This window comes from Staurois parvus, unplaced genomic scaffold, assembly GCF_062004578.1.
Source record: "Staurois parvus isolate SC_StPar_1 unplaced genomic scaffold, SC_StPar_1.0 ptg000058l, whole genome shotgun sequence".
NCBI lineage: Eukaryota > Metazoa > Chordata > Amphibia > Anura > Ranidae > Staurois > Staurois parvus.
Window position 1 is genome coordinate 122,581 of NW_028317854.1, and position 238,852 is coordinate 361,432.

Here is a 238,852-nt window from a genome sequence, read left to right on the forward strand (position 1 = left end):
ACTTAATGTCTCTTATTTCCATGAGTGGGGTTTACACTCTACTTGGAGGCTTATGTATTACTTGTTGTCTGCATGTCCTAACCCTGTATGCACAGTATCACATCACTTACTGCATCTTATGGTATAACTGGGGAGAGTCTGATGTTCCACAGAAAGAGGGGGGATGGGTTGTTGGATTGGCAGTTGGGTTCTCCGCAGCCGTTATTGCTGCCTAACTGGGGGTAGTTATGTTTTTGTATTGAATACTTTTAAAAATTAATAAAACAGAATTTTAAAAAAAGTGATTCTCTTTGTCATCTTTTGCTAACATATAGCAAACCCCCCTTGGTTTATGTAATTCTACGGCATTTTATGACCTGGTACTCCCTGTTCCCAGGTGTTCAAATTGGATATTTGATAACCAAGTCTTATTCTTTCCTTTATGAGAGTAATTTGCACCACATTGTTAGAATCCTTCTATTATTAGGCTGCTGGCATAGTTATATTTACATTATCTTGGTGTCTAGTGTTATACTTTGTATAGTTTCTCCATTTAAAAAAGTAAATAAAATGCAAATGTAAAAATTAAAGGCCAACAGAAGCTGTAACGTTTCCCTTTAACCCCCCCCCCCCCCAAAAAAAACCAAACCTAAAACAAAAAGGAAAAAATAAATCCCCCACTCACATGTTTTGCTGGAGTTGGACTATAGTTTATTCCTAATGGTAAACTTGCTTTAGATTGGCTTCGCATCTATGCTTTGTGGTAATGCATGATCATTTTTAATGATACCCCAATGTACCTTGCCAGTGCACAGATGTGAACTATATTTGCATTGTGTGCTGCACTGCATTGGAAAAAAAAAAACGTAGGTCCAATTTTTCATGTGTTGTGGTGCATTGACTGCCCATTTAAAATAACAATACACATTAAAATAAGAAATAACTCACAATAACGTGTGGTAATGCACTGGACATGTATGATATATATTAAACAGTTGCGATATTCTGCATACTGTACTGAAAATATATAAATATATAACACATTTACACATGAAAAAGTGCACACATAGCAAATGTTTGAATGCAATAAAAATAAAACTCAGTAAGCTTAAACTGAAACCCAGTGGTTTATTATGAATCATTTGGAGCTGTTTATTGTGTTTCCTGTACATTACTCACTAGCAGTAGCTTGTGATTGGTAAATTATGAGTCTGTCTCTAAAATACTCGTAAAAGGAACACTGGTGAGACCCTAGTGATGAATCAGGTCCGTGTTACATTGCTCATTTACTACTAGGCTGATTAGCTCTATTTTCTGTAAGCAGAGTCATCTTCAGCAATTAGTCTAGCAGATGATCATTGATGTGCTTTACAACCAGGACAGACCTTGCTTTATCGGTCTTGCATGTGTTGGGAAGTCATGGTACAAGATAGGCCTTTATTTGCTGTACAGGAAACCTGCAGCCAGTGTAACCTAGCCTTGCTATTATTATCCTCCACAATATGAACTTTAGCAGCAAACAATAGCTTCATTGATATCATCTGCAGTGAAACCTGAAAAATTCAAATTTAGAAACCAATAGTTGTTATTTGAGAAGCGTGGAAAATCTTCTCCAAATGGTGAACTTTCCTGTTGAGCTGTAGCTGTTTTCCCCCTTAGGGGACACAGTTTCCCTCTGGATCTGGATAATTGCAAGGAAGCTAAAATCAAATCAAAGTTCACTCACAGCAGTTAAACACATGTATTCATTTCATTTTAATGTCTGTGCGTGCACTCTTACGTACCACTGAAGGCCTTCTGGGTTGTGAAAGTTTTTGGTGAAACTGCTGCAAAAACACTAAAGTCTGCTTCGGTAAAGAATATTTATTATTTTGGGTGGAAGCGACTAAAATAAATCTGCTTCTGTTTTTTTAAATGTTGGCAATATAACAGCACTGATCTCTGCAACCCAAGACATAGTCGTTACATAGCTAAGCGGTGGAATCTCGCTTGTCTTGCAAAATTCCTTAAAAGAAGTATTTTTCTATATTTGTGCTGGCTGTCAGCTCCATCGCCAGCTGAATCCCAATTTATGGGCATTCCCATGGGGAAGTTACAGCACAGTACTGTAGCCACTACCCCATCTTCATTCTCATTGAGGTGGGTATTGTATGTGCATATGGATCCCCTAAACCTGCAAAGTGCCAGCATCAGACCCTTACATCCAATATATTGTATGTAGACCTTCCTAAACCCACACAGCACCAGCCACATATCCTGAATATTGTAATTACACCCCCCACCCCTGAGCCTGCACAGCACCAGCAGGAGTCCATGTGTCCTGCCATAATTCAGCCTTCATTCCAAACTGAAGGATAAGGAGTTAAGCCACAACTAAAGTACTAGCTGGCATCTTGTGACACTGTGAAGGATGGTTCTCTGGAAAAGGTTTCACCAATAACAGCTGCCTTTACCTTAAGGCAAGTAGGCCTACCAGTACTTGAATGTCCCCCAGGACTAAAAGCCTAACTCCATGTTTAATTTCCCTTTAAATCACTTGTTTGGACTAACCTGGTCTACATGAAGTATTTATTGCACTAACAGGTGCATTTGTGGGGCACGCAATATTAACTGTATGTAGCCTCAGCTACACTCAGTATATTTCGCTGTGTTCCGGCAGTAGGAGGTGAACATCTTGTCCCACTCCCGAAAGAAAATAGATTTGGGCTGAGCACTTCTCAGCCATTCAAGGAAGCTTTGTATTTGTAGCATTACCCCCTCCAGAGTCACTAGAGAATTTGGGTCCCCCTGCAGTCCTGCACAGCCAGGCATCACACATTTTCACAAAAACTTGCATCCAGGTCAGAAATCAGTCCTTGAGCTTTGGTTTTGTTTTTTTATTTAGGGGATTTGAACTGGGATAGGGTTAGGGGTGTACAGGATGCCCAAGGTATCTGATAAACTGAGGACAACTTCCTGGAAATCCTTATAGCTTAAACAAGCCTTCACTTCAACGCAGTCTCTGTTGGAGAGCTAGCCAGCCTCTCCTTAGTGTACCACCCCAGTCCCTAGATGAACTTCTCCTCTCCACCCAGCAATCTGAAGGTATCACTGAACAGGGGATCTGGTTCCTGTCACTTTAAGAGATGAACGGTCACTGGTAGGTGGCTAATGTGGTTTCCCATCAGAGTGCTCCTTCCCCTATCTGCCCAGGGAGTGCAGGAGTACTTGCTCAGATCCTCTCCTGTACCACTGGTGGGTTGGGGGCTGCTACCAGGCCTATCAGCTGGGCCAAACCTTCCCTGCCATACAGGTGGTTCTCTCTCAGGGGGCCAGTGAGCTCTAAGCTTTCCTCCTCTCCAATTGCAGGCCTGCTGTGGGCCCCATCCCATCGGGCCTCCTCGCAGCCTCCTTCCTTCAGCCTGACATCTTCCTCACTATTTTTCATCTAAACTCTCCACTAACTGAACAGATTCCAATGTTTTTAATGGTGTTCCAGCCTTCTGTTGGGGATTGGCTAGGATCCTTTAAGAGTGCAGCCAGTCACTCTTCAGATCCACCCACTGCCTCTAGTGCCTTCCTCCAAAGCCCTACAGCAGGGGGAAATTCCAGTGGGGCAGGCCTTCAGAGCCTCTCAGCTCCTGACCATGATTTCACCTACTGGCTATTACACCCAGACTGCTACTTAGCCTTCCTCACTAACAATTAAACACTAGCTCCCCCTAGCTAAACTAGGAGGGTGCAACATTTTCTATCAAAGAATACAAAGCTTCCCCTTATTGGCTGAGGCATAGATAGTGATGTCATTGTGATGTTATCCACCTGCCTCTCCTCCTCACCCAATCAGAGGAAGCCTCGCTTTTGTTTTGGGAGTGAGACGGAAAGTTCACATCACACTGCCAGAACACAGTGCCTAATATAGTACATAGTTGAGTCTACATACAGTTAACACAGCTCAACCAGCAAGCACACCCGTACACTAAAAAGTCTGTTTGGGCTAGCTTAGCCCTAAAGAACTACTTAATAGGAAATTAAATGTGGAGTTAGGTTTTAGGGCTCAATGTGCTATATTTGAAGAACTATATATGTTAACTAAAAATCACTGTTTTTGTGCAAAGTTTGTTAGGGTGTACAGTAGTGTGAAGGTTCATCCAGAATTTTTTGTGTTAACATGTGGCCACACCCCTTCAGCACCCAACAATATATATATATACTTGTGTAAACTATTGGGATTAGAGCACGAGTAGATCTTATTCTATTCATAATCGAAGGACTGGGACGTTTTCCAGCAACCCACAAGTGAGGTAACATACCATATATACCAGAAAACTTTGAGATGTGGTATGGTTCAACGCAGGTGCTGTATGCTGGAATGACCTTGCCTAAAGACAGGCTAGAAGCTGGTGAGGCCAATGATGGTGACAGACTGTAGTGTATCTGTAATCTAGGCAAGGGATGGGGCAGGCAGCAGACATTATCATAATCCAGGCAAAGGCCAGAGCAGGTGGTAGACAGTAGTGTAATCCAGGCAAAGGGTCAGGGTAGGTGGCAGACAGTAGTGTATTCTGTACTCCAGGAGAGGGCCAGGGCAGGTGGATGACAGAGAGGTAAGTCCAGGCATGCCGATTAACCATACATCAGAATCAGAGTGGGACCAAGTGCTTCACACACTCAGTGCCTTGGGGAATTTTGGGAAATTTCACAAAGATTCAAATATTACAATACTATTTTTCGTTTCCAATAGAATTTATTAATTTTGTCTTAGAAAAATGTGTTAAAAAACAGCCCAATTAAATTATACATACATTTCTCAACAATCTGTAGCCTGTCTGAGCTGGTACAAATAATGTAAAAATGGCAAAATGGGATCCCATTGGGACTTTAAAATACAAAGAAGAAAAGAAGAAACTAAAGAGAAATTTTTTGTCAGACCTAGTTTCGGAAACAGCCACAGCCTGTGTGGCGTATCAGGCCCCCTCCAGCGCTCAGCAGACAAGGATGGGGGGAGCCCCCTATTACCTTGAGCTAACTATATCCAAAAAAGGGAAAGGAAAAAAAGAATATATAAAAGGAAGGAAGAAAGAAAAAAGGAAAGAAAAAAGTAGAAGGAGAGAGAGAGAAAAAAAAGAGAGAGAAGAGGGGAGAAGGACATGTTAACACACAAATTTTTTGTCGGGCCTAGTTTCGGAGACAGCCTGTGTGGCGTATCGGGCTCCTTCCAGCCCTCAGCAGACCTTGAGCTAACTATATCCAAAAAAGGGTAAGATAAAAAAGAATATATAAAAGGAAGGAAGAAAGAAAAAAGGAAAGAAAAAAGTAGAGGAAGAGAGGGAAAAAAAAAGAGAAGAGGGGAGAAGGATGTAGGGGAGGAAGGAGAAGCTAAGCATGGGATATAGGATTTGGTCCCTCTATGGGTTATGATAGTATTTTTCACTGAATGAAGATAATGAGACATCATAACAGAAGTTACATGTGAGCAAAACTTGGAACACAAAGAGAAATGTTAATAGTTTGGCGCTTTTTTTTATTAGTTAAAATAGATTTAGGTATAGATGTTTAAACTGGTGTTTTACCTTTTTTACTATATGTCTACAAACTTTGTTTACAATACATGTGAAATACCTGTAAAATTCTGTCTTTGTGGTTTGTCTGACTGAAATCTACAACAGGACCTCCTGGAAATGGATGAGTCACTGGGATAAGTCATTCAGTTCTCTGTATACATTTCTGCTTCATGCAATGTGAAGGTGACGCAGGGAAAAAAGGATGCTTCTTTCTATATCCATTCAGCATTAAAAAAAAATTTTTAAGCCCATAATTTATTTACCTGAATCAGCTGTTGCATGATCACCCTTAGGATACTCAAGCTACTTTTCATGCAACTGATCGGTCTTGTTGTTCCCCCTCACATTGTGAGATAATGATGCCACAGCTGTAGGGCAGGCAACAAATGATTCATTTTTTTTTTATTCAGCCAAAAGGTTGCAAACAAACAAAAATAACCAAATTATATGTGGAGGGGGGAATCACTCCTGCTGCCCTAATGTATTTTGAAAGAAGGGAATATTCACCACCGGCAGAATACAATGATAAATGTTGCAGGCTATAGCCGGTGGCACGAATCGTTTGGGAAAAACCCAACAGGCTCATTGTACACAAGTCGATCAACAGATCAACTTGGGAATGAGCAGCTAACCCTTGCATAGATCAAAATTCAGCGATGTGCCCAAGAGCAGCCACTCTCGTATGTCTCCCTCCTCACTGGGCAACTTGATATCAGTGGGAGCCAATGGCTGTCAATCAAATGCTGTGACGATGGAGCTGGAGGTGAGGCCTAACTGTCCAGTCTGTGTCAACAGAGAACAGGCTGCTCGGGAGTGAGCATGCACGAGTGCCCCCATAGAATGTGGCTTGCAATGGGAGCCAAATCTGTTAAATTAAAAATTCAGATTTTCCAGGCTAATTTGTAATGGGGTGCAAAAAACAAAATAGCATTAGTTGGGGTTGTGGGCACTGCTCTGGGGAACATGTACCAGTGCAAAAATGTTAAAGAAAACAGACCCGCCCCCACCAACCCAAAAGACTTTTGTGTATTTTGGGGACCCTTTGGAGGGTATATATATACAGTTGTGTTCAAAATTATAGCAGTCAGACATCACTAACCTGATCAAGCACTGTTTTTGGTAGAAATTATATTTCTACATGGCAAATAATTTACTAGCAGGTGTAGTAGAGTAATAGAAATCCAACAGACCCAACAGTCATGACATGCATGCTGCTGATTCTGTGTAATTGAATCACTATTTGAAAGGGGCATGTTCAAAATAATAGCAGTGTAGAGTTCTATTAGTGAGGTCATTCATTCTTTGAAAAACAGGTACCAATTATTGCCCTTATTTAAGGAAGGAAGGCAGCAATTGTTGTACATGCTGGTTACAGTGCATTTCTCTCTGAAATTCTGAGGAAAATGGGTCGTTCCAGACATTGTTCAGAAGAACAGCATACCTTGATTAAAAAGTTGATTGGAGAGGGGAAACATATAAAGAAGTGCAGAAAATGATAGGCTGCTCAGCTAAAATGATCGCAAATGCTTTAAAATGGGAACCAAAACCTGAAAGACGTGGAAGAAAGCGAAAAACTACCATTCGAATGGCAAGGACTCAGCCAACAATCAGCTCCAGGAAGATCAAAGAAGGTCTAAAGTTACCTGTGAGTACTGTTACAATTAGAAGACGCCTATGTGAAGCCAAGCTATCTGCAAGAAGCCCCCGCAAAGTCCCACTGTTGAAAAAAAGACATGTGCTGAAGAGGTTACAATTTGCCAAAGAGCACATTGACTGGCCTAAAGAGAAATGGCGTAACATTTTGTGGACTGATGAAAGTAAGATTGTTCTTTTTGGGTCTAGTGGCCGGAGACAGTTTGTCACACGACCCCCAAACACTGAATTCAAGCCACAGTACACTGTGAAGACAGTGAAGCATGGTGGTGCAAGCATCATGATATGGGGATGTTTCTCATACTACGGTGCTGGGCCTATTTATCGCATATCAGGGATCATGGATCAGTTTGAATATATCAGAATACTTGAAGAGGTCATGTTGCCTTATGCTGAAGAGGAAATGCCCTTGAAATGGGTGTTCCAGCAAGACAACGACCCCAAACACACCAGTAAACGTGTAACATCTTGGTTCCAGACCAACAAGATTGACGTTATGGAGTGGCCAGCCCAATCCCCGGATCTTAATCCAATAGAAAACCTGTGGGGTGACATCAAAAATGCAGTTTCTGAGGCAAAACCAAGAAATAGAGAAGAACTGTGGAATGTAGTCCAATCATCCTGGGCTGGAATACCTGTTCACAGGTGCCAGAAGTTGGTTGACTCCATGCAACACAGATGTACAGCAGTTCTCAGAAACAGTGCTTATACAACTAAATATTAATTAAGTGATTCAAAGGAAAGCAAAATCTTTAAACATTGTTCAGTTTATATAGTGAATGTTTGAGTTTGTAAAGAAGAATACAAACACTGCTATTTTTTTGAACAGTCTAATATTCACTTTTCTTCAATTTGTTTAGAGGAACAACACAAATTTGATATATTTTTCTTCATGTTTTGATTTGGAATAGAATGTGTAGTGTTCCCAATGCATTTGTGTGTATGGAAATAAAAGCTATTAGAAGGATTTTGAGCTTTATTCACTTTTTTCAACACACTGCTATTATTTTGAACACAACTGTACGTGGCTTGGCATCAAGCGGTTACAAATGCATGTCAAGATAAAAACATGGACATTTCCACTGCCAACATACTGTACATATGAGTGAACAGGCTATAGGGCTGTCATCCTCATCCTTCTCTAACTACTGTTTTGTCCACTACTAAAATACAGGGGCTGACATTGCTGACCTTTGCATGCAGAAAGTTTGAAATCTGGGTGATAGCCTTAATTGGCTCATTTAAAGTGTTAGTTTCCCTTTACCCAAAAAGCTGCCTATGCAGGCAAGATAGGTCTGTAGATAAAAACGAACTGTGCATCTCTGACTAAAGTTGAATAATGTCCTTGCTCTAGGTGTAGGCCATTTACATACCTCATGAAGCCTGACTGGAATATTCCCAGGACATTTCTAAGAGGCCTAGTCATTAATGCTCACCTCCACTATCACAGGAGTGATCTCTTTCTCTGATTCAAACCCCTCACATGCTTTCTCCCCCCGATGTAGTAGCTCTGAGCTCAGTGTATGAGAGCTCACTCCTGTGATAGTGGAGGTGAGCAGAAACAACTAGGCCTCTCTTAGCAACATCCTGGGAATATTCCAGTCAGGCTTCAGGAGGTAAGTAAAAGGTCTACACCTATAGCAAGGGCATTATTCAACTTCAGTCAAAGATGCACAGTTTGTTGTTATCTAAAGATGCCCCTTATCTGAATAGGCATTTTTTTGTAAAGGTGAACTAACCCTTTAAGTTATTGTATGAAAATTCTAGTGCATTGGTTGTCATGCCGACCCTCTGGCTTTAGTGCTTTCTGAGTCACTGCATATTAGGAGATTTTGCCGCACTTTCTGCAGACTTGGTCTGGTTCAGGGACTTAGAAAGTATTGATAGGTCTCCTTTTATTAGTAGACTGCTGAATGCCTTAGCTATTTACTTGGTGACGGATCACCTTTAAGAATGCAACCTAGTTCATTTGCTACATTCCTGTAAAACTTCTACTTAATTTTGTTACCATCGCAGGAAGACTGCAAATATTTGTGTCCAGCATATGGCCATGGTGTGAATGGGAATATTGTGCTAGTAGACTATTCATGGAACCCACATAAACTCAGGAAGGCGGAAAAAAGACATGTGCAGGGAGCAACTCCCATTACTTGAAAAAAAAAATCAAAACAGCAGACATAGGAATAAAAAGTCAAACAGTGATTTGGGTTAGTCATGAGGATGAAGGAGCTATGAAAATAAGGAATCAGACACTCCCTGAAAGCAAGTTACAAGGAGAGAAGTTACGAGCATTTCACTTTTCCGCTGCATTTTCCATATTTTATGCTTGCTAATCAAATAGCTAGACCTGCAGGTTAGAAACACAGCCAGGGTGTGCAGGCTAGCTATAGATAGATAAAAGCTGACATATTTTGAATGTATTAAGAAAACTGACCTGTCATGATGTCTTTGGAACGTCAACTTGAATTGTATCAACAAACCGTAAAAAGAGAAAAACAATTAAACGCATTAAGGAGATTGGGCTCTCCCACCTGCCAAAAAGGTCAAACCTTTCAAAGTCAGCCATGCCTGCTGTGAGCACACGTTCATTTTCCTGAAAATGTTAACATAGTTTTATATGAACACGCCGTATACAGTGGATATAAAAAGTCTACACACCCCTGTTAAAATGTCAGGTTTCTGTGATGTAACAAGAGACAAAGATAAATCATTTTAGAACTATTTCCACCTTTAATGTGACCTATAAACTGTACAACTCAGTTGAACAACAAACTGAAATCTTTTAGGTGGAGGGAAGTAAAAATAAAAACTTAACATAATATGGTTGTGTAAGTGTGCACACCCTTAAACTAATACTGTGTTGAAGCACCTTTTGATTTGATTCCAGCACTCAGTCTTTTTGGGTATGAGTCTATCTTGACTTGGCAATATTTGCCTACTTATCCTTGCAAAAACACTCCAAATCTGACAGATTGTGAGGGCATCTCCTGTGCACAGCCCTCTTCAGATCACCCCACAGATTTTTCATCGGATTCAGGTCTGGGCTCTGGCTGGGCCATTTCAAAATTTTAATCTTCTTCTGGTGAAGCCATTCCTTTGTTGATTTGGATGTATGCTTTGGGTCATTCCTCTTCATGTTCAGCTTTCTAGCAGAAGCCTGAAGGTTTTGTGCCAATATTGACTGGTATTTGGAACTGTTCATAATTCCCTCTACCTTGACTAATGCCCCAGTTCCAGCTGAAGAAAAACAGCCCCAAAGCATGATGCTGCCACCACCATGCTTCACTGTGGGTATGGTGTTCTTTTGGTGATGTGCAGTGTTGTTTTTGCGCCAAACATATCTTTTGGAATCATGGCCAAAAAGTTCAACTTTGATTTCATCAGACCATAGCACATTTTCCCACATGCTTTTGGGAGACTTCAGATGTGTTTTTGCAAAATTTAGCCGGGCTTGGATGTTTTTCTTCATTAGAAAAGGCTTCCATCTTGCCACTCTACCCCATAGCCTAGACATATGAAGAATACGGGAGATTGTTGTCACAGGTACCACACGGCCAGTACTTGCCAGATATTCCTGCAGCTCCTTTAATGTTGCTGTAGGCCTCTTGGCAGTCTCTGAGACCAGTTTTCTTCTCATCTTTTCATCAATTTTGGAGGGATGTCCAGTTCTTGGTAATGTCAATGTTGCGCCATATTCTCCACTTGATGATGACTGTCTTCACTGTGTTCCATGGTATATCTAATGCCTTGGAAATTCTTTTGTACCCTTCTCCTGACTGATACCTTTTAACAATGAGATCCTTCTGATGCTTTGGAAGACCTACTAGAGCAGCTGAACTTTATTTGGAGTTAATCAGAGCCACTTTAAATGATGGCAGGTGTGTACTGTCTCTTATTTAACATGATTTTGAATGTGATTGCTTAATTCTGAACACAGCTACATCCCCAGTTATAAGAGGGTGTGCACACTTATGCAACCACATTATTCTAGTTTTGTATGTTTACTTCCCCCTCCTAAAAGATTTCAGTTTGTTTTTCAATTGAGTTGTACAGTTTATAGGTCACATTAAAGGTGGAAAAAGTTCAGAAATTATTTATATTTGTCTCATTTTTGAGGGGTGTGTAGACTTTTTATAACAAAATATGTAAAAAGGAAAAGCAATGTGGGACAATAACAACTACACTCACCAGCCACTTTTGTTAGGTACACTTTGCAATTGCCAAGCAAAAATATCCCCCACACCATTACACCACCACCAACCTGAATCGCTGATACAATGCAGGATGGATCCATGCTTTCATATTGTTTATGCCAAATTCTGACCCTACCATCTGGATGTTACAGCAACCAATCTGCCCATTCTCCTCTGACATCAACAAGGCATTTTCATCCACACAATTGTCGCTCACTGGATATTTTCTCTTTTTCATACTATTCTCTGTAAACCCTGGTTGTGTATGAAAATGCCAGTAGATCAGTAGATTTTGAAATACTCAGACCAACCTATCTGGCACCAACAACCATGCCATGTCCATCAAAGTCACTTAATTCCCCTTTCTTCCCTATTCTGATGCTCGGTTTGAACTTCAGCAAGTCGTTTTCACCACGTCTGAGTGCCTAAAGGCATTGAGTTGCTGCCATGTGATTGGTTGATTAGTAATTTGTGTTACTGAGCAATTGAACAAGTGTACCTAATAAAGTGGCCTGTGAGTGTATACCATACAGCATAAATAACATAGAATAACTCTCATAAGACCAAGCATAAGCTATACCCAAAAAATACAGTTTAATCAGGAATGTTACAGAAATATGACTGTCTACCCCAGGGAAGGAGAGGCTCGTTAAACAAAGGGCAGACAGGTGTCACTTGTACTTTAAACATGAGCCTGATCAGTTGTGAAGAAATAAGAAGAAAAAAGCAAGGGGAAAATAGGAAAGAGAAGAAGAGAGAAACAAGGATGGGGAGACTGGAGAAGCCCTAAGAAATATTCATGGGATGTACCTGTAACAACTAAGGAGAGGGCCAATGAGGCACGCCTCAACCCTAAGCATCCTGTATCTCCCTTTTGAATGAATCAGAGGAGGAATACATGATCCAAATCATTTACAAAGCAAAAAATTTGTCAGAGGTTTCTTGTTCGTGCGCAAGCTGTTCCTCTATTCTCATAATGTCATTCATCACGAGCACCCATTGAGAAGGGATGGAGCACAGGAAGACTTCCACATAGAAGGTATCAGCTGTCTGCCCGCAGTTAGATGTTGAAAATCATCTTCCAGAACTGCTTAATCTTACTACAATCCCACCAGATGTCTAGGTAAGTGCCTCTTGAGTGACTACACCGCCAGCACATCTGGCAGAACTAGTTGATGGTGAGAGACTGGGTTTCTATACCATCACGTAAGGATCTTGTAATTTTTTTCCTTGGGTATTCTACTCACAATTTACTGAAGTAATCTTTGCTTAAGCAGAATTTCCCAGGTTTGTGACACATCTACTTTGGAGCTTTAAGAGAGTTGTTTGATGCAATTTCTGTGCATTGTAAACAATGTGATGCTCTTCAGACTAGCATTTTCAAGCCAAGATTAAAAAGAGTCTTTTCACTCCATAGGCATCTAAACATATCAGAACCTTCATCACCTAATCCATCAAACATTCTGCAAAGTGTGCAGTTTACGAAAACTAAACAGCCATTAAAATCAGCTTTATGTCGAATTTCAGCAACCAAACACTTCTGTATGTGTATGTTGTGACATATACAAAGAAGGGTGACACATGGTAATCACAGAAAGCTGGGGTGTCATTGACAAGTGGAAAGATGATGGCACCCAATGCGGAACAACAAAGCAACGTGAACAATGCAATTTTGTAAAGAAATCTTTCATCAGAAAATATTTCTAGCAAGACAGGCCAAGCATCCATGTTTGGACATTGTCTCATTGTCTATAGTTTAGAGGTCTGTATGGGGTAAATTGCTTCTTGGCCGCAAATCTTCTGTCAGGACTACTATAGACATGTGAGGACAAGGTACTGCTGTCCTGTTCCTCTGATTGTGGAATGAAAAAGAAGCACCATCTGTGACCTCGACTCCCAAAATAAATGAAAAATCTAGAACATCTCTGCAGACTATGAAAATAAAGATTCCATCTTAGAAGCTTGAGACACTCCTTTGCCCATCCCAACTATATTATTATCATCTTTATTTTTATGGCTCTAATGTACCACACAGTAATCTACAGTATGGAGTACCCCAGACATTCATTGTTACAACTGAGACACAACTGGAGGCCTTGCCTGTTAGAATCAATGCAGTTTTTACACAATATTTTGTCTGAAGAATCTGTGGCACACCCGAAACTTTGAAAGTCGCTGCTATAGATATACTTGTTAATTTACAGAAGACCTGATCACAAACCACAAAGCCATTACCCTTACTTCTGGATACCTGAGACATTATTGGAGTATAAGAGGGGATTAAGATGTTGTTTGATTTAATTTAATTTAGGCCAGTTGATGCTGTGTTAGGATCTTTTGGCATCTTTTATAATATTAACTTTGTATCTGAGCCATGTCAGTTTGGGTCTTTTACACTCTCCTCCGGGATTTACTCTTCCTGTAGGTGGAACACACCGCAGTGTGGAGATGTTTTTTCTTTGTTTTGAGGTGGCACTTTTGGTCTATGGAACACTCTTCAATGAGGGGGCGTGCCCCTCCTAGTTATTTATATTGCACGATGCGTCCTGCTGGCCACGCCCCTGGCGATGTCTTTTGATGATGAAACGCATAGGGTGGAGCCACACCGTGTGACTTCATCGCGCTCTGGAGTGTCAGCAGCCATCTTGTTGGTTTGAAACTTATCGCAGTGTTACTGTTATGCTGATTTCAATGCTTGATATATACGTGCAATTTAAATAAATCGTTTTGAGCTATCAATTTACTACACTATGAGCTGGCAATTCTTTTCATTGTGGTGCTTTGGTCACCTGATGGGGAGTTTGCTATTTGAAGCCCTTTTTGAAGGAATATCTTGGATTGCCCTGTGAGTGTTTCCTGTACAAGATCAGTTGCAGCACCTGCTCGATATATTATACTGCTCATGATGGCTGACCTGCTGGGCGGTCAATTCTTCTGGTAAGAGGCCAATTTATTTGGGTGGAAGGTGACAGTCTCATCCTTGGATTGGAATTCTTTTTTTTCCTATGCATGGTTCTTTACCTCTGTATAAGGGAACGCCCCATGGACTTTGCTGTCACATATTTTATATACTGCCTTTTTTGTGAATGGGGAAAATATGCTTAATTTTTTTTCATATGCATTGGAGTATAATGCCTACATTCACAACCAACCTGTTTTTTTTAGGTGATGTAGTGTACACATGAACTGTAGAGTTTGCAGTTTTACCTCACCTGCCCAGTGCCTATTTGTATAATGAAAGCATTACACTTGTTTGCATTGTTTGGTAACCCAATTCCTGGTGCTATTAATTTTATGCAACAACAGTGATTCAGTACAACCTCAAACTCACGGACAGCAAACAAGCCCCAATGAATGGGGAGTTTTGAGCCCTGAAACACTTTATTTTTTTATTTACATTTTTTTGATGAATAAAATTCTTACTGGAATTGTCCACAAATGTGGCAATCCTATGCTTCCAACATTCTACTTGCTTGCATCAGGAAACCTCTTTTAAAGGATAGCTAAATACAGGAATAAAAATGTAATATACTTCAGATTACCAGTCCTTAGATGTGGTGGATGCATGCTTTTCAGGCTATGAACATTTTTAGCAAGTTCAGAAAATACAATTGTAATGAAGATAAACAAAAGCAGATATGTTTGATGTCCATCATGACTGAAAACCATGGCTACTTCCATAGATACAGTGGAGTCAGTATGCACAGCCACCCAAGGACAGGAAGTGTGTTATTCAAAGGATTATTAGATGAAAATAAAAAAAAAGTCAATTACAAATCATAATTATATTCCTAATTTTCCAAGAAACTGGTAAAACATTACAATAGCAGGATGACCCTCCCCAATGGACATCACTTTCCTAGGCGATTGACATGCATTATGCTTGCTGTGCCTCTTGGGAAATGCACATCACATATCCCAGGAAGGCATAGTACTTTGTTAAGAAATGAGGCGAGGGTGGGCTTAGCAGCATATGATCCTGAGGTCTAGAGGCTGAACCTGAAAAAGGTAGGAGGCCACCCAATGATGTCATACAAGAATATGACAGTGTGGGTGCGAGCGGGGGCGGATTTTTGGGAGGATTCTGCAGGACACTGGGCAAGTATCTGAAACATTGAGCACCTGCAGCAAGGCATGCATGGTTTTGAAAAAGAAAAATGGGATGGAGATCTACTTTATATTCACACCATGTAAATACTTCTCTGCTTTCCTCCAGCAAGCAGAGAAGAAACAAAACACAGACATTGTAGAATGCAGGCTCCAGTTATTATTATGGGCACCCTGGAGTACTGCCAAATCATTTGATATCTACAGAATGGGAACTACATTTCATGACAAATCCGTATATTTGTTTGTAAAAACAGTGTTGAATATAAGCTGTTCTGTCCTTTAAAATGCGAACTTTAAAATTAATATTACTTTACGCAGCCCACGGTGTCTCCAGCTCTCTTTCCTGGACCACTAAGATCCATAAAATGAATAAACAGGTCCTTAAAGCAGAGATAAAGTCAAAGCTTTTTTTCATCAGGGCAGCACAGTGGCTAAATGGTTAGCACTTCCCCCTGGCAGTACTAGGGTCATTGGTTCGAAACCCAGCCATGGCACCTCCTGCCTGGAGTTTGCATGTTCTCCCTGCCTGCGTGGGTTTCCTCCGGGTACTCCGATTTCCTCCCACACGCCAAAGACATGCTGGTAGGTTAATTGGATTCTGTGTAAATTGTCCCTTGTATATGAATGTGAGTTAGGGACCTTAGATTGTACGCCCCTTGAGGGTTAGGGACTGATGGGAATGTATAATATATATGTAAAGCGCTGCGTAAATTGACGGCGCTATATACGTACCTGAAATAAATAATAATAATCTTGGATAGAGTAAGCGAGTTATAACCCTTGTAAAAATTTTTTCTTTTTGCCATCTGTATGCCATTGGACAAAATGTCCTTCACTTCCTGTTGCAGCCAAAACAGGAAGTGATAGAAAATCCATGTAAAGTAAGGAAATCCATGGTTGTCATCAAGGTCACAAGAACTAGTGTTGAAATATTTCTATGTCTGACAACCCAAAATTTGGGATTTTCTTTTACTTTCACTCTCAGTGATAATGGTAAACAGGACGAGAGGGAGAGTGAATTTCCATAGCAGGGACACAGACGGCAATAAAAACCTGACAGGTGTTCTAATCCCTCTCCACTCCAATGTTTTTAGGAGAGTGTATCTCACTGTTGCATGCATAATGACTCTTTAAAAGCTGGTTGGAAGAAGCCATTATCTTGTTACAAACTGAAAATAACTGAAATAACCTTGGAGCTGTTATAGCACAGATTAGCTAACCATCAGAGAGAGGAAGGAGCACCACTCACCGACCCAGTGCATGAAAAAGTGGATGAGTGTGGTGCTCCAGCCAGACCCTCTGACATGTTTCATCCCACACATCGGGGGCTTGGTCACGGAGGTGATCTCTGTGACAAAGCCTCAGTGTGTAGGTTGAAACATGTCAGAGTCTAGCTGGAGTGCCACACTCATCCACTTTTTCATGTAATGGGTCGTGATGCTTCTACACCCCTGAATGGTGCACAGGCGCCTGCTCCCTTCACTGCAACCGGCAGGGAGATCCCTATCTCAGCTTAGAATGGCACTGCAAGTTATACTCAGATCGCAGATAACTAACACTTTAATAGTAAGGAATAGATGGAATGATTATAGAGTCAAGTGTGTATCTTTTGCAAAGCTTAAGTCATTAAAGTGGTTCTAAAAGGTTCGATTTTTTTCCTTTAAAATAACAGACTGTAAGGCTTCTATTACCCGGGATTTCCATATGTCTGTTTTTCATCTGTCCGTTTACGGATGAAAAACGGACCCCCATGTATTTCTATGGACTGACAGCTGAATGTAAAAAAAAAACAAAAGGATTGTCGGCAATTGAAAAATATATTAAAAACCGCCGTGTGGTCCCCCCTCCATCCATACCAAGCCCTTTGGATCTGGTTTTGATATTGAGGGGAACCCCCATGCCAAAATTAAGAAAAAATGGTGTGGGGTTCCCCCCAAGATCCATACCAGACCCTTATTTGAGCATGCAGCCCGGCAGGTCAGGAAAGGATGAAGGGCGAGCGACCCCGCCCCCGTGTGAAATCATCACTCGGGGCTTGCTGGGTCAATGATATCACACGGGGTGGGGGCACATACATGATGACCCCGCCTTTTATATATTTAAGAACTGTCAAACCATCGGAGCAGTCACATGGTGGGAGTCAGCGTCGGGTGCGAAGCCTTTGTTTTGTTTTGTTTTTTTTACTTTTGCAGGTGGCGACAGCGGGCAATCTGATTGATGTTGGATCTACTTCGGGGGACATTCTTTTATTTTCTTTTAATAAAGGACATGTCAAAGAATGTCTCCAGTATTTTTTCACAATACACTTTTTTTTGTGAATGGGTAGCGGTATCATGTACCCCATACTCATTCACATGAGGGGGGGGGGGCAGAATCTGGGGGCCTCCTTGTTAAAATGGGCTTGCAGATTCTGATAAGCCCCCCACCCGCAGACCCCCACAACCACAGCTCAGGGTTGTGGGGAAGAAACCTTTGTCCCCATCAACATTGGGACAAGGTGCTTGGGGGGGGGGGGAGCACCTCCCCATGTTGAGGGCATGTGGCCTGGTACAGTTCAGGAGTGTGGGTGCTTTATTTTTACATTCAGCTGTTAGTGGGGAACCCCGCTGACAGCTGATGACAAAAAACGGATATAAACTCATCTTTTTTTAATTTGAAAAAACATGACTGACCGGAAAAAAAACAGAACGCCCGTGTGAAAAGACCCTAAATGGCTTTGCACCGAGCAGCCCTGACCCTTCTCTTCTTGGTTTCCCAACAGCACTTCTAGTCCCTCCCCCTTACCAAATGCACGTAGGGCAAACTGCTTGCTCTAGAGGCACTGGTGTGTGCTTTCTGTCAAGCTAGCTTTGTATGTATATGGGATGCACAGAGCATGGTTCAGTAACTACCTTCTCACTGGCTGTGATTGACAGCAGTGGGAGCCAATGGCTGCTGTGTCTCAGCCAATGAGGAGAGAGAGACTCGGGAGAGCCACTGCTCTCATACACGTTACTGGATTGAGATCAGGCTAACGTAAGTATTGGGGGGGCTGTGAGAGATGCACACTGAAGGTTTTTTACCTTCATGCATAGAATGCATGAAGGTAAAAAAATGCACTCTTTACAACTGCTTTAAATAGAACTTGGGCTAAAAATATGGGAGCTGCCATTATTGTATTATTTTTTTGTTGTGCCATCCTTACCTTTCTTGTAATATACAAAAATAGCATAAATGCTATAGAGAACATTGAGGGTAGATATGAATTACAAAAACACTTACAATAAAAAATAATGTGCTAACGTTATGATCCCATCACAGAAACTCATATTGTTAGCATTAAAATGAGACAATGTTGTCTATAGCACATAAACCGTAGACGGCATGTGTTTCAGCCAGGATTATATGAATCAAAACCAGCCCTTTATAGTTCCTGTAATATAAGTGATCACAGTCTCATCTCAGCAAGGCTAGAACAGCCGTATTAGAACATCAAATGTAAGAAGAGACACACTATCCCTGAGTTCTGTGGACTCAGCAGCTTTCCAGCAAAAATGGTAAGATGATAGTTTAGTTCTCTCCTCAATGAACAACATCTATCCTTGTAGCATGTAACCAGTTGTGCAAATGTAACAATCAAATGCATTGTACTTTTGTTAGCAAGGTGTGTTAGGCTGCCATTAAAAATTAATGGCACTGCGGTGTGCATGCAAAAGAGATGTGTGTTTTGTGTGTGTGGTCCCACACAGCACAAATATGAACCGAATCTTAACCTCCCTAGCGGTCTGATTATGTCCATATTTCTGTGCTCAAAGCAGTACATTTTTTTGCATGGAAATATGTTGTTTTTATTGTAGGCCTGTAATTTTTAGGAATAATTCACTGAAATCTGTCCGAGCAAGAGTCTAGTAAACATTCCGGGCATAAAATTTGAAAAACGAAATCATAAATTATAATAAAAAAATCATAAAAAATAATACAATAATAATACATTTAATTCAATAATATAATCAAACCAAAAACACTGAAATTTGAAATATAGCGCCAAGTTCGCACATCACTGAGCTCAGTCGCAAAATCGTTTTCAGTGTCTGATGACGAATTTCCCCACGAATCATTATCACTCAATTCTGCAAGTGGTTCTGATTTACTATCGCTGTTCTCTAGCTGGTCTAAAACAGATTTTGACCTACAGGGACGCTTTTTGGACGCCATGGACATTTCTCAGTTTCCAGGCAGAAAGATCAGTAAAAATGCAGGCAGGGCACAGGACAAAGCACTAGGGTCAAAATGTATGTGAAATGGTTTGATACAGTAATGTTTTACTATGTGAGTAAATGTCACTTTTTACAATTTTTAAATTTCCCATCGGTTCCGGCCCCCGTACGTCCTGACGTCGCAGGGATTAGAACCCGAAAGACGGATGCCAGCATTGGCCAGAGGAGATGGCCGAGGACACTGCAGGGGGGACATCGCGGGAGCGAAGGACAAGGTAAGTGATCAAAGGAATCCCAGAACAACGCTGCAGGGTATTCTCGAGTGTAGCTCGGGGTTACAGCTTTTGGCACTGATAATTAACCCCGAGCTACACTCAGGAATACCGCCAGAGAGGTTAAAGCTGACCATACACAAGTAGAATTTCTACCCAAATTTTTGTTGTAAGAGCAACTTACTAATTATTAGTAAGGTCAAATTGACATTCATTGTGAGAATTTTTGTAGGAATGTAGCAAACCTTTGTTACAAATCTATTAGTGTATGGCCAGCTTAAAGCGGTAATAAACCCAAAATCAAAAAATGTAATATATTGCAGCTTACCAGTTATTAGATGTAGTGGCTGTGTTAGTTTTATATTGGCTTTTTTCCCCGCTGTTTTCACCTGGTTATCTGGCCAGCAACATACCTCCTGTATTAGAGTGCCCCCACTCTGGATGAAGGAGCACAGGGGCACCTTTGGACAGCAGCATTGTCAGTCTTGGGGGAGAGGAGTGTTAGATGTATTAGAAGAGTTAGATATACTAACAAACTGAAGACAAACTCCAGCTTACACTGCACTTACAGCAATTTTTTTTTCTTTTGGGATAAAGGTTTTACATAAATAAAATCAGATCAATGTAAACACCAGTCAGTGGTAAATGGTTTGTCTCAACCCTGTACTACACTTGCAGGAGAGCTTGCTCTGTTAAAAACGTCATACTTACTGGTCAGATCAACAGGTGAAAATAAGGGAAGGAAAGCCTAAAAAAGAAAACTAATACAGCCATCACATCTAAGAATTGGTAAGCTGCAATATAATTGTTTCTTTTGGGTTTAATACTGCTTTAACAGAGCATCTACTTAGTTTTAACATTTGTATTACTGGTTACAAGCTACAAGGATACTGTGCTAAAGTAGTTGTTGATTTTGTATACCAATAAATTTAAAGTGGAGCTCCACCCAACAGGGGAAGTTTTGCTTTAAGGACTGGTCCCCCGTTAAGGATTGGCACCTTTGGGGAGCTGGGGAGGGGGGTGGGTACCCAAAATTGACAGGTACCTGCTCCCACTGCGATCAGAAGTGTAAGTTGTCCTCCTCCCCTCCCTCCCCGTAGTCTTCTGGGACACGTGACAGGTCCCAGAAGACTACGGGACCATTCAGAAAGCACAGTGCTGCTCACACATGCACAGTGAAGCCATAAGCTGTCACAGATGGGTGCCCACACTAAAGATGCCGGTGCTGGGAACACAGGGCAGCTGGTGAACCAGGCTGCGGGAGGGCCACCGCGGGATCGAGGGACAGGTAAAGTGTCCCTTTTTGAAAAGTCAGCAGCTAGTTTTTGTAGCTGCTGACTTTTATATTTTTTTTTATTTTTACTGGAACTCTGCTTTAAACAGACGCTCATGGTCTATTTATCCTTTTTTATGTTGAACAGAGCACCTGTTTGATTGGTGCATTTGCACAGCTGGTTACATGCCACAAGGATACTATGTTACGGCAGTATGTCATTGCTGAAATGACCAAACTACATTGTATTTTATCTTACTTGCTGCAAAGTTTATTTATCCTGATCAATTATATTATTATTATTCTGTTCACAGCCCTCTTCAGATCACCCCACAGATTTTTGATCAGATTCGGGTCTGGGCTCTGGCTGGGCCATTCCAAAACTTTAATCTTCTTCTGGTGAAGCCATTCCTTTGTTGATTTGGATGTATGCTTTGGGCCGTTATGCTGAAAGATGAAGTTCCTCTTCATGGTCAGCTTTCTAGCAGAAGCCTGAAGTTTTTGTGCCAATATTGACTGGTATTTGGAACTGTTCATAATTCCCTCTACCTTGACTAAGGCCCCAGTTCCAGCTGAAGAAAAACAGCCCCAAAGCATGATGCTGCCACCGCCATGCTTCACTGTGGGTACGGTGTTCTTTTGGTGATTATGACTAAAACGTTCACCATTGGATTCATCAGACCATAACACATTTTCCCACATGCTTTTGGAAGATTCAGATGTATTTTTGAAAAATTTAGCCATGCTTGGATATTTTTTTTCGTAAGAAAAGGCTTCCGTCTTGCCACTCTACCCCATAGCCCAGACATATGAAAAATACAGGAGATTGTTGTCATATCTGCCACACAGCCAGTGCTTGCCAGATACTCCTGCAGCTCCTTTAATGTTGCTGTAGGCCTCTTGGCAGCCTCCCAGACCAGTTTTCTTCTCGTCTTTTCATTAATTTTGGAGGGACGTCCAGTTCTTGGTAATGTCACTGTTGCGCCATATTTTCTCCACTTGATGATGACGGTCTTCACTGTGTTCCATGGTATATCTAAAGCCTTGGAGATTCTATTGTACCCTATTGTACCCTTCTCCTGACTGATACCTTTTAACAATGAGATCCCTCTGATGCTTTGGAAGCTCTCTGCGGACCATGGTTTTTGCTGTAGGATGTGACTAAGAAAATGTCAGAAAAGACCTACTAGAACAGCTGAACGTTATTTGGGGTTAATCAGAGGCACTTTAAATGATGGCAGGTGTGTACTGACTCCTATTTAACATGATTTTGAATATGCTTAATTCTGAACACAGTTACCTCTTTAGTTATAAGAGGGTGTGCACACTTATGAAACCACATTATTTTAGTTTTTTATGTTTACTTCCGCACCCCCTAAAATATTTCAGTTTGTTTTTCAATTGAGTTTATAGGTCACAATAAAAGGTGGAAAAAGTTCTGAAATTATTTATCTTTGTCTAATTTTTTTACATCACAGAAACAGGACATTTTAAAAGGGGTGTGTAGATTTTTTATATACATTGTATATGAAGCTATACACAATCATATACATTTTTTAAAAGATTGGCAATAACCGGGGATCCAACCTATTGGACACTATACAGCCTTGCATGCATCTTTTTAGCTGCATTATACATGTATTTTCCAACTATAACCATTTCTCAGCTGTGCTACAGACTGCCCAGCATTATAATTATCACACAGAGCATTTGTGAAATATTCCCACCTTGGTTAATATTAGGGCAAGTACATAGGGATTTGAGTGATAGCTGGATTAGCGATTAATTTACTGGTCGCTACCTATTTATACTTTTTGATTTATGGTCATACTCTGACTTCAATTTTAAAGGGGGCAGACAACGTTGTCTGGGGTCAGGTGGCGGATGTGGTTGTTTGAATTAATTAAAATAATTATCTATTCAATTTTGTATCCAATAAACGTGATAATTCTATGAATGATCACTGCTGGGTATACTGCATTGGTGCATAAAGTAACCACTTTTTTGGTGGACATCTTGTCCAAAAAAAATGTTTTTAATTTCTTGACAGAATTGTTTGGTTACATTGACAGCATTCATATAATGTAGGCGGATACCCTTTAACTCGATGATTTGCCCCAGAATGCCTGCAGCTACTGAGGTCAGTAAGGGTTTGTAACCGCGCTATAGCTGAAGGTTGTGTAATCCTGGGACAATGTCCATGGATGTCATTCCAGAACACGCTCCCCTGTGTGCCCCCGGCGATCGCACAGGGCACTGATCATCAGTGCCGATCATCAGTGCCATCAGTGCCGATCCCTTCACTGACAATTGCCGGTTCTCGGCAGTACTTTCCTCACGCTGTGACAGCCGATAACTGGCAACTGTATTTACCTGGTGATCTGCTGTGTCCTACAGACACAGCTGATCACGTGATATGGTAAACGGCCAATCAAGGTGGCTGTTTACCACGTGACCAGCTGTGTCCAATGACACAGCAGATCACCAGGTAAATACAGTTGCCAGTTATCGGCTGTCACAGCGTGAGGAAAGTACTGCCGAGAACCGGCAATTGTCAGTGAAGGGATCGGCACTGATGATCAGTGCCCTGATGATCAGTGCCACCAACCTGTGCCCAGCAGTGCCTCACATCAATGCCACCCATCAGTGCAGCATCATCAGTGCCACCTATAAATGCCGACTATCAGTGCCCATCAGTGATGCCTATCAGTGTCCATCAGTGCTGCCTATCAGTGTCCATCAGTGCTGCCTATCAGTGTCCATCAGTGCTGCCTATCAATGCCCATCAGTGCTGCCTATCAATGCCCATCAGTGCTGCCTATCAATGCCCATCAGTGCTGCCTATCAATGCCCATCAGTGCTGCCTATTAGTGCAGCCTCATCTACGCCAATCAGTGAGGGAGAAAAATTACCTGTTTGCAAAATTTTATAATAAAAACAAAAGAAAAACATTTTTTTTTTCAAATGTTTTGCTCTTTTGTTTATAGCGCAAAGAATAAAAACACCCAGTGGCAAGTAAATACCACCAAAAGAAAGATCTATTTGTGTGAAAAAAATGATAAAAATGTAATATAGGTACAATGTTGCATGACCGCGCAATTGTCAAAGTGCGACAGCACTGAAAGCTGAAAATTGGCCTGCGCAGGAAGGTGGTATAAGTGTCCAGTAGGCAAGTGGTTAAAGATGATTTATGGTTTGTTAGGAATATACAAATACCAGACTGTTTAAAGCCTTGGCACAGGTTTTATTTTAACAAGCAGCTTTAGAGCAAAGCCACCCCAATACTTTAACAAATGCCAGTGGAAACCCATACAAAAGACATTATGAAAGCTGCATAACTATGAGTACGATTCAGACACATTATCATAAAGTAATCATCACTCTAAAAATAAAATTCAATAGGTTTTATTAGGCAAATAACTGAACATTGTGTGCATTTCTACATTAATTCTTCCACTAGCTCTGCAAAATAAAATGTACATCTAAGGCATCCATTTACAGGTTTGCAGCAGCTAGAGAACATGGTGTTCCATTGTAGTGCTTGTAGAGCAGTGGCACACTTATGTACAAAGAAATTCATACAGTACACATCTAAAAGAGTTTACAGTATTCAAAAAACCAGAAAGGGCCAGACCTAATACAATTCATTAAATAGAGGTGTTAAATTATTTTTTAAATTGCACAAAAGTGAACTGATAATAATTGCATGCCATAAACACAGGATTTAAGACCATAACCACACATAAAAACGGCATTTTTTTTTTAAAGGCTGTTATAAGTCTGCATGAATAATTTACTGATCTATCACAATATGTTGCAACTTTTTCAATTTCAAAACTGTACTGTTTATTATAAAAATGCAGTTTTGGAGCTCCAGTCTACTGAATGAGCCCTGTGTCTGACTCCCAGGTTCTGCCTGGGAGAGGCCATCCTGGAGCATAAGGGCTCGTTCACACTTGGCTGTTTTACCAACGCTTGCCAAACGCCCCTATAGCGTTTGCAGAGCGTTTTTTAATGCTCCGCAAACGCTGCATGCGCGGTTTAGCGGCGGTTGCCAAGCGTTACAAATGCCTATAATGCAGTTTGAATGGTGTTACCGCTCCGCAAATGCCCCGCAACCGCACCGCAAACGCCGGCCGGGCGGCACCATAGACTAGAAAAGGAGGCTTCAACGCCTCCTGACTCGACCAGAGGCGTCCGTTTTGCCGCGACGCAATGCAAAAGCTCCCGTTAAAACAGCACCATGTGCTGTAATGTGCAGAATTGGCAGAGGCGTTTGGGAAGCGGTAAAAATGCTTTCCAAACGCCTCTCTGCCGCCTGCACACAACACTAGTGTGAACGTAGCCTAAATCTGCTTCAGGCAGTTTCCTTATTTCTCAGTTTAGTCCTGTTTTGCTTTCTTTTTGCCAATATAAGATTCCACCAAAAAGTCTACATCTTGGTAGCAGCTCAGATGTAATCTCAGGTAAGTGTTGAAGGCCCCCAAAACAAAATGGAAAGGCATTTTTTGCCCACCTGAAAGTGGTATTTTACTTACAAATGGAATCTGGAGAGCCAAGTCATTCTTTGGCTTCAACACAGGAGGCTGTATCTGCAGTCATGTTTGCTGCCTCCTCTCGGTTTATATTCTCCCCCACAGTGGAGTGTTCTCACTCTTATTGCATTACAAAACAAACTAAATGTGTAAGGTGTGAACCTTCCCTAATGCCCCCAGGATGAATATAGGCCTGTGAACCTCTCAGAATCCTTGGGTGAGTTACCTGCAGCGTCTACTGAAAACTGAAATATTGATTTTCACTGACCCAGTGGTTTAAACATGAAAACACACCTTTATAATGTGCAGTTATTAGCAAAATTTAGGACTATTTTTTTATCTACAGTAAATGGAATTATTGTGCAAAAATGTATCTGCACAACATTTCCTGAATAAATACAGCCATTTATATTTACCCAAAAAGATAATACAAAAGTATGCACCCTATTTTACCAATGTAAGATTAATTTATGTAATTGTGACAAACAGGCCTACTCAATCTAGTGCAAAAGGCAATCATCTGGTGTAACTCACAGATTCCGAATTTCAGAATTTTTATTTAAGCCTAATAGACTATTTTCTATAAACTGAACAGTAAATCTTTAGGGAATTTGTTATAATATTGTATATTACAGTACTACTACTTGTGGTATGTGTGGTGGTATGCCAGTTAAAACTGAACTGTAAAACCAACAAGTGAAGTAATGTTGGTAAGAACACATAAAAAGGGTATAGCAACGTATGATGCAAATATATATTACATATGCTACTAGCAATGGAGAAGACAATGATAGGTTTGGAAAGTAGCATTTTAAACTTTCATGTGGAGTGTCGAATACTTCATATTCTCCTTACTGCTCATGCATGGTTTTTTTAATCAAGATATGCAACATACTTGAGAACTGCTTGGAATAGTAAAGTTGTGTACTGTAGTGATAGTAGAGTTCATGTTGGTTTGGAAACACTAATTGGTAACATTTGTCATAGAATTCTTCTATCATACCGAAAAATGTATAGTGCATGTTACCTTTTTAGAAAAACAGCACTTTGATTAAATACATTGAAACTGTACAATCTGATTTGTGGCTGCTGCAGTTGATCAATAATTGTGAGATATTAAATATTATAAATGAGAGATATTAAAATGAACAGGTTGAAGACCTACCTGCTCACTGTGACCTTTTATCTGGTCCTTGGATGGTTGCACATATACTATTCAGAATATCCCATGCATTGACAATCCCTGAACAGTAGATGAGTAGATGTTTATGCTGTACAGACAGCAGTGTAGTGTTGCACTGAATTAGCCGAGACTAGTACCCACAAAATGGCATATCACTCCAGATGATAGCAATGGTCTCCATAGGTCAAGCACTGTTAAGCCAGCCATAGAAGGAGCGAATTCCTTTCCTGCAACCTATGAGCCACCTGAAGAACTCATTGATTATTGCTAGCGGCTATAATAGCCGCTAGCCAAAATTGCATGTAAGATCCGGCAGGCTGGTTGTAGCCAAGCTGATCGATCGATTAACTTGGGTACATTCAGCCTGTCCATTCATAGGTCAAAGATCAGCAGGAACTGGCCGATATTCGAACCATCGATGGCTGGCTTTAATCGAGTCCCAGAGATGAAGAGATTGCTGTAGAATAGCCCTGGAATTGAACTGGTCTCATACCTTTATAACAACGCAACATAATTTTACAAGTCTAACGATCATTTGTCTCAGGAGCTTGCACAACGATATGATACAAGGAAGGGGGGCTGGAAGGAAGATGCTTAGTGCCAGTACACACACAATATCTGTGTCTAATCTTGAAGTTCCATGGCTGCAAAGAAGAGACAAAGCATGATTATGCATGTGAAGTGTCTAGCTTTCATCTAAATTCATCAATAAACTAAGAGCTATTTATTTAAGTTTAAACAGGCTGGCCAAGACTCTTTCTGAACAATCCACCCAACATTTCTATTGGTCTAAGCAACACTCCATTATAGGTACAGCATAAAACTGTTAACACCTTACGAAACTTGCTGGCACTAAGCAGAATCGGGTGTCAAGGCTGTCACATTGTTTCCATGTAACAGCTGGATGTAGAAAGTAAAGCAATACCACTTTAACAAAAGCCTGCTCATGCTAGAGCCTGCTATGTTTGCAATGTGTTTCAGTGGTTAGACACAGCAGGAACAGAAGTGTCTCCTTAAATAGACTGGATGCAAAGCTATGTACTTGCATATAAGCCTTGGGCAAAACCAAACAAAAATTAGGAGGAACAATCCTGCACGACCGCATACTCCCTCGCAGTGTTTTTAACATGCTTGAGGGAATGACTGATCTAGATATGTTCTGTCTAGACAGAGACAAAGTCATACTGTTCAGTCAGTTCCAATAGGTATATTCTGGCTCAATTCCTACTCCACTGACACTTAAAATGATCAATTAGAAGAGATGTGACAGCATAATAGGGTGGCTGTCAGAGTGTTTATAGCAGATTTGCTAGCAATACAGCTAACTGGCCACTGTGGAGTCCACAGGTCATGGTGCTTGGTTTAAAGCCGCTTCTTGATGAGTTTTTCCAGTTTTCGGATCCGTGACGACTCCTGCTCAGGCGTCGGAGTCTGCAGAGCGACAGTACTGTTTTCAGAACCAGAAGGAGGTGTTGGGAGTCGCTGTCGAAACAGCTCAAGCATTGCACTCTGTTCACTTCTTTTCAGGCCCTAAAAAAGGAACAAAAAAAAAAATGTCATGAAACAAATGTAAAAAACAGAACAGCATGTAACATGTATTAAACTGTTTTACATGTTTTAGTATGTCAGAAATTATAACCCACAAAATATTAACAGTGAAACCATCTGTAGTTTGTAAGTATAATTCAATAGTTTTCAGGATGTTCAATAATGTACCTGCACATAGACCTTACCTAAGCAAAATGTCTCACTAATAAAACAAGCTCCTTTTGTTGCAGAAATGACTTTAGAGGCTTGCAGAATTGCTTTGAGAGGTGTTAAAGTGATTCTAAAGCTTCGGAATTAAAAACAAAAAGTAAATTGCTATGGGGGCATTAGTGTGTGCTCACTCCTGAGCCCCGCTCTATGTGTCCATAAGACACATAGCTGCAGCTTGCCCGCCCCTCATTTGCTCACTGGCTGTGATTGACAGCAGTGGGAGCCAATGGCTCCCGCTGCTGTATCTCAGCCAACGAAGAGAGAGAGACCAGGGACAGCTGAGGCTCCCGTGCACATCGCTGGATTGTGAGGCAGCTCAGATGAGTATAAGGGGGGCTGTGGGGACAGCTGCACACAAGGTTTTTTACCTTCATGCACAGAATGCTTTTACAACCGCTTTAAAGTATATGTAAAGCTTATCTGTTCCATTTAGGTCTGATAACTGAAACATTGAGGGCCCACTCAGACTTCAATGTATTCAATGTGTTGATATGCATTATGGCATGCATTAATGTGTTTTGTGTTAAGGCAGTCTATTCATTAAGAAATGGGATGCCAATGCACCACAACCAATTAAAAAAAAAAAAAAAAGTGCATACCGCCCCATTCTTTTTTTTTTAAACACAGTGTACCACAAAACATGGTAAATACTTTCTGGTTTGCTGTGCTCTACTGTACAACATATTGGGGTGCCATTCACAATGAACTGTGCTGGGCACATTTAAAAGCATAGGTTGTCATAACGCACAAATGTGCATGGGCCCTGTCAGAAATTAAGTAGTCCTCCCAGTTCTGATCTTACACTACAGAACAATTACTTGGGGAATCACCAATTTAAACTGAATACACCTGGATGGTTCTCCACCACACAATATTTGTGAAAGTCACATTCTCTGCTCCTTAAAGACTTGATCTTACACTGATCAAGGTTCAGCTTGTTCAGGGGGTATCAGCTGAATTCCAATCAGTGTGTGGCCGTCCCCACTTGATAGAAGTTGATCGTCTGATCAACTTCTGTTGAAACTTTTTGATTAGCAGCTGCAGCTCAGTTTATTCTGACAGCTGCGGGTGCCACTGTCAGAATAAAATGGCTCAGTGTGAGGGAGGGGATTCCTCCATCCATCTCATTTGTGTTGATGGAGGAATCTGTTAAGCTAGCCATAGATAGATCAAAATTTGACTGGTTCATCAGCTGTGCCTGTTTGACAGAAGTCAATTGAATGGTCTTTGTTGGGGAATTTTTCTGGATGATCCGGCTGCGGCCATTGGTAAAATGTATTCTGACAGTGGAGAGTCCTACTGTAAGAATACATTGTCCCATCCGGGAGGATTCCTCTCCTCAGCCCACTGGCTGATCGCAAAAAAAACAAAAAACAAGTAATCTTTTTATTTTTCATTCAGTTGGTCACCTTTTATCTTGCAATTTCACTTTATAAAGAAACATGTAGTGTCAATCCACAAGAGATTGAAAGATTTTTTTTTCCTGTACTTGCAAGTCAATAAAGGAGTACAATTTGGGGAAATGTGCATGTATTGCAGAGATATACTGCATTTGTCTTTTTTGTGCCATGACATACACCGATTTAAAAGTTTTAGCCAGGAGAACATCAGTAGTTTAGCACTTTTATTTAGATTTTCAGTACTATTGCAGAGAGTAGCTCTGTCCTTGCTGTTGCAGACAATTATGTAACATTTTGGCACCAAGACTAAATATAATATTGCACTACAACACTGATCTGGACATTGGAACATGCAGAAATTTACCAGTTTGACATATTTGTTCTTAGTGTGTCAGCACTAAATAAAACCATTATACATATAAAGTAAATACATTTTGCTCAGCTGACCATCAATAAACACATGAGTGAACAAAGCAGTCAAACAACAAGACAGACTAAGCAGACAGATGGATATATATACTTTTATATTGCTTTGTAGTTTGCTAAACTAAAGCAAACATTTTACTATTTTACTGTATATGTATAAAATAGAAAATGTTGCAATCAAAGGCTTGCTTCCTTTTCTAGCGTACATAATTTCCTAAAGATCTTCATTGCAAAGGCTTCTGATTAAATGTATAATATACAGGATGCTTTATTAAAGCAAGCTGTACTTCATGCACACATGTAGAAAGCGATCAATGTATGCACTCTGGATGGCCTCCTACATGTTTAACGTAATTCTACATTTGACTTTGAAGCTCAGTGCTGACCAGTAGAAAATGCAGACTATATAAAGTAATCTAGCAATTGAGAGAAACTAGCAGAGAAGCGAGCAGATGTTCTAAAAAACAGGTTTCCTATAACAGTGCTCCGAGCCCATCAGGAAAACATCTGAAAGCAGATTTCCAGTAATTACTTGCAGTTTATGGAGGACATTCTTTCCTGTGTTCATTTCCATCATGGCACTGATCATGAACATGAGCACTATTAGTCTATTTTGCTTTAATAACGGCAGAAGCAGTTGCATTAGTGTTAAATGATTATCAGCAGTTCTCATCTGCATGTCCAAAAGCTGGACATACCGCTAGCTCTAAAGTAGCAGATTATTAGATTATCAAATTTTGAAAAACATGAGAATTGTGTAAAGTACTTATTAGACATAATAGTGTATCTTCCAAAAATGCACTGCTAATGTACGGATACATGCTAATAGCTACCAGGGGCATTCAGCAGTGTGCCATTTACTTTAAAATCTGGGGTGCAGTATTCGAGAAACAAGAACCCTAATTTCTCTTGGTAGCTGTGTAATCCTCTCTTTCCTGTCCTCCTCACCTCACTATTGGCCAATGAGGATGCCTCCGGAATGTGGCTATGCTATCGCCCCACAGTTTTCTAAAGCCACAATGGTTACATAAACCTGGCTGTCATGTAAATTCAAAAGTTTTAAAACTTTCTAAAAATGGCAGTCTGCATATTTCACAGGTGAAATTTCAAATAAGGATGATGATTTTTTTAGGGTATATGCTATGGACAAACACTGCAGTAAATGGAAAGGAAATTGTGACTAAGCAAGGGACAGACTTAAAGCGGAGGTCCAGTGGGAATTAGAAAAAAAAATAAAAGTCAGCAGCTACAAAAATCGTAGCTGCTGACTTTTAAAAAAAAATGGACACTCACCTTTCCCTCAATCCCGCGGTGTCCTCACAATGGCCAGGTTGACGGACCGTCCTGTCACCTCGATGCCGGCATCTTCAGTGTGGGCACCCAGCTGTGACAGCTTGCAGCTTCACAGCCGGGTGCCCACTGCGCATACGTGAACAACGCTGTGGTTTGTGAATGTTCCTGATCATGTGATCACTGATTGGCCAATTAGTGATCACATGCAGAGTAGTAAGCAAGATGTCACTTCTGACATCATTGCTTACTACGTGTGAAATCTGTGAATGATGACGGATGTCACATGGTACAAAAAATCAAGCCTATTCACAACAGCCTTGTACCATGTGACAAGCTGTGACCAATCACAGCTCACACAGTATTTCTCAATGGCTGCAAGAATGCAGCCAGAGAGAATGAGAAATTGTTGCTTTTACAGCCTTTATGGGTGTAAAAGCAATCAGTGTAAAAAAAAAATCTATCACCCCCTCACAAGTAATACAGTGTCACCACGGTGACACTGTACTGCTAGGGTGACCATATGTTAAAAAAAAAAAAAACCAAATAATATAAAAAAAATAAAAATGTAAAACATTTTTTTAAAAATTATAATTTTTGGTTATGAACTAATTTGGGATATTTTTTTTTACTAAAAAGATAACTGAATAAATTTTGATTTATGATTAAATATTATTTATTTGCAAAATTTTATAAGAAAAACAAACTTTTTGGACTTTTTCATTTATATAGCAATAAAATAAAAATCCCAGCGGTGAATAAATACCACCAAAATAAAGCTTTATCTGTCTCAAAAAATGCTAAAAAATTCATATGGGTACAGTGTTGCATGACCGCGCAATTGTCATTCAAAGTGTGATAGCGCTAAAAGCTGAAAATTGGCCTGGACAGGAAGGGGGTAAAAGTGTCCAGACTTGAAGTGGTTGATTGAAGCTGAAGATAAAAGCCGATTGACCACCATACACAGATGCACCAGATTTAGTAAATCTCCCCAAAGAGTGGTCACACCAAATATTGCTTTGATATGATCTTCTGTTCATTTACTTTTCATTTTGTTAATTGCTAAAAATAAACTATTAAAACATCTAATTGTGAATGCATTCTCCACTTCCAGCATTTTTTCACACCTGCCTAAAACTTTTGCACAGTAGTGTGTGTGTATATATATATATATATATATATATATATATATATATATATATATATATATATATACACATACACACACACACACACTACATTGCCAAAAGTATTGGAACACCTGCCTTTACACGCACATGAACATTAAATGGCCTCCCAGTCTTAGTCCGTAGGGTTCAATATTGAGTTGACCCACCCTTTGCTGCTATAACAGCTTCAACTCCTCTGGGAAGGCTGTCCACAAGGTTTAGGAGTGTGTCTATGGGAATGTTTGACCATTCTTCCAGAAGCACATTTGTGAGGTCAGGCACTGATGTCGAACAAGAAGGCCTGGCTCACAGTCTCCACTCTAATTCATCCCAAAGGTGTTCTATTGGGTTGAGGTCAGGACTCTGGGCAGGCCAGTCAAGTTACCCCACCCCAAACTCACTCATCCATGTCTTTATGGACCTTGCTTTGTGCACTGGTGCACAGTCATGTTGGAACAGGAAGGGTCCATCCCCAAACTGTTCCCACAAAGGTGGGAGCATGAAATTGTCCAAAATGTCTTTGTATGCTGATGCCTTAAGAGTTCCCTTCACTGGAACTAAGGGGCCAAGCCCAACCCCTGAGAAACAACCCCACACCATAATCCCCCCTCCACCAAACTTTACACTTGACACAATGCAGTCAGGCAAATACTGTTCTCCTGGCAACCACAAAACCCAGACATGTCCACTGGATTGCCAGACAGAGAAGTGTGATTTGTCATTCCAGAGAACACATCACTGCTCTAGAATCCAGTGGCAGCATGCTTTACACCACTGCATCCAATGCTTTGCATTGCACTTGGTGATGTAAGGCTTGGATGCAGCTGTTCTCCATGGAAACCCATTCCATGCAGCTCTCTACACACTGTTGTTGTGCTAATCTGAAGGCCACATGAAGTTTGGAGGTCTTTAGGTATAGACTCTGCAGACAGTTGGTGACGTCTGCGCACTGTGCGCTTCAGCATGCGATGACCCCGCTCTGTCATTGTACGTGTCCTACCACTTCGTAGCTGAGTTGCTGTTGTTCCCAGATGCTTCCACTTTGTTATAATACCACTAACAGTTGACTGTGGAATATTTAGTAGTAAATACATTTCACGGTAGCAAGGAAATTTCACGGATGGACTTATTGCACAGACGACAACCTATCACAGTACCACGCTTCAATTCACTGAGCTCCTGAGAGCAACCGATTCTTTCACAAATGTCTGTAGAAGCAGTCTGCATTCCTAGGTGCTTGATTTTATACACCTGTGACCATGGAGGTGATTGGAACACCTGAATCCAATGATTTGGAGAGGTGTCCCCATTGGCTGTGGGACTCACAAGCTGAGAGACTGCTAATAAAATCAATGGATAAATCTATAGGTTTTTTAACAGAGCGTGGATACTGATATCCATTCTCCATTATAAATAAAAGACAAAACAAGAAAACATTGTGCTGCTAAGAAGGGGCATTAAAGTAATCATACTGGTTTTTCCTGCATGGGCAAAGAATAGGTTTTCTTTAAACATCACGGTAGGAATGTTGTCTTTATCTATAGTGAATTTAATGATTTACCCTGGAAATGATTGTCTTTGAGCCTACGCAAGTATAGTAACAAGATCGCACTTTCATAACATGCCAATAATGGTGCAGATCACAGCTGCTAACTGTAAGGTTATTTTACGAACAGTGACAGAAATATATTTTAAGAAGACAAGCAGAACCATAAATCTAATATAAACCTATTTTCCAGTCATGTCTAACAGGATGATTTCTCCAAAGGAAATTCTAATTCTTTAGAAATATTTTACTGGAAATCCAAGAGCAGTGTAGGAGCTTTTTCACTTACTAGTCATATATACAGTACAAATAGAGTATTTATACATCAAAGGGTTTTGTTTTTTGGTTTGTTTTTTATTGCTGGGTTCCCACTGGGGAGATTAAGGCTGGCCATACATTATACAATTATCTGCAGATTTTCTGCCCAATTTCCTTTAGATTTACCTTCAACTATGTAGTGCAAGGGCCTGCCTAATTGGATACAACTGAAAGTGTTGTTTAGGTTTGTCCTCCTATTATATGGTTTTTGGTAAATCTAAACCAAAAATCTGCAGATAATTGTATAATGTATGGCCAGCCTAACAATCCCTATTTGTCCTGGTGGCCAGTGTCCCCAAAACTAAAATAATGGGAAATTAAACTTTTACAGTTGTCATCAGAAGTGAAGGCAAATCTTTCAAATGTGATACCTGTACCAATGCCAACTGTCTGAGAGGGAATTCCCCTGACTTTGTAGAGATGTCCTCTCAATTCCACCTTTGGGACAGGAATGAAGTGACATCTCTCGAGCTGGGCACACATAGCAAAAAATAAACTGATGACACAAATCACAACAGTCCCCCACATTACCACAAGTATTAAAAAGCAATTATTGAATAAAATGATTTCAATGCATTCTTGGTTTAAATTAAGCGATATTTTTAAAGGTTAGAATCATTGACAATATTGACATTAATGTAGACATTAACGGAGACCCCTTTTTAAAACTTTTTATTATTTGTTAATTTTTATTATATAGTGATTCACTAGCCTCAAAGTGGCAAATAGATAAAGATAACTATTTAAAAAAAACGTTCCCTATTCCCTTCTCCTACCTAGCCTACATAACCTGTATAAAAAAGATCTATGTACTTACCTATTTTTAATCCTCTCTGGTCCAGTCATGTGATCTTGCAGCTCTGGCTCCATGGGGTCAGTGAGCGGCTGCTTTTGCAAGAGAGGAGGGATCACTAACAATGGACGGTAATGGGAGCCTATGGGCGATGTCATGGCTCTGGGAATTCAAAGCTGTTGTCAAGCACTGATTCTAGTACAGCACAGGGGAACATGTAGCCTTTCCTTGTTATATATAATACAGCTTAGGGTATGAGGATGGTTTTGGAACAAAATTAAAGCAGCAAGACTGGGATCTTATAGCACCAATTTCTCTGTAAGACTGTCATTGAGATGCTGCTATGCAGGATGGTGTCCAGTATACGATTATTCATACGTGGCTTTGAAATTACCCCTAGAATTCCAGGATGACAGTTAACCCATCTTCTGTGGTCCTACTATTTAATACCTTCTTTGGTTCCTCCTAAATATGGTGTCCTTGGATGCTTTATACTGTTCTGCTCCAATTAAGAAAGCTTTTTGTATACGTCTACTTTCGATGTAACATAATTTTTCTAATTGAACCACTATTGTAGAGCAATGGTTGTCAACCTATGAACTAAAGGATGCCTCAAATAAGGCCCCTGACATCCCCAAATTGTTGCATAATGTTCAATATATGTAATGCTTGAGAAGAATGTCAGAAACTGCATAACTAATAGAGAAAATGAAGATCAGAGAGTGTGGACATGCTACATTTTTGGCTGGGGATATGCTCCAGAGGACCATACGAAATCGAGAATGTTTGATGAGCCTAGTAGAGATCAATGCTATTACCTCAATCAGTGTTCCCAGTACAAACTTCTGAGGTCTGAGGGTCACACCGCGTACCGAAGGGCTGTATGTGGCCCTCGAGCTGCAGGTTGGGAAGCAGGGCTGTAAACACTCATTTTGGTGCCAAGATAGTGCCATTTTTGTTACTGGAATAAACATCTGTTAGATTTTGTTTGTTCAGCAACTTTAAACAAATTCTGCAAGGTACATATAAAGCACTGTATTATACGCAATACTCAGAGACAACAAAATATTAAAGCCCAACTCTAACCAAATGAGTTAGAACCTCAAAGTTTTAAAGGGATACTATATATATATTTTTTTTGTTCTTTACCCACCTTCCGCCCGCCCTATAGTACAATGACGGGCGCAAGGTGATTCTCTCGTTCTGATAGGACGTCATATGACGTTCTACCATTCTCACTGCGCATGCGCGGCTCAGGGAGCGTGCAGTGCGGCGATCGCCGGTACGCTGTGTCCCTCGGACACAGCGGATCACGGAAAGAGCCGAAGATCACAGAAAGAGCCGAAGATGTCGGCTCGGTCATGTGATCAGCCGTGTCCAATCACAGCTGATCACATGTAAACACGGAAATGCCGGTTATCAGCATTTCTCTCCTCTTGAGCTGTCACACTGACAGCTCGAGAGGAGAGGAGAGCCGGTAATCGACTTTCCGCGGAGGGGACATGTACACTGATCAGCACGTGCCAGTGCCCATCAGTGCCACGTGCCAGTGCCCATCAGTGCCACATCAATGCCACATATCAGTACATACGAGTGCACATCAATGCCACATATCAGTGCCCATCTGAGCTGCCTTTCAATGTCACCCATCAGTGCCACCTATCAATGCCAATCAGTGCAGCCTATCAGTGCCCATCACTGCAGCCTCATTAGCGCACATCAGTGAAGGAGAAAAATCACTTATTTACAAAATTGTATAACAAAAACTAAGAAAAAACTTTTTTTTTTCAAAATTTTCAGTGGTTTTTGGTTTAAGAAAAAATAAAAATCCCAGAGGTGATTAAATACCAACAAAAGAAAGCTCTATCTGTCTCAAAAAAATGATAAAAATGTCATGGGTACAGTGTTGCATGACCGCGCAATTGTCAAAGTGTGACAGCGCTGAAAGCTGGAAATTGGCCTGGGCAGGAAGGGGGTATAAGTGCCCTGTAGGCTAGTGATTAAAATAACAAAACATATCATACATTTCTGCTCTGTTCAAAGCTTTTGCAAAAAGCAAGCACAATCCTCCTCTTCTCGGGTCCCCCCCCCCAGTGCTCAAGGCTCCTACCACCATGGAGTGCAAGGGGCTTGCTGTGGGGGTACCCATGCATGCTTGATCCACAGCTGGCCCTATGAGTCCATAGGACCCACAGAGCAAGACTTGTCTTGTCTCCGTCCCCACTTCACTGGCAGTGACTGACAACAGCAGCAGCCAATGACTCCTGCTGCTGTATCTAAGTCAGTGAGGAGAGAGAGAGAAGAAAGCCTCGGTTCTTGTGCACATTGGTGGATTGAGATCAGTTTGAGGTAAGAATAAGGGGGTTGGGGAGGAAGCTGCATGCAGGTTTTTTGCCTTCATGCATAATATGCATGAAGGTAAAAAACCTTCATGCATTTTATGCATGAAGGCAAAAAACCTGCAGATTTAGCATAACGTTTATGTCCAGTGACAGCAACACTTTTATTTAATACACTGGGGAGGGGTACAACATCTGTCTGGTTTTTATTGCTCTGTCTTCCTGACGTGACAACCCCAACATTTAATTTCTTGTTCTAATGTCACTAGGCCAGGATGCGAGGGGAAACTGCCCCACTAAGACAAAAATAAAACCTGGACAACAGTTCTGACAAAGTGTAACAAAAAAATTACAAAACATTTTGGCTGTTGTAACTATTTTTAGGCAGTACATACCCTGCAAAGAAAATAATTCTGCATAAATCATATTTCTGCATTCTTATTAGTATAGGATTTGTGGTGGCAATACTACCCAAACCACGTATCTATCCTGTATGTATAGACTCCAGAATTAAGATTAATACATTTATACAACAGGATGTAAGGATGTTTTCAGTAGCAAGTACAAGCCAAGTCAGTGCCAGGGATCCTGTCTTGTTATTCTCAGAGGAAAATGATGTGTTATGAAATGGTATACGGTTCTCTGATACATGACATGAAGAAGCTCTGCTTCCAAACTATGTAATTCTACCTTGTGTTCTCCTTACCTTCATTTCCAGTATCTTTTGGAATGTTTCCGTGTTGCAATCAGCAAGCAGTTTGATATAATTATCCACAAACACAACAGAGGGTTCATGTGGCGCCATCACAACCTGAAGAACCAGGAAAGAAACAGGGATATGGTTACATGTGTTCATGTACATGTGTTTGCATTCCAACTATCAAATACAAGACAGGATGAGATTAACCAAGGCATTAACACCGATTATCACATTTGTGAAGTACTCCGATGTGACTCTTCGTTTCAATGCTGTTCTCAGGACTCCATGTCATGAAGCCTGTGTTTATAGTCAGTGTGGAACAATGTTAAAGCACACTGAACTTTCAAATGCATACACATTACATCACATTTTATGTTACAATTACAGGTGAAGTGTCCACTCCACTCTTGTAAACTCTATAGAAACTTAACTAGTGGGAAATATTCTTAAGAATTCAAGCTGCCTAGAAATGCAGCTGTTCATTTACCCACTGCTTTGTATATGTTTCTCACCGTAGTACCCCAGACACTTCAGAATCACTTTCTTTGCTGTTACTAGAATCACTGGACCCAATCCCTTAGCACAGCACTAAAACAGTTACATATGCAAATGTGCAGCATTCAACCTTTTAGAGACCAGGGCCTAGTAAATTCTTCCAAAACCTTCAATGCCTCCAACAGCAAAAAAAAAAAAAAAAAAATACATTCACTCAAGAAAGGGGGCTCTGCAGAAGACTTGGTGGTCCTGTAGTGGACTAGCTTGCTGGGGGACATTGTAGGACACTGCTAGATGTTGGGGGCACTATAGAGGGCTGGAAGCTCTGCAGCAGGGTGGTAGGCACTGAGGGATTTTAAAGGATCTGGAGCTGACTAGAGGCCCTAAAAAAGGGAGGCCACAGCCCAGTGGTTGAGAAACACTACTCTACAAGGTTCCCAGTAATGGGGGGATGGGGGATGGAACATTCTTTACCCTAATCTCGTGTACTCTTGACTGGCCTCTTATTCTCTGAAAAAAGGCTGCATAGAAAGTACTGTATGTCCACTTCTGCTGCTGACATTTTTTACATCAGCAGTTTTAAACTGGGAAATGGAAATCTGCTTCATATTGGTTGGGAACCTTTATGATGCAGCACTGCCTGTAATAAACTGATTATTTCGGGTGCATTCTGCAGCCACAATTTCATTCTGCAGCTTAAGATCTAAGCTTGGAGCCACTGGAACCTGAAGTAATCCTAACCTAAGGTATACATAAAAGTTGAAAAATATCCACAATTATTCCTTTACTCCAGAGAAAAGGAAAAGGAAGCCTTCACTATGCATATGCTAGATCCAAACAGGGGTCAAGTCAGAAACAAGGGATGTAGTATGTTCTTGCAATATGAGATCCGGCAAGATGGACTGTCCTGTTAGTCTCTGTCAATTCCATTTTCCTTCACACTAAGGCTTTATTCACACAGGTACATATTTATTCACCTGGGGGTACAGATGGTCTGTGTAGGATTTTCAAATGCAACCCTGAATGTACATTCATGCAGGACCAATGCACGACTTAGAATGCAGCCCTTCTGTTAACCCTTTGAGGACCAAGGGACGTATTTGTCCCATGTTTGTAATTCCCTGTATCATCTGATTAAGAACTTAAAACTCTTCTTTTTTTTTTTGGTTTGAGTCAAAATATTAGTTCTTATCAACAAACAACAAATGGATTTAGCTTTTTGCCAATTATTTCATGAAATGGCTTAGTTACAGCAACTGAAGTGTACGAACTTTAAAAACAAAAAAAATTTATTCTTTTGGTGTTCCAAAACCTTACGGTCCTCAAAGGGTTAAAGGAAGCTGAAAAATAACGGATCTACTGGCAGGAGCAACAGGTAATATAACTATGTTATGCAGAGTCTCAGAAAAACAAAGATTGCTGTGGTAATGATATTGAGAGACTGCTATCAATGTCATTTCTAATTTTGCCCATAGCTCCACTTCAAAGCTGACCTCCAGGATAAGCACATATTAAACACAAGGGGCATCTATATTCTTCCTTGAATCTTGGTGTATTTCATCCAGATCTGTTTAGTGAAACTTTGCCTCTATGCAGAAGCTACCTGTAAAAAAAGACCAGTGCCAGTTACTCTCTCTCCTTGTGAAGATCACAGGTCTTCCACCCACCCTGGTCTTGCACCCACTCCCACCCTGTAGTCTTCTACGGACAGAATGTAGTGCATGGACCTGATGGGGGCCCTCCCACAGTTCTGCTCTCTGCACAGGCTATGTACATCATAGTGATGATGTCACTAATGCTTTTACATAGTAAAAAACTAGGTTTGCAAAGGTGTTTGGTTGTGAAAAAATGTACTTCTATCCTTACAGGCTATTGAAGAATATATTTATATACACATCTTGTGCCTGGGTTATACTTTAGAAATACTGTAATATAGTATAATATTTTAGTACTCTGTGTAGGGGGTGACTTTATCTTCTATGATCAGTATGGCACTTTAACTGTGGCTGTCTGGATGATCAGAATGCTTATAACCAACTTTTCTTCTGGGCTTACAGCCCAACCTAAACTTGGAATGTACAGTGGAGTGGCTGCCAGCAGACTGAAAACTTCCAAAAACCCAAAGTGCATTCCACTTCCCCAGGGATATCTTGTGGTCTCTGGAAGGACACAAAAACACTACACAGCAATTCCTGTGCCCTCACAATATGCTTAATATGAACTACAGTAACATACCAAACACTTTATAAGTAAAAACAGAATTTTACTGATTGGAAACAAATATTGTACTGACCAGCACATTATAACCACAGCATGAGTTATTGTAAGCATTTTATCAGCCAGGTTACATGGATGGAATGGTAACTTCTCTGGTTGTTGTAATGCAATTAGTACATTTGGTCTAAGACATGGCTCTATTTTTTATTTTTATTTTTTTACTAGGAAAAACATATATGTACGGTATATATACACTAAGAGCCAGTAAATTGTAACATACACATAACAAAGGTATCAGTGCTTAATCCTGCCAGCCAGAAAACGGTTCATACAAAAAGAGGAATACGTTGCATATCAAGTCACTGAAATGCAGCCTCTTTTTGTCTGTGCTTGGTACACAACATGAGAAGTCTGGTTGTCATGTGTCAAATGCACGTAAAGCAGAGTAAATCCAGGTAAAGCTTGATTTACGTTTACTCATCACTATATTGGTACTCCCACAGATTTGCACAAAGACCACACACTGTAGCAAAGTGCTTTAGATTGGTCCTAAATACAGTATATATATTCAAAAGTCTGCCCCAAAACTTGTGCTTTATTTAAAACATTGGAAACAGGTTGAAATTGTGCCCCTTTTTTGTCTGGCAGGGTAGGAAATTGGGAATTTATATTCTGGGAATGGTTCCTCCTGCATGTACAGCCTTAGGTACGAACAAGCTACATATTTTTGTATTTTCTCAATAAGAAACAATCTAATAGTATACTGTATTTCTAAAGTGTGGAAGAGCAGGCCACCCACAAAAAAAGCAACAAACACAGCTCCTCATACATATACTGCATGGACTGAAACAAACACCCAATGCAAGGCAAGTAAGGCAATCCTGATAAAAGTCCTAAAGGAAATGTCATGATAAATCTATGGGGGTTGCCATTACTGATCTTCTTCCTTTACTGTCATAGTGATCTTCTGGTTTTGGTGCTTCTAAATCACTGATCTGCATATCAGTTCACTTGCTACATATTTGTTCAGGGTCACTGAATCAAAATACTAAAGCTAGAGGAGGACAAATGAACACTCTCAGACAGAAATTAGTTTTCCATGTATCAATCAGCTTATGAGCCAGGCAACGAAAAAAAAAAAATGGTAGTCTATACATTATTAATATTACAGGTACGGATATAGCATCGTCAATTTACACAGCGCCTGCAAACTGCAGGCAGGTAGTGCGGTGGTTGGGATTTGAACAGACAACCCTTTCACTCAGTACAGGTTTCCTAAAGTACACGGTACTTCCCTTTTGGCATAAAGGCATTATACTTACTCTAATGGCTCTTTCTTCAATACAAGATAATAGATGCCCAACAAGAAAGGTTCCCTTAAAGTGTGAAATTCTCACTAAAACAAATGCTACCTGCACATCTACCTTTGGTTGGTTGAAATGTTTATATATCATACCATAACAACTAGTAAATATAAAATGGCAAGCTTGTATAATTGTGAAAACTATGTGAAATATTTTCTAGCAAATATTAAAACAGCACAAAATAACAAAAAACACACATTTTCTTTTTAAACGACACATTTATAATGCACCAAGTCTGCAAAATGTTTTCTAAATGCCATTTCCTGAATAAGCTAGGTAAGTAGTTTGTTAATGTCCCTTTACTAACAGGAAGATGCATTCCTTCTGTCCATGTCAGCAGTCACGGTCACGCTTACAAGTAATGGGGAATGTCACAGAAGAGGTATGACCAATTCTGAAAACAGGCAATCGCTTTGGATACCTTATAGGTTTGATTTCTCCTACAGAAGACCCCCTACATCACCACCAATCACATATAGCCCCAGGCTATAATTTAACAGCATACTTATACATTTAAAACATATTTCAGATAACAAACATAGCTTAGTGCCATGTCCATTTTGGTAGCAAGCAAAGAAAATTCTTCACAGATACAAAACAAAAACAACTGCTAAAACAGTGCAAGTTATTTTGGTACTACCCAGTGGTGTACTACACACTAATTACTAACAATGATCATGTTTTGACAAGGAACAAGAGCCACATACAAAAAGTAAAAATGAAAAACAACCCTCAAAACAGGTCCTACAATTTATCAAAATTAAGGCTTTCAAGCAGCAGGCTGATTGATCAGAGACATGGCACTGAGCTTTATTTACATGCTTACACTCCCCTCCGTACATTTAATAGTTTTTTATTTTTTAAGCTGTTGATTCTTGCTCTATAAGCCCCAGAGACACTGCAAGTGGAGTCACCACTGGATCCATGGGGAAATGGCAATCAGTTACAAGGGGTGGGGGAGCATTGTTCAAATTAATCAAAGGCTTCCTGCAATGGGAAGGCTGCACACTCTACAATATGAGCTGTTAAATGCTCCTATGGACCTCGTCAACAGTTCATTAGGCAATTTGGCCCAAACAAAGTGCAGATCAGAGTAAACCTGCTTGTTACATAGACAGGATATGCTCCGTGCTTTGCAGTGATACACAATCTTACTACCCCTTCACGCAATGCAACTCTAAGAGTTTGCCAACTCAGTGGAAACAATACATCCTCTGGGAGGTCCATATCCTCTAACAAGTCATTGAAAAGAGCAATCACATTGAGCCAATGGGAGCTCTCTCTATTGGCTAATAAACCTCTATATTAAATATTTTTAAAACAGTAAAATCTGTAAAAATCATACTAAAATAATAAAAAAGGTGATTTCTCTAAAAATGTATATATAGTAAATAAGAAAATGGGATGACAAAGCAAAACAGAAGATGGAAAATTAAACATACCCCTGCACATACATATATAGGGTAGCTTTCTAAGTATTACAAAATGTATTTGAAAAAACTGTTCTTTCTATAAATGTCCAAACATTTAATGATGAATGATGTCCCCTTCTTCCTTATTGTAACTAAAGCTCTGGATTCTGTTTTTTCTTCCACTGCAATATAGTTGTCAAAGTGTTGTCCCACGGACAGTATATTAAACTGGTCTGAACCATCAGACAGTCATAAAACTGTCTTGGATTGTGTTTATTTTTTCTAAACTTGGCAATGGTAGGATACGCTACTTAATTTTCTATGGTAATTTTAACATATAAACCATGAAACAAAAAGGTTTTTAAGAAGTTCTGAACTGCAGAGTCAGCTCCAAAAAGCAATCTTTTTAAACTTTTTTTCCCACCTCCCCAAACCATTGCATCCATTTATCAAAGCAGGGGAGGACTAAATGTTCCACTGCAAGGTTTTCAGGAAAGTGTCACTGATTTTAGGAGCCAGGAAGATATTTTAAGTCTGGTTTACATGGGTTTCAGTCTGTACATGTAAACCCAATCACTTACATCTTATATAAGCTTTAACACATTAAAATAATTTTAGAATGAATTCTACACTGAATATTAATTTTATATCTGTGGCTTCCAATAAAAATAATACTTGGTGATCTTGACAGGAAGGTCATTGTTCAAGCATTTACTGATATAGGGTGACAATACTTTGTCTCTGTCTCTCAATTTTACTCTGCTTTGTTACTGGTACATGGGCTTCCAATGGAGGTTACAAATTTAGGTTTCAACACATATTACACAAGTATGGTCTACTGTTGTTGCCCTCAGGAAACCCACCCTGAGAAATGACATACACCCAGGGCCGGATTTAGACCTTGGGGGCTTAGGGCACTTCAAGTTCAGAGGCCTCTCAAAATACAAATTAAATTATATGACAAATAAAGTGAACTGAAATTAATGATTTATGAGCATTATGGCAAGTCCCCTCTCTTTTTGCTGAGTGAATGGCACTGACAGGTGTACAGGAGGTAGTATGAAAAGGTTCACAGGCAGAAAGGTTCGGGAAATGGAAAATCACTTGTGAAAAATCTGGTCGAAGGATTCAGGACATGGGAAAAAACTTCATTGGTTAGGAGTTGACTTCACTAACACACTTGGTGCAAGACACGTAAGGAAGGAAAGTCCTCTACTCTGCCGATTTTGTCAAACACTCTGCTATGTCATTCTGGACGAAATCTGATTCAGAGCCATGCCTGTCCCGAATTTAACCAATCTCATAATTTCGGGTAAAACGTGTTAACAAAGTTTTATCCTATTAGAGATGTGTCAGATTCGCCCCTTGACCAATCTGAGTCAAGCAGGGGAGTAAGCTTCTCTCTCGTGTTTCACACTGAGATAAACGGATGCTGGTAATTAAAGTATAATTAAAGGCAAAATTTTTTAAGTTCTGGATAGCGTACAGAGGGATCAGAACTCCTGACAGTTTTTTATTTCTGTCTGTGCCTCCATTAAGGAGATTCACCCTCAATATTTGTCTTGTTTACAGTTATCATTGAAAGTGAAAGAAAATCCTAAATTTTGGATTATCCCCAGAAAAGTAATAGAGGGGAAATCTTCCTATGGGGACACTAGTTCTGGTGACCTGGGGTTCCCCAAGGAATTCCCTTAATTTTCAGGGATTTCTTTTCACTTTCTGTTTTGCTATAGCACAGGAAGCGAAGGGAAATCTCTGACACAGGACACAGATGGCAAAAAAACATCTGACAGTGATTCTAACACTCCCTCGCTCTATCCGAAATTAAAAGTTTTGCCTATATTTCTTCTTTAACTTCACTCCCACTCAATGGGGTCGGGGCTGTTGTCTGGTACTTTAACATTTTTCGAACTTTTCCCTTGTCCCACTCACTTGTCTCTCGAAAACAAGGCAATACATTCCACGAAACAGTCATGTTAAAACAAACATCTCCATTAGTAAAATAATGTGAGAAGTTAAAATGTAAAACAGCTCCCAGAAGTCCTTATTGTGACGATCGCGGCGTCCGACCCCAGCCCTTCTCACCAAACTCGTGACTGAAGGACTAGCCAATCTAAAACCGCGCTGTCACAATGCCACGCCCAACTGCACCCTGCCCAAAGATTTTACAGCTAATGGACCACAATCTGTGTACCTGCAGCCTGGCAGCTATTGTTACTGGCTCAGGTTAATTACGCAATTAACCCTTCACACTGCCACCACCGCCTTTTTGTACAGAGTAGGAGAAAGCTCGCCAATATTAGCAATAACACTATGATGTTTGAATAATCGTTTGTATACACAATGTCACCGCAGACGGATGTATGCAGACGTTTAAAACACACAGTAATGCTCTTCAGAGACAGGGGTTCTTAGTTTGCATTAAAGAACTTTAAAAGCAGTTCAAAACTTTTCAGATAATAGGATTTATTACAAAAAAGGTCAAAAGGGTGCAATAACAATATTTACAGAAAAAGATATTGCCAATATATACATATATATATATATGTATATATACACACATACATACATACATACATACATACAAAGAGCAATAACACAGCAAAGAGATAACAGAAAAGTTTAGAGAGGTAGAGTACTTGCCAAAAGTCCTGGGTTAAGCAGATCAAGTTTCCTGAGCCAAAAAGGTGCCTTATCTCCCAAAGTTGGTTCCGATGTTAAAAGCGAGGATTCTTCAACTTCAACACGACCTACTCAACTTAACTCTCTGCTCCAAGCATAACAGCCTTTTTAGGAACTCAGCAGGGTGTCTCCTTGAAGCATAGAACCAATCCCCTCATTTGGGGAGAGAGTTGCAGGTGGAGACCCAAGCTAGAACCAAAATCCCTCCCAATTTATATCATGATCCATAACTTACCCTTGGTGCATGTAGCAGCCTTGCCACTAGTAGATTAATATGCAGAAGCATCTGCTGAATGTCTAGATATTAAATATGACATACCTGCTTGGGACGGTTAAGGAGATATTATTTTCTGCTTTCCTGTAGATTTCAGCTAGGGGGTGTAATATATCAGCCGACTTGTATTAAAGTGACCAATCTGAATATATGCCTGGTTTCCTTGTAAGTCTTCCATATCTCCAGATATAAAATTACATGGAAAAGGGGATCTCTAAATTTGAGTCTGTTTTACAGCTAGCTGGAATGTCTTTGAAGCTCAGATTGAGAAGCTAACAGACACCCGGGCACCAGTTAGTGTAGGATTTATAACCATGCAGCTCCCCCACTGTGCCTGTGATCTCTGGCATCATACAGACCACATTCCTGAGGGAATGGGGAAATTGGAGGGAAGCTGATTTGGGAGCAGAAATGATACAAGATGGAGGATCCTTAGCAAGATGGATGACCGTGTCCATCTCTGTATGCACAATTGCTACACTCATCTCTTACTTTGCCTCTGAAATCAAGCTTAACTGTTCTGTATGCTGAGACACACATGCACTGTAATTTTTTTTTAATAAAACTAATTTTATAATTATTAAATTTTTTTAATAAAGGAAGTCTGGGGCCCCCTCTGGCAGGCAGGGGGCAATTGCCCCTTTTGCCCCCTTATAAATTCAGCACTGCATATACAGTTGTGGCCAAAATTATTCAACCCCCAATGCTGTAAAGGGGTTTAGGGACTATAGTGTACATTTGGAATTGTATTCAGAATCAAATCCTACAAGGACGTTGTAACTACCCAAATGCAACTAAAATGACATCAATTGTTTATGTAATACAGTAGTAAATGGTTCTTATGTGGTTTCTTCATTGCCACAATTATTCAACCCCTTAAAGACTACCACTCTGAAGAACAGAGGTTCATACAGGTGCTTTCCATCAGGTATTGAAAACACCTGTGGATGTCACCGAGCAGCAATCAAGCATAATAAGCACCAATTAGGCAGCTTTAAAATGACTGTGATACTCAGCTCCTTCTAGACATTTACTGGTGTGGTTACAAACATGGTGAAGGCAAGAGAATGGTCCAGGAAGACAAGAGAAGAGGTGATTTCTCTTCACAGGAAGGGCAATGGCTATAAGAAGATTGCAAAGATGTTAAACATACCAAGAGACACCTTAGGAAGCATCATTCGCAAATTCAAGGCAAAGGGCACTGTTGAAACGCTACCTGGTCGTGGCAGAAAGAAGATGCTGACTTCGACTGCTGTGCGCTACCTGAAGCGTAGAGTGGAGAGAAGTCCCCGTGTGACTGCTGAGGAACTGAGAAAAGATTTGTCAGATGTGGGTACAGAAGTTTCAGCCCAGACAATAAGACGCACACTGCGTAATGAAGGCCTCCGTGCCAGAACTCCCAGGCGTACCCCCTTGCTGTCTCCAAAGAATAAGAAGAGTCGACTGCAGTATGCCAAAAGCCATGTGGACAAACCACAAAAGTTGTGGGATAGTGTTCTGTGGACTGATGAAACAAAATTAGAACTGTTTGGGCCCATGGATCAACGCTATGTTTGGAGGAGGAAGAACAAGGCCTATGATGAAAAGAACACCTTGCCTACTGTGAAGCATGGTGGAGGGTCAATCATGCTTTGGGGCTGTTTTGCTTCTGCAGGTACAGGGAAGCTTCAGCGTGTGCAAGGTACCATGAATTCTCTTCAGTACCAGGAGATATTGGATGGAAACGTGATGCAGTCCGTCACACACCTGAGGCTTGGGAGACGTTGGACCTTTCAACAGGACAATGATCCCAAGCATACCTCCAAGTCCACTAGAGCATGGTTGCAGAGGAAAGGCTGGAACATTTTGGAGTGGCCATCGCAGTCACCAGACTTAAATCCGATTGAGAACCTCTGGTGGGACTTAAAGAAAGCAGTTGCAGTGCGCAAGCCTAAGAATGTGACTGAACTGGAGGCCTTTGCCCATGAAGAATGGGCGAAGATACCCGTAGATCGCTGCAAGACACTTGTGTCAAGCTATGCTTCACGTTTAAAAGCTGTTATAACTGTAAAAGGATGCTGTACTAAGTACTAAGATTGAATGTCACTTGGGGGTTGAATAAAACTGATAATGCTGTGAGCACAGAAAAGACATTTGTGGTTATTTCATTATAACTGTTATGTTATATTTGTCTGACCTACAAGTGCCTCTTTAATGTAAATGTAAGCAAGATGACTGAATGATCAAAAGCAATGTCAAACTGGCCAAAACACTCAATTTCAGTGGGGGTTGAATAATTTTGGCCACAACTGTAGCTATTGCTTGAGTGCATGTAGACAAGAAGAGGCTGCAGGCTCTCAAGTAATGCAGATGCCAACAACAGCTTGTTTAAAGAAATTGTATCAGAGATGTTTTCATTAAAAAAAACTGCAACAAGTATAAGGTACAGCAGCCAGAGACCCTTCTGGTATGGCAGATTCTCAGAGAAAGGGTCAAAGCTTGCCACTACCTTTTGCCCCCACAAATTCCTAATGGTCCATCACTATTATAGGCTACCTCACCGGCCAACAGTAATATGCAGGAGGCAGGATGGCGCAGCGACCTTCATCATTATCAGGAGGTGCTGAGGCTTTGTCTGTTAGAATAGCCTGGCTGTGAAGGATGGAGGCACATTGGTCAGATACTTGACTCCAATTGCATTTCCTCCAACAGTTATTTACAATTTTGCACGTACGAGTGGATTAAATGACAGCAAAGTGAAACGTCTCACAAGCACAAAAGACCTATAAAATGTTTAAACAAAGTTTTAGTCCACATTTCTTTGCAGAAATTTTAGCACAACCTTTAGATTTAAAGTAAAATGTTGTCCATTTTACAGTGAAATAATGCTGACTGATAGCTCACCTTTAGGATCATCTCAGCCCGGGTCATGCCTTTCACTACAATCTTTGTGTAACTGGCTGGAGCTTTCCTTATTACTTGAGAACCAATGGATGGCAGTTCCAGTAGAACAGTTTTCAAGGAATGAGTATCAAGTAGAAGCTGTAAACAAGACAGATAAACATTAGGCATTAGATTGCAGATAGATAATTTATATACTGGTTGGCAATACTACAAGTAGTTACCATTGGACCAATAGTAGTGGTGAAACCCTGCCAACACTACAACATAGTTACAATGTAATCTGACAATTGCTGACTTTTTTCTCTGTTAAATAGTTTTTACAAACAATTACAATGTACTCTTATATTACTGTTACAACACAGTATAGTCTTATAGATTTGATCTATAAAAATAAAAAAACACAAAACAAGATATTATCCTAAGTCAGTCTCAGTCCAGGAATCCCTTGAGAAGGTCCAGTGGGAACTGACAGGAAGAATATGGAAGTTTTTGGCACTTAAAGTAATTATAAAGCTTATTTTTAATCAAAATAATAAGGATATTATACTTACCTGCTCTATCCAATGATGCACAGAGAAGCCTGGATCCTCTCCCTCTCGGGCCCCCTGCCTGTGCACTTGGCTCTTCCTCTTCTTGGTGCACCATAATAGGAAGCTGCTTCCTATGGGTGCACACCTGCAGGCTCACTCCCGAGCCAGGATGTGTGCATCTACATACACAAAGTGTGGATTGGCCCTGCCCCCGACGTCCGCCTTACAAGATTCCATTGACAGCAGGAGTCAGTGTCTTCTGCTGCTCTAAGTCCTGTAAGGGAAATGGAGAGTGCAGCATTGCTGCACTTTGGGCACAGCCCTGGGTAGAGTTAGGATTTTAATCCAGGGAATGGACCTAATGCAGGGAATGAATTGAGGTAAAAGAATGTCCTGCCTTTAGAACCACTTTAAAGTATTTTTTTACTCTCTTCTTCTCATATTTTTTCCTTTCATTGACTTTGAGAAATAGAAAGAAAACAGCACAGCTGCGAAGAACAAGCCATTCCCAAAACTGCGTGACCATTCAAGGAGTTCAGAAAGGTAGGTCACCAAGAGACCTTTGGCCACTATATAGGAGTTACAAGCCTCAGTGGGACTGGAGAGACTATGCATACAACAACTATCAATTAGCATTTTGAGAGTGTGTCAAAAAGAAAGCCACTGTTAACTAAAACACATAAAGTTTGTCAGAAGCTACATGGGGGACTTTAAAATCAGTTCAACAGGTGCATCCTAATAAATCAGAATATCAAAAAAATTATTTATTTCAGTAATTAAATTCAAAAAGTGAAACTCATGTTATATAGATTCATTACACAAATATATTTACACATACATTTCAAGCATTTCTTTCTTTTAATTTTGATGATTATGGCTTAAGGCTAGTGAAACCCCAAAATTCAGTAACTCAGAAAATTAGATTACATATGACTAATAAAAAAATAATTTTTAATACAGAAATGTTGGCTTACTGAAAAGTACATCCATGTACAGTATAGTATGCACTCAATACTTTGGGGCTCCTTTTGCATGAATTACTGCATCAATGTGCCGTGGCATGGCGGTGATCAGTCTGTGGTACTGCTAAAGTGCTATAGAAACCCAGCTTGCTTTGATAGGGGCCTTCAGCTCATCTGCATTGTTAAGTCTGGTGTCTCTCATCTTCCTCTTGACAATACCCCACAATTCTCTATGGGGTTTAGGTCCGGCGAGTTTGCTGGCCAACCAAGCACAGTGATACCATGATCATTTACCCAGGTATTGGTACTTTTGGCAGTGTGGGCAGCTGCCAAGTCCTGCTGGAAAATGAAATCAGCATCTCCATAAAGCTGGTCAGCAGAGAGAAGCATGAAGTGCTCTAGAATTTACTGGTAGAGGGCTGCGCGGACTTTGGACTTGATAAAACAAAATGACCCAAATCATCACTGACTGTGGAAACGTCACACTGGACCTCATGCAACTTGGATTCTGTGCATCTCCACTCTTAATTTCCTTGATTTCCAAATGAAATGCAAAATGTACTTTCATCCGAAAATAGGACTTTGGACCACTGAGCAACAGTCCAGTCCTTTTTCTCATGAGCCTAGGTAAGACACTTCTGATGCTGTCTCTGGTTCAAGAGTGGCTTGTCAGTTGTAGCCCATGTCCCGCATACATCTGTGTGTGGTGGCTCTTGAAGCACTAACACCAGCCGTAGTCCACTCCTTGTGAATCTCCCCCAAATGTTTTGTCTTTTTATCACAATCCTCCCAAGGCTGCGGTTATCCCTGTTGCCCGTGCACCTTTTTCTACCACACTTTTTCCTTCCACTCAACTGTCCATTAATATGCTTGAATACTGCACTCTGAACAGTTAACTTCTTTAGCAATGACCTTTTGTGACTTACCCTTATTGTGGAGGGTGTAAATAACTGTCTTCTGGACAACTGTCAAGTCAGCAGTCTTCCCCATGATTGTGTAACCTACTGGACTAGACCATTTAAAGGCTCAGGAATCCCTTAGAGGTGTTTTGAGTTAATTAGCTGATGACACCATGAGTCTACAATATTGAACTTTTTCACAATATTCTAATTTTCTGAGATACTGAATTTTGGGTTTTCCCTAGCTCTAAGCCATAATCATCAAAATTAAAAGAAATACATGTTTGAAATATATCACTCTGTGTGTAATGAATCTATATAATATATGAGTTTCACTTTTTGAATTGAATTACTGAAATAAATTACCTTTGTGATCATATTCTAATTTATTGAGATGCACCTGTATGTCCTGAGGAGACTGAAATGTAGCTAGCAAACCCACATAGTACAATGCACTGTTGCTGATATAATGTAAGCTATTATGATAACACATGAAGTAAATGTATCAATCTTATTTTGCAATTTCAAGAGAAACCAAACCTAGTAAAGAATCAAACAAAAGCAAATAATCTGAGCTTTCCAAACAATAATTGATCTGCGTCAAGTGGCAATACAGAATATCTAACAGAAATAACAAAATATTGATTTGAAAAGAACAGAATACAAATCTCCAGCTCCTCTCTGAGTTCTACTATTCAGCCACCATAGGGTCCAAAATTTTTACATTGAAGTAACAGAAAGGCTCATCACCACCCAGGTGAATAGTAATTAGGTGGGAACATCACTGTTCAGTTCACCAATATAAGTGAACTCTACTCAAACAAAAGCACCCACAGATCAAACACATTGTTTTCCCATTTATTTAAAGAAATCACTGTTACAGTTATGAGTTGCAGTGAACCACAACTTAAATACTAAAGCAGTGGTTCTCAAACTATAGCCCATAGGCAGGATGTGGGCCACTACTCACCTGTTACTGCCCCCCTTGCCCTGTATGCAGAACAGAAGTGGGTGTCAGGTGCTGGAACGCAGGAAATAATTTAGCTGGCACTGTGGAGTGGAATGATCTCCTGCAGAGTTCTAGCTATGAAGCTATCAGGCCAGTAGAGAAATATTGTGAGAGACAGAGTATATACAGAGTTAGGTGACCATAGAAGAGCAATGCTGTTGAGTTCCTAATTTTACTGACACAAAGTATGGGGAACTATTTCTCCTATTGACCCCAATTGATGGGGCACACTTTCCCTCCGCTGAAACCAAGGGTGAAGCACAATTCCTCCCACTGACACTGAGAATGGGGCACCATTTTTCCCACAGAGATCAAGGATGGAAAATTATTCCTTCCACTGACACCAAGAATGGGATGCTATTCCTTCCACCAACACCGGGGATGAGTCACTATTTCTTCCATTGACACCAACAATGGGACATTTTTTACTTCCACTGACACCAGGGCATTTTTACTTCAAGTGACCACTAGTCACAGTCTGAGACTCTAACAGTCTGAATGACAATGAACTGGCAGGGCCGGTGCTTCCACTAGGTAAACTAGGGCACATTGCCACCTAGGGGCACCTGGGTGCAGCACAGAGCAGCACTCTCTGTGTGGGACGCCGCCATGTCATGAATTATCCTCCAGCTGTGAGGGGTGGAAGAAAGGACAGAGGAAGATGCCAGGTGTCTGGGGCCAGTGTAGTAGCTGAGCTGCTGCTCCTTCCAGTGTTCTTCTCAGACTCAATTCCTTATTGCAAGCCAGCTGGCAGCTGCTCATCACTGTGGTGTTCCAGCCCTGCGGAGGCAGAGCTGCGCCTGCGAAGGTAGGTAATGTCTGACTTTGATGTCTCTTGTGAGTGTGACCCGGCCGGACATCTATCACATGTGCAATGTGTTGGTGTGATATGACATCACGATCCTACAACCTGCTCTTCCACTGTGTTAGTGTTGCTGGTGTGGTGTTGTGTCAGATCTGTCACTGTGTGGGATCGCTCAGCTCAGCTACCTGTTGTCACAGCGTTTAATCCCCCCCCCCCCCCCTTGCCTGGGGAATTCCAGCCTGGGATCTGTCAAGAGTGTGGATCCATCATCCTCCACTCACTGCAACTGTCACCCTGCCACTGCCAGGCAGAGATGCAGTCTGTCCGTGACACTGATTTTGTCTTTAATATAGGTGCTGGTGGCATGTTATGGCACTTATTTTTGCAAATTAAAAGAAATTTAGCAGTTTCATGTTTTTCTGATTTTATATTTTCTACAGTTTTTAAAAAATTGTATTTATTTACTTGGGGGGGGGGGCGCAAGTAGCTGGTCTTGCCTAGGGCGCATAATAGCTTAGCACTGGCCCTGTGAAATGGCCCTTCATTTAAAACAGTTGTAGATCTCTGTAATAGATGAAGCAAACACTTCCTATAACTAAAAGCTTACTAAGTAAACCTCACAGCACAGCCTATAAGTAAAGAGGAACAATTTTTCTGCTGGATTACCTAGAATTCTTACATCTAAGGTTCTTTGTTAAAAGGAAAACCATATTTCTACTCTTAGGAAGAGGCTAAAAAAAAGGTTTAAAACTATGGCCTGATAAAGAGTTCTGCGCAGAAAACAATGGCAAAAGTACTGTAAACACAATACCTATTTAAAAGATTTAGGAAATCTTAATAAATAACAAACAGGGTTCTTTGCTTCAAAAGCTTACATTGTAATTATTTCTTATCAGTTATTAAAAGTCATTACTTCAGCAATTCTGTAACTTTTTTTTACCACTCAAAATGAAATATTAAGGAGAGCTCAGTTCCATTAAACTATTAAAAAAAAAAAAAACTTCACAGAAAATGCACATTAAATGGATTTACAGATTTCACCAACACAGACATCCTTTATCAACCTGATATATTGTTTGTAAGGCAAATTCGTACAGTGAAGGTCATAGAGTTTTCTGACTAGGTTCATGTTTTTGGTTTTTTTTTATATTTTACTTGAATTTCTGATAAATGTTATAAAGCGTTTGTGTTTGCTTGGCTCAGTTATGAAGTATGAAAATTAAGTATAAATAGAACTGCCGGTCAGGAAGCATGGATTAAAATACATGGTGTGTTCCAAACCTCCTGAATGACATGTATTTGGCTGCTTCTGCAAGAAACCAACAGATGAATAGACTGAGTTTAGGAAGGCAAAATGATTGATGGCAAATAGAGATGGTAATGTGGTTTTGCTTATACAGACTGATTTCTAATACACTGAATACTTCCTAATGCACTCTAAAGTAAACAGTTAGGACAATAAAGTTCATTATTAAATTGGTTTATTTTATTCACTTGAACATATGCTTTTCTCTAGTATATAATCATCTTTATATATATGTATAATATATTTACAAGTTGAATTAAATTGGAGATGCTGAAATAGCAGCAAAAGCAGCATCAGAAAATATTTGTTAACCAGGGACAACTTTGACATAAGGACTCCAACCATATTTTATGATAAGCCTTCCGAAGTTCACTTGTATCTTTTGCAGGTTATAAACCTGAAACACGAAATAAATTATAAAAAAGACTTTTCCTCTCTAAGGGTACTTATGTTTTATGCTACATTAAAGGGCTAGATTAGTAATAAAAAAAATGGTGGCTGTGACTCAAAGAACACACACGTCAGCCATAACATTAAAGTGGCCCTTCACCCTCCTTGTGAAGTTCTCCCGTCTCGACCCCTCCTCCAAAACTCTACACAGATAGGGAAGTGTATTTTTTTTCTTTACCTTTTTTTTCTTAATAAAAGTGTGGCCCAGCCCCTTCACATACATCATTCGCCTAGACGCCGTGTACAGCATTTGCTGGGCCACTTGGAATATGCACGTCACATATCCTAGGAGGCCTTGAATCTTCCATTCAGCTAGTGGGGGGAGCTAGTGGCACATCATTGTGAGGCCCTGCTGGATGAACCCGGAAGAGCTGGCGGGCCTCTCAATGACGTCACAAGTAAAATGGCAGAGGGGGACAGAGCGGTGTCCATCCAAATCACGCCCAGGCTCACGCTGACTCTTCTAGGATTCCAGGATCGCTGCAGGTGGATTTAGAATGGAGTGTTTAAAAAATTAGAAGTGGGTATTGTATGTTATTTGCCATTTCGCAAGCACACAGTTTTGAAGCTAGAGCTATTTGATACTTATAAATTCAACACAGTCTCATTATTTATATTTTATGCAAACTTTAAAGGTTATATTATTAACAAAATGTAGTTGGTTTGTACACAGTTTTCATTTCACTGCGACTTTGAGCTTTGAACTATTTATGCACGAGAAGTGTGGATATTTACGCGTCCTTCAAAACATTGCTAGGCTAAGATGTTACAGCATTAAAGTGGTTCTAAAGGCTGATGGTTTTTTATCTTCATGCTTTCTATGCTTCAAGGTAAAAAACCATCAGGCTGCAGCTCCCCCCCTAATGCTTACCTGAGCCCCATCTCAATACAGCGATGTAAACAATAGCAGCAGCTCTCCCTGGAGTCTCCTCATTGGCTCCTGCTGCTGTCAATCAGAGCCAGTGAGGAGGGACTGAGCCATTCTGTGTGTGTCCCATAGACACAGAGGTGGCTTGGGAGCGAGTATGCATGAATACCCCCAGTGGAAGCAGCTTGCACTACGGGCACTCTGCAAGGGGGAGGGGCCAGAAGCACTGGAGGGGGAACCGAGAAGAAGAGGATTGGGGCTGCTCTGTGAAAAATCATTGCATAGAGCAGGTAAGTATGGCGTGTGTTATTTTAAAGAAAAACATTTAAAATCACTTTCATATGCACAGCTCATCTTTTGTTTTTTTGTTTTTTTTTCAACAGATAGAATTTTATTACACATAGTGCAATGTTACACATGTAGCACAGAAAAGAAGCAAATCAAACATTACTGGACAGTCACGTCACTTCAATAGTAATACTTCAGTAAGGTTATAAGAGATCACCATAACCAAGAGATCAAAAGTGAGAGGGAAACAGGGAGAAGGAAAGGGTAGTAGGGAAATAAAAAAGGAAGGATAGAGAATAGAAATGGGGGGAAAGTAGAGGGGAGGGAGGAGAGGAAATAGGAGAACTAGGAAGAGGGAGAAGGAAATAAAGGAAAGGGATGGAAGGGGGGGGCAAGGAAAGGAACATTGCGAGACAGGGAAAAGGGATGAGCAGGGGAGGAAAAAGGAAGCAAGATAAGAGGAAAAATCCATGTACCAGTTAGTCAAAGGTAAAGATCCTAGCATCCATCCAAGTTGACCATATTTTCCCAAATTTTTGAAGACATTTATGGCCCATATACATTAGCAGGTAGAGCGGAAGGACTGCATTGATCATAGACCTCCAAGCTGACACTGTCGGAGGGTCTGCCAACCTCCACTTAGAGAGGATTATCTTCCTAGCATAGTAGGTAGCATACAATAAAACAGCTTCTGGTGAGAAGTAGCATGGAGATTATCAGTTATGCCCAACAACAGTAGTAAAGGATCTAGAGTAATAGGAACAGCATTGACCCTATTGATGTCCGCAACCACTGCCATCCAAAAGCTCTGAATATGAGTACAGGACCAGACCACATGTAGGAAATTACCAATCTCCGCATGACATCTAGGACAATTAGCTTGACCATTACGGTAAATGATTGACAGTCTCTGAGGAGTGTAATACACTCTATGAAGGAACTTGAGTTGAACTAAGCGATCTCTGACAAATCATTTGGGGAAGATGTTGCTGGAGCCGTTCCTCCCACTCCTCACTAGTCAGTGCAGGTAGGTCACAATGCCACATATTATATAAGCTGGCGGATTTCGCATTATCTCCAGCTGTAAGTCTAAGATATATAGAAGAAAATGGTCTATGTATATTTTGGGCAGTTAAAAGTCTCTCCACTGAATGAGAGCCCAATGGGATTAGGAAACTGCGCCCATACCGCATGTCGGAGCATAAGAATAACCAGGAGGGTAGGTGGAATTGACTTTTCAACTCATCAAAAAGGTGAGTAGATGGCCTTCAGGCATGATATTGCACAGGATCCTGATGCCATATCTAGCCCAGACCTGACGGTCCGGCACAGGCTGCAAATGAGCCAAGTTCGGGTTTCCCCAAAGGGGAGTGTGTGGAGAAATAGTACCTGGTGCACCCATAGCCATCGTGACCTGCCTCCAGACCAGAACAGTGGCTTTCATGGGAGAGGTGATATTGGGACTGGACAAAGGCCCTCTATACACTAGATTACTAAGCTCAGAATATGACCCCAACAAAGCTGCCTCCAAGTTAACTGCCGGGTTTGATTTAATTTGAGCAAACCACCACCACACTGTTACCAACACCGAGGTCCAGTAATACTTTTTAAAGCAGGGCAGAGCCAACCCCCCACCAGACAAGGGAAGTTGAAAGGTAGTCTTAGCTACTCTTGGAGTGGATCCTGTCCCTATAATTGATGTAACAGTCTGTTCTAACTTAAAAAAAAAAAAAAGAGCATTAGGAATAGGCACCGGTGTGTGGCGAAATATATACAGAAATCTGGGGAGATAAGTCATCTTGATAAGATTCACTCTACCAACCAGAGTGAAAGGCAGTGATTTCCAAACCCAACATTTTTGTATAAGCTGATGTAGGACTGGTTAAAGGTTATCAGCTAGGTATGTGGCTGAGTCGCTTTGAACCTTAATACCTAGGTATTTAACTTGGGACCACCAGGCAAGCAGGTCCGGTAGGGTCAGAGGGGGTGCTGAGGGAGTTAAAGGAAACAGTACAGATTTATCCCAATGCACTATGACCCCTGAGTAGGTACTAAAAGTATTTATAATATCTAAAGCCGGAGCCAACAATCGGTGGGCATCCTGCAAATACAGGGGAATCTCCTCTGCATAAAGGGTAAAGGGACACTTTTTACATCAGAGGTTCAACCAGTATGCCCTGGACCTGTGAATAGGCTCTCAGGAGCAATGCCATGGGCTCAATAACCATGGCAAAGAGGCCTAGGGAGAGGGGGCACCACTGTCTCATATCTCAGCGGAGTGGGAAAGAGTCAGAAAAAAAATTATTGGTCCGAACTCTGGCGGTAGGGGCAGAATAAAGGAGCGAACCCATGAGATGAAAGTTGGGCCAATCTCAAATTTACGCATAAGCAGCCATAAATAGTCCCACTCCACTTTTCGACTTCCAGAGAGGCCACGACCCCCGGGGCCCCAGATTTTGCAGCATGAGCGATAATAGTAAATAACTTCCTTAAATTTATGTCAGCCTCCTTACCAGGCATAAGGCCTGTTTGATCCCTATGAACCAGGGAAAGGATTACTTTATTAAGTTGGGTAGCTAGGACCTTAGCAAAAATGTTTGCATCCACATTCAGCAGCGATATGGGCCGGTAAGAAGAGCAGAGTTCTGGATCCTTACCAGACTTCGGCACCACTACTATAATGGCTCTCACCATAGACTCTGGGATGGCAATGTTATCCAAAGCAGTCATAAAAACTCCATGGAGTTTTGCCACCAGAGGGTCGCTATAGGTTTTAAAGAATTCAGGGGTAACCTTATTATTACATGGCGATACCACAAATGGAGATTTCATAAGCGATACATGCCGACCACGAGAGTGGAAGGCATGTGGGTCTGGTGAGTGCATACCCAAAAGGGAAGGCAGTTTCATGAGCATGTGGTAATTGTGGTTTAAAAACATGGAAAGACCACATGATTTGCAGGTGTGAAAGTGTGCTGCCACTGCTTGATTAGACTGACCAAACTACAAAGGATTGTGACCCAGAATAAGAAAACAATTCCTGCAAAAGTGACTGCAGAGCCCAATCTCAGTCCCGTGAAGACTGAGATTGAGCTCCGCAGTTACTTTTGCAGCAGTTGTTTTCTTATTCCGGGTCATAATCCTGTGCAATGTCCTTTTATCTCTTTCGGTCAATTAACCATGTGCTTATGCTTATAACATTTTCCCGGAAACCTTTGATACTGTACCTCGCAAGACATGGAAAATAAACTGTCAACTTCAGTCACAGAGGCACCAGCTAAGTGAGTACAAACAATCTGCCCTCCTTAAAGCTCAGTAAGCTCTGATTCTGCATTACTAGCAGTGCACGCAGTGAATGACGAAAGTGAGGCTTCCTACCGGTTAGCTAGGTGTCTCATCACACAGCGGAAGCAAAAGAATGTTACATCACTTCCGCTTTTACATCCAAACTCCTCGAGCGCTTAGTCTATAATTGCCTAAGCTCCCTCCTCAACGACAACAACCTGCTTGATCCCTTACAGTCTGGCTTCCATCCGCTACAAACCGCCCTACTCAAACTCACCAACGACCTGCTAACCGCCAAAGCTAATGGCCACTACTCAGTCCTCCTACTCCTCGACCTCTCCGCGGCCTTCGACACAGTTGACCACCCCCTCCTCCTTAAAAAACTATACTCCCTTGGCATCAGAGACTCCGCTCTCTCCTGGCTCTCCTCCTATCTATTTCAGCGCTCCTTCAGTGTTACCTATAACGCTGCCACCTCCCCCTCTCTGTTGGAGTCCCCCAAGGCTCTGTCCTCAGGCCCCTTCTCTTCTCCATTTACACCTCCTCCCTTGGCCAACTGATACACTCCCACGGCTTCAACTACCATCTCTACGCCGATGACATGCAAATCTACCTCTACCCCTCGCCTCACCCCTTCAGTCTCCGCCCAAATCACCTGCCTACTGAACGACATATCAGACTGGATGTCACTCCACTTCCTCAAATTAAACCTTTCCAAAACAGAGCTCCTAGTTTTCCCCCCAGCCCGTGCCCCCCCCTAACCTCTTGATCACAACCAATAACGCCATCAGTCCCACCCCGCAAGCCAAAGTTCTAGGTGTCACTTTAGACTCCAACCTATCATTCCAGCCCCATGTCCAATCACTGGCAAATTCATGCAGGCTCCACCTCCGCAAATACGTTCGTTCCTAACTCTAGACACTACTAAACAACTCATTCACTCCCTTATTATCTCACGACTCGACTACTGCAACTCCCTCCTCACCGGCTTACCTTATCACAGACTCTCCCCGCTTCAGTCTATCCTGAACTCAGCGGCCAGACTCATCCACCTTACCAACCGCTCCGTATCCGCCACCCCCTCTGTCATTCCCTCCACTGGCTTCCGATTGCCCAACGCATAAAATTCAAACTACTAACATTGACGTACAAAACTATTCATAATACTGCCCCAAACTACCTCACTGACCTGATATCCAAATACCACCCAACACGTATTTTTCACTCCTCACAAGACTTCCTACTCTCCAGTTCCCTGGTCTCCTCCTCCCATTCCCGACTCCAGGACTTCTCCAGGTCTTCCCCCATCCTCTGGAACTCACTACCCCAATCCATCAGACTGTAATCTACCCTCCTCACCTTTAGGCACACCCTGAAAACCCATCTCTTCAGGGAAGCCTACCCCACCCTCGCCTAACAGCCGATCTCCTCCACTCCTCCTACCACTCCATCCCCCACAGCCATTTCCTCCTGTACCACTATCCCCTCCCTCCTAGATTGTAAGCTCCAAGGAGCAGGGCCCTCGAACCCCTCGTGTATTGTATTGTTACTGTACTGTCTCATGTACTGTCCCCCACTATAATGTACAGCGCTGAGCAAACTTTTTGGCGCTATATAAATACTGTATAATAATAATAATGTAGATTAGGCATCCGAAAACTGTGTGGGCAAATACAGGGCGGTTTTGTTGTTGTAAAATTTGCAAGTTAACAGTGGCAGTCTTTAGAAAGGAAAACACCCAACTTCCTCACCCACAGCCAGGAGTGACCACACTCCCAGAACATGGCTATAAACTTAGGAATGCATCTCCAAGACCTATAGTACACAAATTTTACAGTAGGATTATAAAACCTACTTATGGTAGCCAGAGCAGCCATAAGAAATTTTGGGGGCCCTTATACAGCTTTAGGCAACCCCTCCCTAAGCCTGACCACCAACATTCCCCAGAGCCTGCCCACTGGCTTTCCCACCTGAAGTCTCCTTCAGTGCATCTACTTTTATTTTAGCTCTCTTAAAACGTAATATAGCCTCCATCCCACGTAATATATCCTCCATCCCATGTTTTCCTCCTCCTCCAGTCCTATGTCCTCCTCCTCCATCTCATGTCCTCCATCTCATGTCCTCCTCCTCCAGTCCCATCTTCTTCATTCCCAACCCCCATCCCATGTCGTCCAATCCCATCACCTCTATCACGTTCTCTTCTTCCAGTCTCATCTCCCCCGTCCCACGTCCTCCTCTCTCAGTCTCATCTTAGCCATCACATGCACGCTTCCTCCCGGGCCTTCCCCATCACATGTCCTCCATTCCATGTCATCATCCTCCAGTCTTATCTCCCCGCTATGTCGCCCTCTCTCGAAGTGTCCTCCTCCCTCTGTAGTTCTTCTATCCCTAATGTGCCCTCAGTACAGCCCTGATCCAGGTGATATACTTCAGTGTACGGTTCCTTCTTGGTCCCGGGGCTCACCTCGCTCTCTCCAGACATTCATCTCTGATCAATAACACTTCCAAACTCAAGCTTCTTGCTGCAAATCTCTCACCCCGCTGGAACCTATTGTCCTGACTTATCAAAGGGGGCAGGTCCAGATGACACACTACGTGCCCACGAATGGACAGACAGCTACGGGGGTGGAAAATTATGGGGGGAGGGGGAGATGTCCTAGAGAGTCAGGAGAGAGACAGAACGGTGGGAACTATGCGTGCAGCGTGGGCTCAAGGGGCAGCTGCTTTGAGCCCCACAACGAATGGGCTTGCCCCTTTTGCCCCATGTTAAAGACGACCCCATACATATGTCCCCCCTTTATGGCAGCCCTGATGCTGGCCATAGATGGATTGAAATTGGTCTGGATCAGCAGGAACAGTCTAATTTTGATCCATCTATTGACAGGCTGGTTGTGCTGAAGTCGATTTATCAACGGACTTCAGTAAATCCAGCCTGTCGGGTTTTTTGCCTGATCACTGCCAGCAGCTACAGCCTCCAGCATTGAATGCCAGTAGAACATTATAGACCTGCGGGAGGGATTCCCCCATCAACACTGACTGTGTTGATGGGAGAATCAAGCAATATGGTTGAAGGAAAGAAAATTGCATAATATATAGTCTGCCTTAGTCTGCACCTGTCAATTGCTAAATCTTTAATCAACTAATTTAATGTCTTCACAGAATACCTTGAACAGAATACTGCAGCCTTCTAGTAGTCAGTCATTTTAATATCATCAGGTCTATTAGCAGTAAATCTCTACAAAGTGTTTCCGGAGTTTAGAGAATCACACCAAATCCAGAGATTTGGAACCAGCCCATCATACATGTGTTAAGAGAATTATAATTTTTAAAACACTACAGTCCTCAGGATAATTGTCTTTAAGGGTTACCTGGCATGCAATAAAATGTCCTACAAAAAGACTAAGTGATATCATAAAGTCATTTAGGCCTAATCTATACCGATAGCGTGTGTTACTTGACCTGTAAAAGGACCCTCAAATTCCCAATTTCAAAATCTACATACAGTTCATAAAATCAGATATGATAAAGCTATGCTAATAATTATTATACATTGTATATCCGAACGTGGAAGAAGATACTGAATGGTTCAAGGTTAAACACAGCTAGGCTATCATACAGGAGGTGGAGTGGAATATTTTCACCTCCTGTGTGACCTAACTTTTTGAAGTATACAATTTTTAGGCTTACGAAAGATCAAATGCATGCTGCATAATAATATGTGAGTTACCAGATCATAACGTGGTATTTAGACTGTATAGAGTGGCACCTGCACAATCAAACATTTTGGCTTTCCCTTGGCTTATCTTCAGGCCTTCTCATTGGTTAGGTAATTTGTGTCAACATCCTCTTTAAGCAACAGAAAAGGTGACAGAATTAGCAGTCTGGAACTCTCCTTTACCATCAAACAAAGAACATCAGCCAAGAGTCTTCTTTATTATGAGCACAAACACTTTGGTAACCCCACTGCCTTATATTTAAATCACAAAGGAAGGACATCTTTAAAGAAGTAATATATTTCAGTGATCAATTCAAATAATTTATTAGGCCTGCTTACCTGTTCAGCTCCCACCATACTGATAGGTTTACATTTAAAAAGGTGGTTGATGAATTTTGGTATGAAAGAGCTGAAAGAAAAGGAGAATCATATTGAAAAAAAAAAATAAAGGGTAAAACAAGATAATAATGCACCAAATGTGTAGACAGCTAAAAATGTAATATTAACATCTAAAAGAAGAAGAAAGCTCATGTCAAACTTTGCAAATAAATACCACATTAACATCTGCAGAATATTTACAGTTACAGAAGTTACAGATGAGAACCATACAAGTAAGGCTTTGAAAGTTTTGATGGGTGTCAATGACATCTAAGCTGAATAAACACTATAAAAAAAGTGTATCTGTAAATTTTAGTCCATTAGCTGATACAGCTACGTATAAAGTAAACAGAATAATTTCATTCTTTTAGAAGTGAATGTTGCATTTTTCTTCTGTATATAAACATATTTTAAGACAAATCTTTACTGCTGAACAGATAGATATAACACCAGCTTGTAATCTAGTTATTCCTACAGTTAGTATCTGACTCTGTACTTATTTTAGCTTTCTTTAGAGGCTAACTTCACCTTTTCAAGCAGAATGTCACTTTTCACAATAAATAGAAGCCTTATCTAATGTATTTTCTGCACAGGTCATCACAATGTGCTTATCTCTTACTTACCTAGTCTATGGCAGCCTTCAATCTGCACCCTCTCTTTTCAAAATTCCAAAAGATGCATTCTGAGCCCTGACTTCCTGTAGCATCATGTGACCATCCAGGAAACTTAATATCCCATCATGTGTACCTTACTACATCAAAGAATAGGTTGCGTTTTACCTCTCTGGACCACGTCTCCCTCATTTTTGGTTTTAGAAAGCGCTGCAACTTTGGACTGACCTAAGGTAGTGAACAGGTAGGCAGGCACAATCTCCAGGAGGAGGGGGGCAAGAGCACATTGTATTTTAATGAGGTCAGCTGCTGAAGAACTTACTTCACTCTACTAATGGCTCTGTCATCCTGTAAGACAGTTACCAGGAAGTCATTGAGGAATTTTTATAGAAGAAAGCAGTGGCTTGAGGTGAGGCCTGCTCCAGATCATTGGTATAGCCTTTTCTTTTCTGTTGTAGAGGTAAATTAATGATACACTATATTGTCAAAATTATTGGGACGCCTGCCTTTACACGCACATGAATTTGAATGTCATCCCAGTCTTAGTCCGTAGGGTTCAATATTGAGTTGGCCCACCGTTTGCAGCTATAACAGCTTCAAACTCAGCATAGGCAGCACAGTGGCTAAAAGGTTAGCACTTCTGTCTGGCAGTACTAGGGTCGTTGCTTTGAATCCCAACCATGGCACCACATGCCTGGAGTTTGCATGTTCTCCCTGTGCCTGCGTGGGTTTCCTCCGGGTGCTCTGGTTCCCTCCCACACTCCAAAGACATGCTGGTAGGTTAATTGGATTCTGTCTAAATTGGCCCTAGTATGTGTATGTATGAATGTAAGTTAGGGACCTTAGATTGTACGCCCCTTGAGAGTTAGGGACTGTGAATGTACAATATAGATGTAAAGTGCTGTGTAAATTGACAGCGCTATATAAGTACCTGTAACAAAATAAATAAAACTCTTCTGAGAAGGCTGGCCATGAGGTTTAGGAGTGCGTCTATGGGAATGTTTGACCATTCTTCCAGACAAGCATTTTTGAGGTCAGGCACTGATGTTGGACGAGAAGGCCTGGCTCACAGTCTACACTCTAATTGATCCCAAAGGTGTTCTATTGGGTTGAAGTCAGGACTCTGTGCAGGCCAGTCAAGTTCCTCTACCCCAAACTTGCTCCATGTCTTTATGGACCTTGCTTTGTGCACTGGTGCATTGTCATGTTGGAACAAAAAGGGGCCATTCCCACAAAGTTGGGACCAAGAAATTGTCCAAAATGTCTTGGTATGCTGACGCCATAAGAGTTGGAACTAAGCAATGGAACTAAGGGGCCAAGCCCAACCCCTGCAAAACAATCCCACACCATAATCTCCTCTCCACCAAACTTTACACTTGGAACAATGCAGTCAGGCAAGTATTGTTCTCCTTGCAACTTACAAAGCCAGATGTGTCCATTGAATTGCAAGACAGAGAAGCATGATTCATCACTCCATAAAACACATCTCCACTGCTCTAAAGTGCAGTGGCAGCATGCTTTACACCACCGCATCTGATGCTTTCCATTGCACTTGGTGATGTAAGGCTTTGATAAAGCTGCTTGGTAGTGGAAAGCCATTCCATGAAGCTCTATATGCACTGTTGTTGTGCTAATCTGAAGGCCACATGAAATTTGGAGGTCTTTAGCTACTGACTCTGCAGACAGTTGGCGACTATTGCGCACTTCAGCATGTGCTGACCCCGCTCTGTCATTTTATGTGGCTTACCACTTCATGGCAGAGTTGCTGTTGTTCCCAGTTGCTTCTACTTTGTCATAATACCATTAACAGTTGACCGTGCAATATTTAGTAATTTTTTATTTTTTGTTTAAAAAAAAAAGTTATAATCCTATACCCACAGTTGATCCAGAGGAAGGCAAAAAAAAAAAAAAAAACTCCCCCAGCAAAGCATGATCCAATTTGCTCCTGCAGGGAAAAAAAATCCTTCCTGATCCCCTGAGAGGCAATTAGATATTCCCTAGATAAACTTTACCTATAAATGTTAGTATCCAGTTATATTCTGTGTGTCCAAGAAAGAATCCAGGCATTTTTTAACCACTTGTCTACTGGGCACTTATACCCCCTTCCTGCCCAGGCCAATTTTCAGCTTCCACCGCTGTTGCACTTTGAATGACAATTGTGTGGTCATGCAACACTGTACCCATATGAATTTTGTATAATTTTTTTCAGACAAATAGAGCTTTCTTTTGGTGGTATTTAATCGCTGCTGTGTGTTTTATTTTTTGCGCTATAAACAAAAACAGAGCAAAAAATTTTGAAAAAAAAAAAAAGTTTTTCTTTGTATCTATGATAAAATTTTGCAAACAGGTAATTTTGCTCCTTCACTTATGTGCGTTGCTGAGGCTGCACTGATAGGCGGCACTGGTGGATGGCATTGCTGAGTGGCACAGGTGGGTGGCACTGATCATCAATGCCCTGATGATCAGTGCCGATTCCTTTGCTGACAATTGCTGGTTCTCGGCAGTACTTTCCTCATGCTGTGACAGCGCGAGGAAAGTGCAGCCGATAACCGGCAACTGTATTTACCTGGTGATCGCTGTGTCATTGGACACAGCTGATCACGTGGTAAAAGGGCGCCATGATTGGCCGTTTACCGTAGCCCGTGATCAGCTGTGTCCGTAGGACACAGCGATCACCGTTGGCGCCGGGTGCGTGCACTGGAATGATGTCCATGGACATCGTCAAGGATTACACAACCACGCTGTAGCCGTCCTTCGGCTACAGCGCGGTTGCGAACCGGTTAAAGCAATCCACGGAGCTGGCCAGAACCAACTTTTGAGGGAGTCTATTCCACATTTTCAAAGCTCTTACTGTGAATAAACCTTTCTGTGTTTGGAGATTACATTTCTTTTCCTCCAGATGTAAAGAGTGCCCCCTTGTCCTCTGATGACCTCAGGGTGAATAGCTCTACACTGAGTTCACTATTTGAACCACTGATTTATACATGTTGATCATATCCCCCCTTAATCTCCTCTTCTCAAGAGAGAATAAATTCAGTTCCTCTAATCTTTCCTCAAAGCTGAGCTCCTCCATGTCTCTTATGAGTTTGGTTGCCCTTCTCTGTACTTTCTCCAATTCCCCAATGTTCTTTTTGTGAATTGGTGCCCAAAACTGAACTGCATATTCCAGATCAGGTATTACTAATGATTTGTAAAGGAGTAAAATTATAGCTCTCTCTCTGCAGTCTACAGTATGCCTCTTTTAATACAAGAGAGGATTTTGCTCGTGTTAGAAACCGCAGCTTGGCATTGCATGCCATTATTAAGCTTGTGATCTACCAGAACTCCCAGATCCTTTTCGACCATTGATTCCCCCAGTTGTACCCCCCCTAGTATGTATGATGCATGCATATTCTTAGTCCCCAAGTGCATCACCTTACACTTATCAACATTAAACCTCATTTGCCACATAGTTGCCCAAATAAACAGTGCATTGAGGTCGGCTTGTCAGTTGAAGACATCCTGTAAGGACGTTACTCCACTGCACAGCTTGGTATCATCTGCAAAGCCTGAAATGGTAGTTTTAATCCCAGACCCTATATAGTTTATAAATATATCAAAAAGTAAGGGTCCCAACACTGAACCTTGGGGTACACCACTTACAATCCTAGACCATTCACACTATGAATCATTAACCACTACTCTTTGAATACCATCTTTTAGCCAGTTTTCTATCCATTTACATACAGATTTTTCCAAGCCCGTAGACTTTACCTTACACATTAGCCGTGTGTGGGGAATTGTGTTAAAAGCTTTTGCAAAATCCAAGTATACCACGTCCACCGCCACCCCTCTGTCCAAGGTTTTGCTCATCTCCTCAAAAAAAGAAATCAGATTTGTTTGATAACTTCTGTCTTTCATGAATCTGTCTTTCTGTTGCTTAATATATTTTTTCCAGCAACAACTCATCTACGTTGTCTTTTATTAAACTCTCCAGTATCTTCCCAACTATAGAAGGTAAACTAACAGGTCTATAATTACTTGGTAAAGATTTTGACCCCTTTTTAAATATTGGCACCACATTGGCCTTACGCCAATCCAGTGGTACTATGCCAGTCATTAACCATTAGCCGCCCGGCCTATAGCCGTTTGGCGGCCGCAAAAATGCTGTAGATTTCCGGGGTATACGAATACGGTATTTGGCGTATTCCCGCACATGCGCAGTTCGCACGGTTGCAGAGCCGCGCAGCGGCGCAACCTGTCACCGGCCGTGTACCTCGGACACGGCCGATGACAGATCTGAGTACCGGCCCCCGTTGCCGGTACCATGTGACCTGCTGTGACCAATCACAGCAGGTCACATGACAGTTGTATAGAATGGATGGCTTCATTCATGCCATCCATTGTATACTAGTGCCTAGCTGTGAATGGTCAAACAGGTCACATGCACATGTCATGTGATTAGCTGTGGCCAAATCACAGCTAAGCACAAAAAAAAAAAAAACCCTGAATGAATCCATGTTATTCAGGTAAATGCTTGCTTATAGCAAAGTAATTCTTTGCTATAAGCAAATTGTGTAAAAAAAAAAATACTGATCACTTCCCCAAAGTAGTACAATGTTACTATGGTAACATTGTACTACTTTGGTCATAGTAAAATATGAAAAAAAATCTTTAAAAAAAAAATAAAAAAAATGTAATAAAAAATTAAAAATAATAAAAAAAAAAAAAATATATATATATATATATTTTTTTTTTCATACTATCACCAGTCAGTGTCCCTGTTCACCGCTATGCCAGTTATATGATGATGCTGTACTGCACTGGTAACAGTATGTAAAAAAAAAAATAGTGAAAATTTTTTTTAAATTTTTTAATTTTCCCGAAAAATTATGACAAAAAAAATACAACTTCAAAAAACTCGCCATTCCTCTTATGAAGTACGTCGGACTGTCTACTCTGCAAAAAGGGGTCATTTGGGGATATCTGTACTATTCTGACTTTCTTGGACCTCAAGAAATTAGATTGGCTGTCAGTACTTCAGGATTGATCAATTTTCAGATCTATACCATAGTTTGTGAACTCTATAACTTTCCTACAAACTAAATAATACATCCTAATTTGAGTTATTTTCACCAAAGACATGTAGCAGAATACATCTTGGCCTAAATTTATGAAGAACAATTATTTATTTGTAAACTTTTATAACAGAAACAAAGAAAAACGTGTTTTTTTTTCAAAATTTTTGGTCTTTTTTTGTTAATTTAGCAAAAAATAAAAACCCCAGCAGTGATTAAATACCACCAAAAGAAAGCTCTAGTTGTGTGAAGAAAATGATAAAATTTTAGTTTGGGTACAATGTTGTATGATTACGCAATTGTCATTCAAATTGTGAGAGCGCTGAAACGTGAAAACTGGCCTGGCCAGGAAGGTGTAAAATTGCCCGGTATTGAAATGGTTAACCGCTTGCCGCCCTGCCACTGTGTATATACGTGTGCAGGGTGGCAGTGGAGCGCAAAACCACGTTTAAAAATGGGTTCCGCGCTCCCGACACTTTCGCCGGCAGGGGGCGCGCGCGCGCGCTCCCGCCGACCCGCGGGTGACACTATTTGATCCAGGAGGGATCAATCATTAGATTTCAGCCAGTGATTTCTGGCTGAAATCACATGATCGGTCCCTGTCCTATCCTGTCCTGTGTTGACATACACAGGGCAGGATATGATGTCATTCTTCTCTGCCTGGACACATTCCGTTCCAGACAGAGAAGAAGACATCCAAAAAGTGAGTACACAAGCACTACACTACAGTTAGAACACTCTAGGACACATTTAACCCCCTGATCGCCCCCCCCCCCCTCCAGTTAACACTTCACTGCCCTGTCACCAGTGTTACTGATCAGTGAAGCAATTTTTACTGATCAGTGTCGCTGGCGACTTCCGATAGAGTTAGCGCCCCTCCCAGATAGCGCCAGATTGCCCGCCAGTACACCAGTAATCCCGTTTAACCCCTTGATCGCCCCCCCCCTCCAGTTAACCCCTTCACTGCCCTGTCACCCAGTGTCACTGATCAGTGAACCAATTTTTACTGATCACTGTATCAGTGTCGCTGGCGACTTCCGATAGAGTTAGCGCCCCTCCCAGATAGCGCCAGTTTGCCCGCCAGTACACCAGTAATCCCGTTTAACCCCTTGATTGCCCCCCCCCTCCAGTTAACCCCTTCACTGCCCTGTCACCCAGTGTCACTGATCAGTGAACCAATTTTTTACAGATCACTGTATCAGTGTCGCTGGCGACTTCCGATAGAGTTAGCGCCCCTCCCAGATAGCGCCAGATTGCCTGCCAGTACACCAGTAATCCCGTTTAACCCCTTGATAGCCCCCCCCCCCTCCAGTTAAACCCTTCACTGCCTGTCACCCAGTGTCACTGATCAGTGAACCAATTTTTACTGATCACTGTATCAGTGTCGCTGGCGACTTCCGATAGAGTTAGCGCCCCTCCCAGATAGCGCCAGTTTGCCCGCCAGTACACCAGTAATCCCGTTTAATCCCTTGATCGCCCCCCCCCCCTCCAGTTAACCCCTTCACTGCCCTGTCACCCAGTGTCACTGATCAGTGAACCAATTTTTACTGATCACTGTATCAGTGTCGCTGGCGACTTCCGATAGTGTTAGCGCCCCTCCCAGATAGGGCCAGTTTGCCCGCCAGTACACCAGTAATCCCATTTAACCCCTTAATCTCCCCCCCCCCCAGTTAACCCATTCACTGCCCTGTCACCAGTGTCACTGATCAGTGAACCGATTTTTACTGATCACTGTATCAGTGTCGCTGGCGACTTCCGATAGAGTTAGCGCCCCTCCCAGATAGCGCCAGATTGCCCGCCAGTACACCAGTAATCCCGTTTAACCCCTTGATCACCCCCCCTCCAGTTAACCCCTTCACTGCCCTGTCACCAGTGTCAGTGATCAGTGAACCAATTTTTACTGATCACTGTATCAGTGTCGCTGGCGACTTCCGATAGTGTTAGCGCCCCTCCCAGATAGCGCCAGTTTGCCCGCTAGTGCACCAGAAATCCCATTTAACCCCTTGATCGCCCCCCCCCAGTTAACCCCTTCACTGCCCTGTCACCAGTGTCATTGATTACAGTGAACAGATTTTTACTGATCACTGTATTAGTGTCACTGGTGACTTCCGATAGTGTTAGCGCCCCTCCTAGATAGCGCCAGTTTGCCCGCTAATGCACGGGATTTTTTTTACCAAAAACATGTAGCAGAATACATTTTGGCTTAAATTTATGACTAACTTTGAGTTTACGATATATTTTTTAAAGATGAAAGTAGAAAATATTGTTTTTTTTCAAAATTTTTGTGTTTTTTTTGTTTATAGCGCAAAAAATAAAAAGCGCACAGGTGATCAAATACCACCAAAAGAAAGCTCTATTTGTGTGAAAAAAAGGACGTAATTTTCGTTTGGGTGCAGCATTGCATGACCGCGCAATTATCATTTGAGTTAGTGCAGCGCTGTATAGCAAAAAAAGGCATAAATTACAGTATCTATACGATAGTTTGTAGACGCTATAACTTTCACACAAAGCAATCAATATACACTTATTGGGATTTTTTTTACCAAAAACATGTAGCAGAATACATTTTGGCTTAAATTTATGACTAACTTTGAGTTTACGATATATTTTCTATAGCTGAAAGTAGAAAATATTGTTTTTTTTCAAAATTTTTGTGGTTTTTTTGTTTATAGCGCAAAAAATAAAAAGCGCACAGGTGATCAAATACCACCAAAAGAAAGCTCTATTTGTGTGAAAAAAAGGACGTAAATTTCGTTTCGGTACAGCATTGCATGACCGTGCAATTATCATTTGAATTAGTGCAGCGCTGTATAGCAAAAAAAGGCATAAATTACAGCATCTATACGATAGTTTGTAGACGCTATAACTTTCACACAAAGCAATCAATATACACTTATTGGGATTTTTTTTACCAAAAACATGTAGCAGAATACATTTTGGCTTAAATTTATGACTAACTTTGAGTTTACGATATATTTTTTATAGCTGAAAGTAGAAAATATTGTTTTTTTTCAAAATTTTCGTGGTTTTTTTGTTTATAGCGCAAAAAATAAAAAGCGCACAGGTGATCAAATACCACCAAAAGAAAGCTCTATTTGTGTGAAAAAAAGGACGTAAATTTTGTTTGGGTATAGCATTGCATGACCACGCAATTATCATTTGAATTAGTGCAGCGCCAAACAGCAAAAAAAGGCCTGGTCATTAAGGGGGGTAAATCCTCTGGGGCTCAAGTGGTTAAAGAGTCCCTAAAAATTAGAAACAATGGCTTTGACATGACAGAGCTCAATTCTTTAAGGACCCGTGTGGGTGTATGACATCCGGTCCCGGTGCTTTATTCACCTTTATCCTGTCTAAATATTTTTGGATTATATCAATTGTGAGCCAATGTGGATCATCCGGAGATGTGTCAATACCATGCCCATTATGGACAAGAGCTCCCCAATGCTCCTTTGTATACGAAGAACTGAAGAAGGTATTAAATACATTTGCCTTCTCTTTATTCCCAGTAACCCACTCTAGATTATTTTTAAAGGGCCTACATGCTCGGACTGGACCTTTTTACTATTAATAAATTTGAAGATTTTTTTGGAGGTTGGTCCTGCTATATTTTGCAAACTGTCATTCGTTTTCAATTTTTGTGGCCTTTATTTCCTTTTCAGAGAATATCACCATAGAGGTCCTTCCCTTCAACTTGCAGCCTAGTTCTTTAAATTGATTCTTAAGGAGCCTCCACCTTCCATGTATTCTGTCATTGGTTCCAACATGGACCAAGACAGCTGGGTCATGCCCAGCCCCTTCCAGTAATTTATCAACCCGGTCCACCACATGCCGAACCCTGGCACCAGAGAGACAGCAAACCATTTGGTTGAGGCGATCCTGGCAACATATTATTCTACCAGTCTTCTCATTATAGAATCTCCTACTACCACCAGCTGTCTAGGCCTTCCTGCACTACCCTCACCACCCCTCCCAGATGGTCTGCCCTCCCGGCTGTAAGGGATAGCTCATGAGAAGTAATAAAAGCAAGCAGTTATTTGGACAGTTGAAAATCCTACTAAAATTGTATCTTGGGGTACAGGTCTCTAATGGATTTATTAATAAGTATACAAAAGTAGCCAATCTCCTCCCTTCACAATCAACATTCATATACAATTAAAAAGAAAAATAGTCCCTTAAAATTTCCCTCATCATTCGTTCAGCAATGCAATGTCCCTGGAAACATCAATACTGCACTCCACCCCCTGCATCTCCCAACCATATACCTCAACATTGATGGCAAATTCCATCTTCCGAATACACCACACACTTCTCTATAACTTCAGCAAGTAACCTCCTCCATACCCCAACATACACTAAAAGGTCCCTGCATTTACCTTCGCTATACCGCAACATAGATTGCAAACTTGAATCTGTTATACTCAAAAATATACTTTAAGCTCCTTCCTGCCCTCAATCTCCTCCTCCTTTAACCCAACATAGGTCACAAGCTCCTAGCATCTGTGATATTCCTTTACCTTAAGAAAGATTGTGATCTCCTTTCGTATCCTGCACACCCACACTCCAACACAGCTTTCAAGCCTAGTTTAGCTGATGGACCCCCACACCTGTACAACTCAAAATAAACCGGAAGCTTTACCTGCCTCATGCTTACCCTTCCCTTACACCTTAACTTCTTCAACCTCCTGCATCTTTCTCCCTTATACGTCACCGTCTACACAGGCATATCCTCCCCTATAGTCCAAGTGCAAGTTTATGCAAACTGGACAAATGTTAGGCATTATGTAAACTTAAGTAATATATTAAAGTATCCCTGGTAAACTAGCAACCTTTTAGCATTGCCGTTTCTCCATTCAGAAAAAAGGTTGGCATCTCAACTGACAGAAATATGGATTTGCAACATGAAAAAAATAACATTTATCACCACTTCAAATCCATGAAATTAAAAGTGTTCTAGAGTAAGTGCCGAGGATTAGAAACTCCTTCGGGAACATGCAGGTGGAACAAGTCTTATTAATACCTCCGACATCTTGGGTCTGGTGTTCTCTTTGCTACTGGCATAAGTGGCATGTCATTGTGCTAAGATCACAAGAGCTTTCCAAGAACCTCAGAAAAATGGTAATGGATGCCTATCCGCCACAGAATTTAAAAAGATTGTCAAACCATTTGAAATAAATTAATCCACTGTAAAGAAAATAAAAAATGGAAAAAGGGAAAATAATAGTGTTGTAATTTATAAAAGACTGCTCATAATTCCAAGACTATCCAGTCCAGCAAATAAAGCCCAAGAGATTATTTGATGCAAAATAAATTCTCCAAAAATCCCAAAATGAAGTTGCAGGATCTGCAGTTAACTAAACCACAGGTGATGTCGACGTGCATGCAAATCAAAAAAATGGTTGTGCAAAAACCAGCACTGGAGGGAGATATGCCAGAAAAAAGCCTATGCTTTCCAAAAGAACATTACAGCAAGACTACAGTTTTCTACTTAACATATAAAGGCAAGACCTTCTTAAACAATGTGCTATGAACTAATAAATCACAGACAGAAGAGTAAAAGTAGACATGTTTGGGGTAAACCGAAGATAGCATTTCAGGAGAAGAACCTCATACCAATTGTGAAACATAGTGGTGGGGATATTAAGGTTTGAAGCCGATTTGCTGCTTCTGGTTCTGTGCAGCTTGCAGTCAACTATGAATTCTGCATCATATCCAAGTGTGCTTGATAAGAATATGAGGCCATCTTCCAAAAATTATGGTTGAATGGGAAACAATGTTTTAACATGATCATCAGAAGCAAACTAGCAAATCAATCAAGGAATGGAGGAAAAAAGAAAACGTGGCGAGTTATTACTAGCCTAGTCAAAGTCCTGATTTTAATCCCACTGAAATGTTCTGGGAAGATTTAAAATGGGCAGGTCCTTCAAGGAAACCTACAAACATCTTGCAAGTTAAGGAACTTTGCATGGAGGAGTTGCTGAAGACAGAGATTAGTAGGCAGCTATGCAAACTCTGCTTTTGAGAACAAAGTTGTATGTAAATTAATCCACAATAAACCATTACATGTATTGATATTTTTGTTGAATAAAATCATGTTATATGTGAATTTTCCTTGAGTTATTTATTACAGGTACTTGTATAGCTCCATAAATGTATACATACTATATTGCCAAATGTATTGGGCCAGCCCTCCAAATCATTGGATTCAGGTGTTCCAATCACCTCTGTGGCCACAGGTGTATCAAATCAAGCACTTAGGCATGCAGACTGCTTCTACAAACATTTGTGAAAGAATGGGTTGCTTTCAGGAGCTCAGTGAATGCAAGCGTGGTACTGTAATAGGTTGCCACCTGTAGAATAAGTCCATCTGTGAAATTTCCTTGCTACTAAATATTCCACGGTCAACTGTTAGTGGTATTATAACAAAGTGGAAGCAACTGGGAACAACAGCAACTCAGCCATGAAGTGATAGGCCACGTAAAAGGAAAGAGCGGGGTCAGCGCAAGCTGAAGCGCACTGTGCGCAGAAGTCGCCAACTATCTGCAGAGCCAATAGCTAAAGATCTTCAAACTTTGTGCGGTCTTCAGATTAGCACAACAGTTCATAGAGAGCTTCGTGGAATGGGTTTCCATGGCCGAGCAGCTGCATCCAAACCTTATATCACAAAGTGCAATGAAAGTGTCAGATGACGCAGTATAAAGCACGCCGCCACTGGACTCTAGAGCAGTGGAGACGTGTTCTCTAGAGTGACAAATCACGCTTCTCTGTCTGGCAATCCAAAGGACATCTGGGTTTGGTGGTTGCCAGGAGAACACTACTTGCCTGATTGCAATGTGCTAAGTGTAAATTTTGGTGGAGGGGGGATTATGGTATGGGGTTGTTCTTCAGGGGTTGGGCTCGGTCCATTAATTCCAGTGAAGGGAGCTCTTAAGGTGTCAGCATACCAAGACATTTTGGACAATTTCATGCTCCCAACTTTGTGCAAACAGTTTGGGGATGGCCCCTTCCTGTTCCAACATGACTGCGCATCAGTGCACAAAGCAAGGTCCATAAAGACATGGATGAGTGCGTTTCGGGTGGAGGAACTTGACTGGCCTGCAAAGAGTCTTGACCTCAACCCGAAAGAACACCTTTGGAATGAATTAGAGCAGAAACTGCAAGCCAGGCCTTCTCGTTCAACATCAGTGCTTGACCTCACAAATGCGGTTCTGGAAGAATGGTCAAACATTCCCATAGACACACCTCTAAACCTTGTGGACAGCCTTCCCAGAAGAGTTGAAGCTGTTATAACTGCAAAGGGTGGGCCAACTCAATATTGAACCCTATGGACTAAGACTGGGATGCCAATAAAGTTCATGTGCGTGTAAAGGCTGGCACTCCGATACTTTTGGCAATATAATGTATATATTTATCGTTCAGATCAGTCCCTGCTCTCAAGATGCTCATTCAAGTATATCACCTCTAAGTGCTAATGTCTACCTGTTCATATATGTTTATAAAAGTCACCAATTTCCATGGGGTGTACTTCTTTTTTCACAGCACTGTATATGTTAAAGTGAGCCTATGCTCAAATCAGGCATTCTTGTATATTAAGTATTAATATTTACCGTATTTTTCGCTCCATAAGACGCACTTTCCCCCCCCCCAAAAAGGGGGGAAAATATCAGTGCGTCTTATGGAGCGAATATGGAGGGGCTGGTCTGGTATTTCCGCCTGTCACGTACCTGATTAGAGACTGAAATGACGAGGTCGGCCTCACTTGTGTCACTAGCCCTGACCCCACTGGAAGTGGAACAGGGGGTGTCTAGGGACCAGGGGGACAAGAGCGCCAGCAGATGTTGTTTGCAGCTCTTGCAGTTGGAGACTATGGAAGACTGGTGAACCTCCGATTCAGGCACAGTAGTAATATGCAGAGCTGGTATGGTGGGTCGCCAGGTGTGCACCAGAGCAAGGTAGGAAGCAGGGATGGGAGACAGGAGCAATGTCATAGGAATAGCCGGGGTCATCAACGGGCGGAAAGCAAGGTACCAAATCATAAACAAGCTAAAGTCAGGAGCAGAACCGAAGTCAGGAACCAGTATCAAGCAGGAGAGTAATCAGAGTCAGATCAGGAACAAGCAGAGTCAGCAACAAGGAAATCACACAGGAACGTGCAGGAAACAGGGAACAGCTGAAGACCAGTCAGCACAGGCAGAGGCACCTCTTAAATAGTCTGTCTGGCGCCAATCTTCACCGTGCATGTTCGTGCATTTCTGTGCACATGCGCACGTCTATTCACCAGCCGTCTCACGGAAATTCCCTTACACCGCCTCCGACACCTTGTCAGAATACCAGACCGGCTGCTCAGCTCTCCTCTGCAGCAGGACCTTATCTGTTCCTCGGTCCAGCGCTGTGCAGTCTTCCCGCGCTGGCATTTTTAGTTTGGACAGCCGGGTGCCCACTGCAACCTGTCGTGTCCCAGAAGACGTTGTGCCATTCACAAAGCGCGGCGCTTCTCGCGCATGCGCAGTGGACACCCGGCTATCACAGCCGGGTGCCCACACTAAAGGGAGGACAACTCAAATTCAATTACCGACTCCCCCTCCCTCCCCAAAGGTCCACAGTCTCTGGTCATCTCCTGTACTGTCTGCAGTCTCTTGGTCATCCCCTGAACTGTCTGCAGTCTCTTGGTCATCCCCTGAACTGTCTGCAGTCTCTTGGTCATCTGTACTGTCTGCAGTCTCTGGTCACCCCCTGTACTGTGTCCGCAGTCTCTGGTCATCCCCTGTACTGTGTCCGCAGTCTCTGGTCATCCCCTGTACTGTGTCCGCAGTCTCTGGTCATCCCCTGTACTGTGTCCGCAGTCTCTGGTCATCCCCTGTACTGTGTCCGCAGTCTCTGGTCATCCCCTGTACTGTGTCCGCAGTCTCTGGTCATCCCCTGTACTGTGTCCGCAGTCTCTGGTCATCCCCTGTACTGTGTCCGCAGTCTCTGGTCATCCCCTGTACTGTGTCCGCAGTCTCTGGTCATCCCCTGTACTGTGTCCGCAGTCTCTGGTCATCCCCTGTACTGTGTCCGCAGTCTCTGGTCATCCCCTGTACTGTGTCCGCAGTCTCTGGTCATCCCCTGTACGGTGTCCGCAGTCTCTGGTCATCTCCTGTACGGTGTCCGCAGTCCATTGGTTCAGAATACTTTTTTTCTTGTTTTTCTCATATACTGTCCGCAGTCTCTGGTCATCTCCTGTACTGTGTCCGCAGTCTCTGGTCATCCCCTGTACTGTGTCCGCAGTCTCTGGTCATCCCCTGTACTGTGTCCGCAGTCTCTGGTCATCTCCTGTACTGTGTCCGCAGTCTCTGGTCATCTCCTGTACTGTGTCCGCAGTCTCTGGTCATCTCCTGTACTGTGTCCGCAGTCTCTGGTCATCTCCTGTACTGTGTCCGCAGTCTCTGATCATCTCCTGTACTGTGTCCGCAGTCTCTGGTCATCTCCTGTACTGTGTCCGCAGTCTCTGGTCATCTCCTGTACTGTGTCCGCAGTCTCTGGTCATCTCCTGTACTGTGTCCGCAGTCTCTGGTCCTCTCCTGTACTGTGTCCGCAGTCTCTGGTCATCTCCTGTACTGTGTCCGCAGTCTCTGGTCATCTCCTGTACTGTGTCCGCAGTCTCTGGTCATCTCCTGTACTGTGTCCGCAGTCTCTGGTCATCTCTTGTACTGTGTCCACAGTCTCCTGTACTGTGTCCGCAGTCTCTGGTCATCTCCTGTACTGTGTCTGCAGTCCATTGGTTCAGAATATTTTTTTTCTTGTTTTTCTCATATAAAAACTTAGGCGCGTCTTATGGAGCGAAAAATACGGTAAGTATTAAAAAGCATTTTCATCTATTTATCTATAGGAATTGTGGATAAATTCATCTTTAAAAATGACAACAAATGCACGGAAATCACACCTCCTTTCCCTTTACTTTATAGCCCAACTTCAGAGTCTCTGTTGTGATATTTGAGAATGAATTACTTCACAGCTCCTGCAGCTAGAAAGGTAATCGAGGGCTTGTTTTAGGCTTATTATAAGAGAAGGGGTTTACAAAAAATGATACTCACTAGATGGATTCAGCATCTTTCCCCTGTTGCCTCTGCACTCAGAACTGAGCGATCAAACACTGCTGATCGCTCAGTTCTCCCCTCTGCTCTGAGCAGAGAGTGGTGTCTGTCAGCCCCTGACTCACTGCCCTGCCCCTCCAGCGCTCATGTCGAGCTGGGGAGGGAGCGGCTGGCTCAGTCTCCCAGCGGCACAGCTTAGAGGATGAGCCAGCTGCTGGACTATGTACTGGGTGGATCCCAACTGTAAAGTCGGGGTCTTTCCCAAGCTTAGACTGGCTGAGTGACGGTTGAAAATGGCTCACAGGAGTGCAAAATGAACCGCACTGCTGTAATCCATGAGAGACGTACAGACAAAAAAGTTTTGGCTATACTTCTCCTTTAAGACCCACCATGACATTAAAAATAAGGGGTTAAAAGGGCTACTAAGTGACTTTTAATAGTTCTGTTTTTGAAGTAACTTTTCCTGGACAGTAATGTAACCCACTTCAAACTGCATCTAAAGTAGACTGCCAGGAAACTAAAGTTGTAACAACATATATAAACATAATAACGGAGAGAAACAAAAATCTTTCATTTCTATCATAACAGCCTCCAAAAGAGTAACCATCTACATATATTTAAAATACCAAAGGTCTTTTTTTGGCATTACACTTGAACCACTTATGTTATTCATTGATGCTGTGTATGAAAGCAATTCATGGGAACACTGAAGTCTACATGCCTACACTCTATGTTTACTAAAGATTTTCTTCTACTGTAATAAAATCCTACAGACCACAGAGAAATCACTTCAAGTGAATTTGCTAGAGGGCAAAATAAAATTACTTGGTTGTTTAGTCCATGAAACCCACAAAAGTGTAAAAACGTATTGAAAACAACAAGATTTGGAGCAAGCACAATTCTTCCTTTGAGCAGACTGTTAATAGAATTATTTTCACGTATATTTTTAAGAGCATGTGAGTGATTTTCATTAGATGTTTGCAGATTCTACTGGTATCAGTGTCAAGTGGCATATGGTCTGCAAATTTTAAATTAACTATAGACAAGCACATTGATACCAACAATATCTCAATATGACCTATAAACCATTCAACCACACACTTGCACACAGGGCACTTTCCTTTCCCTTGAAGTGTTACTAAACCCACAACAGTAAAATCAGTCTGTATATGCAGTAAAGCTTGCTTGTTATACTCACTGTGAAACCTAAGGGGTTAAGCCTCTGCACTGTGTAAAAAGGATGTTTGATCCTGTCTTCTCTGATCCTCCCCTCCTTCTAATGTCCCCCATCTATCTGCTGATAAAACAGAACCTTGGGGGCAAGCTGCACATGCTCAGATTGGTGTGATTTTTTTTTTTTCTTGGAAGAGTGCATGTGATCAGCACAGGGCCAATCAGTGCAGTCCTGACAGAGGGTCAGGAGTTATGCAGCCTCAAATGACAATTGAGGGAGAATGAAAACTCCTCTTACAATCTTTAACCAGTGCTCCACTCGACACTGATAGAAGTATTAAGACTGCTCTGATTCTGATGAGAAAAGAGAGGTATTTAGCAGTTTATATTTACTAAAATTTTTGCCTTTCCATGTTCTGTGTACTGTGCACACCAGATATAGTGAATGCGGGGTCCTGGGTTTAGTAACACTTTAAGTGTACTTACAGTTGTGCGCAAAAGTTTGCATACTCTGGCAGAAATAGTGAAATTTTGGCATTGATATTGCAAATATGACTGATCATGCCAAATGTCTTTTATTTAAGGATAGTGATAATATCACATACTTGTTTGGCTCCTTTTAAATCATAATGAAACAGAAATTACCCAAATGCCCTGATCAAAAGTTTACATACCCTGGAATGTTTGGCCTTGGTACAGACTTACAAGGTGACACACACAGGTTAAAATGGCAATTAAGGGTTAATTTCCCACATCTGTGACTTTTTAAATTGCAATTAGTGTCTGTGTATAAATAGTCAATGAGTTTGTGAGCTCTCACATGGATGCACTGAGCAGGCTAGATACTGAGCAATGAGGAGCACAAAAGAATTGCCAAAAGACCCGTGTAACAAGGTAATTGAACTTTATAAAGCTGGAATAGGATATTACAAATATAGCCAAAGCCTTGAATATGCCAATCAGTACTGTTCAATCACTTATTAAGAATTGGAAAATTCAGGGATCTCTTGATACAAAGCCAAGGTCAGGTAGACCAAGAAAGATTGCAGCCACAACTGTAAGGAATTGTTCAGGCTACAAAGAAAAACCCACAGGTAACCTCAGTAGAAATAGTCTGCTCTGGAAAAAGATGATGTGCCTGTTTCAAGGAGCACAATACGATACTTGAACAAAAATGAGCTGCACAGTGAAGTTCCCAGAAAGAAGCCTTTACTGCGCCAATGCCACAAAAAAGCCCAGTTACAATATGCCCAAATACACCTCGACATGCCTCACTAGGATTTTTGTGGCATTGCCGAAGCTGTCTATTGCAAATCACTTCAATGCACAAAAACGTGCTGCACTTCCGGTTTCAGTGGGCTCTATGCAGTTATGTATTCATTAATAAAGGATTAAGTGTTTTTTATGAAATGCAAGCAGTAAAAATACCTGAATTGAGCCGGCTATCATGCTCCTAACAGAAAGGGATAATCAGCACAAGAAGCCAGTCATTTGTGCTGCAGTGTTTATGTGCTAAAAAGGAACATAATGATAGAAGGAGAGATCAGAGTGATAACAAGATAAGCTCATTGGTGTCTTTCTTCTCCTTTAACTGTCCAGTCTCATGGTGGGGGAGACCCACGACTTGTGTTTTATAACTGCAACAAGGAAACTTTCTGCTAGACAGCTGCTGCGCAACAGAACTGTATAAATCTCAGGAATCAATAGAAATGTAAACCTATGGTCAGATAATGAGCTCCATAGGAGCCATTCCTGCCAAGAGAACACACGACAGGCTGGCTGCAACTAAGTTGTATAACAAACAAATTAGGTACAATCAGCCTGCCCATAGATGGTTCGAATTTTGGATGGTCCCTGCTGAACCGGCCATCTATGGCTGGCTTTAGGAACTGTCTATATTCTCTCCTAGCAGCCAATAAGCTTTTACCTTTAGTTTTGATAGGACTGGAAAAAAAACAGGCTGTGTAGGTGGCACAGTTCTTCAGCCAGATACTTTATACATGAGAGCTAATCATATGAATGAATGACTCCTGTGTCTTTAACCACTTGCCTACAGGGCACTTATACCCCCTTCCTGCCCAAGCCAGGTTTCAGCTTTCAGTGCTGTAGCACTTTGAATGACAATTGCGCAGTCATGCAACACTGTACCCATATGAAATTTTTATTTTTTTTTTTTATTTTTTTTTTTTAGACAGAGCTTTCTTTTGCTGATATTTAATCACCTCTGGGTTTTTTATTTATATTTGTTCTAAAGTTTTGTAAATAAGTGATTTTTCTCCTTCACTGATGTGCGCTAATAAGGCTGCACTGATGGGCACTGATAGGCTACACTGATGGGCACTGATAGGTGGCACTGATGAAGAGGCACTGGTAGGTGGCACTGATGGGCATTGACTGGCATCACTGATGGGCACTGAAAGGCAGCACTCACATATGGCACTGATAGGCGGCACTGACTGGCACTGTTAAGAGGCACTGATAGGCAGCACTCACGAGCACTGATAGGCAGCACTGATGCGCACTGACAGGCAGCACTGACTGGCACTGATAGGTGGCACTGACTGGCATTGATAGGTGGCACTGAAAGGCAGCTCAGATGGGCACTGATATGTGGCATTGATGTGCACTGGTAGGCACTGATATGTGGCATTGATGAGGCACTGATGGGCACTGGCAGGTGGCATTGATGGACACTGACAGCTGGCATTGATGGACACTGACAGGGGGCACTGATCATCAGGGCACACTGATCATCAGTGCCCTGATGATCAATGTACATGTCCTCTCTGTGGAATGCCGATTACCGGCTCTCCTCTTCTCTTGAGCTGTTAGCGTGACAGCTCGTGAGGAGAGAAATGCCGATAACCGGCATTTCCCTATTTACATGCAATCAGCTGTGATTGGACACAGCTGATTACATGACCGAACCGACATCTTCGGCTCTTTCCGTTGATCGGTGATCCGCTGTGTCCGAGGGACACAGTGCATCACTGATCGTCGTGCTCCTGGAGCCGCGCACGCGTTTAGAGTGGGAGGACGTCATATGACGTCCTCCCAGAATGAAAGAACCGCCTTGCGCCCGTCATTACCGTATATGGCAGGCGGGAGGCGGTTAAAGGACAAGTTCACCTTTCAGAGCATGTTACATATTACACCAATAGTTTGGGTGTAATGTGTAATATGCCCCCACTGCAAGGCTTGTCTACAGAAGCCTGATATTGCACCCCTGATCCACTGATCACAGATGCAATGCTTTGCAGTCTCCTGAGGGAAAAAATAATAAATGCACATTTTTTTTTCTTTCAAAAATATGTACATTTATATTTTTTCCCAAAGGTGAACATGACCTTTAAAACACGAGGCATTATGGGATCTCATGCAGTGACCTCCTATACCAGTGATGGCGAACCTTTTTGAGCCCGAGTGCCCAAACTGCAACCCAAAACCAACTTATTTCTTTCAAAGTGCCAACACTGCAATGAAACCTGAATATCGAGCTTTTGGTTTAGAAAAAACAACTCGTACAGTAGTGCAAACTAATTAACAGTACAGGGATGACCAGAGACTGGGGACACAGCACAGGGATGACCAGAGACTGGGGACACAGCACAGGAGATGACCAGAGACTGGGGACACAGCACAGGGATGACCAGAGACTGGGGACACAGCACAGGAGATGACCAGAGACTGGGGACACAGCACAGGAGATGACCAGAGACTGGGGACACAGCACAGGAGATGACCAGAGACTGGGGACACAGCACAGGAGATGACCAGAGACTGGGGACACAGCACAGGAGATGACCAGAGACTGGGGACACAGCACAGGAGATGACCAGAGACTGGGGACACAGCACAGGAGATGACCAGAGACTGGGGACACAGCACAGGAGATGACCAGAGACTGGGGACACAGCACAGGAGATGACCAGAGACTGGGGACACAGCACAGGAGATGACCAGAGACTGGGGACACAGCACAGGAGATGACCAGAGACTGGGGACACAGCACAGGAGATGACCAGAGACTGGGGACACAGCACAGGAGATGACCAGAGACTGGGGACACAGCACAGGAGATGACCAGAGACTGGGGACACAGCACAGGAGATGACCAGAGACTGGGGACACAGCACAGGAGATGACCAGAGACTGGGGACACAGCACAGGAGATGACCAGAGACTGGGGACACAGCACAGGAGATGACCAGAGACTGGGGACACAGCACAGGAGATGACCAGAGACTGGGGACACAGCACAGGAGATGACCAGAGACTGGGGACACAGCACAGGAGATGACCAGAGACTGGGGACACAGCACAGGAGATGACCAGAGACTGGGGACACAGCACAGGAGATGACCAGAGACTGGGGACACAGCACAGGAGATGACCAGAGACTGGGGACACAGCACAGGAGATGACCAGAGACTGGGGACACAGCACAGGAGATGACCAGAGACTGGGGACACAGCACAGGAGATGACCAGAGACTGGGGACACAGCACAGGAGATGACCAGAGACTGGGGACACAGCACAGGAGATGACCAGAGACTGGGGACACAGCACAGGAGATGACCAGAGACTGGGGACACAGCACAGGAGATGACCAGAGACTGGGGACACAGCACAGGAGATGACCAGAGACTGGGGACACAGCACAGGAGATGACCAGAGACTGGGGACACAGCACAGGAGATGACCAGAGACTGGGGACACAGCACAGGAGATGACCAGAGACTGGGGACACAGCACAGGAGATGACCAGAGACTGGGGACACAGCACAGGAGATGACCAGAGACTGGGGACACAGCACAGGAGATGACCAGAGACTGGGGACACAGCACAGGAGATGACCAGAGACTGGGGACACAGCACAGGAGATGACCAGAGACTGGGGACACAGCACAGGAGATGACCAGAGACTGGGGACACAGCACAGGAGATGACCAGAGACTGGGGACACAGCACAGGAGATGACCAGAGACTGGGGACACAGCACAGGAGATGACCAGAGACTGGGGACACAGCACAGGAGATGACCAGAGACTGGGGACACAGCACAGGAGATGACCAGAGACTGGGGACACAGCACAGGAGATGACCAGAGACTGGGGACACAGCACAGGAGATGACCAGAGACTGGGGACACAGCACAGGAGATGACCAGAGACTGGGGACACAGCACAGGAGATGACCAGAGACTGGGGACACAGCACAGGAGATGACCAGAGACTGGGGACACAGCACAGGAGATGACCAGAGACTGGGGACACAGCACAGGAGATGACCAGAGACTGGGGACACAGCACAGGAGATGACCAGAGACTGGGGACACAGCACAGGAGATGACCAGAGACTGGGGACACAGCACAGGAGATGACCAGAGACTGGGGACACAGCACAGGAGATGACCAGAGACTGGGGACACAGCACAGGAGATGACCAGAGACTGGGGACACAGCACAGGAGATGACCAGAGACTGGGGACACAGCACAGGAGATGACCAGAGACTGGGGACACAGCACAGGAGATGACCAGAGACTGGGGACACAGCACAGGAGATGACCAGAGACTGGGGACACAGCACAGGAGATGACCAGAGACTGGGGACACAGCACAGGAGATGACCAGAGACTGGGGACACAGCACAGGAGATGACCAGAGACTGGGGACACAGCACAGGAGATGACCAGAGACTGGGGACACAGCACAGGAGATGACCAGAGACTGGGGACACAGCACAGGAGATGACCAGAGACTGGGGACACAGCACAGGAGATGACCAGAGACTGGGGACACAGCACAGGAGATGACCAGAGACTGGGGACACAGCACAGGAGATGACCAGAGACTGGGGACACAGCACAGGAGATGACCAGAGACTGGGGACACAGCACAGGAGATGACCAGAGACTGGGGAAACAGCACAGGAGATGACCAGAGACTGGGGACACAGCACAGGAGATGACCAGAGACTGGGGACACAGCACAGGGATGACCAGAGACTGGGGACACAGCACAGGGATGACCAGAGACTGGGGACACAGCACAGGGATGACCAGAGACTGGGGACACAGCACAGGGATGACCAGAGACTGGGGACACAGCACAGGGATGACCAGAGACTGGGGACACAGCACAGGGATGACTGCTGACCTTTGGGGAGGGAGGGGGAGCGGGTACCTGAATTTGACAGGTACCCGCTCTTACTTCCGCAGAGTTTTTTTTTTTATCTTACCTGTTCCTCGATCCAGCCGCGCGCTGTCTTCCCGGCTTCTGTAGTGTGGGCGCTCGTCGGACAGCCGGATGCCCAGTGCGCATGCGCGAGAAGCGCTGCGCTTTGTGATTGGTCCGGCGGCTTCTGGGATCTGTCATGTGTCCCAGGTACCGCCTTACCATTCACAAGGAGCACTGCTTCTTGTGCATGCGCACTTGGGACCCGGCTGTCACGCACACTACAGCCGGGAAGACAGCGCGCCGCTGGATTCTCCTGGCGTGCCCACAGATAAGGCTCGGCGTGCCGGCTGTGGCACGCGTGCCACGGGTTCGCCACCACTGTCCTATACAATGTCATATTTTCAAATAAATGACAAATCCATAGGCTATAATAAACTATTAAAGAATATTTGCCATTTCTGTAAATGACAAAAAAAAAAATAGATTATGAAAGAAAGGATTATGTAAATTATAGGATTTCCTTTAGGTGAAAGTGTAGATACTTACTTAGCAAACTTGATACAGAACTGTGTAAAGTACTTTCTGGTAGATGCCAGGTTATCTCGAATAATGGGAACATTCTGCTTGATGTGTAGAATGATCGATGTAACATATGGGCTTTGATCCCCAACATGTTCCACATTCTGCCACTGCATCTATAAATGGATAGCAAAAACAGATTAACAGTAAATTGAGTGTAAGAGCCAACAACTAAAGGATGTAGTTAAACATGAAAACCGGACAAAGCATTAGCATCAGTAGTGGGAAACCCCCTAAATGACTTGCCATGAAAATAGTTCACTAAAGCAAATTATTCTTGTCAACACATTTCTGTAATGGTTTTAATCATAAACAACAAAAAACAAACCAACAGATGAGTAGGGCTTGTAGGGATAAGAAGTGATAAGAAAGGGAAAAAGGCAATAAAAAGGTTAAAGAAATCCTATTAAGAACATTAAAAAATGCCAGTTCAGAAAGTCAGGAAGTATAATTTCCCCAACATGGCCCCACTTCTCCTTGCAAGTCTGTCCTTAAGAAAAAAAAGAAAAGAAAAAGTTCTGTCCTAAGTGTCTAGGAATGCCACAGTGCTAATTCTGTTATATAATACTTTCTACAATTTACTAATTACGCTAATATACCGTGAGCCGTAGGTACAGTCATTTTCAGTGTGGAGTTCCCAGAGAGCTGAAAATTATTCTTTGGACTTCTCTAGAGTAAAATTGTTGACAAAGGCTGCTCTAAGTTTGTCAGGATTGCTGATACCACATTCAATATGGTGGTACCCAGCAGCAGTCTCAGGGTTTTTGGATCTGTACATAAGAGAGGCTTTTTACAGATAAATTCCATGACTAAAATATGTTGAATGCACATATGACCTCTTGGGGAAATTGTTTTGGAAATAAATGGTCTGGTTACAGGGACTTGTTAAAGTGTGTGTCCAGCTAAAACTTTTCTTTTGTGTTTTAAAAGGTTTAGACTGCTATCTGTGGCTCCATTAGAATGGGTTTCATTCACTTTCTGCCACCCTGACAAAGGTTCTACTACCAGACAGGAAGTCAGCTGAAATCTGCTACATATTGAGCAATATAAGGCTGATAAGGGTTCTAACCTTCCCCCTACTTTAATTTAAAAAAAAAAAAAAAAAGAAATCTATTCGGGCTGTGTTACTGTTGCAGATGTACCCTGACTTCCAGAGCAGTGTCACCAGCACAGGAACAGAAATTTCTCCTTAATAGCCCTGAATAGCAGTAAAAACTATTTTTCCAAATCTAGCAAAAACTTTAAATCAGTCCTGACTAATCTATTATAATACATACTGAGGTCAATGTGTTTCTCAGATTTGTTACTGAGTTAATGGTAGTTTAGCAAAGATGAAAAAGAGAAGAAGATGCAAATTAAATACCAACAGGAGGTCTCAAGAAGGAACAGCAGAATTATAAGATGTTCAAAAGGCACAATGTCATAACAAAAGCTCCCATTTCTGAACTATTCTTTTGAGAATGCTAGTTCCATGGCTGTTCAAATAACACTACATTATGAAAAAACAGAGTGCAGGGATGTTGGATTCCTATCACCCGGGACATGTAGCTTCTTTCTACCTTTAGTCCTGTTGCGGGCAAGCAGCGAGCTCAGCTGTCAGGTGAAGCAATCGGCGGCAGCGCTGCCGCCGATTGCTTCACACAGTACCAGCCTCTCTCTGCCCACCGGAAGGGAGCGGACTTGTCTGCTCTTCTCCCTTCCCTCTAGCAGGCTCTGCTTGCCCATCTACGGGCCCGGCTCGCCGCCCGCTAGAGGGAAGGGAGAAGAGCAGACAAGTCCGCTCCCTTCTCCTCCTTGTGCTGACCCGGAAGTTACGTTATGATGTCACTTCCAGGTCCCCGCTGAGAGATTGTAATGCAATCCCAGGGAAAGAATGTAATATGGCTCGATGTGCACCACATTACATTCCGTGGAGCAGAGGGGAGACATCCAGAGTCTTTTAACACCTTGGATGTCTCAAAGAGAACTTGTTATACATTTTTTTTTTTATTGTAAACATGAAAAGTTACACCCAAGCACATATCATCCCCCCCCAACAAAATATTGAGGCCCCCACATGTACAAATGTAAATGCACACACTGGGGCGCCAACGCATGCAACCGTCGATTGCAACATATCGCCGTGCACGCCAGAATGAGAGCAATAATTCTAGCACCAGATCTCCTCCGTAGCACTAAACTGGTGACCTATAAGGAGCTTTAAAAATGTCGACCTATAGAAAATATAGGGTACTGAAGTTCATCGCCATTTCACGAGCGTGCACAAATTTAAGGTTTGACAAGTTGGATATCTACTTACTCGCTGCAACCTCATCTTTTATATTTTACAAAAAAATAAGGCAATTTATTGCTTTTTTGTGCCCTAAAATTAACTTACTTTTTTATTTTATTTTTTACTGAAATTTTGTGGTAATATCATGCGACATAAAAAATTGGAACTACCACTATTTTATTCTCTAGGGTCTCTGCTTTCAGAAAATATATCATGTTAGGGGTTTTATGAAATCTTCAGGCCTAAAATGATTTTTTTAAATGTGTGCAAAAAACACAAAAACGCCTCTGGCAGCGAAAGGGATAAAGTATAAGCCCTGACCCACCCTTTCCTGATCAGTAAGCCAATCGGTGCTCATTACACTGCAAGGTCTCTCCCCTCCCTGCTAGTCCCCAGGTGTGGTGCTGAAGAGAGGCAGGGAGGGGAGGAGGAGATAAACAGCGCAATGTTAAAAATATTACACGTTTAAGTCGCCATAAAGCCTCTTTTGTGTTTAAAAGCCCCAGACATTCCTAAAATCACCTCCGATTTAAATACGGTTTTGGTTACTTTTTTTTTTTTATCTGGACAAGTAGATTGTCATGAGGGACAAGTAGATTGGGGCCCCGATTTAGTCCCTGGACAAGTAGTTTTCTTAAAAATTTCCACACCCCTGAGAGTGCATCCTGTCTAACCAAAGAGACAAAGGTGCATTCATTCCTATTTTATGTGTAAAAATAACAAAACTAAATTAAAATGCTCAAATAGTCACTTACTTACAATAGGTGATGAAGCAAGATAACATTAACAGTAAATAATTTCAGGCCTCTGCAGCACAAAGGGATTATTTACAGTGTCAGTAATTACAATACCATAATTTATGTCACTTTCCTTTCCAATTTTCTTAATACCAAAATGTTTTGGTTTCTTTTTTACTGAACAAAGTGGTTGGAAAATAGCAGTAGCGAAGATCCAGTTTATCTTCATTTTCTACTGCTTACAGAAGAAGCAGCATGAAAATCCATTAAGGGAAAGCAGAACTTTTCTGTGGCTGTTTTGTGTGTGTCAGAATACATTCTCTCATCAGACCTCAAACGATCTCCCCCCTTGTGTTTTGCTTGGGTGCATTCCAGATAGTTTTCAAATGGATAGAACTAACATGTATAGCAAGAAGTTAGCAACTACGTTTGCTACCTGCTGATTGCAATTTGTCTACAAATGTAGCTTCCTGCCTTAGCAGAGACTATCAAATAGGGTGATTTTATGCAAAGGGTGGAAAGGGCAGTTGCAGAGAGGCCAACTATGGCACTTCTGTGACCTTACTTATCCTTTCCAAATATACCATTAATAAAGTAAGGTGATAGGCAGATAAAAGAAAGGAGTGATCAGGCTATGAGTGGAGTAGGAGACACAAGATCCTGTTTCCACACTCTTTATTTTGTTCCTTCCTTTCATGAGCTTTAAAACTGGCAAGAAGGAGAATAGGGTTCATGTTCACTGCAGCTGACAAACTCACATTCAGGAGCTTTTCTGTGTTTTTCTTCAGCAGCCCCTGAACTCTCCCTAATGTTTTCCTATGTGTCGGCCTTTTGGCTAAGATCAAGTGTAGTATCTGTTCTTATCAGTGTCCAGTGGGGGTGCTCCCGGCCATTCTAGCTTTGCGGGGATGGCTGTTGTATAGTACCCTCACTGGTATGATGGGGGTCTGGAAGGCTAGTACCGGGGGGACAGAAAGCGTGGCGCCCACGAGTAGAAGCTGGGGCCCGTGAGTAATTCCCCCGAGAAGACCGGAAGGATCCAGTACCTCCTGATTTGGACGGATCTACCTTGTCTGGCCAGGGGTCGGGAAGGCAGAAAGTCCGCAAACCAAGTGCCCCCTGAGTAGACGCCCTCAGGGGTGCCCTTAGTAACACCTGGGTGTGGGACCCCACTGTGTGAAGATGGCACATGGTCACTGCGTTTACACTCTTTTTGCACAGCGCCCTTCGGACCAGGCCTTTTGGCTAGGATCAGGGCAATTTTTGCTACAGGCCTCAGGGCCTGGTCGGTGCACTATTTGGCACGGCCACTTTTTTATTTTCTACTTATTTATTTAATTTATTTACACTCCCACATTTTGTCACTTTTTCTTACTTTTGTGTGTGTTTTCCACGGATGGAGGGTGTGGGTCCTCGGGCCAGCCCTGAAGTCTAGGGGGAGGATGTGTGGCCTTTTGTTTCCTTCCTCCCCTGATCCCTAGGGGGTTTTCTCTTCGGGAGAGCCCCCTGACCAAGTACTGGGTGTTTGGCTTCGGCTGGACACAAGGAACGGTGGTCCACCAGGCCTTTTGGCCAGGAGGACCAAATGGGAACCTTGTCCCTGTCAGGAGCTTCGTGCCTCGGGGGATCAGGGTAGTAGTCCATCCCCTTTGGGGGAAGGGCAAAGCACACCCCTAAGTGCACTTTTTCGTGTGGTGTTCGCACTTGCACTTTTTTTGTGATCACTTACGGGTTTTTCGTTCTAGTTTGCACGTTTGCGGACTTAAAAAAAAAAAATGTTTTCCTATGTGTCCATGTACACATCGTCGCTTACAATCGTTTACAGGCAGTTGAGCTTACAGTCGTTTTTTTGAATGCACCAAACTTGCGTTCAGGAGTAGATTTTATCAGCGTTTCAAACGCCAGTAAACGCGGCTAACCATGTTTATAAGCGTTTGCGTTTAGAAGCGTTTTTTAACTGTTCCTTATCCAGATGCGGTCTCGAGCCTTTTTTCATCTTCAGAAATGCATGCAAAGTGTTTTCCATGTATTGAAATGGATCTAGTACACCAGCGCAGTCAGTTCCAGGTTTTGCGAAGGAAAAAATGGTAGAACGCGCAGCATTATGCTCATGATGGGATCCATAGTGAATACAACCAGAAAAGACAGGTCATCTAAACACATACTGCTCTCTCTGCTTCTGCTCTCTCTATTTATGCACTCCCTAAGATCATATCATTGTAATTACGCACACCTGTTTATGCAGAAAGATAACAGAAGCAGCTTGCAGTCTGAGTGTAGTATACTAATGTATTCATTGTGGTGAAAAGACAAATGGCAACTCACAATGTGTCAGTTAAAATCAGGCTCATCATACAGTATAGTAAGAGCTTCCAGTGGACAGTCTCATAACAATAGGGAACCTCAGACCAGCATAGAAACACTGGGTGGCTGGATACAACTGCAGGACCAAGAGAGGGGCGCCAAACTTAAGTGCAGCATTAAATGTACTGAGAAACACTAGAAACATTTGAGTACTGTCCATGATAATTTATGGACCTTGAAGAAGAGGGCATACCCCGAAAACTTGTTCTGAAAAACAGTATGTTAGTGCAAATAAAAAAGTATCATGAAAAGTACTCAATTGTTTCTGTCACAAGTGCACTAATATGGCTATCACCTCAAGTGAGAAACACTAGTAAATTCACAACTCCGATGAAAAGAAAAAAAATGTCACTTTTCATATGTAATCCATAAGCAAGGCCACCCCAGCCTCTTTCTCAAGCTGATCTTTGCTTCAGAAAGAAGCTTTGGCAGCCTTGAAATGCATAGCTCTACCCCCTGATGTGCCAATGATGTCACTTCCGGCCTGCTCTACATTCCACAAAAGCCCTCCGCCATCTTGTTGGTTACCACTTCCTCATCTAAGCTGATGTCTGGACTTTCCATATTGCAAATTTATCAAGAGGCTCCCCATTCCAGATTCACGAGCTGAATGCTCACGGATTACATACAATAAGTGCAATTTCTTCATCTCATGTGATTTGCCAATTTACTAGTGTTATGCAGTACAAATAATGCTGCACTTAGTTTTGACCCCCCGTGGTGTGTTCTGATCCTGTAGTCCTGCAGGTGTATCCATCCATGCACCCAGTGTTTCTATCCTGGTCTGAGGTTCCCTGTTGTTGTGAGACTGTCCACCGGAAGCTCTTATGAGCGTGATTTTAAATGGCAACGTGAGTTGTTGTCTTTTCACCACAATAAATACATTAATATACTACATTCAGATTGCTCCCTGCTGTTCTTATCTGTTTGCCTAGAAATACTTCAGTCTCTTCAGAGGTGCTGCATCTGGTGCATTAAGATCAATGGAATGTTATACTGGACGCTCTAACTGGACTCTATGAACCTGTTCTGCATAGATATTAAAAAAAAAAAGAGAGAAATCCTCTGCAAGGTAATGTCATAATGTGCTAGCATGCATTGCACACTGGAACATTATGAAGGACTTGCCTTAAAATGAAACCCCCCAGCAGTGTACTGTCAGCGCTGCAAAGGCTTCCATCTTCACCCAGTCTTCCTTCTGGGTTCTCGAGCTCCGGCCGTCTGACTGGCTGAGCTGTGATGACGTCACTCCCATGCATGCACATGGGAGTCCCAAGCCACGGCACAGTAGTCTTAAGGAATAGCACAGGTATGCGGTTCCTTCAGATCACATGCGCCGGCTCTTAAAAAGAACGAATATCTCTGAAACGGTGCACATTTAGGAGATATTAATTTCACCTACAGGTAAGCTTTATTATAAGCTTACCTGCAGGTAAAAGTATACAAAAAGAGTTAACTACCACTCTATTGTACACACGACACTTATTGCTCCATATACCCCATTACTGTTTATACAGAAAAACAGCTTTATAATGGTGTGTTTCTCAGGAAAGGGAAGTAGCACTATGCAGAATGACAGGCTATCCAGTCCCAGTGAACTACAAACTCAAAAATGTGCCTGCAAGGTATCATGGGAGATATCTATGAAACTCAAATTAAAATTAATTACACACCTACAATGTGTTCTCGATAATATAAGCACATGTTGCCTCGAGTCACTCTAGGAACAGCACTGCCAATTAAAGTGGTTCTAAAGGCAAACATTTTTTTTTACCTCAATGCGCTCTTTGCATTACGGTAAACCTTCCAACCCCTGTTCCATAACCCCCCAAAAACACTTACAGAACCCTCTCGATATGGTGCTGTCCCATGTGCAGCAGCGATGCTTCTCTCTTCCTACATTCTCAAGAGTCTCTGAGTGAAGCAGGAGCCATAGACTCCTGCTGCTGTCAGCCAAATCCGGTGAGTCTACTGACGCACACAAACCAGCTTGCAAATGCAAAAACACAAGTTCCCCCTTCAGCGGCCACTTGCTGAAGGGGTACTCAGAGAAAAGAAGGAGCCAAGAGTGCCAGTGGGGAACTCCAGAAGAGGAGGTAAGGGACCGGTCTGTGCAATACCACTGCATAGAGAAGGTAAGTGTAACAGGTTTATTATTTTAAAGTGTTACTAAACCCAGACCCTGCATTTACTAAATCTGGTCTCCCACAGTACACACAACATGGAAGTGCAAATATTTTTGTAAATTTAAACTGCTTAATACCTTTTCTCATCAGCAGTATATAGAAGTACTGTGTACAGCTGAGCAATGATTAAAGCTTGTAGGAGGAGTTTTCATTCTCCTCTGACTGTCCTATGAGGCTGCATAGCCCCTGACCCTCTGTGTGGACAGTGCTGATTGGCCCTGTGCTGATCACATGCACTCACCCAAAGAAAAAAAAAAACCTCTCTAGCAATACACACTAAACTGAGCATGTGCAGAGTGACTCCTAGAGCTCTGTACTATCAGATAGATTGGGGACAGTAGAAGGAGAGGATCAGAGAGGAGAGGATCAAACAGCCTTTTTTGCACAATGTGGAGGAATAACCCCTTAGGTTCCACAGTGAGTATAACAAGCATGCTTTACTGCATATACAGACTGATTTTACTGTTGTGAATCTAATAACACTTTAATGTCAGCACAAAGTCCTGGGTGTGACCAAAACTAGAAAAAAGGGGAATCTCCCAGTGAGCACAGAAACCCACTTTCCTAAATATATAGGCTTTAAAGAACTCAGGCTTTTTCACTTCAAAATATAACTAAGCTTACGGAACCTAGGTAACAAGGGCAAATGAGCCATAATTGTACATACCTTGCTCATTGCAGTAAGTGCTGGATCACAAGCAGAATCTAAATCTTGCACAAGAAGCTGAATACTATTTGAAATTACACTGGAAAAGAAACATTTTATTATTTCACTAAAAAAAAAGTTACATTCTAAAAATTTAAATAAATAAATAAAACATATCTTGTTAGTTTCCACATCATGGTACACATGTTTAACTCCTGTACCCCTTGTTCAAATGATGCTCGTCAGGATACCTCATTTACATACAGTTGGGTCCATATATATCTGGACACAGGCACAATTTTTGTTTTTTTTTTCAGGTATTTACCAAAACATATTTAAGCTGTAGTTAGATAATGGATATGGGCTGGAAGTGCACACTCACAGGTTTAATATGAGGGTATGTACATCCAAATTGGAGGTAGGAATTACAGCTCTTAAGAGTAGCCATCCCCCCCCCCTTTTTCAAGGGACCAAATGTAATTGGACATATGAATATAATCATAAATCAAATGTTCATTTTTAATATTTTGTTGAGAATCCTTTACTGGCAATGACTGCCTGAAGTCTGGAGCCCATGGACATTACCAAAGACTGGGTTTCCTCCTTTCTGATGCTTTGCCAGGCTCTAACTGCAGCTGTCTTCAGTTCTTTGTTTGCCAGTCTTTCTGCCTTTCTTTTTGCCTTCAGCAAGTGAAATGCATGCTCAATTGGGTTGAGACCAGGTTATTTGACTCGGCCATTGCAGAATATTCCACTGCTTTTCCTTCAAAGCTCCTTTTGCAGTGTGTTTTGGATCATTGTCCATCTGTATTGTGAAGCGCCATCCAAGCAACTTTGCTGCATTTGGCTGAATCTGGGCTGACAGTCTATCTTTAAACACTGCAGAATTAATCCGGCTGCTTCTGTCTTCTGTCTCATCATCAATAACCCAGTGCCACTGGAAGCCATACATGCCCATGCCATCACACTGCCTCCACCTTTACAGATGACGATGTGTGCTTTGGATCATGAGCTTTTTCAAGCCTCCTCCACATTTTTTTCTTCCCGTCATTCTGGTACAGATTAATCTTAGTTTCATCTGTCCAAAGAATGCTTTTCCTGAACTGGTCTGGCTTTTTTAGAAGTTTTTTTGGCAAAGTCTAATCTGGCTTTTCTATTCTTCAGGCTTATGAATGGTTTGCACCTTGTGGTGAAACTTCTGTATTTGCTCTTCTGAAGTTTTCTCTTGATTGTAGACTGACAATGATACGCCCACCTCCTGGAGAGTGTGCTTCACTTGTGAATGGGTATTTCTTTACCATAGAGAGGATTCTGCAATCATCCGCCACTGTTGTCTTCCATGGACGTCCACGCCTTTTTATATTGTTGAGCTTAACCAGTGAGTTCTTCTTTCCTCAGAATGGGCCAAACTGTTGATTTGGCCACTCCTAATGTTGTTGCTATCTCTCTGATGGATTTGTTTCATTTTTGAAGCCTTACAATGGCCTGTTTCACTTCCATGGACAGCTTCTTTGAACGCATGATGTAGGTTCAAAGTAATAGATTCCAAATGCAAATACCACACTTCGAATCAACTCCAGACCTTTTACCTGCTTAATTGATGAAGAAATAATGAAGGAATAGCCCACACCTGGCCATGAAACAGCTTTTGATTCAATTGTCCAATTACTTTTGGTCCCTTGAAAAAGGGGGGATGGCTACTCTTAAGAGCTGTAATTCCTAAACCCTTCCTCCAATTTGGATGTACATACCCTCAAATTAAACCTGAGAGTGTGCACTTTCAGCCCATATCCATTATATAACTATAGCTTGAATATGTTTTGGTAAATACCTGAAAGATCTAAAATTGTGCCTGTGTCCAAATACATATGGACCTAACTGTATCTTTCATGATCAACGTACGGCACATAAATCACAAAGGCTAAAAAAATAATGATCCCACATTGCTGGATGTCATATGAACCATCAGTACCTTCACTATTCATTAAACATGACACGAGAAGAGGAGTCCATCAAAACTAGTTTCTAAACACACAAAATATGACACGTAGATGGAACAGGAAAATGCAAAGCTGGTGTTGGTTATGTTGGGGGGGGACGGGGGGGAATTTACCAGTCCTGCATAACGTACACATATTTAGCCTCATAATAGAATTTGAAATAAAAACAATGGATATTTACATTGTACCCTAAATGACACATTCAGCAATGCTTTTGTGCAGATGGCAATAATCAGCTTATCATTTAAGTCCATTCAAGAAATAAACAGTGATTTAGGGCTGTAGATGTTTTCCTATTATAGTGATATGTGAAGAATAATTTTGATATATTTGTAAATTTCTAGAGAGTAAAATATGCAGGACAAACATATTTTGGGGTCTATAGTTGCAAGATCTCTGCACATCCGGCCTGCTGTTCCGGTCCTGGGTGATGGTGTGCGTTTCCCACACTCTTTAGCAGCCATCTTGGATCATTTTGGATTGTATCCCCATATTTTACATAGACTGTGAACATGCACTCCCCTCCTTTGCAGTGGTGCAATGAAGGCTGAAAAACAATATGCATGCACACATGGAATTTTATGACCCTGGGGAGGTGTGAACCATCCCTATGGTGGTGAAGGACTCGGGGTATTCATGCCATAGTTAGTTCTTTATAAATAGTTGCGCTTTGGGTGTCCTAAAGATTTTGGCACTTTCACATGGGTGGTTAGATTTCAGCTTTTAGCTGCGGTTAGAGGAACCTAATTACTGCAGCTAAATGCAGACTATGCATCCCTATGGCTCCATTCACACACTGCATTTAGCAACATTTTCATAACATACGGTTTTATGCGTTTAAAAAAAATAAAGTTGACAGCATCCAGGAGTGATGTACTGCAGCCATCTGTACATAAACACAGTTAATCGCAGTACAAAGAAAAATAAGTAAACAGTTGCTATTGAAAAGGCACGTATTTACTACCGCAGCTAAATTCAGCCGAATGTAAATGCATGTAATCGCAGATAAACACAATGTACAAAGCACAAATGGTCTCTGTGCAAGGAGTGTTGGAATTTTAAAAAAACCCCAAAAACATGCATTTACAAGCAGCAGAACAACTGCCTGTGTGAATGAAGGCTTATGCTCTGAGGAAGGGGGTGTGGTCCTCAAAACGCATAAGCCAGCTAGGATCCTGGCGGTGTCCTCCCCTGAGTCCTGGAGTACACTGTGAGAGGAGCAACCGTGACGTTATGTCTTGCTTGATATGCTGTTTTAATCACTTGGTTTGTGAGTATGTCTAGTTGTGGATTATTAATAAATGATGTATGGGATAATGCACTAGGGTGGTGCACCCTCTTTTGTGTGTATTTTCAAACTATACGATTCTGGGGCTTTCCCAGTCCTGAGAGGGCAGCAAGGTTTGATGTGTCCCTGCTCCATGTTGAAAATAATATAAACATGAAGAACGGTCATCAGACTGATCATCTCCTGTACTATGTCCGCAGTCTCTGACCAACTCCCGAGGAAGGGGTGGGGCAAATTTATATAGTGGGGTGCCCGATTTTAGTCTTGCCTAGGGCAGCACAAAACCAATATATACCACTGGCTGTGCATACTGGCACATTTTGGCTAAAATCTTTTGGGGGGACAAATTTTGATCAGCAGTTTACTTACAAATTAACTGTGTATATCTTATGCATACTGAACAGTATAACACCCATAATATAAGATGATAGGATGTAGGCAGTTATTTCAGCTGCTGCCTATTTCTGCTCAACGTCCTTATTTTTGCATTTTATGTTATAAGCCCCACCTTTCTCAAATTTTGTTTACCACACCTACATTTCACAGCAGCCTACGTTTTCAATTTCTTCTCACTCTACAAACTATTCTCCTAAGCAGAAATCATTGTCTGAGATTGCAATTAAGTGAAATGGATGTATGTGCTAAGTATATAGGAATGCAAGGTGGGGTGTGCTGAGTATAGTGGTGTGTATGGTAGGTTGTCCTGTTGCTACATTGTGCTGTAGGTGACTCCAGATTGACTTATGTGCACTAAACTACTCTGCACATGCCACACTGTTCCTTTCTGAATTCTTTGTGTTATATTTTCTTAATAGACAGCAGCAACTTGTACTACTGTCAAATTCCAAACTCTATGTATGGTCTGTGAAATTGTATGTACACAGACACATCCATTTTTATGTACATACAGTATATAGGATGTGTTTCCTGCCAGTACTGGACTGCCATCTCTTTGTTGACCAGGAAACAGCATGCAAACGAATGTGCTTTGTGTAGGACAACTATAAAATTAATCACTGGTGGTCACACAGTGATTTCCAATATTTTAACGGCCTCAGTAAAATATAACTAACAAACAGAATCTGTGCAAGCTTACGTGCTGAAAGTATCCATCTCCGCTGTCAGGTTGATCCTTTCTGTCAATGTCACGTCAACTTTTTCTTTTAGCTTCTCTTCCAACTATTAAAGGGGAAGTATAATGGTTTTAAAGCAAATAATATGTAAATATTTAAAAAGTTTACATGTTTATGATATTTTATATCACGTTTGATAATCTTCTATAGAATTTTATATGAAATCTTCATTATATATTTGAATAAAAAATGGTGCATCCACAACAGCCAGTTTAGGAAGCTTGCTGGTCTTTCTAGTAAAGAAAGACCAGTATTGCCAGTAAACTTTGAGGAACTTTGGGGGTGGTATTAGCCACCACCCGTCCGGCCGTTGTATATAAAAAAGCCGGACAGTGGCAGTGCAGGGTCGAGTGGCTGTTTATAATCGGCCTCCCTGCCCCCTGCTTGTGCGCGCTCCCTTGGAGCGTGCAGCACCACAATCCGGTGCCCGCGGTGTCCTCCGGAAACAGTGGCACACCGATCGTCGTACAGGACCTCTGTGTGAGGTCCCGATCATGTGATCACTGATTGGCCAATCAGTGATCACATGCAGAGTAGTAAGCAAGATGTCACTTCTCACATCATTATTTACTACGTGCGAAATCTGTGAATGATCACAGAGGTCACATGGTACAAGGCTATTCACAGCAGCCTTGTACCATGTGACAAGCTGTGACCAATCACAGCCCACACAGTAGTTCTCAATGGCTGCAAGAATGCAGCCAGAGAGAAGGAGAAATGATTGCTTTTACAGCCTTTATGGGTGTAAAAGCAATCAGTGTACAAAAAAAAAAATCTTCATCACCCCCCATAAGTAAGACAGTGTTACCATGGGGACACTGTACTGCTGGGGTGACAGTATGTAAAAAAATAAAATAAAAAAAATATAAAAACATTTAAAAAAATTTTTTTTGAAAATGTTTAAAAATTATAATTTTTTTAACTAAAAAGATAACGGAATAAATTTTGGCCAAGATGTATAATGAAATATTATTTATTTGCAAACTTTTATAAGAAAAACACTTTTTTTCAAAATTTTTTCATTTACATAGCAAAAAACATAAAAATCCCAGTGGTGAATAAATACCACCAAAATAAAGCTTTATCTGTCTCAAAAAAATGCTAAAATATTCATATGGGTACAGTGGTGCATGACTGCGCAATTGTCATTCAAAGTGTGATAGCACTGAAAGCTGAAAATTGGCCTGGACAGGAAGGGGGTAAAAGTGTCCGGACATGAAGTGGTTAATAAATTAGTAAGGATGAGTGCAGCAGACAGCTACAATAAATACAAAGATGAATGTATCTTTATCTTTACTCTTTTACCTGCCAAAGGATGCTAGCCATACACAAGTAGAATTTATTTGAAAATTTTAATTATCAGAGTGTGTGTTTGATTTTCTAATGGTTAGTGCGATCAAATCAACAATCATTTAAACTGATGTGACAAGAAAATATAAAAGAGACAGAACGAAAAATTGTATTCAATTCGTTCCAAAATGGAATGTTTAAAGCAAACAAAATCTTGAAGTACTTTCAAATGACATTCATCAAGCGCCTACCAAACACTGAAATATCAATTTTGTGTGAAATAACACTTTATCAGCAGCCTGAAATATTCTGTTCTAACTGAAGCCAGCTATAGATTCGAATTTTAGCTGGTCCTTGATGAACCAGCCAAGATTCAAACCTATTGGCTATAGCTTCCAGCAGTGACCATTGTGTTCTGCTGACAGGGACGTTGATGAGGAAGAGAGCTATATTCTTTTCCTGCAATCCGTGGTTGCAGGATAAAAATCTTCATCATCTGTGGCTTTGCCTTAGATTTTTCAACAATTGTATTTTTAGCGAATTAAAAATACATTTCTTTCTTAGAAATACAGAGTATATGTAGAAAGAAAACACTTTAAAAAGCAATTCACTACCCTTGGGAGCAATGCAAAGTGAAAAAAATGTTCTCAAGAAGGTGAACGACTAAACTGGCTTTATAACAAGTCAATCAAAGTCTGCTACTCACTTGCTGTGTTGTAGCCAGGCAGTACTCTGCTGTACTCAGTATACTGCATATCAGGCAAAGCTCTTCGGTGGTGAATTTGGCAACTTCTGAGCCTTCTTTTTCCTTCAGAAGACTGGTGATAGTAAGGCCTGTGCTGCTGCTACTGGTTCTGCACAAATACACATAAATAAAATATATAAATAATACTACATATATAAATCAAACACAGTACCTAAAAACCGAAAAAAGAAACCCACAAAGCTATACAGCAAAAATATAGGCAAAAGGTGAAACCAAATAGTGAGCTAGTAATGCATTCCAGCACACTGCAGAATGTTCACTCAATTTATCTTAATCAGAGTTCTTGGTAATACACTGGAGCCAAGGCAAACACAGACCTCCTCACGGGTCAGAAGGAGGGCACTTCCTAGAGCATGTGCTATGTAATGTCCAACACCACCAATCACATCCAAACTTTCAAGGCAGAACTGAATCTGACTGGTGGCTGTGAAAACACCTTGGACAGCAAGAAAGGTGTTCAGGCATCACAAGCAGACACCTGATTACTCATTTATTCTAGGATAGATTGATGCATAACAGGATTGTTTCGGTGGAAAGATACAAGCTCTCCACAGGAATGAATGAGATATGTATGCATTCACCCAGTTCAAAAGTGGCTTTGTGGCGTCGTTCATGCTATTCCACTGGGTCAGGGACAGGTGAGGTGGCAGGAGGTACCAGAGGCAAGCTACAAAACAAGTGTAATTATACAATATATGTATTTATACTTTAAAGCAGTTTCCATTCTCTCCAGACCTTCTGCATCAACCAGACCATTTCATATTAAGATAAAGTTAACTTAATACTTACAACCCTATCATTGTTGTATTGTATTTTAATGTATAAAGTTTTTTTCGTGCCACTTTAAAGCTGTACTTTATAAGGTAAAAATAACACAAAGTTTAATATCGCAGAGCAACCAATAGGATATAAACTTTCATCAATCTCAATATACTAAACTACTGAGAGCTAAAATCTCAATACCAACCAATCCATGTCGCTGCTTTTTGAATTAAACGGGTAGAAGCCATTTACCTAACTTTACATTGAAACATTGACAAAAACTACCAAAAGCACATAACCAAAAGGAGAAAAGTGAACCTTCCACTTTCCTGACGTACATACTTGGTCAGGTCAGTAAAAAATAAAGTATTGAAGTCAGAGGGGCATAAAGTATTGAAGTCAGAGGGGCATAAAGTATTGAAGTCAGAGGGGCATAAAGTATTGAAGTCAGAGGGGCATAAAGTATTGAAGCCAGAGGGGCATAAAGTATTTTTTTTTTTAATTTAAATATTTAATTTTTCATATTATTACAAAAATTCCATAAGAAGAGACACAATACATATAAATATTCATTACATTTCTACTTTGCCCCTTCTAATACCTCTTTTCTTTCCCTCCCCTCCCAACCTATTTCTACCCTCCTTCCCTCTCCCTCCCCTCTGCAAGTTCTCCAATCTCTCAAGGCCCAATAACTTTAAGTGACTTCCTAGTTTAAAGTTTTCTATATTTCTCTTTCAATACTGATTTTTCCCATTTTTCCCATCTCGTATAGTATATTCCCAACCTATCTTCCTGCATATAGTAGGATTTTTCCATTCTACTAATCTGATTTACTCTATTGATCCAGTCTTCCTCCTTCGGGGCCTCTGTTTTCTGCCAGAACTTGGGTATCAACCCTTTTGCAGCATTTAAATAGTACCATACGCCTGAATCTTTATATTTATTTACTGTTGTCTGAACATTATGTAGGAGACACATCGTTGGGTCTAACCCTATGTCATTTCCAGTTATTATTTCTATTAATTTAACTATTGTCTTCCAGAAAGCCTGAATTTTCGGACAATGCCACCATATGTGAAACACCGTGCCCATCTCCCCACATCCTCTCCAACACATTTTTGAACTCTCCCCACTCATCTTGTGCTCAATGCTCGGTGTGATATGCCATCGTGTCAAACACTTATAATTAATCTCAACATCTCTCATACTAACATTCTCGTGTATCAATCTAAATATCTTGTTCTGTTGATCTTCGTCTAACACCACCTCCATATCTCTTTCCCATTTCGTTATAAAAATTAACTTTGTGTCTGTGTCTAATTCTGTGAGTATTCTATAAATTTTACCAATTCCATGTTTCCCATCTCTACGTGATTCTAACAGCCTTTCAAACATATTCCACTCCTTTTTTAATCTCAGGGGTTTTGGTAGCTTTCCAATAAAACATTTTAACTGGTGATATTTCCACTCATCTATTCCAGTAAAAATGTCTCCCTTCTTCTCTTTTAATTCTTTAAATGGTCTCAATTCCCCCTCTACCAGTACATCTCTCAGTTGGATATCTTCCCTTTTAAACCATCTCCCTGATATCTCATCCTTTCCTGGGGGGAAATACTCAGTATTTGCAAGAGGCATTAATATAGAGTTGAATTCCCATTTCATATTTTTGCGTAAATTATCCCATACCCTTAAAACATTTAAAGTGTAAATACTTGTGCTTTCTTTAATTCTTCTAGAATGTGCTGGGACCCATATCATCTTACTCAAACTAATCCCACTCAGTTCATTTTCAATTTTTACCCAACCCTTCCCCTTATGGTTAAATGTCCAGTCGTAGATTCTTGCTAAGATTACTGCTTTATAGTATCTCTTGACATCAGGTAGTCCCATTCCCCCTTTCTCTTTAGTCCTACTCAATGTTTCGTATGATATTCTTGGTTTTTTATTCCTCCAAATGTATCTTGTTAACATTTTTTTTATTATCTTAAAAAAAGCCTCTGGGAGTTTGATTGGAACCAATTGGAATTTATACAGTATTTTAGGTATGATTACCATTTTAACTAGGTTTATACGTCCTATCCATGATGGGTTTCTTCCTTCTAATATTTTTAATTCTTCCTTGATCTCATTTATCAAAGAAGTATAGTTTAATCTATACAGTTGTTTATATGAGATAGCAAGTTTTATTCCTAGGTATTTTAAATCTTTTTCTCTCCATATAAAGGGGAATTCTTTTTGAAGCTTTTCCTTTTCACTCTTTGATATGTTGATGTTCAGGATCTCTGTTTTTGTTGGATTCATTTTTAAATTTGATAGTTCACCATATTCCTTTAGGATCATCATTATGTTTGGTAATGTTATTCGGGGGTTGCCTACATAAAACAATAGGTCATCCGCAAAGGCCGCTACTTTGTGTTCTATATTTTCTATCTGGATTCCCTTTACAGCTCCGCTATTCCTTATCATTGACAACAGGGGTTCCAATGACAAAACATACAACAGGGGGGACAGTGGGCAGCCCTGTCTTGTTCCATTGGACATCCCAATGGATTCCGACCTCTCCCCATTTACCGTAATAATTGCGGTGGGCTCCCTATATAATTTAACTATCCACTCCCCCATTCTCTCTCCAATCCCCAATACTTCTAAGTTGTCCATCATGAAGCCCCAATCCATTCTATCAAACGCCTTTTCGGCATCAATCGACAATAGTACCACCGGGGCTTTCCCTTTTCTACTTTTCTGAATAAGCATCAAAGTTCTCAACCCGTTATCTCTACCCTCTCTCCCTGGGACAAAGCCCACCTGATCTCCATGAATCCATTCAGGCATTAGATCTTTCAGCCTGTTTGCTAGAACCTTTGCATACAACTTAGTATCGGTGTTCAATAATGAAATTGGTCTATAGCTGAAACACTGAGAAGGATCTTTTCCCTCCTTGTGAATAAGTACAACATGGGCCTGAAGAGATTCTCTTCTCCCCTCCATCCCCCCTCCCAGATCGTTCATATACTTCTTCAGCTTAGGTAACAATATTTCACTATATTTTTTATAGTACTTTACTGTATACCCATCCGGTCCTGGACTTTTTCCACCCCCTGTACTTCTTAATGCTACTTTTATTTCATCCTGGGAAATTTCCGCATCCAAGGAGTTCAATTGTACTTCACTTAACTTTGGTAATCCTGCGTTTTTTAAATATATCATCCTTTTTTTGTTGATATCCTCTCCATTTTCTTTTGGAGAGCCTTGGGGGCTAATATTATACAACTTTCTATAGTACTCCGTGAACACTTTAATAATCTCTTTAGTTGAGTGAACCAACTCCCCCTTAGGATTTTTTATCTTTTCTATATAATTTCTATTTTTCTTTTTATTCAGAGCTCTCATTAAGTATTTTCCTGGTCTGTCTCCCCATCTATATCTTTCACTTAATACTTTATTATATACTCTTCTCTTCTCCTCATCCATCAATCTCTCTAACTCATCTTTTTTATCCATTAACTTCTATCTTGTTTCTCTTATTACTTTCTTCTTTTGTATCTGCTCCAACTCCAGAATTTCTTTTAAGAGCCCACTAACCCTCTCTCTTCTTTCTCTTTTCTTCCTTGCTCCCATCGCAATCAGGATTCCTCTTACATATACCTTGTGGCTTTCCCATACTGTGGCTGTCGATACTTCCTCTGTCTCATTCTCCTTGAAATACACCTTGATCTCTTCCCCAATCTTCTGAGCTATATCCTCATCCAAGAGAAGGGCCTCATTTAACCTCCATCCTAGGCCTCCCGTCCACCGTCTTCCCCATCCCATTTTCATTATGACAGGGGCATGATCCGAGAATTTACTCATCTCTATTTCTATTTTAACCAATAGTTCTATGAGTTGATGATCTATTAAAATATAATCCAGTCTCGAGTATATCTCATGTGCATTAGAGAAGAAGGTATAGTCTGTCTTTCATATGCATTATTCTCCAAGTGTCCACCAGTTGGTACTCGTGGATCGCTTTTTTCAAAGCTCTCAGAGACCTACCACCTGCTCTCTGCACAGGGGAGGTTGTATCCTTTTGTGGGTCCATACAAAGATTTAAATCTCCTGCTACTATCAAACGCCCTTTTTTGAAGTCTATCAATTTTTTCAACAGACCCTTCAAATAGATCTCCGGCTTTTTGTTGGGGCAGTATATATTGGCCAACGTACACTCGATTCCCTGTAATTTACCTCTCAAAAACAGGAATCTCCCCTCCGGATTGGTCCTTCTATCCTCCAGCTCAAATCTCATATTCTTTGCCAACCCTATTGCCACCCCTTTTGCTCTTTTAATTGGAGAGTCAGCGTAATACCATGTTGGATAATATTTAGATTTTAATTTCACATTTGACTCTGTCTCAAAATGTGTTTCCTGTAAAAATACCACTGACGTTGCCCTATGATGTAACTCTTTAAACAGCTTAAATCTTTTCCCAGGACAGTTCAACCCATTCACATTATATGTTATAAACTGTATTTCTTCCATCCTTCTTAATTCTGTCTATCTCTCCTCTAGTACACCTCCTCCTATTAGGCCCTACTATCTTGCAGCTTATTAACCCAACCTCCCCTCCCCACACTCCCTCCCACCAAACCCCCCACCCCTCTCACCCTCTCTTCTTTTTCCCCTACCCATTTTTAGGCATATAAACTGCCTACAAATCATTTGTGGATCTATTTCCACCATTGATTTAAAACTTAGGGCGTACGCTCCGCCTATGTACGGCTCACCTCTCCTCCGACCCCCCCGATCCCCTCTCTCTATCATCTAGACTCAGCAAGAATCTTTAATCTTTACTTCCCTCCCTTAACCGGAGCCTCCAAGAGGGCCTCAACATCCGGAAGGGAAAGACCAGGGGCGAGAGAGGAAAGAAAGAGGGAAAAAAAAAACAAAACAAAAAACAAAACAAAACATATATTCTACTTAATTCTCCCTCCTTTCCCTCCCCAACCCTGGGGCCTCCCTCCCCCTCCCCCCGACATGCTGCCAGTCCTCTTTTCTTGTATCATCTGTATTTCCTTTATCTTCTTTTTCTTCCCACCCAGCTATCTCCATTCTTTGCAAGTCCAGTCTATCACAAAAATCCCTTAGTTCCTCCGGAAATCTCAAGTACGCTGTGACCCCATGTTTCCAACCAATTAGAGATGCTGAGGTACCCCATCTATACTGCACATTCTGTTTTCTCATTTGCTCCAACAGGGGTCTCAGGGATCTCCTTCTCCATAGGGTCTCTGCTGTTAAGTCTGCATAAATTTGGATAGTCAAATCTCCATATTTAATTAATGATCTTCCCTTGGTCTTCTTCCAAATCTCATCTTTGACCCCAAATTTTTGGAACTGGACAATTATGTCTCTCGGTCTTTCCTTCTCAGTAGCCTGTTTGAACTTTCCTATTCTAAACACTCAGTCTAACTTGATCCCATCTGTTTCAGGTCTGTCTCTTATGGAGTTTAGGATTTTTTTAACTAGTTCATATAGTATTTCCCCTTTTGCAGTCTCTGGGATTCCTCGTACTCTAAGGTTACACCTTCTTTCTTTATTATCTTGAACTTCCATCCTATATATCATTTTTTTCTGGGTGTTTTCTAATTGGCTTATTTTTTTCCTTAGATTATCTATATTCTGGGCCTGGGTTTTAACTTTCTCCTCTGTTTCTTCCATTCTTGATAGCAGATGCCCTAAATCATTTTGAATAGCTGTCATTTCATGTTTTATCGTTTTTTCCAAATTTTTAAACATTTCTATCATCTCCTTATTTGGTACTTGTAGTTCACCATCAGATTCTTTTTTTTCCCCAAGCCATCCACTATTTGTTGGCTACAGCTGCTATTCATGCCCAGTGATAATCTAGGACTAGTGTCCATTTCCCCTTTTGCGTTTGCGCCTTGGGCCCTTTCTGGCGTAGTATTTCCATATGATGTAAATTTCTTTATTGTTCCTGTTTGAGACCCTTTGAGCCCTGCACTCTTGGGACCTTTGTTCTTCATATCCTCTGTATATCTTGATAGACTTGCTATTTTTCCTATATCCTTTACTCTCCTAGGACACCTGGGCCTCCTCTCTTCTAACCCCTGGGAATCCTCCCCTCCTTCACCCCTTGGTCGCCTATGTCACTCAGGGGTCCACAGCACAATAAGCCCCCAGCAGCTTTCACTCACCCTTCCCTTCTCAGGATGGTGACTCCAGGCTTGTGTGGAGGACCTTCACTGCTCCTCAGTCCTGGGGGGGGATTCCTCTGGGTTTCCGATACTGTATTTCTTTCTTTCCTTTTCTCTCTCCTTTCCCTCTCCTTAGGATTCGTCTCGGGGAAGCAGGATGGATCTCCTGATATTCATGGGTCTCCCTGACCCAGGATCGGACAGCCGGCCAGGGGGTACAGGCAGCTATGAGCCGGCAGCACCCTGTCACATCAGGACGCAGACTGGCTTACTCTTTCCCTCAGGGATCCTCTGCAGCTGGCCACTTGCTCCTACAGCATCACTTCTCCTCTCAGCCGCACGGATCTCCACTCATGTAGCGCCGGGGGAACCGTCGTGTCACTGCAGCCTCAGACCAGCTCCCTTCTCCGGCTCTCCGGGTTCAACTCCCCAGCCCTACAGACTCCGTTAGATCAGCTCCCAATGAGGGTTACTGGGTGGGTCAGGGAGCGGGACCTAGCAAGAAGCTAGTGCCACTCGCTCCCCACAGCCACCATATTCACAGTCCTCCCTCTTTCCTTCGAGCAGGTATAGGGCTTGGTCTGGCGTCTCCCCTCTCCTGTCAGGGAACCGGCCGGCGTCTCTGCTTCCCAGTGCTCCTTTGCGGCGAGCAGCGTGCTCACGCCGCACTGCTCCGTTTCCCCGGCAACCCGACAGCTGCACTCGGATCCCCGCAACGTGTTCACCTCCCGGAGCTCTGTGCCCGCTCTCCTCTCCCTTTACTGCGCCAGCTTCTCCCCCTTTGGAGACCTCCTCGATCAGGTAGGGCTCCGCACTTCACACCATGAGGGTTCTCGGGATGGTCAGCTCGGAGGTTATCGGAGAGCACTCATATTGTGCTCTCCGTCGCAGCCATGTTTAGGCTCCGCCCCCCTCCAATCTGAGGGGCATAAAGTACTGAAGTCAGAGGGGCATAAAGTATTGAAGCCAGAGGGGCAGGACGTATTTGTGAGTATGATCAGCATGTGACCTGAGAGAACAATCACCAAACTTGAACTTGGTCAAGTGAAGGTTTCCCTGAGGTCATCCTCGTCTGAGTTCCTACATCAACCAAGCAGACAACAACCCACACCAGAGCTGCAGTGGGCAGGCGCTAGGGGAGTGAGACCTAATTGGGCACTCACCATTTGAGAGCTTTTGCACAGACGGCATACAACACAAATCTTATTTTTGCTTCGATTAGGGTATTGAAACACCCTTCCCAGAATTCTGGCATACCATCCTGAGCCCCCTTTGAATTAATTAGGAATAGATTTTTTTTTCGATTTTTGAGTCTGACTAAGGGCTTTAACAGTCTCTATATATATTTGGCCCAAACACTGTCAAGAATACTAAGGATATGTTGCCCTACAGAACACATCCAAGATTTAATGAAAAAAAAATGCAGATCTGTAGACCAGGATAGACAAGTGCAAGGCATTTATTCACATTCATGTATCAACCTACAGGTCTCTACAGTGCATGCAGCAGCTTTGTGCTCGTCAGAGAACAGTCCCATAGAAATACATAGGGAAATTCCCAACTCACAAGGAGCTTTCAGAGCAAGCTGCAGGTGGAAAATGGTAAGAATGTGACTTTGAATCTGTTAATTTATGAACTGTAGAATCTTTGGAAGGTTGTCAAGATTATAAACATAGTGTATATAGCATAAGCCATGGATGGTAGAGAAATTGAACAGTTAAAAAAAGCCCTTATAGCCAGCAATAATATATCAGTGGATGTCATTTTGCGCCAAGACACCAAGAAGCCTGTTTGGCAGATAGTTTACATTTTAGTAAGGCGATCCCATCTATTCATTTCCTCAAACTTGTAAACAAGTGAACCTTATTTTTTAGAGAAGAAAGTATCTTTCCTTCTTTGTGTCCAGCACATATTTGTTTTGGAAGCAGCTGCCGTTATTAAAAGACTTAAGGAAAGCATAGCCCAGGTATGCCTTTCTCAGTCCTCAAGAAGGAAAATTAGTTTCAGGAGTTTCTCAGCAGAATGGAATCCAACGGTGTCTTGTTGCAGGCAGAAAAGAAATATATACCTTTCCAAGCAGCACAATAATCCTCCCATCCCCTCCTCCCTTACAAGAATAAAGATTTATTGGGCTGCAGGGCTACTACTAGTACTACTACCACCACTACTACATTTAGCAACAGACACCATGTATGCACATGAAAACAGCAAATCATCTGTAGGAAACCCAGCTGCCAAGATGACTTCCTTACTGTGCTGGACACATGTGGGGAATTTACAAGCCAGCTGAGCAATAAGACATTAACAAGGTGGCACACAGCTAAGCTGATGCTAGTCAAGAAATTTATACACCACTGCTAATGTACTGCTTGGTTTCCACTCAGACCCCTCCATGTAGAAGTTCCTAGTCTGAAATCAACCGGCTGTTGCGATAATTGCTTAAGCAGGCACCAGCCTGGATAGGCAAGATGACAGATTTTTATATATAGAAGGCTGTATTCACCAAAAAGTGAACCCCTGCTGCTTCCATCTCCCACTGTACCTTTTTTTTTTTTGCTGTTGATCAACATGGAGTCAGCAAATGAAACATGGTATTGTCAAAGTTGTGTGATTTAATTTGCCATAACTACAATTGCTATAGTTGTGTACTGTATTCTTTATTTTAAACAATCTTCCTTGTGCCTTCTTGGGACCCATGAGTAAAACCAAAGGTCCTTTTCTCCTACAGGTCTAGGATTTCCTAAACCTGAGCATTCACTAGTAGAATTTCGATGGACATTTTTCGTTGCAAGAAAGTTTGTTAATTTTTCTAATCATTATTGCTGTCAAACTGACATTTGTTTTTGGCCGCATTGAAAAGATAATTAGAAGGAGCAGGATGGAATTTTTTTCTAAAATGTCCAGATTTCTAACAGTTCATTTAGTCCAAAATCAAATGTTAAAAGCAAACTGGCTTTTAAGCTATTTTGAGCTCAAATTTGAATGTACTGAGAATTTTCCAAGAATATTCTTATAAGGTTTTGTATGAATTTTCTTAATTCATTAAAGCGGACCTTCACCCTAAATGTCATGTTGTGCTGTCCAATTCTTTCCGCTACTATAAATGGATATTCTTTTTTTTATGAAGTACTTTATTTGTGCTGCAAAGCAGCACTTCTGTGCCTCTCCTTGCCCCTGCATACACTTGGGGTTTCCCATGGACGCACAAAGACTGAGAAGAGAATTAGAAGTGCAATACCTTCCCTGTCTTTGCGTATGCGCAGACATGTTGACAGGATCTTCCTGGACCCAAATGTCTGTGCTTGCGCCAAAATGGTGGTGCTTGGAGATGGGGGGGTTGAGCCCAGGAGGCAGACTAAGGTTTCGCTTCAAGGCATGTGTACTGAAAATAAACTTTACGTTGAATACAAAAAATCCTCTTTTCTTGCTCGCCCCTTGACAGACACAGGAAGTCTTTAACCTTCAGGATGTCCAGAAGCAAGTCCAACTGAGGAGTGGGCAACACAGCAAACAATCACTATCAGGCCCCCTCCCCAAAACAACAACTGAAAACTAGGGACTATTTGCAGCTCAGACAGCTGTCTGAAGAGTCCCATGTGGAACCCAGTGCCTGAAGATCAATTCCAGAACAGCTGTGCAATGTTCAATCCAGCAGCGTCAAGGCAAGGTACTGTAAAACTCAGGCTGAGAATGACCATGCTGGCTAGCAGCAATCAAAGAATTATAACTAGAGTACAAAGGTAAAGAGTCTTGTTCGCAGAAAACATTACAGAGAAAAAAAAGTAATCTTTAACCCCCCAAAAAAGTATATACAATAGGAGACACGAGAACTCAGAACTGAAAAAGTAATAAAATAAAATGTTGTCTTTAATATATAAATAATTTTAAACATGGTAAGTCACACACAAAGACAGAAAATGTATTGGAGCCTCAGCTGTATTAGCAAAAATGAATATATATACATACATACATATATATACACACACATATGTATACTTATACACACACACACAGTCATGGCCAAAAATATTGGCACCCATGCATTTCTGTCAGATAATGCTCCACTTCGCCCAGAAAATTGTTGCAATTACAAATGTTTAGGCATCAGCATACCAAGACATTTTGGACAATTTCATGCTCCCAACTTTGTGGGAACAGTTTAGGGATGGCCCCTTCCTGTTTCATGTTCCTGTACATGACTGCACACCAGTGCACAAAGCAAGGTCCATAAAGACATGGATGAGTGAGTTTGGGGTGGAGGAACTTGACTGGCCTGCACCAGAGTCCTGACCTCAACCCGATAGAACACCTTTGGGATGAAATAGAGCAGAGACTGTAAGCCAGGCCTTCTCGTCTGACATCAGTGCCTGACCTCACAAATGCGCTTCGGGAAGGCTGGTTAAACATTCCCATAGACACACTTCTAAACCATTTGGCCAGCCTTCCCAGAAGAGTTGAAGCTGTTATAGCTGCAAAGGGTGAGCCAACTCAATATTGAACCCTACGGACTAAGACTAGGATGCTATTAAAGTTTGTGTGCGTGTAAAGGTAGGCATCCCAATACTTTTAGTAATATAGTGTGTGTGTATATATATATATTTTTTTTTTTTTTTGCTTTTTTGTATATAGTGCAAAAAATAAAACACCCAGTGGCGATTAAATACCAACAAAAGAAAGCTCTATTTGTGTGAAAAAAAATGATAAAAATGTCACATGGGTACAATATTGCATGACCGCGCAATTGTCATTCAAAGTGTGACAGCGCTGAAAGCTGAAAATTGGCCTGGGCAGGAAGAGGGTATAAGTGCCCTGTAAGCAAGTGGTTAAAATCGTACTTTTCAAAAGGGTTGTACTCATTTATGCTGAGCACAACAAGTTCTGGACAGGAAGGACTTGGTGATTAGGCCAGCGGATAAAAGGGGGGGGGGGGGGGGGGGGAGAGGAGTAGTTTGGGACAAAACATTTTTTTTATAAAAGAGGTAAACAAGATTCTCGATTATAAAGACACCTATATCCGGAAAGGGAGAAGCACACGCATATATATACATATACATATATATACACACACACACACACATATTTACATACATACATATACACACACACATACACACTTGATTTTGAGCAGCCCTGCAGTTCTGTCATGGGGCGATGGAGAATTTGTTAAGGAAGAGGTTTGTGACGTGAGCAGTAAGCGTATCTCTGTGAAGACATGCGTGTGCACGAAACGCATCAGTAGGGGGCCATATGTGCCGATGTCACATCGCCACAATGTTTTTATTCCACGTGGATCTTATCTATTGTCTGAATCGATTACTTTATTAAACTACTACACAATGTACTTTACTGTGGGCTCAGCATGGTGAGCAATTTCCTCATAGGGCTTACTACAAGCTAACACTCCTATCCATTGGTGAAAGAGGTCTGCGGAGGTCCTGTTTGGGCTGGAAGTTCCTGTTTTTGAGCTCCATATTCTTTATGTTCTGGTAAGTGCATAAGGGTGGAGGAGTTGCACTGAAGATCACCTACATTTGTTTGGATGCAAGACAATTGTGAAATATTTATAACGAAGAATATCTGATTTAATATTGGATTTAGTACACACTGATTGGGGTTATTTTTACCAAAGCAATGTACAAGTTTTGGCCCAAATTTATGAAGAAAAATTACTTATTTGCAAAATTTTATAACAGAAACGAAGAAAAATGCATTTTTCCTCCCCCAAATTGTCAGTCTATTTTAATTTATTGTTTCAAAAAATAAAAGACTGAGTGCTGATTAAATACCACCAAAATAAAGCTCTATTTGTGTGAAAAAAGACAAAATTTTCATTTGGGTACAGTGTTGCATGACTATCATTCAAAGTGTAAGAGCGCCGAATGCTGAAAATTGGTCTGGGTAGGAAGGGGGTAAAAGTGCCCTGTATAGAGGTAGTTAAACTTTACACATTATCTAAATTAAGCAACACACTTTTTTTTAAGTTTTTATTTGATCAATCTAAACCATAAATCGGCCAACTAATTGATTATGAATATATTCATTTGTGGCAGCCCAAGTTCAAAATGGATCAGGTGAACAACTAGGTTTAAAAAAAAACAGTCCTCTGAAACCTATTTTAATGCAACCTATGACATGCTGTATAGTTCTATGCCAAACATTATATGAAAGATGACCCTGGGCCAATAAAAAAAAAATATCCTTTACTGTGAGGATTTATTTCCATCAATGTAACAAAATAAATTTTCCAATGACAGTGAAATTACCTGAAACATATCTTTACACTGACTTGAGATATTCAACATGAAAGTGGATATAATGCTTGTAGTGGATGTGTTATCCAGTGAGATGATAGACAGAAAAAATGGAGGGGGGGGGAACTTTGGGGTACGAAAAATGGTCATATTTGCAGTTAAAACTGCCAGTTACTTATTAAAGCTCAAATCTTTACAGGATTTTATTCTCAGAACTAAAATAGAGAATATTACACTAAATTATTACTAGTAAAGATAGAACAGCAAAGATAGACACTTACTTGGGGAGATTACCAGAAAGAATTTTCAGGGCATATTCCCGCAGGTACTTCTGGAATATAGTGGTAAGGGCAATCATTGGCTCTCCTGTGCTCAGCTGGGAACATTGCACCATACACTTTTTGTAGTACACAAACAAGTCTGCACAGCTTGGTAACACAGCTCCAGCATCCTCTGAAGTAGACTTTGGTGGACCTTGGGCCTTGAAATCCCCAGCAAACCGGTCAATTAACTCACCGAGATTCCTAGAGTAAAAGCAATTGCCACAATTTAGCTGACAGGAAACATTATACAACCAATATAAAATGCAAACTTGATTATTGTGTCAAGATATGTTTTAACTAAGAAAAACAGAAAAGTTAACACTGATGCTTTAAGCTGAACTTTACCTAAAGAAAGATGAATAAGGTAATATATTTACATTATGCCTTGCTCCCATTAGCCAGTGTTCTCCTCCGCTGTATGGCATCCTGGGCTGTGGAAGGGCCTCAGCAACCATACATATAATGCAGGACTGCTGGCCTGCTTTGTATGGGATGTAAGAAAGCTGTGCCCAACCATGTATATCCCCTTATTCCTCATCTTCTCTGAAAAATGAGCAGTTAACTAAGGCAGTCATTTTAAAAAATGGCAGTGTTTTTAAAAGCAATAGCCGGCATTTTTCTTCACTATAACTCAGAGAATGAATGGTCGCTTTCCACAGAGCGAAAAAAAATAAAGGGGCGGGGTCACTCAGTGACATTAGCCAGTGACCCTGCCGCTAAGTTTCCTTTAGCTCTGGAGAAAGGGACAGCTCATTCTCTGAGCTATAGTGAAGACAAAAAAGCCTGGTAATTACATTTAAAAACCAGCACTGACATATAGTGACAGTCAGTGAGGGAGCCTCTCTGTATACACTGCTCCCTTAAATGTATACACTTCTCCTCTCCTGCCCCCTCCTTGCACACACTGCCCCCCATCCTCTCCCCCTACAAAGACAACTATTGCTCCCCTATGTGATAACAATAAAATCATAAGTTAAAAAAAAATACATTAAAGTAGTAAAAGATATAAAAAAAATATGGGCCTCTCCACCCCCACATATGCAGACATTTCAGTTTCGGTTCGGTTTTCGGCCACATGCATTCTGAATTTTTGATATCGGTACCAGAATTTTCATTTCGGTGCACCACTAATTTTGAGCTTTACAGGAATTTCTTAGGGATGGTGACAACACTGTCAAAATTTAAAGTGGTTGTAAATCCTGAAGGTTTTTACCTTCATGAATGCAGCTTCCCCAATACTTGTCCAAGCTCGATCCCACGATATGCACATGAGTGGCTGCTGTCCTAGCTCTCTTCCTCCTTAACAGCTCGAAGACAGCAGCGGCAGACATGACAGAGCGGGGCTTGATAGCAAGCACAACCTGCCCCCAGAACAAGCGGCTTGCTCTGGGGCACATGGTAGGGGGTGGAGCCAGAAGCTCCAGAGGGGACCCAAGAAGAAGAGGATCGGAGTTGATCTGTGCAAAACCACTGCACTTAGCAGGTAAGTGTAATATGTTTATTATTTAAAAGCACTTTAAACTACATAGTGGGTTTTTGCAGGCTAAGGGTGTCATGCAAATAGGGATTATTATGTAGCAATAGGGACCAATCAAGTGCAGTGTAGTGTTGACAAGAAACATGCTAACAGAAGGAGGGTGGACAGTAATGAGCTGATCATCTGCTGCTGCTCCTTCACTATCTATTCGCCCCCTGTCTGGGAGTGTTGTTTTTATTGTACTGTTATTAAAGGTGAACTCCAGGCAAACAGCTAAATATGCTGAACACCAAGCAAACAGCTAAATACAAAATTAAAAAAAACATAAAAGGGAGTGGTTTTACCTGCCAGTATACTTGCATTTCTGTCCACCTGGCTTTACACAGCTCTGGCATACTCAACTGCCTGATCTTGGTAGGCAAAAAACTGTGCTGCAGCTCCGTAACGCTTACAGATACTCCTATACTGGACAGTAAGAGGAAAAGCAGCACACCAGTGAGAGCTGTCACTCTGATCTTTCCTCCTATCAACATGCTTATAGCACTTCAGCACACTTGATTGGCTATTTATGCTGCTTCTTCCTACCAAACCTAACTCAGGCCATTGCACTGCACGCAATTAAATCAAATGCTTTAACTTCAATAGAGAAAAGTTATGTAACCGAATTGGCACTCTTTGGCTAGCTGCTAAAGTAAGGTAACTCTCAGGAATAGACAAAAATACTAATCCTTTGGCGGGAAAAATAGTATATATACACACACAATTCCATATGTACACTGCTCAAGAAAATTATAGGAACACTTTTTATTCAGAGTATAGCATCAAGTCAATTAAACTCCTGGGATATTGATCTGGTCAGTTAAGTAGCAGAGGGGGTTGTTAATCAGTTTCAGCTGCTTTGGTGTTAATGAAATTAACAACAGGTGCACTAGATGGGCAACAATGAGACGACCCCAAAACAGGAATGGTTTTACAGGTGGAGGCCACTGACATTTTCTCTACTCATCTTTTCTGACTATTTTTCACTAGTTTTGCATTTGACTAGGATCAGTGTCACTAATGGTAGCATGAGGCGATACCTGGACCCTACAGAGGTTGCACAGGCAGTCCAACTCCTCCAGGATGGCACATAACTACGTGCCATTGCCAGAAGGTTTGTTGTCTCCCAGCACAGTCTTAAGAGCACAGAGGAGATTCCAGGAGACGGGCAGTTACTCTACGATTGCTGGAGGAACAAGATGAGCACTGCCAGAGCCCTACAAAATGACCTCCAGCAGGCCAATGGTGTGAATGTCTCTAACCAAACAATCAGAAACAGACTTCATGAGGGTGGCCTGAGGGCCCGACGTCCTCTAGTGGGCCCTGTGCACACTGCCCGGCACCATAGAGCTCAACTGTTATTTGCCATTGAACACCAGAATTGGCAGGTCCTCCACTGGCACTCTGTGCTTTTCACAGATGAGAGCAGGTTCACCCTGAGCACATGTGACAGACATGAAAGGGTCTGGAGAAGCCATGGAGAACATTATGCTGCCTGTATCATCATTCAGCATGACTATTTTGATGGTGGGTCAGTGATGGTCTGGGGAGGCATATCCATGGAGGGACGCACAGACCTCGGCAGGCTAGACAATGGCACACTGACTGCCATTAGGTATTAGGATGAAATCCTTGGACCCATTGTCAGACCCTACGTTGTTGCAGTGTGTCCTGGGTTCCTTCTGGTACAAGACAATGCCCGGCCTCATGTGGTGAGAGTATGCAGGCAGTTTCTGGAGGATGAAGGAATTGATACCATTGAATGGCCCCCACGCTCGCCTGACGTAAATCCAATAGAACACCTCTGGGATATAATGCTTTGGACCAGCCGAAGCCACCAGATTGCACCTCAGGCTGTCCAGGAGCTTAGTGATGCTGTGCTCCAGAGAAGAAATATCCCAGGAGACCATCCATTGTCTCAGTAGGAGCATGCCCCGACGTTGTCAGGCATGCACACAAGCACATGGGGACCATACAAACTACTGAGTAACATTTTGAGTTGCAATGAAATTTCAGCAAAATGGACTAGCCTGCTGCATAATTTTTATTCACTTTGGTTTTTGGGGTGTCTTTGAATTCAGTCCTCTGTCGGTTGATAATTTTCATTTCCATCAAACGATGGGGCATCCTTATGTTCGTAACACATTACCCAGTCCATATAAGTAGATATCTAGCAAGATATTTTTTTCCCATTGAGATCTGATGTGTTTTCAAAGTGTTTCTTTAATTGTTTTGAGCAGTGTAATTAGCTATTTGCCTACAGTTGAACTTTAAGGCTATATTAATTATCACATTGCCATTGATATTCATTGCAAGACTTGCAAACAGGCAAAGTAAATGACTGATCTGAAACCACTGAACAATGATCCTTTTTATGGGCATAGCTGTAGCAAATATGCTGATCATAATGTAAAATAATAATAAAAAAAAAAATCTAAGATAGTTTTTACCAGCTGTACATACTGAAGACTGCTAATATTATCAATAATTTCTTATGTTTTTAAACCTTTTTTTTTTCTTTTTAAATAAAAAGGTGGAACTAGTTCTTTGTCCCAATAGGAATAAAAGAGCTGGAAATGAAACTTATAAATGATCACTTTGATTTTCTTGTTAAAACTTAATGGACTACCATGCTGCCATGAAAAAAAAAAAAAAAAGACTCAATAATAATGGGGCCAGCCATTTTCCACATCGCAGAGCAAACATGAACTTAATGCATTAATTTTCCATAGACGTCAAAAAACAACTTTGTGTGGAAAAGAATCAATCTTCCCATCTGTGATTAAATAAAAACATGCCTAGTTTTACACTTTCTATTCAAAGCTCCTGAATTGTGATGAAAATTTTTGGCTGCTGCCTATCACATATCTCAAATTAGAGAAGGAAAAAACAATATAATTTTTATAGTCATCATAAAAAAATCTTCTTTGAGTCCATTGAGGAACACTGGAGCTCTTTAACCTTTGGGCGATACTACAGGAGGATTGGACACTGGCAAAAAAAGAAAATGTTGGCCAGTACAAAAAAAAAAAAAACTCATCCCCTCTACCACACCTCAGTTTTGCAGCAAAGCAGTGCTGAGAGCTTGATCATAAATACAGAGGAGTTTGCGCCTCATTAGACACCAAGAAAAGGATTTTTAGAAGAGTACAATAATCCTGTTTTCTTTCTCTTTCATTGAGGGACATCGGAAGTTTTTATTCTTCAGGATGTCCAAAAGCGAGAAACAACCTGAGGGAAACAGAAGCTGGCACCAGATGGGGCAGAAAGTCCACTTGGCAGAACTTAGAGAATGCTTGAATGGAAGACCAAGGGACAGCCTTGCAAATCAGGAGAACAATTTTTCAATTACAAAAAGCCCAAAAAGCGCACATGGGTCTAGAAGATTGTGCCTCAACAGAAAAGGGTGGAACTTGCACAGCTCAAACCACAAAAAAACAATAGAGGGAATATTCCTTGTGGTGAACTGGAGCTAGGCAGAAGAGAAAACAATGTTCTATTTGATTAGTGGCTTCTAAAGGGAAGAGAGAACCAGATTTCGGTTCCCAGAGTCACTGAAGAACAGATGAGGGTGCTACATGAGACATGTACAAGGGTATCAAAGAGTGGGAGGCCAACATTCTCTGAAACAGGACAGAAAGAAGAAACTGGTCCAGACACACAGAAACTCCTGGGGTGAAAGCCCCGAGACTCACACCAAATTAAGTATGTTTTCCAAATCTGTTGATAGACCTTGCCGGAAGAAAAATGTCTAGCCTTGAGTAAGAATCACAGAATTAGAGATACCCTAGTCTCTCAGAACCTGGGATTAAGCAGCTATGCCGGTAAAGTCAGCTACCATAAGACAGGATGGTAAACCAGTTGATAGGGCGCAAAAATCCTGAAAATCTGGCAGTGCCCACAGAGCACCTGCCAGGAATCTTACCAGATTGGCACACCACATCTTCCTGGGCAAGTCTGAAGCAGTCAGAATCACCAGAAAGCCCCCTCGACCCTATCCCCTCAACTCCTACGACCTCCCTCTCACTCCATCCTACGCTCCCTCACCCACATCTTCAATCTCTCCCTCTCCTCCGGCACTTTCCCCTCCCCTCTGAAACATGCACACATCACCCCCATACTTAAAAAGCCCTCCCTGGACTTCAATGACCCGAACAACCTCAGACCCATCTCCCTGCTCCCATTTACATCTAAACGCCTCGAGCGCCTAGTCTACACCCACCTATGCTCTCACCTCAACGACAACAACCTCCTCGATCCCCTACAGTCCGGCTTCCGTCCCCTACACTGCACTGAAACTGCCTTACTCAAACTCTCCAATGACCTGCTAACCGCCAAAGCTAATGGCCACTATTCAGTGCTCCTACTCCTTGACCTCTCTGCGGCCTTCGACACAGTCGACCACCCCCTCCTCCTCAAAAGACTACACTCCCTCGGCCTCAGAGATTCTGCTCTCTCCTGGCTCTCATCCTACCTGTCACAACGCTCTTTCAGCGTTACCTATAATGCTACCACCTCCCTCTCACTCCCCCTCTCTGTTGGGGTCCCTCAAGGCTCTGTCCTTGGGCCCCTTCTCTTCTCCATCTACACCTCCTCCCTTGGCCAACTCATACATTCTCACGGCTTCAACTACCACTTCTATGTCGACACACAAATCTATCTCTCAACCCCCCACCTCACCCCCTCGGTCTCCGCCCGAATCACACACCTGCTGAGCGACATATCAGACTGGATGTCGCTCCACTTCCTTAAACTGAACCTCTCCAAAACCGAGTTTCTTGTCTTCCCCCCAGCCCGGACACCACCCCCCATTGACTTCTCTATCACATCGAACAACGCTACCATCAAACCTGCCCCGCAGGCCAGAGTACTTGGTGTCATTCTGGACTCCAACCTATCCTTCCAGCCCCAAGTCCAATCTTTAACAAACTTGTGCAGACTCCACCTCCGCAACATCGCCAAAGTCCGCACGTTCCTAACTCCAGAAACCACTAAACAGCTCATCCACTCCCTCATCATATCACGACTCGACTACTGCAACTCCCTCCTCACTGGCCTGCCTCGCTGCTGGCTATCCCCGCTTCAGTCGATCCTGAATACAGCTGCCAGACTCATTCACCTTTCCAACCGCTCCGTCTCCGCCACCCACCTCTGCCAATCCCTCCACTGGCTTCCGATTGCGCAACGGATCAAATTCAAAATCCTAATGCTGACGTACAAAGCTGTCCACCATACTGCTCTGAACTACATCACTGACCTAATATCCAAGTACCGCCCAGCACGCACACTCCGCTCCTCACAAGACCTCCTTCTCTCTAGTTCCCTGGTCTCCTCCTCCCATGCCCGCCTCCAGAACTTCTCCAGGGTGTCACCCATCCTCTGGAACTCCCTGCCCCAACCCATCAGATTATCACCTACTCTTCTCTCCTTTAGGCGCACCCTGAAAACCCATCTCTTCAGGGAAGCCTACCCCACCCCCTGCTAACTTGCTGACCTCCTCCACTCTTCCTACCACTCCATCCCCCACAGCTATCTCCTCCTGTGCCACCATCCCCTCCCTCCTAGATTGTAAGCTCGAAAGAGCAGGGCCCTCAATCCCCTCATGTTTTGCATTGTATTGGTATTGTTCTGTCACATGTCACATGTTCTGTCCCCCTTTATGATGTACAGCGCTGAGCGAACTATTGGCGCTTTATAAATACTGTATAATAATAATAATAATAATAATAAATCTCAATCCTGCAAAGCAGATGAGGAAGAAGTTTGAAGAGAGGAAAGGTAAAAATCAATGTCTACTAATTCCCAGAGCCACAAGAGTATTCACTGTTTCTGATGAACTCAGAAGCCACTAGAGCCATGAGTAAATCGTATAATATAGAATCTACAGGAAAGGATGCAGGAATGAGCTTGTGGCCTCGGCAATCAAGAGTCTGCAAATAACTGTGTTATTTAGGCCATAAAGTCTTGTATGAACATGGTAAAGAACCACACTGGACAGAGCTAAAAGAGGACTCCAAGGATGGAACAGACTTTAAAAGCAATGTGCAATGTGACTTCAGGCTGCAGACATTGGTACCCTCAGAAGCTATGCTGCAAGTAGCCTGGGAGCCATCAACAAAAAGTGCAGCGGGGTAACTGGTTTAGCGGGACATTCCCCCCTCCTCTCTCCCGCATGTCTAGATTCAAATGCATAGTGGTAAGGCAAGGTATAGGCTGAACATAAGAGGCCATGCCCCAGATCCTCTTTGCAAGCATAAGCAATAGCAAGGGATGCCTGCTCAAAGCTGTATGTTGAAAAACGCTCCATCCAGTAGATGTCAGTGCTCAGTCACACAGCATAAACTCCTTGTGACAAAAACTGGCAGGAACAGTGAATAGGAGCACTCAATGACCTATGTAAATTAGGTAGTTCCTGGTGTTTGGAATGACAGTCTCACTCACCAAATGAGTCTTCGGAGTCATCACAAGTACTGAGACAATGCCAGAAGCTCCGCAGCTAACTAGTCTGGAAAGCACCCCAGGAGGAAACCAGTGCCAGAAGGTCACTTCCAGACTATCCCCACAATATCCAGTCTAGAGTGGGGTCTGAATGCGGTATTCAAAAAGCAGGTCTGAGGATGATCGCGCCAGATGGGCGATGTCAAAGAAACAAAGCTCCAGAAGCATCATAGAGAAAAGTCTTTATTGGACAAAAAAAAATTAAAAACAGAAACAAAAGTGCTACCGAAAATAATTTAGTCTTTAACACAGCAGAGCTGAAGAATAGATGTCTATCTTCTTAGAACACTAAAAAAAACTAAGCCATGCTGGTTTTAGAAATGATTATCCTGGGCTGGCCTATAGGTTTATCATTTGCCAGTATCCATTAGTTCTGTTAGAGGCAGAATTACCCATAAGATTAAAGATTTCCTGTGACCCTCAGTACCTCAGACAAGAAAGCAAAACTCCTGTGCAAATTATTTGCAGACTTTATTCAAAGATTATTTTCAACTAAAAGGAAACTGCTCAGGCTGTGGGTTGGTACCCATTTCAGTTTCTTAATAGAATAATGGAAACTATGTACTGTAGAAAAACACTGAACGTGAAATACAACTTTGACCACTGAGTGAACCCACCTGTTTATTGAAAATAGATGTTCCCAGTAGCACATCTAATAGTCCAAAACTACAACTCCTTTGTCTTATGAATGAGGAATTCAGTTTACTGAGAAAACATAAAAGTCATTAAAAAAAACAATGTTTTGGATCCCTCTCTTGAAAAAGGGGAGCATTGGTCTTTTCTATGACTATTATCTTTTACCAATAAATCAATGTCCTTACATAAGGATGGTGTGAGAAGAAGCAGAAAAATGCAGAGAGAATATGCAAAGCCATGCATGCTGGCCATACACATTAAACATCTGACCATTCCACAAAGTGATATTTTGACAGTGTGATCAAATTGTGCTGTCTATCAAAATTTTCACTACCTTTTTGATCCCTTTGCAACTACTTTTTGTGTAATCAAATTGAAGATGAAAGAAGTTTGAAAATTCAAATAATTTCCATGCCAAGCAAATGGTGTATAGAAAAATAGTGTAGAGATTATTTACTTTTTCCAACAAACGTTTGAAACTAAAAGTGAATGTGCTGATACAGGCAAATGTATCGCTTGCATTGCATCAGACTACAATTTCTAACATCTGATCAATTAAAATGAAAAACTCTTATTCACATTAAAAACTGGTTATGGCAGTATAAGCTAGAGCAATTAATCTGAAAGAAGTTCATATTAATTCAATTTAACTATACAGATTGCTTTTCGCTGTAATATTTAAAGTGGCTGTAAACCCTTACCTATACTGAGTGAAGGTATTGGCCTCAGGTGATACGCAGAGAAACAAATCCTCCTACATAAGTTGTACATGTTTATCTGCAGCCATTTATCCTGTACATTCTTGTAAAATTCAAAGCTGAAAAGGATTTTTCACTGGCTCACAAAGCAGGGGGCTGCAGTCACACACTGTACAAGAGCTCTGAGAGCTAATTGGAGAGAAAGGATAGACACACCTTTCATAGAGAAGTGGATCATGCCGATAACAGATGAACCAGACAGCAGAGACAAATGACACTTAGTGCTCTCCCTGTGAAGACTGAGATTGAGCTCTGCAGTCACTTCTGCAGTAGTTATTTTCTTATTCAAAGTCATAATCCTGTGCAATGTTCTTCTGTCTCATTCGGTCAGCTGACCATGTTGACCGCACTTATGTTTATAAGACGATGTTTTCCTGGAAACCATATATGCCATCATAACCGTTGATACTGTACCTCGCGATGCGGAAAATAAATCGGCAACTTCAGTCACAGAGGAACCAGCTAAGCGGGCACCAACAATCGCTCTCTTTAAAGCTCAGTAAGCTCTTGCACAACTCCGTGTTACTAGCAGCGCACGCAGTGAATGACAAATGTGAGGCTTCCCACCTGTTAGCTAGGTGTCTCATCACACAGCGGAAGCAAAAGAATGTTACATCACTTCCACTTTCAACGCAAATCATGTCATCACTTTCACACTTGCAATTCATGTAGCGTATTCATTTTTCTGTCTGACCCCTGTAGCTTTGTTCAGATTTAATGTCTGAGGTTTACAACCACTTTAACGAGTCCCATAAGAGACTTGAGCACATGCTCCATGAAACACAAATACTTGATTGTGTGCTTATAAATTAACTGATAAGATGGTGTCTGTAGTAACAGGTGGTCAAAACATACGCAATAAATGAAAAGTGAGAAGTGATTTTAAAGTAACTGATGCTGATATAAAATTCAGAATTGCAACTGCTTTATGGAGACATCTGAAAATAAAAAAAAAGTTTGAAAAAGAAATTGACTACTGTGCCTGTAGTAAGTAGTGTTACCATTTCAACTGAAAACAACCCAATATAGATATACAGTACTAAAATAAAAAAGTCAGTAACAGGTTAACTTTCTGAGAAACTGTATACTTTCTCTTCTCAAAACCTATCTCAAATTCCTTTCAGGTTTAGGGTGCCTGCAAGGGAAACACTTAAATGGAAAACATTTCTGACCAAGTGGAAAAAAGGAAAAATAAAATTGAATTTCAATATAAAGTCGGGACAGGGTGTGTCTGGGTTACTGAGATCTGGGATTACACTGGTTATAGAGGTATAAAAACAGACCCTCACTGATTCTGGCTGCACCAAAGGAATAAAGTAATGGACCAATACAGGCGGAGACTTCAGTAGCACATAATACTGTATACTTAGTAGTCACTTTAGTATATGCTCCTGTATGTTAAAGCAAATCCTGTTGTAGCAACTCTACTCTATACAAGCATTCAGATATGCTCAAGAGGATAATTTATCAGCCAGGCAGAAGATGAAGAAGAAACATGATCTAAATAACCTTTAAAGCTGAATTGTTGTTGCTAGACATAGTGATTATCCAGTGTTCAGGATAATTGGAATTTTTACACATTAGGCCCCTTTCACACAGGCATTCCGTTTTCATCAGTTCAGTCCAAAAAAAAAAAAAACAGATCAGTTTACATCCTGTTTTCATTCGTTTACATCAGTTTTTTCATCCATTTTTCATCCGTTCGTTTTTTTTGTTTTACGGAAGAAAAATAGGGGTTTCTTCCGTTCAAAAAAACGAATGTTAACTGATATGGACATTACTAGATGTAAATGGATGATCATCCGTAAACATCAACTAGTCCATAGAAATACATGGGTGTCCGTTTTTCATCCGTAAACAGACAGATGAAAAACAGACATACAGAACGCCCATGTGAAAGAGGCCTTACAGTTGCTAGAGCTTACTGAGATGTCATCTGACTGGGGCTGTCAACACACCTCAGCATACAATAAAAAAAAAAAAAAAAAGTATTTTTGCTCTTACTGTAAATTTATTTTTTTGGAGTTCATTAACCACTTAAGCCCCAGAAGTTTTTGCCCCCTTTATAATCAGGCCATTTTTTTGCTATACGTCACTGTGCTACTTTAACCATTTCAATACCGTGCAATTTTACACCTTCCTGCCCAGGCCATTTTTCACGTTTCAGCGCTCTCACACTTTGAATGACAATTGCGCAGTCATACAACACTGTACCCAAACTAAAATTTTATCATTTTCTTCACACAACTAGAGCTTTCTTTTGGTGGTATTTAATCACCGCTGGGGTTTTTATTTTTTGCTAAATTAACAAAAAAAGGCCAAAAATGTTGAAAAAAATACACATTTTTCTTTGTTTCCGTTATAAAAATTTACAAATAAATAATTGTTCTTCATAAATTTAGGCCGAGATGTATTCTGCTACATGTCTTTGGTGAAAATAACCCAAATTAGGATGTATTATTTAGTTTGTAGGAAAGTTATAGAGTTCACAAACTATGGTATAGATCTGATTATTGATCAATCCTGAAGTACTGACGGCCAATCTAATTTCTTGAGGTCTAAGAATGTCAGAATAGTACAGATATCCCCCAAATGACCCCTTTTTGCAGAGTAGACAGTCCGACGTACTTCATAAGAGGCATGGCGAGTTTTTTGAAGTTGTATTTTTTTTGTCATAATTTTTCGGAAAATGAAAAAATTTAAAAAATTATTTTCACTATTTTTTTTTTTACATACTGTCACCAGTGCAGTACAGCGTCATCATATAACTGGCATGGCGGTGAACAGGGACACTGACTGGTGACAGTATGAAAAAAAAAAAATATTTTTTATTTTTAATTTTTTTTTATTTTTTTATTATTTTTAATTTTTTATTACTTTTTTTTAACATTTTTTTTTCAGATTTTACTATGACCAAAGTAGTACAATGTTACCATAGTAACATTGTTCTACTTTGGGGAATTGATCAGTATTTTGTTTTTTTTTTACACAATTTGCTTATAGCAAAGAAATACTTTGCTATAAGCAAGCATTTACCTGAATGAAATGGATTCAGCTTTTTTTTTTTTGTGCTTAGCTGTGATTTGGTCACAGCTAATCACATGACATGTGCATGTGATTAGCTGTGACCATTCACAGCTAGGCACTAGTATACAATGGATGGCATCATGAATGAAGCCATCCATTGTATACAACTGTCATGTGACCTGCTGTGATTGGTCACAGCAGGTCACATGGTACCTGCAACGGAGCCGGTACTCGGATCTGTCATCGGCCGTGTCCGAGGTACACGCCCGGTGACAGATCAAGCCGCTGCGCCGCTCTGCATTAGCGCAAACGGCGCATGTGCGGGAGCACGCCAAATGGCGTGCACCCGGAGTGGAGAAGCAACTTTCAAGCCGCCAAACGGCCATTGGCCGGGCGGCAAATGGTTAAATGGTAACTGTGCGGTCATGCAACGCTGTACCCAAAACGAAATTCATATAAATTTTTTTTTACACAAAGAGAGCTTTCTTTTTACTTTCTAATATAAAACATACTCAATAAAGAATGGGGAAAAAAAAAAAAATAAAAAAAAAAAAAAAAAAAAAAAAAAAAAAAAAAAAACACACTTCTTCATACATTTTAGCCAAAATGTATTCTGCTATGTCTTTGAAAAAAAAATCCCAATAAGTGTTAAATAATTGCTTTGCGTGAAAGTTATAGCAACTACAAACTATGGTACATATACTGGAATATTTATTTTTTATACTACTAATGGGGTAATCATCGATTTATAATGGGATTGTAATAATGTGGTGGACAATCGGGCACTGACGCTGTTGGGAACTGACTATCTGCCACTGACAATACCAGTGACACTATTATGGTGATCAGTGATAATACCATACACGGTCACTGTACTAATCAAACTGGCTGGGAAGGGGTTAACATCTAGGGCGATCAAGAGGTTAAATGTGTGCCTACCAATGTGTAATGTGTGTATTATGTGCTACTTTCACTAAGATATCTCTTGGTTTTGTTGTGTAAAGCAGGTGTGAGAAGCAATGAGATCAATCTCTCTGATCGATCTAGGACTGTTTCACATTTGGAAAGCCCCACCAAATATGCAAAAAGAGCCATGTATTTGGCAACCTCAGAAGCACTTGAGTGAGTCAGAATTGCACAAAAAAATCCTAAAAGGGACTAAATACCATTGAAGTAGAATCTTATAGGCATGTTGGAGTCATTTCAAATCCACTTCTACTTATCACAGAATAGTAAATGATCAATCTAGATCCCCGGATTGAATTTCCTTGGGAAATATCCGATCGAAGACGCTTTTATCACATGTAAAGATATGCTGTAGTGCTATATCATGATATGTTTTACGGGGTTTCTGATCCACGTGTTACCCCACTGTCTGATCTTGCACGTAACATATACTAAGCTATATTATTTTTCCGGCTCGGCTAATACTCGGGGAGGTGACCCAGTTTACCTTTTCATTGCCTATTTACGCCACTGTCACTCAACCCATTCCCCCCCCCCCACATTTTTTTTTTTCCTGGTTTTTCTCCTACCTATCATCTCAGCCTACATCGCTTTTTCTTGCTGTTCTTCTTTCTGACCTCTATCCTTTTCCACACCTGGTATACCACCTTATCAGTCATTCTTCACCAACCAAATAGTGCATTCACCCTCACACAGATAGGACTCACTTCATCTATACTATACACTTAAACTATAAACATGTAAACCATGACTTTAGCAACTTCTAATACCTTCCAGGCTCTAATCTTCATATCACCTCATCATTATGCATTGCTGATACTCAAGACAAGACGACATACACATTCAGTGTTGTACCTACTTTCCTCTAAGTATCCAATGGTTTGAATTGTAAGCTTGATGCATTGTTCTACACCACATTGCTTTGTATTATGGTTTACACTAAATCCCGTCTGCGAAACGGAAAGTAATATTTCATGTCTGTGTTCTGACTGTGCTTTATAGCTGTGTATGCTCTACATGCTATCTGGTCTATTCTTATATGAATAAAATATTTTTGGAAAAAAAAGAAGTAGAATCTTATAGTTTGCCTCCACAGCCAGCACTTACAGTAAGTGGAGCTCTTGGTAGAACTGGTCAACATTCGAGTCTATTCATCCTCCATCGTAGCACCCCCCAGATCATTATACCATTTAGCAGTGTCAAAATGAAGGGTGTGTGTAGCTGATGTAGACGAGAGGGAGTATACCAAGGTAATAACACCTAGGCCCCCTGATTTATTCAAGAAGGCTCCCTCAAAGTCTGTGGATAAGGAGAGATTTGTTTTTTTTCATAAGTTTGTTGCTGTAAGAAGTGTTTCATTTTCAAGAATCGGAAAATGTCACTGGGGTCAGGTGTGTATTTGTCCTTAAGAGTTCATGCTCAAGTCCGTCAAAAAGTGAGAAGTATATGACACATTGGAACAAATTGTTCAAGGTTTGTGGAGAAGCCAAGCCTGAATGAAATTTGGAATTAGCCAATACTGAGAGCAGAGTATGTGATGAGGTCAGATTACGAGTATATTTTTAGACTGTCCCAAAGCCTTAAGCCAGCCATAGACGGAGCGATTTTTTTCCTTCCAACCACAGGTTGCAAGAAAGTAAAATCACTTGATTCCCCCATCAACACCGTCAGTGTTGATGGGGGAATTCTTCTGGCGGAAAACACAGTGATTACTGCTAGCAACTATAATAGCCACTGGCAATAAATGCATGTAAAATCCGACAGGCTGGTTGTACCCAATTTGATTGGTACATTCAGCCTGCTCCATAGATGGTTCAAATCTTGGCCAGTTCAACAAGGACCGAAATTCAAACCGTCTGGCCAGCTTTAGAGTGTGCATGGTAATAAGGCATGTAGGGGGGCTCTTTTTATATGAGACAGCCACATAAGATTCCTTATTGAGACAAGGCCACAAGAATATGCTTTTAAAGAGACCCACAAGGGAACTCCTGTGGGCGATTGCTATTGCACCAGTTGCATAAGTTTAGCTACTTGATAATATATACTTTGATTAAAAGATTTATTGAACAGTTTTAACTTGAAATGTCACTTGGAAAACAATGAAATTGGTGGGTTTAGTTCTTCTTTAATGTGCATTGCAATAACAGCAGTAAAATGCAATTTGCAGTAGTCTGGCTGCAACCTAAGGTTCCTTTATTGAATTCATGCAAAGAATTCAGGCTGCACGGAAGGCAAATACAAATAGGATATTCACCAACACACTAACAAGTTAATTTGCCACCAATAATAACATACTCAAATATAAAAGTAAATGAGTATGCCCAGGTGATTGGTTGGTGTTACCTTAAAATCATAGTGTACCGGTATGGAATTGGCTTTATAAATAATATCTTTGTGTGAAATGCATTTTGGCTTTTTATTTCATGACCAGCTGGAAACCTTTGATTAGCTTTAAGTGTGTGTGCTAGAACCTGGCATTCCTTTGAGTTGGTCATGATCGCCTTTGAACAGGTGAGTAAGCTTGGCAGGCATTGATCCAGCACTGGGGCCCAGCACACGGTGGCCTGCTCCCTGTGCAGCAAAGCTTTGATATGATGGTTTAAAGTACATTTATTTTAAAAAGCATCTCCTAGATTTCTCTAGGTTAGGAAAGATAGTTGTGATGTGTAAACATGATTGTCATCAAATCTTAACTGCACCTTTTCATCATATTACTGCCGAGCTCACTCTCGGTCTTCACAAGACTGAGATTGAGCTCTGCAGTCACTTTTGCAGCATTTCTTTTCTTATTCCGGGTCACAGTCCTGCGCAATGTCCTTCTGTATATTTCGGTCAGCTGACCATGTCGACTGCGCTTATGCTTATCAGACAACGTTTTCCTGGAAACTGTTTATGCCGTCATAACCTTTGATACTGTACCTCACGAGACACAGCAAATAAATTGTCAACTTCAGTCACAAAGGCACCAGTTAAGTGGGCACCAACAATTTACCCTCTTTGAAGCTCAGTAAGCTATGACATGCCTCCGCATTACTAGCAGCACACTCCCTGAATGACAAAAGTATGGCTTGCCACCTGTTAGCTAGGTGTCTAATTACACAGTGGAAGCAAAAAAATGTTGATGTTATATCACTTTCGATTTTAACACAAAATATCTTGTTACTCTCACACCTGCAAATCATGTAGTGTTTCAATATTTTTTGTCTAACCCATTATATATATATATATACACACATATATATATATATATATATATATATATATACACACACACACACACGCATCTCAATAAAGTAAAATATCAAAAAGCTAATTTATTTCAGTAATTCAATTCAAAAAGTGAAACGCATACACTATATAGATTGATTACACAAGTGATATATTTCAAGCATTACTTTTAATTTTGATGATTATGGCTTACAGCTAGTGAAAACCCAAAATTCAGTATCTCAAAAAAATTTAATATTGTGACACAGGTCAATATTGTAGAATTATGGTGTCACACTCTAATCAGCTAATTAACTCAAAACATCTGTAAAGGTTTCCTGAGCCTTTAAATAATCTCTCAGTATGGTTCAGTAGATTACACAATCATGGGGAAGACTGCTGACTTAACAGTTGTCCAGAAGCCTGGTCATTGACACCCTCCACAAGGGTGACCTGCTGCTGGTCCAGTCCTACTGCTGGTAGCCTGTCAAACTCGAGGAGAGACTGGCAGAAGCTCCTTAATGTGATCGGTGGATCTTCTGTCTTACTTTGATGTGTGGAATTTAAGTGGGTAAAAATGCCCTAAAATTGACATCTTTGAAAAGCTCAATTTGAAGATATGTATATACAAACACACCAGATATATATCTACCTATAAATTCTAAATAGAAAAGAGTGAAATAAATAACCATGTAAATAAAGGAAGTAAGACCACTCACTTGTCTTGTGACTCGATGTACACATATAGATGGGGCTCAAAACACTTAGAAATTATGCCATGGAAGGGATTCTCTGGTACTTTCGGCTTCTTTGGCTGCAAAGAATACATAGTAGCTTGAAACAAAAGGTTCAGTCACCGAATCTTCATAATTATATTTCTTTAGTGCATTGACTGTAATTCTTTAGGCATTCCCCTGACCTGCTTATGAGCAGTTTGGATTCAACACTGAAAAAGTGATCTTAATATTTAGAGCTTTAAAATATTTCCTTTAAACTGTGCACATCATAGAAGGCATATCTGTACTTTCTGTTCATGAACATGCTTTAACAGCCTACTCAAAAAGGCTATCTAATGAGCCATTTAAAAAAAAAAATTTGGTGCTAAAAACAAAGAGCTTGGCATGGATTGTGAAAGGGGGTTTCTTTATTTTTAATGCCAGCTTCTCTTCTTTTACATTCTGCTGCAGAGGGGAAATGCTGACAATAGAGGAGTCATAACTGTTAAGGAAGCGGAGGGTGCTGGCTCCTTAACAACCATCAATTCACTGGTTGTTAAGGACTCCAGCAGCTGCCAGCGTTAAAATACCGCACATTTTCACTACTAAAATACCACATCACTCCAAGAAATAGCAGATGTGATATTTTATTGCTTTTTTTGTGAAATGATAAAACTTTTTTTTTAAAAACGCTACGAGCAATTTTACAGTTGATCCTAAAGAGGTAGACACTGTTTCATGATTTGAGACCAGTATCCTTTGTTAATTGTGAGCCTGACAAAAAAGACTGCATTGCTGGAAATACTTCTGGTTTGCTGGCCTATCCACTAATTATATATATATATATATATATATATATATATATATATATATATCTATATATACACATACACACACATATATACAGTATATAAAAATAAACAAACACTGTATGTGGGTGGAGCTGCTTTTTATTTTTGCTGTCCTTCAGATCAATGTATCTGTCACATTATGTTTGCTCATTGACAATGACTGTGATTGTCTCTCTGTCTGTGTTACTATATTTGCCAGGACCCACCAATATGTTGGTCATCATGATGAGTGTCTAGTTTGAAAGAATGCAAGAAAACTGATCATAACAAGCGACTGTTTTACATATGCCAATTTCAGAAAGAGCAGTGAAGCTGGTATATTTCAACATTTTGAAGCATAGCCTACTCAAACCTAAACAATGAACTAATCCACAGAACTCACCTTATCAAGGTCACCATCTCTTTCGAGAGCTGACTCATCTCCTATGTTGTCATCATCTAGGAAGGGATTGGTAGAAACTGGAGCTTGGGGCTCTGGCTTTTTCTTAAAACAGAAAAGAAAAAAAATATATGTTTAATCTTTTGACCTGTCCAAAAGTTTATATCAAGCTAATGGATTAAATATGCAATGTTTATGAATAGGGCAGAAATTATAAACACACAAGAACACAAGAATCTAGTATCTTGTTGTGCTACATTGTGGTATTTCCGTTTTTACTCTTCTGGGTTTGAACGCAACTTCATAATAAACCCAGCTCTAAATAAACACTTAATACACATGCTAGATAAGGTTTTAGTGCATATACCCTTGGTCCCAAACCTGACAGTCTTACTGTGTGGCCCTTGGGGCTTTTGCAGATAAGAGTCAGTTTTCATGGTTACCAAAAGTGTGCGTAAGGGAAATAAAATTATTTTTTAAAAATAAAGTGCCCCTGTCCCCCTGTTCTTGCGTGCAAAGGCAAAAACACAAGTCGGTCCCGCACGCATGCATGCAAACACCAATAATCCGATACATGTGAGATACGCCGCAAATGTCAGATCATGGGCAGTAATTCTAGCACCAGACCTCCTCTGTAAATCTAGAGTGGTAATCTGTAATGGCTTTTAAAGCATCGCCTATGGATAGTAAAATGTATGTCTTTTTCCTGTCCCGTTCATCTCTTTTCTGTATTCTTTTTTTCCTCTGGTCTTTTATAATGTACAGTGGCTTGAAAAAGTATTCATACCCATTGAAATTTTCCACATTTTGTCATGTTACTACCAAAAACGTAATTGTATTTTTATTGGGATTGTATTCAAGGCACTGTATCTTAATAATGAAAATATCAAATTTTAAGAGGGCTGCAGAGAGCACAAATGTGAAAACATTAATTTGTAAAATCGGCTGTACTAGCAGTGATCACTAGCAGACTCATGTATTGTGTCTCCAATCTATGTCTGTCTACTGAAGCATGTTCCTATGTCTCCAAGAAGTCCATATCAAGTGAGTCAACTACCACTGGTACATATAGGAGGTGACTTACTAAATCTGGTGCAGCTATGCATAGTAACCAATCAGCTTCCAGGTTTTATTGTCAAAGCTTAACTGAACAAGCTGAAGTTAGAAGCTGAATGGTTACTATGCACAGCTGCACCAGACTCTGAGTGCTCCAGTTTTAGTAAATATCCCATAGTATATTATATGCTCTCTTAGGAAAAAGTTTGTTTGTAATCTTTGTAAATTTGTGTTTTTACACTTCTGTATCATGCTGGCTTCAGATAAGCGTTCACTGTCCTACTTTGCGCTTGCTTGGGCACGGACAAAATGTCCTTGTATGCACTGTGAACTTCTAATCTGCTCTCTCCTATCATATTTAATTTTGATTGTAGTTTTTGGAAAAAAAAATTTGCTAGGGAGGCAGGATTATACAGCTGTTGTTTCTCATTTAGGAGAAGTATTGTGTGAAACCCACGCCACTCTGCAAGTCAACTTTTACTGATGCTTTAGTACAGTTTTCAGCATTAAATATTTTACAAAAGTGTTATTAACCAACAGAAACTATTTAAAGTACATTAATAGCGATAAAATAAAATAACTGAATATATATATAATTTAATATAATGATTCAAGAACCAAATAAGTTTAAAAGAAGAGTGCCACCGTGCAAGCTGGTTAAGCAATATTGGAGAGCTCAAGTGACTGGTTGTTGCCTTTTGCTTTATGGTATGATTCCCAGCCCCTTATGCTAAATTAACATAGCACCCCTCTCCACTACATACTTACCTCTTGCATGGCAGTAGCAGACTCCTATGCTATTTACATCCTGGATGCAGGAATCTTGTCTGGCACTGGGCAAATCTGTGCAAATTCCTCCATGAACAGATATATCTCCATAGTAGAGATGAATTCATGTTCATATAGGGTGGATACACAGGAATGGCTGGGGGGGCAATGAAGATTTCTGCACATAGGATGTGAACACCACAAGAGGCCAACGCTGTTACTCAGACATGTGGATGAACTGGGGTGGGGAGTCTAGGATATATTAGTTTAGGGAGCCATGGAGATTTTAAAAAGAGAAGATGTAGTTGTCCCTTAACGTCAAGTTGTATGTACATTAACATATCTGTGGTGAACACTGGAATTAAAGGAAACCTGTGCTGAGATCATGCTCGTTGCCAAATTGTGATACTGACCATACACAGATTTATTTCATAAGCCTGCACAAAATAAATCTAACAGATTCCTCCATCCACACTACCAACGCAGATGGATGAATCTTCCCTGCCAGGACTACTCTATTCTGACAGACCAATTAGATGCAAGTGCTGTTCTTCCAGCAATTTTCAGACAGGCACTTTTGACAAAAATAAATTGAACAATCGAACTTGTTGAGTGGAGCAGTTCCGGCAGGGTTATTGACTGCCAGCAGGAATTGGCCAAAATTCGAGCAGTATTCAGCCAGCTTTACAAGCTTTACAAAGTTTAGTACTTTCTGAACCACTGACTTGCATCAAATATACAGCCAATGAAGTCAGAATTCCTGACGTGTATATTTGTTCTGGGTTGGTGACTGGAAAATATTAAAGCTGGACTCCATGCAGATATTAAAAAAACATCAAATAACTTAGTTATGTGCTTTATAAACATAACTGAATTCATTTTTTATGCAACTAGTCTAAATAACCGAATCTCACTTTATTTAAGTGTCCTTGTACAGCAGAACTCAGAATGAAAGAGGGATAGATAGTACATAGGGCTAATCAAGTGTCCTGATTTTACATATGATGTCAAGGAACATGATGAGAGTAAAGAGAATATCTCAACAGCCTGTTGCTGCTCCTTCATAGTCAAATCACAGGCTGGGAACAGAGAGGTAACCCTGATTGTGTTGAACAGCTATAGAGTAACCTCAGGTCATCAGGCTGGCTTTGCCGTTTGGCACAGGTGAGTAAATCTCAGGACTGGATGGATGGAAATAAACCACCATTGGTAAGTGAGACAGCTCATATACAGGTATTTATTGGTTTGCCTTGAATGTATTTTATGCCACTGAATCAGTGCAACAGTCAGGCAACTAACATTTTAGAAGAAAAGGTCAGCAGCGGCAATCTTCATATTTTCTATGCACAGGTTTGCTTTAAACAATAATTATCATTTGGTAAAACATTTGTGTAAACAATGTTTTACCTAATAGAAAAAGAGAATAGAATTTCACAAATATAGTGTGTGTGTGTGTGTGTCTGCTTCTCTGATTAATGCTGTCCTTGCCTGACCTGTCCGGTTAGGTGTACAGCCACTTCTTCGTAGGTTTGCAGTTGTGCCATAATCTTTCCATTTTCAGTTGATGGATTGAACAGTGCTCCGTGAGATGTTCAAAGCTTGGGATTTTTTTTTTTCATAACCTAACCCTGCTTTACACTTCTCCATAACTTTATCACCTGACCTGTCTGGTGTGTTCCTTGGCCTTCATGATGCTGTTTATTCACTGAAGCAGGTCATACATGGGTCGAATTCTGAAAGTATTTTCTTTTGAAAATCGTTTAAGAATTTTTGCTCTAATTTCACACCATTAGTGGTCCACAGCAACAGCCAATTTTCGAGCGACCAGGCATGTTGGAATTTTTTTTAAAATGAACAAATTTCTAATCAATGATGGGAGACTTATGTAAGAAATGTAATTGAAAAAGAAATTAGCATGAGCTTTGACCTGGATAGAAAATAAAATTCTTGGCCATGAAAATTCTTTTCTGTAGCAACATAAGGTCAAATTAAAGGCTTGATTCGTGGAAGTTTGAAATCAATGATGGTACCATCGGATTAAAAAAAACGCACAAAATTTCCGATATTCTAAAGAAAATTCGTATGGAATTCAACCTATGTATGTCCTGCATTATGTTCTCTAACAAACCTCTGAGGGCTTCACAGAACAGTTGTATTTATACTGAGATTAAATTACACGCAGGTGGACTCTATTTACTACTTAGGTGACTTTTGAAGGCAATTGGTTTCACTAGATTTTAAGTCTGCCATACATGGGTCAAATTCCAAGAGAATTTTGTTTCGAAAATATTTTCTAAGAATTTTCGCACCATTAATGGGTCTCAGAAACGGACGATTTTCATGTGACCATCGACCTGGAAAGAAAAGAAAATTCTTGGCCAAGAAAAAAATATACGGGGCTGAATACACATGCACGCCACACTTTTCAGGTTTTTATTTGTAAAATTTTTCAAAAACCATTTATCATTTCCCTTCCACTTCATAATTAAGTACCACTTTGTGTTGGTCTATCACATAAAACCTCAATAAAATACATTTATGGTCGTAACATGACTAAATGTGGAAAATGTCAAGGGGTATGAATACTTTTTCAAGGGTGTGTGTGATTAAAAAATAATAGACCTGGAACTCAACCACACACCGTATAACATATAAATTAAGGAGAACCTGGTGACATTTTGGCTAAATATGACTGAATAGGCCCTGTTATTAAATAGGCGTCTCAATAATAAAAATTAAAAGTCTGCCTTTTTTCTAGAGGAATTGTGTTGGCTGTGTTTTGACCCTTTCTAATGTCCTTGGATGAACCAGCATGCTCTGCACAAAGATAATGAAAAGCACACGTGAATATATTGCATTCTGTAAATTAGAAGCGCATTTGTAAGCTGAATAAAATATAGCAATGATAATATGTAAACTGATGTCTTGCCAAAGACATTAAGTCAATGTAGTAATGGGTTACTTGTGTACTAGTTTATTAAAGAAGCCAGCTTGTTAGAACAAAATCAAGATTGGGAACACAGAAACAAAGGTGCTCCACAATCCCATTTAGATATTGAACACTCTGTCCCATGCACTAAGGCTACTTTACCCAGAAATCTGCAAGGTGCATCCTCTGAAGCTACTAGAAAGGGACAACTCTACTTTCAAAACATCGGTACCTTTGCAGGCACTTTGACTTGCGTCAACACTAGCTCATAGAATAAGATCCTATTAAAGCAGCCGAACGGATATTCACCACTATTATTCTGAAATTGAACAATTATATATGGAATTACAATGGCCAGCCTTACATAGTATTTCAGCTGATGCAAAGGTATCATAGTAAGTCAAAATGAAGAAGGATTTCAGATTACTTTATATTAAATAGTTAAATATCTTGTATAATTGCATTGTATTCATGCGGGCAAAATTTAACTCTTACCCCTGCCAACTGGAGTTAAAGTGGAACTTTAGTCAGAAAATTAAGTCCTGCCAAATCACTTCAGGCTGGCCCCTTTTGCAGGTATAACTATGTAAAACATTAAAAATAAATGCTTATACTGTTTAAAATCCGGTAATACACTGTCTCACTCTGCTCGGCACATGCTCAGTTGCTCTCTATTTTTTGGCACTGTGTGAAAAATCAGCGCCACTAGAGACCGATCTGCTGACAGCATAAAGATTTACTGCTGCTCAGGGGCTCTGGTTTTCAGCAAAATGGCAGCCTCCCACAAGAAGAAACAGGAGAAATGTTGGAGGCAGTTTACAGCACAGACTCATTTTGGTAGCATAATTATTAATGTGGAATGTATGTTCCTTGAAAAAGGACATTTTTTAATTGCTGTTATAGGTTGTTGTGAGAAAAGTTCCACTTTAGGGCACGGCATATATAATATTTTAGCCGTTATTTTAAAAGTGGCATTATCAACATCTTCAATCGAGTATTTTAAAATGCTTACTTGTGCCCCTGAACTTGCTAGCAAAATTTGGCTAGTCAGTTTTCTCCCATGTCAAAGCAGTCTCCTCTTCTAGAAATGTATTCGGTACCATCTGTACTTGTCCAATTACTCCACCTCTCCCCTCACTTACCTACATCACTTTTTACCTAGTCAAATAATAAAATAAAATCCCAGAACCAGCTCTAATGTTTAAACATAAAATAAAAATAAAAAGAGAAGCTGCCCACACATACTCATATAAATGTGCTCAAAGCCATAAACAATGACAGTGCCGCGCTTTCCTGTAAATACACACCAAATTGACCTCAAATTCTCAGCCAAAAATAAATATATATATATACACACACACAAACACCAAAATATGACAAATAAGAAGTCACATTTGTTTGATAAGTCCTTTTCAATCTTTCTTCTTAAAATCACCTTATGGCTACTTCTATAACTCCATGTCTTCTTTATATTAACATGTGCACCTCCACCACCAACACATGAGATGTGCCCTCACATACTGCAACATCTATCTTTTTCCATTCTTCAAGAATGACCTCTTTAAGAGCCTGGATGCTGGATGGAGAGTGATGCTCAACTTGCCTCTTCAGAATACCCCATGGGTGTTCGACTGGGTTCAGATCAGAGACATACTTGGCTACTGAATCACTTTCACCCAGTTCTTCTTCAAAAATGCAACAGTGGCCTTAGATGTGTGTTTTGAAACATTGTCATGTTGGAAAAGTGCATGATGACCAAGGGCACGGAGTGATGGTAGCAGCTTCTCTTTCAATAAAGAGCAGAACATCCGTGAATTCATGATACCATCAATGAAATGCAGCTCCATTTCAGACACTGCCACCACCCTGTTTCACTGCAGGCACCATGCATTTTTCTTTGTACTCCTCTACCGTTTTGAAGCCATCAGTTCCAAAAACATTTATCTTGGTCTCATTACTCCACAGTGCATTAGTCTTCTTTTTCAGCATGAGCCATGGAAAATTCTAGATGGGCTTTTTTGTGCAAGAGCTTTAGGAGAGGCTTCCTTTGTGGACGTCACCATGCATGCTATTCTTCTGCAGTGTATGCCGTATTGTGTCACGGGAAACCATCACCCCAGTTTGGCTTTCTACTTCTTTAGCTAACTGCAGTGAACTTGCATGGTGATTTTCTTCAACCATTCTCATCAGAAGACACCCCTGTCAAGGTGTTAACTTATGTGGATGGACTGGACATCTCTGTGAGATGGTTGCAGTTCCATCTTTGATAAATTTTTGTATCACTTTTGCTACAGTATTCTGACTGATAAGTAAAGCTTTGTGATCTTCGTGTAGCCTTTACGTATCTTGTGTAAAGTAATTATTTTCTTTCTCAGGCCTTGTGACATTTCTCTTCCACGTGGTGCCATTGCTGACAGAATGAAATGGGAAGGGGTTTTCTTTGTTACGTAACGACCTTTTATAATCAACTGACTGCTGGACACCTGTTTAGTGAATAATTAGACTCACCTGTAGTTGAATTCTTGTTAATTAGGATTTTGTTGTCTAAAATCTAGCTTTGCTCCTAAGAATTTCATTGGGGTGCATTCATTTTTGCAACACCGTCTAGAATGAATTTGTGAGGAATTTTTTTTTTTTTGTGTGGGCAATGAACAAACCTTGTTTGCAATCAATGGCCCACATGTATTTTGTGTGTGTGTGCGTGTCTATATCAGGGGTGGCCAACCTGCGGCTCTCCAGCTGCTGCAGGACTACAAGTTCCATCATGCCTCTGCAAGTCAGTAACTTCCCATCTTTGCAATGCCTCATGGGAAATGTAGTTCCACAACAGCTGGAGAGCCACAGGTTAGCCACCCCTGGTCTATATAGTTATATATTTTTTAGTGTCGTTGTTTATACTTTTTATCTAGCACTGTAGCTGGAGGAGGAGAGAAGAGGAATACTATAGAGCCGGATGTGCTGGGACTGCTGAGATCGCATCCATTATGGTGGTGTCCAACAGAGGTTTTGGATGTTTATACAAGGGAGGCTTTTACAGATAAATAACATGTATAAAATTATATTAAATAACCTCTGGTAAGATGGCTGTTGAAATGAATGGTGTGGCAAGATGGTCTTTTTAAAAGCCTTGACCATACAGGAACTCTTATCAGATAGTGAGATAGCACAAGTCTTAGGCCTCATGCACACAGCTGCGGTTTTCAGGCATTTTTTTCTACAGCCAGTAAACTCCCCAGCATGTTATCCTATGTGTCCATGTACAGATAGGCTTTTAGCAGCATTTTGTTTGGCATGGGCGGTTTCAGACTGGAAAACCCCATCCCCCCCAGGACTACCACATTTGAAGATGAGTTTTTTAAGCTGTAAAAACACTAACGCTGTTAAATGTAGTAAACCACGGTAAAAACATGGCTAGGTGTGTTTTTGTGCCTCAAGCATTTTTTTCTAAGCAATGGACACTGGCAATTTTTCATTATACAGTAAATTCCTACATTTCCCAGTGTGCTTTGCTGTTCTTGCTGTTATTGTCCGATCTGTGCTGTGTGATTCCACGCAGAAAATTTTTTCATCTGAGTGTAGCTCATGTATGTAGTTAGCATGGCCAAATGCATATTTGTGCTCTATGAATACGAAACATGAAACATTTTTCCTCTGCGTGTAGCTCATGTATGCAGTTATCATGGCCAACGGCTCCCCGCATATGAAACATGAAAACATTTTCCTCTGCGTGTAGCTTACGTGTGCAGTTAGCATGGCCAACTGCAAATCTGTGCTCCACGCAGAGGAAACCGCTCTCAAAATGGTGACTAAACAACTGCACAATGACTATTCAGGGATGCATTGTGAGAAAGTGGGAGTTAAAAATACAGAATGGTGTTTTTTTTGCTAAAAAAAAAAGTCTAACGTGGGCATCGGCAGTCAGAATCAGAAGAGTCATCCATCCACACTGCTCAGATGGAGGAACCTGTTAAAATTTCTTTCGTTCAGGTTCCATGCTGAATGAAAGAAAGTCAATGTACATATTGCAAGCTTTGGTAGCAGATTAGAATCAGGTTCAATGGGGGGGGAAAGAAGAGAGTTTTTTTTTTTTCTTTTATTAGTAAAGTATTTTCAAGCACCTTGGTGTCTGCTGGTGACCATACACCTTAGAAACTGCATGTAGATGTTACAATCTAGTTGTACAATCTGCTTTAAAAAGCCCATAAATTAGTCTTTTTTTTTTTTATTCAACCAGTGCATTGAACAAAAAAAAGTCTTGATTCCCTGATACCCCAAATGACTCAATTCCTCCACCCATACACTCAAATCCTCCTCGTTGAGCTTTTGTATCCTGACAGAGGGGAGAGTTCCCCGCCATCAAAATACACTAATCTGCGCTCCCGTCTATAGCCTAGCTATATTTTACTATGTTTAACAGCATTAGAGTATTTTTACAGCTAAAAAACTCATCTTCAAACGCAGTAGTCTTTTTTTTTTCCAGCCTGAAACCGCCCCTCTCAAAAAATGCTGCTATAGTCGAAAGATTGACTTTTGAACAACCAAGCCTGTTCATGCATGGATTGAAATGTATCCGGTCCCTACTAAAAATGTACTTCTAAATTGTATTGTGTATGACCATGTTTAAATAAGGCTTTTACTTTTAAGAATCACTGTAAGTTCACTGTTGCAATGTATACCAACCTTAAGGTCTGTCACTTACTGCAGTGACTGCAAGGAAATTTTTCTTGCAGACCACACATTATGCATCAGTCACCCCATGACCTCCCAAAATCAACCAACTAGAAGTAGAATTTGCACCACCAGGGAGACTTGGGTAGTATATAAAAAGCCTCCAGCAAAAGAAATAAAAGAAACAGATAAGAAAAGGAACATTCCAAAGAGCCTGAGCTAAAGGTGGTTTTATCTTATCTGTGCTCTGGGATCATATATTTTGTTCATACACCTTAGAAGAGACATAACCAATTTCCTACATACTCATGTCAATCCAATCAGAACATACAGTAGTAACAATCACATCATAAGAGTTGTTGATCCAGAACTTTGATGTTCCTGTGTTTACACATGTAGGTTTGTCTGATCTGCAGAAAATCAGGCAGTTTAAGAATCCAGAAATGTGATTTGTGATTAATAAATTGTGTAATTCTTTGCAGCTTGGATACATCTGTGCATATGCTTAGGAGAAATAAATACATTTGCAATGCCAGATTTACTCATCACCTACAGTGGCGATGTTCTGCTTTCATCTCAAACACCGCTTTATTGATGCTTTTCAAAACAGATGAAATGACAGACAATTCCCAGTATCCAGAAAGCTGCAGTAACGCAAAACTACCAAACCCATATAGTATATTACTGGCAATACGCACTCATGCAACTTTTGACTGCTAAATCATCATCTTACCACAACAGTGTCAGTCAAGGTACAGCCAGAGAACTTTTTTGCTAGGAGACCCTCAAAGTTAGTGGTTCTCTGAATAGCAAAGAGCAGAAGCTTCACCTCAATTTCCTTTGCTCTTGTCCTCATGATTTTTGCAAGATCATTTCTGCAGAAAATAGCAACATGTATCAACTAAAAAAAATGAATACTATAAAACTACATTAATTGTTCCACCACTATACTGAAGCAGTACTTAAACAAATGACACAGCAAAGTGAGGGAGAAAGAGGCAGAACACCAGAAACAGGGTCATTATATAGACACAACAGGGTTGTTTATAGACACTATCCAATGCAGAGGGGAGCTGGAAAAGCAATACCCCCCTGTACATGTTAGGAGTTCTCAGTAGAAAAAATGGCAATATGAGAATCAAAGATTTTAAAAATGGCTGTTTCTGGAGTTAACCTTTAAACCAGGCATTCCTACATGGCAGACTGAGTCGATGTTCCTTCCAGATCGCTGCTGTACCAGAGGTGCAGAGGGCTGTGTAATATGAAGGTGTACCACAGGTGTAGGGGGCTGTGCAATATGAATGTGTACCACAGGTGCAGGGGGCTGTGTAATGTGAAGGGGCGCCAGAGGTACAGGGGGACTGTGTAATGTGAAGGGGTGGCAGAGGTGCAGGGGGGCTGTGTAAGGTGAAGGGGTGCCAGAGGTGCAGGGGGCTGTGTACTATGAAGGGGTACAAGAGGTGCAGGGGGACTGTGTAATGTGAAGGGGTACCAGAGGTGCAGGGGGCTGTGTAATATGAAGGGGTGCCAGAGGTGCAGGGGGTTGTGCAATATGAAGGGGTGCCAGAGGTGCAGGGGGTTGTGCAATATGAAGGGGTGCCAGAGGTGCAGGGGGTTGTGTAATATGAAGGGGTGCCAGAGGTGCAGGGGGCTGTGTAATGTGAAGGGGTGCCAGAGGTGCAGGGGGCTGTGTAATGTAAAGGGGTGCCAGAGGTGCAGGGGGTTGTGTAATGTAAAGGGGTGCCAGAGGTGCAGGGGGCTGTGTAATATGAAGGGGTGCCAGAGGTGCAGGGGGCTGTGTAATATGAAGGGGTGCCAGAGGTACAGGGGGCTGTGTAATATGAAGGGGTACCACAGTTGAAGGTGGCTGTGTAATGTGAAGGGAGGCCAGAGGTGCAGGGGGCTGTGTAAGGTGAAGTGGTGCCAGAGGTGCAGGGAGCTGTGTAATATAAAGGGGTGCCAGAGGTGCAGGGGGCTGTGTAATATGAAGGAGTGCCACAGTTGAAGGTGGCTGTGTAATGTGAAGGGAGGTCAGAGGTGCAGGGCACTGTTTAATGTGAAAGGGTGCAAGAGGTGCAGGGGGTTGAGATGTGAAAGGGGGGCAGAGGTCACTGCTCTGGGGAGGTGCTGTGAAGGGGGCAGAGGATACCACTGTGAAGGCAGATTCAGAAGACTATTGTGAAAGGGAAACAGTGATGTGAAGAGGGGATTGTTATATGCAGAGGGGCTGAGGAAACTGATGTAAGATAGGTATTGTGAAATAAAAGGCTGGGATAAAATTTCACTGATCGGACTTTCATGAATTTTAATTCAGTACCCCTGCTTTAAACCTTCTTGTGTTCTCTATTGCTTACTGAACAATGAATCATCACTGTGACCATGCTGATCTACTGTCCAATAAGGAAGCTGGAAGGTTAAACCAGGAAATAAGGATGTTATCTGCCTGGTTGTACTATGTGGTGGGAGGTTGGGACAAGGTTGGCAAATACACAATTTAAAAAAAATTGAAAACAATCATTGAAAATTCAGGATTACGATAAAATATATCATTTGTATTGCTTAATAATGGTGTACAAGGAAAAAGTGTAATAAAACATCCGTTGATTCTGCCATATATTCAGTGCTATCCTGCGTACTCTGCAGTCATATAAAACAGTGTTACCAGCCCTGCCCCAGACCACCTCTCTGAAACTACTACAGAACAAATAAATTCTTTAAAAATCATACAATGTGATTTCCTGATTTTTTAAAAAAAATTCTGTCTCTCAGAGTGGGAATGCACCTACAATGTGAATTTCAGACCCCTCCATGATTTCTAAGTGGGAGAACTTGCAAAATCGCAGGGTGTTCAAATACTTCTGTTCCTCACTGTATATTTAATCAATACTATAAACATAGTTTTTCATGGTATGAAGTGACATTAGACTTTGACAACACAGTGGAAAAAAGGTATATTCATCATGTACTGAACTTTATGAAACCAATGATAAAACCAACATGGGGACAGAATGTAGTAGTAAGTTTAATGTGGTTTTAAACCGTGCAGGTAAATGAAATGTAAAGTTTCTTTTCTGACATATGAGCAGACTAAAAAAAAAGCTATGGGCCATTCCAAACAAAACTGACCCCAGTGACTTTTCCACATGCATTTCAGGCTTGTTCTTTTATTGTTAGGACTGGGCAAGAAACATGATTGTGGAAAGGTGAGGAGTTCAGGGTACTACTCATAAGGGGTTTAAGCCAGCATGTGTAGTAGAAGAACAAAGCTTTGGCAGCAGATGCAGTTCTCATTAGAGAGAGAACAATGACAGGTATAAAGGGTATTATAAAAGCTCTGGTACTATGGATACTTTTCATCTCCAGGGGATTTCTTTTTTTTCCTGGAGTCTACTCAGGACAGAACGAACCGCTAAACTATTGAATCAAGTACTTGGGCAGCTCAAAGTCTTACATTTTGTACAAATTTCACTGAAAGCTCTCATTACGGCATAAAGAAAATGAATGTTGCCCTTAAATAATGAGCAAGGATTGTATTGCTTCATCCAAGGTAAAAGCCCTAAAGACAGATTTTATTTCTGTAAAGGTGAACTCTAGGTTCAACTGTTGGCACCTAGGAAAATAAATTATGCAGAAAGGCACTGTGCACCAAAAGGAAGTCGGCACGTTGGATTGTTATGCCATTATGCAGCTGCAAATTAGGTTTATAATTAAGTACAGAGGTCTGGATCATTAGAGAAAGTCAGGTATATTATAGTATACTTCTTACATGAGGTCATAGACTATGAACTGGAGCAATGACCACTATTGATGATTAAGATTGGAACAGCAGTAAATGCACAGATCTGAGGTGAGGGGCATAGGGGAATGCAATTACTACTATACTTCTCTTTCCCTAGTCATTATTTTGTGAAGTTCTTCCTCAGCATCCAAAAATACTGACACTGCCAAGTAATGACAAACGTCTACTGCTTATGACAATACTGTACATAAAATTGAGATCAAAACAGATCACATATTTCAGAAATGCTGATGGGTGTAGCTTCACTGTGCATGTTCTCTCTCTCTCTGCTTGCATGGGTTTCTCCAGGTACTCGTTACCTCTCACGCTCCAAAGACGTGCTGGTAAGATAATTAGCTCCTGTCTAAATTGGCCCTAGTATGTGTATGTACTGTAAGAGATATGGACCTTGAGAATAGGGACCGATGTGAATATACAATATGTAAAGTTCTGTGTAAAATGTCAGTGATATTTAAATATCTGTAATAGATAGATTGTAGCACTTCATGCATGTCTGCATGTTGGAAGAAGTCCATGAACTGGAACACCCAGGTAGCAACGCGCAGCATCTTCATACACAAGGGCCAGTGTATGTTCAATACATCACTTTAAAGTGGTAGTAAACAATTATTTTTAACTTGTAGATAAAATGAATATCTCCTAAACGTGCACCGTTTAAGAGACATTTGCTGTTTTTTTTTAGAGCCATTCCTTCAGAGTACTGTGCCGTGGTCCGGGACTTCTGCACGCATGCGTGGGAGTGATGTCATCGCGGCTCGGCCAGTCAGACAGCCAGAACTCACGAACCTGGAAGGAAGACAGGGTGGAATTGGCCAGCGTGCCACTGGAGGGCTTCGTTTTAAGGTAAGTCCTTCATAATGTGCTAGAATGTGATGCATACTAGCATATTATGACATTTTCTTGCAGGGGATTTTTATATTCTTTTTTTTTTTCTACCTGTGGTTTACTATGGCTTTAAGTCAAAATACCTCCCAGCTTTTTGTGCACTTGACCTGCTGAGAAATGCATGCATTTAAAAACCCCATGTGATTACCTATTTATTTTGCAGCATACACTAAGTGACTTAACTTGCAAAACCTGGGTCAAGAGAACAGGTTTCTTCCTTTTCTAAAGGAAGAAATGGTTTTATTTTTGATATGGCATGTTTTTATTTTTCACAAAGCAATTAAGGGTTTTGGCTGAAGGGCAAAGCAACTTGCTTTCAGAAGCATGCTACTTGCATTAAAGATCAGTTTAAGCAATTTCTGAGACCATTTATAGTTGATCTTCAAGTGCATTTGTCTTGCTGTTGACATCCTTCTAGCTTGCGGTTGACCCCCTACCAGCATCAACTTGCTGCAAACCGCTTGTGCAACTTAAATGCACTGGGAGAAAAATAATCTAGTAAATCCTGAACACGTGAAAGAAAATCCAAAATTTTACCTGGTTATATGGCAAAACTCAACAGCAATGCGCTCTGTCATGCACCAGTCCACAGGAAACATGCGGCCATACTTCTCTTCATAATCCACAAGCTGACGTTTAATCCAAGCATAGCGCCTGTCAATTTTGTCAAGCCACGCCACCTGCCACACAAAAAGGACAAACACCTAAATAACATATATGCAGGAATATGGAAGATAAATACCAACTGAACATTTAAAGTACATGTAAAACCAAAACTTTATTTTTACCATCAGTGTCCCATTCAGGAGTTTTCCCTGTGCTTCCTGTTCTGTAAAGATAACTGGAACAAGTGTCCCAAATTTTAAGATTTCCCCTCTATTCATATGCTCTGGTTAAAGCAAAAAAAAAAATACTGTATTTTCCTTTACTTTTTGTCCCAACGATAATGGTCACCGGGAAAGAGTCAAAGGGTGAATCTCCCTAATGGGGATATAAACCACAATAAATACCCTTCCTTGTTCGAAAAAAAAAAAAGTTTACACTTTAGACACATTTTAAAGTAGATGTAAACTTCATTTTTTTTAAATCTGTTGACAGGAAGGGTTTTTATGACAGAAGAGACCATATTGGTCTCTTCTGCCATAATTGCATCCTCCTGTCAGCTGTCATGTACACTGAGCTGCGCATATATGGCCCCGTCAGGAGCGTATTTACCACAAGACAAACAAGGCATTTGCCTAGGGCAACATTTTTCAGGGGCAGCACCGCCACCTGGAAGAAGGGACATACGCGGCATGAGCAGCAGGTGGGATCCAAGAGAGGCTGCGGGCTGCTGGATGGTGAATGCAGAGCCTGACTCTCGTTCCCAGGGATGTCCGGAGCTGCGAAAGTGATTGTCTTTCTCTCCCGGGGGGGGTGGTTTGCTAGTATATGGGGCGTGGTGATAGTGGAAGCCTCTCTGGGGGGGGGGGGGGCAGGGGTTTTGTTTGTCAATGTCAGGCTCTCTCTGCGGGGAAGGGGGGGGATTTTTGTGCTGCCTATGACAGCACAAAACCTAAATATGCCATTGGACCCTGATCTATACTGCAGCGATGTGACTCTTGTGCACATGCGCGGAAGTGACGTCATCGTGGCCTGGCCTACCAAATGGCCGAAGGCACAAAACCTGGAAGGAAGACCCAGAGAAGATGGAAGCACTGGAACGATTCCAACGCCACGCTGGAGTGCACTGTTTGACAGGTAAGTCTGCCAAATGCTTTGCATACTAGCACATTATGGCATAACCCACCTTGGGGCCCCTAAAGAAAATTCTATAGCGGAGTTAACTACCGCTTTAACGATTATTCTAGGATTCAGAGCGTTAAATCAGATGATAAAATATTTAATATATAGTGTAGGGATCTATATTGAAAACAGTTTGGATTATTTATATGTGTAGTACTACATTGATGTTGGTGCATTTTGTTGATCTGACAGAGCTAATCTGTGGATCATTTACTTCCGCTAATAAATTCTGATGCACATTCAAGCATGGTATGCATGTCCAGTTTTTTTTTTTTTTTCTTTGTTCAACTAGCAGGTTGAAGAAAAAGAAAAAACTGACAGATCACTGCATCAATACAATGATGTGTGATGCAGGGATCTCTCCCACTGGGCTATTGTATTATGACAGGGGGGGGCCTTACCCCAGAATACACAAATCAAAGCTTGCACCCATTGGCTGCAAGTGCCGATCGAATGATGGTTTTCCAAAAAGACTGTTCAACAGAAGTCGGTCATTAGACTGGCTTCTGTTGAACACACAGCAGTACACCTGTACCAAAAGTTGACCTGTTACCTTTAAACCGTATGTGTGTACCAGGCTTTAATCCTCAATCAACGTTCACATTCAGTCAATGTTCACTTGATTAAAAAAAGAAAGTCTCTCAGCGCTCTTACCTTAGTACATGAACAACAGTCAATTGAATATAAAAAGTACTTATTCCCTATTTCTATTGGTGGAATCTCCAGAGTTGATAATATAACAAAGTCCTGGCTCAGGATGGTTGGTGCAAGTATTCAGCAGCCTTAATAATGGTTCATGTGGAATGGCATATAGAAGACAACAGAGTAGCCAAAGTGCAGGAATTATGAAAAATAATGTGTCCTTTATTAACTGCTTTCACGCCGCTCTATAGCAGAAATATTGCTACAGGGCGGTACGGGTGCACAAAATCATGTATATATTCGTAATTGTGCTGCTACAGGCAGGGGCGCGCATGTCACCATTCTCAGCCTCAGCTATCAATCACTGGGTCCCGGCCGGTGATTGCCGAGTATCTTCGACAGGGAAGAGACCTGAGTATAAACAAACACAGATCTCTCCCCTGTCAGCTCCTCCACACTGCTTTGTATGGCTCTGCATAGCAGAGCCATACAAAGCAGTGTGCTTACAGTGTAAAGCACTCACACAGCGCACATTTAACTCTTGGATCGCCCCACGTTAACCCCTTCATGCCCAGTGCCATTAGTACAGTGTCGCTGCTTACCATCCTTACATGGTGAGTCCAGTTTCCTATGGATAACAGCTGTAGCCGGTCTGTAGTTTGGACTCATTCTCATGCACACACTGTCATTTCCCTCTATGTCTTAGCAGCACTTCTCTTACTTAAATGAAAATTTGGATATTTGTTTAATAAATGACACATTGTTTTTACTAATTCCTGCGCTTTGGCTACCTTGTCTTCTAATGTGCATTTCAAAGCAGCTCTCAGGGAAGGCTTTGGGAATTTTTTCCTGTGAAGCACTGCACATACAAAAAAATTAGCACTGCCCAGCACTTTGTGACACTTCAATAAAGTTCACAGAAAATCAGCATTACTGTTGTTCCACTGCACACTAGACCAGCACAACATTCTAACTCTGCTGCTGTGAATGGGCACTTTCACACTGCTGCAAAGCGATTTAGTCACAGTGCGAGTGCAGCATAGTGTATCTGCGGTTTACATGCAGGTTATCCACACTTTTCTATAGACGTCTATTAGATTGAGCGTTTTTTTTTGTTTTTTTTAAAGGGCATCAAAAATCCAGTGTGCTGCATCTTTGGTCCACTTTCAGAAAATGCACCAAAATTGCCAGATCTAATGGCGGTTTATGGGAAAGCGAGGGTAACTTGCACGAAAACAGTGGGTACACTGAGATGCACTCAAGCTATAGCCAAAATTCAGTGCAGCAGTGTGAAAGCTCCCCCTTAATGTAAAATTTTGTAGCAGGGTTTAAAGTATCAAGTGTACATAAGACTGTATTAACTGCAAAGTGTTACGGCGCCAAAGACCACTTGCTGTTACACAGCTCTACAACAATAATTCTTAGTACATAGAAAAAGTAACAATGGACTGCTGTTACAAAGTTAGGAAACTGTTCTTTGCCTTAATTAAGAGAACTAAGATAATTAAAGGATGCAGCACCTGCATCGCCAAAAAAAAAAGGAAGGATTACCTATAGAAAAAAACTGTGCTAATGTGCTTCTTGCTTACTTACAAATGCAAATAATGTAATTTTTGTTTGGGGGGGGGGGGGGGAGATGGTAGAGCGATAGCGGTTCTTTAAGGGCTCATTCACACAGAAAGTAAAATGCTGTGTTTAGATGCACACTGCGCCCAATTTTGTATGCATCTAAATGCAGCACTATAGTAATCAATGAGCCCATACACATGTCTGCACCTACCTGAAAAAAGAAGTGCTGCATTTAGTAGAAAGAAGTAAAACACCTCTGTGTCCAGGACAACACAGATCTGCATATTTTATGCGTGAATGCACACATACAGTAGATCTAAAAAGTCTAAAACCCGTCAAAATATCAGGTTTCTGTGATGTAAAAAAAGAAGACAAAGATAAATCTTTTCAGAACTTTTTTTTGAAGTACCTTTTGATTTTATTCTAGCACTCAGTCTTTTGAGGTATGAGTCTATCAGCATGGCACATCTTGACTTGGCAATATTTGCTGACTCTTCCTTGCAAACACACTCCAAATCTGTCAGATTGTGAAGTTATCTCCTGTGCACAGCCCTCTTCAGATCACCCCACAGATTTTCAATTGGATTCAGGTCTGGGCTCTGGCTGGGCCATTCCAAGACTTTAATCTTCTTCTGGTGAAGCCATTCCTTTGTTGATTTGGATGTATGCTTTGGGTCGTTGTAATGCTGAAAAATGAAGTTCCTCTTCATGTTCAGCTTTCTAGCAGAAGCCTGAAGGTTTTGTGCCAATATTGACTGGTATTTGGAACTGCTCATAATTGTCTCTACCTTGACTAATGCAGGCCATAGACGGTTTATCGGCCGATTTTTCGTCCGAAAAACGAAACATCGTTCGTTCTGTAAACCTATGTTGACACCAATGATTGTGAAAATCAGCCATTTTTCACGAATTGTCCAGCATGACCAATAAACGAAATGAGGAGGAACCGCGAAAATCGGACGATGCCATTGCCCCACTAACAGTGTGAAAATCGGCCGATTATTCTTTCAGACGAAAAATCAGCTGATAAACGAACCGTCTTATGGCCTGCATAAGGCTCCAGTTCCAGCTGAAGAAAAACAGCCCCAAAGCATGATGCTGCCACCACCATGCTTCACTGTGGGTATGGTGTTCTTTTGGTGATGTGCAGTGTTGTTTTTGCGTCAAACATATCTTTTAGAATTATGGCCAAAAGGTTCAACCTTGGTTCCATCAGACCAGAACACATTTTCCCACATGCTTTTGGGAGACTTCAGATGTGTTTTTGCAAAATTTAGCCATGCTTGGATGTTTTTCTTTGTAAAAAAAAGGCTTCCGTCTTGCCACTCTACCCCATAGCCCAGATATATGAAGAATACAGGAGATTGTTGTCACATGTATCACACAGCCAGTACTTGCCAGATATTCCTGCAGCTCCTTTAATGTTGCTGTAGGCCTCTTGGCAGCCTCCCAGACCAGTTTTTTTCTCGTCTTTTCATCAATTTTGGAGAGACATCCAGTTCTTGGTAATGGTCACTGTTGCGCCATATTTTCTACACTTGATGATAACTGTGTTCCATGGTATATCTAATGCCTTGGAAATTCTTTTGTTTCCTGACTGATACCTTTTAACAATGAGATCCCTCTGATGCTTTGGAAGCTCTCTGTGGACCATGGCTTTTGCTGTAGGATGCGACTAAGAAAATGTCAGAAAAGACCTACTAGAGCAGCTGAACTTTATTTGGGGTTAATCAAAAGCACTTTAAATGATGGGCAGGTGTGTACTGACTCCTATTTAACATGATTTTGAATGTGACTGCTTAATTCTAAACACAGCTACATCCCCAGTTATAAAAGGGTGTGCAAACTTATGCAACCATATTATTTTAGTTTTTTATGTTTACTCCCCCACCCCCCTAAAAGATTTCAGTTTGTCTTTCAATTGAGTTGTACAGTTTATAGGTCACATTAAAGGTGGAATAAGTTCTGAAATGATTTATCTTTGTCTCATTTTTTTTTTTTACATCACAGCAACCTGACAACCTGAGGGGTGTGTAGACTTTTTATATCCAGTTTACATGCCTAAATGTATAGGCTTGTAAATGTGTAGCTATTAATTTGAATGTAAGAAGATTTGTACACTTCTAAATACTGTATGCATCTAAATACAAGTACTTTAGATGTGTTTTCTGCAGGATTTTCTGCCAGCAAGAACCTTTTCATGCAGAGAATACACAAATGCCCATGTGAATGAACCCTGAAACTGCACAGCAGGCACACACCTAATACACTGATGAAATCCATATTAAGTGAGCTATTTTGTCTACCAATGGATTCCTATTTGCATCCATCCAAAGATTTACATGGCTCTACCACATAACAAAGACATGCCTGACAGGAGTTCTGTGTTTTTTCTGTGGTAGTACATTAACACTTAGGGGTCTGCTACATACCTCACACATCCTAATACTGGATATTGAACAGAGAAACAATAGACTGGTGGGCTCATGTCTGTGCTATCTCTTTCTATCCACATACTTTTACAATGCAAATGACTGGCTCCATCTGCTGCTTCTCCATAATTCTGTCTGAGCTCTCCTGTACAGGCATTGCAATGGTCTAATACCAAGCAAACTGAAGTAGCCATACTAAATTATTCTTACATCTTGGTTCTCTTGAAAAAGCACCAAGTACTCAGAAAGATGCTGCCTGATGAATTTCTTGATGATCTCTTGTTTAATCCGGACATCCAGGACATTAGCTACCAAGCAAGCATCACGCAGGACATTGCTGGGTCCTCCAGGTCTCTGGTAAAAAAAAAAAATCATAAGTGACTATTAGAATTGGCTTCTTTCCAGCAAGCTATAAAAGTACATTCAGTGATACCGTGAATTCCAGAACACCGTTAACAAAAAGCACAGTTGTGCCAAATCATTGTTCAGGTTTATTAAATGGAATATATTTATTAAAAACAAAAATACATTCAAGCCGTCGGAGCCCATGAACCCGGAAGAGTGACCGAGTGAAGATGGAAGTCCTGTCAGCGGTGACAGTGTGCTGCTGAAGGGCATTCGTTTTAAGGTAAGTTTCACATAATGTGCTAGTATGAGATGCATACTAGAACACTATGACATTGCCTTGCAGGAGAAAACTTTTTTTTTTTTGGAGAGTTTACTACCGCATTAAAGTCAGTGCCAGTTTCCTCCCTAAGCCTTCGGTCAGTGACACTAAACAATATCCTTATTATCTGAAATTGTTTAATCCAGTGTATTTTCTGCCTCCGTGAGCTTTCGTACATCTCCTTTTCCCTCTCACTTCCATTTGTTTGGAACAGACAGTGCACGCTAGTTGTCACTGCTCTATACGCACAAATCCCATAACCCACAGTTCCTAGACCATCTTGACTGTGAACAAGAGAGGGAGGCTAAATTCCTAATACAATGGGAGAATGAGCACAGCCACCCTCTAACAGCAGCAGTTCAAAGCAGCAAAAAAAAAAAGAATTTGGAGGAGGATGAGAGCAAAAGAAGGTACTTTTTTGACTCAATACATACTTGTATGCATGCAGTCTGTGCCCCCGCTAGGGAGATTCACCCTCTCTATTTGTCCTGTTTACCATTATCATTAAGTATCTAAAGTAGAAGAAAATGCCAAATCTCTCTCTTACTCTACCCAAAATGCAATTTAAAAAACGTATTGCCTTATTACACTTTGTGATTACACACTTGAGTTTAGTGACATTTGAGATTATTTCTGACCAAAATCTGTGGGACTGTGGTATAAACATTGCGAGGTATGGTGTGAATTGTACATTGCTAAACACCAGCATAACAGAAACATAAATAGGAGGAAAAAAAGGATAAGTAATCTACCTTTGTACCCTGAGATGGAAATGCCTCCTCAAAATCAGCTAGAATCTGCTGTCCAAGTTCAGTCTGAGCAGCTTTAACTCTACAAAAGACCAAAAATGCAAATTACACATTATACATAGTATATAATATTGACCATGATGTGCACAGCTATACCTTTTAAAAGTCACAAATATAATGTCTGACAAGTTAGGAACACAATTGCATTATGCAACCAACCATATATACAAGTAAACAAAACGTACAACTGGGATCAATGACAAGAATTTTTAAGTCACTTTTTGATGTCACTCACATTTTTACTGTTTTCTTTTTTTTTTCTTTTTTTACTGTTTGCTTTTCTTTTTTGTTTTTGTAATAAAAAGGTAGACATCTGCATATTAGTCACTAGAGGCAGGGAAAATAACTCTGTCTAGTTGCTTAAAGTGTTACTAAACCTAGGACCCCACATTCACTGTATCTGACCTCCCACAGTACACAGAACTGCAATTATTTTAGTAAATATAAACTGCTAAATACCTCTTCTCATCAACAATATTGCAATCTTGTGACTTCTATCAGTGTCCAGCTGAGCACTGGGTTATCGTGTAGGAGAAGTTTTCATTCTGCTCTGACTGTCCTATAAGGCTGCATAACCCCTGTCCCTTTGTCTGCACAGTGCTGATTTACGGTGTGCTGATCACATGTGCCCTCCCAAAGAAAAAAAAAAATGTCTATAGCAATACAGGTGAAACTTCAAAAATTAGAATATCGTGCAGAAGTTCATTTATTTCAGTAATGCAGCTTAAAAGGTGAAACTAATATATGAGATAGACTCATTACATGCAAAGGAAGATAGTTCAAGCCATGATTTGTCATAATTGTGATGATTATGGCTTACAGCTCATGAAAACCCCAAATCCACAATCTCAGAAAATTAGAATATTACATGCAATCAATAAAACAAGGATTGTACATACAGTGGGGATCGAAAGTTTGGGCACCCCAGCTAAAAATTTGTATTAATGTGCATAAAGAAGCCAAGGAAAGATGGAAAAATCTCCAAAAGGCATCAAATTACAGATTAGACATTCTTATAAAATGTCAACAAAAGTTAGATTTTATTTCCATCATTTACACTTTCAAAATAACAGAAAACAAAAAAATGGCGTCTGCAAAAGTTTGGGCACCCTGCAGAGTTAATATCTTGTACTGCCCCCTTTGGCAAGTATCACAGCTTGTAAACGCTTTTTGTAGCCAGCCAAGAGTCTTTCAATTCTTGTTTGAGGTATCTTTGCCCATTCTTCCTTACAAAAGTCTTCCAGTTCTTTGAGATTTCTGGGCTGTCTGTCACGCACTGCTCTTTTAAGGTCTATCCATAGATTTTCAATTATGTTGAGGTCAGGAGATTGTGAAGGCAATGGCAAAACCTTCAGTTTTCGCCTCTTGATGTAATCCCCCGTGGATTTCGAGGTGTGTTTAGGATCATTATCCATTTGTAGAAGCCATCCTCTCTTTAACTTCAGCTTTTTCACAGATGGCATCAAGTTACCATCCACAATTTGCTGAAATTTTATTGAATCCATTTTTCCTTCTACTCGTGAGATGTTCCCTGTGCCACTGGCTGCAACACAACCCCAAAGCATGATTGATCCAACCCCATGCTTAACAGTTGGACAGAGGTTCTTTTCATTAAATTCTGTGCCCCTTCTTCTCCAAATGTACCTTTGCTCATTCCGGCCAAAAAGTTCAATTTTAACCTCATCGGTCCACAGAACTTGTTTCCAAAATGCATCTGGCTTGTCTATATGTTCATTTGCAAAGTTCAAACGATGATTTTTGTGGTGAGGACGTAGAAGAATTTTTCTTCTGATGACTCTTCCATGAAGACCATATTTGTACAAGTATCTCTTTATAGTGGAATAGTGTACCACAACTCCAGTGTCTGCCAGATCTTTCTGGAGGGATCATGCTGTCAAAAGTGGGTTTTAAATTGTTTTTCTCACAATCCTGCGAGCTGTTCTGTCTGATATTTTTCATGGTCTTCCAGATCTTGCTTTAACTTCCACTATTCCTGATAACTGCCATTTCTTAATTACATTCCGAACAGAGGATATTGACATCTGAAAACGCTTTGCTATCATCTTATAGCCTTCTACAGCTTTGTGAGCGTCAACTATTTTCAGTTTCAGTTTTCTAGACAACTGCTTAGAAGAACCCATGGTGCTGATTGTTGGGGCAAGGTCAGATGAGTCTGGGCATTTAAAACCTTTCAGATTGACATAACCTGGTCTTCCCGGACGATGATTGAGAACAATCCATGACACTGGCAGGTCTCAGCTTTGCAAAGGGGGCAGTGCATGCTATAAATTCTGCAGGGTGCCCAAACTTTTGCAGATGCCATTTTTTTGTTTTCTGTTATTTTGAAAGTGTAAATGATGGAAATAAAATCTAATTTTTGTTGACATATTATAAGAATGTCTAAACTGTAATTTGATGCCTTTTGGAGATTTTTCCATCTTTCCTTGGCTTCTTTATGCACATTAATACAAATTTTTAGCTGGGGTGCCCAAACTTTCGATCCCCACTATAGAACAATATCGGACCTCTGAAAAGTATAAGCATGCATATGTACTCAGTACTTGGTTTGGACCCCTTTTGCAGCAATTACTGCCTCAATGCGGCGTGGCATGGAAGCTATCAGCCTGTGGCACTGCTGAGGTGTAATGGAAGACCAGGATGTTTCAATAGCAGCCTTCAGCTCTTCTGCATTGTCCGGTCTCATGTCTCATCTTTCTCTTGGCAATGCACCATAGATTCTCTATGGGGTTCAGGTCAGGCGAGTTTGCTGGCCAATCAAGCACAGTAATCCCACGGTCATTGAACCAGGTTTTGGTGCTTTTGTCAGTGTGGGCAGGTGCCAAGTCCTGCTGGAAAATGAAGTCAGCATCCCCATAAAGCTTGTCTGCAGAAGGAAGCATGAAGTGTTCCAAAATCTCCTGCAAGACGGCTGCGTTGACCCTGGACTTAATGAAGCACAGTGGACCAACACCAGCAGATGACATGGCTCCCCAAATCAACACAGACTGTGGAAACTTCACACTGGACTTCAAGCATCTTGCAGTGTGTGCCTCTCCATTCTTCCTCCATACTCTGGGTCCTTGGTTTCCAAATGAGATGCAAAAGTTGCTCTCATCAGAAAAGAGGACTTTGGACCACTGAGCAACAGACCAGGTCTTTTTTTCTTTAGCCCAGGTAAGACGCTTCTGACGTTGTTTGTTGCTCAGGAGCAGCTTGACAAGAAGAATACGACATTTGAAGCCCATGTCCAGGATCCATCTGTGTGTGGTGGCTTTTGGTGCACTGACTCCAGCCTCAGTCCACTCCTTGTGAAAGTCCCTAACACTTTTGAATGGCCTTTTCCTGACAATCCTCTCCAGGCTGCGGTCATCCCTGCTGCTTGTGCACCTTTTTCTTCCACACGTTTCCCTTCCACATAATTTTCTATTAATGTGCTTTGATACAGCACTTTGGGAACATCCAACTTCTTTTGCAATTACCTTTTGAGGCTTTCCCTCCTTATGGAGGGTGTCAATCATGATTTTCTGCACAGCTGTCAGGTCAGCAGTCTTTCCCATGATTGGGATTCCTACTGAACCAGACTGAGAGACCATTTAAAGGCTCAGGAACCCTTTGCAGGTGTTATGGCGTAATTAGCGGATTAGAGTGGGACACTTTGAGCCTAGAATATTGCACCTTTTCACAATATTCTAATTTTCGGAGATTGTGGATTTGGGGTTTTCATGAGCTGTGAGCCATAATCATCACAATTATGACAAATCACAGCTTGAACTATCTTGCTTTGCATGTAATGAGTCTCTCTCATATATTAGTTTCACCTTTTAAGTTACATTACTGAAATAAATGAACTTTTGCACGATATTCTAATTTTTTGAGTTTCACCTGTACACACTAAACTTAGCATTTGCAGAGTGACTCCTAGAGCTCTGTACTATCAGCAGATGGATTGAGAACAGTAGAAGGATCAGAGAAGACCGGATCAAACAGCCTTTTTACACAACCTGGAGGATTAAACCCTTAGGTTCCAAAGTGAGTATAGCAAGTATGCTTTACTGCATATACAGACTGATTTGGGTTTAGTAACACTTTAAAGCTAAACTCCAGTCAGATATAAAAGACACTTGTTATTAGCCAGTACATCAGAACTCAGCCTGGAAGAACAAAACGAGACAGTAAAGTGTGTTGCAGTGCTCCTGTATAAACAAGGATCATGCAAAAAGCCGGAGAGAGCAGAGTGACAGAGAAATGAGCTCATCACTCTGCAGCTTCCCTTTCACTTTACAGTCACACACTGGGAGATGCACAAGACCAGCAGTATAAGTCTCATCTCTCGCAAGACGTGGCTTCATGATGTCACTGTTGTGTAACCCTCTGATCTTGATGGATGGAAATACAAGTTCTTGGCTAGTAAAACAGTGTCTTTATAAGCATTTAATTTGCCTATTTAGTAGTTCAGCTTTAAAGTGAGTGTAAATCCTCACCTTGTAAAACAACACATTCAGTTTAAAATAGGCAAAACATTTGTGCATAGATAAAAAAAAAAACATTATAAATACCTTTTTCCCCTTTTTATAAGTGATCACATACCCTCTGTTGTCAGTTGCATAAGAGCTAGGGGTGGAGAAAAAGCAGTACACTGATTTTCCCAGTGAAAGGCTGTGCAGGGGGGAAAGGTGTCAGGACACGTCTGATTATTTGAGGATAGCAAACTGAGTTCTCAGCACAGCTATAGAACTGACCATGCTGTGCTCTTATGCCTAGTGTGGTCAATTTTAATAGGAAAGCAAAGGGTTTGGCAGGAACACCAGGGATTTCACACAAATATAGCAATACAGAGAGAACATGATTTTTTTTTTCACGTACATGGCACATATCAGGAATATGAAATGGTGGATTTACATATTCTTTAACAGACGTTGAGATAAAATATCAGCCTTGCAGGGAGTACATGGTTCTCAATTAGTAAGCGGACTCCTAGACTTGCATTGTGAGAAAGAACAGTAAAGTACAATCACTGTGCAGAAATGTAATGAGCAAATAAGGTTGCTTCTGTACATATATTATATATAAACATGCACACACACATAAACATACATATACACTAATATAATTATATTAGTATATTAATAAAATAATAAGAGCATATACAACAGGCTGACCTTTATATGCAAGCCAAACATCATTGAAAAGACTAAGTGATTCCTATAAAAATGATCACTGTCCTCATTACCTCATCCAAAGTTGCTAAGCATAAAAAAAACTTTGAGACTAACTGAATTAACATAATCAACCATTCTGCTTTATAAACTGGAGGAATCCCTGAGCCTCCACCCTGCCAATCAATTTGCCAGAGCAACAAATTTGTCTGTGTAGGGAATTAATATAAGCACAAATACAGATTTCCTTCAGAAGTACTTATACAGTAATTACAAATAGTTTGGTACATTTCTTAGACTGACTGCAGATTGTTTTAATTTAATTGTCCACAGAAAAGGGAAAAAGCTTTACACTGCATGTGCATGAAGTTATGCCAGGTTCCTTTGGCACATTGTTCAAGTGAACTTGGGCAAGTCTCTCAAAGCCGAGTACGTGGTGACAGATCTGCCAGTGTATGGTCACAATATGTGCAAATGGGGCATCTGTCAACAGGAGATGAATCATGCTCTTGTAGCTTAGCGCACAAACTAATATGGTTTACATCAGTGTCCGCTTTATGAACAAATCTTCAAAAGAATAACAGGTAGAGAGAATAGGCCAGATCTTAGATTTTCTGCTATGCTGAATTATATTAGCTGTTGGAAAGGACTTTGGTAACATTTGCAACAACAAACGTATGTGTCATGACAGTGGTACTCAAATGTACAGTGGAAATTCAACCAAACACTAAGTGGTTGATTTACTAAGACTGGAGAGTGCAAAATCTGGTGTAGATCCTAATAGAAACCAATCAGCTTCCAGGTTTTTTTGACAAAGCCTAATTGAACAAGCTGGAGTTAGAAGCTTATCGGCTACCATGCAATAAATCAACCCTTAACTGTACTTAACCCCTTGGCGCCAGCCCCTTCCGGCCCTTTAAGGGTTTCAGAAGCCGGGAGGCGGGGCGGGTTTTAGGGTCATGTGATCGCCGTGATTCGCTGTCACTGCGGTTACATGATCGGGAAAGGTCCCAATCGCAAGAGGAGATCAGGACCTTTCTGTGAGTACCGGACATGTGTGCTGGGAGTGCGTAGGGTGCGCGCTCTCTGCACATATGTTTTTCTTAATTGCACGCAAGTGTGCGGCCGCTCGGCGTCAAAGCCCTGATGCCGGGAGGCCACACATTTGGTTGCGGCCGGCACCAAGAGGTTAAATATATTCCCACTCCCTTTCTAAGCCTATTATATCTACTCTGTAAAGGAAAGCTCTGTATACTTCTCTATGCTGAGGGTGCTCCTGTCCGGTCACATGAGTGGGTCCCAGTGCTGGCTGCAGTGAAGAGGAGAGATCGCCGACAATGGCTGCAGAGCCTGGAAGCCAGCCGATGGGACCCAATTATGTGATCGGACCAGAGCGCCATCAGAATAGGTAAGAATACAGAGCTTCCCTTTCAAAGGGTAGATAGAATACCTATACCTAGAATAGAGGGCAGAAGTATAGTTAATCTGGCCATAGATGGATTGAATCTTGGCCAGTTCAGCAGGGACCAGCAAAGATTTGATCTATGGACAGGCTGATTGTACCGAAGTCAATGATCAAGTTGGTTGCAACCAGCCTGTCGGATTTTTAGCTTGCAATTACTGCTAGCGGTTACATATGCTAGTAGTAATCATTGTGTTCTGCCGGTCGAGATGGCTCCCTTCTGGTAGAACACAATCGCGCTGCAAGAGGCATTCCCCCAACAGTGATCACGTTGATAGGGAAATTGAGTGATTGTCTTTCCTTTCACCTATGGTGGAAGGAAAGAAAATCAATGTATCTATGACTTGACTTAGTATTTGATTGAACTTCCAATTTAAGTTTAAGCGTATTCTTATTGCCCATACTCCTAATGACAAGACTTAACTAAATGAAATTCGCATACATCAAAATAAAATAAATGAACTGAAAAATGTTCCTTTTATAACAGGACTGAAAGTTCTGAAGTGAAACTAAACCCACCGATATAGTGGTTTACTGAAAGAAAGCTTTACTTGGAAATGTTATTATTAAACCGAAAAGCAAACTATTATATTGCAGCTTACAATTTTCAGATCTAGTGATCATGCCAGTAAGTCTGTTTATCAAAAGAACAAGCTCTCCAGTAGAATGCATCAGTTACAGAGATGAGAGAAACCATTTAACACTGACAGGGGTACTTACAATGATGAGCTTTTATTTATGCAAAACTTTGTAACGGTTTATAAAAGTATAAGTCGGAGTTTGGCTTCAACTTGTTAGTGTATTTAAATCTGCTAGTAAATCTAACACTCCCATCCCCCAAGACTGACAATGCTGCTGCCCAAAGGAGCCCCCTGTGCTCATTCATGCAGAGGGTGGGCACTGTGATACAGGTGGTGTGTTACTGGCCAAATCACCTGGGAAAAGCCTAAAAAAAAAAAAAAAGATAAAATGATTCTAATATCACATTTTTTGTTCGGGGTTTATAGCTTTAAATCTTTAACTCTCTTATGCCAGTAGGACTCTGCAAACGGGCTTTGATGCTTGGGGGTGGTAGGAGGAGCTCCCTATAGTGTGGCACCCTGATTGGCTCCACAGCGTGGACATCATCAAGAGCCCATTCATGACAGCTCAGTCACAGTTCTGGGATCACAAATGGAGCACACTCCAGAACAAAACAGAGACACATACGTGGCTGGGCTTTAAGTCCCACATGCCTTGCCACTGCATTTAGCTGTCGTAAAGGGGTTAATCATACATAACAATGTTGTTTTCTGCAGTGTTTTCATTTATATTCTAATAGAGCTTGCATGGTATATACTAAAATAGAGGCATGCCTCTGGTGATAACGGTCGCAGTTGTCACTTTGCTTATGTAAGCTCTCAACCAATCTATCACGCCCTCAAATGGCTGATGGCATAGCAACTAAATAACTAAACAGAAGTAAGGATGGCACGGTCCTCAGCAGACAGGAGACTTTAGTTCCACTTTAATGCAAAGATAAGAATCTTTATTTTTAGACATGTTCCTGTAATTTTCAAATCTTAAAATAACTGTCACTTTCTGGTTTTTACACTGCTATATTAGCTTTGAGAATGGAGTTTTGTCTCCTCATTTTATAAGGTTCCCCTTTAGAGAAAGTGTTTACATGCATTTTTTTTGCATCACTCTTGAAAAGTCCTTTCTGTCCAGGTATAAGTGATTCCAGACACCTTGGTGGTTTTGTTGATGTAGATCCAAGACAGAATTGTACAACCATGTTATGAATTGCTCTGCCTTTGCTTTGATCCTCGATTCTTATCAAGTGCCAAAGCTATTTTTCATCCTTGTTCCATGAACAAAAAAAAAAAGACACTAGAGAGGGATTGTTCCAACAAGCTGACCTTACCTTTTTTTAGGCATTTATATTTATTTTAAGCCATTAGGTTTTGTTTGCTCTGAACCATTGATCCCACTCTAAAAGGTTAGGACAAAACAAGCAATACTTAGATGAAAAAAATACGGTAAGAACATATGACCACATCTGACTTTGTTATAAAGACTTGCATGTCAGATTCACATGGTATCCATCATTCACTGATAGTTTATTTGCCTCGTTCATAAAGTATATTAATTTCCATTGTTCGCTGACTAGGTCAAAACTTAGAAAAAGAGATTTACTAGGATATGTTTTTGTTTTAAATGCTGGTTTCTGTCTTAACCTCCCTAGTGATCTGATTATGTCCATATTTCTGTGCTCAAAGCGGTAAAGTTTTTTGCATGGAAATGTGTCATTTTTTTTATTGTAGGCCTGTAATTTTTAGGAATAACTCACTGAAATCTGTCCGAACAAGAGTCTAGTAAACATACCGGGTATGATAAAACTTGAAACACAAAATCATAAATTATAATTTATTAATCAGAAAAAATATTATTTTAATAATAAATTTAATTCAATAATATAATCAAACCAAAAACACTGAAATTTGAAATATAGCGCCAAGTTTGCACATCACTGAGCTCAGCTGCAGAATCGTTTTCAGTGTCTGATGACAAATTTCCCCACAAATCATCACTCAATTCTGCAAGTGGTTCTGATTTATTATCACTGTATTCTAGCTGGTCTAAAACCGATTTTGACATGAAGGGACGCTTTTTGGATGCCAAGTACTTTTCTAAGTTTCCAGGTAGAAAGAACAGTAAAAATGCAGGCAGGGCACAGGACAAAGCAGTAGGGACAAAATGTATGTGAAATGGTTTGATACAGTAATGTTTTACTATGTGATTTTAGTGTATTAGAAAATGTCAGTTTTTAAAATTTCCCACTGGTTCCGGCCCCCGTACGTCCCAATGCTCGCAGGGACCGAAACCCGGAAGACGGATGCCAGCATCAGCCGGAGGACATTGCCGGGGACACTGCAGGGGGGGACATCGCAGGAACGCAGGACAAGGTAAGTGCTGCATGGAATCCCTGAGCAACGCTGCATGGTATTCCCAAGTGTAGCTCGGGGTTACCGCTTTTGGTACTGAAACTTTACCCCGATCTACACTCGGGAATACCGCCAGGGAGGTTAAAGTGGTTGTGACACTCAAGCATGAAATATGAACAAAGCATAACCCTCTATACTTGACTCTATCCACAGCACTAAGTGTCAGCTCTCTCTGCTATTTCGTTCCTCTGCTATCTACATGAGTCACTTCTGACAATTTTTTCTGACACCAAGAGAAAGATGGTAACAGGGTAGGGAGCTCCTGCACACAGCCTGTGATTGACAGCCTCTTCTCTGCTCCTGTGTGTTGTGTGAGGGGGGTGTGTCCTTTCCCTCCAATCAGCTGTCAGAACTCTCTCCACTATGTTCTGCAGAGTGCAATTTCAGCTCTTCGCCTACTGTTTTCTGAACACTCAGGCAAGGTTTATAAATTCTTGAATCTGAACAGAAGTACAGAAGAAAAGACTGCAGATATAGAGGTACAACTTATGTAGGAGGATTTCTTTCTTTTCTGTGTATCACCTGAGGCCAGTCACTTAACTGGGCATATGCAAGGGTTTACAACCACTTTAAAGTTTTATTGTATTGTAGTATTCACAGGAATCATGCTAAATTTGAAATGTACTGTATATGGCTAGCTTTAGTATCACAGCCTGTGGAAGCCCTACACAGTGCTGTCCTCTCCCAGCTGTTACAGATATTTAAACTTAGCCAGAACTGGTCTCAATATGCACTCCCAAAAAGTCTTTGTAACTGAGAATTTTGTTAAAAAAGGCTAATAAAGTGTCCCGAAGAGCCATATGCATTGCAATGGCCTTTAGGCAATCACATTTTCATGCAGTGTCAGAATAACTGATGGATTTAATAAGGAACATTTTAAAAAGCTTTTTCATAAAGGAGTAGATCATTTTTTGCTTTACAAGAAGTGAAGAGTAATCTAATGTTTTACAGTTACCAATTCACCAACCTTTATGAAATTTTTAGATAAAATTAACCCAAAGTTGTCTGGGGAGAAGTCTGAAACACAGCTATTAATCGATGAATTAGCCAACAAATGTGCCAATTTGGCATCCAGTGTTGCGATCAAGAAATGGCTTGTGTTTTTTTCTTTGGTTCACATTTCCCCACATTTTCAAATAGCAGTACAGCTTAGAAAACCACAAACACTTTTTGCTTAGCCTACCAGAAATTTAAGACCAGGACTGGCAACGTGCAGCTTAAAAAGGGGCTGAGACAGCTGATCTTTTTTGACTTGTGGTACAGTTGTTATATCTCAGTTAAAATATTTTCCAGGTCATTTTAAATGTCCATTTAACCTTTTAAGGCTCCAAAAAGAGTGCCAAAGTAATGAGGTATAGTTCAGTTAAAGAAATAAAAGTATTTTCTATCTAGCAGGGCTAAGTGGAGCACAGGCAATATCTGTTGTTCCTGTACCAATACTTTGGTATCTAGTCATGTTATACACAGAAATAGGGACTTTTATGTCCTAATTGTGCCTGTGCATTTTACACGTGTTTTAGCTTCAACATGTAAAAAAAAAAATCAAAAATTTTTGCTGCACGCTTTCATCAAGACACACATTCTATAGAGTTTGATAATAATGTGTCTGAAAACCTCTCTCTTTAGGAAAGCCTATCCTGCCCTCAGCTAATAATGGAATCTTCTACTCTTCCTACCAGTCCATCCCCCACAGTTAATACCTTTTGTACCACTAGCCTCTCCCTTTTAGATTGTAAGCTCCAAGGAGCAGGGCCCTCCTAACCCTCTTGTATTGAACTGTATTGTTGCTGTATTGTCTCCTGTTATATTGTAAAGCACTGAGAAAACTGTTGGCGCTATATACATCCTGTATAATAATAATGCGCCTAAAACACAATGCATCAAAAACACATTACAAGGGTCCTTAAAGTTGCTCTTCCAAGACTAAATTCTGTTTACACTGTCAGTAATTATAGGAGGTAAATTAGAATAACCAGATAATTTTTATGCTGGGCAGAGATGTAGTTTTAGGTGTAGTGACAACATGAATTCTTATGACAAAGAAGGTCTCATAAGAAAGTAAAGATCACAATGCAGACAGAATATACAGTTCCTTTTATTCTGTGCGATTTGTCCCACACCTAGGACCACTTCTACCACTGCACTTGTGAACTAGCATACTGGAAATCAAGCACCTGTTACCACCTTCATGTGTTTCTATGTCAAATATCATATCAAATCATATATCATAGCTTAAAATGTAAGCCTACAGAGTTAACAAATTACAGTCATTATTTTGTTAGCAGTCTACTATATAGCATGTGTATTTTATTTGTCACATACATGATCTGAATGGACAGTTCTTCTCTAGTACTGCTGCATTTCTGATGTACTTCTAGGTATGACTGAGTTTAAAGAAACCTATGCTAAAAGAAATGTATAGGTTTCCATTGCACCTTAAAGCAAACCTGTTGCTCAAAAACATTTGTTAAAAACATCTCCCAGCCAAAAAAGAAGAATCCTAATACTGACAGAGGGTGGCAAGTGTTGGATTCTTGCATCACCCGAGGTGCGTTATGGTACCAACCAGAAGGAAGAACGGAACACATCCAACAGGGGACCAGCCATCCAACACACCCAAGGCTTATAGCCAACAAAGCTCTTAAAGACAGTAAATAAAGTTTAAATGTTCTGCCTGCCAGAGAGGTAAGTATTGAAGCTTAAACAAAAATCAAATAGATGCATTTTATCTTTCTGCACACGAGTGAATGTAAGTTTTATTATTGTAAATAGTAGCCAGACTGCTTCCCAGCACCAAACCAAAAGTCAAGAAACAGGCAGCAGGTTGCAGAGTTGGAATGATGCACTCTTGTCAGAGCAGTGGTCTCTCTACTGCGTTCCCACACGTACCCTGTGGAGTCACAGCTAGGGCTCTCCAATTAGCAGGAAGCATAAAGCTAGATATAAATGGAGTAAATTCCGTCCGGTCCCTGAAAAGTCCCCCAACTAAGGGGAGCATGTAGGGCTACTGCTCTGACAAGAGTACACTGGTCAGATTTTGCAGCCTGCTGTCTGTACTTTGGCTTTTAGCCTGGAACTGGGAAGCAATGTGACTACTAAATACAGTTAGAAACCTACACTGTGAAATATATTTATCAGATCTTTTCCCCAAGGGACAGAGATGCCATAAAAAGGCTTCCACACTTTTTAAGTCAATGACCAATGTTGTATGCCAATGAGGCGTATTGACTTCACTTGCTGCATAATATTTTTGGGTCAGCTGCTCAGAAAGCATTGAAGCTAACAAACACTTAGGGCTTGACAAATCTGCTTTGAATCTAGGAGCCAGCTAAAAAATAAAAAGTTAGGAGCCAGTTTTTGTTTTTTAACTCACAAAGAAAGGTTTACTTTCAATGACAAAACCCCCTCTCCTATGTAGCCCTGATGTGTATCTGTACAGATGCATTATACAGGTTTACACACAGTTATACCTCTCAGCCTTTGCCTATTAACCTTCTTAGGATCTCTAAAATCGGAATAAGTGAGGTACTGCACATGCTAGGACTTGCAGTTCTATCACATTCTGCAATGGAGGTACAGCACATGCTAGGACTTGTAGTTCTATCACATTCTGCATTGGAGGTACAGCACATACTGGGACATTTAGTCCTCTAGCAGCCCCTGCCCCCAAGTTTACACAAACCCAGGATGTGTCCCTGTACCATTAGCAGCACAAAGGTGTGTATTGCCTCTTCAAAGATGATAAGGCACCCCTCCAGCCCCTTCCCTGCCCCCTGGGCCCCACCATTGGCACCCATGTGGAAGTGAGTGCCAGGCCCTGTCACCCCCACCCCAGCCAGTCCCTGCTTGGCAGACTGTTTTTCCTTTATTTTTGACCACGAAGGTGTGGAAAAAAAAAAACTGTAAGTACAATAATGTACAATATATATGTAAACCGCTGCATAAATTGGCAGTACTACATAAAGTACCTGTAATAAATAAAATTAAAAATTGCATACCAAGATATTCTACTGTATTTTATTTGTTGATTTTGGAATTGTTAACCTAAGAAATAAATCTGACATGGTATAGCGACTATGATTTTAAATATCACTCAGAAAACTTGCTAAGAAATGTCCCTCTTATTAACTGAAATTGAAGCTTAAACATACTATAGAAGCTTGCATTACCTCCTTGACATAAAATATAGACATAGCATGTGAAGTTTCAGCACCATCATGCTAAGACTTAGGCCTAATAGGATTGCACCTGTGATTGCAGCTAGATTATGAAGTGTTAAATATATGCTACATTAACTGAAGTGCATTCATAAACAGGATAATAACCACTTTTAGCTGTCAGTGAGGGAAATGAGAAGCAACAGCCCAAAGGTCTATTTATTCTGGCTTTAACAAGCTGCATTTCCTAATTCTGAATGCTGGAGATGTAAGCAATGTGCAGGGTGTGCCTTTCATTTCCGTGCAAATCATGATTCTTATCACAACCAGATGGAGCGGTTATCAAAACATAAACATCAGGAAAGAGGCATCACAAAGACACAACTAAAAATATCAGAGTTAAACAATCCATCATGGTCTCCATTGGCATTTAAAATAAGATGCCATCTGAATTCCCATCAATCCTCCATTGATCAGTGCTTGCTCTACTGTGCTGCGTCTCCAAATGTTTCCACAGATTACGTGGAGATGTGGGCGCATAATGGAAATGTTCTATAAATGGACAATGAAAAACAACCTTGTTCGACCAAAATGAAATCTAACAAAGCATACTTTTTTAGAGAAATTAAACAGATGTAAACTAAAGAGCTTACATGCAAACTAAGTCTAATGCAAAAGCATTACTATATGCAGCGATTGTCATCACGCTGGAGGAAGCCGCGATGTACTCAAAACAACATTTAAAAGTGATCTCTTTACTGAAAAATTCTTATAGATCCCAGCATAACAACGTGTGTCTTTATCCTAACAGTGCATGTTTGCATGATGATCCCATCTTATGCTGGAATGATAGACCATGGACTAAATCAGGGGTCTCCAAACTTTTTAAACATAGGGCCAGTTTTCTGTCCATCAGACTTTCAGAGGGTCGGACTGTAGCCATTGGGAGTAGAAATTGTCCCAGCATCAGTGGGAGTAAACAACGCATTTTGGTGTGTGTGGGGGGGAGGGGGGGAATAGCGTACCTTCATTGGTGTAAGTGGGAAGAATAATGCCAATTGTTGGTGTCAGAGGGAGGAATAGTGCCCAGTTGTGTCAGTGGGAAAAATAGTGCCCCATCACTGGTGTCAGTTTGAGGAATAGTGTCCTATTGTTGGTGTCAATGGGGGGAAATAGTGCCCCATCGTTAGTGTTAGTGGCAGGAATAGTGCCCCATCACTGGTGTCAGTTTGAGGAATAGTGTCCTATTGTTGATGTCAGTGGGGGGAAATAGTGCCCCATTAATGGTGCCAGTGGGAGGAAACAGTGCTCCATCAATGGTGTCAGTGGGAGGACTAGTGTCTCATTGTTGACCTCAGTAGCAATAATTATGCCCCATTGTTAGTGGGAGGCAAGAAATAGTGTCTTGTATCAGTGAAAGGAAAAGTGCCCTGAGGGCCAGATAAAGGCAAGCAAAGGGCCACATCTGGCCCCCGGGCCACAGTCTGGCAACCACTGGACTAAATCTTCTAATATGGCCAGTGGGCTTCAAGAAAACTCTGTGAGATGTGACCAATAATCATATAGTCCTTTGGAAATCACAGGTATTACAATTGAGTAAATTAACTTTTAAATGTTTATATCATCTAAATATATTTCAAGTACCAGGTCAAATCACCAGGTGTTTATAGAGTATAAAAGCCTGTCTCCTACTAGCGTGAAGGACCCTTTAAAGCAATTGTCTCTCTGGAGAAGTCTGACACGCCTCCTACTGCCTCAAAAGCAGGAGTTCTCCAAAAAACAGAGAACATTGTATTTGCTGATCACACAGCTATAGGTCTTAACTCCGCTAGGGGAGTGTCAGTCCTCTCCAGAGAGACCACTGTTTCCACACAGAAAAATGGTTTTGTACCTGCTGATAGTTGACTAGCTTTTTACTCATTCTGTGGAAGCATTTTAACCACTTGTCTACTGGCACTTTTACCCCTTTCCTGCCCAGGCCTTCTGCTTTCACTGCTGTTGTACTTCAAATGACAATTGTGCAGTCATGCAATACTGCACCCATGTGAAATTTTTATCTTTTTTTTTCACACAAATAGAGCTTTTTTTGGTGGTATTGAATCACCACTGGCGGTTTTATTTTTTGCTCAACCAAGGAAAAAAAGACCGAAATTTTTTGGGGAAAAAATAGTTTCTTTGTTATATAAAATTATATTATCATAAAATTTTGCAGATCATTTTTTTTCTTCACTGATGTGCGTTGATGAGGCTGCACTGAAGGGCACTGAATGGCTGGACTGTTAGGTGGCACTGACTGGCAGCACAGATGGAAAATTATTGGCAGCACTGATTGACCCAGATTGGCACTGATAGGCAGCACTAAAGGGCTATTTGGGGCTTTCCTGCATGAGGAAAGTACTATCCTTAACCAGCAAGTGTTTGAATTGTGATAAGCTGTGATTGGACACAGCTGATCATGTGATAAAGGGTGCACTGATAGGCTGCACTGATGAGGTGGCACTGACAGGCTACACTGAAGGGCACTGAATGGCGGGACTGTTAGGTGGCACTGACTGGCAGCACAGATGGAAAATTATTGGCAGCACTGATTGACCCAGATTGGCACTGATAGGCAGCACTGAAGGGCTTTTTGGGGCTTTCCTGCATGAGGAAAGTACTGTCCATAACCAGCAAGTGTTTGAATTGTGATAAGCTGTGATTGGACACAGCTGATCATGTGATAAAGGGCCGCTTTGATTGTCCCTTTACCGTGACATGTGATCAGTTGTGTCCGAAGGACAAAGAGATCACAGAGAGCAACAGGTGTGTGCCGCAGCAGGCACATTCTGGGAGGACATATGAAGCCCTCCCAGAACTGGACACCAAGCTGTAGCCATCATTCGGCTACAGCGCAGTCAGTAAGTGGTTAAAGAAAACAAACTGTAGATTTTAAAAACCTTTTGTTCTGATGCACCTGAAATATATTTAGCCGATTAAAAGTTTAGTTGGGCTTTATTGTTTACAACTGTTTACAATTGCCTTGAGCATCCTTCATTCAAACAATGACACATCTATCTCTGTGTGTTACCTGGATTAAGTAGATACTTACTTAAAAAGAAAAAAAAAAAAATTTGAGTGAGACACCAAACCCTTTCTCACCTTTCTGATAGCTGGCGAATCTGAGGAATACCCATATACTTCTGAAAGTGCTCCAAGACGTTCACTACCCCTTGTAGGAGGTTGGCAACTTCCCCATACTGCCTTTTTCTTGTCATTGCTCTGTAAAACATTACAATAGGGTTTACCTTGCTTTTTAATAATGAATTAAAGTGTTTTGCTTCCAAAAACACAAACATTGCCGAAAGACAGGATAAGGTATAAACTAAATATTAGCATAACAAAATAAGAAAAATAAGTACAGCAGAATGCAGCACATTAGGACTAGAACAGGGCAAGAGTAACAAAGGTTCATAGACTCAGTCTTGTGGCCCATGGTTTCTATGAATTCTCGAAAACTGAGTATTTACCTAAGAGCCAACAATTTTGTGCATGAAATGGGGTTTTAACAGCTCAACAGCATCTGGAGGATTATATGCAAGGTTCAGATTTCAAAATTTAGTAATCATATACCTAGCAGCCAATATGATATGGATGACAAGTATGCAAGAATGAATTGGGAAGTTCTCTATGCCTAGGTTTAGAATTGCTAAGGCTGGTGACTGAGGGACTATGATACTGGTGACCTCAGAAATCATTTGGAATTTGCACCTAGAAGAGGTTGATGTGGTAACATTTCCACAAAATATGCATCAATGTTCCTATGGAGCCACAAACTCTCCAGCATAAAGGGGGCTACGAGGGATACAATTTAGCTATTCTAAAAGGGGTTAAGTAATCTTTTGTATCAGTTACCAATGCTTGATAAAGCTGACCACCTTATATACTGAATTGAATGTCAAGGTCCATTGTGAGTCGGTAAAGGAGGCAGAAAGACCTAGCTCCCATTGCTGAAACACAGTAGTCTTGGTGAAGCACATATTATTGTGAAGAGTGTTAAAATAAAGAAGTGCCTCTCTGAGTTGATGCAACTGATGTGTAGTATTGCCAAGCTTTGGTGGGAATGAATACGGTTTCAAATGAGAATGACCTTAAGAAGTATCTGATATGTATATATTGTTATTATATTATTAAACAGGATTTACATAGTACCAAAAGAAATGAAATCAGACATTACAGTTACAATACAATTTGGTACAAGAGGAAACAGAGGGCCTTGCTCGTTAGAGCTTACAATCTAAAAGGGAGGGTTAAGTTATATAAAAGGTAAATATATATTTGAATACCCAATGGATGACAAGACAAATTCTCTTGCAAGTTCCCTAAAGCTTTTGGGAGTGCCTCTTGAGTATAGATCCATGAATGTGGAGAAATTTTTGAATTGCCAAGATTTAGTGGAGAAACAAGGTATGAGTACATCCAGGACACTAAGTGAGATAAAGATGGGACTAACCCAGGAGTAAATCCCAGAGGCTGAATGTAGGGATCTCCATGCAATAAGGGACAATAAAAAGGTAAGAGCTTTAGGGTCAGAGGTCGCCAACAAAAGACTTTACTTTTAAAACCTAGGTAGCAATACTGCAGTGTGTGCATATACGAAATTCTAAAGATTTCTGTTTTCCTTAATAAAGTAGAGAATGGAACAAGAGTCTACAGGAAACTACAGTTCTATTTTAATAGGATATTTTATGACAGGAAAAGAAAAGGAAAAATCTAACAAAAGAAAAAAAAAGTTTTGGCTAGAGTCACACTTTAAAAAAATATAGCTCTGTTTTCCCTTTACCATGACTTCAGCAATGCTGATATTAACTTTTCAGTGCAGTTAACACCATTCAAATGGTTTGCTTTTTTTACTCCGTAAAAATAATGTGTTGACACCATGAGGGAAAATTGAAGGTCTTAAGTACTGAAATGTTCCCCTTTGAGGAAAAAGCATTATTGGTACATGAGATTGCAGGATTCGAAATTACACATTTCACTTGTGGTACGTATCAATGTTGCTTTCTGCATCAGGCCAATCACGGAGATTTATACATTCTATGGCACACAAGGTAGACCAAAGCAAGAGCAGTGAAACCGATTAAAGCAACTGTTGCTAGAATAAAAATGTAAAAATCCATGACCCCAACTAACACCTTCACTGGTACCATCAATTATCCATATTTCACTACTCTGTCCTTTGGTAAAAAAAAATAAAATAAAATAAAAGCTGGGACCAGGCATATTACACTCCTGGAAGTGTCAGATTTTGAACAATTTCCAGGTATCAGTATCACCAGATTGGTGAGAGATAGGTATTAAAGCATAAGTTCACCTTTGGAACATGTTACATGCTCCACCCATTTTTAGGGTGGAACATGTAACATGTTCCCATAGCCGCAGCCACGCCCGCCCCCCCCCCCCCCCTTTGACAGATAGTATGGGGAAACTTCTCCCTGTACTATCTGTCAGATTTGAAAACAGCGCAGCCATGCAGGGCTCCGCCCACACGGCCACATCACTCTTTCACAGAATTCTGTCCCGGCAGCCTTAGCAGCAGTGGGCTTTTAGTTTTCAATGAACTACCATGGCGCTGTGGAGCACTGTGGTAGTTCATTGAAGCTTCTGGTCAGAACATCTGCTTGCTCGTACATCCCGTACGGCAAGCGGATATTCCAACAGGTCTGCAGGAGACCTGCATGGCATCAGCGATCTACTGATTGCTGGTGCAATGCTTCACAGGCTCCTTTGGACAAAATAAATGCACATTTTTTTACCTGCAAAAAATGTGCATTTATTATTTCTGTCCAAAAGGTGAACTTATCTTTTAAAGTGTGTTTTGGATAACGTAGAATGATCTCAAAAGGTTTTAGTGCTGTCTGTGTGTCTGCTAGGTAAATTTACTCTGTCTGGCCTGGTGACCTCTTGCACTAGGAATATATGTGAGAAAATGTAAAATTCTGAGTTGCCAACAAATCAGGAATAGAGGGGACATTTTTCAATGGGGACACCTGTTCCAGTGACAACTGTAAGAGGAGATTTTCCCTAATTTGGAAAGATTTGTTCTCACTTCCTTTTGCGTTTATAGGACAGGAAGCGAAGGGTTTTCCCTTAACAGTCATGGCCAAAATAAACATGAGAATGAACATGAGAATGCCTAAACATTTGGTGCATTGTCTGACAAAATGTAGGGGCAGGGGCGGACTGACCATTTGGAAACTCGGGCACTGCTCGAGGGCCCGGGGTCAGTAGGGGGCCCCATGAGATGCCCCTGGTACCTTTTTCATGGGCTTTTTTGAGTTTGGGCAAGGACACGGGCCCCATGATCCCCTATTGCCCGAGGGCCCCATGAGTTGTCAGTCCGCCCCTGTGTAGGGGTGCCAATATTTTTGGCCATGACTGTAGGCGGAAAAAAACTGACAGAAGTTTTAACCAATCCCTACATTATCCAAAATGGGAAAACATTTTTAACTTTAGATATACGCAAACTTTTGCATGAGGTATGGTTTCAGAGTTTCTGTTGCAATATATCTGATAAATCACTAAACTGTCAAGTTGCAGAGACTGCAGTGATGGAACAAACAAGTCAGAAGTGTAATTTTTAGTTTTTCTGTCACATGCAAATGCTACATTTTCGTTTATAAACTATAAGATTACAGCTTGAGTCACAAATTCCTCCTCACACTGCTTAAAAGTAACGCAGTGATAATACACCTGCCCCAGACCACTTCATAGTTGTGCATGTATTTTAAAGTGTTACTAAACCCATGACCCTGCATTCACTATATCTGGTCTCCCACAGTGTACGGAAATGTAATTATTTTAGTAAATATACACTGCTAAATACCTTTTTTTATCAGCAGTTTGAGCAGTCTTGTGACTTCTATCAGTGTCCAGTAGAGCACTGGTTAAAGCTAGTAGGAGTTTTCATTCTCTCCTGTTTGTCCTATGAGGCTGGAGGACCCCTGACCCTCTGTGTGGAAAGCACTGACTGGCCTTGTGCGGATTACATGCACTTTCTCACAAAAATAGAAAAAACTCTGGCAATACACACCAAACTGAGCATGTCCAGCTCTGTTCTATCAGCAGATGGATTGGGGACTGTGGAAGGAGGAGAGGATCAGAGAAGAAATTATCAAACATCCTCTTTACACAATGCAGAGGATTAACCCTTTCGATTCCGCAGTGATTATAACAAGTATGCTTTACTGCATATACAGACTGATTTACTGTTGTAGGTTTAGTAACACTTTTAGAGAAACTCCATCAACTGCAGTGGTACATGTCACAGATTTTTGCATTTGAATGCTCAGTATTGCAGGCACAAATCTTTTGTGAGAGGCAGCCTGATCTGAAAAAGGAATGCAGCTAATTTTGTTGCTAAATGTGTTATATAAACTGCTGGACAGCTAGTATGTTTAGGCCCAAGAGCATAGGTCTCTGGCTTTTTGGGTGTGGGCAGAGGGTATAGGTGCACTGTCCAGTCCCACTGCATGCAGTCTGTCAAACTCTATGAGACGGTGACACCTGCTGCATCTGGATAGTGCACGGAGTGGTGCAGTTACACCCAGGGACGAACGCCGGGAGCACAAATTGTCTGTTCGTGGTATTCATCTCTAGGTGCATGCTACAGTAATGTAAATACCATTCAGTGCACCATCCAGCCAAAGCAGCTGTCAGCCTTAAAGCCAAGCATGTTACGCCAACCTATATTGAAGATTTCACCTCCTCGGTATGTCAGAGCATATATAAAAAGTAGTGACCAGGAAACATAATAAGGGAGTTTATATTTTGTTAATTAATCCTCACAATCTGCTGTAAAAATGTATTCTTCTAAAAAGTCAAAGAACATTTTTATTAAATGGAAACAAATGCCTTGAATCCCTAAATACATGTATATTTTCAAATATTTAGCTTCCAAAATGAAAATCAATGTATGAAAAGTTCCTATATGCTTGAATGTTTAAATCTTCTGCAAGTGTGTACAATGTATATATTATGGTGGTCATACACAGCCCTATAAAGCAAACAATGTGATAGTTAAAAAGACCTGCTTGCAACAGTGAGATCATATAGGAGTTCACTAAAACTTAATAAATGTGCAATGGAAATGATGATTATTGCAAATCTTTCTTAACATACTGAGATATATGTCCGGCATTGTAACAAGGACTGAAGAAGATCTTGGCATCATTAAAATTCAGCTGTCTCTCTGATCTAGGTAAGAGGTCAGGACATCCATGGTCCCCTTTAAAATGCAAAAAAATACTTTGCAGAGATCCATGACTGACCATACGCAGATGAATGTGAATGTACTTTTTTTTTTTTTTTTTTTTATAAACGTGGCACCTTGTTCTTTTTTTTTTTTTGCTGCCAATGCTGAAGACGTGAAATTGCACACTTAACTCCACCAATTATTGATGATGTCATGAGAAGTGACAGACTTACTCCAGAGAGTCTACTCCTCCAGCCAGCATGTGTAGATGGTTTAGGGTTGTAATGGATGTGGTCAGATGGCGCTTGGCATGGTCCAGCTGTTTAATATCCCGTGTGATTTCTTTCACCTTGATAAAGTCATATAAGGCAGGTTAGTGATGGAATGTTTCAGGCAAAGGATTTGAAAATCAATTTTTGTTTCAATATGTCTAAGCAATCGCTAATCATGGCATGCTGTAAAAAAACAGTGATAATACTCTGGGGAAATATACACGTTCTTTAGGGGACATGACACATACTACATTCCAAACTGCACCTCCACTTTACATAATTGCTTCCATGCATATAAGCCTTGCCAGGCCATTAGATTTGCAATAGGAAATACAGTCATGGCAGTTCTTTTATGCTCCATAAAGCCAAGAATCCTATTTAAAAACAAGCATACTTAACAAAAATGACTTTTCAGACAATTAAAGGACTCAAACCCTCTCTTTTGGGCTTGAGATGTTCATGGTTTATTAGAAGTATTTGTATTCTAAATGCTATGTACAAAAGACTGTAGATAAACAATGTCCAATTAATTTCTGGTATGTATAGATGTTTTAGACAGATTCTTTTATCATTCAGGGACTCTAGAAGTGCACTTCCTAGGTCTGCCAACTTGTTGCAGCCACCACAGGAAGGAAAGTAGCACATGCTCTTAGGCATAGTTCCCCTTTACCGAAAAAATGCCTATGTAAAAAGGGATGACTTTAGATAAAAACAAGCTGTGCAGTTTTGGCTAAAATTGAATGAAGGTGTTGGTTAAGTTGGAGGCCATTTATGTCCCTTATGAAGCCTGGCTGGAAAACTCATAATTTGTTGCTAAGAGACTCCAACATTTCTGTCCACCATCACAGCAGCAAGCTCTTTCTCTGATTCAAACTCGCTCACACACGCTTTCCCTCCTCTGATGCAGTAGCTTTGAGCTCAGTGTTTTGCTTTGTCTTGCATTGCCATGTGTTTTATTTGTGCATTAATGTCTGTTTTTAATGTGTTTTTGAATTTAAAATGGATAGGATTAACAGCCACTGACCATGACTTGTTATTACGTGATGCCAATGACATCTAAGGGGCTTATAATACTATAAAAACATACAAACAGCCACATTGAATTTTTGAAAATACACTGCACTACAGTGCTGAGATGGGAACAGCCACTACTTTATTATTAAGAAGATGGACACATGCATTTTTGCACATTACAACATATGGGGTAAATGGGTCGTAAACGTGGAGTAAATAACCCTTTAGTGTAGCTGTTTGTTTACAAAAACATTAAATACATGTTAAATGCTACCAATAATATTAACTGTTATTTTTAATGAAGTATTACTTTAAGAGAATATTACATTAAAATAATTATTACATATGTATATTACATATATTATTAAAGTAAATCTAAACCAAGAAAAAAATATGTTATACATTGGATATAAAAAGTCTACACAGTCCTGTTAAAATTTCAGGTTTCTGTGATGTAAACAAATGAGACAAAGATAAATCATTTCCGAACTTCTTCCACCTTTAATGTGACCTATAAACTGTACAACTCAGTTGAACAACAAACTGAAATCTTTTAGGTGGAGGGAAGTAAAAATAAAAAACTACAATAATATGGTTGCATAAGTGTGCACACCCTTAAACTAATACTTTGTTGAAGCACCTTTTGATTTGATTACAGCACTCTTTTTGGGTATCAGCATGGCACATCTTGCCTTGGCACTATTTACCCACTCTGCCTTGCAAAAAACACTTCTGTGCACAGCCCTCTTCAGATCACTCCACAGATTGGATTCAGGTCTCAGCTCTGGCTGGGCCATTCTAAAATTTTAATCTTCTTCTGGTGAAGCCATTCCTTCGTTGATTTGGATGAATGCTTTAGGTCGTTGTCATGCTGAAAGATGAAGTTCCTCTTCATGTTCAGCTTTCTAGCAGAAGCCTGAAGGTTTTGTGCCAATATTGACTGGTATTTTGAACTGTTCATAATTCCCTCTACCTTGACTAAGGTCCTAGTTCCAGCTGAAGAAAAACAGCCCCAAAGCATGATGCTGCCACCACCATGCTTCACTGTGGGTATGGTGTTCTTTTGGTGATGTGCAGTGTTGTTTTTGCGTCAAATATATCTTTTGAAATTATGGCCAAAAAGTTCAACCTTGGTTTCATCAGACTAGAACACATTTTCCCACATGCTTTTGGGAGACTTCAGATGTGTTTTTGCAAAATTTAGCTGGGCTTGGATGTTTTTCTTCGTAAGAAAAGGCTTCCGTCTTGCCATTCTACCCCACAGCCCAGACATATGAAGAATACGGGAGATTGTTGTCACATGTACCACACAGCCAGTACTCCCAGACCAGTTTTCTTATCTTTTCATCAGTTTTGGAGGGACGTCAAGTTCTTGGTAATGTCACTGTTGCGCCATATTTTCTCCACTTGATGACTGACTTCACTGTGTTCCATGGTATATCTAATGCCTTGGAAATGCTTTTGTACCCTTCTGCTGACTGATACCTTTTAACAATGCGATCTCTCTGATGCTTTGGAAGCTCTCTGCGGACCATGGCTTTTGCTGTAGGACGCAATTAAGAAAATGTCAGGAAAGACCTATTAGAACACCTGAACTTTATTTGGGGTTAATCAGAGGCACTTTAAATGATGGCAGGTGTGTACTGACTCCTATTTAACATGATTTTGAATGTGATTGCTTAATTTTGAACACAGCTACATTCCCAGTTATAACAGGGTGTGCACACTTCTGCAACCACATTATTTTAGTTTCTTTATGTTTACTTCCCCCCCTCCCTTAAAGATTTCAGTTTGTTTTTCAATTGAGTTGTACAGTTTATAGGTCACATTAAAAGGTGGAAAAAGTTCTGAAATTATTTATCTTTGTCTCATTTGTTTACAGAAACTTGACATTTTAACAGTAGTGTGTAGACGTTTGTATATCCACTGTATATCACAGCCTTCTAGTTCTTAGTGGTAGCTGCAATTGTTAACTTTTTCAAGTATTTGATGCTGACCACATGCCTGTTGATCCTGTCAAAAATCTATAGTCACTTTTTGCGGACTAAACTGCAATAGCAAACAATGTTATCAGCCTTCCCAGCTATCTTCTGTGAACTACGGGACACCATCTCTCTATGAAATGGAGATAAGGATAGGGGGAGATGTTTGTTGATAACACTTCTCCTCCATAGGTACAGTACGAGTACAGTTGAGTGTCACCCTAGGACAAAATGTGTGATTCTGGCAGGATCACCATGTGAAAATAAAGAAGAAAAGCCTAACAAACAAAAAAAATGCAGCCACCACATCTGTTAATCTGCAATATATTGACAGAGTGAGTGTTTGCATTGAGAACCAATCAGCAGAAGCTATGTATACTAGTATATACTTTATGTAAGCAAACCTATAGCAGGGAGAGTGCTCAGGGACAAATTTACCTGTGAGGTTATGCTTAAAGCAAAACTAAAGGTTCGTTTTTTGGGTTTTTTTTAATAAAATAACAAACATGTTATACTTACCTGCACTGTGTAGTGGTTTTGCACAGAGCAGCCTGGGTCCTCCTCTTCTCGGGTCCCCTACCGGTGCTCTTGGCTCCTCCTTTCTGACGGGTGCCTCGACAGCAAGCAGCTTGCTATGGGGGCATCCGAGCAGGCATTTTCCCTAGATGCTGCTCTGTCTCCCCATTCTCACACAGAGCTACAACTTGGCCCTGCCCCTTATCTCTCATTGGCTGACTGGCTGTGATTGACAGCAGTGGGAGCCAATGAGCCAGAGACCTGGGACAGCCGAGGCTGTCATGAACAGGTGAGTACTGAGGGGGCTGGGGGCACTGCTGCACACAGAAGGTTTTTTACCTTCATGCACGGAACGCATGAAGGTAAAAACCTTGAGCCTTTACAACCATTTTAACCATAATGCTTTCACTATTTATATAATAAACAACATAGGAAGACGTAAAGCTTTAGCGTAAGTTGGTGTCACACTGAATATTTGGACAGACTTTTAACTTCAAGGCTGTATTTTGCTGTTTGGCATGTTTTAAGCAGACCAAATACAGTACATTAGATGACAGTCAAATGTAAGGTAATAAAGCAATTGCCTAAAGATCTTAGTTTTGAGAAAAATTTGCCAACTAAAAAAACGAACTTACATTCTTCCAAGATTATTGCAGTTATAACTTACAAATGATCATTTGTATCTCACATAGATGGCCTTTTATTGTGGCCACACAACTGCCATCAGAATTTGTCAAAACCATTATAGGCCATTCGACAACAAACCTTTATAGGTACCTTAGCCTGTAGTTATTTGTTCAGGATGCTGGACATGGGAACAATGCCAAATCTGAAGACCTTCTGAACAAAATTCACTTTACAGTGATGCCTAGACACATCAGAACTAGAAACATTATTATTGCCTTGGAGGCCATAGCGCAATGCTAAGTTTAATTACCATTTGCTCAGACTTCTCAGCTTTGTCTTTGATGTCTTTGATCTTGCCAAAGAGTTGCTGTATGGCTTTCTGAGCCTCTTCCAAGGCCTGGGAGAAGGAAAGAACAAGGAAGACCAGCCATCCATCAATGCAATGTAAAGATGACAGTATTTATTATTTAACATGCAAATTCTGAGCAATGCATTCGTTCTATTCTGAATACACTTAAATCATGTTACTCATATCAATGTAAATAAATGCTGTGTGTATATAACATTTCACATAAACACTGCAGATATACAATATTGTTCGATACTAAACACTTTAATCTACAATGTATAATAAACAATTTAAAAAGCTGTACAGTGTGTCTTGCCAAATAATTTCCTTGACTCTGTTAAATACCATCTATATAAATACGTGCAATTTTGGCTTCTCATGTTCAAACAAACAAAATAATATTTCAAAGGATGAGCACTTTGTATTTTAATTAGGAAATTTTATGTCTTTATGTTCTGTTAAACATACATTTAACATGCTAACAAAACCATAGTTGCATAATGTTTAACAGGAGATTAAAACCTTAAAAGTGAGCTGCGGCAAAAAGTTAGCCTCATAATGAACAGAAAAAGACAAACATACATTTTTTTTTATTCTGCCTCTATACCATTTACAGAAATCATTAACCACTTCCTGCCCAGCCCATGTAGATAAACAGCGGGATGGGAGCGTGGCCGATGCAGGTGGATGTTTCGAAACATCCCCCCGCATCCACTGCCTGTGCGCGCTCCCTGGGAGCACGCAGCACCGATGCTGTTGCCCACTGTGTCCTCCACACACAGCAGAACACAGATCGCTGTACAGGACCTCTGTGTGAGGTCCCGATTCATGTGATTACTGATTGGCCAATCAGTGATCACATGAATAGTAGTAAACAAGATGTCACTTCCTGACATCATTGCTTACTACATGTGAAATCTGTGAATGATCACAGAGGTCACATGGTACAAGGCTATTTACAACAGCCTTGTACCATGTGACAAGTTGTGACCAATCACAGCTCACACAGTATTTCTCAATGGCTGCAAGAATGCAGCCAGAGAGGATATATGATTGCTTTTACAGCCTTTATGAGTGTAAAAGCAATCAGTGTAAAAAAAAGAAAAAAAAAATCATCATCCCCACAAGTAGTACAGTGTCACTATGTACAGTGTACTGCTGGGGTGACAGTATGTTAAAAAAATATATATATAAAAAAAAAAATGTAAAAAACAAATTTTGAAAATTATAATTTTTGGTTATAAACTAATTTGGGCTATTTTTTTTTTACTAAAAAGATAGATGAATACATTTTGACCAAGATGAAGAAAGATTATTTGCAAAATTGTATAAGAAAACCACTTTTAAAAAAAATGTTTTGACTTTTTCATTTTTATAGCAAAAAAAAAACCCAGTGGTGAATATATACCACCAAAATAAAGTTATCTGTCTCAAAATAAAGCTAAAAATTTTATATGGGTACAGCGTTGCACGACAGTGCAATTGTCAAAGTTTGATAGAACTGAAAGCTGAAAATTGGCCTGGACTGGAAGGGGGTGAAAGTGTCCAGTCCGGAAGTGGTTAAAGCTGAATTCCAAGAAGTTATAAGAGACAAACTAATGCAGCTCTGCAAGCATTAATACGTTATTTACTGTAATTAGTGCAAACATTTGAATTTGAATTGGTATTACCCTCCAAAAATTCCATGAACAGCAGCTTTCAAACTAGGAGCCAATCAGGGGTGCTGCAAACATGCTGACATGAGAAGAGAGCAGAGGGATGGTATGTCAGATTGCTATACAGAGAATGCTGCTCTCAGAGCTGTGGTCTTTAGCTGCAGCCTCACTTCCAGCATGGGGGTTTTCTGCTAAGGCAGATTTGAGATGAAATCAACAGTAAGCTATTCATAACTTAATATTTTGAGGTAGCCTAATTTTAATGGTCTTTTCTTTCTTTTTTTTTTTTTTTTTTAACTACAACTGAGCTTAAACTGTAAGCAGCAACATCAACCTAGCTGTACTGTATAAGGGGCTATGTAAAACTTAGGAATGGCTGGACAGAATATAAAACCTTTGGCAGGTAAAAGTGATCTCATATATGTCATGCTTTTGAATATTTATATGTTTGCAAATTTATTAGTCCAGCGCTTGAGTACTCATGCGTCTCACTTAGTTCAAAATACATTCCAATCAAAAAGTTCACCACTCTCTTGAAATTCTGCAAGACTCCAAACGGCAGGATAGTAACCCCCCAAAAAAAAAAAAAAAAAAAAACAGAAAACAATATAGTACAGTATTGTAAATACTTTAAATTGTACTCAAAGTGAATGGTGCAGCTGCCATCTTAAGCGAGGTATTATATGTTCATAAAAAGAATCTGTTTCAATAAATAGGTTTTATGAGGATTGTTGTACTATAGATTTCTCTGCTGTTTCTGCATGGTAGAGCTGATGCATTGGTTTAATAAAGGTTTGGAGACCGTGATGTGAAGAAAGCATTATAAAGAAAAGCCTTTGAACATAATGTACGTGTCTGGTAAAGTGCATGTAGGGACTCCTGGTTGTATATTAGTGTTGGATGCACTTTTCACAGGATTATAAAAGGGATGCACGCTAAATGTGAGTGGTTTATTAACAAACAAACAAATATATATATATATATATACACACACACACATTTTTTTTTTTCTTTTGGCAACATATTCTTCTGTCTTATGGTGGGAGCTGAGAAAGATTTTAAAGACCACATCGATTTGACTATGCACTTATAACAAGTTTTCATTCGGTAAGGTGCATGATGTGATCATATGAGACACATTGCATGTGGTGGAATCACAGTGGTTTAAAGGGACAGGAACATTGTGTACCCACTTAAATGTGAGTAGCAGTTTCATAGATAGAGTGATTTTTGTTAAGGTATAACACTTAAGTTCATTTATTTTTTCTGGGTGCTCTTGAAACTTGCGTTGGGAGGAAGGAGGGGTATTTTTGACAGCGGGTTTGATGAGTGAAGGTTGAAGAAATCTATTTTTGGTAACGGAGAGTAAATATATATATACCGCACAAGTGATGAGTAAAATGTTAGCACCATTTACTGGATTTTGAGCACAATTTTGGAGTATTGCACAATTGCTTATTATTTAAATAGCGAATTGTACTACACAATATATTTTTCGTTTTTTCCAAGGGTTATTATTATCTTACCATTTGGAGTCTAATGGAATTTCAAGAGAGTGGAGGACTTTGTGATCTAAACATATTTTGAACTGACTGAGCGACACCTGAGTATTCAAGCTTTGGTCTAATACATTTGCATATTTCAACTGTGTTGGGGCAGAGGGTTTCCAGTTGCTGGGACTGTTGGAGAAGAACCACTCTAGTGCAATGATCTATTAGACTCATATTTATATATTTGCTTGGAGGTTATCATTAAGAAAGGATTCTGGATGCCTATCTCGGGAGATTTTTTTAGCATCCTTTTACCTTTAAAGGGTTGGCAGGCCCTTCTACAACTGTAAAATTTCTTTCAAAGTTTGAATTTGAGTGGTATTGTTTCATTCCAAATTCCATTGCACAGAGCAAGTAAGTATATAATGTTTTTTATTTAAAAAATATATATCTTTGCTTTGCAATCACTTTAAGATATCTCACTAAAGCCTGCCATACAAAGATCGAAATTCAAAGGTTCAGGAGGGACTGGCAAAATTTCAATGTGTGGCCACTGCAGTTAAACAGAAGTGGATCTAACTTCTGTTCAATTGTCCTGTCGGAAGAAAGCTGCTCAATCAGCACATGCAGCCAATGGCTGCAGCACTGATATGTGTATTCTGATAGCAGGGGGAGTCTCCCCAATGTCAGAATAGAATAGCATGGATGGGAAGATTCCAGCACCACCACCAATCACCTTAAATGTGTGGATGGGGTAATCTGGCCAGTTTTTTTTTGTTCAGCTACCTGGCTAAATGAAAGAAAGTGGATCAAGTATGGCTAGCTTTAGAACTATAGAGTTGCCAAAGGTCAAAAGTACCCAATATCACAGATTAGAGAACTTCTATATGACTCAATTTTCAAATTTTTGACCTTCAACAAAATCTTAATTGGCAGCTACTGACCATAGACCTGTTCTAAAAATTCACAGAAGACCATATTAACAAACTTGCAGGGAATATAAAATATACAATATTGGAAGGGCTGATACAGTTACATTTCCTCAAGGAATCTCTGCTCCAAGCTCCCTCCATTGCTATTCATATGGCCAAAAACCTAAGTCTTTAGCCACATGATCAGGAGCAGGATAAGCAAACATTTTAGCCTTACTTCTATTACAGATAGCCAACACTAGTATTACTAATTCAAGGCATTCCACAGTATATTAGCTACAGGTACAGAGATATTAGTTTTATTTAAAATCATTCTGAGAGCTAATGCACAAATATGGCACAACATACCGTCATACATTTTCACTATTTCTGGGACCCTATACCAAATAAAACATTATAAACCGTGTACTAAGCCCAGTTTTACGGGAAGACCTTTGCCAGTCTAAGCCAATCATCAGCGCCATCCATCTCTTTAGCACATAACTCCAAGAGCTTGCCCAAACCTGTTTCATTAACTTGCAGGCTCATGTAATACAGGAGAGATTTCAATAATAATACTAGCCAGCTATTTTGTTCCAGCAAGGCAGATAGTGATTTTCACTAGATTATTTTGGCAGATACTGGTGCAAATGTCAGCACAGGAGCCTATTAAATTACCCATTTGTTTTCTATAGATTTCTTGGAGCATTTGCCAGTTGAATTATGCAGACTGTACAGCTAAGCCATCTATAAAGACTGCAGGGATCAGTGGACCCACTAAGAGACATCTGTTTTGTTCTTTTGTACTTGGCCATACGAAAAATCTCTATATGCATAGCTGAGGCTAATGCAGTAAATCATAATGCTGCATAGAAAAGTCCACACTCCTGTCTTTATCCCTCATGACAAGTGTCCTTTCTAAAAGACTATATATCATAATCCTCCTACAGCAGCATGAAAAGAAACATAGTTTTTTCAATGATTTTGTAGATATTGTGTACAGTGCATTCATTATTCAGACTCCTTCAATGTTTTCTAATGTTGTTATGTTGCAGCCCGACACTACAGTTGTTTAAAATATTTTTTTTCCCATTAATCTACACTCAGTACCCCATAATGACAAAGTGAAAAGAGATCTTTAGAAATTGTTATTACAGGTACTTCTATAGCAATGTTTGCAAATGTAAGAAAAATGCAAAAACTGAAATATCACCTTGGTATAAGCATTCACACTCTTTTGCAGCAACACCTGAAATATTGCTCAGGTGCCTCCCATTTCTCTTGATGATTTCTGAGATGTTTCCACACCTTAGCTGGAGTCCAGCGGTGGTAAACTAAACTCCACTTGGAGTTTGCAAAAAATCAGTTTTCCACGCTTTCATAAAGCCCATCGGTGGGAGGGCTGTAGTGATTGCTGGCCTTCTGAAACGTTGCCCCATCTCCACACTGGGTCTCTGGAGCTCAGTCAGAGTGACCATCAGGTTCCTGGTCACCTCTCTTACAAAGGCCCTTCTGTCCCCTGATTGCTCAGTTTGGCCGGGCAACCAGCTCTTGGAAGAGTCCTGGTTGTGCCAAACTTCTATGGAGGCCACTGTGCTCTTGGGAACCTTCAGTGCAGGAGAAAGTTTTCGTAGCCTTCCCCAGATCTGTGCTTTGCAACAATCCTGTCTGTGTTCTGCGGGCAGTTCCTTTGGCCTCATGGTGTTGGCTCTTATACAGCATGCATTGTCAGCTATGAGGCTTTTTATAGAGAAGTGTGCCTCTCCAAATCATGTCCAGTCAGTTTAATTTACCACAGGTGGACTCCAATCAAGGTGCAGAAACATTTCAGCAACAATCAAGAGAAATCAGTATCAGACTCGAACATAAAAAATTTTTAAAAAAGTGAAGGGAGTCTGAATACTTTGTGAATGCACTGTGTATGTACGCAATCAGCTTCAAGTAAATAATCTTATGGCTCCATAGATACTAGCATTTATTTAAGCTCCTAGAAGCTATTAGTATTTTTTTTCTGCTCCTATAAGCTAAATAGTGTTACCCTATGTGTCAAGCACACTTATTTCGGCTATTAACGTTTTTGGAGCAGAAAAAAAATATTTTTTTTGGAGAGTTTGTCTAGCAGAAAAAATGCGAACGCTCCAATATTCTACTAAAATGCTCCTAAGTGCTTTTTTCTAGCTTTTTCCGGTGTCTGCTGCTACATGGTAGCTGCCTACTACATCACTACCAACACAGTGGCATACTAGCCCAGAAGTGTCAGATAACCGTGGTACCTGTAGTTCTGCAAGAGGAAAAAAAAGGACTGGGAGTGTTCGCTTTCTGGGTATATTATTTCTATCTCCCTTCTTTTTTTTCTAGTGATAGGGTTGCTTTAATGCTAAACAAAAGTGCACCAATTTTTAAATATTTTTTTTATTGAGTGAAAATTTTGTTTGTATTGGGTCTGATTGGACCCTCCATTCACACCTATGGACTGGCAGGTGTACATGGACTTGTGTGCATTTGCACTTGCCTACCTCCAAAAAAAAAAAAAAAAGTCTGTTTGCACCCAGCCGCCCAAAGAGCAGAGTGGACTGTCTGATGATCATAATTATAATATATTTTTCTGAAAAATCAGTTCAATTTATTTATTTGCAAGCTCTAAAAAGACTAAGTTAGAAAAAAAAATGTTGTTCAGTTATACCATACACTACAGCCCGACCAAAACTCAACCAAAAATGTTCAGCCTCTCCAGTCAATTTTTCCTTGATTTGACCTTTATCCACCTACTTCCCACCGTTATGAGAAATAACGAACGGGCGGGAGCTCTCTTGTTCTGGTTTATATGAAGTCCTCCCGCTATAGCCACGCATGCATGCCTCGGGGGGTGCACGGTGCAGCAATCGGTGGTGCGCTGTATCCCTAGGTGTGCTGTGTCCCTAGGATACAGCGGATGGCGGTACAGAGCCGATGACGAAGGCTCTTTACCATGTGATGAGCTGTGTCTAATCAGAGCTGATCACATGTAAACATGAAATGCTGGTTATCGGCAGTCCTCTCCTCACGCTGACATGGTGTGAAGAGAGAAGAGCCGATAAGCAGCAATCCTCAGAGGGGACATCTACACAGTGCTCTGATTAACAGCGCAGCCCCATCACTGCTGCCTTTCAGTGCCCATCAGAAATGCCTCTCAGTGCCCATTAGTGAAGCCTGTCAATGCCCATCAGTGCCACCTCATCAGTGCAGTCTATTAATACCCATGAGTGCCGCCCATCAGTGCCACCTATCATTGCCCATAAGTGATGCCTGTGTGCCCATCAGTGATGCCTGTCAGTGCCTCCTCATCAGTGCCACCTATCAGTGCCTTCTAATCAGTACAGCCTCATCAGCTCACATCAGTGAAGGAAAAAGATTACTTGTTTACAAAATTTTATGACACAAACTAAGAAACTTTTTTTCCCTGAAATTTTCAGTCTTTTTGCATTTGTTTAGCAAAAAATAAAAAACCCAGTAGTGATTAAATATCACCAAAAGAAATTTCTATATATCTCAAAAAATGATTAAAAAAACATTTTTTTCTTTCAATATATTTTTATTTTCATATCAATAAAAATACAATACAAACACCTCCCATGATACACCGGAGGAAAAGAGGAAAAAATTGCTATATTTCTATTAATAAGGACATATAGGCACATTCCACTGTGACCAACATAAAAAAGGGCACAGCAATAATATTCTGACAGTACAGAATGGCCGTTCACGGAATATGTCAAGAATGAACTCAACAACAATCATAATTAAAGAAAATATAAAATGAGAAAAAGAAAAAGGAAATAGAAAAGTGGGAACAGGACCAGAGAGAGAAGGAAAAGAGGGAGAAAGAAAGAAAAAAAAAAAGGGGGAGGAAAAAGTGAAAGTAGTTGCGCCCCCTCACCGCCCAGACAAATGGAAGGTCTCAAATCACTGAGAACTTGACAGGTATCTAAACCATGGGTCCCATACTCTTTCAAAAAGAACCATCTTATCTTGAAGAATCGCCGTCAGGTGTTCATTCATCATAATCCATGGCAGCTTGGTCTTCAGAAGGTGGAATGGAATAACCGGAGACTTCCAAGACTGTGCAATAGAAATTCAGGCTGCCATAAAAATCAATGTTAATAACCGACGCATATGTTTCGGCGCCCCCTCCACTGGTTTACCAAGGAGGGCCTACTAAGGGCTTTTCCTAAGGTTTATCTGGGTGAGAGAATAGATCAAGTTATATGTACGTATCCAAAAACGCCGGACCTTTGGGCACAACCACCAAATATGGAGCACTATCCCAGCCTGGCCGCAGGCATGAAAGCAAAGGGGTGAGGCATCCGCAACATAGGACGCCACCCACACAGGTACCTTCTCAGGAGGACCTTATAATTTGCTTCTGTCAGCGAAGTATTGATGATCGACTGAGAAGCCAACTCAGCAAGTCTACTCCACGCAACCTCATCCATCTGCTCACCCAGATCCTGCTCCCATCTATCCATATAAGGCAGTTTAGAAGAATCGGAGTGTAATAAATCATAAATGTGAGATATAAATCCTTTCTGCTTATCATAATGCTTACATAAACATTCCATAGGTGTGAAAGTGGTCAGATCTCCTGTACGCCTCAGTGTGAGCTATTTGATTATAGCGGTACATTTCTGTAGATGGGAGCTAGTATTGAGCCTTTAAATAGTATTTTGTCAAAACCCCTCTATAATCACATAGGTCCGCAATGAGGAACAGTCCCTTATTTGTCCACCAAGCAAAAGTAAGTTGACCAAGGCCTGGGACAAAATGGGGGGTTACCCAGCAGTGCCGCCAGGGGTGAGTGTGGGGATTTGAAATAATGTTGGACAGCCAGTCTATCCCAAAAGCCAAGGGAAAATGACAATGTTGGACAAAGTATGGTTGGTCTGTCCCGTGCCCTCAACCACATCAAATGGCTGACCAGTTTCGCCGACAGGGAGCTAGACTCTGGTAATCCCAAACTGCCCTTAGCCTTGTGAGTGTATAATGTGCACCTGTTTACTCTAGGCCATTTATTACCCCACACAAACTTTAATAGTTTCCTTTGAAAGAGAGTCAAATCATGCCTGTTTATCGCTATAGGCAAGGCTCTAAATAGGTGCAACACTTTAGGTAGGATGTTCATTTTAACTGAATGTAGCCTCCCAAACCACGAGGGGGGACTGGAAGCCCATCTATCCATGTCCCCCAACAATTTCTTTAACAAGGGGTATAGTTTCTCCAATACAATGTCTCGAGAGAAGAAGTCAGCTGAATACCCAAATAAGGCAGAGTCTTTTTGCCATTTAAAAGGTAAGGTCTGTTGTAAGTTACTGACAGTGCGGTCATCTATCCGAGATAAAGGAAAATGAGCGTAGGTCTGCAAACAAGTTATTGGTGGACTTGATAGGTGACGTAAGTAACATCAGAAGGTCATCCGCAAATAAAGCGCATTTATGTATCCCTTCCCCACATCAAATGCCCTGGATATCGGGGTTATTTTAAAGAAAAAAAATTATAAAAATTGTTTGGGTACAGTGTTGCATGACCGCACAATAGTCAAAGTGCAACAGCAATGAAAGCTGAAAATCTGCCTGGGCAGGAAGGGGTTAAAAGTGCCCAGCAGGCAAGTGGTTAAAAGCGATCACTGCTTTCACAATGAGTGCCTTCAGTGTTGCTCAAAGAGCAATACAGTAGAATACTATTTATATTCTATGAACAGTATACGTGTCCTCATTACTTCATCCCATGCTCACTTTCAAGACTTGTCCACAGTCTCTACCATCCACTGGAACTCCTTACTCCAATCTGACCAGCTATCTCTTATTCTATCCACCTTCAGGCGATGCCTGCATACCATCTCTTCAGAGAGGTCTATCTAGCCTCTAACCAACAAACTGAACTCTCAGCTTATTCCCTGCAGTTATGACTGTATCAACTGACCCTGCCATTTAGATTGTTAGCTCTAATGAGCAGGACCCTCCGATTCCTCTTGCTTTGAATCCCTTTATATCTGTGCTGTCTGCCTCCATTTTGTAAAGTGCTGCACAAACTGTTAGCACTATACAAATCTTATATAATAGTAATAATAATATTCTGTTTCACAGAGCAAAAAATGTCCCATACACTAGAGGGATGCACCCTAAAGGACTAACTAATGGAGTTGGGAAGTTTCACTCAATAAATTGAGTAAATAAATTTACTTATACTTATCTAGTCATGTAAAAAAACAAATTCCTGCTTTTTTTCATCTGAACATAATTCAAAATGAACCCAGCTACAATTTACTGAATAAGGATTCTCCACTCCTTTAGTAAATGAGCCTTATACTGTGATTTTCACTAGCAGATGATTTTATCTAAAGAAACACACATATACAGTATATATCAAATTAAGTTTCCATAGGTCAAACTGATATAGATTTGCTAAAATGACAGTTACAAGTAATACCTTATTAAATCTACCAAGCAAGATGTCAAAGAGCTATTGCTTTCACAGTCGTCAATAAAGTGATCTTGCTTTGGATATTTAAACAGTCCCATGGAATGCTGACAGCTGCTGCCATCTGGCATTGGCATTTAACAGCCTTACGAGGTTAAGGACCTCCTTGAAAGTAAGGCTTAGACAATTCGGAACTACATCTCCTTTGAAGAGTTTTTCAATATGCAGCCTCCTGCTGAATATGCTGTGCAGATTCCACATTTTCCACATTTAAAAGGCGGTATTTCAGTCATCATTTAAATAACCTATCATTATAAAATAGTGTTATCCAGAGGAAAAACTATTTTAAACTTGCAGGGAGACAGAACCCACCTTGGCTAATTAGATAAGGTTACTAAACCTGTTTTAATTGAGAAGAATAACTTAAACCCACTTTGTGTTCATATACCTGTCAAATGTTATGTATGTACATAGAAGTAATAACCCACCAGGGCAATGTATTGGAAGACCACCACAGTTGCTGTAAAATTCCCTTTAGTACTGTTGAGAAAACAGACTAACCTCCAGAGACTTGTTGATTTGTTTCATTGATGTTTTACAACGGAACATTTTAAACTAGCAGCTGAACTCCCAAAATGAGACACAAATAAGCCCTCCCTCAAATAAATGCTAGAGTGCAGAATATAAAATAAACATAATGCATAGAAAAACTTTTTTTTAGTCTAGGCCAGAAAAAAAAAAAAAAAAAAAAAGGAGGGGAGGGAAAAATCTTCCAATGGGGACATCAGGTTTTGGGACAACTGTCTAAGAGGGGAGCTTCCCCTGCTTTGTAGAAATTTCTTCTCACTTCCTGTTGCATCTCCAAGACAAAAAGAGAAGGTAAATTTTTGAGATGGAGCACATTAATGGTAAAAACCTGACAGGGATTTTAATTCTTCTCTACTGTATCCAAAAATAAAATAAACACTTTGGACTACACATACGCTTCAATAAATGGCCTTAAGCTATACAACTGCAAGACGAGGTAGACTCTGGATTGTTGGATTGATTGGCATTCTGAATTGTTGATATGGCTTACAGGGCTATGCTCCTAGAACAATTTATTGAACAAGTCAGACCATGTGTTAATCAAGGTGAAACAGAAGATCTGTTACAAATGCTAGTTAGGAAAAACTAAGGTGTTCTGTGTACCTGTATGATAAAAGAAAACAGTAGGCCAACTCTACAGTATTCAGCTAGGAAATCAGAAAGGCCATCAGCTGCAGCTGAAGGTTAAAAAGTTAATTTTAAATGAAAGGATAAATTCACCTTTAGAAGAAATAATAAATGCACACATTTTTTGCAGAATTTTTTTTACTTTTTCCTGCAAGGAACCTAGAAGGCATTGCAGCAGTGATCATTGGTGGTGGACACTGCTGTCCATTTACAACTGGCTATCTCCAATCAGTTTCACCTAAATAGAAGAGGACGGACTCCTCGGACCCAGAGGTAGGCCGGTGTAAATGGACAAGTCCATTTACATCCACCTGCTCATGGGGATGAATGGACCACCTTCCGATCAGATCCGCCTGAAAAATTCACAGGAGGACCTGATTGGAACACCTGTCTAAAAGGGACCTTAGACTTTATTAAACAGAAAAGAACAAAGTACAAGGGTTAGGAAAGTATTGACTCAAACACAATTTAGAATGGGCTAGGAGGGGTGGAGCCTGAACATGGCGGCACGGGAGAGTGTGCTGTAAGCACTCCTCGATAGCCTCCCCCGAATATCCTCCCTAGGTGTCTCTCTTAGAGAGACCAGCTGCACCGGAGGGTGAGCGGAGACTCACCCGGTGGAAGAGGGAAGCCTTGGTGGTGAGCCTGGAGCCTGGCAAGATCCCGGAGAGTGACGATCGGGGGGTTCCCTGGGAATCCTCACGGCGGCTGCAGAGGAGGAGCAGGAGCAGGGTTGCCAGGGAGACGGACGGAGCGGCGCAGCGGTGAAGACACGTGGGCAGCCGCGAAGGAGCCCTGGGAGCTTCAGGAGAAGGAGAGGAGAGACTGCCTGTCAGCTTCACGCTCCAGCACTTGGCGTCTGGGTGAGCTGGTGAATTGGTGGAGGTGGGGGGAATGCAGCCACACTACCTCCAAACTACACCACCCCCAACTTCAAATCCCCTCAAATCCTCCAACTGATATATCGGCATCGTATACATCATATACATATATATAAAGAGACCCATAGGAATCCCCCTAAGAGAGCACGGCTACAGGAGAGGACTACATTGAGGAAGACACTCCAACGTGGAGGGTGAGTGATAACTGTGATATCTGTGGGGTTTTTTGCAACTCTTTATGCATTATCTATAAACTGGACTTATGCTCTTGAACCTGATTTATATTGGATCTCCTTGTGCCTCTAAAAAAGACATTTTATCAAACATTGAGTCTGAAATAAGGATATAGGGGATTCCTAGGGAGGGTCTGAAGACCTGGAGGAGTGAAAGAGGAGTTCCGAAAATAAAAGTAAAGCATTAAAAATCAACATGAAAGGAAAAAATACTAAAGGGAGTGGGTCTAAGAGCTCCCAATCTAGTATGATTAAAAAGTATGTATCACAGGGAAATTTGACTCCAGAAAGAACGTTGGGGGTAAGTGAAAAAAGTGAATTGGAAATAAGTCTGGATAACAGCCCGAGACTATCCCTGGGACCGGTATATAATAGTCAACAATTAAAGGAAGGGACTGAATCAAGAGAATTTGAAAGAGAACTGCAAATACCTAATAAAAAGGAAATGGTGGAGATGTTCAAAAATCTGGAAAAATCAATAAAGCAAGAGATGGGGACAATTCGGGAGGAATTGCGGCAAATGTTAACTAGGGTGGAGGAAATAGAGGAAAAGGTTCAAATTCATTCCCAAGTTGTCCCAAAATTAGAGAAATGGATAAAAGAAGATAGAAAAGAACAGAAAAGATTGCTTTTTATGATGGAAGAACAAGAAAACAGAGAAAGGAGAAATAATCTTAGAGTAAGAGGAGTCCCAGAGTTGGCAAAGGAGGAAGATTTAAAAGAACTAATCGACAAAATTTTGAGTTCCATAATGGAGAAACCAGACGTGGAGACGTTTAAATTGGATGGAGTCTATAGGATAGGAAAATATCAACAAGAAAAAAGATTAGAAAAACCAAGAGATATAATTGTTAAATTCCATGATTTTGTAGATAAAGAAGAGATATGGAAAAAGATCAAAGGAAGAACAAGTATTGCATATGGTGGAAAAGATATTCAAATTTTTGCAGATCTAACAGCAGAGACTCTGAGAAGAAAGAGATCACTGAAACCCCTATTAGAATTGATGAAAAAGCATAATGTGAAATATAGATGGGGTCGTGCAGTGAGTTTAATCGGTTGGAGAGATGGAATCACAGCAATATTAAGATTCCCAGAAGATATGGAAGACTTTTGTGATAAACTTGGTCTGCAGAGAATAGTGATACCGGGTTGGGAAGTGGAGGAGGGAGAGTTATGTACTTTTGGGGAAAGAAAGTGGCAGCTGGTCAGAAGAGGAAACAGAGTTAATAGATAAGTAGACACCGGGGAGGAGGGGGGGAAGGTGAGCGGTCATGGGTGGAGCCGAACCCCTAGGGAGGGATCAGTGGAGGATCATGATCCAAAGGCAAAGGAGGCCTGGGGGGGGAGTGAGGGGAGGGGGATGGAGGGGGAGGGGGGTGGAGGGGAGGGAGAGAATTGGGGTGGGAGTGGGGATAGAGGTTTTTAAAACTGACATCTTGTATGAAAGGAGAGGTATGGGGAAGGGGAAGAGGAAAGGAAAGGGTAAAATAGGAAGAAGACAAATAAAATATGGAGGAAATACGCTTTGTAACCCATAATGTAAATGGATTAAATTGCCCAGGTAAAAGATTTAGACTATATAGAGAACTACAACATAGAGAGGCCTCAGTTGTTTTTTTGCAGGAAACACATCTAGAGTTAAAAAAAAATATCAAGTTAAACTCTAGACAACACCCGACATGGTATTACGCAGATTCCCCAGTTAAGAGAGCTAAAGGTGTAGCTATAGGATTTGCAAAAAATATTAGATTTGAACTGGAAGATAGAAAGACGGACCCGGAGGGGAGGTTTCTGTTCTTGAAAGGTAAACTACAGGACATAGAATGTACGCTTGTAAACATATATTGCCTAATAAGAAGCCAGAGATGTTTTTGAAAGGGGTTATGAGAAGATTGATGGACTTTGGAAAGGGATATCTAATAGTGGCGGGAGACTTTAACATATGTATGGATCCACAAATAGATACAACATCTAGAGTACAGAGAGGGGAAAATAGGTCCATGGGATTATTGAAAACGGTGATGAAAGAGTGCCAATTGGTGGATAGCTGGAGAATTGTTAATATGAGAGATAGAGATTACACCTTTTTCTCTAGTGTACATAAGACATACTCTAGATTGGATTATATTTTGGTGGACCATCGACTTGTTGAGGATCTGGTTAAAGTAAAAATAGAAGCAATGACTTTCTCGGACCATGCACCTGTAGTATTGGAATTAAGATGGGGAGGGAAGGTGTCAGGAGGCCTATCATGGAGGTTGAATGAGACACTCCTCATGGATCCAGATACTGACCGGAAGATCAGGGAGGAAATAGAGAGGTTCTTTGAGGAAAATGAAACAGGGGATGTATCACTAGCTACAGTGTGGGAGGCACACAAAGCATATGTAAGAGGAATCCTTATTGCGATTGGGGCGAAGAAAAAAAGGGAAAGACGAGAGAAGATCAGTGGGCTTTTGAAGGAAATAGCTGAGATGGAACTCCTACATAAAAATAACATAAGGAAAGAGATAGAGCAAAGAGTGATAAAAAAGAGGGAAGAATTAGAGAAGGTAATGGAGGAAGAAAAAATGAGAACTTTTAATAAGATCATTGGTGAAAGATATAGATGGGAAGATAGATCAGGAAAATATCTGATGAGAGCCCTGAGGAGAAAGAAGAATAGGAACTATATAGATAAAATAAAAAACTCCAAGGGAGAGTTAGTCCATTCAACCAAAGACATTGCAAAGGTATTTAAAGATTACTATAGTAAATTATATAATATTGCCCCCAAGGATGATATAAATAAAGATAAAATGATAAATATTGAAAAAAGAAGGGATTATTTAAGAAATGCAGGATTACCAAAATTAAGTGAAGAACTATTAAACTCCTTAGAATCTGAAATCACACAGGAAGAACTAAAAGTAGCATTGAAAAGCTTTAAGACGGGAAAAAGCCCAGGTCCAGACGGGTATACCGTGAGATATTATAAAAAATATGGTGATTTACTGATACCCAAGTTAAAGAGATATATGGAGGCGTTGGGGGGAGAGATGGAGATAAGACAGGAATCCCTTCTGGCACAGGTGGTCTTAATATATAAGGAAGGTAAAGACATCACACATTGTTCAAGTTATAGACCGATATCGCTATTGAACGTAGACACGAAGTTGTATGCAAAAGTATTGGCGAATAGGTTAAGAGATCTGATGCCAGATTGGATACATGGAGATCAGGTGGGCTTTGTTAGAGGAAGGGAGGGTCGGGATAATGGGTTGAGATCCCTGATGCCTATACAGAAAAGTAAAACGGAAAAAAACCCAGTAGTGTTGCTCTCGATAGATGCGGAGAAGGCGTTCGACAGGGTTAACTGGAGCTTTATGTTAGACACACTGGAGATCCTGGGATTGGGTAGTAGGATGAGAAAGTGGATTGGAAAGTTGTATGGAGGACCGGCCGCGACGGTAATGGTAAACGGAGAGAGATCAGAGACCTTTTCTATGTCAAACGGAACCAGACAGGGATGCCCACTTTCCCCACTGTTGTTTGTTTTATCATTGGAACCCCTGTTATCAACAATTAGGAAAAATATAGATATAAGGGGAATAAATGTTGGAAAGACAGAACATAAGATAGCCGCTTACGCGGATGATTTATTATTCTATGTTGGAAACCCTAGGATAACACTTCCTAACCTAATGAAAACACTGAAGGAATATGGGGAAATGTCAAATCTAAAAATCAACCCGAGCAAAACTGAGATATTAAATATAAATCTTCCAAAGAGTGAAAAAGAAAATATACAGAGAGAGTTTCCCTTTATATGGAAAGATAGAGAAATAAAGTACCTGGGTGTGAAACTTACTCCCTTACAGAAAAATCTTTATAAAGCTAAATATATCCCAATGTTAAACGAAATCAGAGAGGAATTGAGGAAAATGGGTAGTGTAAATCCTTCCTGGCTGGGACGTATCAACCTGATAAAAATGGTAATTTTCCCGAAGATACTGTATAAATTTCAGATGATTCCCATTAATCTTCCAGAGGTGTATTTTAGGACAATTAAGCGAATGGTAATTAAATATATATGGAAAAATAAAAAACCTAGGATATCATATGAAGTGCTAAGCAGAAGTAAAGAAAAGGGGGGGTTGGGAGTACCGGACTTTAAAAGATACCACAGGGTAGTCATTTTAGCAAGAATTTTTGACTGGACACATAATTCAAAAAGCAAACATTGGGTCACAATAGAAAATACACTTAGTAGAAAGGATCTGGGTAGGAGTGTATGGGTGCCACCACAGTTTAGAGAATTAGAGGAGAGCACGAGTATATACACGAGGATTGTAATAAGGGAGTGGGATAAAATGCACAAACAGAGGAAATGGGATTTTAATTCACTATTAATGTCACTAAGGAATTCAGAGTTTTTCCCCCCAGGTAAAGAGGAAATTTCAGGCAGATGGATTATGAAGGAAGACGCTCAGCTGAGAGATGTAATGGAGGGGGTAAACTTAAGAACACTGGAGGATCTGAAAAGGGAAGAGGGAAGGATTTTCACTAGGATAGATATATGGAGATATAATCAACTGAAACAATTTGTGGAGAAATTGACGAAGCCCCTTAGAACTAGGAAAGAGTGGAATGAATTTGAGAAATACTTAGAAGACCGAGGGGATGGGAAACACAGCACTGCTAAAGCATATAAAGCTCTCACGGATTTAGATAGTAAGCTTAAATTAAAATATATAGAAAAATGGGAAAAGGATTTAGGAGTGGAGTGGGAAGAGCACACACAGAGGAAAATACATAGAATGGTACACGAAAATATTAGCATGCGTGAGGTGGAAATGAATTTTAAATGTTTGACAAGGTGGTATGTTACACCGGTGATAGAGCACAAGATGAGTGAGGAGAAGCAACCTTGGTGTTGGCGAGGGTGTGGAGGGTTGGGCACGATGTATCACATATGGTGGGAATGTTCAAAAATACAAGTATATTGGGAAAAAATTAGAAATCAAATCACAATTATCACTGGAATAGAGGTAGGACTGGACCCTGAAACCTGTCTTTTTCATAATTCAATATTACCTGGAAATAAATATAAAGAACTGGGTATAATGTGCTACTTAAATGCAGCAAAAAGTCTGATTCCTAGGTTTTGGCGTAAAGTTGAGGCACCGAGGGAAGAGGACTGGATGAATAGAGTGGACCAGATTGCTAGAATGGAAAAACTTTATTATATGCAGGAAGATAGGATGGTGACATATCATATGAAATGGGAGAAATGAGAGGAGTTCAAAGTAAAGGTAAAGGAAGGTACTGAGTAAGTAAGCATAAAGAAAAGGGAAAGAGAGGATAAGAAGAAAGGAAGGGGAAAGAGGAAAGGCCAAGGAAAAGGAGAAAATATAGCAATTGGCCTGTCTTTCTTTCTTCTTCTTTTCCAAGCCTCGGTATCCAGAGGATGTGAGATACAAGTCGATCAGATAGATGTCAGGGGTATATTGAAGCGGGGTGGGAGGTGGGAGGGTTGAAAGGAAGGGAGTCATGGGGAGAAAATGATATGAAATTAGTGTTTTATGAGCTTTTTGTAATGTTATATTTTACATTATGGAAATGTGTATCGTTTTACTTGAAAAATAAATAAATATTTAAATAATAAAAAAAAAAAAAAAAAGGAAAGTATTGACTTTTGGATTGGCTAAAGAAAAAGGGGTATTGGTACAGCATGAGCTATAGATGAAAGAATGTGACACTAAATTTTGTGTTGGCTATGGATATTTTATTGTACTGTTTAAAAGAGCCAAGAAAAATGGTAGCAATAAATATTTAAGACAGCGTACATAGAAGTCAAAAATTAGGGACATACAAACATGCAAACAGTGAAAAACAAACCTACCCAATATCCACATATAGAGAAATTGTACAAAACACAATGTTCTGCAAGCAATTTTCATGTCTACCTTAGACCGCTTTAGAATTGAGACTTGTTTATTTTTAAATACAAATGTGAGTGTTGCAACCAGTCAACTGGGGAAAGTAAAATATATCCTCTGAATTCATAGCGCTGACAGAGAAAAATAACCAAACCTTTAGAATTAAGCTCCTTGAAGACGAGTTTCAGGATTCTGGCAGCAAATGTATGTGTGCATTACCATAAAATAAAAATACCCCGAATAAAATGGAGTTAGTGAACGCAAAATAAACATGCACATTATCTGAATGAAATGGCGAGTCTGCTTCCTAGATTCTAATAAAGCTGGAAAAAGTTATATGGCTTGACTAGAATTCATGCCAGTATTTCAGTGGTTATATGGCCATTCCACCGCTCTACAGTCACACATGAGAAATTAGCAGGGAAATACAGTCTTAAGCAGTTTAAACAAACATGGGTTTAAGAACCATTTTTCATTGCAGCTTATATAGTTACACTTTAAACAGATGACTGCAAAAAGATGTAGCCACATCATTGTACAGTGATTTAACTCTACATAATAACCACAAAAAAAATAATATAACAAAAAATATAATACATACAATATATTGTAAAAATACTAAACAGACTGATCATAATTATTAAAAATGATCTAAAACACACAGAACATGCTTAAAAAAAAACAAAGGAAACAGTTTGCTGTGGGAAACGAACAGCTGCTAGCTATGGCACTGGCATCACTATGATCAGAAAAAACACTATGGGGTTGATTTAATAAAACTGCACCAGATATTGCACTTGTCAGTTTTAGTAAATTAACCCCTATGCTTTCCTCTAGTGTTTGGCTCAGCTTCTTAGCACGAAGTCCAAGTATCCACTGGCCTGCACAGTAGGTACCCATACATACTACAACTGACCATACAAGGGCTTTTGGAAAAAATGTGACTTTTTGTTTGAATTTCTAAAAGAAAGGAGAAAGGAGAGAATATCTGGGAAATAAGACATTCTCCTTGTAAGTTTAACTTTTTGGTGTCTCCCTGGCAGCAGAATTTGTTCTGTCCCCTCTGCTGATTTTCTTTTTTCACTCTCTAATCTGTGTTCCCTTCACACAGTCTGTATCATTCCTGTTTTCTTCCCCACTCCAGCAAAACTAAATCTTAAGGCTGGTAACTGATCAGCTTCTAGATGCTCTGAATTTAGGCACAGCGCCGATAATAGAGAGTAACTGCGCATGTGCAGAGTGGAGTGAGACAGCATGTCACTGGATTTTAAACAGTATAGGCACTTTTTAATGTTTTACATAGCTAAAACTGCAAAAGGGTCCAGCCTGAAGTCATCTAGCAGGACTTAATTACTTAATTTCCACTTGCCAACCACGCTATAGCTGAATAACGGCTACAGCGTATTCCTCCAGTTCTGGGAAGGCGTCTATTGACGTCCTCCCTGAAGCACACCTGCTGTGGCACGCACCCGGTGCTCTCTGTGACCGCTGTGTCCTTTGGATCAGCTGTGTCCAATCATAGCTGATCACAATGTAAACACACTTGCTGGTTTTCAGCAGTACTTGCCTCATGCTGTTACAGGTTATCGGCACTACTTGCCTCATGCTGTAAGTGTGAAAGGAGAGATCTACACTGATAATAATGATTACTGCAACCCCAACAGTGCCTATCTGCCCTGCTTATTAATGCCAAAAAATTTCCGTAAGTGCTGCCAGTCAGTGTCCATCAGTGCTGCCTATTAATGCCCTTCAATGCTGCCTATTAGTGCCCTTCAGTGCCGCCACATCAGTGCACAATAGTGAGGGAGAAAAATTACCAGTTTGCAAAATTATATCAAGAAAAATGTTTTTTTTTTTTTTCAACATTTTGGTCTTTTTTAGTTTGTTTAGCAAGTGCGGTGATTAAATATCACCAAAAGAAAGCTATATTTGTTTGAAAAAAAATGGTAGCAATTTAGGTTGAATACAGCATTGCTTTGAATTGTCATTCAAAGTGTAACATCACTGAAAGCTGAAAATTGGCCTGGGCAGGAAGGGGTAAAAGTGCCGGTAGGCAAGACGTTAACCCAACAAGTTGAGGCTATAAGCTGGTTAATTATTATATAGAGTTGTTCAGTCTGCTCCAATTATCACATTATACCTGTACAAAAAGATCATTAGCAACAATAGAAGGTTTACTTTTATACTATTTAAAGCTACTATACTGGTATGCAGCCCTTAAGTCTGCTTTCTTGAGTCTGTATGCAAAACTAAAAGATATCGGGGCAATGGTTTACATCAAGGGCTTTCCTCTGAATAAATAAGAGAATAAATAATTTCTGAATAAATAAGAGAATAAATAATTTCTGATCAGAATTGTGCCTAAAGCTGGGCATACATATAGATTTTCTTCATTCAGCCTAAGGGTTGAATTAAAAAAAATTCAATGGTTCCACCATCCAAGTTAAGTAACACGGATGAATGAATCTCCCACTGCAACTGCTGTCAACTGATAATGCATCTGATTGGATGAAGCCACTGTGTGTCAATTTTACGCCAAGCTCTTTGGATTTTTCATTACCTATCAAGCAGGTAGGTACAGACAAAGCCATTCATGGAGCAATTTGTTTTCAGGGACAGATTGAAATTGACTCCATTTATGGCCAGCTTCTGTGATTAACCTGGAGGGTGGCATGAAGGTGGCATTGGTGTTATATAGAGCAAATAAGGAACTTATCTGGCCATTGATCATATTCCTATGCTTTGTCAAAGCTCAGCACTACACAATAATGGGTACAAAATCTATACTTTTTTATTTTATTATTTTGAACATGATATGGCACCTGACAGGAAGCTGAAATGTTGTTGGTGTTAGGCCTGTTTTACATGGGGCATATTACAGTGTATACCAATGCGAGGGCTCCGGGGATGTAGAGACTTCTGTGCAGGCAGACCCACTGATGTCAATTGAAATGCAGACACCGCACAGACATAGATGCTGCTCTCAATTCGATATCTGTAAGGGTGCACAGCCCTGAATGCACACTGTCTGAAAGGCATTAGCAGTTCATCATTGAAGATTTCACCACCTAAGTTTACCTAGCAATAATCCATTTCAAAATATTAGCAGTGTAAGAATGAAGATTTAAAAACGGTTAATGGTTTAATTGTGCAGCAGTTTAAAGAAAACATGCCAATGTACACAAGAGTCTACTCCTATAAATACACAACTATTCTGCAGAACAGTCCAGGAGGAACTGTCCAATCACTGGGTATTTTAAGCAATGTTTTATGGGGGGGGGGGGGGGGGGAAACACATCTGTCCAACTTATTAACTTTGCAATGTTTTCTCCAGCTAGGGAAGTACACATCTTCAGGAAGCAGCTGCAGAAAGTGCCAAGTACATTCTCTTTTTTATATATTACAAGATATAAGGCAAGCGCAGAATGTTTGAAACTGCTAGCATAAATTGGGCAGAGGTAACAAGCCCCACAAGACTAGATACAAATAAAAGTGCAGCGCTAAATATTAAATCTCCAATTCAATCATAAAGTGCTTAAGTGAATATAATGAGCAGACAATATCAATGTGATATGAACTTGATATAATACATATATACCTCACCAAATCTTACAAAACAAATGGTAAAGGAAATGTCCATGACACTACAAGTCTCAGCAATACTGGTGTGATAGACATAAATTGTCCGTGGCACTACAAATAACAGCAATACCGAGGTGATATAAATATAAGTGCTCATCATCTGGTGAAGGAATCCGTGGTACTAAAAGGTGCAGAAACCAATAAAAGAATTCTCCTAGGGGTGCCTCGGCTCAGGACTCCGGTGTGTTCTGAGAAGTCGCTGTGTTCTGTGCTGGGCTCTGCAGGGCTCCCAGTAGTATTACAGAGGCGGACAATGTAAAGCCACTCGAAGGAGTGAAAATCTTGAACTTGACAAGGGTACTTGCTGGGCCCTTTACTACAATGATTCTTGGAGATCTTAGAGCAGAAGTCATAAAAGTTGAAAAACCAGGTTTATTTTTAATCCTGTGTTGGATCACAATTAATCCTGTGCTGGATCCACCCAGCCTTACGTGCTGACGTCACGCCGCCACGGCTGGAGCTCGGCGGCGGCCATCTTGGTATGATTTTTACACAATCATGAATGATTGTATTCACGTGGATTGCTTTTAAACTTTTAATAAATACTACACTATATGCCATATTTTCGGCTCCTGTGGTGAGCTTCTTCCCCCTAGGAGGATCCTTTTATTGGTTTCTGTAAGCCAATAGGGCATAGGGCTTTCTGAGATCCCTCAAAAGGATCAGCACAAACACTACTACACCAGTGGCATTCTGGTAACTGCACATCCATAAGAGGTGGTGCATTCCCAATTTGGTGGTGGATTCCCACATGAGCACCTTTTGAATATCCCACTTGGTATTGCTGCACCTTGTACTACCACGGATTCCTTCACCAGATGATGAGCACTTTATTTATATCACCTCGGTATTGCTGTGATTTGTAGTACCATGGATTTATGTCTATCACACAAGTATTGCTGAGACTTGTAGTGTCAAGGACATTTCATTTACCATTTGTTTTATAAGATTTGGTGAGGTATATACAATTGCAAGAAAAAGTATGTGAACCCTTATGATTACGTGGAGTTTAGCATGAATTGGGCATGAAATGTGCTCTGAAAGTCATCTAAGTCACAACAATAGAAGAACACAGTCTGCTGAACATAATACTACACAAACATTAGCTGTTGCCATGGTTTAATTGCACATAACATGTAAACATTCACAGTGCAGGGAGGAAAAAGTATGTGAGGCCCTAGCTTAATGACTTCTTCCAGAGCTAATTGGAGCCAGGAGTGAGCCAATCTTGACTCCTATCAGTGTGTTGATATTGGATGTGTTGCTGACAGCTGTCCTGCCCTTAAAAAACACACACCTGTTTTGGGTTTACTGGTTTCAAGAAGCACTGTCTGATGTGAACCATGCCTCGCAGAAAAGAGCTCTCAGAAGACCTACGATCAAGAATTGTTGACTTGCATGAAGCTGGAAAGGGTTACAAAAGTATCTCCAAAAGTCTTGATGTTCATGTTTCCACGGTAAGACAGACTGTCTACAAATGGAGAAAGTTTAGCACTGTTGCTACTCTCCCTAGGCGTTGTCGTCCTGTAAAAATGACTGCAAGAGCACAGCGCAGAATGCTGCATGAGGTAAAGAAGAATCCCAGAGTGTCAGCTAAAGACCTACAGAAATCTCTGGCACATGCTAACATTTTTGTTGACACATCTACAATAAGGAAAACATTAAACAAGAATGGAGTACATGGGAGGACACCATGGAGGAAGCCATTGCTGTCCAAAAAGAATATTGCAGCACATTTGAAGTTTGCAAAAGAGCACCTGAATGTTCCACAGCACTACTGGCAAAATATACTGAGGACAGATGAAACCAAGATTGAGTTGTTTGGGAACAACACACAACACTATGTGTGGAGAAAAAAAGGCACAGCACACCAACATCAAAACCTTATCCCCACTGTAAAACATGGCGGAGGGAGCATCATGGTTTGGGGCTGCTTTGCTGCCTCAGGGCCTGGACGGATTGTTGTCATTGATGGGAAAATGAATTCCAGAGTTTATCAAGACATTTTGCAGGAAAACGTACGACCATCTGTCCGCCAACTGAAGCTCCGCAGAGGATGGGTGATGCAACATACAATAACTTGAATTTAAATGATTCAAATTTAAAATTAAATACTATATTATAAACAAACCTGTTAAACAAAAAAAAAATCAAAACTCCAAAAATGGAAACATTGTATTATGTCCCCTAAATATTAAACTAAAGTTTGCTACACATACATTTTAGGTATATGCAAAACCTCATCTTGTAAAACAACACATTCAGTTTAAAATAGAAAGACAAAACATTTGTGCATAAATATGAAAAATAGTGGTGCATCGAAATGAAAATTCTGGTGCCGAAACCAAAAATTCTGGATGCACTTGGCCAAAAACCGAAATGGAGTTTTAAAAAATGTATATATTTTTCAAACGCAATTTTTTGGGAAAAAAATACACTTTAATAAAAAAAAAAAAAAAAAAAAAGCACACACAATATATACCCCCATTTTATTTGTAACGTACAAAAGATTATGTTATGCCGAGTAAATAGATACCCATCATGTCATGCTTTAAAATTGTGCACGCTCGTGGAACGGCGCGAAACTACAGTACTTAAATATCTCCATGGGTGATGCTTTAAAAATTTCTACAGGTTAGCAGTTTAAAGTTACAGAGGAAGTCTAGTGCTAGAATTATTGCTCTTGCTCTGACAATCACGTCGATACCTCACATGTGTGGTTTGAACACAGTCTGTGGGAGTGGCCTAAGTATGCATTCACCACTGCGCATGAGCACGGGGGGACGGGGGCACTTAAATTTTTCAATCCCTTGTGATAGAAATAAGCAGTGACAGGTCCTCTTTATGGAGAAATATAGGGTCAATAAGACCCCACATCTCTCCTCTACAATGTAAAAAATTAGATAAAAAAAAAGCATTGATCTAGTGCTTAAAAAAAAAAAAAACAGCCTTGTAATGATGTAATGATGACGCTCTGGTCCTCCAAGGGCATAGAGATGAGTGGAGGTCATCTTTCCTTTGCTGATCTCTATCTCTATGCCCAGCGCCGGGATCGTTGGACTCAAGTTTTTTTACTCATATAATCATTAAAGCGGATCTCCACCCAAAAGGGGATGTTCCGCTTTAACGACTCGTCCCCCGCTCCCCGATAAGAATTGGCACCTTTGTGTAGTAGGGGGGGTACCTGCTCCCAATTCGACTTCAACCACCTAGGTGATCAGAAGTTGAAGTTCTCCCTTCCTCCCAGTTTTCTCGGTCATGTGACAGGTCCCTGAAGACTGCGGTATCATTCACAATGTGCAGAACAGCTCTTGCATGCGTAGTGGGCACCCAGCTGTGAAGCAGCAAGCTGTCAAGGCTGGGTAAACCACACATAAGATAACAGCTCAAAGGACAGAGGATGGTCGGTAAATCTGGCTGGGGTGAGGACACCGCTGGATCGATACAGGTGAGTGGCTATTTTTTAAGAGTCAGCAGCTACAGTTTTTTTTGTAGCTGCTGACTTAATTTTGTTTCACAGGAGACTGGAGCTTTAAATCATTTTGTCCATGTGCAAGAGACCTTGAACTAACAGTGCTATCTTTATTGTGCTTAGTTTTGCAGTGGTGAGGCCAGACACAGAACATGGCTACAATAACCACATGGACAACAGATAAATTAAAGTGTAAATCAAAAATTGCAGCACATCTTTGCAACGTTTTAACCCTTCAATCTGCTTAGTGTCACATTATATACAGCATATAAAATGCCTTACATGTTAAAATGCACATGCCTGAGCTTTACTTAAAACCCCAAAACAGCAAATATTTTCTGCAGGCTGAGAACATGAAGAATAAAAAGAATGTAGCGTCACATTTTTATGTTGCATGATATTTGCGCAGCTGCTTTTTAAATCTAGATTTTCAATTTATGGCTTTAGGGCTGGTTCACACCAGATGCAGTCCAGTGCATTTTTAATCTGCATCAAAAACGCATGTCCGGTGTTTTCCATGTATTCTGATGACCCTAGTTCAAAGCAATGCATTTAGTTCCAGTGCAGTCAACAAAAGTAAAACCTGCTGCTGTAAACACATAAAAAATGCACCGAAACGCATGTAAATGTACCAAAAGTGCACCGGAGTGCAGTGTCTTGGATTTTTCAAGCCACAAAATGGAAAAAGGGGAGAAAAATGCACTGGAAGACATGTAAAATGCATCAAAACTGTGTGTAAAAGCATATGCAAAAATGCATCTGGAACACAGAAATTGTGCTGTGAACCAGTCCTTATAGTAGGTTGGCTTCCTCTTGTTCATCTTCTGGGTTTTGCTCCCCTATCTGTGATATTAGACAACAAGGATTCAAGCATATAAGGAATATTTCTAACTGCAATAGGCTTGCTTAATGAATAGAGTTAATTACCATCTAGTGAGTATAACCACAGCGTGGAGAAGGAAGGTTAAGAAAGAAGCATCGATTGGAAGTGGTGTGATGTTTGAAGAAGAGCACTTGGAGCACATTCAAGAGTTTTTTTTTGACAGGGTGGAGTGGGAATAGCCACATGATGGATGAACTGTGGATAACTGAATATCTATCTATCTATCTATATATATATATATATATATATATATATATATATATATATATATATATATATATATATATATATATATATATATATATATATATATATATATATATAAAAGCATCTCTATAGATGAATTTGATTTTTAAAGATTATATACCTTACATAATGATGTATTTATATTGCTGTCAGGTAAGGATAAGTACTGTACATGGAACAGATAACAAAAGGCTTCCAACCCAATATTTGACAGACTAAACGTTAGAAAAGAAGAGATGTTCATTGTTAGGTTTGCATACACTATATGTCTCTATTTATAAATTTCACAAGTTTCACCTAAGATTTTTCCAAATGGATTCAATTCTGAAACATATATGAATCTTGGGTGAAAACTGTGTGAAAAAGTTTCTAAACAGACCACTAGGTGCCTTGCTCTAGACATTAGCAAAATCTCAGCCCTCCCCAACTTCAAATTGTTAGAAGACAATATTTAGATATGCAAGCACTGATGTTCTCCTTTAATTTAACAGGGATATACACCTAAATAAGCTAATTTGTAACAGATGGAGTATCTTTGATCTAGTTGACCACAGGAAACAGAACTGAAAATGTCTAAACAAAATATTTAACCTGGCATGGCCAAGAAAAATAAAGAACAAAGAAAGGCAAGGTTCTTGGGAAATCACATTTCCGGTGTATGTGAAAGAACTACAGTACAGAAGCTTTTAAGGAAACTTGTTACACCCTGTAAAGGAATTTTCACACCCAGCCCCTGCAATTTCCATGTTGGAAAAGAGGTCGTTATCAGGGTCTCTTATGGCAGCTAGATCCCAACATTTAGGCTTTGATTAATGACTTGACAAAAATATACCAATATCACCACTGCAAAATATACACACTGTATACTGGCTGACAATAGAAGGTAGTGACTTGTGCAGTCACAGACTCAATTGACCTTGGGCATATCTGTCTTCCGGCAGCTTATTAAAAATGCATGCTTAGGATCACAGTATGCAGGTTTATACTATGGAGAACTGCTACTAGACACTCCCAAGCACATAACAAAAGTGATTATTCCAACGGGAAAAGGGTGTACGAAACCATCTTTAGACAGGGGTTAATTGCCTGATCTGGCTGTCTAGTTGCTTTAATGTTGAATGAGCCACTATAGGTGGGTGAAAATGTCAAGCAAGAGATAGATTTCTTACATCTTACATCCTTTGAAGGACTGATGCCTTATTATACTACACTGCATTCCAATTTGGAGGACTTCTATCTGCTTATTATGTCACTTCACTGATTACAGTGTCTGTATATGTGCAGCTGAATGCATTGCTGTGGCCCATCTATCATTGCTGTGGCCTACCTATTGCTGCAGACCTGATATAGGTCCTCCACTCAGTCATATCATCATTATATCTGACTTTGTCAATCATCACAACCTTCGCATGCAACCCTCTCACCTCCATTATCCACCACAGAGGGCGTTATGAGGAAGTTGTACCATTGATTATCTCCTTGGTAGGAGACCCACGCCTTCACTTTACTCACTTCAAGCCACACAGCTTGTACCCTTGATTAGTGACCTGCTACATGCTTCATCATATCCCCTGAGTCACTGTCAGAGGTCCCTTGTTTATGTGTACATTTATGGAAAAGCCATTGGCATTTGATCTTATTATGCACATTTATATGTGTATTTATGCGTTTATTTATCATTATTACTGATTTTCATTTATTATTCACATTCTTTATGTTTGGTCTTTTCCATTCATTCTTTCCTCTTGCATTTTATTTGTCTCAGGTCTCACTTTATCACCTTGGTATAGGACTTTCTGCATGCCTAGCGATGTCTAGGATCACTTCGTCAGTTTTTCTTCATTTTTTTCTTTGGTGGTGGTGAGGTTTTTTCATTTGTATTTTATTGGTTTTTGATATGCTGGTTTTACTACATACAATAAATTATGCCTTTTATCATTAGCGTTTACAAGCTGCAGTCTGTCCCCATTCTGACCCCCTTTACTTGTGGGTTCTCCACCCATCTAGTTACCTCTTTTCCTTTCCCATACTATTAGGGTCTCACGGACACCACATACAGAATTCTATTTGAGTCAGCATCGTTCAGTCATATGTCATTTTGTTGTTACCATATTCATATATTTTGACCTAGCACTGTGGATATCCTGTTGCATTCCTATTTTTCCTTCTGTTTACAAAATAAAAGTACACCACCTTGAAAAAGTATTCATACCCCTTGAAATTTTCCACATTTTGTCATGTTACAACCAAAAAACATAAATGTATTTTATTGGGATTTTGTGATAGACCAGTGGTTCTCAACCTTCCTAATGCCGTGACCCTTTATTACAGTTCCTCATGTTGTGGTGACCCCCAACCATAAAATTATTTACCCAGTAATTATAATTCATGAGTGTCGTTTTACCTCCAATACTGCTGCTTTCAACACAGTAGCTGCTTTTAACAGAGTAGCTGCTTTCAACACAGCAGCTGCTTTCTACACAGTAGCTGCTCTTTACACATCAGAAATATGTGTTTTCTGATGGTCTTAGGGGACCCCTGTGAAAGGGTCGTTCGACCCCCAAAGGGGTCGCGACCCACAGGTTGAGAACCACTGTGATAGACCAACACAAAGTGGCACATAATTGTGAAGTGGAAGGAAAATGATAAATGGTTTTAAAATTTTACAAATAAAATATGTGAAAAGTGTGGTGTGCATTTGTATTCAACCCCCGAGTCAATACTTTGTAGAGTCACCTTTTGCTGCAATTACAGCTGCAAGTCTTTTTGGGTATGTCCCTATTGGCTTTGCATTTCTAGAGAGTGACATTTTTGCCCATTCTTCTTTACAAAATAGCTCAAGCTCTGTCAGATTGGATGGAGAGCGTCTGTGAACAGCAATTTTCAAGTGCCACAGATTCTCAATTGGATTTAGGTCTGGACTTTGACTGAGCCATTCTAACACATAAATATGCTTTGATCTAAACCATTCCATTGTAGCTCTGGCTGTATGTTTAGGGTCATTGTCCTGCTGAAAGGTGAATCTAGGCCTCAGTCTCAAGTCTTTTGCAGACTCTAACAGGTTTTCTTCTAAGACTGTCCTGTATTTGGTTCCATCCATCTTCCCATCCATAGCTTCCTTGTCCCTGCTAAAGAAAAGCTTCCCCACAACATGATGCTGCCACCACCATCTTTCACAGTGGGGATGGTGTGTTCAGGGTGATGTGCAGTGTTAGTTTTCCACCACACATAGCGTTTTGCTTTTAGGCCAAAAAGTTCAATTTTGGTCTCATCTGATGCTAACCCTGCTTTAAACTTCTCCACAACGTTATCCCTGCCCTGTCTGGTGTGTTCCTTGGCCTTGCTGATGCGGTTTGTTCATGAATGGTCTCTAACAAACTTCTGAGGACTTCACAGAACAGCTGTATTTATACTGAGATTAAATTACACATAGATGGACTCTATTTACTAATTAGGTGACTTCTGAAGGCAATTGGTTCCACTACATTGTAGTTAGGGGTATCAGAGTAAAAGGGGCTGAACACAAATGCACGCCACACTTTTCAGTTATTTTTGTAAAAAAAAATGTTGAAAACCATTTATCATTCTCCTTTCACTTCACAATTATGTGCCACTTTGTGTTGGTCTATCACATAAAATCACAACATTTACATTTTTGGTTGTAACATGACAAAAGTATTAAAATTTCAAGGGGTATGAATATTTTTCAAGGCACTGTAGTTCTACTATTCATCTATTTTGCTGGTTGAAAAAAAAAAAAAAAAACTTGGCATGGAAACATTAGTATATACCTGTCTGCCATCTTGTCCGACATTCGTCTGGCCTCGCACCACACCTCGGATACTGTCATCTAAACGCCTGGGGGGAAAAAAAAAGTATTACAATGACACACAGAAATTGCGCAAATAATCTACCAATATGAGAATCTAGCATGGTACTGAAAGTCACTTTTTCTATATAGCTATGACTGTAACAGAAGAGTTTTCTGTGGACTAGTATTATCAGCACTGCCCAGTTTTACCTTGACCAACGACTGAGACCCATCTACTCTCACATCAACACAGCACATGGGGGTTGATTTACTAAAGGCAAATAGTCTGTGCACTGCAAGTGTAGTTGCTTTAGATCTGAGGGGAAGCTCTGCTGATTTCTATCATCCAATTCTGTGTATTTTTTTTTCCTTGAATGTGATTGAGTATTCTTTGCAAAGTAAAGTTTTACCTCATTTACTAAGCTCTTGAGCAACTTCACTTGCAGTTCACAGTATATTTGCCTTTAGTAAATCAACCCCATTGACTTATCAGAGTGTACTCAAGATAAGGCCTGGGAGGACCAATTACTCATTGAGACAACACAGGCAATGAGCACTAGACACAGAGCAGCTCTTTATTTTTGAAAAGTTCATTGTATATATTATAACAAAATGTTCCCAATGGTATATTTAGCAGACCAAAAGGGAGCAGATAGGAGAAGTTCACTGTTATGGTAGAATATTTATGGAACCCACAAATCAAGGAAATATGAAAAGGTGCCTCTGGAGACTTGATTTTAGAGGGGCAGGCTCCAGGGCTGTCATCCAGATTCTAGATTTACTACCTGATAAATCTCTGACCTGAAATAAGAATACAGGGTGGGGTTTCTTAATATTAAGACTTCACTAGCTGAACGTGTGTTCCAAATATATGAAAAATCAGGTAAAGAGGCCAGGATCAGGAAGACATCCCTGGTGTTTGCACCAAGTCAGCAGTAGCTCGTTCCATATTTTCATTCTCATTGGCTCACTTTAATGTCTTAGGCTTTATGCATACTAAGCGTCAAAAACGGTGCTTTTAAGGACGTTTGACGTTTTGGATTTTTCTTTTTCTCTAAACACACCTTCATGTTAGGCTATGTATCAAGGCACACCAATGAAATGAATGAACGCCAAAACGCTTGATGTGTTTGAATTCATCTAAATACACCTAGACGTGTTTGAAAAATACAGCTTTAGGCGTGTTTTTAAAATGGCTACTCTCATGCCTTGAGAACAGCATTCACAAGGGCTGAGCAATGCCCAGTGTGCATGAGGCCTTACGGTTTCATATTTACACAGGGAAAGAGATTAAGTAAGGTTCACAAGCCAGGCTGCTCTCCCACAAACATCTGTCTGAAGAAATGGGATCCTTTCCATAAATCTAGACTTGAATAAACATCAATGGCTGTCATTGCCATGTAGGGAGTCATTTTGAAACCATAGTAAGTGTGTTAAAATATTTTACAGTAGAATATCATTTAATGCAGATTAAAGAGGAACTGCATTTTGCAAAAAACTTTTGAGCAGACAGGCAATTTATTGCAGGAGAGACATACAATGTCTCTTTTGCAATAAAATACAACTACCTGCCTGCTCACAGTCTGCGGTAGGTAAACTGAGCAGCGCATGCGCAGTTCAGCCTACTTTGCCAGCAATGACCCTTGCACAGGGGTTACCGCGTCCCACACCGGCCAATGAAGACGTCCTAATATCAGCACCAGAGAAGGACCCCCTAGCAGGCTTTGAACAGCTGAGAGAAAGTAAATATAGTTACTTTAGTCCTGCCGTAAGTAGACTGAGTGATAGAATGTCTGTTAATATTGAGATATCCATGCTCAGAAAGCAATATGCATATAAAAGATATATAAAAGACACACAAACAAGGTCATTCCAGCAGTATAAATTAATTTGGATTTACTACAAAATGATATGGACGCAGCTAAAACTAGAAAAACTAAACATAACAGTTTATGAGCCTATAATTCGTAAATATAAGATACTGAATGATGTGGTCTAGCAAGCAATGTTGAATTTCAGCAGAATTTGAAAAAAAGCTGACATTAATAAATAAAAAAAGGTAACATTTTAATGAGAAGCAGACATGTCATGCAGATAAAGTGAAACATTCTTACATACCTTATTTTCAAACGGATTTTGCTTACAACATCATCAATGTTTGATAAGGACTGTAAGAAAAGAGAAAGAAAAGTTATAGTTGATTTCAAATTATTGATGTTAATCCGATCAACAGTTTATTAGTCATTAATTCCCATTCATATATTTCCACTGAAGTACAGTTAGGTCCATATGTATTTGGACACAATTTTAGATTTTTCAGGTATTTACCAAAACATATTCAAGCTATAGTTATATAATATATATATATATGAGCTGAAAGTGCACACTCTCAGGTTTAATTTGAGGGTATATACATCCAAATTGGAGGGAGGGTTTAGGAAATACAGCTCTTAAAATTAGGCATCCCCCTTTTTCAAGGGACCAACAGTAATTGGACAATTGAAACAAAAGTGGTTTCATGGCCAGGTGTGGGCTACTCCTTCGTTATTTCTTCATCAATTAAGCAGGTAAAAGGCCTGGAGTTGATTCTAAGTGTGGTATTTGCATTTGGAATCTTTTGGATTTGCATTTGGAATCTACTGCTGTGAACCTACATCATGTGTTCAAAGGAACTGTCCATGCAAGTGAAACAGGCCATTGTAAAGTTTCAAAAACGAAAGAAATCCATCAGAGAGATAACAGCAACATTAGGAGTGGCCAAATCAACAGTTTGGTACATTCTGAGGAAAGAAGAACGCACTGGTAGCTCAGCAACATAAAAAGGCATGGATGTCCATGAAAGACAACAGTGGTGGATGATTGCAGGATCCTCTCTATGGTAAAGAAAAACCCATTCACAACATCCAGACAAGTGAAGGACACTCTCCAGGAGGTGGGAGTATCATTGTCAAAGTCTACAATCAAGAGAAAACTTCATGAGAGCAAATACAGAGGGTTCACCACAAGGTGTAAACCATTCATAAGCCTGAAGAATAGAAAAGCCAGATTAGACTTAACGAAAAAACCTCTAAAAAAAGCCAGACCAGTTCTGGAAAATAATTCTTTGGACAGCTGAAACTAAGATTAATCTGTACCAGAATGATGGGAAGAAAAATGTGTGGAGAAGGCTTGGAACAGCTCATGATCCAAAGCACACAACGTCATCTTTAAAACATGGTGGAAGCAGTGTGCTTGCATGGGCATTCATTGCTTCCAGTGGCACCGGGTCATTGGTGTTTATTGATGATGTGACAGACAACAGAAGCAACCGGATAAATTCTGCAGTGTTTAGAGATATACTGTCAGCCCAGATTCAGCCAAATGCAGCAAAGTTGATTGGACAGAGCTTCACAGTACACATGGACAATGATCCAAAACACACTGGAAAAGCAACCCAGGATCTTTTGAAGGAAAAGAAGTGGAATATTCTGCAATGACCGAGTCAATCACCTGATCTCAACCCAATTGAGCATGCATTTCACTTGCTGAAGGCAAAACTAAAGGCAAAAAAACCCAGAAACAAAGAACAACTGAAGACAGCTGCAGTTAGAGCCTGGCAAAGCATCAGAAAGGAGGAAACCCAGTCTTTGGTAATGTCCATGGGTTCCAGACTTCAGGCAGTCATTGCCAGTAAAGGATTCTCAACAAAATATTAAAAATGAACATTTTATTTATGATTATATTCATTTGTCCAATTACATTTGAGCCCCTGAAAATGGAGGGACTGTGCATAAAAATGGTTGCAGTTCCTAAAATTTGTACTTGATATTTATGTTCAACCCCTGGAATTAAAGATGAAAGTCTGCACTTCAAATTCATTTAGATTGTTTCATTTTCATTTATTCTGGTGGCATACAGAGCCAAAAGTATGAAAATTGTGCCTGTGTCCAAATACATATGGACCTAACTCTATATGTAAATCCTCACCTTGTAAAACAATCCATACAGTTTAAAATAGAAATGAAAGGTAAAGCATGTGTGTATAGATTAAAAGAAAATATTATAAATACCCTTTTTTCCCTTTTTTATGAGTGATTACATAGAGGTGAGGTTGGAGAAACAGCAGCACACTTATCTTCCCAGTGAATGGCTATGCAGGGGGGGCAAGTCAGCCCATGCCTGAGCACTGGAGGAGAGCAGGCTGAGTTCCCAGCACAGCTAGAGAACTGACCACGCTGTGCCCTCCTGCTTAGTATGGTAAGTTTTTTAGGAAAGCAGGACTGGCAAAAACACCAGGGATTTTACACAAAAGGAAGCAATACAAAGAGAACAGACATTATCATACAAGTACATGGTACAGCAGGCACATATCAGTAGTATGAAATGTTGGGTTTAGATACAGTATTCTTGAACTGTGGCCACTTTGTGAATAACCTTGTAAGTATGGCCACAGCTGGCCCAACTTTTGGGAAGAGATTACCAGATATTATCAAAATGATCATAATTGAATACACAACATAAACGTTCTTTGAATATTTAAAAAACCTAGTAAAATCTTCCCAAAGTCTATGGCCAGAGTAATCTCAAACAACAGATATGCATAAAGACAACTATAGGCAGAGCCAACAGCTGTTGAGGGCCACCAGATGAAAAAAAGAAATCATGATTTTCAAACCAAAAAATGTCCAAAGGATACCATTACTGTCCAAAAATAATCAATAAACATGTACTACTTAATGGTCCTGTAATCTATTTTTAAATGAAATTCTCCCTGTGTTTTTCAGCCTCCTTATAACATCCTCTGTAAGCTATCAAACCTCTACTTTTCTCCCTCACGTCCATTTGTATGGAACAAGCAGTGCACATTTGTTGTGGTCATGTGCACTGCTCTTTGCACACTACAAACTCCATAGTCCATCTTGGCTATGCTCCTGCAGACAGTAAGACCATGGAAAACAAACCTAGTCATCCTCTAACAGGAAATCGCATCATAGCAGCACAAAAAAGGAATTTGAAAGAGGGTGAGAGCAAAAGAAGGTACTTTTTTTGAGTTAAAGCAGAGCTCAAACCAAAAGGGGAAGTTCAGCTTTAAGTCTTTGTCCCCCGCTCCCCATTAAGGATTGTCACCTCTGGGGAGCGGGTGTACCCGAATTTGACAGGTACCCAGTGTTGTATTTAGGTTTTGTGCTGCCCTAGGCAACACAAAAATTGGTACCCCCCCTGCAGAAAGAGCCTGACATTGACCAACAGCACCCCTGCCCTCCACCCAAGCCTTCCACTACCACTGCCCCCCCACACACCAGCCAGTATAACCCATAGCGAGAGAGAAATAAATTCACCTTCACAGCTCCGGACATCCCCAGGCACGAGAGTTGGGCTGTGCATACACAGTCATGAAACTCGCAGCATCTCTCGGAACCCACCAGGTCCCCATGCCACGTGTGTCCCTTCTTCCATCCATTCTTCTGAGGGGCAGTGCTGCCCCCCTGAAAAATGCCGTCCTAGGCAAATGCCTTGTTTGCCTTGTGGTAAATACACCCCTGCAGGTACCCGCTCCCACTTCTGCTGCGATTGCCTAGGCAATAAGAAGCGGAAGTTGTCCTTCCCTCCTCCCTCCCTGCAGTCTTCTGGGACACATGACAGGTCCCAGAAGACTACAGGGCCATTCACAAAGTGCAGCGCTTCTCGCGCATGCGCAGTGGGAACCCGGCTGGAGAGAGAAGACGGGGAGAGAAGACGACCAGTGAAACCAGTGGTGAGGACACCGCTGGACCGAGGGACAGGTATTTTAAGAGTCAGCAGCTACAGTTTTTGTAGATGCTGACTTTTTTTTTGTTTTTCCAGGTGCAACTCCGCTTTAATAAATAAATAAAGCTATTTTTTTTTAAAACCAGAGGTTAGTGTCACATTACATTTTGGATAGAGCGTAGATGGGTTAATCTACTATCAGCTTACTATTGCTGTTTGCGTCTCTGTTCGGAAGCTTTTTGTCATGGTGAACATTGTCACAGAACTGAAAGCAATGGAAATTCCCAAATTTTGAACGGTTCCCAGAACATGAATAGAGCAGAAATTTTCCAATGAACATGCTTGTTCCAGTGATAAATGTCTAAGAGGATTGTCCTCATTTTTGGATAGATTTTGTCCTTACATCCTGTTATGGGGAAGCTATAGAGCCTATGCTATCACCAAAAATAATTATTTTCCCCTCCCATTGTTAAAACCAATCATCATTATAGCTTACTGAATTGGACCAATTACAATGTAATGGTTTAACCTAGAGAAAAATGGTGACAGGGGAGGGACCTCCAACAGAGTGACAGCCTCAGCTCTGTTCCTGTGAGCTGTGTGAAGGTAGGTGCGTCTCTTCCCTTTAATCAGCTCTCAGAGCTCTCCTCACTGAGCTCTGCAGTGTGTAATTTCAGTTCTCCACACCCTTTTCTTCTGAACTCTCAGGCATGGTTTATAAATTCAGCACTTAGAACAGCTGTAGAGAAGAGAAGACTGCAGATAAACAGGTAAAACGTATGTAGGATGATTTGTTTCATCTCTGTGTATCAACTGAAGCCAGTCACTTCACTGGGTATATGTAAGGGTTTACAATCACTTTAAGGGACAGTTCACACCAGGAATCGAGCAGGAATTCTTGCATTCCTCTGTGATTTCAGCGTAGTGTGTTTTCAGCCCATTCATTTGAATTTGCTGAAAGCACACTGCACCGCACCAAAAGCAGTGCATGCACTACTTTAAAAAGTGCACTGCAATTGAATCTCATGATACTTTTATACGATGTGATCCAGAGCAGGCAAACACACAGAGTTTGTGACACTATTAGCATTGCATTGACACCTGCTGAAGATCATAAGGACAGTGCGTTTTAAATGTGGTGCGAGAAACATAAAAGGAAGGCAGGTTTTCCACACTGCGTTCTGGTGTGAACGGGCCCTAATAGTTGGTATCAATTAAAAAAAGTTCCTAACTCAAGCTACTTATTACAAGCAAATAACAAATACACATGTATTTATCAAGTCAAGGAAAGCTTGACAGGGATTTTTAAGAGAGCAGTAGACAATGGAAGTTTGTGTTTAGATGTTCCATAAGGTCTACTATCTTTCAAATAATGTAATAGAAATGTTTTGTTCAAATAAAAATGATTTAAAGCACAATTCTTCCAAGGGTAAAAGTTGCCACAGCTCACAAAGCAACTGATTACAGTAACCGATGTCAGCTAAGAACTCTTTATATCAGTTTTACAAATCCACATTAGGACTGGCTGCCATTGGCTACATATTTTCATTCCCTTTTTTTAATATTTTTGTAGGGAAACCCAAATTATTCATTCCTGCTTAATATTTGAAAACAGTGGGTGAGCTGGGATGCAATGGTGTACTTGAATTGCTCAGCAAAAGCAGCATGAACGCTGAACTAAAAAGTAAATAGTGACCCCTAGTGGATGTAACTAGACCATTCCAAAAGTGTGCAGATAAGCCAAACAATCTTGAAAGCAATGTGCTTTTCTTACTTTTTCAAAGATCCTTCCTTTATGAAAGAATAGAAAAATGCACAATTGACTTTGTTATTGTGTATTATGAACAACTGTCAGCTAACTTTTTCAATAAAAAAAAAAGTAAAGAAGCAAACTGTTCTGTGCCAAGTACACTTCCTATTGCAACCAATATTTATTTATTTCAGATACTTGTATAGCGCCATCAATTTACGCAGTGCTTTACATATATATTGTACATTCACATCAGTCCCTAACCCTCAAGGGGTGTACAATCTAAGGTGCATAAAAGTGGCCACCCGCCCAAGTCTATAACTGGCTTATGAAGCAAGGACACAAACAGGCATCACATAGTGAAAAAAAGGGGGAGAGAACAATGTTCTTGGACAACTTGCCAGCCAGCTTGCTAACAACCAAATTAACCTGTCTAACAGTATGCGTTTATAACAGGGGTTTAGTTAGCACACATTTGCAAATACATACGTAAGCCACAGAGCCACGACACGGCACCCTGATCATCTGTGGTCCTAACTCTAAAATTTATGAGTCCCCATAGTAGAGGCACATGCATTTAATGGATAGATCAAGGGCATCTAAGGTCCCTAACATTCATACATACACATACTAGGGACAATTTAGACAGGAACCAATTAACCTACCAGCATGTCTTTGGAATGTGGGAGGAAACCGGAGTACCCGGAGGAAAGCCACGCAGGCACAGGGAGAACATGCAAACTGTAGGCAGGTGATGCCGGGGTTGGTATTCGAAACAACGACCCTAGTACTGCCAGGTGGAGGTGCTAACCATTTAGCCACTGTGCTGCCCATAAGAATTTATTTTGTGCTGTAAGAACTTAAAACAGAATTCTAGGTTTTTGCATAGTTCAATGGATCCAGCTTGGACCATGAGTGAGGTTGGCGGCTGTTCCTCGTCTACACTGCAGTTGATGCTGGGTCCAATCATGTGCGCGGACCACAACTGCCTGAACAAAGGTAAGTATAGACATCTTTCCTTTACAGGCCATATAGAACAGGCTTAAAACCCCTGTCATTTTACCTTTGTCTCATTAAGGAGATTTCCCTTCAATTTCATCTTTCCAATGTGAAAGATATCCCCTCCTAAAGAGTTGTTATAGGAACAACTGTCCCTGAAGATTTCCCCTTTATTTCTGTTCTGGAGACAACTGAAAATTTTAGATGAATTGAAGAAAGTGAATCTTCCTAACGAGGACATAGACCGTAATAAAAACTTGACAAATTCTCTCCTCTTACCTTCAAAATCTAAAAAAATGATATGCGGGTTCGCACCAGATGCTTTCCAGCGTTTTTAAACCGCACCCAGAACACATGCACAGTGTTTACCATGTATTCACAATGACCCTAGTTCATACCAATGCAGTCGGTTCCAGTTCAACAAAAGTACAACCCACTGCATTTTTTTCACCCAAAACACATCAAAATGTGTGTAAAGGCATGTAAGCGCATCGTAATGTACATTGTGCTGACTAGAAATAAAATATGTTCAAGCGTCAAAATAAAAAAAGAGGGGGGAAAAATGCATAAAAGATGCGTGTGAACACATATGCAAAAATGGATCTGGAATGCAGAAATTGTGAGAACAAGCCCTAAGTTCTACTACAGGAATAGACCAAAATGGGTTTATGTGGACACAATGCAAGAAAAGAGCATCACTTTTCATAGCTTTGCAGCTCCAGACATGCTATTTCCAGGCATTTACCAAACCACAGTCACCCCAAATTGTGGTTTTCCTCAAATAAACCTACTCATTGCCTAATAAATACTGTGTCATTTCAATACAGCAAACATATCACACCGGAATCTGTAAGAGCTCGTTTATATGCAGATATTGCTACCGCCCCTATGAAGAGAGATTTGCTGTGGAATGCTTTTCGGAGGGTTTTTGAGAGGCAGTGAGAGGCCAATATGTCTCCTCACTGCTTGTTTTAAGCCTCTAAATGCACTTAAATGTGTCACCTTCGGCAGCGGTACCACCTGCCAAATGTGACATGCCATTTAATTTTTGCTGCAGCTGTGAAGCAAAGCATTGCTGCTGTGACATGTGTACAGACCCAAGTGACTGCATGCCCTAGTTTAGGTGGGCAGTCAGGGAGTGTCAGTAAAACCATTGCTCATCTAACTGCTTTTACAGCCATGTGTGTGAATGAGCCCTGCAAACAAGGGCATGAAGCTACTCGGGGCTGTAAACATGCTGTAGCTGTAATGCTTTGGTTTGTGGCCACTGCAACAATTAAATGGCGTGTCACATTTGGCCTTTATATGGCGTGCCTTTTGCTTGCCTTTATACCCCCCAATGACACCAAAGGGGCACCATTCCTTCCACGGACACCAACATTGGGGAATCATTCCACTCACAAACAACGATAGGGCAATTTTCCTTTCACTGACACCAGTGATGGGACACTATTCCTTCCACTGATATAAACAGTTAGGCACTATTCCTCCCACTGATACCAACGATGGGGCACTATTCCTCCCACTGATACCAACGATGGGGCACTATTCCTCCCACTGATACCAACGATGGGGCACCATTCCTCCCACTGATACCAACGATGGGGCACCATTCCTCCCACTGATACCAACGATGGGGCACCATTCCTCCCACTGATACCAACGATGGGGCACCATTCCTCCCACTGATACCAACGATGGGGCACCATTCCTCCCACTGATACCAACGATGGGGCACCATTCTTCCCACTGATACCAACGACGGGGCACTATTCTTCCCACTGATACCAACGACGGGGCACTATTCCTCCCACTGATACCAATGATGGGGAGCTATTCCTCCCACTGATACCAACGACGGGGCACTATTCCTCCCACTGATACCAACGACGGGGCACTATTCCTCCCACTGATACCAACGACGGGGCACTATTCCTCCCACTGATACCAACGACGGGGCACTATTCCTCCCACTGATACCAACGACGGGGCACTATTCCTCCCACTGATACCAACGATGGGGCACCATTCCTCCCACGGATACCAATGATGGGGCACCATTCCTCCCACGGATACCAACGATGGGGCACCATTCCTCCTACTGACACCAATGATGGGGCACCATTCCTCCCACTAACACTCACACCAATGATGGGGCACTATTCCTCCCACTGATACCAACGATGGGGCTTCCATTATACCTAGCTGCAAAGTGTGTCGAGGGACCTCGCAAGAGACAAACTGTTGTATATTTATTGTAGGAGTATGTTGAATAATCCTAAATAATTAAAAATGTCACCATCCCTACAGACAAATACAACCAATCAATCCAAAACTATAGTTACCTTCAAATTAAAGGTTATTAGACAACACATACAGATCTTCTGTTAGATTGTTAAAAAAAAAAATCATTGTATATTTCATTACCAAAAGTATTAAAAAAATTTGCCAGAAAGGTTAAAAAACATGTTATACCCTAAAACAAAGAAAATGAGGAGCCACATCTCTTATATATGCAACTACATTGGACTCACAAATAGAAAGTCTCTCCGATACATATTTATCCAGAACAATACAGACTTAAAGTCCTTGGTATACATTACACATCATTACCTTGTCTGTGAAATCCATCAGAAAGAAATAGATTTTCCACCTGATGAATATAGGTGATATGTGTCTCTGGGATCAACGTATGCTTCTTCATACACAGTGACCCACAAATGTGGTTGTAAAGGTTTAAGGTTTTTTACCTTTATGCACAAAGGTAAAAAACCTCTGTGCAGCATCTCCCCCAGCCCCCCACAATACTTACCGAAGCCCTCTCTCGAACCAGCGATGTGTACTGGAGTCTCAGCTATCTCGCGACTCCCTCTCCCCATTGGCTGAGACAGCAGCAGGAGCCATTGGCTCCCACTGCTGTCAATCACAGCAAGTGAGCCAGTGAGAAGAGAGGGGGAAGGGGCCAAGTCGCAGATCCTTGTGTGAATGGACACACGGAGGAGCAGGTGCCCCCATAACAAGCTGCTTGCTGTGGAGGCACCCAACAGGAGAGATGGGCCAGGAGCGCCGGTGGGGGAGCCGAGAAGGAGGATCTGGGCTGCAAAACCACTGCACATAGCAGATTAGTATGCCATTTTTTTTTCTTAAAATGTAAGCCTTTAGAATCAATTTAAGTACTAAAAAAAAATCATACATCTCTCTCATCCCCTCCTTGTATACTCCCCACGGATCCATGCAGCTTTCCAAGGGAACAAGGCGTGGAGGGAGAACAACCACCCACCAGGCGTGCGGCCCATAGAGGCCCATAGGGCACAGAGAGGGTTACAGGTTTACAATGATAAAATATACAATGATTTATTTTAACATTCTAGCAAAAGATCTGAACATGTCATGTAATAACCTTTAAAATGTCACTAAAGCTTTTTTTTTTTATTATTATGACTACAGTAATATGGGTTATAACCCTTGTCAGTTTTTTTTTTTTTGTTACATCTTTGTCCTATCGGGGAAATTTCCCTTCACTTCCTGTCCCAATGCCAAAACAGGAAGAAGAGGGGAAGATTTCCCTTCTATTATGGTTTTGGTGCCCACCCAAAATCTGTGATTTTCTTTTACTTTCACTTTCGATGATAACAGTAAACAGGACAAATAGAGCGTGAATCTCCCTAATGGGGGCACAGACAGCAGTAAAAACTGACAGGTGTTCTAATCCCTCTCCACTATATCCAAAACAAAAAAAAAAGGATTTGCCTTTAGGTAAAGTTTTAATCAAATATGTCCTTATAATCTTTGTTAGATTGATTGGTTCTATTTGTCTTTTGGGACCTCACAGAGTTTACAAAGCAACATGGTAATGCTTCTTAAAAGGCAGATCTTAGCGCTTTTCACCTCAGCATCATATAGAGAAATTAGAGTCTAATGTTGGAGAAATCATTCCATTCACTCCTAATTCTGTACACAGTAGCCTTCTTTTAGCCACAGATAAAAGTGGGGGAAAAAAAAGTTATGGCTCCATCTGCTGGCTGATTAGAAGACTGCATAATGCTAGTAGAGAATATTTCATATTAACCACTTGCCCTCCTGAAGCTTTACCCCCCTTCCTGACCAGGCCATTTTTTTCATTACAGCGCTGCATTACTTTAACTGACGATTGCGTGGTCATGCAACACTGCACCCAAATTAAATTTGCGTCCTTTTTTCCCACAAATTGAGCTTTCTTTCGGTGGTATTTGATTGCCTGTGCGTTTTTTTATTTTTTGCGCTATAAAAAAAAAAAAAAGACAATTTTGAGAAAACAAAACAATATCTTTGACTTTTTGCTATTAAACATGTCCAGTAAAAAAAATTGAAAAATCAAATTTCGTCAAATTAACACTAAAATGTATTCTGCTACATGTCTTTGCTGCAAAAATATCCCAATCCCGCATTTGTATGTTTATCTTTGGCATTATCTGGAGGATCTGAGGTTGTTTCCTCTTCCATGCTGGCTGCTCCCACCTGTATTTAGCTAGTTGTCACCCAGCGCTCATGTACCTTTTACTATCTACAATAGTGTAAATGAATTGGTTTACGTGAAAGTTATAGCATTTACAAATGGCGGTATAGATACTGGAATTTTTTCTTTTTTTTTTACTAGTAATGGCAGCGATCAGCGACTTAGAGCGGGACAGCGGCCGGCATTCTGACACTGGGGGGACTGACTTGGTGTCAGAGCCGGTTTTGAATTTTTTTCTCATAGGTTTACACAAACTTATTATACAAAACCCTAAAACATTATATATTTTCTGAAAGCAGACACCCCAGAGAATAAAATAGTGGTAGTTCCAATTTTATATGTCAGCAGAGATTACCACACAGGTCTAGGAAACGCAAAATTTCAGTAACAAACACGCTAAAGAGAATTTTACGGCAAACAAACACAACAAATTAGCCACATTTTTGGTAGAATATAAAAGACAAGGTAATGCCGAGTAAATAGATGCCAACCATGTCAAACCTTAAATTTGTGTGCCTATAAAATGGTGACAAATTTCAGTATCCTATATTTTTTATAGGCAACACTTCAAAGGCCCCTACAGGTCAGCAGTTTAGTGTCAGAAGGTCTTGTGCTAGAATTATTGTTCCCACTCCAGCGCGTGCAGCAATATGTAACGTGTATTGCAATCGATGTTTTCATGCGTAGGCACCCCGACATCTGCATTTACATTTATACGTGCATATACATTATATTGAAAAAATATAGGGCTGCCTGCCTTTACACGCACATCAACTGTAATGGCATCCCAGTCTTACTCCGTAGGGTTCAATATTGAGTTGGCCCACCCTTTACAGCTATAACAGCTTCAACTCTTCTGGGAAGGCTGTCCACAAGGTTTAGGAGTGTGTCTATGGGAATGTTTGACCATTCTTCCAGAACCGCATTTGTGAGGTCAGGCACTGATGTCGGACGAGAAGGCCTGGCTCGCAGTCTCAGCTCTAATTCATCCCAAAGGTGTTCTATTGGGTTGAGGTCAGGACTCTGTGCAGGCCAGTCAAGTTCCTCCACCCCAAACTCGCTCATCCATGTCTTTATGGACCTTGCTTTGTGCACTGGTGCGCAGTCATGTTGGAACAGGAAGGGCCATCACTAAACTGTTCCCACAAAGTTGGGAGCATGAAATTGTCCAAAATGTCTTGGTATGCTGATGCATTAAGAGTTCCCTTTACTGGAACTAAGGGGCCAAGCCAAACCCCTGAAAAACAACCCCACACCATAATCCCCCCTCCACCAAACTTTACATATGGCAGAATGCAGTCAAGTAAGTCCTGTTAGCCTGGCAACCGCCAAACCCAGACACGTCCATCGGATTGCCAGACAGAGAAACGTGATTTGTCACGCCAGAGAACACGTCTCCCCTCTCTAGAGTCCAGTAGCGGCGTGCTTTACACCACTGCATCTGGAGCTTTGCATTGCACTTGGTGATGTAAGGCTTTGATGCAGATGCTTGCCCATGGAAACCCATTAAATGAAGATCTCTATGCACTGTTGTTGTGCTAATCAGAAGGCCACATGAATTTTGGAAGTTTTCAGCTATTGACTCTGCAGACAGTTGGTGACTTCTGCACATTGTGTACTTCAGCATGCGCTGACCCAGCTTTGTCATTTTACATGGCCTAGCACTTCATGACCGAGTTGCTACTGTTCCCAGTTGCTTCCACTTTGTTATAATACCACTAACAGTTGACCGTGGAATATTTAGTAGCAAGGAAATTTCATGGATGGACTTATTGCACAGGTGGCAACCTATCACGGTACCACGCTTGAATTCACTGAGTTCCTGAGGGTGACCCATTCTTCCACAAATGTTTGTAGAAGCAGTCTGCATGCCTAGGTGCTTGATTTTATACACCTGTGGCCATGGAGGTGATTGGAACATCTGAATTCAATGATTTTGAGGGGTGTCCCAAAACTTTTGGGAATAGAGTATATGCGGGGCCTCAAATTTTTTTTATGTGGGAGGAGGTTATGTGCTTGGGTCTAACAGTATTTTTGAAATAAAAATTTTTTTTTTACTTAACTTTTTTTTCATCTCATAGGGGACACAAAGTTTTAAAAGACCCTGCATGTCTCCTCTGGGCTCCACTGGATGTATTGCAATGCATATCGCATCCAGCCAGAATAGAAGTGACAGCGGTGACCCAGAAGTAACGTCATACACACCGGCTTCTGGGTCACAGCGAGAAGAGGAGGAGAGCTCTCCACTCTCCCTCCACCCACCAGCACCCGCCATGTTGCTCCAACGGGCCCACAGATGGGCAAGCGGAGCCCCCATACATGGCGGAAGCAAGTTCGCATGGGGAGGGTGACTGTTACCAGGGGGCTGTGAAAGCAATTAGGCAGCAGTGCATCCACCTGACAGGCTGGAGTCTGCCTGCCAGTTTTATACACAATCCCAATCCCAGTGGCCGCAGCCACCAGATTGTGTACAACCCCCCCCCCCCCCCCCAGACCTGGCAACGAAAGGGTTACAGGCTAAGTTCACCTTTAGAGACATGTTACACCTATATTTACGCTTTAATATCTAACATTCCTAAACGATCGCTTCTCACCACCCAGAAACCCCACGTGACAGAATGCCAGAGGTTCTTCTTACACCCCCCCCCCCCCCCATGCTGTCACATTTAAAGATTTTGAAAAAATACTTTTATTGCTCAGTTATTTAACTTAATATTTATTCTTGTAAAGCCAGGTATACTTATGCCCCTAAGGAAGAGTGATACTCAAAATGCCTCAGGCAGCCTTTACATCAAGACTGTTACACTGGAACCTATAAGAGTTGCATATGGAGCTCTGTTCCTCTAATCCTCTAATACAGGCATGTACAAAGTCCGGCCCGCGGGCCAATTGCAGCCCGTGTTTCGCTTTAATATTGCCCCACAGGTAATTTGGCAATATCTAAAAAGGAGAAAAGTGCCTCTAAGTGCAATATGTGGTACATTTATTGTGGAACATAATGAGAAACACATGATGATAGAAAACGAAAGGCTTAGGCATATGTGGTGAAAGGATATGGTGGCATCCTCGATATATAAGCCATAGTAAGCGCTGGAGACTCTGGATGTTCACAGGTAGCCGGCCGGCATGTGTGAGATCCAAAGATGGCGTCCAGAGTCCACCGTGGAGTGCAACGTCGCCATAAGCGTAATGACATAGGGATGTCCAGCTTGCAATGCGACGTGTTTCGGAGCATGCGTGAGGCCGATGAAAGGCAAAGGTGCACTCCCTTCTCAATTCTCAAGCATTGAAGGAAATCAGTGATGAGTAATTTCACATTTTTTTTTTTTAGGGGGAGAAACAAGTACAGATTTCAAATATGACATGACCAGTATCAGTCGCTCCTTTATCCATTCATTTTTTTTTTGCCGCAAAATGGTCGGCCCTCACGCATGTTCACTTCATCAAATCTGGCCCTCTTTGAAAAAAGTTTGGACACCCCTGCTCTAAGATCTAAGTCTACAATATATACTTTGAGATATTGTTTTATGTTCTGGAATAAAGATGCAATAAACTGTTTCATATACTAATTTTGGTGTTTGAATTACATCTTGTGACGTGAAAGCCCCACACACCCATGACACAGTTAAAACATTAAGACTGCGCACCCTGGGTACTCCAACATGGGCTTAAATATAATGTAGAAATAAAGTAATACTAAGTTTCAAGGCAAAAATGTCCAATGGCCACTAACACCTTCAAGCTTATCAGAATTGTGTTTTGTGGGCTTTTCAGCAAGAGGGCTAGGTTCACACTACCCCGCATGCTGCAGGCTGGTTGTGGGAAGACCAAATTGACCATGCAGGTTCTGTGCAGATGCTTTTTGGAAAAAGTGCATGCACTTTTTCCATGCATGAAACATGGGCACAGCAGCTTATTCAAATGGGCGGGGGTGTGCCCGCCTTAAACCCGAAAGAAAGCTGCGACGTACAGGTATGTTACTGTGCCTGTACGGCAAGCTGTTAAGGTGGTCATATAAATCCTGTATGATAAAAATAAGTGGGTACTGACATCCCTGTTCTTGTCCTGTGCATTAAATATTAAAGCTGAAGCGCTTATCCACCCACCAGACGTATGACCATTATCACTTACCTGTTCAGTTGGAAACAGAGTGTTAATATATTCAACAGCATTAAAGTCTGCACAATCCAAATGGTCCTGACCTTGGAAAACCTGTAAATGAGGAACACAAACACCTCTTAAGTTTTAGTTAAAGCTGATCATCGGGATCCTGCCTACTTTACTAGATCCCACTCCCCATGCTCAACAGAAGAACTGTAAAACTTTTGCAATCAATGCCTTACTTTCTAATAAATCTTGACATTATTCCCTATGATGTCTTCCTGTGTGGATAACGGGCATGGGGGGGGGAAATATAAATGTAAGCCACTTGTCATGCCTGATGGGGAACAAAGCACTACATTTCCCATGAGCCAATGGGAAATGCATGGTGTGTCTGTGTCTTGGGGAAATTCCTTCCTTACATGTACTTTCAGGTTATACTCCCTAGCTGCCAGTCAATGGATGTGCACTGGTCACAACCAGGTTCTGTACTGGTTGTACCTGCCAACAGAAGGAAGCATGACATTATCCAGCTTCCTTCTCCCTCTGCAGACCGCAAGGCATCTCTTCGTAAGAAGACAGAGGTACCTGGTTGCTAAAATGAGAAATGAGGGGCTTGCTTGGGGATAAAAAAATAAATAAGTGGATGAAACTTTTACAATAGGAAGGCAATCAACTTTATAACAGTACTGGAATCCTCCTGGCATGACTTTAGCCTTAAATGTTATAAATGCTCAGCATTTACATAAACTGTCCCATACAGACAAAGACACTGTGCCATTTGTAAAGATATTGTTTAATGCAAATTCCATCACATTTAACCTGACCAAAATACTCCCAATGTTTACATTTCTACATACTGATGTATTTCCAGGACATGACCTAAAACAAAATGGCAGCGGAGACTCCTTTAAATACAACTAAATATAATCTCTTCAGCTGTCCTCAAAGAGCCTCGGTAGACAGTTTGCTGTAGCCTATTGTTTTAAGGTGTTTGGCTGCTCATTTTGCACATGCATTGACATACATTCTTAATATTGCTGCATTTTTATGCTAGCCAATAAAAAAATTATTTAGGCTTGTTACCAGGGAAAGAAAACGCATCCTACATGCCTTTTTATGCATTACCATTGTGTTCTATGGGCCTCAAAAAGCATGAAAGTGAACAGAAAAACAGACCTGAGCTAATTTTAAAAACACACTGCAGCACAGGGGACAGATGTGAACGAGTTCTTGAGCTTGTTCACATTAGCAGTTGTGAAGCAGTAAAACCCAGCAGTTGAGCAGCTCTTTTACTGCCCCCAACTGCTACCCTCTTTAGCTGCAGAGGCAGTGACCAGGGGGTACACATGCCATGGTTGCGATGCTTTGCTTTCCAGCAGAAATTATACCCGTCACCTTCAACCTTGTTCAAACTAACGTTGCTCTTTTACACACAAATAGAGCTTTCTTTTGGTGGTATTTAATCACCACTTTGTTTTTTTAATTTTTGTTGTATAAACTGAGAAAAAAAAAAGTTTAGAAAAAAAAAAAACACCACATTTTTCTTAGTTTCTCTTACAAAAATTTGCAAAAAAGTACTCTTTTAAATCTCAAACATTTAGGCCAAAATTTAACTTGCTTCCATTCTTGATAAAAATAACCCAACTCAGTGTATTCTATTTAGTTTGTGTGAAAGTTACAACGTCTACAAGCTATGGGATATATATATTTGAAAATTGGTTAATCCTGATGTACTGACGGCTGATCTCATTTCGTGAGGCCCTAAAATGCCAGGACAGTACAAAACCCCCCAAACAATCTCTTTTTATAAAGTAGCCAGTCCAAGGTATTTAGTAAGAAGCATAGCAAGTTTTTTGAAGTTGTAATTTTTTGTCACAATTTTTGGGAAAATAAAGAAATTAAATAAAATTAGTTTTTTTTCACAATTTTTTTTTTTTTTTACCAGTGCAGTACAGCATTATTATATGACTGGTGTGGCAGTGATTGGGGATACTTTCATCAGAGCAGTTCAGTGTCATAGTGACCATGTTCTACTCTAGGGGGTGATCAGGGATTTTGTTTTTTTACACTGTTATTGCTAATAACAGTGAAGTTTACTTTTATAAGCAATAGACTTTTTTACCTGTCATGAATGTGCTAACATTCACGACAGCTTAGTTACTGTTGACATGCTGTGATTGGCTACAGCTAATCACATGGTACAGGTAGCCAGCTACCATGCGATAGCTGTGAGCCAATTACTGCTTCATAATACTAAGCAAGTAGTCATGAATGGAAACCATTGACTGTTTTGTTTGCATTGTAATCATATGATCACTGTGAGCAATCACAGGATACCACACGACACAGCAGTCAAGGGATCGAGGCCCACTAGTGCACATGTGCCAGGTGATGTACCAGTACATTGAACAGCCTGGCTGTGAATCCTGTCTGCAGTTAAACTACTGTGGGCGGGCAGCAAGTGGTATAAGCACACCTGCTATTAAAGAAATATACAGGTGAAACTCGAAAAATTTGAATATTGTGAAAAAGGTCATTTATTTCAGTAATGCAACTTAAAAGGTGAAAATAATATATGAGATAGACTCATTACATGCAAAGCAAGATAGTTCAAGCCGTGATTTGTCATAATTGTGATGATTATGGCTTACAGCTCATGAAAACCCCAAATCCACAATCTCAGAAAATTAGAATATTACATGCAATCAATAAAACAAGGATTGTACATAAAACAATAACAGACCTCTGAAAAGTAGAAGCATGCATATGTACTCAGTACTTGGTTTGGGCCCCTTTTGCTGCAATTACAGCCTCAATGCGACGTGGCATGGAAGCTATCAGCCTGTGGCACTGCTGAGGTGTTATGGAAGACCAGGATGCTTCAATAGCGGCCTTCAGCTCTTCTGCATTGTTCGGTCTCATGTCTCTCATCTTTCTTTTGGCAATGCCCCATAGATTCTCTATGGGGTTCAGGTCAGGTGAGTTTGCTGGCCAATCAAGCACAGTAATCCCACGGTCATTGAACCAGGTTTTGGTGCTTTTGGCAGTGTTGGCAGGTGCCAAGTCCTGCTGGAAAATGAAGTCAGCATCCCCATATAGCTCATCTATGGAAGGAAGCATGAAGTGCTCCAAAATCTCCTGGTAGACGGCTGCGTTGACCCTGGACTTAGCAGATGACATGGCTCCCCAAATCAACACAGACTGTGGAAACTTCACACTGGACTTCAAGCATCTTGCAGTGTGTGCCTCTCCATTCTTCCTCCATACTCTGGGTCCTTGGTTTCCAAATGAGATGCAAAAGTTGCTCTCATCAGAAAAGAGGACTTTGGACCACTGAGCAACAGACCAGGTCTGTTTTTCTTTAGCCCAGGTAAGATGATTCTGACGTTGTTTGTTCAGGAGCGGCTTGACAAGGAGGAGTTGTTTGTTCAGGAGCGACTTTACAAGAGGAATACGACATTTGAAGCCCATGTCCAGGATCCGTCTGTATGTGGTGGCTCTTGATGCACTGACTCCAGCCTCAGTCCACTCCTTGTGAAAGTCCCCAACACTTTTGAATGGCCTTTTCCTGACATTCCTCTCCAGGCTGCGGTCATCCCTGCTGCTTGTGCACCTTTTTCTTCCACACTTTTCCCTTCCACATAACTTTCTATTAATGTGCTTTGATACAGCACTTTGGGAACATCCAACTTCTTTTGCAATTACCTTTTGAGGCTTTCCCTCCTTATGGAGGGTGTCAATGATGGTTTTCTGCACAATTGTCAGGTGAGCAGTCTTTCCAATGATTGTGCTTCCTACTGAACCATACTGAGAGACCATTTTAAACTCTTTGCAGGTGTTATAGCTTAATTAGCTGATTAGAGTGGGACACTTTGAGCCTAGAATATTGCACCTTTTCACAATATTCTAATTTTCTGAGATTGTGGATTTGGGGTTTTCATGAGCTGTAAGCCATAATCATCACAATTATGACAAATCACGGCTTGAACTATCTTGCTTTGCATGTAATGAGTCTGTCTCATATATTAGTTTCACCTTTTAAGTTGCATTACTGAAATAAATGAACTTTTGCACCATATTCTAATTTTTCGAGTTTCACCTGTATGTGCTGTCATTGTTGGCACCTTTCAGAAAATACTAGCTGCCTGGCTGGGCCTGGTTTCAATTCTCATACGTCACTAAATACCTTGGACTGGCTACTTTCCAAAAAGAGTTCGAGCTTGGAAGCTATGGGATAGCACTGATCACTGTATTAGTGTCACTGGGGATGTCAGTGACAGTCAGTCGTCCCCCCCCCCCCATGTCAGAATACGTGCCACAGTCCTGCAGTCCCACTATACGTTGCCGATTGCTGCCGTTACTAGTTTAAAAATATAAAAATTCCAGTATATATATATAGCCATTTGTAGACGCTATAGCTTTCACGTAAAGCAATTAATTTACATATATTGAGGTTTGTTTTAGTAAAGACATGGAGCAGAATACATGTTGGCCTAAATTTATGACGAAATTAGATTTTTTTTTAAAATTTTTACTGGACATGCTTAATCACTTCCCGTCCGACCCATGTATAAAAACGGCTGGACGGGAGCAGTGCAGGGGCGGGTTGTTTGTTCATAAACGGCGCCAGTCATTTTAGCCTGTGATCCTCCGGACACAGCGGAACAGATCGCTGTATGGGACCTCTGTGTGAGGTTCCGATCATGTGATCACTGATTGGCCAAGCAGTGATCACATGAATATTAATAAGCAAGATGTCACTTGTGACATCATTGCTTACTACCTGTGAAATCTGTGAATGATCACAGAGGTCACATGGTACAAGGCTATTCACAACAGCCTTGTACCATGTGAGAAGCTGTGACCAATCACAGCTCTCAAGAATGAAGCCAGAGAGAAGGAGAAATTACTGTTTTTACAGCCTTTATGGGTGAAAAAGCAATCAGTTTAAAAAAAAAATAAAATCATCACCCCCCCACATGTAGTACAGTGTCACTATGGTGACACGGTACTGCTAGGGTGACAGTATGTTAAAAAATAAATATAAAAAAATAAAAATTTTAAAAAAAGTTTGGTTGTAAACTAATTTGGCTAATTTTTTTACTAAAAAGATAGCTGAATACATTTTGGCCAAGATTTATGAAGAACGATTATTTGCAAAATTCTATAAGAAAAACATTTTCAAAATGTTTAGACTTTTTCATTTATTTAGCAAAAAAATAAGAATCCCAGTGGTGAATAAATACCACCAAAATAAAGTTTTATCTGTCTCAAAAAAATGCTAAAAAATTCATATGGGTACAGTGTTGCATGACTGTGCAATTGTCAAAGTGTGACAATGCTAAAAGCTGAAAATTGGCCTGGACAGGAATGGGGTAGAAGTGGTTAATAGCAAAAAATCAAAAATATTGTTTTTCCTCAAAACTGTTGGTCTTTCTTTGTTTATAGTGAAAAAATAAAAACCACAGGAGGTGATCAAATTCCATGGAAAGAAAGCTCTATTTGTGGGGGAAAAAAAGGACATTAATTGCATTTGGGTGCAGTGTTGCATGACTGCGCAATTGTCATTTAAAGTAACACAGAGCCGTATCGCAAAAAATGGCCTGGTCAGGAAATCCTCTGGAGGGCAAGGGGTTAAGTGAGCCAGCTGAAGGTAGAAGCTGATTGGTTGCAGTACACAGCTGCCCCAGTCTTATTAATGCCCCCTACGTCTAGTCTGTGACAGGGGCTCCAACATTCCAGCAATGTACATGGCGGAGGGGGTTGGTAATCAGTGTACAGAGGATCCCCCAGGGACAATGTCCGCCCTCACCTGCTCTATGGCTTGCTGCACCTCTGGGGCCAGATGAAGCACAGCCTCCAGCTCCTCCACCACTTCCAACTCCTCTTCCTCCATCCTGCTCAGCTGCTTCCCCTACTCTCACAGCTCGAACCACTTCCGGGAGCGCGGAGCACCCTGGGAGGAAGCGTCCTACCCCCTCAGTTATCAGGTGCCATCTTTGATTTGGGTTTGCCATTCCCTCCTCCGAAACTGACCATGTTAAAACTTCCGTTTGTAACTGGCAGCGTGTGAGCTGATTAGAGGGAACTTCCTTCTGTCATATATGTTCAATCAGTGCCGGGCATGGAGGAAGACTACTTTTCTATTCCATTCAAGAAACGCTTTTTGGCTTTTACGGTTTCCTCAGAAGGCGTTCGGTCAGTCAATCAATGTTCACATTTCTATGTAACGTAAAAAGTCCCCGAGACCTAATCATTATCCCGCATATCCTGTGATACCCTGGGCGTCAGCCTGGCCTCTGCCTATCAGCGCCATCTATTGGTTTGAGGTGGTTCTTCGCGACCTCGCTATTTAGTCTGCTAGAGCTGTGTAGTCAAATCACTCAAACAACAGGTGGCGCTATAACACTTTGTAGAAATGATTATAGATACACTGTTCAAAAGAATGAAAGGAACACTGAAAACACATCAGATCTCAATGGGAAAATCTCATGCTGGATATTTATACTGATATGGACTGGGTAATGTGTTAGGAATGTAAAGATGCCCCATCGTTTGATAGAAATGAAAATTATCAACCTATAGAGGACTGAATTCAAAGACACCCCAAAAATCAAAGTGAAAAAAATGAAACAAACAATACAGATCTCTCCCGTCAGCTCCTGAAACACACAGAAAAACAGCACACAGGTAACCCTTTGATTGCCCCCAGATGTTAACCCCTTCCTGCCCAGTGTCATTAGTACAGTGTCAGTGCTTTTTATTAGCACTGATGACTATATCAGTGTCACTGGGGATGTCAGTGACACCAAGTGGATGTCAGTTTCCCCCAGTGTCAGAATGCCCGCCGCAGTTCCTGTTAGTTGCTGATCACCGCCATTAGCAGTAAAAAAAAAATCCAGTATATATACTGCCATTTGTAAATGCTAAAAGTTGCAGATCGCTGCCAATACTAGTATAAAAAAACAAACAAAAAAAAACCAGTATATATACCACCATTTGTAGACGCTATAACATTCATGTAAACCAATTAATTTACACATATTGGGATTTTTTGGAGCACATGTCGCAGAATACATTTTGGCCTAAATTTATGAAAAAATTGGATTTTTTAAAAAATTTTACTAGATAGATTTAATAGCAAACAGTCAAAAATATTGTTTTGTTTTTCAAAATTGTCAGTCTTTTTTTGTTTATAGCGCAAAAACTAAAAAACGCACAGGCAATCAAATACCACCAAAAGAAAGCTCTATTTGTGGGGGAAAAAA

The 238,852-nt window shown here is 40.9% G+C and overlaps 1 protein-coding gene across 1 annotated transcript; it reads right to left on the minus strand.

Annotated features, from left to right (window-relative positions):
- Nucleotides 1-24,608: 24,608 nt before the first annotated feature.
- VPS53 (VPS53 subunit of GARP complex) lies at nucleotides 24,609-237,548 on the minus strand. Its single transcript, XM_089668435.1, has 22 exons — nucleotides 237,397-237,548; nucleotides 231,612-231,692; nucleotides 216,628-216,677; nucleotides 214,490-214,556; nucleotides 183,655-183,741; nucleotides 179,167-179,282; nucleotides 173,842-173,961; nucleotides 156,885-156,963; nucleotides 155,676-155,819; nucleotides 149,575-149,717; nucleotides 145,087-145,228; nucleotides 134,936-135,037; nucleotides 133,706-133,800; nucleotides 116,337-116,579; nucleotides 102,794-102,941; nucleotides 100,761-100,843; nucleotides 96,398-96,476; nucleotides 88,139-88,287; nucleotides 64,460-64,529; nucleotides 50,004-50,141; nucleotides 38,683-38,787; nucleotides 24,609-28,467 (listed from the first exon to the last, which is right to left on the minus strand). Exons 1-22 carry the CDS (start codon nucleotides 237,478-237,480, stop codon nucleotides 28,300-28,302), a joined length of 2,493 nt encoding a protein of 830 aa, XP_089524561.1. The 5' UTR covers nucleotides 237,481-237,548; the 3' UTR covers nucleotides 24,609-28,299.
- Between the last annotated feature and the right edge of the window lie 1,304 nt (nucleotides 237,549-238,852).

Excerpts from the sequence above, each read along its gene's own strand:
- VPS53 (XM_089668435.1), bottom strand. The coding sequence starts at position 237,480 with ATGGAGGAAGAGGAGTTGGAAGTGGTGGAGGAGCTGGAGGCTGTGCTT. Across the intron at positions 155,820-156,884 it reads TTCCATCTCAGGGTACAAAG|AGACCTGGAGGACCCAGCAA; the intron begins GTAGATTACTTA and ends TTTTTTTACCAG. Across the intron at positions 64,530-88,138 it reads TTCTGTATCAAGTTTGCTAA|CTCTTTCATACCAAAATTCA; the intron begins GTAAGTATCTAC and ends CTTTTCTTTCAG.